We start from the raw sequence: 255,234 nt of genomic DNA on the forward strand, positions 1-255,234 counted from the left end.
AGTGGCGCGCGCAGCCCAGCATACCAAGGATGGCTGACCTTCCTCCATGTCGCCTCCGAATCGGTGACAAGCCATTCCACTCAACGGGTATGGACTGCTTTGGCCCGCTGCACATAAAGAAAGGAAGAGGAACCGAGAAGCGGTGGGGTATTGTATTCAAATGCATGACCACCAGAGCGATACACATCGAGCTTCTCCCGACCATGAGCACAGACTCATTCCTTATGGCCTTCCGTAGATTCACATCACGGAAAGGAAGACCGTCTACCCTATTGTCCGATCATGGGACAAACTTCAAAGGCGGCGAAAGAGAGCTGAGAGAGAGCTTCCAAGCTATGGGCCCAGAACTTAAGACCCACCTCGCTCCAGCACAGGTTGATTTCCAATTCAACCCCCCAAACGCACCCCACTTCGGTGGCACTTGGGAACGAGAAGTGCGCTCCATAAAGACAGCCCTGTACGCAGTACTTGGGGCCCAGACTGTGGCGGAAGAAGTCCTAATGACAGTCCTCACGGAGATTGAGGGAGTACTTAACTCGAAGCCCTTCGGATATGTCTCCAGTGATGTGGCGGATATCGACCCAGTTACCCCCAACACACTCCTGATGGGGCGGCTAGATCCCGCGTTACCCCAGACAATGTACCGGCCTGAAGAAGCGAACGGCCGACGAATGTGGAGGTACAGCCAAGTATTAGCCGACAAGTTTTGGAACAGTTTCCTACTGCACTACCTACCGTCTCTACAGACCCGCCAGAAGTGGGTAAAGGAGAGAGACAATTTGACAGAAGGAACAGTCGTCATGATTATTGATCAATCACTGCCCAGAGCTATGTGGCCGGCCGGCCGCGTAAGCAAAGTGATCACCGGTGCCGACGGCAAGGTCCGAGCAGCTGAAGTGCTCGTCCAGGGTCGCACTTACACCCGTCCCGTGGCGAGGCTCATAGAACTGCCCCGACTCCCAGACACAATCGATGATGACCATGACCCTATAACCCTATGACTTTGTGAAGTTGACTGACCCCTACAGCAAACCCTTATGTGTAAATAGACAACGCGATTAATCTGTCTCTGTTTAACTGATTAGGTCTGGGACCAATCAGGGGGTGGCTGTTGTGAAGGGCCAGATTAAACCGAATATATATATTTATTTATATATATATATTTAATTGTATTTGTATATTCTCTAATATTCCCTGATATCCCTTGTATATTCCTTGTACAATATGCATTGAATATCCATTCTAGCCTACTGAACATCCCATAATAGTCTCCATTCTACTATTGGTCGAGACCTTGGTGCCAGGCTGCCATACCCCTCAGACCCAGTTCAAACGTACCGCTCAACATGTACGAACAAGTCCTAGTTCCGCGTAGGAATCTGGCTACCGCACCACTAATGGGACTATTTGTTCATAGTGCGTATATATACTGCGCTACTAAAGTAGGACTTCCTTTTCAGTCCAGTTTCTTACCCTCCAATAGAGTCACAGACGTAAAGCCTCCCCGCGACGCCACGTGTGGGAGTAAGGCCAAGTTCGGCTTACCATCGGTATTGAGACATCGTGTATATTAATATTTGAATAGTCATATTTGGCACTATATCGTCGAGTTGGACGTAGTCTATTAAGCTAATAATAGTCTGTTAATATATAGTGCTTCGTGCGGTGAGAATACTACCGTAGTCAGTACCCCATCGTTTCGGGCAGAGAACTGGCTGCTTATCCAGGGTGGTTGACCCCACGTGAAGCTGCACCCGAGGAGCCCCAGAGCCGACGAGCGAGTGGACCTGTATACCGGATTATTCTACCGACGACAGCCCGCCTTCCCCGGCACGGATTATGCTTTGTATACGTTGATTATTCCATGGATAAAGACCCCCGACACTGCCGTGTGTTGGAACCCCCCCCCCTGGAGAGGACGCAAGGTGAGGAGACGCTCTGCAAGACGAGGTCGCTTCACGTCTCTCCTCCGTGGACCGGAGGACGCCGGCCCACAAAGAGTCCACCTGCTTTCATCTGTGGTCCAAGGATCGCCGGCGCATTGAACGGCACTACAGTGGGTTCACCTGGGATACCCTTGGCCGGATGAGGCAGCCGGATTCTACCCCCCCCCCCTCCTACTCCTGTCGGCTTACAAGCGACCGGATTAACCCCCCCTAGTGCATCCAGCCTATAATCATTAAAGTATCATTGCTGTTATTCCTTAAACTATTCCAGGTCGTATATGTACCACCTGCGCCTTCAGAGATTGGACATTCTCTATTGATATACCGACGAATACTCTTGCCATAAAAGTGCATACTAATTCCCATTCATAAATGTGATTGATTTGATTAAGTGCTTGCTCTACACACCATCGCTGTGTAGAAATAAAGACCTATTTCTAATTTGTACATTTGTGTTGGATCCGTTTCATCTACGTGACAGTGTTCATCATAATATATTTATGCCGAGTACTGGGTGGCCGAATATTAAGTACAAAGGTAGTGGTAGTAAGTATCATATCTAGTAATACAGTCAGGGAATTGTACCCCTCAGTTACACTTTGCTTAGGAATGGTCGTACGCACGGCTTAAGCACATATCTGTGCGTACGTCAAGTTGATACATGAGGGCCCAGGTCCCAACAAAGTGCAGGAGGCGGCGAGGGACACGGCGCGGAGAGGATGGAAGGAGCTGGGAGGGGAAGGAGAGAGGCCTTCGCTGACGCAGAGGATGGAGAGGACGCGCAGGTGGACCAGAACCGAGAGACGAGGACGAGGAGAGGAGGACGGGAGGAGGAAAAGAGGGGACCTGAACCGATTCAAAGCAGATCAACTATGAAGAATGACAAACGGACACGAGAAAGGGGCATGAAGGGGCACGGTGATCCAAGGAAAGATACAAGACAAAATCAACGTGGAAGAGTACCCAATACAAACATACACACGGGGGACCTGGGGATGAGAATAGATACAACAGAGGAAAGATAATCGAACAGTTACCCCAAGTAGTATAAAACTATAAAACCAGAATTGAGAATAATTAACACTATGATTTACAATACACACGTTATAGACAAACAATTTGAAATTTAAATAATTGAAAATTAAAAAAAGGGACACGCTGATTAGGAAACATATTGGGGAATAATACACGATGGACTGGTATGAAGGAACTACAGGATTACACGTGACACACAATACAAATGAACATGTGCATAAGAAAGACAAATTCAGAACATTGACCGGGAGCCTGATGAATTGAAAATGGGGGACCCTGATGTAAACAAGACGAAAGTCTTTCTCTGGTCTGCATCCCCTTAACAATTGTGTGTATTGAGCTGTACTGTATTGTACCCATTCTGCAATCTGTTAATAAAGTTTTCAATCAATCAATCAATCAATCAAAGCTCTGAGGCCGTCCACAGAACGAATGTTGGACTTATATAGTGCACATTTCACCACTAGGGGGAGCCCTCTCACTAGGAGAGCCATTACTCCTCACCCTTCCAACGGGGAACAGAGGGATACGATTAAGATCCTCTAACACCATGGGAGAACCAATGTTGTCTTTTTTCTTTGAGTTATGTTAGAATCTGAGTTATGTTAGAATGGCAGTTGCTTTAAATGTGCACATGGACATTTGTGAAGGACAAGAATTCAAAATGTTGGACAATAATAGAGGCTTGGGGAATCTCCATTGGGGATATCTCCGTCACTAGGGGGGGGCTTCTTCCTAGGAGAGCGATTTCCCCTCCAAACCGCCAACGGGGGCAAAAAGTGCTAACCATATAGCTTATTTTATTTTCATTTCAGTTTTATTTTTTCATAAATGTATTTAGTGATATCGGTGACATAGGAGGTACAGAAGTGGGCAGGCTGAGTTCAGTGGGGGGGAATGTCGGGGGGAGGGGCCATTGTTCCGGTAGTTCGACCCGGGAGAGGGGGGGCCTTGTGTGTTGTGGGATCGGTATGGGTGGGGTTTCCTGGGGCCCTCGGCCGGCGTGGCCTGGGCGGTCTGGTCACCGGGCCGGGGGGGCACCGGGCTTGGGGTCGCGGGGGGTCGGGGGGCCATTGAGGCGTGGTGCTTTTGCCTTCTGCGGGCCTGGGCTTGGGGTTCTCGTGGGCCGGGGGCCTGGCGGTCGGGGCGGGGGCGGGTGGGGGCTCTGGGTGCTCGGCTCCGCGCATGGTGGGCCAGGATGTGGGGGTGTTCTGTTTCTCGGGGAGAGGGAGGGGTTTCTCTTATGGGGGTCAGAGCGGCTGAGCTTGGCCCAGTGGGGTCTTGTGTGTTGCGGGGTCATGTGCGTGGGGTGGGGCTCTCGGTGATATGGGAGGTAGCAGGCTTGGCTCGGTGGGGGGGAGTCTCAGTCCCTCCCCTCTACTGGGCCTGGCCCAATTAATTCAAAGGACCCGTGTCGCTGGGGGCCCGGCTCCGCGCATATCGGTCTGGGATATGGGGGAGTTCTACGGGCTTAGCTCAGGGGGGGGGGTGTCGGGGTGGCCATCGTTTCCGCGGTTTGGCCCGGGAGAGTGGGGTCTTGTATGTTGTGGGGTCGTTGTGCATGGGGTGGGGTGCTTGGTGACATGGGAGGTAGCGGACTTGGCTCGTGGGGGGGAGTACCACCCCTCGCTCCTCAACTGAGCCTGGCCCAATTAAATTCAAGGGACCCGTGTCGCTGAGTGCTCTGCCCCACGTGGGACGGACCTGGGATGTGGGGGAGCCCTATTTCTAGGGGTGGATGGCGGGAGGGGGGGGTCCCTCTTATGGGGGTCTGGGAGGCTGAACGCAGCCGTATTCAAGGGGCCCATGTTGGTGTATTGTTGTGTTATTGATGTCATTGTAAGTGTTGTCTGGGTGTTGTGTGGCTGTGTATGTCAATAAAAATGTAAGTTTAAAAAAATTAAATAGATAAATAATGTAGCCAATCACATGATAATCCTGATCCCGCAGGCCGCAGCAAAGCATACTTTATTTTTTGTAAACATCTGTGTTCCGAATTTCCACCCGCCAATCGCTTTGTAGCAAACACCAGCGCGCTATTTTGAGTAAAATTTCAAAAAGGTAAATGGATATATGGTATTTTTCCAAGGCAACATATAAACAAAGAAATTTAGAAGCTGCACCGGGCTGCCCCTGGGCATAACTACGGATCACCTGAGGCTGTATGTTGCTTTATCTTGGCATACAAGGGATTGCTCTAAGAGGACATGATGAGAGTCAGAGTTCATCAAATCGTGGAAACTTTTTAGAGCTACTGTATGTACATTGTTTTCAAAGCATGATGAGATCCAAATGACGACAAATGTTCTCTTCATTGCTGTCAGCACCACAACTTGTGATTCAAGTTGTGAACAGTCTTTCTCAGCAATGAAGCACATCACATCCGAAACTGGCTAAGGTCGCTTTCACATATAGTTTTGGTGGACTCTGTGCGGTTCTGGTGGTGAAGTTGCAACATTGTTGCATTCTTCATTTGGTTCGTCTGCATTCACATAGCAATTTGTCAAGCGCACCGAACTTTCTGAACAATGTCACGCGGTCGAAAAGGGCGCTCGTCTATTGGACACAATGGAGAGTGGAAATCCCTCCCCTTCAGAAAGTGAAATGCGGAAATACACAAACTGCGTAGCCGTGAGCAGGCGTGATAGTAGCAGAGGCGTGGCATTGATAGAGAGTGGAAATGTGTATGTGGCTGCGAGCCCGTGTGTGCGCGCGCGCGCACGTGTGTGTGTCTGTGGACTGCGAGCCATGTCTGACTCCAGATCAGCGGATCACCCAAGTCTGTCCACGAGACATGTTTACACAGTGTGCTTGTAATGCCGCGCACCACGGTATTAATAATAAGCCGTGTTTTTTTCTTATTCCTTCTACCCAAGATGCACAGTTAGATATATAGATATATAGATAGATGCAGTGTGCTGCGCACTGCGGTATTAATAATAATAATAATAAGCTGCGGTGTTCCTTCTACCCAAGATGCAGTTTATCAGGTGACTGACTACGTTTGGTCCGGGTTTGGTCCGATGAAGGCGAACCGAGACCTATGTTTTTTGGAGGACCGAGTTTGCGTGTTTGGTCCGCGGACCGAGTTCGACTGCGCATTCACACAAACGCGAAAAACCGGACTATCGACTTCTGGTCCGATAGTCCGGACCAAACAGCCCCTGTGTGAAAGCGACCTAAGAACAACTATGCACCAGGAGAGACAGTCAACTCTGAGTCTTCTTCACATTGAAGTGATCTCACAGACAAAGTTAAAGCAGAAAAGATCATTGATGCCAAGACGAAACGTTGCATTTTGCTGCATTCACACTTTGAGTGCCAACGACGAGAACTCTCGTTGTTGGCCGCCATGCGTTGAGTGCCAACAACGAGAAATCTCGTTATTTAATCGTTATTGCTTTTATTAGCGATATCCATTCATTTTTCATCAATCCAGCCTCACGTTATCATTGGGACTGGCTCTGACCTCGAAAAGGGCAAATACCGCCCCCTATCGTCTCCCGGATGGTATTGCACCCATTGGATTGGACTCAATGGAAATGCATGGGGGGGGGGGGGGGAAACGGATTCCACATTTTACTTCTCAGGCATGTAACCCGAGACGATTGCATTCATGGGGACCCTCAGAGCAGCGTGGAATATGTGTTTCGAGTACATAACGTTGGATCAATAAACGCGATCGATATTTGGAATGGCGATCAGGAATTGGAATAATCTTTTTGCAGAACATCTGATGTGAGGTAAGGAATCTATTTTACCAGTCTTGGGGTAATCAGATGTTTTTTTCACATATTTCACAACGTGTCCCCTATTTGTGTATATGTGTATATGACGTTAGCGCTGACCAGGTCATAGATAATCGATTTTTCAGCCCGCTTCTCTAGCGTGCATAAGTACACATATACTATCGATAATCTAGCATTTATTTGAAAATGATTCATAAATCAGCCGGAAAATGACAACGTGTTGTGTGTATTACACAAAAGGGCGATTCCTGCAAATATTTCTTTTTTAGAAATTTTCAAAAACTTCAGTTTTTCAAAACGGTATAAAACGGAAATGTACAGATGAAAAAAACAATCTGTTTCGTACATGTTGACTGCAAGCAAGTCACTGATAAGCGACGGGCGTATTAGACACATAGGCATAATATAGAATATAGAAATAGCTCCGCGAAAATCATGAAATATCGGAAAATCAGTCCCAAAAGGCTGGCATTCAAGCGATAAATCGTGCGCCCCCTGCTGGCACTCAATGTGTTAAGGTAAGACAATGGTTAATCTATTATTGGATGCCTTCATTTGAACACTTAATTTGCACTATATATTAAATGAGTGGGGCTCGCATAGCCTAGTGGGTGTGTGTATTGACAAAAAAGAAAAAAGGAAAAACTTTGATATAGCCTCCCCTAATGTTCGGCTTATGGTCTATGGCCTATGGTCCTGTTTCAAAAGAGACAAGCATTAACTCTGGTGTAGGGAACACCGTGCGGCTTCTCAGGCTGGAGGAGGCGTGAACAGCAATGATCTTCATGAAATCCTGGTGTGAATCAAACGTGTCACTGGAATAGTACAGATTGCAGTTAAACTCAAATCTTGACAAGAAATCCTGGCATGGATCCATTTCTCATTGGAATAGGCCTAGCTGTATCAACTGTAGTTGGCTTTGAGAGCAATGAATGTGCTTCTGTCTGTGATATTGAAACAATGTTGTCGTTTCATGCTCTCATACCCAGTTGTTCTGGAAGAATTTTATAATTGTAAAATTGCCTTACAGTTTGTAAATTAGAATTTTCTACAATAAAAAAAATAAAAATAAAAAACGGTTTTACTACTGGCCTACAGTAGGCCAATTCATTTTGAATTACCCCGCATTGAAAAAGTTTGTCTTGAAATGGCAACTGCTTCAAGACATGATGTTTATAATAGAAAAATGTTACCTACTATATAAAGCACGGCCTACTATATAAAGCACGGCTATCTACTGTAACTGTCAGGGTTGAGTGGTGGGGACAGGACCCAATAGCAGACAGGCAGATGAGGATTCAGTCCAGGGGTATTTAATGTAAACAAACAAGGAATACACAAAACATAAACTTAACTCAGACCAGGCCACGTGAGCGGATCGGCGCGGGCGTGAAATCCGCTCTTCGCTCTAGACGGCTTGTTCCGCTCCGCTAATCGCTCATGTTGACCCCGCCCCCAAGTCGCTCTCCGCTCGCTCACCTTGAATCGAGCGCTCCCTGCTCCCCGCTCCACATCGCTCGGCAGATTTTTTCTTTTTTTTTGGAGCATGGTGTAAATGAGCTCAAACTACAACAGTCTACACCCCCTGGGCCCCTTAACAATTGTTTGTATTGAGCCGTATTGTAATTGTACCCATTCTGCAATGTTAAATAACGTTGTTTATCCATTCACTAGTTCTACTTAAGCGATGATAGCTAGCCTAGCCACAATGCTATGGTCGCTGCCATTAACGTTAGCATGTAAGCTAACGACAACAACAATGGCGTCATATACTTTTTCTAACAGGATGTGAGTGACGGTTCACCCTTCTCATTGGTTGAAAATGGCCTTCATGTTTGTACATCGCCATCTGTTGCTTTGGCATTGTACTACATGTATATTACATCAGTGTTAAACCACTGTGAGCGGCCAGTCATTATTCTAGTCTGTCCGTGTTCCCCCAGCTGTTGCTTGTTTGTAATCAGCGTTTGTATATCTGACTGCCTCCCCCTGTTTCCAGTGCGGCGTCATTGTCCTTGTTGCGTAACCCTGAATCCTGTTTTGCTCGTAGCCTGTTTACCCTGCATATCTTGTTTCCTGTTTTCGAAGTTCGGTTTTGTTTGTGCCTTGTGACTGCTGCTCAGTAAAGCCCAGCGCGTACGCTGTCCTGTCCTGTATGCTCTGCACCAGTCTTCCGTGTTTACCTTGCCCGTGGAGCTCCCCGTTATCCTGTATGCTCTGTGCCCTGTTCCCATTTGCCCTGTCGTGTTCTGATTCGTGCCGCTCGCGGAATAGTCCTGAGTTCCTTCTGTATTAGCAGGGCTCTACGCTAACCTTTTTCCCAAGGAGCACATGTGCTCCTAAATGAAAAAAATTAGGAGCACACAAAGAAATTTAGGAGCACACAAACATATTTAGGAGCACAGTGAAAATATTTCAAGTAATATTTTTTTATTTTTATGAATGTATATTTGTACTGTGCGTGCATATGCAAACGGGAACGGGACACACATCTGTGCAATAGCACATACCACCAAAGTCACTGGCCCACTGTGTGCGTGTGTGTGTATCTGCGTGTGCAAACGGGAATGGGACACAGACATTTGAACTATTAAGTGATTAATGCCTACTGTGGCAAAGTTGTAGCCAACAACTAGGCCTAATAAAAACTGGGGACTGTAAGGTGCCTTTTCGGTATACTACCTTTGCTAAAACTGTGTTTTCTGTTAAAGGTGGTAACTACTGGAATAGCCTACCAGTTGTGATTAGAGAGTGCCCCACATACTCCATGTTCAAGACCCATCTTAAACTGCATCTTAAGGCAAACCAGAACTGTGATCATTTTTAATCTGATTTAGTTTATGTAACTTGTTTCTTGTTTTTATTGTTGTTTTTATCATTGATTGTCACAATGCTTTTACCCTAAGCAGGCTATTTATTTATTGAAAGAGTTTTGCTGTCTCCTGGTGTAAATTAGCTCTTGCTACAACCCTGCATGTTTACATTTTGTATTTTGTACTTGATGTTCATTAACATGTGCTGTCCCTATCAAATAAACTATCAAATCAAACTTCTGCTACAAAAGTAACAGTCACTTAACTTTAGCATTTGCCCCTTTATGCATATAAGGCCTATGTTTTGGCTAGTGTTGCTCTTCTAGAAAAATAATCCTTTCAGGGTTGCCTATTGAAATACTGTACACCTCCAGTACAGAAACATTGTTTATGAGTTTGCGTGTCAGGTAGACCATTGATTGACAGTCGATTCTGCCAATTACATCACACCGCCTGCACCCACATCTGCTGTTGATAACGCTAGCCAAGTTAGCGCACACACACATACACACACGCACAGTGGGCCAGTGACTTTGGTGTAGGGGTGTAACAATGCATCACAATGCATCGATCCTAAGGGGAAAATTCAACTGCATCGATTTGAAAATGTTAGAATCGATTATCGCAATTTAAATGTGTACACAGTGTTATGTTGTTATCATGTCCGTTACAGCCAACACAACGACATAAGCTACTGCATCAACATTATGATTAACAAAGCAAGGCATTTGTTTTGTTGCATTAACGTTATATTACTATTGCTATCGATAAATCAAGGTGTTCTAAAAATCGATTGCTATTGGTAAGACTAGAATAAGTTACTGTCTCTGGAAAGTCTCGCATATCGCAATGGCGGACTTTCAGGAAGTAAAAAAGCTAATGAGAGAGTCCGATTGGTCATTTCCTTTATTTCCCTTGAAACCAGTAACGTCGGCGGACTTCCGGTATGAGAGCAGACGGGTAGCACACGTGCGATAGAGCTCCTGGTCAAATGAGTGAAAAAACTGATAAAAAAAGACCCGAAAAGTAATTAAAAAGGAAAATGCTCACGAGAAGTAAGGAAGAGACAACGATGGTGAAGGAAATAGAAATGGAGAACATACGAGAAGGAGAGAATCTGAAGAAACAGAATCCCCGAAGCGAAGCCGAGAAAAGCCAGGCGGAAGAAGGGGGAGGTACCGCTGAGGCAGACACGGGAATGCCAGGATGGGCCGTGATCATGCAGGCCGGGATACTGGAGAACATAACAGCGGCGATAAAACTGAACACGGACACGATAAGGAATGATATTGGGAAGCTACGGGAGGAATTGAGGAAGGAACAGGAGGACTTCAGAGGTGAAATGAATACAGAAATCAAAAGGGTGGAGGAGAAGATGGCGGAACAGGACAGAAACGTGACCGAGTTACAGACTAGGACGGCACACGCGGAGGAATGGAACACGGAGATACACGAGGTATTAACATGTGTGATTCAGAAACAAGAACAGATGGAGACAAAGATGTCGGACATGGAGGGGAGGTCACGGAGAAATAACATCAGAATATGGGGACTGAAAGAAGGAGTCGAAGGGGAATCGGTGACCCTATATGTGGAAAAGCTTATCAAAGAACAACTGAAGGAAACGGGACTGGAAAAAATGGAGATACAGAGGGCCCACAGGGCGTTGGCTCCGAGACCACAACCGGACAGACCTCCGAGGGCGGTGATTATTAACTTTCTGAGATTCGAGGTTAAGGAATCGGTACTCAGAACCGCGTGGACCAAGAAGATTGAAATCGAAGGGAAAAGACTATCATTTGATCACGACTACTCGACAGCGGTAGCGATAACACGCAGGTCCTACGCGGGACTGAAGAAAACCCTGAAAGAAAAAAACGGAATGAGATTCCAGTCACCCATGACCTCGCTAAGGATTCACTGGGAGGAAGGGGCGGCGATGTACACGATGGCACGAGAAGCGGAGCGAGAAATGAGACGGCGAGGGATGCGGATGACGGAGGACGGAGAAGGAAGGAGGCGGGAGGAACAGACGCGGAGCTTGCAGCAGAGATTGGAGGGAGCCCGCAGGTGGATCAGAGTGGGAGACCGAAACCGGAGGGAGGAGAGAGGAGAAGGCGGAGGTGAAACGTGACGGAGCGAGGACGGAGACGGATGAGGAGGCCAGACGGAGAGGAGGCGGGAGGAGGCGAACGGATGAGTACACGCACAAGAGATTGAAAAAACTATTCAAATAGAGACAAAGTATAGAAACTGAAATAACATATGCATAAGCACACATTCCCAGGTAGAGGCAGGATATAGAAATGAACGTAACGTATACATGGACACATAATACACAAGCTGATGGAGGAAATAAATGGAAATATAACTAGGTTTGATAGGCGAGACACAGAACATACTGAAACAGATACATAGACACAAGCTGTGAGTAACACAGTTGGGAGGGATTAAGGGGATAAATGGACATCACATAGAAAATAGAGAGGAAAAGAAAGTAATAAGGGGTACACGGGAGACACCGCACACGGATATGGGAGGAAGGAGGGACAATGAAACATATGAGTCACATTGAGAGGGACCAAGAAAAGAGGGTCTTTGATCAAAAGGAAGGACAGAGCGCTTTTGACCAGGAGCTCGAAAGCAAAAAAAAAACAGTAAGAAAGCTGGACAAATATGACGAGCGATTGGGGGCAAGGGTTTCAAACCCCCAAGCCGTCAGGAGGGGGCCCCTCGCTAGGAGGGCAATTACCCCTCACCCACCAGCAGGGGACAGGGGGGGACACAGGGACCCCCCGAACGCCTTGGGAGCACTTTATGTAAAGTTTATGTTTTTTATTTATGTTAATCATTATATGTATTCGGTGAAGAGAGCGGAGGCTCCAACCGGAGGGGGGAATGAGTGTGACATGGGGGGGACTGACAGACAAAAGAAGAAGAAAGATGACAAGGGTTAAAGGTATAAAAATGATGTCGTTAAACGTTAATGGAATGAATAATGCGATAAAAAGGGGCAAAGTGATGTTGAAATGTAAAAAAAGTGAGATGGAAGTGATTTTTCTGCAGGAGACACATTTGGTAGCACAGGGTCATGAGAAACTGAAGAGATTTGGATATGAAAATGCATACTATAGTTCCTTTGAACAAAACCCGAGGAGAGGAGTAATCACGTTAATCAAAAACACAGTCAAATTTGAATTGATCAAGGAAGTAAGAGACAAGGAGGGAAGGTTTGTTCTGGTGAAGGGGAAAATGGAGGGCCAAATGGTTACGTTAGTAAATGTTTATGCACCCCCAGAGAGTGAGAGGGATTTATATGAGACCATTTTTGACATGATAGTGATGGAACTAGAAGGGATATTGATATGTACGGGAGATTTTAACGTAGTACTGAATCACGACCTAGACACCACGAGTACTAGAAAAGGACGGGCGCCCATCAGTAGATATATGAATATTCAGATGACGGAAATGGGAATTACAGACGTTTGGAGGGGGATGCACGCCATGGACAGGGAATACACACATTACTCACACCCACACGTGACATATGCGAGAATAGACTACTTTTTGATGACGACGGGGGACAGTTACAGGGCACGGGAGAGCAGTATAGGAGTGGCGGACATATCGGATCACAGTGCCATATATCTGACAGTAGATCTAGAAGGGAGACGGAGGAACACGATTTGGAGACTAAATGTAGGAATATTAAATAACAAAGGGGTGGTGAGTCAGATCAAGGAGGAGATAGCCAGATATAAGGAAGAAAATGACAACGGGGCGGTAGACCCGAACATTCTATGGGACACACTGAAGGTAGTGATAAGGGGGAAATTGATGGAAAAAACAGCAATGCTGAAGAAGGCCAGAACGGAGACATATCACAATCTGATAGGGAAGCTGAAGAAGCTAGAGGGGAGACACCAGATATCAAAAGAACAGGAAACGCTCGGAGAAATCAAAGAAGTAAAGGCCAGGATAAATAGGGAATTATTGACGGAAATAGAAAAGAAAGCGAGGTTCATGAAACAAACGTACTATGAAGGGGGACCAAAAGCGACCAGACTGTTGGCTAGGAGAATTAGAACGCAACAGAAGTTGAACACGATACACACAATAAGGGATACAAAGACTAATGAAATATTGAGGGACCCAGCTGAAATAGAGAGGACATTTAGAGAATACTATGAGAAATTATACACACAGCCAAAAGCAGCGGGAGAAGAGGAAATAGAAACATATCTGGAGAAGCTAGAGTTACCATCGATAGGGAAAGAACAGAATGAAGAATTAAATAAAATAATTACGGAACAAGAACTGGAAGATGCAATTAGTAGAGCTAAAAACAACAAGTCTCCGGGGAGCGACGGATTCCCATCAGAATTCTACAAGACATTTAGAACTGAATTAACACCCATGTTAGGGGCGGCGTTCAGACACACGATGGAAGAGGGGAAAATGCCCCCCTCGTGGAAGGAAGCCATAATCACCACGATACCGAAGGAAGGGAAGGATAGGGAATTATGTAGTAGTTTCAGACCTGTGTCCATACTTAACGTAGATTACAAGATGTATACATCGATAATATCAAAAAGATTTGAGACGTTTATGCCAGACATTATAGATGAAGATCAAACTGGATTTATTAAAGGGAGACAGACACAGGACAACGTGAGAAAGACATTACACATAGTAGAGGAGATACAAAAACAAGGGGGTAGCGCGGTACTGATTAGCCTAGATGCAGAAAAAGCGTTCGACAGTGTGAGCTGGACATTTTTATATAAAACATTGATGAGGTTCGGACTGAACGGGAGGGCGATGAAGATGATCAAGGCGCTATATCAAGAACCGACAGCGAGGGTTAAGGTGAATGGCAGCTTGACGGATAGAATCAGATTAGAGAGGGCTACCAGACAGGGATGTTGTCTCTCACCGACGCTCTTCGCCGTTTTCATAGAACCACTGGCACAACTGATCAGACAGACCGAGGACATCAAGGGAGTAAGGATAAAGGGAACGGAATATAAACTAGGCCTATTTGCAGACGACGTGATAGTATACATGAGGCAACCAGAAAAAAGCTTCCCGGCACTGATGGATCTACTGAAGGAATATGGCCACTACTCAGGATACAAACTAAACGTGACAAAGACACAGACCTTAGCATGGAACTATTCTCCAACGACGGAAATTAGAGAACAGTACGTGATAAGATGGGACATGGACAAGATTAAATACTTAGGGGTGAACATCACGAGAGGGGTGGAGAAACTGTTTGAGGCGAATTATACACAGATAAATCAGAACATCAAGAGAGACCTAGAGAGATGGACAGTAATGCCCTTGGACTTCAATTCAAGAATAGAGGTCATTAAAATGAACATACTATCAAGGTTACTGTACCTATTCCAGTCACTACCGATACAAATACCACAGAATCAATTCAGGGAGTGGGACAGACTGATATCGAGGTTCATATGGGCGGGGAGAAGACCACGGGTCAGATATAAAACACTACAACTACCAAAGGAAGAGGGAGGGATGGCAGTACCCAGCCTACAAGATTATTACTATGCAGCACAACTGAGAGCAGTGACGTGCTGGTGTAACGACAGATATGAAGCAAGATGGAAAGACATTGAAAAAGAAGGGGAGGGATACAAGGTACAAGCTCTGGTGGGAGATAGGGAACTATTTAAAGAAAAAGAGGGACTATTAGATCCAATCACCAAATGCACCTTGGTGGAACAGAGTAGTAAAAACACACAAATTGGAGAAGCAGTCAGGGGTCCTGAGATGGGTAGCACATGACAAGAGATTCAAACCAGGGAGGTTAGACCATGGATTCAGAAGGTGGGAGAGGGGGGGGGCAACAGCGATATGCAAAATGATAGAGAAGGGAGAAATGCAGACACTACAAAAATTAAAGGAGAAATTTGGACTAGAAAACAGGGACCACTTCAGATATCTACAGGTTAGAGACTACTACAACAAAGAAATAAGGGGGGCCAAAGACGAGGAACAGAATGGAATAATAAAGATGATAGTATGGGCATACGAAGGGGGGCAAGGAAGAGTAATATCAGCAATATACCGAGCTATAATGATCAGCAAGGGACACACGACCGATTATATAAGGGAGAAATGGGAGATAGAACTAGAGATAGGAATAACAGGGAAGGAATGGGGGAACATATGCGAGGTACAACATTCAACAACAGGATCGAGAATATGGAAAGAATTTGGATGGAAAAACATAATCAGATTCTTTATAACCCCAGAGCTGAAGGGAAAATATGCACCAACACAAAAAGCATGCTGGAGGATGTTTGGGAAGGAGGGGGCAAATCACACGCACATATTCTGGGGATGTCAGAAGCTGAAGGGGTATTGGGAGGAGATAGGGGAAGCAATGATCAGAATATTAGGATACGGGCTACCACAAACAGGACTGGTGCTTTACTTAGGAGACCTGACACACGAGGGAATACAAGGGGGGGACAAATATTTAATAAAGATAATGTTGATAGCGGCCAGAAAAGCAATAACGAGACTGTGGTACAAGGAAGACCCACCGACAATAGCAAAATGGGTAGGAATAGTGGAAGAAATACAGGATATGGAAAGGATAACACACATGCTGAGGTTACAGGAAGAGAAATTTGGGGAAAGATGGGGAAACCTGTACTTTAGTTAGTATTTTCTATTTTGTTTTTGGGATATTACAATTGCTGAATGCTTTTATACCTTATTATTTATGTCTGTTTAACGGTGTGATATTAAATATTCAGGGATGATGTGGTTTGTGTATGGGTGAACCAAAAGGCAAAGTGAAAGTTAATAAACAAGAGAAGAAAAAAAAAAGGACGAAGGAGAAGGGAAGAAAGAAGCTCAAGGAGGGTCTCTGGACCCAGATCACACATACAAGCCTTAGTCAGCATTTATCATCTTTGAGTAGGAATTACCTGTTTATGCCTGTTTAAGGGAGATACACAATCAGCCTTTGTATCAAATACCTAGAAAACAACAGTAGGGGAACCAGACAACTAACCATGTGATACCCATGTAAATATTTATGTGCACTGTTTTTCTTTTTGTTTTTATTGTGATGCTAGTCTCTTTATTTTTTATTATTTATTTTTTGTAAGTGCTGTATGTCTAAAAACTGTTAATAAAAAATGTAAGTTTAAAAAAAAAAAAGAAACCAGTAACGTCACTCTACTGTGATTGGACCGTTGGCTTGAGTGCAATGTGGGACTTGTAGTTTTTTAACGATTTATCAGCAGAGAAAAAAAAAGCACGACTGAGGCTGTAATCTTCACTCGCACACCGTGCGAGTAATTTATTTTTCCGGTTCGCACACACATATTTCTAGGTGCAAATGCGAGCAATATGGTCACACTGTAGAGCCCTTATTAGTAAGTCTATTCTAGTATTTCTCGTTTTGATGCTCTTTTGTTTTTCGAGTCTCAATTAGTTTTCTGGTCAGGTTTGGTTTTCTAGTGAGTTTTTGCTCTTCCTCCGTGCCAGCACGGCTGCGCCTTTTATGTTCTGTGTTTTTCGTGTATCACCTTTTGTCACTGCTGCAAGTAAAAGCCTTTACATTTTCACCGTTCGCCTCCTGCCTCGTTCCTCGGTCACTGTCCTGCACAAGTGGTTCTACCTCCACCACCAGCACCATGCCAAACCGTAACAATGTCACTGGATTTCTTCATAAAAACCTTTTAGTCATTAACACTTTGAGCGCCACGCCGTGTTTTCCTTTTTACCCCCTTGAATGCCACGGCCCACTCCCAATGTTAACGTTAATATCGCCTAATCTATGTTTTAAATTATGGCTATGTGTCTAATTTGCCCGTCGCTTATCAAAGAATCATTTTCCAGTCAGTGTTGTCAAGGCAGATTGGTTTTTTATCGCTTCATTTCCGTTTGAGAGCATTTTGAAAAGCACCCGTTTTCAGGTGAAAAACAACCTATTCCCTGATAATCGCCTTTTACTGGAATATTCCAGAATGTTGATATTTGTCGGCCTATTTATGAATCGTTTTCAAATAAACGCTAGATGATCAATTGTAGGGCTGACCTTCGAAGCTTTTTTTGGCAATCGAAGCTTCGGGGCCGAGCTTCGATTTTAATTCGAAGCTTCGGGGGAAAAAAATTTAAGATTTTAATTTTTTTTTTATCTTATCTTATGTTGTGGGACTTGTACAGCACTTTCGTAAACTTTGTTGTTTTTAAATGTGCTCTATAAATAAAGTGGATTGGATTAATTAATTAAGTAGCCCCTTTCGTGACTGTGACACAGCCAACAAGGTTTCACTCGGCTGTGTGATTTAATTCAAGGTGGATCGCTGTTGTCGTTTGAACAACTTCAGATTTCATGGGAACTACCAATCCCCCAAATCAAGAATGTTTAAGATGAATGAAGTAAGATTTTGATTATTTGAAATATGGCCTGTGTAGACTAAACTATGCACAGAATTATGTCAGTCTACAAGGTCCGGATTCTACATGGTCCGGCAATGTAGACCTTGTAGACTCCACTACTGACCAATTATCAGTGAATGTTCATGCATTTTTAAGAAGGGCTACTTCCACAAAAAAACAAAGAACTCACCAAAACATCTCAGTAGCACCTTATCTAAATGTTCTATTTCATATATGGAGATTCATATTTATTTATGTATTGCATGCATTTCTACATTTTATTTCCTATTTTGTTTATTCATCCCAGTATCTTTCTTTCTTATGTGTGGAATTCTACAAGGCATGTAGGTGTATGTGTTTGAGGATGATATTCAAACAGGCAATAGTGATGATATAATTTGGGCAGTGCTGAGCTGGGTTACTTTCCTCCAGTGTATTTGTCCCCCGGCCCCACCCAATGGCCCCATGCGCGCGCGCACACACACACACACACACACACACACACACACAAAAATCGAAGTAAAAAAAAAAAAATTGTAAAAATATTAAAGGGGAACTATTTTACTATTTCTTTCACTATTTGGGCACTTTTACACAATTCCTGTGAGTCTATGGAACACCTCTGTAATATATATATATTTTTTTATTCATTGTTTTGTATTTCTAATCAAGTCCTCAAAAACAGCATTTTTCTACCTCAAGATCTCGAGCCGTTTTGAGCCTGGGCTCCAGGTCCAGGTCCAGCCACTGTGTGCAGCTCATCTTGTATCTCAACATTAACATGCAGCGGTGTCTTTCTGACATCACAAATCATCACATTTTCAAATGACTCAGTTCAGTGAGGGTGAATATTGTGAGAGGAGAATTGGAAGAATGCGCCAATATGAGAATTTTGAGACATAGATCATATTAATATAAGTCCACATAGCTAGGAAACAATGCTAAACACTCAAAAAGGCCATTTATAAGATAGTTCCCCTTTAATATATATATATATTTTTTTAAACTTCGATTATTTTTTTAATGTTCGAAGCTTGTGCCATCGAACGAAGCTTCGAAGCTTCGAAGTATTTAAGACAGCCCTAATCAATAGTATACGTGCACGCACGCACGTTCGAGCCGCGCGCTGATAATAGCTGCTTTCATTTCCTCATGGATTTTACAGTGAAACAGCTAGAGCACATATCACAAAAAACCTTATATCTCCTCGAAAACTAGTCTGATTATCCTAACACTGATAACATAGATTCCTTACCTGACATCAGATGGTATCCAAATGGTATATTCCAATTCCTGATCACCATTCGGAAAAATCGATAAGTATATTGATCCAACGTGTGTTTTTGATTGATTGATTGAAAACTTTATTAACAGATTGCAGAATGGGTACAGTACAGTACAGCTCAATACATACAATTGTTAAGGGGATGCAGACCAGAGAAAGACTTTCGTCTTGTTTACATCAGGGTCCCCCATTTTCAATTCATCGTAACATATATGACATACATGACATACAGATAGACAGTACTGCTACATCTATACATTTATGACATACCAGATTTGCAAATACAGTACTGTTTGTGATACAAAAAGAGTCCAGAAAAAAAGTATATACATTTGGCGTAGAAACTGTACATTGGATTGGGTAGGTGGGGGGGGGGGGGGCTGTACATTGGAGGTGGGGGGGGGGGGGTAGGAGTGGGGGGGGGGGGGGGGGGTTGGGTAGGAGGGGTGGGTGGGGGACACTGTACAACTATACAAACAAAACTGTACATTGGAATATTGACAAGACCATACTTGGTAATTTACTGTACATTGGAGGGGGTTGTGTTAGGACATTTACAGGGGCCAGTTTCGAATTGCAGTCTCCCGTAGGTGTTTTTTGAGAGTGTTTTTGAAAGTGGGTAGTGATTCACATTCCTTTACAGCTTTGGGTAGGGCGTTCCACATTGATGTGGCATAATTGCAAAACATGTTTAATCCCTTGTTTGAGCCAAATCTGTGTTTAACATGATTTGTGGAGCTCCCTCTGGTGTTGTGATCGTGGTATTCACTGACCTTTGGGAAGTATTTTGACATGTACATGGGTACCTTGGTCGTGTAGTGTATCTTGTAGACCAGGCCCATTGCAAGTTGCTGTACTCTGTCGTCTACTCTAAGCCATCCTAGGTTGTCAAAGTGGGCAGGGGTGAGGTGGGTTCTAGGAGTAAGGTCAAGCAGTAGCCTGACCAGTTTGTTTTGAGATGTTTGTAATTTTGTTTTTAGCACCTTTGAGGTGCTTTGGTACCATGAGGTGCAAGCATAGTCGTAGTACCCTTGAATGAGTGCTCCTGCCAGAGTCTTCAGGGTATTCTTGTTTACCAGTGAGGAGATCCGGTACAAGAATCGAGTTCGTTGGTTGACTTTTTTTTATTACATTGGATGCCATTTTGTCACATGAAAGATTTGCCTCTAGGATGGAACCCAGGTAGGTAATATCTTCTTTCCTTGTGACAATATTGTCACCCACTGTAACTGAGAAGCCGTCGGTCTTGCTGAGTTTGTTATTTGAACCGAAGAGAATGGACTCTGTTTTGCTCATTTTGTGTAATGATAGTTTGTTATCAGCGAGCCATATGCAGATTTTACCTAGTTCTGAGCTGAGGGTTTTTTCAACCTGTAACTTGTTCTTGTCAGAGACCAGCAGGGCTGAGTCGTCCGCAAACAGGAACAAGTTGCAGTCACAAGCTGACGACATGTCATTTGCATAAATTAGGAACAGTAGCGGACCTAGTATGCTTCCTTGTATAACCCATGCTTGCCGCGGCTCAGAGGATCCAGAATGAACTCTGGTAACTCCGGCTGCATCAGTGGACTGGAAAATGTGGACTGGAATATTTTTTTTTCCCCATCCATTTTCATTGAGTCCATTCCAAAAGGGTGATTTACCATCTGGGAGACGATAGGGGGCGCCTTTTTCACATCTGATCGCCGGCGGCCCCTGGATTCCCAACGGTAGGCTCGGGTGATGCAATATGATTTCAGATCGCGAAAAAAAAATAAAAATCAGAGAAAAGCTGTGACGTGGCTTTCAAAGTGTTAACAAACATGCACCTTGTCATCGTATTGTTCATCTTATTTAAGGAAAGGAACAGAACCTAGTCACTGGCGAGACACTCCATTGGTCTTCATTCAGACAAATTAGAAACAAATGCACATCTATGAGGAAGGCCAAATCAAATTATTATTTGGACTGAATTCACTAGCTCTTATTCAAATCCCACACATAGTTCCTAGTACCTGAAAAATGTCTCATGTATCTCCATTACATAAAGGTGGAGATAGAAGTGACCTAAATAAATATTGACCAATCTTCAAACTGTCATCATTTGGTCGTCCTCGTACGAGCTTGACAAAGGAGTCTCCAGTCTTCTCACAAAAAGCCTGGAATCATTGGTAAAATACTCAACTCAAAGCATTTCTCTCAAATCACTCTGTATTAAGCACACACCAATCTGGTTTTAGAGCAAAGGTTAGCACAATCTCAGCAACTACTTTAGTTGTGAATGATATAGTATCCGTATCCACCATAGACAAAAGAAAACATTGTGCTGCACTATTTAATTTGTAGATCTGTCAAAAGCATTTGATACAGTTGACCATTCTCTTCTTTTAAATAGACAACACTGCGTTGATTTTGGTGCAAATTCTTGCAGTTGGTTTCAGGGTTGTTTTTTTGCCTTTCTAGTTTTGCACCCATATCCCACGTTATGCCAGACTGTTGGTCTGGGGAGGGTGTAGACTACCACATGCAGGAATAGAATCAGCTTCCCAATGATTAGCAGAAAGAGCATTGTTGAGGCAGTTCTGTATCGTTAGTGGCTTAGCTTGGCATCACTACTGCACTATCTCGCGTACGTGCACGCGTACTGAATAAACCACAAATGTACCTCTAATACCAGTATTAGTCTGACCACACCCCTCATCAGCTTACCTTCATAAGCAGGTGTGTGGTCACCTGCTCTCCTCCTTCTCGCTTTCACCACAAGGAAGAAGTGCCTCGGTAGATCCCCACACTTGACACCATGATGGAAGAAATTGGATTAGGAACAGCTTGGGAAACAAGGATACGTTGACATCATATCTTTATTTTCTCTCTCACTATTTTCGAGAAAATACGGCGATATTGTCTTCGTACTGGAGTGTCTAGAAGATGATGATCATTCTAAAAACCCTCCACCGGTTTTCGTATTGGGAGCACGCCGCTGCATGCTTCTCAACTGCAGTTCCTTGCTGTGTTTGTTGGGGTGAAACCTGTCAGGCCACAGCTGAACTGTCGGACATGCCGCTGTTGTGAGAAGCGGTGCGTTCCAGGTTGGGTGAGTAGTGTTTGCTGGCGGGCTCCACTTGTCTGTTAGTGCTATGGGGGCTACTTGACAAAGTTTATGGAAACCGGCCCCAGGCTAGGGTCCTTTGTTTAGCCGCCTAGGCGACAGAAGGCCTTGGTCTGGAGACCATTATAGTTTTAACTAGTGGGCCGCGACCATTGACACTGGTGATCCCTGTGTGTTCTGGACGAGTGGATTCTCTCTGTCACCGTGTTAAGACCCCATCTTTCATATCCAAATGAGAGTATTCCTTCACGAGGGGATATGTGCATGTAATGTGCGATAGCGGCAGATTCATGTTCGAAGTCAGCTACACAGGCCAGTTGGTACTGTGCTGATTCCGCCGGATGTTCACCGTTGTGAAGCGGTGTTGACGTCTTGTTTTCTCTTTTCTCTTAAAAAGTGAGGAGAGGTTCAGAACGGCGGCCTGTCTGGGTGAGTGTTATGTCATTGTTTACATGTTCATAGCTTACGGTTAGCCAGTCAGCTGTTAACTGCTGCGTTAGCCTGCTGGATCGCTGCATGGCCTGCTTAAGGCCTACTGTTAGCCAGTCAGCTGTTAGCTGCGGGGCTAGCATGTCGTGGTCGCTGGGTAAACGTTAGCTTGCTGCTAGGGCCATGGCTGGCGCGGGGTAGCTTAGCTTCTCGCGCGCCGCCGGAGCTCGCTTCTGATCGCCGTTGGCTTGATGCTATTCTGTTGAACGTGCTTTGATTTTAACATGTTTTACACTCTTGACCGCGACGTCATCCTTGACAGGGGATGTTTCGTCGACCCTGCCCTGAGCCTGGACGGGGATTGCGTCAACAAAGAGGACTGTAGCGACTGGTTGGAGCGGCGACGCTGCCCGGATCGAACAACACAGGTCGGCTGTGTTCTACGGTGTCTTGTGACTGCACTTCGCTGATCTGCGTTCCGGGTAGGTACGGGGTTGGCCAGACCTCATAACACGTCTTCTGGTTTTACTTTGCTAAATGTATTGTGAATAACGGTGTTTTTTCCCAAAACGTGTGTTGTTGCAATGCATTTAGGGTACGTTGCGGGTTATGTGTGAGCTGTTTTTGTCACTGGCAGTTAGCTTCTCCGTGCAGATCGTGATGTGTTGATCTGGTTGTTGTGTGAGGAACATCATGGTGTTTATGTACCGTGTACTCACTACTAAGGCAACTAACCTATGAAGCTATGCTTGGTGACAAGTGAGTAAAAGAATGTTCTTTCTCAGACTGTAATGACAATGAACAGTGTGTTCACACATTAACAGGTTTTCCTGTTTTAACTGGCCGTATTGAGGGTAAAATAGGAGGATTGTGTTTTCCCCCCCCGGTTCCCTGGGGACTTTATCACCTCCTATCAGACATGTTGTGCATTAATTGTGTCTTTTGTGTGGTAGGGATACGATGTAACTCTTAGCTTGATTGCTGAGGTTGTGCTAAATCTGCTGGAGAAACTTATTTCCTAAAGGGAAATTGGTTTGGTTGCTGTCATGTGTGCTTAGCAAGGCCTGTGGTCGATACTAATCAAGAATGATGTATTCTCTCATTGTGAAAAAAACGGCGTTCCTCTGTTGAGTGTTTTTGCCATTTTTTGTAGGTGATGATGGGTTGTGTGTGTCATGTGACCTACAACTGGGTTGTACTGGCCACAGAAGCACATGTGTATGTTGGACCGGGGTTCTTAGAGCCCTCTCTATTCTGTGTTTTTCCTTGGTAAAAATCAGATAGCAGGTTAGCTCATGCGCTGTGTGGAGCTGTGAAACGCTTCATAGAGCTGACTATGACTGTGTCATATTCTCTTTTTGTCGTTACGTCGTATCATGGGTGTGGGGTCGTAAAGGGGTGAACTGGTAACCTTTCCTCTCCCCATTGTTCTGTCGGTCAGGGGTACACCCCCTGTCCTTCAAGGTTCCCGTCACGTGGCGGTTCGGCACGTTACGGGGGGGGGGGGGAGGGAGTTCCTGGTCCCACGGCCTGGTATATTGGGCGTGTGCACCGCAGGAATTCCCCCGCCATAGAGTACGTCACCGTGCGCGTCTCTGTTGGTAGGACTTCCGTGTGCTGTTCAGGTCCATGTGATGGATCTGTTTTCAGGGGGGGTGGTCAGGGCTCCTCCTCACCAAGCGCCTATTCAGGCCTTCTGTGAGTTCGGACTCCTTCTTCCATGTGAGGAAGCCTCCATCAGAGTACAGAGCCTTCCTCCTCAGATTGTCAAAGTGAGTGGACCCTCTAGAAGGGTCCTTTTCTATTGTATGTATATTCGATTCAATTCGTTTGTTGAGTGTGTATGGGTTCAGTGCCTCTTCCCCGGAGGCCCTAAAACCAGTTTTTTACATGGCTCAAGGTGCAATATATTCTTTTCAATCTGTACAGCTCGCGTGGGAAGTCTCTCTGGGGATCCCCGTCTCTTTCCTATGGGAGGGTGGTGGGATGTAAAAATGTGAACATTTTTTACCCCGGCTGTGTAGACTGGGATACATACTGTTGATGCTTCCTTCTTTCTATTCCAGGAGTGTTGGAGTTAGGGAGTGTCACACCCCTCTTGTCGTTCCCCTGGGCGCCTTGGGGATTCAATGACAGGTCTAAATAGCCTGTTCATTGATGGGGGTGTGTCCCGACGCACGTATAGTGCTAGCTCGCTGTAAACAGGCGATTGGCTGGCACGCCTTGGTTGCTTGTGGTTGAAACAGCGTTTTTATAAAGCAACTGAGATGGGGGTTTTTCCTCTTCCGACGACCACATCCCATGACCTGGGTGGGTTGTCGACGGATTCTCGTTCATGTCTGGGGGATGATGACGGGATGGATCTGAACATATGTAGTGGGGTCTCACGCCCTTGGGGTGGGCCACCGGGCGCGGTTCGTCCGAACGTCTGGGTGGCGCCTTCTTTTCATGTTAAGATCAACACGCATATCTGCCCTTCTCCTGGAGTAGGCATGTCGGCGTGGTTAGGGCACGGGACTGGTTCTGGTCACGCTGGTCCAGATCAGTTGAACCCGTTGTCCGCCGGGGATGCAGATCTGCTGTTCTGGTACCCTGAGGGACTTGGGCTTTTTTCAGGGGGAAAAATGCCAGGTCGGTCTGGGTGTCACAGGGTTAAGCGCTATGGAGACCCTGGTTGGGTATGTTTTTACTCAGCACTGTCGTCATGGCTTACAGCCATGCCATTCTGTACGCGCTCGATCTCGTCGGATCTCGGCCGCTACACAGGTTGGTCCTGGTTAGTACTTGGTTGGGAGACCGCCGGGGAATACCAGGTACGGTGTGCTTAGGGGCTGGTTCTCCATTATTTTTCGCTCCTCTCTCACGCATGGCGAAGAGGGGCCTGTGGGGGTGGTTTTTTGACCTCCTCTGGTGACCCTGTGCTTCCCGTACCGCCAGGCCCGGTCCGAAGTGATGTTTGCGACCCGTAGGCCTGGGTTAACCCTTTTTGGAAACTGAAACACTTGTACTGCGGTATAGCCGGTGTATGCCCGCAGGTGTGTTTTGGAGTTTTTTCTTGAGGGGTTATAGGAACAACCACCGCATTGGGTAACACCGAGGTGGTTGATTCCCTGGTGTGTTGGAGCAGTGTCAACTCCCGGGTTCACCGTTTGAGGGTGCCCCTGCACGTTCATGACGTCTGCCAATCGTGTCAGCCTTCTCTGCCTCGACCCCTCTGGGTGGGGGTTTTTAAATGGAGGCTTGGTCATGCAACACCGCCAGCTTACGCTCCTTCCGCCGGGGCGGCTGTGTTCAGCTGTCCCCTCTGGCGCCTGTCTCGTCCGCAGTCTCCAGGCTAGGGTTAACAGCCTGTTGCCTGGTTTTTCCCCGGTGCGCTGCCTGCTTCCGTTGGTTAACCTTTTTGTGTGCTTACGGCCATGCTGACTGCCTGTTCTACAGGGTCAGTGTGCCAGGCGGTGTACTATTGGGGGGACGGGGCCCGCTCGGCTTACGGCCATACCAACCTGAACACGCCCGATCTCGTCCGATCTCGGAAGCTAAGCAGGTTCTGGCCTGGTTAGTACTTGGATGGGTTTCCGCCTGGGAATACCAGGTGCAGTAACTGAGGGGCCTTTGTCCGAATACGCTGGCGATGTGGGGGGCGGGGCACTACGTGCCCACCTGGTGGGGTCTTGATGCTGGCATCATGGACTTCTCCGGGCCCCCATTCCAGGGAGTCCAGTCCTTTTGGTGGGTCTGGGTCTTCCTTCGCGCTCCGCTGCTACGGCCTTGCCACGGGGTTGGGTTTGCCCTTGGCCCCGTGATTCTGGGGGCAGTAACGAGGTTGTTCCTCCGTTCGTTCCCGGGTGGCATGCGGGTTGTGCGTGTGTGTAGTCGTGGGGTCAAGCCACGGTCTGCTCACCCTGTGCGTTAAGTTGCTTGAGTGCCTCTTCGCACGGTCGGGTCCGTCGCCTTCCCGTGAAGCCTCTAATAGGGGGGATACCCTCCATTAGGGGGGGTCGGGGGGGCTCGGCCCTCCCTGTTCTGATGGTTTTGGGGGGCTGTCAGCGGGGTGTATTTGTCAGCCAAGTGGCTCCGCTTGGCCTCCCTTGTGCAGTAGTGATGCCAAGCTAAGCCACTAACGATACAGAACGTTAGGTTATGACTATAACCAAGTTCTGTTAGTTAGGGGCGATGCTTGGCATCAGACGGCCGCTGCAGCCCTTGTCCTCACCTTGTGGTGAAAGCTTGGGAAGGAGGAGAGCAGGTGACCACACACCTGCTTATGAAGGTAAGCTGATGAGGGGTGTGGTCAGACTAATACTGGTATTAGAGGTACATTTGTGGTTTATTCAGTACGCGTGCACGTACGCGAGATAGTGCAGTAGTGATGCCAAGCATCGCCCCTAACTAACAGAACTTGGTTATAGTCATAACCTAACGTTTTTCTATCTGTCCTGGAATATGGAGATTTATAGAAATGCTTCTCCTTCCACTCTTAAACCTCTAGACACGGTATATCATTCTGCTCTTATTACTGGTGATATATATGGTACTCACCACTGCATCCTGTATGATAAATTGGGTTGGTCTTCTCTGGCAGAGAGGCGAAATAAACATTGGTATCTGTTTATCTTCAAGGAAATTACCACCTTATATCACAATGTTGTTAGATCGGAATTATGGACCTTATGGATCTGACCTGCTCAGATGAAGTGGGAACATCAGCCTTTTGTTTTGGTGGTCGGCTTATTGTAATGATCCTCTACTCACACTAAGAATCAATCCACTGTCCCATGGACAGTTAGAAAACATGATTTTACGTTTTTAATTTGGACCTTTCTTTGTTTTTCGTTTTTTCTTCATCTGTGTTTTTGTCCTATTTATTCAACGTTTAATTATGTATATAGATTTTGATACTGCATAAATGTTCTCAAATCGTGTGTGTGTGTGTGTGTGTGTGTGTGTGTGTGTGTGCGTGCGTGCGTGCGTGCGTGCGTGCGTGCGTGCGTGCGTGCGTGCGTGCGTGCGTGCGTGCGTGTGTGTGTGTGTGTGTGTGTGGTGCTGTTTTAAACAGCTGCTAAATTTAGCATCAGGCATGCTGAGTGAGCCTAACCTTTTATGAGGTCTTTTGAGTAGAGGTAAATCACTACTACTGTACGCCCACGCACGCACGCACACACACACACACACACACACACACACACACACACACACACACACACACACACACACACACACACACACATCACATTATACTGGTACACACACATTCGTGTGAGCCTTGGAAAACAAAAAGGTCAGATCCACCACTGAAGTTGAGGCACAACCTACATGTATTGTAGTGTATCTGTAAAAAGAAAGCCCTCTTGTGGTGAAACCCTTCAAATGATAACAATACTTTGAGAAGCCAGGGTCCACTGGCTCTTTTGTCGAGCTTCAGCATAATGTGATCATGGGCAATTAAAATGCACCCTTCCTCTCCACATGTACAGTATCTATGCATCTGAAGTGAGTGAGAAGCTGATAATAATCTAAAAGCTGCACAGCGCACATCAGGCCGCTATTAGCATCACAAGAGGCACAGGAGGAGAGATTAGCATATCGCTATCAACGCGTTGAAACAAGCTCAAACCCCCGGCTTTAATAATGTCCTTATGACATTGTAATGTGAACTCACAATGGCTTCACTTGCCATGATTTAGTGTAGAAACACATTTCAAGATTTGAGTCATAAAGTGTATTGTTGTGCCATAAAAACCCAGGCAACACTAGACATGATTTCAACAGGTGTTGACTATGTTGTAGCTCTCATATAGCGCAGAATATGTTTGGCTAAATATAGACCACTTTTAACTCACTAGTGCTTACTAGTGATGGTCATGGCTATGGCACTAGACAAGCCTTGAGGGGTCGGTTCGCCCTGCCGAGACCCAGAACTGAAGAAAACTGTATTGTACAGGGCAATGTCCTACTGGAATAGACTTCCACAGTATTTGGTTTCAATTACCAGTAAGGTGGGATTCAAGAGGAGACTAAGAAAGAGATTGATTTTGGTTGGGTATAATCTGTGTCTAATGAATGGGTTCTTGTGTTGGGTTATGTGTTGATTTGGAATGTCTTTGTCTAGTGGTTATGAGGAGTATTAGAGTATTAGTGTATGGAATGTCATGCTGTTTTTGAGCACGTTTTAGTTTTCTCTGATATTGATTTTTTTTTTTTTTATATATTTGATTTGTTCTATATGTTTGTATATTTGTTATTGTTCTATATTTGTTTGTATGTCTGATTTTGATTGGTTTAATCTTTAATGTTCTATATTTGTTTGTATATTTTATTGGTGTTTTATTGATATTTGTTTTGTTTTTATGTTGTTTTATTGATTATTCTTGTTTGATTTTTATATGTTTGTATCCAGACCCCAGGAAGAATAGTCGCTGCTGAGGCAGTGACTAATGGGGATCTGAAATAAAGGAATAAAGAAATAAAGCAGTTAAATAATGTATATATCACACAAACAAATGTGTAAGATGCTGAAGTCCATATGTGCTCAAATAATTTGAATTATTTAGTATCACCTAAACAACTATACATGTCCAGAGATATAAATATGAAATATAATAATAATATGAAATAATTAATTGATTGGACTAAAAGTTAGGTATAGTAACCTGGACAGATTCTGGGCTAGATGAGAGCCAGGCATAGACAGAATTTGTCCGGCTAACTATAGCCCATTTTTAAACCAATCAATTCAATTAATTCATTATTTATTTCATATTTTTATATTGTCATCTTTAAAAATATCATTAAAAAACTAAAAAGATGCACTACAGTCCCTGCCTGCTTCAAGATGTCTACCATTATCCCGGTACCAAAGAAACCCTCCCCAGCAGGTCTCAATGACTACAGACCGGTGGCACTCACCTCTGTGGCCATGAAATGTTTCGAGAGGCTGGTCAAGGATCACATTTGTGCCTCCCTCCCCAGCGATATGGACCCTATGCAATTTGCATACAGGCCAAACAGGTCCACTGACGATGCGGTCTCCCAAGTACTGCACAGCACCCTCTCTCACCTGGACCGTCAGAAGGGGGGCTATGTGAGACTGTTGTTCATTGACTACAGCTCAGCGTTCAACACCATAGTCCCCACCAGACTGGTGGACAAGCTGATCGGGCTGGGTCTGAGCTCCGCCCTGAGCGCCTGGGTACTGGACTTTCTGAGTGAGAGACCCCAGGCGGTCAGGGTGGGGGGTCAGACCTCCAACACCATCACCCTGAGCATCGGGTCCCCCCAGGGCTGTGTTCTGAGCCCCCTGCTGTACTCACTATACACTAGGGATGGGTACCTTTCACATTTGAACCGATACCGGTACCGGTACCGGTACCTGTGAATCGATACCGGTACCCAACGGTACCTTTTTTCGGTACTTTAGTCTCAAGAAATTTAATTTACCTACCTCCAGTCGTAAAAAAAAAAATCCAAACTTCAAATAACTACAATTTCGACAGTTTTCGGCTTGTCATTGCTCCGACTGCTTTGTTGTTGAATCAAGTCAAATCCCAGGTAAGCATATATTGTGCGTGTGAACGTTGACATGAAAAAAAAAGTAAAAAAAAAAAGTAAAAAAAGTAAAAAAAAGAAATTAATAAAAAATATTTTTTTTTTATTATTATTTTTTTTTTTTCGGTTTCTCACTTCATTCCATACTCGGTAGTACTGACGTGTTTCGGTTCGGTACCTCAAAAGTACCGAATTCGGTACCCATCCCTACTATACACACACGACTGTGTGGCCAAGTTCAGCTCCAACTCCATAGTGAAGTTCGCAGACGACACGGTGGTGGTGGGGCTGATCTCGGACAACGACGAGAAGGCCTACCGGGAGGAGGTTGAGGTACTGGAACGCTGGTGCCAGGACAACAGCCTGCTCCTGAACATTGGTAAAACCAAGGAGCTGATCGTGGATTATAGGAGAGGACAGCAGGAGACACACACACCACTGTGGATAAACGGGGCTACCGTGGACAGGGTGAGCAGCTTTAAGTACCTGGGGGTCCACATCTCAGAGGATCTGACATGGACAACACACATAGACACAGTAGTAAAGAAGGCGAAGCAGCGCCTCTACCACCTGAGACAGTTAAGGAAGTTCAGAGTATCGGGGAAGATACTCCAGTCCTTCTACTCAGGAGCTATAGAGAGCATCTTGACCGGAAACATCACTGCCTGGTATGGAAACAGCACGGCACAGGACAAGAAGGCCCTACAGAGAGTGGTGCGTAGGGCTGGGCGATATGGCCTAAATATGATATCACGATATTTTCTGACCTTTCGGCGATACACGATACGCATCACGATGTTTTTCTTTTCCCCAAACAATTCATTATGAGGCTTACCAAGACAGTATTTGAGTTTGCAAGCTAACATTAAAGACAAAATAAAATACCCATGCATTTAGCATTTTTATATTATATATTAGATTTAGATTATTGGATTATTAGATTATATATTGCATATATTTAGCAATGAGATATTATATGATTTAGATATGAAATATGATGAATTGAAAATGGGGGACCCTGATGTAAACAAGACGAAAGTCTTTCTCTGGTCTGCATCCTCCAGTCCACTGTTGTTGTATTGAGCTGTACTGTATTGTACCCATGCTGCAATCTGTTAATAACGTTTTCATTCATTCAGACGGCAAACAGAATCATTTTGATTGACAGTCGAGTCTGCCAATTACGTCACACCGCTTGCACCCGCCCTGCTGTTCTTAGCACCAATCGGCAAGCGCGTATTAATTTTTTACTTCCGCCATTGGAGAGCTCAATGACAACAACAATAGCTCCCCGCGGCCGACGTTTAGCTTTTAGCTCCGCAGGAAGACTAAACGACTGGAGGCATAATGATTTTACTGCAACGGATGTTATAATAAAAGCCTTTCCATACATCTGTCTGATTGAAAACTTTATTAACAGACCGCAGAATGGGCACAACTGAGTCAGCACGGGCTGAGATATGAACGACTAATGCTTGCTATATCTAGGTCGACCTCGGACGTTGCTATGTAAATACGCTGATGTTATTGAACATGTAACTATATAACGTTAATGCCACAAAACGAATGCCTTTGTTATCATAAGTAGTAACTTTGATGCAGTAGTGTGTGTGTGGGGCGGCGCTGTTCAAAAGTTTCAACGTGTGGACCAGATTGACGCGACACAATCCTCTTGGGCAAAACATCACGATATCCACGATACGTTTAAAAAGTGTATCGTTAATGAACTGTACCCGATATTTATATAATATCGTCATATCGCCCAGCCCTAGTGGTGCGCTCAGCCGAGCGTACCACGGGTATGGCACTACCTCCCCTGCAGGTTCTATACAACAAGAGGTGCAAATCCAGAGCCTGCAGAATAATGAAAGACCCCCACCACCCCAATAACAGCCTGTTCCAGCTGCTGAGGTCAGGCAGACGCCTGCGAACCCCAGCTACTAGGACAGAGAGGCTTAGGCTCAGCTTCTTCCCCAGGCCATCAGAGCCTTGAACAATGAACATTGAGTGCCACAGAACACTGAACTATCCACACACAAGCACACATGAGCACACACACGACACGCACGCTGTGCACGCTCACACACTAGCAGCCACTTTAACACTTTAACATGAGCGGGCACACACTCATGCCGCACACACCCACTTATGGCCAAAAGGAAAGGCCACTTTAAATTAGTATAACAACAGTAACAGTGTATTGCACTACCAAAGCTACCTAGCATGTCCTATATGCTCTGTAAATATTTTTTATGTACAGATACCGAGATGTCACACCATGTTACCTGTTACCTGTTTATTGCACAATGTTGTTTTTATTGGATTCTATTATATGTTGTACCACTGTATTGCACATCGTTGCGGGCAAGACCACCCGCATTTCATTGTATACTTGTATGCCGTGACAAATAAAACTCTTGACTTGACTTGACTACAGTGTGTTTATTAAATTGTATTGGATATTCCAGCAAAATAAACTGCAGTTTGTATTTATGTCTGTAGGGGGCAGTAACGTACCATAAATCCGGCAACATAGTAGTTCGATTGTGTGCTGCTCAACTTTCAGGCAAAGTTTATTATTGTATATTGTATATTTTATTTATATATTGCCTAACAAACTGTAACTATAACTCTAACAGTAACTCTAAAATATGCAGCACATAAGTTGTTGAGTTGTTGTAAACAACTATTCAAATAGAATTTTTTAACCGTTTCTGCGCCAAAAACGAGTTAACTCGTTATAGCCCGCCAATCGTTATTGGATCATTATTTCTTTTATTCTCTATTTCCATTCATAATTCATCCTGCTATGCTGTGGGAATGTTTGGCACTCTGTCTGAGATCGCAACGGTCCGATACCACCGCCTGGTAGTATGCGGCCGATGTTGCACTTACTTTCTGAAGGAAGCTTGACTCTGTGCGTCAGTGAATGTCTTCCGGGCGAAGTTATCTTGTAACGTGGATCAAGATACACACTCGATTGCATTGAATCGCCTTCGGGACACCAGAATCATTATGCTTTTGGGGCTTATGGCGTCGGCCAAATGGACATACAATCTAGCAGATGGCAATCAAATAATTGGAATATTCTTTTTGCAGTCTCATCGCCCAGAGGTAAGAGCAATCTAATGTTAATTTCAGCTTGATTGTCCATTGTTCTCATAGCCATCGCTCTGATCAACGTATGCTGTTGTACTAACGAATGCCGTTATTGACATTCAATTAATCATAAACGACCCCCCCCCTTTCCTGCATGCATGATGGAACATAATATATACCGATCATATGCATTTGAATTTTTTTATTGTAACGTGTATATGGACGAAATGCCAAGTATAATATGCGTCGCAGCCTATTACTAGCGTTCCAGGAATGATCCTAGACCACTCTAAAACTATACTTATATTCACCACGCTATAAAACGACAATGTATGGATGGAAAAAATATTACTTTTCCACATATTGAACGATAGATACCCGATGTCAAATGGGCCATAGTATTGCGTATATAACTATAATATTTAAATAGTTATAGCCCTGCAAACAAGGTGAGCGACTCCCACCATTTACAGTGATGGCGTCAGCTGCTAAGGATGCGTCTATTGCGTGGCAGTCATTGTGTTAATGGCAGCATGATGATGCACATTGTGTATGTGCGAAATTCAAACCCAACAAAATCGATTCACATTAGAATCATGATTCTATCTATACTGATTCAAAGTCAATTCACAAATTCCAAAAAGGTATTTTGAATTATTATTATTTATTTATTTTAGCATTGCTTTGTTATTGCAAGTAACATGTTTCTGTAAAAATTATTGCATTTATGTTTCATATTGAGAGGACAAAACTGGAAAATAAATCGTACTCAAGGTTTACATTGCGTAAAGGTTTACATTTGATTCAGTGTGATTTCTTTGAGAACTATTCTACCGCAGTCAACTGGGAAAAAATAAGTCAAAACGTCAATCTAGAATCAAATATATGCATTGAATCGAGAAGCGATTCATTTCATAAGTTTCTAAATCTGTGTGTGCCTTTTTGTTAGCAGAGGACACTAGCTTGCTAGTATCCATGTATGCTTGGATTTGTGTGGCAGTTGAAGGAACCTTTTACAATCTAAATATTTTTTTATGTAACATTAATGGTTTTGTGGATTACTGGAATATTTGGAGATAATTGATGGTTTCCCAACATGATGATTGCTTTGTTGTGTGTTCGTTTTTCACTGGCATAAAGGTAAAGGAGAAAATGCAGCTAACATTACGTTACTTAACATTACGTTACTGCATAGAATTCTAATCAGTAGTAGGTATAGCCTACACAACAATCATCACTGAATTAGTTGTAAACAAACATACTAGCACTTACTAGCAAACCATACTAGTTTACTTACTAGATAACCAATTGAGAATAATGCTTGAGTTCCACAATACATATACTCAATATTATTGCTAAATGTAATAATATATGCATGATTTGACAATGAGCTTTAGCCATTTCCTCTCTCTATGTTATTAGAAGACATCTATCCTTTTGCCAGAGAGGTATTTCTTGGCTGCTGGGCCCCGTTCCCCGTACCCGGTTCAACTAAGTCGATCAAGATGTCATTATCCAGATTCAGTTAACCCGATGTTTGAAGCCGGGATTTTCCTGTTCCTCGAAGGTGGATTCAGTCTCGTTAACTCAAGCCAGACTTGAGACCCAGGATAAGTGCGCGCGGTTGAAAAGTTGAAAAGCCAGCACGTATCGATAGCAGAGATCCTGATTCTCTAGCGGCATTGATTGATTAATTGATTTAAGACTTTATTAACATATTGCAGTACGGCTCAATCGCCTCGCCGACAAGTTAAATGCGTTATCTATAGGCAAATTTTAAGTCCCTCATTACCTCAATCAATCAGATTATATTTCTTTAAACTTGCCTGCTGGATTGAATAATCAAATGAGATCTTGCTAGCGAAAATAATTAGTTAAACTGTTATACAAAATAACTATACGGCTCTCTTCCCATTGATTGATGTATGGTCGATCTTTTACTTATCTCCACTGTGGTGTAACGGGTTCTTCTTTTGACTTTCACGCAGACGACCGGGGTTCGAAACCTAGTCTTTCCCTTCTTTTTGCGATGTAGGAATAATTCAATTTGGTGCACGTTGAGAGCTATATAAAGAATGACATCCTCAATGCATGTAGATTTATAATATTTTAACTTAAAACTAGGCTACTTTGGCGTATAATCATTAATATTATATTCCAAAAAATTATATTGGAAACACGGGGTTTCGAACACCGGTCGCTGGGTTGCCAGGATTGAGCACTACCGCTGTGCCACTGTGCCAGATGGGATAAATTCATTGTTTATACATTAATGAACGAGACAAGATCCACAATCCACGCATAGACACTTCAATTTTATGCTTGAATGAAACACAATCCAGGCGCTCCATTAAACATCCACAGCGGAGAATATGAAAGGAATCAGAACCAAACGAGCGATAGGTTTCAATCATTAAAAATATCCCTGCGGGATTCACATTTGCAATGCTGCGCGTTGTTAAAATAACCACATAATGTGTACATCGCACCGAGCGAGCGCCACGGTATATATAACGTGCATTATTTAGGACAAAGTGAATTTAGTATCAGCATTTTGGGTCTATTTTACATTTCAAAAGCCCCCTCTGGAAGAATGGAGCACAAAAACGTAATTCAGAATGGTATAAAGCAGATCCTAGACTGTGGGAATAATTTCAGGAAAGAGCTGTCACTTCTTTGCGGGGGCGTGGCTGTGCTTCATCCGGCTAACTTGAACTTAACCCTGCTCTCGACCAGGCTCAAACTTTTGGATCTGTTGTCATGGTGATTTGGACAATCCAGGTACGGGGAACGGGAAAGTCCGGCTTAAGTCAGACTTAACCGAAAGTTATCCGGCTAACTCAGTTATCCAGGTACGGGGAACGGGGCCCTGGCACTAGGGGTGGGACGATACATCGATCCAGATCGATACATCGATGTAATTATCAACAATCGAATCGGATCGATGCGATGTAATAAGATCGATTCATATCGATACTCTTATTTTGAAAATCCTGTGGCGAGTCTCATATCCGCCCAAGAACAACAGCAGTAGCTCTGTGTGTGTAGATGTTACAGCATAGCATTCTCCCTTTCTGTGTGTGTGTGTGCGCACGTCTTTGGAAAGACCAGATGAGGTCAGAGGAGTTTGATGTTTAAATGTTATTTAAACATAAACAATATAATACATAATAAATGTAGGCCTATACATGATCATGCAACATCAACAAATTGTTGTAGGAACGGTTTGGGAGAGGGAGGTTGTGAGTTTTGAGTTCCAAAAAATGTAGCTTAAAGTTTAAAGCTCAATATATAAAAACGTGGCACCAGTGAACAGGAGGTCTATTTGTATTAAAAACAATAGATTGATTTTCCTTTAAATGTCTGGAAGAGCTCAAAAATACAAATGTCAAATGATATTTTCATTACCTTTTTTTTGTTGATCTAAATGTTACTGATTGTGTTAAATGGGCATATGATATCATCTCATATCGATTGCAGGCACCTGAATCTAATCGTATCGTATTGTATCGTGAGAGACTTTGTGATATCGGCAAATATCGTATCGTTGTCCAAAGAATCGATATTGTATCGTATCATGATGAAACTGGTGATTCCCACCCCTACCTGGCACTAGATGGTTCTGCTTTGGTGGCCATATAATTCATGGTTAGCTGATTATATAATGTACTGTAGCTCCTTGTCATGTCACCCTACAACATCAGAATGAAGTCAGGTGTAGCTGGGCTATGTGGGATAGTCATACATGCTGCAATCCTTTGTAATTCATCATCTCTGTTATTAAGTTGTGTGATCTACATATTATTATTACCCTATTTGAGTTAATCTATTTGTCTATACAGTACAGAAGCTGTGATGCCCCTACAGAAGCTGTGGTGCCTATATACAGTACAGAAGCTGTGATGACCCTATAATACAGTACAGAAGCTGTGATGACCCTATATACAGTACAGAAGCTGTGATGCCCCTATACAGTACAGAAGCTGTGATGCAGACCCTATATACAGTACAGAAGCTGTGATGACCCTATATACAGTACAGAAGCTGTGATGACCCTATATACAGTACAGAAGCTGTGGTGCCTATATACAGTACAGAAGCTGTGGTGCCTATATACAGTACAGAAGCTGTGATGACCCTATATACAGTACAGAAGCTGTGATGACCCTATATACAGTACAGAAGCTGTGATGCCCCTATAATACAGTACAGAAGCTGTGATGACCCTATATACAGTACAGAAGCTGTGATGACCCTATATACAGTACAGAAGCTGTGATGCCCCTATAATACAGTACAGAAGCTGTGATGCCCCTATAATACAGTACAGAAGCTGTGGTGCCTATATACAGTACAGAAGCTGTGGTGCCTCTATATACAGTACAGAAGCTGTGATGCCCCTATATACAGTACAGAAGCTGTGATGACCCTATATACAGTACAGAAACTGTGATGCCTCTATATACAGTACAGAAACTGTGATGACCCTATATACAGTACAGAAGCTGTGATGACCCTATATACAGTACAGAAACTGTGATGCCTCTATATACAGTACAGAAACTGTGATGCCTCTATATACAGTACATAAGCTGTGATGACCCTACAGTACAGAAGATGTGATGACCCTACAGTACAGAAGCTGTGATGCCTCTATATACAGTACAGAAGCTGTGATGCCCCTATATACAGTACAGAAGCTGTGATGCCCCTATATACAGAAGCTGTGATGACCCTACAGTACAGAAGCTGTGATGCCCCTATATACAGTACAGAAGCTGTGATGACCCTACAGTACAGAAGCTGTGATGCCTCTATATACAGTACAGAAGCTGTGATGACCCTATATACAGTACAGAAGCTGTGATGCCTCTATATACAGTACAGAAGCTGTGATGCCCCTATATACAGTACAGAAGCTGTGATGACCCTATATACAGTACAGAAGCTGTGATTACCCTACAGTACAGAAGCTGTGATGCCCCTATATACAGTACAGAAGCTGTGATGACCCTATATACAGTACAGAAGCTGTGATGACCCTATATACAGTACAGAAGCTGTGATGACCCTACAGTACAGAAGCTGTGATGACCCTATATACAGTACAGAAGCTGTGATGACCCTACAGTACAGAAGCTGTGATGACCCTATATACAGTACAGAAGCTGTGATGACCCTATATACAGTACAGAAGCTGTGATGACCCTATATACAGTACAGAAGCTGTGATGACCCTATATACAGTACAGAAGCTGTGATGACCCTATATACAGAAGCTACTGAGGACAGGACAGCAATGGCAGAACACTTCAAACAGGCAATAAAACAGATTTATTAACTGTGCTCTTCATATAAAGACTATATAAAATGAACTGATGTGAATAACTTTTTCATTTATTTTTATGATTTGAATGGTTTACTGTAACAAAGAAAGGCAGAACTATGTGAATTAAGAAGAAATTAGGAGGCATTCTGCTGTAAATGTCCAAATCCCCCAGCCCCCCCCCCCTCGAATGTATATCTTTTTTATGATCTCTTTTTACTACACAGTTCTGTATATCTGTATGTCTTGTATGTCATAAATGCCCTGATGAATTGAAAATGGGGGACCCCGATGTAAACAAGACAAAAGTATTTTTCTGGTCTGCATCCTCTTAGCATTTGTGTTGTATTGAGCTGTACTGTATTGTACCCATTCTGCAATCTGTTAATAAAGTTTTTTCAATCAATCAATCAATCAATCAATCAATAGTCTCATACAGTCATGTTGGCTCCAACATATTTCTTATACTATTACAATTTACAGTACTTCACCACACCTGTAAAACCTCCCCTGTCCAGCTCCTATAGAGGAAACCAAGACAACGTCACATCTTTTTCAGCTCCAGACAGCACTGTGACTTTACATCTCCCAGAGAAACCAGCCAGACCTGTGTTTTGAGTTATACACTAAATATGTTTTCCCATCTACAAGTCAGACTCTGTTGCAGACAGTGTATGAGAATATGTCCCAAATATACAGTGTTGTTGTATACTGTGCATTCTTCTTGACTTTTCTTACTGTATACTGCCCTGGTTGAGGTAATGTTATTTGTTGTAAAATTTGTATTAACATGTTTTGATTAAAGTTAAATCTGTGTGGATTAAAGTACTCTGGAGAAAAAAATATTTGTTTGTACTTGTACGTGTCGTGTACAGACCGTATAAAATGGAAAGTTGTAGCTAATTTGTGGCTAATAAGCCGGAGATGGGTATCCAGTATGAAGAAAAGGAAATAGCGATAGAAGTCCAACATTCTGAACTTCTGAATTTTTTTTAAAGTCTAGGCTCAAATCGGGTTAAATTTGGTTCAAACGCGAAGGTTTAGTAGACGTCCATATCAACGTTGTATACAGCCTTTGAAATTATGTTGAAACAACGGCTAGGTGTGATCTAGACATCTAAAAAAACATTCACTTTTTAACGATATTGAACCTGCTTTTAGCCGAGGTCTTTTAGATGTATAATATATGGGAAATGGCTCAGTGAGGTATCCACGCTCTAAAATGGGCATGACATTCAGAAGTCACATTTATTGCATCAACTTGATTGAGGTTTGAGCTGCAATAGTATAATAATGGTCATGTGACTTGATATGACTATGATTGGGTTTGAGCAGTGCAATAGTATAATAACGGTCATGTGACTTAATATCATATGACTATTGCTCTGTTGTGAGGGCACTGTAGCATCTCAATCTCTCTTAAAGGAACACGCCAACATCATGGGAAATGCGCTTACCATCTTTCCAGAGTCAGACAACAAGATAGATACCAATTTCCTCTCTGTATGTTCAGTAGAAAGCTATCCGGCTGCAAGCTAGCCTAGCTTAGCACAAATTAATCAAAGTGGATACAGTCACTAGCCTAGCTTAAAACTCTGGGAGAGGTGTTTTTTGCCAACAGCTACGCTAGCTGGTCTCTTTCTGCTTCCATAAATGTGTGCTAGCTAAACTCACACACACACACACACACACACACACACACACACACACACACACACACACACACACACACACACACACACACACACACACACACACACACACACACACACACACACACACACACACACACACACACACACACACACACACACACACACACACACACACACACACACACACACACACACACACACACTATACACAGACTTTCTCCACTAAAAATAGCCAGATTCTTAGGAGTGATAGCTCAACAGGTGTTTGATTAGTTCAGAGATTGGGAAACCGACTCTCCGATGTGTAATCCTGCTTTTGGCTGCACTGGAGTGATTTAATACAGTTTTTTCTTTTAATTACAGCCTGGCGCTATATCACAGGCTGCGGTATCAGACTCAGTGCCAGGATGATGCTCAAGCGATTACAGGAGTAGTGCACTGTACAATATTCTTCAGTTACACTGTATAATATATAGCTTTAAAGGAGCAGTTCAGAGATATCTGCCGTAGAGATGTCTGCCGTCATCCAAATTGTTTTCTTTCTTTTTTATTCAAAAGCAATGTCCCTTTTCAGAAATGATGACCCAGTTACTAAACACAGACCTTGTTGTAGGCAGTTTCATGTAGGAACTATTTTCCACCGAAGTACACCATAATAATGAATGAATGAATAGTTTGGTAGAAAATTGTTCTTACATGAAACTGCTCACGACAAGGTCTGTGTATTATCCTGAGTAACTGGGTCATGATTTCTGGAAAGGTACATTGCTTTTGAGTTTTTCAAATGTATTTTTGGTGCTTTGAGTGCCATATATTGAGTGCCATTCAGCTCCATTGTATTGTATCTATCTGAATAGATATTACTCTGGGTAAGGGGGAAACATTTTTGGGTGAACTGCCCCTTTAAGCCTTGAAGTTATGAATAAAAGTCATAACTAAGAAATACACACATTGTACAAAATCATGAATAAAACTAAATGCAATAAAACATAAGACTAACAAGGCTGAACTTAAATATACATGCAGGTATAGTGCAGAGCAGCAAACCTCAACACCTAACCTCGAAGGAATAATTAGTAAAAAATATTTCCATACCAGCATTAAAGCATCCTCGCGAACAGCTGAAAAATAACTCCAGTGATCACCCTGTGACTCATATACTGACATATAGTAAGTTCTCAAAGTGCCTGGGGTCTTTGGCCAGAACCTCACATCTTTGCATTATAAGCATCCGTGGGTTTAGATGACATCATGCCTCCATGCCTTAAGAGCCAACCATATCTAGAGGGACATCATTATCCCGGATTGGCAGTCATCCGATTGGCTTAGGAGAGGAGGAAAGCTCATCCTGACCTTTTTTTGCTGTGAGTGAATCCTGACAGGATCAATCACAAGGCAAAGTGTTCAATGCAAACCCATTGAGTCCTTTAAGTTTAAGTTTATTTAAAAAAAAATTACCCAGGGGACAGTGCACATTAATCAACATCTTCAGTTTCCACATCAATGTAAATGAGCCAGAATTAGCTAATGAGCTAGTTTTCATCTGTAGTCCCTGCCTACCATGCATGTCTTTATGGTGTGGGAGGAAACTGGAGTACCTGGAGGAAACCCACACGAACACAGGGTGAACATGCAAACTCCACACAGAAAGGCCCCCTGCTGGGGTTCGACCCCAGGACCTTCTTGCTGTGAGGCAGCAGTGCTAGACTGCATTGCACTATCACAGGACCTTAGCATGTCTTTACCATGCATTTTAAACTTTATGTACATTATACCTGTTGTGTTATTCTTATTACTTGTATTATTGCACAATCGCTGCGGGCATAACCACCCGCATTTCACTGTATGCCGTGACAAATAAAAGTATAAAACTCTTGACTCTTGACTTGACTAACCCACTGTGCAACCGTGCCGCCACTTTCGCCCAGGCTTTGCAGTGGAATTGAATTAATGGGGCCCCCACCCATGGCGGGGCCTAAGCTATAAAGCCATTCCTCCCAGCTACTAATTTCTAATAGCCCACTGTAGGTTTTCTCAGCATCAACACTACAAACTGTTAGAGGACAGGGGTCTGGGTGTTCTTAACTAAAGCCAGTACAGTATTGGGCATCAGGAAAGAGGATCATGCTGAAGACTGAACTCAAGCATATTAAGTTATTGTACAAAGAATAAAGCGAGAGTGTGACAGGGTCTGGCTCACCCTATACGCAGATGACATGCAGCACATCGTGCAATCCAGGGACCAGAGAAGCCACGAGGGTGACCAATGAATCGGATGTACCTCAACATACAGTATAAGGTTACAACTAGTTCAAATCCTGCCTAGCACAGTGGTGGCTCAACACGTTTGATCATCCATGCTCTACGCGGTTACAGTCCCTGGTGAAATACAAACTTGTTTTGTGGTATCAGCCATTGATTGACCTCCAGAAGTGGAGGACCTCCATGGAGACCCTCAAAGTGTCCAGCAGCCACCATGCACCACTGCCTGTGCTTATTCATTAGCTCTCTGCACTTACTCATGATGAATATGCAAACCATTATGCAAATATATGCAGATGAGGGTCAGTTGAACTTTGATTGACTTTCTGTCTGCAGGCCGAATAATGACTGATATTTCCTCAAGACTTCAACATATTTGCCTTTCATTTACCAATAGCAGTGAGCATCCCCTTGAAAGAGACTGAGACTTATCGTGTCTCAGGGGGGGATTTGGTCGATGTATTCAAAAAGTCCCTGAACTTGGACACAGGGGGGGGTACTTCGATTTGCGAAACATCAGATCACTGTGATTTATCGATACGAGGCGAGACGCTCTCTAGCTGGAGGATTCAGCTTCACATGTGGGATTAAAGTCACATTGCTAACTTCGCAATCCTCATCATCATTGGCAATGGCAACAAATTCAACGCACAAAGCCGGCCGCAGAACACATCTCCAATGTACTCAATGTACCCCACTGGAGAATGAATGGGCTCTCTCTCTCTCTCTTTTGACAGATCATCTAGCACACAGGGCTAGATGAATCTCGAGCATACCAGTACAGTAATAGCCTAACAGATGATGGTTCTTGGCACAGCTAGAGTAGTGGAGGGGTGTAAGACAGCCCCTTATGTCACACGAGAGAGAGAGAGAGAGAGAGAGAGAGAGAGAGAGAGAGAGCGAGAGAGCAAGAGAGAGAGAGAGAGAGAGAGAAGAGAGAGAGAGAGAGAGAGAGAGAGAGAGAGAGAGAGAGAGAGACAGAGAGAGACAGAGAGAGAGCGCCTACTGAATTATTGGAGATAGAGAGAGGAGTGCTGCAGTGCATTGACGGTGCACTGTCTCTTTAACCATGGCCATGCTTGACGGAAGCTGCTGTATCAAACTACTGTAAAATCAACATGACCAGGGATGGATCTGTGGCCGGCTGGTTGCTTCCATGCTGTCCATCTGCACTCATTGAGCACAGCCATTGCATAAGGCTTTCATGATGAGAGGGAAAGGAAGGATAGATAAGGGGGGGGGGGGGGGGGGGCGGAGAGGGCAGGTTAAGAGAGAGGGAAGGCAGAAGGGAGGGAGAGAGAGAGTGTGTGTGTGTGTGTGTGTGTGTGTGTGTGTGTGTGTGTGTGTGTGTGTGTGTGTGTGTGTGTGTGTGTGTGTGCACGTGTGTGCATGTGCGTGTGTGTGCGCGCGTGTGTGTGTGTGTATTGTAAGAGTGCATGTGTGAGCGTTTGTGTGTGTCGGCGGCCACAGTGGAGGCACAAGAAAAGAAGAGATAGCCTGAAAGGAAGAGTGAGTTAAAGAGAGTGAGGGTCGGGAGTATAAAAAGATATACAGTAAGCCATGGTAGGAAGGTCCATCTCTGCTGCGTCCCACTAGCTGCATGTCCATCCACGTACAGGGACTTGGCACCAGTGCCTGTGGCTCGCTTGGTCCATCCGCTCAACACTCATCAATGCAGGGCTTTGAATACATTTGCGACATAAGCAGGTTTTTTTTTTTTTTCCCTCAAGGTTCTGCATCTCCTCACAAATCAATGTCACACTGATGTCAGCCATCAGGGCATATACAGTATCCAGGGCTGTTGAGTCACTCTGTGGCAATATATATCACACAGTGTTACATAATCTCTTTTGAGTTACCATGGAGCTTTCGGTGTATAGAAAGACAAGAGACAGCTGATTTCGCCAGAGTAGTACTTTCAAGTCGCGGTACTTAACTACTGAAAGATATGAATAAAGAAAAAATATATGAATAAAGATTATCCACTTCCATCACTTGAAGGTATAATGCTGTGCACCCTGTTACCTGGCAATGCTTCCTAGAGTGGGCTTTGTACAAAGTAGCCGAGTGTTGAGCATCTCACCAATATTATGCAACCAACTTCAATAGCTGCTACCAACCAACTTCTATCGTTGCCTATCAAACCTCACCCGATAAGCCCCGACATGGAACCCCCCCGAGGGACAAGGAAAAGAGGTCGCCCCAGGCACCGCTGGAGAAGAGGTGTCAGTGGTGGACTCATGCTCTAAAGAAATCTCCAACAGCAGAGTGAAATGGAGGACATTAAGTCAGCCGCCTGTGCTCCCTAAGAATAAAGGGTCACGTTCTAGAGCTGCACTCACACAGAAGAGAACGTCTGCTGTTTTTATTCATTTCTTTCTTTTCTCTGAGGAAAAAGCGAAGTGAAAAGGAACAACAGGATCATTCTTTTCAGGTTCAAGGGTCATGGTATATGGCTAAATAAAGGTTGTTTTGTGGGGGGTCTTTATTAGTCTTCAATAGAACACACAAACGTTTTTCTATAAACATGTAGGCTATGTGTGTATACATGTAAGCACACACACATACTGTACATGCACACACCATATAACAGAACTCATTGACACACGCGTTCTCTCTTTCACACACACACACACACACACACACACAGTTCTATCCACAACCCCCACCTACCCCTCTCTCTCTCGCACGCACACACCTCGACCCTACCCCCATCTCACTCTCGCACACACACACACACACACACACACACCATTCCCACGTTTGCAAGGTGCTTTCTTGATAACAGGTAGCTTACTCACAGAAACCCACGACACCCCTCAATCCTTCATGGCTCCTTCAAACTTTCAAGCGGGCGTTCCATCTCGCTCCATTTCACTCCCCTGCTTAATAATATCCAGAGGCATCCGTCTGAACCGTCTCCCAATTAAAGCCGAGAATACACTTTGGTGTGGTCGCTTCACGCCAGATAGATGGGACGCAGCTCATACTGCAGCACGCTGCTCACACACACAGCATTAGTCACAGTTGCAGTGCCATGATGATACCAGGAGTCTTCCTTCAACATACACTGAGAGCACCACCTCTCACCCACTCCTACACGCCTGGGAAGCTATGGATAGGGGAACACACCAGCAGCAAAGTAGCCCCTGGTTTTCAGTCACTCACGGGGGAGGCTTTGGGGACCAAAGTTGTATCGTGAGGTGGAAATAATACTATACTATTGCATTGGGGTTGATGTGCGCGCCGCGGACACTGACGTGTGCATGGTGTGCGATCTCTCCAAAGAGGGGTGCACTTGCGAGAGTAGACTGTGACATTTGGGGTACCTTGTTATTACGACGCTATTGCCGCATGCTCACAGGTATATATTGTCACACACACACACACACACACGTTATCAAATCCGGCTGTCTGTCTATCTGGCAGACACTGCCGTCCATAGCACCTGTCGGCTACACACTGCGTTTGCTGAATTCTATGCTACATGATAGTGCGGACGAGTGAGCGAGAGAGAGAGAGAGAGAGAGAGAGAGAGAGGGGGGGGGTGGTGAGGGGGAGGACGGGGAAAAAAGATGCAGTGAAGGAAAAAATATCGTCTCTCTCTTACCTTGAAAGGGAACATAGGACATGTTCCATCGGCATTGAACGTGGTCGTTGCGTCTCTGCGGTCGCTCGGAGTCGGCACTCACAAATACAACACCAGACGAGAAAATATAGACATATGCTATTCACAGGTGGAGGGGCCAATATTCCACTATATAAAAATAGGCATCATAATCCACGACCTCTGAAAGCCATTGTTGTTGTCCCGTGCATACAAATTGTATGCAGGAATATTTTTTACACGCGCCGTTATTGAGGTGTGAGGGTGAAACGGGGGGGGGGAGAGAGAGAGAGAGAGAGAGAAAGATAGTGAGAGAGAGAGGAGGGGTGGATGACTGAGTGAGCGCGTGTGTGCACTTCCCAATATATATAGCCTTTATTCTGCATTGTCTATTCGCTTCTAAAGAAAAAAAGGTAATACAGTGTAAATGTAGGCTTCAGGCTATATTGGCATCTCCCCCGTTCCACTCGCCAAACAAACACGCAGTACAAAGAGCACACGGCAAGTGCACGCACGTGAACACGGTATACGCACACCCACAACTGTGCCCTCAAAACTGTAATAAGGAGATGAACACTAAGCAATTTTCTCAATGATAGTGGAGTAGACTTCACACTTTTAATTTATTTTATTTGTATTAAAATGATCTAGGCCTAATTTATATCCGCACGGTGATGTCTTATATCCACTATTAACCTTCATTGCAAGCCTGTTGAAGCCTCTAACCAAAAATAACCTGTACAAGGAAACACAAATTAAAGTAATTCTATTTGACTACCTATGTTCAATGCACTTTAGCCACTGATAAGCACTGGAACATGACTTATGAATTTGTTTTCGGCACATGACCAAACTCTGTAACTGCATCAAGTCCTACTGAAGCTGCTTGCAGCTTGATTTGTGGAGCCAAAATGGCGTCCTGAGCTCTACCAGTTGCCTTACAGTGCCTGTCAGTAGTCTACATTTTTTGTTGTGACTGCCACCTGGTGGTGGCCGGCAACATCTGCAATTGCAGGAGTCCAAACATTTACATTTACATTTGACATTGTTTTACATTACACCAAACAGCATCAGATGGATAGAAGAGAACATGAGAAACCGAGGTGTGAATTCATCACTCCACACAACACCTCCTACTAGTGGGAATTGCAAGTAAAGCTTCACTATAGAATTATAGCTTGTAAACTACACCTATATTCCCCTAGCAGGGGCGTAGCAAGTTGGAGGAATAGTGGAACTGACTTCCCAGGGCCCCAAGCTGGGCAGGGCCCTCACAGAGTCTAGACTGAAAGGTTCGTTTTAAAAAGTTGTTTTATAGGTTTTTCAAAAGGGGAATGTCAGGATGTGCATCTATTGCCAAGCAAGTTTAGCTCCAAACCCCGCCCCCCATTTTTTTAATTGGCTTACATGTCATGACGCCTGGCCTCACAGTGCCAACAGCGTTTTTATGGACAATGTCAGTAGCACTGATGATGGGACCTAACGTTACGCTAGGGCCCCTAACATAAATCTGTTGGTCAAAATTGCTGAGACAATGAAGTAGCTAGTTGCCTATTTTAAAGGAAAACTCCAACATTTTGGGAAATTAGCTTATTTGCCATCTACCCTGGAGTTAGACAAGAAGATACATACCTTTTTTCTTCTCTCTGCATGCATTAGGACTAGGAAGACGCGCACCGTTAGCCTAGCTTAGCGTCAGTCACTGGAAGTAGGTTCCTCCATTAGCCTAGTTCCCAACGTCTTCCTACTCTTACTGCATGCACAGAGAAGAAAAAGGTATATGCATCTTCTTGTCTAACTCCAGGGTTCCCAAAATGTTGGAGTGTTAAGATACATACCTCACTTCCGGTTGTGTGATGTACGAGGTAGCAGCTTGAGTCTCTTGCTCCTCAGAACCCCCGAGATAAATACCCAACATACAGATGATTGTCAGCAACATTTAACGAGTGTGACGGTAAGAAGTCTAAAGATGAGCCAGAAGAAAATAAATGATAAAAGAAAGACCAAAACCGACTCTGGAAAAGAGAAGAAAGATGTCACGCCTGAACAGACTAGTCAAACTAGCTCTTCCGACTCCGACGAGGAAACAGAGAGAGAGGAGTCCGCGATTCTAAAATAATTAAAAGATCTAAGGAGAGAGAATAAAGAAGCACATAACGCCACTCAGTCTTCAGTGGGCAAACTTGAAACATCTATGTCACAAGTAACTAAATGAATTGAGAAAACAGGAGGTAGAAAGGACATTGAATCAGAAATCACTAAACTGGACGATAGAGGAATGAGACACGAGAGGGCGCTCAAATACCTTGTAAGAAGAGATGCAGAAATGACGGCAACATGCGAAGATTTGCAAAACAGACTCAGACGCAACAATATCCGGATCTACCAAGTCCCCGAAGGTAGCGAGGACAAGGATACTAAAGAGTTTGTGAAGCAGCTATTGACAACACCCCTGAAAATAACACCTGAACTTGAGATTAAGATAGAAAGAGCGCACAGATCACTGATGGCCAAACCGAGAGATTCTAGCTTCTATTATCTTTTTCCTCCTTTCTTTTTCCGTTTTTCTCCCATCCCAATGTTAGTCGTTATGCCAATTCCCAATCCCCTTCCTGGTCGTTGCGCACTCTACCCCCTACCGTCGGTCCGGGAGGGCGGAGACTATCACATGCTTCCTCCGACACCTGTGTACCCAGCCCACCGCTTCTTTTCACCTGGCAGCGCGGACTCTCACTGGGAGAGTGTAACGTGTGGAAGGTCACACTACCTCTCCCAGATCCTTCCCTCGCTGTGCAGGCGCCCCGACCGAACTGTAGGAGTCGCTGTTTACAACGACCAGGACCCACCCTCGCCGGGTTCCCCACCTGCTAACACTGCCAATTGTGTTAGTATGGACGGTCTGCCAACCCGGAAGCACCACAGCTGGATTCGATCCCACTGTCTCTGTGGTGATAGACAGACGCTTAGGCTACGTTTAGACGAGCGTTTTGTGAACAGAAACCGCAAAAGTCATCTTGCGGTTTCATTTTTAATTTTACGTTTAGACGAGCGTTTTGGGGTGGAATTCTCCGTGCAGACGACGCTGTAACGACGGAGCCCCGCTGTCACACGAGTGGCGCATATGTCACATGACGTGCTGTGAAGACCCGCCCTACTCTGCCTCTGATTCGCAGACTGTGGATGGGGAATGTGATTGGGTCAAAGCAGAGTCACTCACAGACAGTGGGTCCACTCACGCCGCGGGACAGATTCTTGTGTATTTAACCCTTTCACTGCCACACGACAGCCGGTTGTGTGATAGTAAAGGGTTAACCTTCTGTCGTGTGGCAGTGAAAGGGTTAAAAGTACTGCCAATGTAGCCTTCAGGTGATCTCCTTTGACATACTTGCTTTGTTTACGTCTCGGCTACTGGCGCATACCTGCTACCTGTGACGTAAGCAGTACGCGCGACCAGAGCCGTGACAACCCTTTCGTCATCGTTTTAACAGATTTATACGGTTTAACAGTTTAGACGAGAGCGCAAAGCTTTTGCGTTTCTAGGAATTCCACCCTGGAAGGTAGTCTCACTTTTTTGCGGTTTCACCCCGTAAAAACGCCGTTTCCGTATAAACGAAAGGCACATTTGCGGATTCACCTGCTAGCGTTTCCGTCTAAACGGGGCCTTAGTCCGCTGCGCTACCCGGCCACACCGAAGGTGTTTGACTCCCTGGTGGATGCAATTCCCACACTGAAAGAACTGGGAATTCATGTCCAAATCAACGAAAGAGAGAAACTACAAAGAGAACTGACAAGGGACAGGTGGCATACACAAAGAAGCGGGCGAGAGCAGCGAATGAAATGAGCCATGACGTCACTATATCTGGCGCAGACCTAAGAACATTCATGGACGATTAAGATGAGTAAACCAGTTAGATATAGACTCACGAAATGTTTACAATAAGTGTAAAACACAAGAAATAATGGACATGCTGCTGACTACTATGATTATCCTTTACCTTGAGTATTAATTACCTGTTGGGAAATTTAAATATATCAAATCTACTTTAGTTTATATGTAGTGGGTTCTGAGGCCAGAGACTGAGCCATAGACGGATCACACTTAGCCTGTGTTATCAGGCAAAGGTTAACCCTATACGTTTTTGGTTAGCTTCTCTGCACTTAGTGTAATATGCTCCCTGAGAGAGACAGCTACACCTGAGAGAGGAAGCTCAACAAATCATGTAAAACCCAGATTCGGCTCAAACAAGGGACTAAACATGTTTCGCAATTATGCCACAACAATGTGGAACGCCCTACCCAAAGCTGTAAAGGAATGTGAATCACTACCCACATTCAAAACCGCTCTTAAAGAGCACCTACGGGAGGCTGCAATTCGAAACTGGCCACCGTAAATGCCCAAAACCCCCACCACCTCCTAATAGACAGTCTCCTCCCCACCGCATGTATATATTCCCTCCCCGCCGTATGTATATTTCTCTCCCACCCACCCACCCCCTCCTAATGTACAGTCCCCTCCCCATCATATATACTCTGTCAGGATCTAGGGGTAACAGTACTGTATATTTGAATACCGTTTATGTCACAAATGTATCAGTACTAAATACCTATAATATATGTCCCTATGCCATAAATGTCATGTATGTTGTGTATGTCATAAATGTCTATATGAATTGAAAATGGGGGACCCTGATGGAAACAAGACAAACGTCTTTCTCAGGTCTGCATCCCCTTAACAATTGTATGTATTGAGCCGTACTGTATTGTACCCATTCTGCAATCTGTTAAATAAAGTTTTCATTCATTCATTCTCGAGTCTAGAACATGGGGAGGAGCTTTCAATTGTGATTTATGTTAGACAGTTTACTGGAAAATTGGAAGCCCTAGGTTTTCCCTTACAAGTGAATAGGGGACCATTTTGGTTTGTTTTTTATGTTCTATATTCTTTGACAAATGCCTCAAGCTCATATACTATGGAAGATAGATCTATGTTGTACATAATAATTACAGTGACATTATGACAAGCCTTAAATGTATTAGTTACAATATAAATGGTCTTAACAACCCAATAAAGAGGGAAAAACTTTTTGGACAACTAAAGAAAATGCAGTGCTCTATAGCAGGGGTGGCCAACCCGCGGCTCGCGAGCCGCATGCGGCTCTTTGCCCGTCAATGTGCGGCTCTTCCATCCATAAAAAAAAATAAAAAAAATATTTTTTTTTTTTTTTTTTTACCCTTTTTTTTTTTTTTTTACTTTTTTTTTTTTTTTGTCACTCATTCCATAAGGACGTAGAATAAACATTTACAATTTTTTTTTAAATGGTCCATTTGCATGTTCTTGGTATCTGAATCTAGGGACATATATGGATCAGTGTCAGAAATAGTGTGTCTGTTACTAGGCTTGAGTAAATTGTAATGAACCAAAGGAGAATATCAATTCTATTTAAAAAAAAATATATATCTTTGACTGTAAATAACACCATGCTAAAATTGACCAGACCTGAAAAATCTAAGCAAATGAATAAAGGGAAGATGATTAAACAGAAGGTTTTGTAGATACAGTACTGAATTCTGCCATCTTTTTTATAATGTAAATTTCTCCACCATTCTTCATCATATTGCAACACCGTTTTTTGCAAGACGTTCACAGAAAGGTAGAGAAACTAACTGCGTTCTGTTTTATGGCAATAACGTTCAGGTTTGTGGGAGATAATCCCAAAAAATAAGAGAAATTAAAAAGTAAATCCAGAAGTCAGATGATTGACAGGGGCTGGTGTGAGCTGGGTAGGGTAGTTTTTCGAAATTTGAAAGCCCTGAGTCTCTTCCTTCAAAAGACTACACTCACTTTTGGCTGTGCCACTTCCTCCTGTCAATATGCGCCGGTTTCCGACTCAATGCCCTGAGATTTCTATAATCTTATATTTCACTAATAACAGTTAAAATAATTGGTAAACAAACATAATGCTGAAAATATACACTTTTACTGTATATCTCAGGCTTTAGAGGTTAACCCTGTGAGGCCCAAATTAAAAAGAAATTAGCAACTTCAGAGGCCAGAGGGTGGGACATATAAACACATTTACTATCAAATAGCATTGTGAGGCTGAACAACAGGACCAATTGACTATACATGTGCTTAAAGGGGAACTATCTTATAAATGGCTTTTTTCAGTGTTTACCATTGTTTCTTAGCTATGTGGACTTATATTAATAGGATATATGTCTCTAATTCTCATATTGGCGAATTCTTCCAATTCTCCTCTCACAATATTCACCCTCACTGAACTGAGTCATCTGAAAATGTGCATATCTGTGATGTCAGAGATTTCTCAGCTGCATAATAATGTGGCAGTTGATGTGGCAGTTGGCACCAGGCCACACAGTGGTTGGAGCCCAGCCTCAAAACGGCTTGAGGTAGAAAAATGCGGTTTTTAGTACTTGATTAGAAATACAAAACAATGCATTTAAAAAAAAAAAAACCTAGGTGTTCCATAGACTCACAGGAATTGTGTAAAAGTGCCCAAATAGTGAAAGAAATAGTAAAATAGTTCCCCTTTAACATTTTTTAAATAAACATTATTTTTTTAAATGGCTAAAAGTGATTTTGTAATTTTGCAACCGTGGGTCTCACAGGGTACTTTTAACCCTGTGAGGCCCAAATAAAAAAGACATTAGCAACTTCAGAGGCCAGAGGGTGAGACCTATAAACACATGAAGGGTGCCGTGACTGAAAAAAAAGGTTGAGAAACGCTGGTATATGGTGTGGCTCTTTGTGGTACCACAGTCATTTTTTTGTGGCTCTTAGTCTCTGACTGGTTGGCCACCCCTGCTCTATAGCATTCATTCAAGAAACTCACTTACCAATAACCGAACACCAGAAACTAAAGAGAGAATGGGTGGGCCAGGTGTATAGTACGTCCTGTCAAATGGGGAAAAAGAGAGGAGTGGATTCTATTTAACAAATCAGTATACTTCACCAAAGAAAAGGAAATTGCAGATGACCAGGGCAGATATGTTATGGTCCTGGGGTCAATAGGAGGATCAATCATAACCTTTCTAAATATATATGCACCAAATGAAGACTGCCCCAATTTCTTTAAAGGCATAGCCTCACTTTTGGCTGGTAACATTAAAAGAATTATCTGTTAATAGCAAGGAAAATGATAACTATGGCATGGTTACAAAATCAACCACCGACAATCAAAAATTGGACCAAGAGACTGAGACAGATGTATACAATGGAAGAAATGACTGCACAATTGCAACTGAAAAAATATATATTTATGCAGAGATGGTCACTTGTAACTTTGTACCTGGATACACACTAACATGAGTCTGACCTACCTCCCTCTTATTTTTATTTTTTTATTTTTTTCTATTTTTTCCCCTGTTTCTTTTCCTATGTCCTTAAAAAAAGTTATCATTTTTCCTCCCCTGGGTTGTTTATGAGGTGTACTCGGTTTATACTGCTTATTTTGTTTATGCTGAATACTTTGAAAACAAATTGAATAAGATGGAAGAGCCTGAGTAACAAATGTCATTGACTATGTGAATCAAGTATAATACTGTATGATCAATGCAACGTGATGTTCACTATGACACAAAATAAAAGAAAGTAAAAAAAAAAAAAAAAAAAAAAAACATACCTTTTTCTTCTCTGTGCATGCAGTAGGAGTAGGAAGACGCACACCGTTAGCCTAGCTTAGCGCCAGTCACTGGAAGTAGGTTCCTCCATTAGCTCCCAACGTCTTCCTACTCCTACTGCATGCACAGGGAAGAAAAAGGTATGCATCTTCTTGTCTAACTCCAGGGTAGATGGCAAATAAGCTAATTTCCCAAAATGTTGGAGTGTTCCTTTAACCTCTTAACAGGCGCTTCAGTTTCAGATACAATAAAGAAAGATCACTTTTAGTGCTAATGAAATAGAGTAACATAGGTCTGAACTTGAGTTGTAGAAAAACTTGTTACTCACGTTTTTCTGTAGAAGTTGCAATATCCAGAAGTACTAGTAGTATATCGGAAAAAAATATGAGCTGGATAACACCCTGGGTCCATAGCCTGAAGTCTTATGTAGTACATGTTCAAATTTCATACAAATCCGCAAGCTATAACACTGAAGAAGGAATACATATTTCCGAAACATGTTTGTTTCAGGCTGCCATTAAATTTTGAACCTGAGAGTGCTGGTCTGGCTTCACTGCTTCTTTTATATAATACAAATCCGTTCAGAAATGAGTGATTAGGAGCGATTTTGGTAAACTGTGTACAAAAAGAAAAGCTCTGCAGGTTTCAGTTTTCTCATTGACTTCAATTCATTCTGCGTTTTTTTCTCTTCCTGTTTTCGCTCGTGACTTTTCACCTAGATCCCTGGTGTGCAGATCCCCACGTGGGGTATCATTGGAAAGCCACACTCATTGGCTACAACCCTAATTTCCGAAATTGGCAAATGATTGACGGAGCTAGACCCTCGTGAGTCGGGGGGGTAATCGAAAAAAAGATAAAAGCCATGTATTTTGGCGCACGCCTCACATATCGGCATGTAACTCGAGAACCGCCTGAAATGGCAATCGACAGGCAACAAATAGGGCTTTCATTTGATATATATATATATTTTGTAAAAAAATATGCACACCCGAGCCGCTTGAGGTCGCCAAAGTGGCGTGTCACGCTGGTGGGCAAATAGTCCTCACGAGGGCCTGTATACGGGCCGTTGCATGTTAAGAGGTTTTAACAAACATTCTGTCTAATTATTATTTACTGATTTCCAAACGTAGAAGACTAGCAACAACAAAGCTGGCTAAGCATAATGTTAGCTGAACAGTAGAGAGGTGTGGAAGCCAGCATGGAGAGTGTCTCAGCCAATCACAGTGTGATATCGGAGGTCATGGTAGTTCATCACGCTATGGGGTGGGGTTAGAGGCAAAACTCGCTTGGCAATAGTTAGGACGCCCGGGATGTTGCTAGCTAGCTAACGTTAGTTGGTTGCCGGTGTGGTACTGTATGACGTTAGTGTTGCCAAAGACAAGATGGTAATGGCTAGAAAATTACAGCAGGCTGTCTCTGACCGTGGAAGAAGAATGATCTGTGTACGGTGCACTGTGGACTCCTAGAGAAACCTAAATCATGTCATGGCAGCTTTATTAAGCTTAATATATTAATTAAGTCAAATAATGTGTTTGATTATCTGAATGTGCATGCATAATGATAAGGTAGGGGGTCCCAGATATAAATAGTGTGCACAGGGCCCAGAATTCCTTGTTTACGCCCCTGCCCCTGACTAGTTGATTATGGGTAACATTTTAAGGGAGTAAGGCAGTAGAGATGGTCAGATGGACAATATTGACTTCAATTGTGATGGGAGTTAGTTAGCAAATGGGACAAAAATCAATCTTGATCTATTCCTCGCTCTCTACTATGATTTAGCAGCAGTGCTAGTACGACTCGCCCTGAGCGCATCCTTTAATCAGTCAACAACAGTAATCTCTTCAATCGCCTTGAGAACTGCGTTGGAATTCAGACCAGTAAAGTGGTTTACATACTATTTAACCCTTTCACTACCACACTACAACGGGTTAACCCTTTCACTACCACACCACAGAAGGTTAACCTTTCAATACCACACTACAGACGGTTAACCCCGTCTGACGGTACAGATGGAAGTGAAAGGGTTAAGATAAGATAAGATATTCCTTTATTGATCCCCTTGGGGAAATTCAGGCATCATAGCAGCATGGGGGAAGGGGGGGGGGGGGGGTACAGGTAGTAAAAACAACACAAGCAGTGTAAACAAATAGGTTAATATAATTTACTATCTAACTAGCTGAAAAATATATTCACAGTATTCACAGTGTCACATAAGGTGCAGTATGCATAAGGTAGTGTTATAATTTACTATCTACTGAAATATACATTATTCACAGTATCACAGTATCCACTGAAATATACATTATTCACAGTATCACAGTATCCACATAAGGTGCAGTATGCCTAAGGTAGTGTTATTGTCCTCCTTGGGTTCCTATTAGTCCCAGGTCAATGTCTGGCAGCAGTCGCTGCCCCCTGTTGTGGAGCCTGGAGGCCGCTAGTCGCTGTCCACTGTTGTGGAGCCTGATGGCCGCTGGTATGAAGGACTGTCAGAGGCGGTTAGTTGAGTGTCGGGGGGGTATGAGTCTGTGGCTGAACGAGCTTCTCATCTTGACTAGCTCGTCGTAGAGGGGGTGGTAGGGGTTCTCCATGATGGCAGCCAGCTTCCTTCTCATCCCCCTCTCTGCCATCACCTCTAGTCTAGGTAGCTCGACTCCGACCACGGAGCTAGCCTTCCTCACCAGCTTGTTGAGCTTGTTAGTGTCCCTTGAGTTGATGTAGCCTCCCCAGCAGTTAACAGAACACATCACGTAGTCCACAAGTACATGACCTCAGATTACTCCAAAGTGCAGTTTGGCATACCACAAGACTCAGTCCTGGGCCTGCTAAGTCATTTTATACCTACCTCTCTGTGATAGGGGTTGTAAATTTGGCATTCGTTAGGCAGATGACACCCAACTCTATGCCCATTAAGCCCAACGATCACTTGCAATTACAAAATGTTGAGGTATTTTTATCTAAATTTAGAGGTATTTAATAAAAATCGTTAAACTTCTTACTCATAAATGCTGCCAACATTTTGATTATAATTGTTGGCCCTCCTAGGCATAAATGTCTGTTTAAGGACACCACTCTGAAATTTGAGAAGTGTGTGTACTAAGTGAGTTTCACCATTAAAAACCATGGTATCACATTTGATCCCTCTCTCCCATGCAATTCACACACCAAAGATATTTAAAAAATTGCTTTCTATTTTTGAATCCAAGCTTAAAACCCATCTATTTTCACTCTCCTGTGGCCAACCCTAGCCCTGCTTTGTCTGGGATTGACACTAGAGTAATCCTATTTTATGTATTGCTATAGTGTAGGGAAATGCTAATGGGAACATGGTTTAGGGTGACTGTTTGATTGTCTCTCTTGGAAGTGGGTGTGTTTTATGAGTGGGTGTGTTCTGTGAGTGGTGATGATCAACACCCATTCACTAACCAATAAAAGACGTATCCTCAGTGAATTTATAATGAGCCATAAACTTGACATCCTCTGCCTGACTGAAACTTGGCAAAAGCCACCACGCTCGTACGCAGAGCTGTCTCTACACCAGACAACAAAAGTCTTCACACTCATGTAGAACGTCTCTCCCACCTAACTGGTCAACTTCTAGAACGCCACTCTCCTCCTGCCTGGACCAGCTTGCACCGATTCACACCAAATTTGTCTTCTTCACAGACGAGCTACACCACCTGAAGACCAACTTAAGCGGTTCTCCAAGATAACAGGTCTCACACAGAGGCATATAAAGAACACCTGGCTACAACCCTCGACACTACCCGCTCAGCATACTACTCAGGCATAATCCAGTCTGGCTGTGGTAACCCAAGGATGCTATTCTCTATCCATGGACAACCTCGCTCACACATCCACTGTTGATGAATGCAATACTTTCCTATTTTCCTTCCAAAATAAAATCTACACAATCCACAACCACACTACCCCCCCACCCCCTGGACCTAACAGATCACATCTTCTCATCATTCACTCCATTTAACCTATCCTCAGTAGATCACTCTATCTGACCTATCCTCAGTGATTGCAGGTAAAAGTCCTATGTAAAGTGGTGTTTGGTAAATCCTTGCACTCTGAACTAGTCCCATTACATTACACTTCATCTAATTTTGTATGACATCTTTGGATGTAAATAATGTCACTTTTTGTATGTTAGCTAGATGAATTTCAAACTGAAGGACAATATTGCATTATCTCTAGAGTACTATATCAATAAATGTATGCGTATAACTCATCTACAAAATAGAGTGTAAGGAACAATAATGAGAAAATCTGTTTGGTCATATTGTTGTTGTTGTTGTTGACAATATTGCCTCAAAATATTGCATTTAAAGATCCCCTATTTAAACCCTTAAAAATATTTCTACATTGAATAATAATTTGTATAAATATGTCTTTTCCACCAAACTGCTATTACTATAAAATACTGGAAATGGTTTAGCAGCATCTCTACACCTTTACCCTCATTGAGAATGCAAGGATCTATGAATATACAAATTGGCAACAAAAACCCATTGATATTTACCAGAAAATCCAAGTTAGCAGCAATATATTCATTCAACACATGTGAATACTGACTCAGCTTTCTGTGTAGCTGAAACTAAAGGTGTCAAGTTACCACATCTGTATAGTCAAAGTCACAAATAACAATATGTATAGTCAAAGTCACAAATAACAATCTGTATAGTCAAAGTCACAAATAACAATCTGTATAGTCAAAGTCATGTCTCATGGCTCCTATAATGGCAGTGATGTCTCACCCAAAAAATATGCGTTATTATAAACATTTACATTTTGCTGCAATACAAACCAGGAAAAGTTTCAGCAAAACACAAAACACACATTTGTTTAGGATGTGAAGGGCAATGTATTTATTTAAATTTTTTTTCATGTCACATATTAGCTGTGTCAACGCAGGATATACATGTACAAACATAATTTGTCCCAAAAATACATCAAACTGAACTTGGACTTGACTACAAATCAGAAAGAAGACTGAGGATTTTGTTCCTCAACTCAAACCAAATGTCCTTGTAGTTGTTTTAAACTAACCTTGAGTTCCATCTCTAGAGAATGACCTAACACGCACTTGACGGGTATCGACATACCATAGAAAACGATAGTTATGAAGTGTAACTCTAGTCATATGAATGCCGCATTTTGCTTTGCTTATTGGACTGCTCTGTGCACCAATAGCAATTTCACAAATGCACCTATCACTGACCAGGGCCACGCCCCCTCCCCCTGCTTGTATATAAACAGGGGCTGTAGTGTACATTCTCCCTTCAGTTTTTCAGCTGAGGAATGTTATTCGTAGCACCTTCCACACACTTGTCTTAAACAACACTGATCTCAACGAATGAGGAAGTCGCCGTAAAACCAACGGCCCATTTCAGGGTTTCCTGCACCTGCCGCTCCTGCCCGGCCAAGTCTGACGCCGCGGATGTCCGTGTCATCTGCTTCCGGCCGCTGCCTGGACGAGTCTCGCGCTGCTTCAGCTGTCGACTCCCAGGAGTGCTCCAGCTGCGCTGCTCTGCCTCTGGAGGAAGTCCTGGCCTGCCTCGCCACCTTCAAGGGCTGCCGTGACGACCAGATGGACCCCGGTGCGCTGCCTCTCCTGACCTCGGACGTCTGTCTTTCAGCAGGTGCACTATTGGCGCACGGAGCAGTCCAACAGGCGAAGCAAGACCAGCCAGCGTGACATATAACACACAAATACATTCATCACCATCGTCTTGAAAGCCTCAATTACATCCTTTCCTAATCAACAATTCAAATTCACTGAGAAGGGATCAAAATGGAAATGCAATGTCGTTTTACTTGCTTGAGATGTGCATCGTTTGCAGCTTAGCCACCTATCATACTCTCAACTCCGTAGCACAGAGATAGTTTGTCAAAGTGTGGTTGACATTAGAATCAAGTCTGAGTTTTATAACGCAGCAATTGTAACAGTATAAATGCCTATTTTGTTTTCTGTCAACTAAACGGTTTTCTGATACTGTCTGCATTCCTGATAGATAAAACTGACATATTTTCATATCTTGTTCGTTTTATCCAACAAAAATGCTGAAATAAACGTCTGTATAAAATATAAACTCTGTTTTCACAAAGATGTCTATATAAGCCCAAATCCAAAACACCACTTGCCACTATCACCTACATGTATGAGCACATCGAAGAGTTTCATTCCAAAATGTTAAAGTTTTGTAGACAAACGTTTTAAGATTAGTAATACAATAATATGTATTTTTTGTTGTTGTTGTTACTTTCATAAAATAAATCAATTCGTAACAAAGGATGTTTAAAGGAACACTCCAGCTAAAAGCAACGCTGATTTACCAGTGCCAAAACAATTGGTCGCCTAATTATTATGTTAAGACCACGTTACCCATAAACCCCACTGCTTCCTGTTCAAAGGATCCTCTGTCTAGAGATATTACCATTTGTTCCCACCCCTGGCAGCTCCCTGCTTGGGATTTGTTTGGATGAAGCCAGGAGGCGTCAACACTTCAGGCAACCAACTTGTGTTCAGTGTTTCTCTGATTGGCCACGACGCCCATGTGACCGCGGCAGAGCGAGAGAGCGGCAGAGCGGAAATAGGCTGCTGCTCCGGCGAAAGAAAGACAGGCATTCTATTACCATGCTCTGCGACAAACTCTAACCTTAACCAACTCCGAAAGAATGCCTAAACTTAACCCTAACCTTAACCAACTCCGAAAGAATGCCTAAACTTAACCCTAACCTTAACCAACTCCGAAAGAATGCCTAAACTTAACCGGCGAAAGAAATATTGCCATGCTCTAAGACAAACTCTAACCTTAAAGGGGAACTATCTTATAAATGGCCTTTTTGAGTGTTTAGCATTGTTTCCTAGCTATGTGAACTTATATTAATATGATCTATGTCTCAAAATTCTCATATTGGCGCATTCTTCCAATTCTCCTCTCACAATATTCACCCTCACTGAACTGAGTCGTTTGAAAATGTGCCTATATGTGATGTCATATAGTCACTGCTGCATGTTAATGTTGAGATAGACGACGACGCTCCGCAGTGGTTTAGGTGGCACCTGCAGCCCAGGCTCAAAACAGCTCGAGATCTTGAGGTAGAAAAATGCTGTTTTTGAGGACTTGATTAGAAATACAAAACAATGAATAAAAAAATATATATATATTACAGAGGTGTTCCATAGACTCACAGGAATTGTGTAAAAGTGCCCAAATAGTGAAAGAAATAGTAAAATAGTTCCCCTTTAACCAACTCCGAAAGAATGCCTAAACTTAACCCTAACCTTAACCAACTCCGAAAGAATGCCTAAACTTAACCGGCGAAAGAAAGACGTTTATATAGAGAGGCGATAAATTAATTAAACGTAAAAAGAAAAAGAAAAAAATTGAAGTGATTCAAACTTGTCACCAACTGGACCGCAGGCTCCACAGCAAGCTGGCGAACGAGTTGAGCTAACCGTCGATGTTAAAACAGGGGGGATTGCATGCGGCAACCTGCGCGCCGCCTGCCGCTGCGAGCCGCCGCGGGGGCGTGCTAGGCGCAAGATGGTTGCCTTAAGTAATGAAGCAGCCAGGATAGGGTTAACAGCCCTTGTTAACCTTTTGATCGATAAAGCAAGTTTTGTTATGAATAGCTTCCTTTGCGCCGTAAAGGAAAACTCCTGTAGATTGGACTTGGTGGCACAGAACATAAACAATGGATAGGCTACTAACCACTCATCCATTCTCATCATGTTGTTATGCTAATCCTGCCAAGGCACAGGCATTGAATTTACAGTATATTGATATGGTATACGATATATTGATGTTTAAATCGTACACATACAGTCTTTAAGTATTACATTTACTGGAAAAAGTGGCATCATAATGACATCACACCTTCCAACTCTTTCACTCAATAACTCTCAAACCAAATGTATTTGTACCGTTTATAGTTTTGGGATGTGTGAGATTATGGCATTAATAAATAAACTTTATTCTTTGGTGGAGTGTTCCTTTAAGTTTTTCAGACGGTGAAGAATATCATATTTTGTAACTCTTCGGTAGATTGGAGAAGACACTGTAGACACTGTAGGCTCAGTCAGGACCTTGACCTCTGAAAGGTCAAACAACATTTTTTACTTTAGATCCCAAAAGAGCCAGTGAGTCCAGGGGTCAGCTGGGAAGTGGGCCTAGTATGGCCATCTTTGCTTGTATTGTCACCTGGAAGATCAGGAGTTGACTCCCTTAGTCTATTACCTGAAAATTAACAACAGTAGGATAGTGGTTGAACCTTCCTGTGTCTTGGCCACACTCACCATGCCCCTGATATTAACAGAAAACAGTCATCTAAACTTGAAACGCTTGCTACTTGGAAAAAGAAAATTCCAATCATTACTTCAAATAGATATTTCATTCACATATGTTTTCATTTTTTCTTGTTTGTTTGGAATGTACATTACAGTCTTATTCTGTGTCAAACACTATGCTACTTCGTCCTGCATCCTTATTGGCTAGATATATGAGGAAGAATATCTTACTGACCAATTATCTATTAGCAACATGTTCTCATTCAACTATCATTTGATTTTTCATTTGATTACTCAATTCAGGTCAGCACACCAATCAGCAGGCACACAACCCATATTAGGCACTATGCAACCACATCAAAAGAAAATAAATAAATAAAGTCATTCAATCATAACAATATATTGTGAATATATCATTCTATCTATAACACAAAAGCCCTCTTGTGGCTCCTATTTCTAATACGTACAGTAGGCTAGTCTAAATGTAAATCAATTATGTCAAAATTGAACGAAACAAACGGGAGTAATAACTGTAATAACATAATATGTATACAATCTCATACAATAACATACAGGGGTGAGAAACAAATATGTGAAGCTGCAGCTAATTTGTCCATAATAATAAAAAGAAAATCATACCTCGGACTACAAGATTTTTCAAATCGTCCCTAATACTGAAAGCCAAGGTCAATTCACACTAAATGACCAGTCTTTAACCCTTTCACTACCACACTACCAAAGGGTTAACCCTTTCACTGTGACAATACAGAAGGTTAACACTTTCACTGCCACACAACAAAGGGTTAACCCTTTCACCACCACACTACAGAAGGTTAACCCTTTCACTACCACACTACAGACGGTTAAGTGAAAGGTTAACCTTCTGTAGTGTGGTGGTGAAAGGGTTATATTTCGTTATAGCTTACGCTTTGCTCTATTGGAACTGTCCCTTTAATCATATCCTAAAATGAAAGCTTTCACCTCGTGCACCTGCTTAAGTTTAGTGTTAAAGTAGTTAGTTTAGTTATAGGAGCTGTGTTGGCATTTTCTTTTGTTTCTCCCTCTCTCACTAATTTACGGGAGAAAGAAAGGATAATGTCGTCACCACCGGAGAGTCTAGAGAAGATGATGATTATTCTGACCTCCACCGGCGCTTCGCATTGGGGCGCGCGGCGCTGAGCAGTCCCCCGCCGGCGTTGTCTCCGGCTATGCAGCTGGATACTATGCCGCGAGAGGCTGAGAGAGCTGACAGTCTCTCTGGGCGGGTGATGTTTTGCGACGCGAGCCTCAGGTGTGTCAGTAAGGTCGGCTCCAAGCTAGAATCCCTTCGTTGCCTCTCCATAGCGGCATGGAGGGGGTTCTAGTTTGATGCCCCACGATAAAACAGTGCTCCTCCTCAGAGAGGTCGTTGCTTTGTTTTCCTGGGGCCGTGATTCCGAGTCTGGGGTTCAAGTCCCCAGTCTCTGAAGGCGGATACCCTCTGCCACCGTGCTGGCCCCGCCTTTCAAGACGAAAGCACCCGGCACGGAGGATGCAAGCTTGGTGTTTCATTATGAGAATATCTCCGAGCTCTAGACGGCTGCAGCCCGCGTACAACGGGGCTTACTGCCGATGCCGCTGTATCTGGTAACACCGTTCTGTGAGAGGGACGTGTGTTACCTCCCCTTTTTTCTTTTGGATAAAAAGAAGCAGAGACAGTCGGCTGTCTGAAGTGTTGGCCTGTATTGCTATTCCTCACGTTACACAGCTTCAGTAGTAGCCGCTTTAGCTTGCTACTGCGTTAGCTGGTGGCTATCGATAGCCGGTAAGAGCTGGCTGTTAGCCAGTTAGCTGTTAGGCTAAGCCGTTAGCTTGCTGCTGCGTTAAGGCTAGAAACGTTAGCTTGATGCTAACTGTCAGCCTGGAGTTAGCTGTTAGCTTGTGCTAAAACCGTTGGCTTTAGCCGTGAGGAAGTAGCGGGCCCTGAGCACTCTGACTACGGCGTCATCTCTGGCAGAAGATGTCGTCGGCCTGCACCATGACCGGCCGAAGGGTGTGGGCGTCGCGCCGGAGCGAGGCTCCAGCCATCGCCGCTTCTGGCCCTGCCAGCAACAGGCCTCGTCAACGTGAGTGGACCAGCCTGTTGTTGCGGCCATTTCATCCTGCGTCCGGTGGTCAGGTAGGAGTCCGTGGGACATTACACTATGCCCCACTCTTCCTTCCTCCCCCTCCTGAATGTTTTTTGGTTAAATAACAATGTTTTTGTTTAAACAAAACGTGTGTTACTTCACTGCATTTTGGGAGATACGACGTGTGCTATGTGAACTCACAGCTACAAATGCTGGGGTTGCGTTTTCTTGCTTGGAGTGTTGTGCAGTTTTCTTTGAAAAAAGTTATTTTTTGTATAGCTTAGCAAGGCTTGTAAGTTCTAGCACTTGGCCATGGCTTATGTCCTTTCTCTCTACTTAAAAACAGTATTCTTCTTACGTTATTGTATGATGAGAAGTTGTGTGTGTGTTTCATGTAACGTTTAGGAAACGTAGCATTGAGTCCACAACTGGCTGGGTGTTAACCTACAGAGTTGTACATAGTGGCATATGACCAAGGGCCTTGAGTCCCTCTCTCTTTAGCTTGATATTTTTTCTTTGCTTAAGGGTAATGATAAAAATAACGGGTGGCAAGTTTTCACACATAAGCCAGAGCCGTGGATAAAGCCTGTTTTTTACACAAACAAGGTTATCGGCTGTGGCTGGCGTGCATGATGTAAAGCTTTTACTCACTCTACAGGTAAGTATGTGCTTTCATCTGGCGCGCCATGCACCTGGTGTCACGGCTCTGCTTTCTTTTGGCGTCGTATCAGGGGTGAGGTGGTGAGGGGGTGGATAACATAAATCTCCCCCCTCCCGGATATAGTTAAATCCTTACGAAACTGATTGATAGATAGAAAGGCACAACCTCTCGGCCAGTCTCCCTGTCGAGGTCTCTCTCGTCACAGGGGGGGGGGTCCTGTCTCCCACACCAAATCAGGATAGGTGGGACACGGGTTTCCCCCGGCCATTTGAAAATGTCACAGGCGCTTTTTCTTGCTGGCCAAGAGACATGTCCGTGAGTTTCAGGGCCTGTGCTACAGACAGCTGTCATTGTAAAGGATAGGTGATGCAATGCAGTAGAGACTATTTATCTTCTACTCTGCTCCCTACCAGTGGTGTATATTGGGTCAGAGCCTCCTCCTCAGGGAGTTTCAGAGTCTCCTCCTCAGGGAGTTCAGAGCCTCCTCTGAGTTTCAGAGTCTCCTCCTCAGAGAGTCTTGGTCCAATTGTTACATGAACCTTTTTCAATAGTTTTTACTCACGTTGTGGTCTCTCTGGGAGAATCGCTGTCTTCTCCTCTTACATGAAGAGCAGAATTGACGCGGTTTTTATTTCCAGGCTCGAGAGGCCATTGAAGCACAAGCTAGTTTTCTTTTTTAAAACTTTATTTTTTTTTTAGCGTTTATCGCTTTTCTGGTCAAGCATGACCGACAGTTGCAGGGTGAAACGGGAGAGAGAGCAGGGGGAGACATTCGGCAAATGACGGCGAGTCCGGGAATCGAACTAGTCAACCAGATCCGTGACGCAGCACGGAGTCCCGCGCGAGCGCGGTAACATGGTGTGCTACTGGAGCACCCACAAGCTAGTTTTCTTATTGGCCAAGAGACATTTCCGTGAGTTACAGGGCCTGTGCTGCAGACCAGGCCACGTGAGCGGATCGGCGCGGCCGAGAAATCTGCTCTTCGCTCTTTAAAGCTTGGTCCGCTCCGCTAATCGCTCATGTTGACCCCGCCCCCAAGTCGCTCTCCGCTCGCTCCCCGCTCACCTTGAATCGAGCGCTCCCCACTCCCCGCGCCAGATCGCTCAGCAGGTTTTTTTTTTTTTTTTGGAGCATGGTGTAAATTAGCTCAAACTACAACAGTCTACACCCCCTGGGCCCCTTAACAATTGTTTGTATTGAGCCGCATTGTAATTGTAGCCATTCTGCAATGTTAAATAACGTTGTTTATCCATTCACTAGTTCTATTAAGCGATGATAGGCTAGCCGAGCCACAATGCTATGGTCACTGCCATTAACGTTAGCATGTAAGCTAACGTCAACAACAATGGCGTCGATACTTTTTCTAACTGGAGTGAGTGTGGGCGTCTCTACAGTGACAAAGCCTGAACAGGCTAGCCTATCACAGGTTCACCCTTCTCATTGGTTGAAAATGGCCTTCATGTTTGTACATCGCCATCTGTTGCTTTGGCATTGTACTGCATGTATATATTACATCAGTGTTAAACCACTGTGAGCGGCCTGGAGTGGATTGGAGCGGAGGAGAACTCTCGCTCCGGACGTCGCGCCGACTCATTTTAAAACCCACTCCTCGCTCACGTCAAAACCGGCCGCTCCGCGGCGTGACTAGGGCACGGGACTGGTCCTGGTTGCGCCGGACCGGATCAGTTTAACCCGTTGTCCGCCAGGGCACGGACAGGTTCTGGTTCCCCGAGGGACTGTGCTTTTCCGGGGGGAAATGCCAGGTCGGGCCGGACGTCACAGGGGTTGATGTCATGAATGTGGGTGTCATATACATGTCACCTTGAGTTGCCCATGACAGTGGCATGCATTGATCCATACTGTGTTGTACCTTTTTGCACAATGTTAGGGGGTTGGTCCTTCTCCATTTGTTTCACCCCTCCCTCCCTGTTAAACCGGGGATGGGAGGGGGCTGTCGGGGAGGCTGCTTCTGTCAACTCCTCTATGCACCCCTGTGTAGGTCCCGGTCCACCAGGCCCAGTTCGGGCCTTGCCCTCAATAAACCTGTTGGCCTGGGTTAACCCTTTTTAAACCTGAAACGCTTGAACTGCATTGTATAGCCTGTGTATACACGCATTTGTGTTTCTGGGGTTTCTTAGTGGGTTAGCAGGGGTTCCCAAACTTTTCAGGCCGGGACCCAGAAAATATGGCGTCAGAGAGCCGCGGCCCAATGCACATCGTCAGGCTTTTTTTCTTTTTTTTGCCAGTCGACCGATTTTTTAAGCCAAATATCACTTCAATCCTATTAAGTTAGTTCAAGTTAGTTATTCATTTATATGTGCTATTTATGAGAGGGCTAACTTGTTGCAAAATAATAATGATAATAATAATAGCCTCATTAAAATACTATTGTTGCTTCGGTTGTTTTCAGCGTTTTATGTGCATAATCTGTTATTTAGTTTGAAATGTTCGTTGAAATAAGTAGATTTTTCGTTTTTGTTTATTTATTAAGTTAATATAAAACCATATAGTCACATTTTTGAATACAATAGAATAGAATTTTAGAATACAACTAGAAACACTGTCCTGGCCTGCTTCTAAGTTCAGTGACCTAAAAAATAAATAAAAATAAATTGGATTTTTTTATTTTTATTTTTTGAGTCATCTCGCGGCCCTCCCGTGGCTGCTCGCGGCCCACCTTTGGGTCGCGACCCCGACTTTGGGAACCACTGGGTTAAGGGAGCACCCACCTCCTGTTATAATAAACATAGGGGGGTGGTTGTCTCCCCGGTGTGTTGGTAGCAGAGTCGACTCTCAGGTTGAGCCCGGGTCTGACCCCGGCTGCCCGAGAGTATGCCCCCGCATCTTTCATGACGTCTGCCAATTGTGTCAAACTCTTTCTCTGAACCTCGACCCCGCAGGATTAATAAATTGGCGGGGCCAGGGTTCGTGGAGATTGTGACATGGTGCACAGCATACCGGAACACCCTTTCCGCCGGGATGCTGTTATTTTTTTTTGGCTTACGTTTTTATTTTAATTTTTTTCAGCAACATACATAGACAATACATTTCAACATACAAAACTATAAAGACTTATCAACAAGAAATAAAAATAAAACAAATAGACAAAAATGAGAAAAGAAAAAGTGTAGCATGGGTCCTTCGGTCCATTCTATCTATCTATATTTGCATTATTTATTTACATTTTCATTCATTTCCTTGTATCCTTTTCAATCCTCTGTGATGTCGTTCCTTCTTCTCCTATATTCTTCCCACTTTTCCCATTTCGATTCAAACTTCTCCTCTTGCAGGGGATGCTGTTCTTACAGTAAGCCCCTTAGGCGCCTGTCTAGTGCGCAGTGCTCCGGGCACAGGTCGAGTTCTACTCTTGGGACCTGTCGGCCTGGATTGAGGGATCAACCTCCTTGGAGGGTTGTCTCCCCGGCGCGCCGGCTGGCCCCACGTTATTGTGGGGGGGAAGCCTCCTTGGGAGCGCTTCAGAGCGGCGTGCCAAGGGGAGAAGGGCCTTCACGTGGTTTAGGCCCTGTCCGATACGCTGGCGATGTGGGGGGTGGTGTCACCAGTGACCGTCTGGTGGGGTCTCGATGCTACGGCCTCATAGACCTCACCAGGCCCCTTTTTCGGGGGGTCCTAGCCCCGGGGTGGCCTGAGGCTGGGACCTCCTCCGCACTCCGCTGCTACGGCCTTGCCACTGGGTTGGGGTTTTGACTCTGACCCCGCGATGTTGGGGGCTGTGACGGGGTTTTTGCTCACATCCGTTCCCTGGTGGCGTGTGGGATGCGCGTCTGAGTAGTCGCGGGCCCTTCTAAACAAAGGTAAGTCCCACGGTCTGCTCGCCCTGTGCGTTGAGGCGCTAAACCCTCTTCGCACAGTCAGGGTCTGATCTCCCTCCCGTCCCTCGCTAGGGGGGGCCCGGATCCTCCCCGGTTCTGATGGTTGTAGGGGACCTCAGCGGGTGCATCTGTTGGGCTTACGCTCTGCTCAGCTCTTATGTTCCAATAGAGCAAAGCGTAAGCTATAACGAAATATAACGAAGGTTATCTTATAACCCTAGTTATATGAATAATAGCGAGCGCTTTGCTCTGACTCACTGAGGACCCCACGGTCTTCCGTTTCGGCGGTGAAAGACTGGGGAAGGAGCTGTTGTATGGCCATGACCCCGTTTTATAGGAGCGGATGTGGGAGTGGTCAGGCAGGTGGGCAGGTACATGAGGTGAAAGCTTTCATTTTAGGATATGATTAAAGGGACAGTTCCAATAGAGCAAAGCGCTCGCTATTACTCATATAACTAGGGTTATAAGATAACCTTCATTATTAAATTCCTTGCAATGTCGTTGGAAAAGATGCACACCGTAGGGCCTGATTGAATCAAAAACATTTGAATAAAACGAGGTAGCCCAGACTATTAGGAAGCCTGTCACGCTACAGGATAATCTGTGGTGACTATCAGTCCAAAACACCCTGAATCTGAAACCAGCTCTACAGTCGAGGCAAAACATGCCTAGTGTAAACCAGGCTTAAGTCCCTGTGTAAATAAAGATTATGTGCTTTCAAATTTGAAGCCTGCCAACTTCAGAGTTGTTGAATGTAATCAGAGCAGCATAACTGGACCAATATCAAATATTTCTCTACTTTTACTTAAGTAGGATTTTGAATGGAGGATTTTTACTTTTACCAGAGTACTATTTTATCTTGGTATTTCTACTTTTACTTAAGTAAAGGAACTGTGTACTGTACTTCTTCCACCACTGATCGTATGTAATTCTAAGTCATGCATTGCTTAAACTGTCCATTCTGTACAGTTGTGTCATGTGGGGCTGTGTATGTCATGTTTGTCATAAATTAAATGTTTGGTGTAAGGCACGGAGACAATATACATAATATGTAAATAAATATATATGTAAAATATCTGTAGTCATAAAATAATTTTCTAAAACCTTTTTACTTTGGAAAATTTGGTTCAAATAAGATTTCATCGTCTGTGAGGTTCAATTGACCCATCTCAAACCCTGGCCCTCTTTTCTTCATCCTCCAATCACAATCACAACTGTTGCTTCCCTTGTCCAAGGATGGAAGCAACAGTTGTGATTGGAGGATCAAGAAAAGAGGGCAGGGCTTGAGATGGGTCAATTCCTTTTCTCTGCAAGGGTACAAGTGTTGATGGTTGAAATAACAGTAGCCACCTATTGTATTAGTGGTCATGTTACATCGTGGTTTATCTACACGGGGTGTTCTTGTAAGAGCATGTTGTACTTGTTTCCTGTAAGACCATGTTGTACTTGTTTCCTGTAAGACCATGTTGTACTTGTTTCCTGTAAGAGCATGTTGTACTTGTTTCCTGTAAGACCATGTTGTACTTGTTTATTCAACGTTATGGCAGCAGGGACTTCACATACTTTTTCCTCATCACTGTAAGACGTGAGAAATGCGAAGGCATATTCCAAAGGTATACAGTACAAATATAGGAGAAACTCTAGCAAAGAAGGAGACAACGGTAACAAGTGGTGAGATTAAAAATGATGTCGAAATGGAGGTGATGTCATGACAGCAACCTGGATTTGTAACGTGTTTTCTTTTTCTTTTCTTTTCTTTTCTTTTCGCCTGTACTGTACTTCAAGTACCATCATTTACTTTTTTGTAACTATTACAGAGGCAACTGAAAAAACAGTCATTATCTCTCTCTCTCTCTCTCTCTCTTTCTCTCCATCTTTCTCTTTCTCTATCTCTCAGTACACATTTACATTCCCCCACTCTATGAGGTACTGCACCTTGCCGTCTGGTGTGACACGTCTCGCCAAGATCCTCACCGCCTCCCCCCTGCCCCAGCCTCTGGCCGCTGTCCCGTCCCCCCCGACTCCCATCCCCCCGCCACCACCACCGCCTCCTCCTCCTCCTCCTCCTCCCCCACCACCACCAACACCCGCACCTCCTCCTCCTCCTCCGCCCCCTCCACCCCCGCCTCCACCCATGCTGGCCTGGTACGGAGCCAGGTCACGTAGGAGGGGGGACGGGCAGGGCTCCAGCTGCTTCTGGCCAGTCTGGTGTTGGTGCTGGTGGTGTTGCTGCTGCTGATGGTGGTGGTGTTGGTGGTTGTGATGGTGCTGGTGGAGGTGGTGGTGGTGGTGGTGATGGTGGTGGTGGTTGGTGTCGGAATTGAGGGAGTAGGGCAGGCAGGGCGGCGGTACTCTGCAGGTATCCTCCACGCTGTCAGAGAGAGAGAGAGAGAGAGAGAGAGAGAGAGAGAGAGAGAGAGAGAGAGAGAGAGAGAGAGAGAGAGAGAGAGAGAAGAAATTAATATTGGGTCTTATTTTGTTAAGCAATGTACAAACAATCTTGCATGGGGGAACTTAAAACATTTAACAAGGAAAGTATTTTTCTGATGAAATGTAGTATTTATAACTACAGCTACAGTAAGTACTGCTAAATGAAGCCAAAACAATGCATCAGTATTCATGAATGATGTAGTATTCATTACGGCTGTAGGTGATAGAAACCTATTGTAGTGATGCAGGGTCCTGGAGAGCACTGAGTTGCCATTATACGTGGGATGGTACAGAGCAAACATCCTCTTAGGAGGGGACCTGGGGACACAAGATACAAACAAATGAATACCGGATAATACAGTATTACAGTATGTGACAGGAGATTAGGGGTCAAATGTTTCCCATGTATAAAATGTTTCCCATGTTGATATAGTATAAACAAAAATTACAAACATACTGTCTCATAAAGAATAGTTACAGTGCAGAACCTTATGTGAAGTATAATTTAAACAAAAGACAAATATCCCTATGTGCACAGATTCGTACATTACCACTAGCCCTAGAGATTGGCAGTAATCACGCTGTAATCTGTATTCATGTAATCTACATTTAAGTAATAAAATTAAATGTGTTGTAATAATGGAACACTGCAACAGTATTCTTGGTGTCTTGTAAACCCATGGGGGTTGGGCACTTTGTGTGCATGACACAGAAATACAATTATAAATGAATCAATATACACATTTACAGGAAAATATCTAACATACCTAATTAAACATTTCAAAATAACACACAGTATAAAGTAGGATTACTTTGAACAGAAAATCACTTTCAATAAGGCGTGTGTTGGTGTGGTTTCTGTTTTGAATGGACAAGGCCCTTTTATCAACACATAGCCCTCCTCCTCACCCCAAGTTAAGCTCCTCCTCTGACTTCCTGGAGTTGTAAAGGTTGGCGCCTCCCACGTAGCCATGGCAACATGGCAGCAGCTCGATGGGGTTGGCGGGGACTGGAGGTGGACAAGGCTGGGCACAGGAGACACACACTGATCAGCCTGCATCCCCGTGCCAATATAGCATCACAACGGCCAGTCAAAACATTGATGCTCAGTCGTGCAAAACGGATGTTAAATTCTGCACGCAGAATACATCTAGTTTCCTTCATATGTTTTCATATGCCATTTGAATGTAGCAGAATAACCAATGTCATCAAACTATGTATTTAGCTTATTATAATAATTGTTTTAAAATAATGCACACAGACAACACAGACCAACACAGCACAAAACATCACAACAAATGACCATACGTTTAAATAATAATCCCAAAAAAACATTGTATTTTTAGATATTTTTGTTTTGCGTCTTCTTGTACACTGTGTGCACCGCTGTGTTTAGTGTACATTATCAACACACTGCGGCAGGGCCGATGTGACACTCCAACATGATGGATGTGACTAACGCCGCACGGCTCATCAGGCATAGCGGCAGGATGTCCTGCTTAAATGTATCACCTCCGTGACACACATTATGGAGTTGGCTGCTAACTGTGGTACCCCCCTCCCCCCCCACGACTGACGCACAGACTCACTAACTGTAACAAGAGAAAACATCAAAGCAGACATCTATTACTGGATAATGTCATCATCAAGCAGGACATGTCGTCTTACCGTTTTTTTTATTATCTTTTTCCCCCTTCTTTTTCCGTTTTTCTCCCCTCCCAATGTTAGTCCTTATGCCAATTCCCAATCCCCTTCCTGGTCGTTGCGCAGTCTACCCCCTACCGTCGGTCTGGGAGGGCGGAGACTATCACATGCTTCCTCCGACACATGTGTACCCAGCCCACCGCTTCTTTTCACCTGGCAGCGCGGACTCTCACTGGGAGAGTGTAACGTGTGGAAGGTCACACTACCTCTCTCAGATCCTTCCCTTGCTGTGCAGGCACCCCGACCGAACTGTAGGAGTCGCTGTTTACAACGACCAGGACCCACCCTCGCCGGGTTTCCCACCCGCTAACACCGCCAATTGTGTTAGTATGGACGGTCGGCCAAGCCGGAGGCACCACAGCCGGATTCGATCCCACTGTCTCTGTGGTGGTAGGCAGATGCTTAGTCCGCTGCACTACCCGGCCGCCCTGTCGTCTTACAGTTTTAACATTCTTCATCGCTGGACTGTGACATGAGGTTATCATCATCATGCTAACCCATCCGTCTCCCCAACAATCACAGCTAGGGATTGCTCTGTGGCTTCCATTAGGTCCCTGTGCCTTTAAATGGACGTGTTCCGTCAATGCTGCACTGTCAAAGTGCCAGCGCCACCTGGCCAAACTGTAATCGACTGCAAGTGCACTTGGAACGGCTCCCAGGCTACACATATCAGCATACCTTTCCCCATCTCAATCCCTCCCGGTCATAACCAAAGCTGCCGGCCGCACCGCGAGATGGCCAGAGATTGGCGTCAGTCGAGGGGGGGGGGGGTACAATGAGGCGAAGTGGAATGAAGTGGAACCAGAGAGGAGCGCTCCTTTAACCCTTCTGTAGTGTGGTAGTGAAAGGGTTAACCTTCTGTAGTGTGGTTGTGAAAGGGTTAACCATTTGTCGTGGTTAACCTTCTGTAGTGTGGTTGTGAAGGGGTTAACCCTTTGGTACTGTGGTAGTGAAAGGGTTCATGCATATTGTCTGTGGATTATTGTGCATGTGGCTGTGCATGCCGGGCGTGGGAGGAGAACGGCACAATGCATATTCATAGTTAAGAGGAGAATACGGTGCAGAAATAGTAACAGGTGACACGTGACGGATTCGACGTGAGCCCCTTGGAATTGTAGGGTTTGACACACAGAGAACCGGGAGGCGACGCTTTGAACTGTGTGATATTATAATAAAGAATAGATCAGCGTGTTCCGTGTACCGCATTCAAGGTGTGTGTGTGTAGTAGAAAAAAACAAACGTGTTATATTATATATTATATATATATAAAAAACATATACTTTTACCTTTGCGGTGGCAACAGACTGCAAGGCACTAAGCAGGCAGTGTGACCATAGACAGTGGGGGAAAAGTCCGCATTGGGGAGGCACCGTGGCTTTGACGGATACACAGATATACAGGCGGACAGACAGATGGACAGTCTGGGGGCCACAAGATGAACCTTCGTCACAGTATCTGACTGACAGGTCATTTGAACAGCGGCGAGCTGTTTGCCTGGATGTGTAGAAAAATTAATTAAATAAAAGAGGGGGTGATTCGGTGCCCCCCCTGTCTCCCCCCTGGAGACAGAACCACTAACCTGTGTCTCCATGACGCGCCGCTTTGATTTACGGGATTCCGGCACCCCCACTCTCCTCTGGCAAGGCAGTGACAGTGGGCTGAGGTGTGTACAAACACACACACACACACACACACACACACACACACACACACACACACATAAAGACACCAATAAATACACACACAGTAACACCAATAAATAGACACAAACAAACATAGAAGCACACACACACACATAACCAGATACAAAGCGTGCATGACCAAACAAAACACAAATAAACACAGAGAAGACATACAGGCATGTGCAATCACACACACACACACACACACACACACACACACACACACACACACACACACACACACACACACACACACACACACACACCAATAAATACACACACAGTAACACCAATAAATACACACACACACACACACACACACACACACACACACACACACACACACACACACACACACACACACACACACACACACTTCAGTGAGTAGGCAGCAGTGCAGTATAAGCCTACAGAGAGGTTTAAACCACAGTGAGACTCAAACTCATAATCCAAACAGGACATGAATCACAAATTCATACTAATAACTTAGTAATAACGCGCGCACACACACACACACACAAACGCCAAGATAAGGAGTTAAAAAGAGACTTTGTCCTTACTCTGACCTTCTGCGGTGCGTGATGTTAACGGGCGGGTCGGTGATGAGCGGCGACGAATCAGACGTGAGCGGAGGCGGAGCTCGGACCTGCAGCCCGAAGAGACACTTCTTCTTCTTGATCTCTTTCCCGGAGACGAACCTGCGAGGACATCACAAGGGGCGATCAGTGGGGACAGGTGGTGACGAGTCTTAAGAAAGTTGTGATTACATTGTTATTGTACTTAATTAATTGATTGATGAATTGGTGTGTGTATGTGTTGTATTGATACTTATAAAGGACTTAGTATGACAGAAACTATTTCTATATTCAACAACACTTTCAAATGAGTGATTTTATGCAACTGAGTAGCTGAAGAATTCTAACATTTGACATCCACCCTTTTAAACTTTTGATATAAACTCCTCCTAGACTTCTGGCAGATAAGTATAAGTCATTATTTAACCCTTTCACTGCCACACTACAGAAGGTTAACCCTTTACTATCACACTACCGACGGTGTGGCAGTGAAAGGGTTAACCTGCTGTTGTCTGGCAGTGAAAGGGTTAACCTTCTGTGTATTGTCGCAGTGAAAGGGTTAACCGTTTGGTAGTGCAGCAGTGAATAATAAGCTGTATGCAGACTTCTGATAATACTGTCTATTTCTGCCTTTGAAATATTGGGTAAAGACCTTCAGGCAAAACATTTCTCTCCAAATGTATATTTAAGACATGGGAAGCTCACGTCAAATGTCTGGGGCAAGCCGCCATGTGTAGATGATTACTTCAGTGGACTGTGTGTGTTGACTAATTATTTTTCTTTTCTTTTTTTCAGACTTTTTGTGTGAAAGGTTGCCAAGGACACTAATTATCAAAGAAGCGCGTAAAATCCCAGGGAGAATAATTTGCGGTGGCGACTTGGCGACAATAAGTCCCTTTACAAGGTGACAGGTTCACCTGCACGTGAACATTATCCCAGCAGCAGACTACTCATCAAGCCGCTCATGTACTGTATGTCCCTGTGTTGCTTCTTCTCATCAACCGCGACGTCTCACCTGTCTTTGTGGGAGTTCAGAGCGTTGAGCAGATTGTGACAGCGGTCTTGCCTCTGTGTGTCGGAGAGCTGGGGGGGGGGGGGGACAGCGAGGAATAATTATCTACGTTTTAGTTACACCGTAGGTGGCCGTTGGGAGAGACAAAATCTTTAATGCAATGCATTTCTTACGTTTCACTGGCGTGACATTTTTAACATGGACAATTAACGTGTTATGGTTATTATCAAATGATAGTGCTCTGTGATTGATTGATTAATGCAGTGCTTCTCAAACTTTTTCTGTCAGGCCCCCCTTTGGCGGACCAAAATATTTTGGCCCCCCCCCCCCCCCCCCCCTCGCCCCAACAAAATAGTCATGAAATGGGCCATGTTTAAATTTATTGAAATAACACCAATATCGTGACCTTTCAAATTGACAACACCTTCCCTCGCGAGAGCCACCTTGCCTCACTGTGAAACAGCACTGCAGAATGGTCAGCTCCCATCTTCTCACACAGCGCAGAGAACAGGCGCGCTTTCAGGGGTCGGGTTTTGATGAAATTTACCACGTTTATAACTTCTGTCAAAACCTCATTCAGCTCAGGGCTAAGCTGTCTTGACGCTGGCGCCTCTCTGTGAATTTACAGTGCGTCCATTGCGCATTTGGCGAGACCCCCTTGATGAGCGCCTGTAGCCCCCTCCTTTTCCCTGCCATGGCCTGCGCACCGTCAGAGCAAAAGCCCACACAGTTCTCCCATTTCAGTCCATGTTCTGTCAGGTAACTGTCAATAATTTTGAAAAGCTCATCAGCTGTCGCTCTGTTTTTGACATATTTGCAAAACAGCAGATCTTCACTCAGTGACTGGGAATTTACAAAGCAAACATAGGAAATAAGCAAACAGTCTTTATTTGACAAGGCAACACGCATGTCATCCTCAAGGCTCAACTTGGCCCTATATTTTGTTTTCAGAGCTGTCATGGATGAAAAGCCAGGTTCACAGAAATATGTGGTGCTGAATGGTATCAACACCTTAACTGCTGCATCATGAGATACTTGGTACTCAGCACCACACTCTGAAACTAGCTCTCCAGGTGGTATCAGATGAGATTTCAATGAGTTCTTCCAAGAATTTGGATGGAGATGTGTCAGGAAGCTTTGTCTCAATGTTGTCTGTAAAGTTTTTTTTTATCCAGACTTGGTTATCCTTTTCTGTGTTTTATTAAATAATGATTTTCAAATTTTGAGAAATGGTCAAACTTATCCAAATATGGCAACAGATAGCACTTTAGTGATAATTTTCTGTAATAAATTTTTTTTTATTTATTTATTTTTTTAAATCTCAAGGCCCCCCCTGTCATGCCTCTGCGCCCCCCCCCCCCCCCTTTGAGAAACACTGGATTAATGACACATGTCAGGATGTAAAAACATTGGAATTAGCTTTTTAAGAATAGCTTAATATTTACATGCCGTGATGAGTAGCTAATAGGATTTCAGAATTCATACATGTCATTCCTCCATGACAGTACAAAAATATTTGTGAAAATGAGCAACTCTCTCCCAAATCCAACAACTAGAGTGCAAACTTGTGAGGTCATCAAGTAGCAGAAGCAGAAGCAGGTCTATAGACAATGAATTGGGAACGATTGTATATTAGATGACACTGAGACATCCTGGGGAACATCCATAGGTACATTTTCTGTTTCAGAACAGAGAACACTTTAGCCTCTTAAGCCTGGAGCCCTATTTTCTGAAAATCTGGCTAAAATACATACCTAAGTAAATGGAATATTGCTCCACTTCTACAAGGTCCATTTGCATATTCTTGGTATCTAGGTACATCTATGGACCTCAGTGAATGTATTCCCAGTGTCAGAAATATTGTTTCTATTACTAGGCTTGCTTAAATTGTGATGAAACAAAGGAGAATCTGAATTATGATTTTTCTTTGCATATTTGACAGTGAATAACACCATGCTGAAAAACGAAAGGTTATGACTATAACCTAGTTATATGAGTACTGGCTGAGCGTCTCGCTCTTCGCCATACCGAGATATACCGCATCTCCAGTACCTACTGTACTTCATTAATGAAAACAATGCACCCATGCACTTGACCAGGCCCCGCCCCAGTGTCCCCTATAAGACACCGGACATGGTCATACTCGCCCTTCCTCTGGAAAAAGTTTCCATCATAGAAAACCCAACCAAGGGACCTCAGAGGCGCGCTAAGAGCGAGACGCTCAGCCAGTACTCATATAACTAGGTTATAGTCATAACCTTTCGTTATATAGCGTACTGGCCAATCGCGTCTCGCTCTTTGCCATACCGAGATATGGGGCAGAGCAGACGTGTGGCCCGACAAATGTACCCCCTGACGACCCGCAAGCCCTACCACCAGGGGGGAGGGGAGTCCCGTCCACCCGCCCTTCCTAGTGAAGAGGGGGCGGCAGTCAACTCCACCAAAGTGCGAAAAAAGAGGGAACTAGAGACCCCTAAAAACGCACAGCACAGGCGGGACCATGTGTGACACATCACCCCGTGGCACACACCCACACACCCCTGCTAACCCACCGAAGGGCGGGATGCAGGGGAGGCCCCAGACCTCAGAACCGCCTGGGAGACAGAACCCCCAGTCATGTCCATGAGGTAAAACCTAACGAAGGGACCCGGGGAGGACCAAGAGGCCGCAGCACAGATGTCCTCCACCGAGTGGAGTGCGCCCTGACACCCCCAGGGGGGGCCAGTCCAGCCAACGTGTAGCAAAGAGCAATGCCCTCGCACAACCAATGTGACAGGCGCTGTTTGGACAGTGCCTTATCAGCGCGAGAGCCACCGTAACAAACAAAGAGCTGATCGGTAGCCCTGAAGTCCTGAGTCCGACTGAGGTAAACCCCCAAAGCCCAGACGGGACACGACAGGTAAAGGCTCGCCTCTAACTCACCAGCGTGAGGAGGCAGATGAAACGCCTGAACCACAACATCCCTGGAGCAAAAAGAGCTCCGGATATTTCTTGGCACGAAGACTGGATTAGGCCTCAGAGTCGCACCGCTATTGAATAGACAAGCACTCAGGCCGCACCGAGAGAGCACACAGCTCACCCACACGCTTAGCGGAGGTGATGGCCGGCAGGAATGCAGTCTTGAAGACAGCTGTTCCAAAGACGCCTGCTCAAGAGGCTCAAACGGGGCCTCAGACAACCGGCCGAGGACCAGTTGGAGGTCCCAACTCAGAGACAGAGAATGTTCCACCGGCTTAAGACGCCGAGCGCCAAGCAGGAAACGCTTCACAAGAGGGTGGCTGAACAACGTAACGCCCTCAAACCCCACATGACAAGAGGATATAGCCGTGGCATATACCCTCATCGTCGAAGCCGACAGTCTACCCAAAATAGACTGAAGGAAGGAAAGGACAGCGTCCAGAGGGCAGGACACCGGGTCCAAGCCCCCCACTCTAGGAAAATACGCCACCTACCCGCGTAAGCCGTGGTAGAGGACGGAGCGCGCGCGTGCCGGATAGCGTTAACCACAGAATAGCCAAGACGCATCCCCACCAATTCACACTGACAGCAGCCAAGCCTAGAGGCTGCCCCAGAACAGGAAGGCAGAACAGAGTTCCGCGTGCCTGAGAGAGGGCCCGCGGTGACCACGGAACAGGCCACGGCGGGGCCACACAGAGCTGAATCAGGGCCGGGGACCAAACAGCTGAGCCCCGGCCCGGCACGACCAGGACCAAGTCCCGTGCTCCCAACGTACCCGCCCCAACAGCTGAGCTATCAGGTGTAAGGGGGGGGGGGGGGGAAGCGTACAGAATCCCGGACGACCACGGAATCGGTCCCAGACCTGCCCGACTATGTCCGGACGTAATCCCCACTCGTCAGGGTGAGGACCGCCCCGCAACATCACACCTGCACCCACATTCACCCTGCCGGGGATGTGGAGAGCCCTCAGGCTGCGCAGATGGAGAAACACCCATAGCCAGCCGACCGCCGCCCGGTGCAGACGGGGGGAGCGTACTCCTCCCTGTCTGTTGATATACGACGCTGACGTCGTATTGTCCGTCCTGATCAAAACACCGTTTGAGGACCAGAAGGACTGCCTTCAATTCCAACACATTGAATGTAGCGCAGACCGGGCAGCATGGTCTTGCCAGCTGCCCCCTACTGCGTTGGCCCGACGCGTCCCCCCCCAGTGAGGGAGGCGTCGGTGAAGACCGTGACATGTGACAGCCTGCTGCCCATGGGGACCCCGCTGGTGAGGGCCCCAGGCCCTCCCCAGAGGGCGAGGTCCCCCAGTACTGACATGGGAACCTTCCACTTGCCTCTCACTTGCCACTTGCCTCTCACCGGGTTTATTTCCATACTGGAAAACCACCTCTGTATCCTCCTCATGAGGTGAAGAGGAGGCCAAGAGGGACCACGGAATGAGCAGATGCCATCATACCGAGCAGGCGCATCACGGACAGCGCCGTAACCATCCTAGGACGGAACCTCCCGAGCGTGCCAAGAACACCCACTCGCCGCCGCTCCGAGAGGGATGCCCATATAGACCTTGAGCTTAGAATAAGCCTAAGTACTCCACCCGTTGACTGAGAAGAAAATAACTCTACTTCCAGTCTACAGCAAAACCCAGGCTGGTGAGGAATTCCACCACCTGCCAGGTATGAGACCTGACGATCTACCTTGACCGCCAAGGACCAGAACGTCGTCCAGGGCAGAATACACTTCGTAACCCCTGACGATGCAGAGGCCCCAGTGCGGTCTCCACGCACTTGGTGAAGATGCGGGGAGCCAGAGAATAGCCGAACGGCAGCCTCTGGTACTCATACGCTAAACCCTGCAAAGGAAGCATAGGTAAGCCCTAGGATGGAAGATCGGGGATGCGAATACACATCCTACAGGTCTATGGAGGAGAACCAGGCCCCCACCTGACAGCGTTCAACAGGTGGGAGACAATCCAAAATGCTGAACCTTCCATGGGACAGGTCCAGCATGGGTCTGACACCCCCCCTCCCGATTTCTCGGGCACCAGAGAATACCGGGAGGAAACGCCACGCATCGCGTCCTCCTTTGGGACCACAACGATGGCTTGCTTCGCCCACAGAGATTAGATCTCGTTGGCCAGAGCTGTCACTGCTGGTGACCCTGACAATAGGGTCTGTACCAAACCTGAAAACGGGTAGGGGTTGTGTAAACACAAGTCCCCGCCTCAGCGTTCTCTCCATCCACCTCGACATATGGCACTGCTGTAGCCATATGTGATGATAATCCCAAGCGCACCCGCCGCCACTTGGCGCTGGTCCGCCAGAAACCGTAGACAGGCGGCCCGGTCCCACCCGCTGTGCGTAGCCAACCCTGGACCCGCTAACCGCGCGAGCAGAGCGTTCCGTGGAGTCGGGACTTCGGACCCTGACACTACCCACGAGGCAATCGCACCCAAGGTGGGACCCCGACAGAAATGGCCGGTTTGATATGGGAGAAGCTGACATCATACTAGGTGACAAAAGCTCCCCCACTGAACACACCTCCAGCATGGACAGCTGAGGAATTGTTCTACAGCTGGACATGAAAGGTGTGAGGCCCCCACACTGCCTGATAGGGTGGGTTCCTACACACCGTAGTCCTGCAGTGATATTACTACCACCCAAATCACGCACGCCTGCCAGACCACTGCCGGTCTTCCGGGAGTGGGAGGCACTAACGTGATACCCGGCCTGGCGAAGGTCGGGGGAACCCGCACTGTTTGCCTCAAGAGGTATCGAGCCCCCCTGCTGACAACCTTTGTAGTTGACAGACGTAACACCAGGCTCAACCAAACACAGACGCAGAATGTGTGGCGTGGGAGCCGCTTGACAGCACAACATTCTCACGGACAGACCCAGTTTCAGCCATCAACTGGGTGTCAGTTTGGAACCGAGGCTCATATGAAACGCCCACAGACAGTAAAAAGATTTTTTTTTTCAATCCCCCTCAATGATACTGCAGTGGAGCGATGGCGCCCCTAAGCGGATCTGGCCGGTATTGCATGTTTCGAAAATCAAATATGTGGGTAGGTCCTGCAAGTCGATCACGGACGGTAATAGCGTTATTAATATGGAATAAAACAATAACAACTCGCTACGAGTTAACTCGTGGCTCTGGTCCTCAACGGGTGGAATCGAAACACGAGTTAACTCGTGGCTGGTCCCTATAGTGTTAATATAGAGAGATGAAAACAATACAATACGTTATTTCAGTTGATATGAATAGCTAGTTACGTTAATATAGAGAGATGAACGTTATTTCGATTGATATGAATAGCTAGTTATGTTAATATAGAGATGATAAATTAATTAAACGTAAAAAAAAATAAAAATTGAACTAAGAGTGATTCGAACTTGTGGGAAAAAATAAATAACGCACATCCTCCGTTTGTTGGTGCTGAGCCAAACTGTAAAAACATTCGATTTTTGATTGATTCGAACTTGTGACCATAGGCGCCACAGCAAGCTGGCGAACGAGTTGAGTTAAGTGCGTCGATGTTAAAACTGAGTGACGAATGCATAATTTACACTTGTGCCAATTGCGTGTGTTTGTCTAAGTATTATTATTCTAAGTATTATTATTATTATTATCTACCGGCGTGGCGTCAAAACCTGCATTATTATTATTATTAAAACCTGCGTGTGTGAGCGTGTGGGGGCAAAAACAAAATGAACTAAGAGTGATGCGAACTTGTGACCATAGGCGCCACAGCAAGCTGGCGAACGAGTTGAGCTAAGTGCGTCGATGTTAAAACTGAGTGACGAATGCATAATTTACACTTGTGCTAATTGCGTGTGTTTGTCTAAGTATTATTATTCTAAGTATTATTATTATTATTATCTACCGGCGTGGCGTCAAAACCTGCATTATTATTATTATTAAAACCTGCGTGTGTGAGCGTGTGGGGGCAAAAACAAAATGCGCATGCGCGCGCTACCGGCGTAGGGGCGAAACGAGCGTAGATCGCTGGCCAATCAGAGCAACGCGGAAGGAAACGTTTGTTGCCGAAAGGATACACGCGGGAGGGTCATCAAGGAGAAGCCGACTATTCTCAGTCCTTGCCCCACAATGGTGGAATGAACTACCCACCCCAGTTAGAACAGCCGAAACCCGTCCAATCTTTCGCCGTTGACTAAAGACGCACTTCTTCAACCATTATCTGAAATAAAATAAAAAAATAAAAAAAGATATCTAAGCCTAACTAACCTTACTGTCATGCACTTGTCCTAATAAACTAACCTACACTGTAGCACTCAACACTTTTATGAACATTGTTACTCAGCTGACAGAGTTGTGCCCTTCCTGATGACGTCGTACAGAACTTGTAAGTCGCTTTGGATAAAAGCGTCAGCTAAATGACTAAATGTAAATGTAAATAATATACATTATAACTGCTGTTGTGACATGGTTATGATGTTTATACTTGAATACGTTTGAAAAATAAAACGATACTTTTGTCAAACAGTCTGGAGAGATTGATTTATGACGTGATGTCATTTTGGGACCGGTACCGGTCTCGTCTGGCTTAACACTTGATATTTGGAATGGCGATCAGGAATTGGAATAATCTTTTTGGAGAACATCTGATCTGAGGTAAGGAATCTTTTTTAGCAGTCTTGGGATAATCAGAGCTCTTTTCACCTATATATCAGCGTGTCCCATATGTGTGTGTGTGGCTGTGAGTGTGTGTGTGCTCATCAGGAAATAAGAGAATCGATTTTTCAGCCCGTTTCTATAGCGTGCATAAGTACACATATACTATCGATAATCTAGCGTTTATTTGAAAACGATTCATAAATAGGCCGAAAATTTTTTGTTGTTTTTTGTATTCCAGTAAAGCGCGATTCCTGCAGATTTTTTTTTTTAAGTTTAAAAAAACGAGCGTTTTTCAAAATGGTATAAAACGGAAATGAACCGATTAAAAAACAATCCGTTTCGACAATGTTGACTGCAAACAAGTCATTGATAAGCGACGGGCGTATTAGACACATAGCCATAATTTAAGATATAGTTTATGCGTTCGCAAATGTGATCGCTCTCTCATTGAATAGAGCGTTGGCACTCAAGCTCTATTTTTGGCTCCTCCTGCTGGCACGGAAAGTGTTAAGATGCTAAAAAGAAAACAAACATTCTGTGGGTCCACAAAATCAGTGTTTGAGTCTTACCTCTCTGGTTTCTGGCTTTGGGAGAGTATCTCATGTTCACAATATGGATTTAACTGTCTGAGGCCATTTGTATTTGAGTGGTGGTTCCCCTTTAAGTCGCAAAAATTACTTTCAAAGCATTTCACATAATTTCATCATGGCACTTAAGTGAGGGAAATATCAATACCGCGCCCAGGAGCAGCGAGTCCCAATTCTCATTGGTAAATGACAGGATTTCATGGTCAAAATCAAAGTACTTCCTCTTGCAGCAGAGGGAGAGGTGGTAGAGAACCAAATGGGCCAAATCCACCCTGTATTTACAATGGAGACAAGAGGAGAGAAAGACATTAACACTCCCAATAAAATACTACACACTTATAAAAGCCAAAGAGAATTCAAGGACACGGATATAAGAAATCAATATTAAAGCTACAATAAGTACAATTGAAAAAATATTATTTTAAACAGTTTCATTGACCAGTGTAGCAGCAGTGCAGAGATATTACATGCCTAAAGTTTCACAGCGTGGCTCCCCCTTCTAACCAATCAGAGACACTTACATAATTAGTAATAACAGATCAAACTCTTGATCTTTGATATGGTCAAAGAAAAATAAACAGATTGGGGGCTTTAACCCCATTATAGTTCTAATTCTATCAATACAAGGCATCATGGGTTCATATATTTTCATAACCATATACTTATACAGCATTATGGCTCAAAATAATCTAAGTCATTACAATACAAACATCCTTTTAGTGTATTACAGGTGTGTGAGTTGCCATTATTGTTTGGTAATTTTGGTCAAAGTGTGCTGCAACACTGGCACTGTTTAACCTCACCAGCTCATGGGCAGCCTCTGGATGGTTTCTGGTCCATTTGCACATACTGAGCACTGGAACTGATAAAACCTGACACACACACACACACACAGACGACAAATTGTTTTAGTCACAGAGTTGGTATATCTATTCCACCATAATGCGTGACCCTGAACCAGGAGCTCCTATCATAATAACATTGCGTGTGCATTAAGTCTCATTCTATGCATGGTGTTCTCTGAAGGTCAAGAGAGAGATGAGGAAGTGGTGTTAGAGCCCCAGTGACGGCAGCACCCGCTTGCTATTCCGACTGTGAATACAACCTCCCTTCCTCTTCCCTCCATCACCTGCTCAGTAGATGTTGTACATCCTCATCCATCACGCTCAACATAGGGGCCCCCCAGGGCTGTGTTCTGAGCCCCCTCCTCTACTCCCTGTACACACATGACTGCGTAGCACAGCGGAACAACAACACCATCATCAAATTTGCTGATGACACAGTAGTGGTGGGCCTGATCTCTGCCAACGACGAAAGGGCCTACCTGGAAGAGGTAGAGAACCTGTCACAGTGGTGTCAGGAGAACTGCCTCTCCCTGAACGTCAGCAAAACAAAAGAGATGATTGTGGACTTCAGGAGGACGGGGGTCAAGGACTACAGCCCCCTCAGCATCGACGGGGCACCAGTTGAGAGAGTGAACAGTTTCAAGTACCTCGGAGCCCACATATCCGAGGACTTGACATGGACCACACACATTGACAGTGTTGTGAAGAAGGCACGACAACGCCTCTACTTCCTCAGGCGCCTAAGGAAGTTCCAAGTCAGTCAGAAGATCCTTAGGAACTTCTACTCATGTACAATAGAGAGCATCCTGACCGGCAACATCACCTCCTGGTTTGGGAATAGCACTGCACAAGACCGTAGCAGACTACAAAGAGTGACACGTTCAGCCGAACGCACAATTAGAGGGGGGCTTCCCACCCTCCAGAACATTTACAACAAGCGGTGCAAGGGGAAGGCTAAGAGAATTATTAAGGACTCGAGCCACCCGAACAACTGCCTCTTTGAACTGCTGCCGTCAGGCAAGCGATACCGGAGTCTTATGGCGAGCACAGAAAGACTCAGAAGGAGCTTCTATCCCCAGGCCATCAGGCTGCTAAACGAACAATAATCGCTAAACGAACAATAATCACTATGCAACAACCATCAAATGCACACAGCACACACACCCACACGCACACACACACTCACTCAAACAAACAACACACTGCAGCACCCACTCTCCACACTTTAGATCACACAAACACACTTACACTTTATATTTATTGATAAAGGATTTGCACTACAACTCGTACACCTACTGTGAATTGTACCTAAACTGCACCTTGTCCATTTATGCCTTGCACTATATAGTATTGTATATTAGTACACTGCACAGTATTGTATATTGTATGGTAACTACGTCTACGAACATTGTACATATGTCTAAACTGAACACTGTGACCTCTTTTTTTCTTCTAATTTTTACTATGTTTTTATTTCATACTTATCTTGTCATGCACAGTCTCTGGAGCGCAACAGTAAGAAGCATTTTGTACAAAAGTATTCTGTACTTCTGTATGACAACTATTAAAGAAACTTGAAACATCAAACGCCACCACCTGAGTGTCAATCTAAATCTAATCCCCCCCCCCCCCACGCGCGCAGCAACCGAGCCGTAATACCGCCAGTGTCAAGATGGACATAAAGGCCAGCCGGCTAACACAGATGGTTAACGACAATTAAAACTTAACGGATGGCTACATTTTATTAGACGCATGTGACGCCGGCGATCAAACAGGCGCTGCGATCGGCAGTTTTGCATAAGCATATCTTGCTTCATCTCTGCTCTATGATTATTAAAGAATAAATTAATAAAATTGCTTGCAATAGTCACCATGTAAGACACTCTGACCTACCGGTCGCCATATAACAGTGGTTTGGTCACCATGCAGTAGTAACACACTCTGACCTACCGGTCGCCATATAACAGTGGTTTGGTCACCATGCAGTAGTAACACACTCTGACCTAACGGTCGCCATATAACAGTGGTTTGGTCACCATGCAGTAGTAACACACTCTGACCTACCGGTCGCCATATAACAGTGGTTTGGTCACCATGCAGTAGTAACACACTCTGACCTACCGGTCGCCATATAACAGTGGTTTGGTCAGGCACTGTGTGCAGGCTTCATGGAACCACTGGCCACAACTCCCACACTGCAACATCTTCAGGTTCCACCTGTGGTTGACGTATGAGGAACCCGGAGAGAGAGAGAGAGAGAGAGAGAGAGAGAGAGAGAGAGAGAGAGAGAGAGAGAGAGAGAGAGAGAGAGAGAGAGAGAGAGAGAGAGAACAAGAGAAAGGCAGACAAAGGAAAACGAGAGAGAGAGAATGTGAGAGAGCAAAAGAGAGTGCGATAGAGAGAAAAAGCGATAGAGAGAGAGAGAGAGAGAGAGAGAGAGAGAGAGAGAGAGAGAGAGCACTTGAATGGCTGATACAGATGATCAGATCCTCAAAGATTTAGCTATTTTCCAAGCAAAGGTCTTTATTTTTTTTATTTATCCTTTATTTATCCAGGAATGTCCCATTGAGATACAAGATCTCTTCTTCCAGGGAGTCCTGACCAACACGGCACACAACAAGTTTCAACATAAAACAGGGCATTAAACAAAAAACATACAATTCAAATATAAATACAGAAGGTCATTTGTGCAGTGGCAAGGAGCATAATCACATCAACAATAGCATCAGGTAAAACAGTTACATGTTTCATGAAGGGCTAATCGTAGCATACCTTTAAAAGCATTTACAGTAGGAAGTGCCTCTAGACAAAGTTTTACTTGCAGCGTATTTCATAAAAAGGCAGCATAGTGGGAGAATGCAGCTTTACCAAGCTCTGACTGCATCAAAGGAACATTTAAAAGCATCCCATTTGCTGCTCGTCTGGTATTAAAAAAGCAAGTATAAAAGGACAGAAGTCTGGAGATATATAAGGGCAGCTTACCTACAGTAGCAATGACTTATTGCTAGGTATGACTAGGTATGCTAGGTATGACTTAGATAGCTAACAGCTTCAATAGTATCCAAGCAAAGGTCTTTAGATAGTTAACAAATTCAATAGTATTTCATAATGACATAATATTTTGTCAGAGAGGGTGTGATTCTTTCAAATATGTAGCAAAAGTGTATCATTAAATGAATCTTGGGAGAGGACTGATGGAAGACTGCAATTAGCTGTGTAAAGTACATTTATGGCAGTGAAGTCTACAGGTGCAAGCTGAATCTGTCTGAATGAAACACGTATGTACAGCAGTTCTACATAAAACATGCATATTCCAAAATATCAATGATATCAAGGAGACATTCTGGTGCATGACTAAGTCCAAAGGGTATATGTTGAAACTTAAACTGTATGCCATGCTGCTAACACATTACATTAGATTCAAATGTATTGTCATCATACAGCACAAATACAGTACAACGAAGAGGTTGGCATTTAACAGTAAAGTGCAATATACAGTGTGATTAAATGTAAACAAGTGATTAATGGAATATATATATATATATATGAAGCTACTGAGTAATATGCTAATAATACTGATGTATGTACAGTATTATTATGGACACTAATAAGAGTAGGTATGGGATATATTCATATATAGTATACAGTGTGTATAAGCCTATATATATATAGACAGGAATATATGCGGGAATATGAACAGGAATGTTTGCAGATATAGATAAATATATATATGGAAATCCAACAAGTACTGAATGATATGTATAGACTACTGTCCACTGTATCTATTGAATGTCTTGCACTGTCCTGTGAGGTCCTGTTGTCCTCATACATGTGAGTGTGAAACTATCCAAGTTGTCTCTGCACCAAACTTCACCAAGAGACTAATGTCATCGTGCCTGATTTACAGAAATGGCGACTTTGTCACTCACTCTCCAGGTCCGGCACAGTAACAGTAACACTGCTGCTGATTGGTCAGATGCTGCGGGTCCCAGTCTAAAGACGACAGCTGATAGGGCAGCCGGAGTTTCATGAACTGCATGAGCCGGGCAAAGCGTCCTCGCTTGAGGGCCCCGCCCCTCTGGAGCACAATTGGAACAAAAAGCAAATTAGTCAGTGACCCCCCCTCTGATGGCTGTCATGTCAGAGCCCGTCGGAAGACAGATTGCATTAGGAGGGAAACGGTCCAAAAAAAAGAAGAAGAAGGAATTCATCTCATTTCATTGTAGGTCAACCGTGCGAGATAGCGTCTAAGGAAGAAAGGAAGTCTAGACGATGAGATAGGGACGTTGACCGATGGACAATTAAACAGGCCTGGTTTCTCATGTCACGTCTACAGAATTGGAGCACAGATGATTGATTGACTTTAAATAGACTTTTCTCCATTCTGCTTTTTTTTCAGAACCATAAATATTGATCTGCGCATGATTTCTCAGAGACAATGTAGAAGCACCCCGATACTGAAGTCAATACTGAACGAATTAAGAGCGCTTTGCTCTCGGATGAATCCCCTCCCTATAGACGGCAACCGGAGTGGCAGTGAATTCTCACATATTTGAATGGATTTTCCCCCCGTATTCACGCCGGAATATCCCCCCCCCCCCCCCCCCCAAGGTGTGAAAGATGGAGAGAGATTAGCACAGGGCTGACCTTGGTCGCAACTGCAAAGACACACTGCCGACATATCCAGGAATCGCTGTCGGCTTCCGGTTCAATGGCAGGTGTGTGGCACTCCGGGTGATAACCTGTTACGAGGAATGAGGAGATGGAAGAGTTTCATTCACACGGTGAGAACAGACAGTTGACCGCGACAATAAGAGTCACGGCCACTTCCGTGTGGAGCACTCTTCCAGTGCAGCACGCAATCCATAGATATAATACAATTTGCATTTTAAAAGGATGTGTCATGGTTTTGCTTTATTTCACCTTTCTGTGGGGGACAGCTGTCTATTTTTGCTTTATTTCACCTTTCTGTGAGGGATAGCTGTCAATCCCTGGTCCCTGTGGTTGATTGCCTCATGGGTCGGCAGGTGTGTGGGCTTGATTGCACCTGATCCAGTGCAGCTGTGCCTATGGCCATGCCTTGAGTCTATTTAAGTTTGGATCTCGCAGTGTCAACTGCTAATTCATTTCCTAGTGTTGGCTGGTCTTTTGGTCACGCTCATTATATTGAAGTTTAGTCTGATCTCTGATTCAAATGTAGCACCCTGAATATGTGGCTATTATTCAGAAGTGCTGACTTGCCTTTTATCTCCCCTTTGTGCACAAAGACATATTAACTAGTTTCCATTGATATTCCCTCGAACAATGACGCGGGTTTCTCCTTCTCTCACTGGCTGGAATATGGATTATAAACAGTGAACTGAATCATATTCTTTCCACCCAGTGCTTCCTGTGGGGCTAGTTGGCGGTACCAGCAGGGGGCGGTGGTGGCAGGCGGAGCGCACGAGAGAGACACAGCAGGAGAAGCAAGTCAACGGGAACGGAAGTGAGGCGAGCCAGCCTCTTCGACATTGGACTTGGATCTGGTCGGTCGTGTCTTGACAGAGCCCCGTTGTGGACCACACGGGTGAACGTATTGAACTTGAGTATATTACGGGTTATACTAGAAATATAAGCGTAGTAGCGTGTTGCATGTCCCCACTGAACAACCCTAGTGATACTACGAGTTATCCTAGAAGACAAGCGGTATAGCCAAGTGTTGGCTTATGTTAAAGATATTCCCTCCAGTGAGGTGCCCAGCCAGCGTGGCTTGAAGAGGACCGGTGTTTAGAGGCACCCTGCATCATTGTATGTTGCGGCTAGCAGGAGGGCTGTCTGGGACCCACAGAGTAGCTTCAGTTAAGGTAGGGCCAGAGTATTGTCGCGCGTCGACCCAGCACCGGCCGTCAGCAGCCGTCTTCGCCGGCGTTCTGCATCTGCTCTGCACCGGCTGTCTTCAGCCCAGCACGGGAGTCGTCCCGTCCAGCAGAGGTCGCCATCACCCAGCACGCGCTCTCAGCCTGCTACTGCTCCCTCTATCCCACCCTGCTTGCTAGCGCCCATGACGAGAGCGTTCGACGCCATCTTACCACCCGGACAGCGGTGGTGCGGCGAGGCCGCCATCTTGGTTGAGTACATTAGGGCTTCGGTGCTCAGGATCCTATTGCACAGTACACAGTGTGTCGCGGCCTACGGGCGAAGCTAATGGTTGCTAACCACAGTTCATAGGGGTACCCCATAAACATTACATGCCGGCATTAGTTTAGGACTTTTGTTAGGTACAGTGGGCCCACCTTTTCATTTCTTTTGAGTGTAATAACGTGTATGGTCATGCCTCTTAATTTCCCGTCTCGTTAAAGCTGTTTCTTCCTGGGGCACATTAATGCTGCCGTAATATGTAAAGCCTTAGAGGAAGGTGTTATTGTATAAGTGTTATATGTGTTATTATTATAATTATTAGTAATTAGGAATAATGATAGTATATGCCATTTGACTCACTGCCAGTAATACTTGTCACTGCCCAGTATAAGTAACACTAAACGAACTAAGACGGGAATTGTGTGTGTGCGTGTCCATTATTGAGTCTAACCCTAACCCTTTTTGATGCGGGTAATATTATTATTATTTAACCCTTTCTCCTTCCAGTCATTAAGGTCTCTAGTGGTCGTCGAGGGAGGGTACTGCTTGCGGGAGGAACAAATCTATTTAGGCATATCAGTCACTAGGTGTGGGAGGGTTAACGGAGGTATTGAGGGAAGTGAGAGCGAGTTGGGGAGTACTGCTGACCGCCCCGGAGAGGCGAGGAAGACCAGAGTACCAAACCAGGTTGGTAAATCCCGGTCCCCTTTCACTCCCACTACCGGGCCCCAGTTTGACGCTCCAGGCCCAAAGACGAGGGTGCAGTCAGACGGAGCTCTACTGCGTCCAGCTACCTTGTGACTGCCAGCAACCATTCCCACAAAGCAGGGATAATCCACCCTGCTACACAGAGTTTAGCTTTTATGGTAGTAATTCTTAGTTTAGGCTACTCGCTTTATTCTATACATAAACTCCCTTAGTGGAGGTTTATTGTTTAACTTTTTTCGATATAAACTCCGTTATTAGGAGGTGCCCTTGTGGCTTATTTACTTTTATACTATACCTCTTTATCGAGAGTAGTCCTGTTTTTTTGGACTTGATTTATTTCCTTAATTTCTCTCTTTGAGACTTCCACCTGTAAAGGATGTTTTGTGTTGTTTAATTGTTCCCCTCTCCTAAAATATCTGCGTAAGAAGTCTAGTGGTTGTTCGTTTCACAGATAACTTTAACACATTGAGTGCCACGCCCCATTGACCAGATAACCCCTTGAGTGCCAGCGTCAATGGGAGGTCAGGGATATTTGCGAACGCTAAAACTATATCTTAAATTATGGCTATGGGTCTAAGACACCCCTCGCTTATCAATGACTTGCTTGCAGTCAACATGTACGAAACGGATTGTTTTTTCATTGGTACATTTCCGTTTTATACCGTTTTGAATACGAGTATAGTTTCGGAAAGTTCTAGTAATTTCAGAGAAATTCCGCGATAATAGCCCTTTAGTGGAATACACAAAACACACGTTGTCATTTTTCAGTTGATTTATGAATCGTTTTCAAACACGTTGTGATTGCTATGAAAAAAACATCTGATTAACCCAATAGCCAATACTGGTAAAATAGAGTCCTTACCTCACATCAGATGTTCTGCAAAAAGATTAATCCAATTCCTGATCGCCATTCCAAATATTGATCGCGTTTATTGATCCAACGTTATAGTCCGAAACACATAATCGACGCTGCTCTGAGGGTCCTCAGTCAATCTGGTAACACGATACTGCATGCCAGAGATGGGAAAACCCTGGACCAGACTTTTTTTCTGATGCACATGGCCACCCAATCCAATCCAATGATGCGCATTACCATCCGGGAGACGATAGGCGGCGGTATTTGCCCTTTTCGAGCTCAGACCCATTCACAATGATAACGTCAGGCTGGATGGATGAAAAATTAATGGATATCGCTAATAAAAGAAATAACGATTAAATAACGAGAAAACTCGTCATTGGCACTCAACGCATGGCGAGTTAGGACGACTAATCTCGTCGTTGGCACTCAAAGTGTTAAGAGTCCCTGTTATCTGCTCGTGACCCACACACACACACACCCACAGCCCTCACAGGATGAACACACATATATACCTTTTCGTTTTTCAATTCCAAGATGCCTAGGTGTAGCTGCTTCACAGCAGTGATTCTCAAACTGGCGGGATGTCAGCTTAAAGGTGACATGCATTATAAATGTCATTTTTCAGTCTCTAGCATTGTATTATAGTAATAGGAGTTAGTATCTGGGTAGCAGACAGTGATGTGATTGGCTCTGTGGTTGTAGCTAATGCCCGCCCACAATCTACCTAGACTGACTGTACACAGCGAGTGGAAACCACTTCCTCATACTCTGCATGCACTCTGGAGGGAGAGAAAGAGAGAGAGAGATAGAGAGCATTCGGGAGCACTTGGGGGGGGGGGACCTGCCGCGCGGCACACACCTCCGAACGGGAGAGTGAAAGAAAGAAAAAAAGGAAGAGAGAGGGAGGAAGGGAGGGCCCCCCCCCCTACAAGCTGCCGCGCGGCACACCCAAGAGGGAGAGAAAAAAAGAAAGGAAGAGAGAGGGAGGGAGGGAGAGAGGGGGCCTTATCAATAACAGCCTGTATTTTTTTCTCTCTCTCTCTCTCTCTCTCTCTCTCTCTCTCTCTCTCTCTCTCTCTCTCTCTCTCTCTCTCCCTCTTTATCTCTCTGTCTACCAGTCGCAGACTGTGTGGACTGACTGTCACTCAAAGTGCTTATGGGCGGAGCCAGGCCATAACAGCCTGAAATCTTGAAGCTGAAAAATTATGGTTTTGAGTACTTGATTAGAAATATAAAACAATGCATTTTTTTGAAAAAAACCTTACAGATGTCTTCAATAGACTCACAGGAATTGTGTAAAGTTGCCCAAATAGTGCTAGGAATAGCAACGCATGTCCCCTTTAAAGTGGACCGCAGCCGGGGCTGAGAGAGGTCTGTGGGCAGGAGCTCATAAAATACCTCACTGTACTTTTATTAGTGCACCTTTGCTGCGCTGCTCTGTGTGGACTGGTTTGGTTTGCCGCTCGGTTGGTTTGCTCGCCCGCGACGCTCGTGCACATCTGTGAGTGCGTTCGCACAATCGCTTTCTCAGCCACACAGATGGCCAAGCTGCCAAAACGCACACTCAACAACTGCACCTTCCAGAGCACCTAGAAAACTCCAGCACACTTGTATCAGTGATAAGTGTCGACGTGGGCATCTTGGAAGCACTGGACATGACAAATCTCCCATGAAACACGACAAACTATTTTATGTCATATGAGTTTATGTAAATAATTGAAAAGGAAAACATTTTACAATATAAAACAAGGAGTATCAAAGCAATTGTTCAAGAAATTTGTCTCTAAATCTTGGATGCCTAAAAATAAGCACCCTTTCCCAATACCTGTTCTATGTGATTGAGGTCTAGAGACTGGGCAGGACAAAGGTCATTAGAATGAGCTGTCCTTTCCTTGTTTGCCAGATAGCTCTTGTGTAACTTTGAGGTGTGCTGTGGGTTGTTATCTTGCTGAAGAATGAAGGACTGCCCAGCTGTAATCCTGATGGAGCAGCATGAGTTTCAGGTATGCTAACGACACACCCTCAAGACCCCTCCGCTCTATGTCTTCTGGCCGCCTCAGACCCACTCCTGTCCGAGCTCCGGGAGGGTCATCAAAGAGAAGCCGCCTAATCTCGGTCCTTGCTCCACAATGGTGGAACGAACTTCCCACCACAGTTAGGACAGCCGAAACCCAACCAATCTTTCGCCGTCAACTAAAGACACACTTCTTCAATCAATATTTGAAATGAGGCGGATGGGTGGCGCAGCGGACATTGTGCTCGTCACCAACTCAAGAGACACCGGGTTCGACTCCGGCTGTCGGCGTTGCCTCCGGCTTGGGCCAGTCATCATACTAACTCAATTGGCAGAGTTAGCGGGTGGAAGTCGATGGGTGGTAATCTGGACGTTGTGGACAGCGACTCCTACAGGTCGGTTGGGGACGCCTGCACAGCAGAGACAGGAAATGGCGGGGGTAGTGTGAGCCTCCCACACGTTACACCTCGCCAATGAGAGTCCGCGCTGGCAGGTGAAAAGATGTGATAGGCTGCCTCCTCGTGTATCGGAGGGGACACGTGATGCAAGGCTTCTATCCTCCCTACAACCGGCCAGTGGGGGGCATATGCGAGCAACGTTCAAGACAGGGGAGGGGAGAATTGGCACAGCGGGTAATTGGGATGGGAGAAAAAATAGTTGGTGACGTGGTACACATCACCAACTCTTTCACCAGCATGACTCCATGCTTGACAGTGGGAACCACAGACGCAGAGCTCTGCTTCTTACAAATACTCTGCAGTTGGACCCAAATATAGAATTTTTTGACTCATTGACACATAAGATAAGACCAGTCAGTTTATGTATGTATTACCCAAGGCAAGTTCCTTGGTGTAGTGGTTAACACTGTCGCCTCACAGCTAGAAGGTCCTGTGTTCGATTCCCGCTTGGGGACCAGGTTGCTGTGTTGCCAGTTACCCAGGTGAGGTATCTCCCTGGCCTTTCTGTGTGGAGTTTGCATGTTCTCCCCGTGCTCGCAAGGGTTTCCCCCCCAGAGAAAGAGATAAACCCAATGGAAAAACATGCACAACAGATCGCTAACGCTGTCGTGTCCCTGACGAAGACGGACATGAGCACTTGGATTGGTCCCCGGGCGTGGCGCACGCCACAGCCCTGGTCTGCTCCCGGCTGCCCTTGGGGGGCAAGGACGACGGGATGGGAAGTGCAGAAAACATCAGTGCGTGTGTGTTAAAAAATCTGCATGACAGATGTCTTCTTCTTCTGTAATTCTGAACTCTTAACAATTGCTTTATTCAAAGTCATTCTACCAGAGACACCAGCTTCACACTTTTGATTGATTGATTGAATACTTTATTTTGACACAATCTCCTCTGAACAGTTGATAATGAAACATCTGTACTTCCAGTAGCATTCAGCTGAGCTTGTATTTCAGGAGCAGTTAACTCACTCGGTTTTCACAGATTTCGGACTCAAATTAACTTCTGAGGCTGTGCTTGGCCTTCCTGGCCTGGTTCAGTCCTTATGAGTGCAAGTTTCCTCAAGTAATTTGATGGTCTTGGCCACAGCAGTTACAGACACTTGAATTTGCAATTTGTGTTAAAGATTGACCTTCTTTTCTTAAAGTAATTGTCTTTTTTCTTTACTTAACTGTGTGTTACAGGACCCTCACCTGTATTGTACAATATTAGTGACAAAGGGTGAATTATGTAACATGCTAGTTAACTCAGACACTTTTATACTTAGACCAGTGTTCTAACACTGTGTTCTACACAATTCAGAATGTTAATAGGCTTAGCCTACACTGCATCGGACTGAAATCATATTGCTTTAGGGACCATTTTGCTGAAATGAAATGAAAGATTTCCAATTTTCTTAAAAACAAAAGTACATGGAACATGTAATGAAATATTAAGTCTTTATAGACAGGTTTATACAGTTTAAACCTGGTTTCAGGCAGATGTACTCAAGCTTCTAGTAGTGTTTGTTTAGTGTTAAAGTAGTGTTTACTAACTACATTAATTTGCGAGTAATTAAAATGTAATGTAACATCTTTCATTATGAAATAGTTTGGCCAATGTCAGTTTTAGAGTAGTTTCACCAACACTGGTAAAAGTTCAGTTATCTCTCTCAGTTGGTCTTGGCAGTGGAAAGAATGTCATTGGTTCATTCCTTCCTATTACTGATACTGAAACATACTGTGGGTTATTTTATGAGTGTCTGTTCACAAACCCTCTCCATCCCACAACCCACACCAGGGACACCGTCCAGTGGTTGAGAATCACTGCTATGACACCCTACATTTATGGGTCTTGAAATTAATACTCTTTCATTTGAGCCTACAGTAGGCCTACTTAGATTTCAGTCAGATGAAACACAGAGGCTCTATTCTCACCCTCTCACCAAAATCGCCTATTCTCACCTCAAACAATAAATGTTCTGTCCAGGCTTCCTGTGACTCGCCATTAACTCTGTGACACACCGATAAGACCAACTCCCAGAACCCTTACACTTGGCACCATGCAGGTTAAAGTGGACCAAGCGGTCTCATATTAGAGAGGTGGTTCAGCACCTTGATGTCTATGAATAGACTTCCAGTTGATGAATATTTCACTGATTTTCATTTAGTCAGGAAGTAACTGTGCCTCTACACTCCTGAATGATTTAGTGTCGGGAATCGACTTGTCTTATCTAGAACGCCGTCTTATTTATCGGGCTGTGACCTCATGGACAAGGTGACGTTTGAGTGCCCATGTGTAAAACCATGTTGAGAGCCAACTGTATTACCATGCAAAACATGGTATCTTTACCTACCGTGGCGACATTTAAGACAATTTATGAGAGGCTCTTTAAGGGGCGGTGCATCACAAACACTGCAAACTTCTTCCACTCCAGCAGCAACTGAAGCAAACGGAGGAAACACACACACACACAGATAGAATGAGAAACAGAGAGGGAGAGAAAGAGAGAGAGCCAGTCGACGGCATTAATTTATGTATATTGATTCACTTCCTTGCCACCTCATTGATTTCAATGTCTCCTGCATCCTTTCAGAATTCACTTGGTTTGACGGCTGGATATTCAGCGCTTCCTAACGAGCGTGGCACTTCCCCTCACTGAACACTAGCCTGGCTGGGGGCGCCATTTCCCTGAGGAGTCATTAGGCTAATAAAATCATAAATACACTCTAATACACCAATTACACCTAAGAGTGCCCCCATCAGAATACGCAGAGCACTGCGCCGCAACCTTGAATGTAACCGCAATTGCCAGTGCATTCTTTTGAACTACAGCACAATGGAACTCAAAGCTGAGAAAGGGAGTGTTGGAGGAGAGTGCACAGAATGAAAAAGAAAAGTTTTTTAAGCTCAGGGAGAGAGGGGGGAGACAAAGGGGAGAGAGAGTGAGAGAGAGAAGGAGAGAAAGAGAAATAGAGAGAGGGAGAGAGGGGGGTAGAGAGAGGGAGAGAGGGGAGAGAGTGAAGGGGAGAGGAGAGGGGAGATACAGAGGGTGAGAGAGAGAGAGAGAGAGAGAGAGAGAGAGAGAGAGAGAGAGAGAGAGAGAGAGAGAGAGAGAGAGAGAGAGAGAGAGAGAGGGGGGAGAGGGAGAGGGTGAGGGAGATAGAGAGGGAGGGGGGGGGGAGAGGGTGAGGGAGATAGAGAGGGAGAGGGGGAGGGGGAGAGAGGTATTCTTTCATTGTCAGTGGGACACAAACTATACAGTAGGTACATTTCAAAGCCACATCCTCAAACATTTCAGGGGTGGAAAGGTTCTCGGCAGATAAGTAGGGGGAGACACCTTACTAGCAGGGGGGGGGGGGGGGTGTACCGGTGTAAGAGTTTTCTTACAAGAGTGGATGTCCTTCCTTAAGACCCAGAATTCTGAGTTGTCTTCGAATCTCACCAGACAACACTGCTTGACTCCATCTACCTGTGGAGAAGATAAGTGAGCGGAATGACTGACAAAACTAAACAGAAGCCTTTTCAAATCCAGGCTAACTCACACTTGTGCACATGCACACACACACGCACAATCGCGCGTACACGCACACACACACTTAGGGGGGTGCATACGCACTCAAACTCAGACACACACTCTGTCAAGCATGCATGAGCGCACGCACGCACACACACACACACACACACTTACTCTTTTCACATTGCCGAGGTACAGTAGTCCATCACTCCATCGAGCTAACACATCATCTCCTTCACTTACTCCCCCCATCCTGAAGAAGAGAGAGAGAGGGAGAGCGAAAGAGAAAGAGAGAGATAGAGGGGAGGGCTCATGTGAAATGGAAATCCGATTTATTCGCTGAATACTTTGCTGCCATTGCTGACAGAGGGTTTATGGCCTTATCGGTTATGCTGGCTCTCAGGCTGGCTGACACAAGGGGTTAAATTTTCCTCAAACTGAGCATAGCGACAGCCTGTATCCACCAGCTTGAATGATGAGAGTAAGTACACAACCAACAGAGCAGTCCTTGATTACCGCACACATAGCCAAACACACAAGCCACTGCATGATGACTGCAATACAGTTTGATTGAAAAGAGCATCACTGTTTGGGGCTCCTTGGCATTTCCCATGCACTTTGCTTTGTTTATCCTCTTTGGACAAATACAACTACAAACTTGAATATACTGAATCTATGGAATGACTGTGCAGGCATAATCTCTTTACATAAAGCATTTGTTCCAGTGCATGCACTCAAGTCAAGGGAGACACACAGGGTACATTGTAGCATCTGTGAATCAAAGGAGAAGCAGCAGAAATACGGTGAAGCTGGATGGACAGGCTGCCAGCAAAGCTATACCTGTCAAGTCGAACTCCTTTCTGTCGGGGTCACAGCGATTCCTGGGCAAGCTGGACATGAAATGCTCTGTCTCCTGTTTTCCCTCTGCTCAATTACTGTCCGCTTGGATGTGCAGCCCTACGTGTGTGCAAAAAAAAGTGGATGTGCATGTATGTCCCTGTGCCAAGCGCATATGTCAGTCAAGCCGTCAGCGGGGAAAAGCGTCTGTCCGTCCGTCCCTCTCGGTCTGTCGGTGCTCCGCGGTGCCGTTTCGTCATGTTCCCGTGTCTCGGCTCCCTTTCCCCACCTATTGAGGCTATTAAGCGCGTTTGTCAGAGCAGCACGAGAATCAACCCGCGAGAGACGCCATCATCTCTGCCTCTCTCTCGACCGACTTGTTGTGACGCAGACATAAAACACCCGAGATAGAGTGGGAGGGAGATAGGGGGACCGGGAGAGCATTGGCGAGAACACCTTCTCATCCGGCGAATTGACCCTAAACCGTTATGACAAGGTGGGATTGTGTTGTCTTTGAGGGGGCGGCATTGTGCTAAAAGCAGGCGGGAGCGTCGGACGCAGCGACGGTCGCTGAGGCTTAAGTGGCCAATTAGCAAGTTTATCCGCCTCATTAATTGGTCGCACAGAAGGCTAGCCTGTAAGTTTAGGAGCCATGGAGAAAGTTTTTAAAGTAAGTTTCCGAGAAAGCTGCGCTCATCCATTCTGTTTTTGTCATTGTTGCTATTTATAATAGGCCTGAATTGGATTTTTATTTTTATTTTTTTTATTATTATTATATTTTCTTTACTGAATGTAGGCTACCCTATTTAGGAATTGTATGCTTTTCTTTCATCTATATTCTGATATATTGAAATCTGAAATGAGTCAGTGGCTGGACCACTGCCATTTCAACAGATGCAGCACACATGTATAGAACGTCATCAATTTGCACTTGTCATTATTCATTAATTGTATTGTAACAACACTGCTGTCTATATTGTGTTTGCAAGAATGGCTTATTTCCTCAAAATAGCATTTAGGCTATCAAATGTTGTAATATTGTAAGTAAGTAAATATAAGTACCAGCAGATTATTGAGATATGACTTTATATAATGAGCTTTCTTGATAATGACATGAGCCTCTTCTTTGATGTCTTTGATGAGCCGAAAGAAATAGTGCTCATCATTAGGTTAGATTTATCAGCTACGTCCGAAGTGTTTGTGAATAGGCTTCATGGCCCACATATACTAAATAATAGCACACAATGAACAAGTCCATTTAAATTTAAAACAACATTTCTGTTGCAAAGCCTATTCAATACCTCACAATCTGACTACAACCACATAGACACAGTTCCTTGAAAGGTCGTTTGTTTTGTTTGCATGTATATGCGTCTTGCTTGTTTGTTGACGTCCGTGGCATGACTCATACACCAATCAAGCATGTGGCAATACTGGTGCTGTGAGGCTCAAAATGGCCCCTGGCATAATGGAAACGGGGAAGAAAAGATGAAAGTGTCAATTTCCCACTAGCAACACTAGATGGCGAGCACACACTACACCTCCAGGACAATTATCCCCCAGTCTATTTGGGATATTGCTGAGGCAGACCTATTTAGAGTGACCCTAGTCAGAAGCTGCCTATCCCTCTTACCTTGGCAATGATGTGATATTGCTCAGTGTTTCCTTTAGACCTTTCAGTGGGGACAGGGATGATTTCAGTGGGGACAGGGATGATTTCAGTGGGGACAGGGATGATTTCAGTGGGGACAGGGGACAGGGATGATTCCAGTGGGGACAGGGATGATTTCAGTGGGGACAGGGGACAGGGATGATTTCAGTGGGGACAGGGATGATTCCAGTGGGGACAGGGATGATTTCAGTGCAGGGGACAGGGATGATTTCAGTGGGGACAGGGATGATTTCAGTGGGGGACAGGGATGATTCCAGTGGGGACAGGGATGATTTCAGTGCTGGAACCATGGTTTGCTTCTAGGCCTATACTTATGTATGCTATATATAATATAATATGATGTGATATAATATGATGATAGTGATAGGCCTATTATATATGATAGACCAATGATGTGGTATGATATGATATGATATAATATGATATAATATGATGTGGTATAATATGATGATAGTGATAGGCCTATGATACACGATGGACCAATGATATGATATATATAATAGTATAGTATAGTTTGTTAATGCCAATTCAAATGTGAAATGGACCACATGTATACATTTCGTTGGCCTGAAGATGACGATCAAATCAATAAAATCAACTTAGGAAACAAATGAAGCCTGATAAGAGGTATCAAACCATCAATTCATCATGTAACATTTTGGAATAAAACTATACTCAATATTTTGTTCAAAAGTATCTCCAGCATACTAGGTACCAGCAACCAGGACAGAGAGACTTCGGCTCAGCTTCTTCCCCCAGGCCATCAGAGTCTTGAACACTGAACTCTCCACACACAAGCACACATGAGCACACACACAACACACACACTTGTATACGCTCACACACTAAGCAGTCACTTTAGCATGAACACACACACACATGCTGCACTCGCCCACACTCAACGGTCACCTTACACAATGAAAAGGTCACTTTAAAAAATAAGAACAGGAGTGGTTCTTGTATAGTAAACAGAAGGATATAGCAAGCTAGCATAAGGACACATAGTATAACTAGGGCGGCTACGTGGCGTAGTGGGCAAGGCGCTCGCCACGAATGACGGAGACGCTGGGCTTGCCTGTTCGAGCCCAGCGCTCCACATTGCTTTCAGTTTAGCTGGCCGTCCATACTAATACACATTGGCCGTATTAGGGGGTGGGAAACTGATGGGTGGGGATCGGGCGTTGTGGACAGCGACTCCTATAGGTCGGTTGGTGCGCCTGCGCAGTAGAATCAGGAAGTGTCGGGGGCAGCGTGAGCCTCCCACGCGTTACTCCTCGCCACTGAGAGATCGAGCTGCGCAGGTGAAAAGATGCGACTGCTGTTACCTCAAGTACCGGAGGGGACTTGTGCTATGTATGACTTAGTCGACATTGCAGCCGGCTTGTGGGAGGCAAGAAACAGCGTTCGTGACAGGGGAGGGTTGAATTGGATGATACGAAAATTGGGATGGGAGAAAATATAGAAAATGGGAGAAAAAGTGGATCAAAAAAAAAAAGGGGGACACATAGTATAACTGTAGATTGTATAGCATAGCATTGTATAGTAGTGTACATAAGACCCAGTGCCTATATCTAACTGTGTATTGCACTATCGCAGGACCTTAGCATGTCTGCCATGCTCTTGTAAACTTTATGTACATATACCTGTTATTATTATTACTTGTATTATTGCATTGTATTATTGCACATTGTATTATTGCACAAATGTCCTATTCTCATTCCTGTCTTATTACTTGTGTTGCACATCGCTGCGGGCATGACCCCCCGCATTTCACTGTATGCTTGTATGCCGTGACAAATAAAACTCTTGACTTGACTTGATCTCAAAATGTGTGGTTTACTGAAAGAAACACCAAATGTGTGATCTAAATTAGACAACAGTTCATATGTGTTGGGAAGGTTAGACTATTTTCAAAACCCATTTCAGAGTAATTTATGTTGATCTGATTACCTAAATCTAAACTCATTAGACATACTCCCTAAAATTGCATTCAGTAATGTCACGTGTATGTAATGCCCCACTGCCTGGACATCTGACTAAATCTGACTTCCTTCACCTCAGAGACCCAATGTGAAGTTAATAATATACAATCCATTCCTCTGAGAGAATGTAAAGAAGAGCAAATAGTCATCACCTACTCTGAACAAACTATATGTAATCTGTAATGGAATAAAAAGGAAAAGTGCTGGGACAATTTTTGTGATCAAATTCCTGTAATCCTGTTACATGGTGCAAAAATCCATTACTTAACTCCATTCATGCACATTTTCACAGTAGCCTCTGTTCATTCTCCCAGTGGCTTCTTCTGTGCATGCAGGGGCCTGGTGGTGGATGTTTTGTCTGTCTGCCCATCAGGGTCAAGTCCTCTGCCTCACAGCTGGCTGTTAGCCGGGTGCACGAGACATACAGTCACAGGCTTCTGATCAAACGTCTCTCAAAAGGAACCTGTTTTGGAAAATATTGGAAAGTTGCTGTCATAAATAATTATGGCCATGTAAACATTTTTGATCAGGTGTTGGTTATATAGCCCAGGACTATAAGCTAATATGCAAAATAACCAACAAGGCCTCTATAAGGACCAATGCTATCTATTCTTCCAAGCGTAGGTCTATAGACTATTATATAATGTGCAAAATAACTAATATAAATAACACATTTAAGTAATATAGAAAAAACGATATGAGCGAGCCATCTTGGAAATGTAAATTGTATAGGCTATGTGTGCGCTTGTGTGTTTCCTTATTTGTATTTGTTTTTAACCTGTTTATTTAACCTGTTTAATTAATATGATTGAAGCTAACTTCACAGCTCCTTGTAAACTCGGCATCATTGTAAATTAAGAGTCAATGATTTCCCGAGATGTAAATAAAGGTTTGAATGAACGAGTGTGTGTGTGTGAATGAATGAATGAATGAAAACTTTATTTAACAGATTGCAGAATGGGTACAATACAGTACGGCTCAATACATACAATTGTTAAGGGGATGCAGACCTGAGAAAGACGTTTGTCTTGTTTCCATCAGGGTCCCCCATTTTCAATTCATATAGACATATATGACATACATGACATACAGATAGTCAGTACTGCTACATCTATACATTTATGACATACCAGATTTGCAAATACAGTACTGTTTGTGATACAGAAGGAGTCAAGAAAAGGGAGTATATACATTTGACGTAGAAACTGTACATTGGAGGTTGGGTGGGGGGGGTTGGGTACATTGGGATATTGACAACCATACTGGGTAATTTACATTGGAGGTGGTTGGGGGGGGGGGGGGGGGCGGGGGGCATACTGTATAAACAAGTAACACTGTACATTGAGGGGGGGGGGGGGGGAGACACTGTACAAACAAACACAATTGTACATTGAACTATTGACAAAACCATACTAGGTAAATGACTGTACATTGGAGGGGGTTGGAATGATTGGGTTAGGATATTTACAGGGGCCAGTGTTGAATTGCAGTCTCCCGTAGGTGTCCCTTGAGAGAGGTTTTGAAAGTGGGTAGTGATCCACATTCCTTTACAGCTTTGGGTAGGGCGTTCCACATTGATGTGGCATAATTGCGAAACGTGTTTAGTCCCTTATTTGAGCCGAATCTGGGTTTGACATGATTTGTGGAGCTCCCTCTGGTGTTGTGATCGTGGTATTCACTGACCTTTGGGAAGTATTTTGACATGTACATGGGTACCTTGGTCGTGTAGTGTATCTTGTAGACCAGGCCCATTGCAAGTTGTTGTACTCTGTCGTCTACTCTAAGCCATCCTAGGTTGTCGAAGTGGGCAGGGGTGAGGTGGGTTCTAGGAGTAAGGTCAAGCAGTAGTCTGACCAGTTTGTTTTGAGATGTTTGTAATTTTGTTTTTAGCGCCTTTGAGGTGCTTTGGTACCATGAGGTGCAAGCATAGTCGTAGTACCCCTGAATGAGTGCTCCTGCCAGAGTCTTCAGGGTGTTCTTGTTTACCAGAGAGGAGATCCGGTACAAGAATCGAGTTCGTTGGTTGACTTTTTTTATTACATTGGATGCCATTTTGTCACAGGAGAGATTAGCCTCTAGGATGGACCCCAGGTAGGTAATTTCATCTTTCCTTGTGACAATATTGTCACCCACTGTAACTGAGAAGCCGTCGGTCTTGCTGAGTTTGTTATTTGAACCGAAGAGAATGGACTCTGTTTTGCCCATGTGTAATGATAGTTTGTTATCAGCGAGCCATATGCAGATTCTGCCTAGTTCCGAGCTGAGGGTTTTTTCAACCTGTAACTTGTTCTTGTCAGAGACCAGCAGGGCTGAGTCGTCCGCAAACAGGAACAAGTTGCAGTCACAAGCTGACGACATGTCATTTGCATAAATTAGGAACAGTAGCGGTCCTAGTATGCTTCCTTGTGGAACACCACAGCTCACTGTGAGGGGGGGGGATAGGGTACCGTTTACCTCCACCATCTGTTCCCTCCCCTCAAGGTAGGATTGCATCCAGCTCACTGATAGACTATCAAAACCAATTGCTTTTAGCTTGTCAATCAGAATGGAGTGATTGACCGTGTCAAAGGCCTTTTGTAGGTCCAGCATGACCATGCCGCAGTATTTGCCTGCGTCCACCTCTTGTTTGATGTGGTCATTCAAATAGAGAAGGCATGTGTCAGTGGAGTGGGATGTTCTGAAGCCAGATTGGAATTCGTAGATTAGATTTTTTTCCGCTAGGTACTTTTCGACCTGTTCGTAGACTATTTTTTCCATGACTTTCGAGATGGAGGTGAGAATAGAAACAGGGCGGTAGTTGCCTGGGTCTAATTTGCTGCCCTTTTTGTGCAGAGGGGTCACCCTCGCAATTTTGAAGTCCTTGGGGACGTGTCCCTGTTTTATGGAGAGGTTTATTATGTGTGTGATGATTGGTGTGATGGCGGCTGCTGAGTCTCTGAGGAATTTGGAGGGGATGTTGTCATGGCCAGTGGCCTTGTTAGGTTGGAGGGCGCTCAGTTTATTGAGTACCTCATCTGTTGTTACCGTTTCCAGCTTGAAGTCGTCCTTGCGGACCCCTAGGTTTTTGTAGAAAGCTACTATGTGTTCTACCCCATAAAGCCCTGAGTGGGAGGGTAGTTTGTTTACCAGTGTTGTGGCTATGTTTGTGAAGAAAATGTTTAAGTAATTGGCTACATCCAGCTTGTCTGTGATGAGCGTGTTGTCAGTTTTTATGTTTATGTTTGAGAATCTGGTTTTAAGTTTTTTACTGCATCCTAGTTGATTATTGAGTAATTTCCAAAGTTCACGTGGTTTGTTTTTGTTTTCCTCAGTTTTGTCATTGATGAAATTCTTTTTTGCAGTTTTGATCATGGAGTTTACGTCGTTTCTTAGTCTGTTTCTTTCTAGTTTGAGTTCAGTCACGTGGGCTTGGAGTTCACTGCTCGTGCTTTTAGTAAGCTTTGACTGACTTTTACGAAACTCAGAGCATTTTTTGTCTCTGGTTTTCATAGCGGCCAGTATTTCGGAGTGCATCCACGGCTCAGCGCGATTTTTTACCCTGGTGGTTCTTAGGGGGGCCATGTCGTTTAGTATTGCTGAGAATTTGGTTTTGAAACCAAGCCATGTTTCGTCAACCAGTGTACCATTGAGTTCATCTGACCAGTCCAGACTCTCCAGTTCAAGGTTGAAGGCCTCGCTAGAGTAGGTTTTGAGGTCTCTAGATGTGACTGTTTTGTGGCAGCCAGCCTTTTGTTTTAGTTTTTTTCGGGTACAGAATATCATATAATGATCACTTAACCCACATGCTATAACCCCTTTATTTGAGATCTTGGACTTGTCGGAGGTCAGAATGAGGTCAATGGTAGTCTGAGTTGATTCACATACACGTGTGGGTTGGGTGATTAGCTGGCTGAGGCCATGCAGATCACAAAACCTACTGAAGGCCTTGAAGACGGGTGCATCTTTTCGTTGCATATCCGTGTTCCAGTCTCCAATAAGAATTTTGTCTACATCCTCAACTCCAGCTAAACACCCATCCATTGTATCATAAAAGCCACTATGATCTGGCGGCCTGTAGACTGTGCCAACCAGTAGGGATTTCGCCCTTTCGAATAGGATTTCCACCCATACAGTTTCAATTGATTTATGATTCAGGTCATTTCTGTTGATGAATTTGGTGTCCTTGTGTATGTACATACAGACACCACCTCCATGTTTGTTCCTATCATTCCTGATTATTGAGTAGTTCTCAATCTCTATCTCTGGATCTTTTACAGAATCGTCGAGCTTAGTTTCTGAGAAGCACAGTATGTTTGCCTTACCATTTATGAATATTTGCTTGATTTCATCCAATTTGTTTTTTAAGCTGTTAATGTTAATGTGAAAAATGTGTGTGTGTGTGTGTGTGTGTGTGTGTGTGTGTGTGCGTGCGTGCGTGTGTGTGTGTGTGTGTGGACATTACGGTTTTAAAGGCAGTCACGCTCTCGATTACAACAAGTCCCCAGACTCCTATTTCCCAGGTGACCGTTGCACAGGCTGCCTGTCACCCAGCGAGGCTGTTACCACAGCAGTGCGCACTGCGCGCACAACATTACAGGAACTGCGTCGTCAGAGGAAAAGAGGAGAGTGAGGGAGAGGGAGGGAGACCGAGAACGAGGGAGTCTGCAGCCTTTATCAGCTGATAAAGCCTTGACAGGCAAGCAGCCGGGCGTTACAAATAGAGGGAAGATACTCCCTCGCCGTCGGATTCGGTATAATTACGGATGGGCGCGACGTGCCACGGCTAAAAACACGGTTACTGCGTATTATCACAGCGGCAGATTACGGCAGTCGTCCAATGCTGTCGGCACTGAGCAGCTGACCACAGTTGGACAAGCGACATCCAGCGAATGTGACTTGGCTATCAGTAAGTTGCACTGAATGATAGCTCGTAATTTTAGTCATCTATTAATTTTCGGGGCCCTCATATAGCCGGCTCTCTTAGCTCGACGGGGGGCTCATTTCGTATATTGTGAAGAAGAAGAGACAGTGTTATTATGCACAAACTTTTATGCATCCATTGAGGAGGGTTAGTGTCATCGCGCTACATTTGCGACAGAATTTCGTTGGAGTCAACATAGCACCACCCAATGGTTGGATATGTTGAATAGAAAGAGACCATTATGGGGTGTGACTTAGTAACCTAGTTACAGTTGTGTGTGTGTGTGTGCGTGTGCGTGTGCGTGTGTGTGTGTGTGTGTAGGGTGCACCTCAGTCATGCAGACTGTTTGCCTTGGTCAAGGCCAGTGAATAGAAGTATTCAGGTCCCTGAGTAACCGTTGGTCACGGTCATAAACTGTAGTTGTCAACATGTAATTTTGCCAGTATAGTATTTTTTCATTTCCCATGCATAGGGATGGTGGTGCAGGTGAACATGCTAATACAGTATACGTTTCCTCAAGCCATGATTTGTGCCATGCAATGTAGTTATATAATTAGGCTTTATTATCCATTATATTATCATTACACCTCTGCCATTGATACATTTTCCTTCGAGAAAGGGCACAATAGAAAGTCTTATGGATAGAAATGGTTTGGACAACTGTATCTAAGCATGTTGGCAAAAGTTAGTCAATGCTTAAAGCAGCTAATTCTCTAGTCAAAATAACCAAGATAATCTTTCTCTCTCTCTCTCTCTCTCTCTCTCTCTCTCTCTCTCTCTCTCTCTCTCTCTCTCTCTCTCTCTCACCCTCTTCCTGAAGCAATGTTTTCAGATGTCTATCTTCATGGCAGTCCAAACACAAGAGAGGGGAAGAGGAAAGGAGGGGGGTGGGGGTTGGCATTCAAATTCTGAGCTGGTGTAGCAGTGAGGAGAGAAATGATTCTGAGCTGTTGTGTAGCAGTGAGGAGAGAAATTATTCTGAGCTGGATGGTGTAGCAGTGAGGAGAGAAATTATTCTGAGCTGGATGGTGTAGCAGTGAGGAGAGAAATGATTCTGAGCTGGATGGTGTAGCAGCGAGGAGAGAAATTATTCTGAGCTGGATGGTGTAGCAGTGAGGAGAGAAATGATTCTGAGCTGCTGTAGCAGTGAGGAGAGAAATGATTCTGAGCTGGATGGTGTAACTGAACCTAAGCAAAACAGAATTGCTTCACCTGCCGGCCAAATCCTCCCCCCTGACCGACCTTTCCATCACAGTCGAGAATTCAACTGTGACCGCATCCCCGACTGCCAAGAACCTTGGTGTTGTCCTTGACGACCAGTTGAACTTCTCCGCTCACATCGCAGCGACAACCAGAACCTGCAGATTCCTCCTGAGCAACGTCAGAAGGATCCGCCCCTTCCCAACAAAAGAAGCCACCCAACTCCTCGTCCAATCAACAGTCATCTCCCGCCTCGACTACTGCAACGCACTGCTTGCTGGCCTTTCCGACAACTGCCACCAAGCCTCTTCAACTCATTCAGAACGCAGTGGCCCGCCTGATCTCAAACCTACCGAAGTCAGCCCATGTCACCCCACTTCTCAGGGACCCGCACAAATCTGCTTCAAGGCCCTCGACCTGGCATATCGTGCGGCGAAGGGAACGGCTCCCGCCTACCTCCGGTCAATGGTCTTTAACTACACACCCTCAAGACACCTACGTTCTGCATCTTCTGGCCGCCTCAGACCCACTCCTATCCGAGCTCCGGGAGGGTCATCAAAGAGAAGTCGCCTATTCTCGGTCCTTGCCCCACAATGGTGGAACGAACTTCCCACCACAGTTACGACAGCCGAAATCATTATTTGAAAAAAGAAAAAAAAAAAAAAAAAAAATATATATATATATATATATATATATATATATATATATATATATATATATATATATATATATATATATATATATATATATATATATATATACCTAACCCTAATATACTAACCTACATTATAGCACTCAACACTTTGATGAACATTGTTACTCAGCTGATAGAGTTGTACCCTTCCTGCTGTCTTGTTGTACAAAACTTGTAAGTCGCTTTGGCTAAAAGCATCAGCTAAATGACAAAATGTAAATGTAAATGTAACAGTGAGGAGAGAAATGATTCTGAGCTGGATGGTGTGAGGAGAGAAATTATTCTGAGCTTAACTTGGAGCTGTCCCCGAAGCCTGTTTTTGGGCTTCAAACTTCGTCAGGGTTTTTCGAACGGACGTTCGAACCTTCGTTTTTAATAAAAAAAAAAAACGTATTTTTAATTTTTTAAACCCCATTGGTTAAAACCTCTTAAAGGATAACGCCAACATTTTGGGAAATTAGCTTATTTAACATCTTCCCTGGAGTTAGACAAGAAGATACATACCTTTTTTGTCTCTGTGCGTGCATTTAGCTTAGGGAACAGACGCTCCGTTAGCATAGCTTAGCTTCATCACTGGAAGTGAGGCGGGACAGTACCCTGACGTTCCCGACAGGTTTGTTGATATTCTCATTCCTTCAAAGGATCTGAACCGATTGAAGTTTATGGATACCATGACTTAAAATCCTCTTACCTTGACGATTAAAAGCCTCCCCAATTTAGAAAACAGTAATCCAATGGCTGGTATTGATAATATACTACTACCTACTGGACGCTCGGAGCTAACGCTCGGAGCTAAGCGGAAAACGTTTATTTTGTACATTATCTAACGTTAACACGAACCTAAACTAACTTTAGGTTAGTTGTAACGTTAGTTTAGGTTCGTGTTAACGTTAGATAATGTACAAAATAAACGTTTTCCGCTGCTATAAACGTCACACTTTTATTTTGAAAACCCCAGAAAGGAAGTCATTATATTTGCTTTACACATCCTGTTCTGCGTTAGCTCCGGTTAGCTCCGAGCGTCCAGTAGGTAGTAGTATATTATCAATACCAGCCATTGGATTACTGTTTTCTAAATTGGGGAGGCTTTTAATCGTCAAGGTAAGAGGATTTTAAGTCATGGTATCCATAAACTTCAATCGGTTCAGATCCTTTGAAGGAATGAGAATATCAACAAACCTGTCGGGAACGTCATGGTACTGTCCCGCCTCACTTCCAGTGATGAAGCTAAGCTATGCTAACGGAGCGTCTGTTTAAATGCACGCACAGAGACAAAAAAATTATGTATCTTCTTGTCTAACTCCAGGGAAGATGTTAAATAAGCTAATTTCCCAAAATGTTTAGGCGTTATCCTTTAACTTGCAAGGGCCCACATGTGGGCCCTTTTTAGGACAATTTAGGACGACCGGCACTTTGGCGACCACTAGTGGCTCGGGTGTGCATATTTTGTAATACAATATATATTGAATTGAAGGCTTATTTGTTGCGACAAAATCCGTTCAGCGGTTCTCGAGTTACATGCCGGTATTTGAGTCTTGTGCAAAGTACACGGTATTGCGCAAAATACCACTCCCGACTCTTGGGGCTCTAGTTCCGTCAATCATTTGGCGATCTTGAAAATGATTGTGGAGGGTTGTTTGTAGCCAATGAGTGTGGCTTTCCAATGATACCCCACGTGGGGATGTATGAATCAGGGATCTAAAAAAAAAACTAACAAGCGAAAACAGGAAGAGAAAAACAGCAGAATGAATTGAAGTCTATGAGAAAACTGAGTTTTTCATTGTACACAGTTTACCAAAATCACTCCTAATCACTCATTTCTGAATGGATCTTTATAGAATCTGGACATGTACTACATAAGGCTTCAGGCTATGGGTCCGTATGGATTTGTAAGCCATACCACCTTCTGGGGAAATACTACCTCTGGACTACTAACTACTACAGAAAAATTTGAGTAACAATTTTGTAACAACTCAAGTTCAGACCTATGTTACTCTATTTCATTAGCACTAAAAGTGAATTTTATTTCTGGAATCAGAGACTTCAGAATGTCATCTTTCAAAAAAGACCAGGCTCATGCATATGCTATAAGTATAAAGTATGTTGTTCTGGTTTGCAAAAAAAAGTATGCAGTCCTCAAAAACTAAAACTAAAATGGCCAAATTTGGGGGCGCAGGAGAATGAACAGACACATAAAAATATATATATACATTTCTTTATTTTTATTTATTTTTATTTAAAATTCAAATGTTGATTTAGAATTTGAATGCCAACGTAACGAATGAAGGTCCAAACGTTCGAACGTTTGGGCTCAGCCTACTGCAACGGCACATTTAGCTATTTATTCTGGCATTTTTTAAATTGCCAAGATGAATGACCTTGCCTGTGGGTTTGTGTTGTTAAGTGCAGCCTGTACAGTAATTGTTCTCTCCAGTATTGATCTCTCACTCTCTGCCTTACTTTTAACCTCTTGTGTGCCTTTTATGTCCACAGCAGCTGGCACCATGCTCCCCCGCAGTATGCGAACAGGTGGTTTGGACCTGCCGGGGGTGGAGTCTAGGGATGTGCCCCTCATTGGCTACAGGCCATTACCAGCTTACAACGGAACCCAGAGCAACCAATCAGGGACGGGGACTGGCAGCAATGAACTGGACAGTTCACATGTAAGAAGTGTTTTTTTCTTCTCTGTCTTAAATGTAACACCTTCACCGTAATTACATAATGTACACACATTTTCAAAGATGGGACGAAAGCAGGCAAGGTGCAGGTCCACTTTAAAGATCTAATCCTCAATCAAAATGTCACCAAAAGGGCGTCTGGGTAGCGCAGCGGACTAAGCACTCGCCTACCACCGCAGAGACACTGGAATCGAATCCAGCTGTCAGCGGTACCTCCGGCTTGGTCAGTCGTTACTCCCTACTAACACAATTGGCAGTGTTAGCGGGTGGGAAGCCGGTGAGGTATGTATCCTGGCCGTTGTAAACAGCGACTCCTACTGGTCGGTCGGGGCGCCTGCTCAGCAGGGAAGGGATCTGGGGGAGGTAGTGTGATCCTCACTGTCAGGTGAAAAGAAGCGGCTGGCTGACTCCACATGTATCGGAGGAGGCATGTGATAGTCTTCAACCCTCCCTAGACCGGCAAGTTGGGGGGAAATGCGCGCAACGACCAGGAAGGGAATTGGCATAACGACTAAATTGGGATGGGAGAAAAATACGAAAAGAGGGTGAGAAAAAATAGATAAAAAAAAAAAGAAATGTCACCAAAAGGCTATAGCCCCACCACTGAAAACCAACATACAGGGGAGCTCCCGTAGCTCACCGCGTATCTCGGCGCTATTTCGGCGTCGGGGACAACCGTGCTCGTCACGGATCTGGGGTACACGAGTTCGACTCCCGGACTCGCCGTATTTTCTCAGAGTGTCTTCCCCTGATCTATATCCCATTCAACCTGTTTCTGTCGGTCATGCTTGACCAGAAAAAGCGATAAACGCTAAAAAATGAAGTTTAAAAAAAAAAGAAAACCAACATACAACATATTTTATTCTCAGATTTCTCGACTGAGCTTTTGACAAGGGCCGATATCAAGCTAAACTTGAAAATGTAGTGTATCTTTATAGTGGTACAAGCTTTGTTTAAACGTGAAATACTGGAGTAAAACAGACCCGTATTTTGATTTGTGATTGTCTGAGACAGACCTATAAAGCATTTTTTCCATCTACAACTCCAACTCCAAGTTTAGATGGTCTGATAAATTCCTGATTGTGCCTTTAATATCACCAAACTTGCTGTTTGCATGACGTTCATTTTCCACCATTGCTGGTCTTCTGATAATAACCCATCTCTTATGCTTTAGTGTGGAGATAATAATGTACTCGGTAGAAGTGAGTTGATAGACTTGAGACGGTAACAGCAGGGCTCTTGTGGTCGTCACCGCTCAGACCAACAGAGGTAACAGCATCCACAGAGGTCTTACATGAAACCGTAGAAAACAGGACCCAACTACCGGTTTCTTGAGTAAACAGCAGATGCGGTCCATTGGTTTTCAGAAAAGCCAGATGGAATTAGATTGTGAATAGGGATGGGATGGGGGGGGGGGGGGGGTGCTTTCCATCAAGGCACCTCAGCAAATCAAATGCTGTTATTCCGCAAAATACATGAATCCCACCAGTCTCATACATGAAAAATTGCCTTGCTGTGAAATAAATGTTGGTGTTTCACACGGCCACCACAAAGAAACCTGTGTATGGGGAGCGCTGTGACGTTCAGCTATAACACGTTGTACACGTTTTTCTACAACATGCTTACAATATAGGGTGAGATATTTTTCAGTGGTATTTACAGTAACTCGTTTAAAAGATTTCAAGATGATGTCACATTTCATCCGCAAGAAAAGTCTTGCATTGGAACCCATGAAGTCATGTTACTCTGTTGGGAAACTCCTGTTGTAGATGAAAATAAGCAGAAAAATAAGAGATACTAATAAGATTAAAATACTTCCTATTAATATGGATGCTTTTCTTATTTTTTGTAACTGGTTTGCATTTAGTTGTTGATCTTAGATATGACACCAGGTCCAAGTATTTAAACTGGTCCACTATTTAACTAGGAGGGAGTAAGTTGACATGTTATTTAACTAAGAGGGCAGGGCGTAAGCTGACATGTTATTTAACTAAGAGAGAGTAAGTTGACATGTTATTTAACTAAGAGAGAGTAAGTTGACATGTTATTCAACTAAGAGAGAGTAAGTTGACATGTTATTCAACTAAGAGGGAGTCAGTTGACATGTTATTTAACTAAGAGTAAGTTGACATGTTATCCTGTTAAGCTGTAAGGTCCCCCAATCCAATAGGGGGACCCTGCTGTTTTTATCATAAATCAATAGAGACCGTATTAGGGGTATCATTGGAAAGCCACACTCATTGGCTACAACCCTGTCCAAAACTTTTCGAGATCACTAAATGATTGATGGAGCTAGAGCCCCGGGAGTCGGGGGTGGTAATGTATACTTTGGCGCACACCTCACATATCGGCATGTCACTCGAGAACCGCTGAACGACAGGCAACAAATAGGGCTTTAATTCTATATATACAGAAGTGCACATCTGAGCCGCTAGAGGTCGGCAAAGTGCTAATTATATCTTTTATTGTAAAACCGTGAGGAAATGACTAAATCCATATTTAACACTGCCATTGGAAAGAGGAGCTTTTCCCCTATCCATAGATGTATGATTTGGCCATAATAAGGTCAAGGTCAAGTTCAAGGTCAAATATGAATTTATAATTAAAATGGATTATAATTTATTACTGTATTTACACATCCTTCTGTTTAATCATCTTCCCTTTATTCATTTGCTTAGATTTGTACACTTGATCTCAAGAAGGTGCTGAATGAGCTCAGTGAGCGAGCTCAGTTCCAGCACAATTGTAACATGGTGTTATTCACCGGCACAGATGCAAAAAAGAAATCATAATTTTTATTCTCCTTTTTTTCATTACAATTTACTCAAGCCTAGTAACAGACACAATATTTCTGACACTGGGAATACATACCCACAGGTCCATAGATGTTCCTAGATACCAAGAACATGCTAATTGACCTTGTAGAAGTGGAGCAATCTTCCATTTACTTAGGCATGTACCTTTAGGCGACATTTCTGAAAATAGGGCTACAGCTTAACTAAGAGAGAGTAGGTTTACATGTTGTTTAAATAAGAGTGAGTAAGTTGACAGGTTCATGGCATGAGTGCTTTTCCCACAATACCCCACCGTTGTTAATGTTTCATGGATTGATAAGGAAGTGCAGGCTGTTGAAACAGACAGTCACTGTGGGGTTTTTAGATGTAACTTCATCGGAAGTGATAAGTATATATATGGAGAACTATTTTATTGCACTGCACTGTTGCATTATTTTACTCTGTCTACTCTATTCTACTATTTATTGCACTGCACTATTACACTATTTTACTCTGTCTATTCTATTCTACTCTTTTTATTATTGTCTATTTTTAAACTGCATTATAATCAAACCATAAACAAGGTGGCCTATTGGGATGTTAGATCTTAATGTGATTTTATATGTCTGCACTTTATGTGCTCATTTTCTGCCTGTCTTTTCTCTGTTCTGACGCACTTTGAGCTGCAATTCTTGTATGAAAGGTGCTATACAAATACAGTTTATTAATATTATTATTATTATTATTATTATTATTATTATTATTATTATTATTATTATTATTATTATTATTATTATTATTATTATTATTATTATAACTTGAATGTTGGTAATATGTGCACTTCAGGACTCACAGGTTCTAGCCTCTGACAGTGACTGCGTACCGGTACTTAAAATATGTTTGCAATTTCTGTATAGGCTACAGTATAATGTAGATGGTTGGAATAAGAAGGATCTCCACTATTGTGTTGAATTGGCTAAGAGGACAAGGGGGAATCCTGTCCCATCTTTGTGTTGGTGGTTTCAGTGGAAGGGCGTTGCTAGGGAACAGCTTAGACCTCATGTTTATTTACTGTTGCAGTTTTGCAATGATATCAATAGCTGACAGGAAATCAAATGTAGTTCATTTAGAATGTATGTTGAAAGTTAAGATGAAGTTAAGTATCAGTTTCATATGATTATTTCTAAGCATTCAGTTACTAGTGTAGTGTTCGGTGAATTCTGAAAGTGTTTCAGTCTGTTCCTCACGTAGGATATGATTCACAGAGAAGAACTAAACAAAAACAGTGGTTAATGTCTACTGAGCAGCTCTCTCGGTCCCTTGCCCTCGCTTGACACGAGCACACAACATGCTGTCTGCTGGCTCCGGTCTGGACTTACTTTGCACTCAGCCTCGAGAAACTCCCCATGGGGCTATAAAAAGAAACGGCACTGACTCAGTCCAACCAGCTGCGCCGACTTCCTCCTCGCTTCGGTCACATGATGGGAGCCGGGCCTCCCGGTAAATAATGTATGGCGCGGTCTGTGGGTCGATGCGTCGTACACCTGCTCTCTTCCCCCGGCTGTATGCACAGTATGCGGTATCACAGGACTGTCCCCGAGGACCGTCTGTCAAGTGGAATCCAATACAGCCACTTACTCATTCTTTAATGAGGGGATTTTGGAAGCATGTTTATGCCGGTATCGTGGGTCAGGCCATAGAAAGAGAAGCAGGCACTCCCGGTAGAAAAATAAATAATATTTTTTAGCTTACTGCAAACTATGCAATACAGTCCCGTTTAAAAGACTCGAGAGCCGGTAGCCATCACTATTACAACCACAAATCATTGTTCGCCTCCTTGAATGCAAATTCTAGCACTGGGCGTTTATTCCTCATTATTCCTCTAATGGAACAACCCTGACCAGAATACCACCAAGGTCTGACTTGAAAGGAAGTGTGAAGGAAAAGGACAGAGGGAGACATGGATGAAAGTGTGAGAAGAAGAGCAGAGAGAAAGATGGGAAGGAAGGGGTGGGGGCGGGGGGGGGGGGGGGGGGGGGTCAAGGGAGGGAAAGAAAAGAAACAATGGGCATCTTTAAATAAAGCCTCAGAAGATGTATTTATGACCCCCAATCGGAGGCCGTCGGACCCATGTAAACAATAATGATGTCAGCACCATAGGATTGTTTGTTCAAAGATTTGCCTCGGGTTGGGAATGTAAGGAGGTGGTTTTATTTAAAGGAGGAAAAAGCCTGAAAACGGCCGTTGTCTGTGGCAGCGTTCAAGAGAAGGAAGTGAAAACCAAACTCTGGAAAGACGGCGAGAAGATGGAAAGATTGGGAAGCGCTTCCTGACCCCTCCTCCTCTCCGATGCTTGTGGTCCTGAGTGGTTGACATAGAGCTGTGCCAAGAGCTGTGATGGAAGGAGAAGAGGAGAAAAATGGCATCACAACACAACGGCACGTCCTGCTTCCTGTGTTTGTCTCAGCTCATTATGTACTTCCTGTATTACATTTTTTGGTTGGGGGGGTGCATGAAGAAAAAGTAGAGCGTTGTGTCAAGAGAGAGAGGTTCCACTCTCTGCAAAGAATGTAAACAGAGAGTTAAATCTGGTAACAATGGGGCGAGTGTGTCAAAAGAAGGGAAAGGGTATTGACGAAATCACCAGGATGATAGCTGAAGAGGCTCTTATCTGGGCGTTGTCCTGGAACAGACCTCAAGCACTACAGCAACCTCACAGTTTTTATCTCCATTTTGAGCCTCCGAGGCAGCTGAACCGCAAGTTAGAACATGGGAAATTTCATTAATGAAACTAAGACCCTTTCCCCTGACCCAGATTCTGGTTAGTTTGGACAGAAAGGCAACTGCAGTAGATGCTTTGGATACATTTTGATCACTTGGGACTCAATATATCAGGCAGGCTATGTCTGCAATAAGGACAGTACTGATTCAGAAAATAGACAAAGGGCCCGTTATGTGATTTCAGTTTTCTCTGCAGCATCATGTCTTCTTCACCCCGGAGCCTAAAGACATGGAGAATGTGTTTGTAGATTGCGGTCAGTTCTGGCAAATAGGTCGAGGTTCCCCCCGCTGTCAGTCAGGACCAGCTCTTTGGGTCAAGAGTAAACGGTGAGGATGTGTAAAGCCTACAAAGGCACACACCACTTTCTACTGGCCTAAAAACAGCTGGTCCTTTGACTGGATTAGGTCTCCATGAGAAATGTACTGTACCTAACCAGCACCAATTATTTTAGTTGAATAGTCTGAAGCTTAATCTAATTAATTGGACTGACCGGTAGATGTTTGGTTTCCCATGGGAGTTCAAAGCCAGGTGCTTTACACTAGATTAGTGCTGAAACAAGCAGATATAACTAATGCAAGAGACACACATTCAAAGCCCTCTTGGTTAACAGTAAAGGATTAAAAAGAAAAAGTTTTTATTTTTTGTTGTTTTTTTTCTTTAAGAAATGTTGTAACTACCAATAAAAGGGAGTATTTTGTAGAACAGCTTATAGACAATCAATAGAGAAGTTGATATGGGTTACGTCACTCTTTGCCCCATTTGAAATATAATGAAAAGCGTGATAAAGTATAACTTTTATATTTTTGTGTGAACCACCAATATAGCTATTGCCTCAGGAGTTAGCTAGTGGGGATGAGTAAAAAAAAGAAAAGATTTTTTTTTTAAACTTTGACTATGTATAAACAAGCTATACAAATCTCTTTACAAATCTCTTTGAGACCCAACTCCCTGCCACAGCTAATAATACTGCTAATTGCCTGCATACAAGGCACTGGGTACACAATGGCTGCTCTGTTTGGAATAGCACCGCTGACATAGGCTAACGTACAAATAATGTTCTCTCATGTGTTTGTGTTTTCAGTGTACATTAAGCTGAATAAACAGAGGAAGGAAAAAAAACTTAAACAGTTAACTTGACAAGTTTGTATGCCTTACTTTACAAAGAATGCTAGATCAACAGTTATTATTTAAATAGTTTTTATTGTTTTTTTTAAGGTTCAACAACATTACATACATACATACATACATACATACATACATACATACATACATACATACATACATACATACATACATACATACATACATACATACATACATACATACATACATATATACATACATACAAACAAACATACATACAATACATGACTACATATAACCACACAATACCTAAAATAAATGAAAAATAAAGTAGACAAAAAGAGAAAAAGAAAAGTAATAATAATAATAAAAGAAAATTGCATCGTTCTTATACAGGTTGTCACTTGCCATACAGAAATTGCCTATCTAATAGATCACCGTCTTATGCCTAAGCATCCTCAGTCGTGAATTTTAGATTAAAATAGTCTAAAAATGGCTGCCACACTTGGAAGAATTTCTGGGTAGAGCCCCTGGTGGAGTATTTAAGTCTCTCAAGTTTTAGGTGTGCCATCACATCTTCGACCCAGCGTCGATGTGATGGAGGAATGGCAATGAGGAATGGAATGACTTCCAATTAAGCAAGATAAGGCGTCTAGCCAACAAAGAGGAGAAGGCCACAGCATCTGATTGAGCGACATATGCCCTAATTTCGCCAGGGAGCACTCCAAAGACTGCAACCAAATGATTAGGGCTGATCTCCCTGTCACAGATGAAGGAGAAGGTTTCAAAAACGGAAGGCCAGAATCGGGATAGTGATGGGCATGACCAGAACATATGGCAGAGAGTGGCTGGAGCCTGATGGCACCTGGAGCAGGTCAGATCGACATCCGGGTAGATCTCGGCAAGTCTGCTCTTAGAGAGGTGTAGTCTGTGAAATACCTTAAATTGGAGTAATCCATGTCTGATGCAGACAGATGATGAATGTATTCTTTTAATTGCCAATTGCCAAGAATCGTCAGGGATTTCAAGTCCCATATCCTTACCCCATGACTCCCTGATACGGTCCAGTGATGGGGATGCCATCTCTTGGATATCACTGTATAGTGTGAACTCACTATCCTCTTTTGTTTTGGGTCTCCCTCCAGCCACTTATCAAGCCACCTATCCGGTTGAAGTACAGGAAAAGAAGCAAAATATTTCTTTACAAAACCCCGCACCTGTAAACACCAAAACTGTTCAAAGGACATAAACAGCCCTTCTTTAAACAGGTCCTTCACCTTCTTTAGCCCCTTTCCAGCCCATGTTTTGAATGCTGCATCCATGAGTGAGGGTGTAAAAAGTGCATTAGATGCATGGAGACAGGGTGAGGCTTGTTTGTATTTGAAGTGAGTCCTAAACTGTGCCCATATACGGAGTGAGCCAATCACCATGGGGTTATTTGTGAGGCGCTTTTTACTGAGTGGCAGTGGAGCACACACTAATGAGGATAGTGATACCGGGTGAGCGGAGTGTTGTTCCATGTCAGCCCACACCATTCCACCTCCCCCGTGTGGTGCAGCCATCCAATATGTCAATTTATGGATGTTTGCCGCCCAATAGAATTGCAAAAAATTTGGGAGTGCTAATCCTCCATCCTCTTTCGGTCTTTCCAAGAATGCCCTTCTAATACGCGCGGTGGTCTTACTCCAGATAAAGGTTGAGATAAATTTGTCAAATTCTTTGAAAAAGGATTTGGGGATAAAAACGGGCACTGTTTGAAACAAAAATAGAAACCTGGGCATAATTGTCATCTTGATTGAGTTAATCCTGCCAGATAGTGATAGGGGAAGTGTTGACCAGCGAGCAAGATCTTGTTTAGCCTTATCCAGGGCTGGTTTAAGGTTTAGCTTAAATAAGTCACAATACTTGTGTGTCACAGTCACTCCCAGGTATGTGAAAGACTCAGAGATTATCTTCAGTGGGTATGCCCCGAACGACATCCTTCGAGCTAAATCGTTAACCGGAAACAACAAGCTCTTAGAGAGGTTAATTTTGTATCCTGAGAACTTGCCAAAATTTGAGATAATGTCCTGTGTCTTCGGGATGTAGATCAACAGTTATAACAACTAAAGACAACATTATGTAGTTTACCATTATGCGAATGTTGTCTAGAAGAGCAGGATCTAATATTGGGTGACATCGCTAATGTTGTCTAGAAGAGCAGGATCTAATATTGGGTGAGATCAGACTTGGTAATATCCTGACAAAGGGCAAATAAGGCTTGCTCGGCCTTCTGGGCTTGGACGTGTGTTAGCTAGCATGCTAACGACCTAATGGCCCTATGCGCGCAGCACTGTCAAAGGCTCCACCTGTGTGTAAACACAGGTTCAATCTGCAGAGTTGTTAGCCCCTTAAATAAACAGGGCAGACTTCCTGGTTTATTAGTTGACTCAACATTTTATAACCTCTAATTAGCAAGTAGTTTGTCACATATTAACACATTGTGTCATAGGCTTTAAACAGGAGGTTTACAACCAAGCTAGTCAAGAACAGATGAGGTCTCTAACGTAAACAGGTCGTTTTCGCTTACATGTGCTCTATTCTGTATACGATTAAATAGGATACTCGGTTAAACTGGTTTCTCTGCATCGGAAGGTCATTTACAAAGGGAGCTGGAGAGAGAGGGGAGGAGAGATTGAAAGAGAGGGGCTATTGTTCTGGAAATAGCTACAGGGCTTTGTCGATGCCAGTGTGTGTGGAGGATGGTGTGTGTGTGTGTGTGTGTGTGTGTGTGTGTGTGTGTGTGTAGGTGTGTGTGTGTGTGTGTGTGCGCGTGCATGCATGCGCGCATACGTATGTGTGTTTTGCTGTAAAACCTTGTGCTATAAAACGTTATTATATCCAAAGAAATTATTTCATGAATACTCTGTCATTGGTAAATTCTAGTTGCATTTTGTATTGAGTGAATTTACCCCAATTGTTTGTGTAAAACGACACTGAAACTGAAATGACAGTATGTGAATGTCTCTCTATGAGCCTCCCCTCTCTCTCTCTCTCTCTCTCTCTCTCTCTCTCTCTCTCTCTCTCTCTCTCTCTCTCTCTCTCTCTCTCTCTCTCTCTCTCTCTCTCTCTCTGTGTGTGTGTGTGTTTTGAAAGGTGAGTGTGTGCATCTTATTATGGGTGTGCACAGGTGATGTAGGCACAGAGGTCGGGGGCGGAGCTTAGCCAAAGGCACACAAACATACCGGGGAATACAGTAGAAGTGGGTCAACAGACTGAACAGAAGCTAAATTGGTCAAGGAAAGAGGAAGAAGTGAAAGAACGAAAAAAAGAAAGAAAGACAGATGAGAGAAAGTGAGAAAGATGGCGTTCGCAGCTTCCTTATGAAGATCTCCAGGAAGTTAAGGAGGGCTTGCTACCAGTCTGGACTTGCAGAGTCGAAGGTATACTTGTCTGGTGTTTTTCTTTCTTTCTTTTTTTCTCTGTTCATTCTTCTTCTTTTTCTTCTTCTTCTTCTTCTTCTTCTTCATGGGGTTGATTTCGTGGGAATGATTTAAGAGGAACAGACCGATTTGCATTTACTGCAGAAGCAGGCAGAGGCAGTAGAATAACTGGTTCTTATACGTAAGACATAATGGAGAGACATACTGTAGATAGATAGAGAGAGAGAGAGAGAGAGAGAGAGAGAGAGAGAGAGAGAGAGAGAGAGAGAGAGAGAGAGAGAGAGAGAGAGAGAGAGAGAGAGAGAGAGAGAGCGATTGCTTTCAGCACACCGCCATAGGATCCATCATTTTGTTTTCATACATGAGAAGCCAGCAGTGAACAGTGATCTTTAAACAACTCAAAGTCAAGGTAATTTGAATCAGGCAAATGGAGGCTAATAGAGGATGCTAATTATAGCTGATTATTCCATACTCCATTGACATGTATTTTTATACATTGGGTTTTTAACCTGTTTCATAGGTCTTAGAGCCATGAAATTGACTCACATGATAGAGAATCATGTAAAAAAAAAAAATATATATATATATATATATATATATATATATATATATATATATATATATATATATATATACTGTATATATGAAAATGACCAAAACTGGAGATAAGTGCTTTTCATCTGACAGCGTTGATTACATATTACATAAGTGGTTGTGGTCAAGGGAAGGGAAATTAATGCAACAAGAGCCCAAGTAATTGCCTTGGTTTATGTTTATGAAGTTAGCCTAATAGCTTTTTGAGTATATATTATAGTGTGTGTGTGTGTGTGTGTGTGTGTGTGTGTGTGTGTGTGTGTGTGTGTGTGTGTGTGTGTGTGTGTGTGTGTGTGTGTGTGTGTGTGTGTGAGAGTGAGTGTGTGTGTGTGTGTGTGTGTGTTGTTTTGGTTTCTATTGCATTGCTTATGCATTTTAGCAATGGAAACGGTTCACTCATCACAAAGCTTACCTGTGCAGACTAGAAGACAATTTGGAGTGGCCTTGGTGATGTCATCAGACACTAATGATGATGTCACTGTGTTTTCTCATGCATCTTTCATTGTGGAAAATCACGACGGCACAGGGTTTCAATGTCAGGAGAAGGGTAAAGTGATATTGATTAATGTATTAGTTTAGAAGGATTGACTATTATGCTCATAGTTGAAGGGCCCTTCAGGAATGTATTAGTGGAAGTGCTTGCGTGGCTGCAAATGGACATTGTGGCTTGTATTCATCATCAGGATCTCAGACCAACCATGGTGAGGTGCTATGGTCATGTGACCAGATGATAAATGGCTCTTGGATGTATCTCTGTGCTGTTTTAGGAGTATTCAAATTCAAAAGAAGTCTGACTCACCTGCTAACTGCAACCTGTGCTGGTATTGGATATTAGGCTGATGGCAGGCTAAATTAGGGCGAATATCAGAGAATCTCCCAAATATCACAACATAATACCAACGTTCAGCATCTCTACGCGTCATTACCCCCCTCCAGTCAACATTCTTTGTGTGTGTGTGTGTAGCTTAGCTTTCCATCAGTGTTGTCTTATCTTATATTATACACTAATCAAGTGTAATTCTTCTGCACGTTAGCGTGAGACTGACTTGTAACATAGCAGACTGACTTAGTCTTCATGGTGCTGATGGCTTAGTCTTCATGGTGCTGATGGTGTGGTGCTCTTCCTCAGGTGGAGTCCTCTCCCATGAAGACCACATGGTACTGCCCGCTGGATCTGGTAAGACTGAGTCTCTCACTAACTGCTTTATGTACTCAGGCGAGGGTAGTGATACTGATATTGGATATCAAGCTGATACCGGGTTATAATAGCGTATATAGTATCCTAGAATTTCCCCCAATACTATACTGTGATGCCCAGGGGTGTATAATGGAGCATACACCTTCAGATGCATTATGGATTTTGGTTTTGAGGTCTCGATTCAATTTCATTTTCGATTCTTCAAACTACATAGCTCTACTTATATATTCTATGTACATATAGACTTGATTTGGCTAAGAAAAATACCAATTGTATGTGTGTGTGTGTGTGTGTGTGTGTGTGTGTGTGTGTGTGTGTGTGTGTGTGTGTGTGTGTGTGTGTGTGTGCAATAGTTTAAAGGTCCCGTGTCTTGCTATTCCTTTCACTATTTGGGCAACTTTACACAATTCCTGTGAGCCTATGGAAAACATCTGTAAAGGTTTCTTCAAAAAAATTCATTGTTTTGTATTTCTAATCAAGTATTCTAAAGCAGCATTTTTCCACTTCAAGATTTCAAGCTGTTTTGGGCTGGGCTCCGCCCATAAGCGCTTTGAGTGACAGTCACCCACACAGCGTGATACATGTATACGAGAGAAAGCGAGAGAGAGAACGAGCAAGAGAGAGAGGGAGAGAGAGAGGATACATCGCTCCGTGCACACGTGTGCGTGTCTGTGTGAGCGGCTCGACTGTGATTGTGTGTAAAATGCTGCAGGTGGACCGTGTAGGGAGAGAGAGAGAGGATACATCGCTCCGTGCACACGTGTGCGTGTCTGTGTGAGCGGCTCGACTGCGATTGTGTGTAAAATGCTGCAGGTGGACCGTGTAGGGAGAGAGAGAGAGGATACATTGCTCTGTGCGTGCGTGTGCATGTCTGTGTGAGCGGCTCGACTGCGATTGTGTGTAAAATGCTGCAGGTGGACCTTGGAGAGAGAGAGGGAGATAGAGGGAGAGTCAGGAACAGGGAGACCGCTTCCACATTATTCCCACTGCAACGTTGTTGAGCGAATTGTTGATTCTCTCTGTCGGCACCCGTGCACGTCAACCCATTTGAGGAAGTGTCAGTATTTCCACCTGCTCTGTTGTTGAGTGCGCTACAACCATAGAGGGGACGTTAGTTATGCAGATCAGCTCCTTGTTACGTAGGATAGCGACTCAAATCAGAATGGCTTAGTTCACTGGGGGAGGATATTGTCTCAACTGAATTGGAGCAATCCGCCAAAATGAGAATTAGAGACACAGACCCCATTGATACAAACCCCCATTGCTAGAAAACAATGCTAAACACTGGAAAAGGCTATTTATAAGACAGGGGACCTTTAATAAAAAGAAAATTGAGAGAAGCAGAGAAAATCATCGTTTTATGTTCTCTTATGTTTTCAATTATGTATTGAGATTGTTATGATAGCAAGAGCCATGTGAAACATCACAATGTATTTCAGTGTCTTTTAATGATACAAGAGCCATGTGAAACATCACAGCGCCTTTCAGTGTATTTTTCACACACAAATAAATGATAGATTTATCTAAGGGAGAATAATGGACTATATCTCAGTCATATTTGTCCTGGCACCCCAGAATAATGATGGTAGGAACATGCGAACATTATGGGAAATGCACTCACTGTCTTCTCCAAAGATAGATACAGTACCAATTTCCTCTCTGTGCGTTCAGTAGAAGGCTATGAATGAATTAAATTAAATGAATGAAAACTTTATTTAACAGATTGCAGAATGGGTACAATACAGTACGGCTCAATACACACAATTGTTAAGGGGATGCAGACCAGAGAAAGACGTTTGTCTTGTTTACATCAGGGTCCCCCATTTTCAATTCATGGTGACATTTATGACATACACAACATACATGACATTTATGGCATAGGGACATACATGACATACAGGTATTTAGTACTGTTACATTTGTGACATATACTTTGAGGGCTGTGTGTGTGTGTGTGTGTGTGTGTGGGTCATGAGCAGATAACAGGGACTCTTAAAGTTATCCGTGAAACGGACAACCACTAGACTGCTTACGCAGATATTTTAGGAGAGGGGAAAAATTAAATAACAGAAAACAACCTTTACAGGTGGACATCTCAAAATGAGTAATTAAGAAAATAAATCAAGTCCCAAAAAACAGGACTACGCTCAATAAAGAGGTATAGTATAAAGTAAATAAGCCACAAGTAGAGTTGTTCCGATACCGATACCAGTTTCGGAAATGCCGCCGATACTGCCTAAAATGCTGGTATCGGTATCGGCGAGTACCCTCTAATGTTGCGCTCCGATACCATATGACGTAATTTATCAACAACACTGCGGACGTTGGGCTCTGTAGATATACCCTACTCGCTGAGTGAGCATTATAAAACAAACGTGTGCTTAATCGACCGTGAATTAAAGTGTCAATTGCCATTTGTCATTTTAACAGCAGAGCAGATACTTTCTTAAAATGCCATCGTCCCGACAGAGCGCTGTTGACAGGGAGCTCTGATGAGTTCGCTTGGTGGCTGGTGTTATTAGCATTGAACAGCTAACCGAAAGCTAGCTTTGACGTTACCTTGGCTAAAGTTGGGGCTATTCATAATCCAACAATAATGGCTGCAGACCTGCAAGCAAAGTACAGCAAGTTGGCAAAGGAGTATTCCAAGTTAAATCACAATGTCACCAGTAACGTTACAGTCTTCTATGGTCTTTCCATATACCGGTAGCTCCTGCTAGCTAACCTAGCTCACGGTAACGTCGTCATTGCACAATTGCACGTCGCGTACACAATTAATGACATGTTGCGGACAGCCATATCGGCGACAATGTTTAGCTTTTAGTGCCAAATGATAAGAGTCTGAGGCGGAGTCTCAAAAGAGAATGTTGAATATTTATTGTGCAAAAATCACAACAGTTCCTCTGCTACTTCAACGGAGCCTTGTAGACTGAGTAGGGTATATCTGCAGAGCCACTGGGTAGCGAGTGCAAAGCGAGTGGATCATTGGAGTAGGGTATATCTGCAGTGCTGCAGCCCCATACTCATTGATTAATGATACTAATACAAATCTATACAATCACCTGTTGAATAAATACCATTACTTTCTAGTTATTACTAAAAAACAGTATATATAAAACAGTATCTGTAAAAAAATATATATAATTTATATACGTTTTTTTTTTTTTTTTTTATATATGCACTGGTATCGGATAAGTATCGGTATCGGCCGATACCCAAAGCTTAGGTATCGGAATCGGATCGGAAAGGAAAAAATGGTATCGGAACATCTCTAGCCACAAGGACACCTCCTAATAAAGGAGTTTATATTGGAAAAAGTAAAAGAATAAACCGCCACTAAGGGAGTTTATGTGTAGAATCACGTGAGTAGCCTAAAATAAGAATGACTACCATAAAGCTCAATTCTGAATCAGAGATCAGACTACACTTCAATATAATGAGCGTGACCAAAAGGACAGCCAACACTAGGAAATGAAAAAGCAGTTGACACTGCGATCTCCAAACTTAAATAGACTCCACATGGCCATAGGCACAGCTGCACTGCATCAGGTGCAATCAAGCCCACACACCTGCCGACCACCCATGAGGCAATTAACCACAGGGAACAGGGATTGACAGCTATCCCTCACAGAGAGGTGAAATAAAGCAAAAATAGACAGCTGTCCCTCACAGAAAGGTGAAATACGGCAAAAACCATGACAGGACCCCCCCTCTAGGGGGCGGCTCCAGACGGACCCTCTGAGACACGTCTCCGAAACTCCCGAACAAGCTCAGGGTCCAAGATGTCCCTGGCCGGAACCCACGTGCGCTCCTCTGGCCCATAACCCTGCCAGTCCACCAGGTACTGTATACCCATACCAACCCGCCTACTGGACAGGACACGCCGTACAGTATATACACAGGTTGGCCATCAACGAATCGAGGGGGAGGTGGAGGTCTCTCTGCAGGAACCAACCTGCTCCTCCGAACCGGCTTAAGGCGGGATACGTGAAATGTAGGGTGTACCCTCATCGACGAGGGTAACCGAAGATGCATCGTGACTGGGTTTATCTTGCGAACAATAGTGAAAGGGCCCACAAAACGGGGAGCGAGTTTGCGCGACTCCACCCGTAATGGAAGGTCGCGTGTGGAAAGCCACACCTGTTGGCCCACACGGTAGGAAGGCGCAGGGCGACGGTGTACATCCGCCGACCGCTTGTGCCGGGCCGCAGCACGCACAAGAGCCGAACGCACCCTCTTCCATGTTGCTCGAGACCGACGGATAAACACCTCGGCAGATGGCACCCCCACGAAGCGTACTCTCCATAGACTGGTTGGTGCGCTCTGTTTGCCCATTGCTCTCCGGGTGGAACCCTGATGACAGGCTAACCGTTGCACCCAGTATAGCACAGAATGCCTTCCAAAACCGAGCAGTAAACTGGGGTCCACGGTCCGACACCACGTCCTGGAAGATGCCATGAATTCGGAAGACATGGTCAACCACCAGTTGAGCGGTCTCCTGAGCAGATGGCAGCTTGACCAGTGGAATGAAGTGAGCTGCTTTGGAGAACCTATCCACCACCATGATGACGCTGTGACCATCAGAAGGAGGCAGACCAGTCACAAAATCCATGGCGATGTGGCTCCACGGACGACTAGGAATGGGCAAAGGATGAAGCAGCCCTGGTGGTGACTGTTGAGAAACTTTGTTCCGTGCACAAACGGGGCAGGCTGCCACAAATTCCTGAATGTCCTTCATCATACCAGGCCACCAGAACCTTCTGGCCAAGAAGTCACAAGTTCTGTGCACTCCGGGATTTCCTGTCAGCCGAGAGGAGTGGCCCCACTTCAACACCAGAGAACGAATGCTGTTTGGTACAAATAACCGACCCGGGGGCAACCCACCCGGATCTGGTTCCAAACGTTGTGCCCTCCGCACAGCAGAGTCAATGCTCCATGTCACAGGAGCTAGGATCTGTCCTGCAGGAACAATGGGCTCAGGAGGACGGTCTTCTTCTGATCCATCATATAACCGGGAAAGAGCATAATAAATTACACACCAGCAAGAACACTGCGATCATCAGCTGCTGGACTACTAGAGGCTCCCAGAAGCAGTCAAAAGAGGATCGGTAATGCAGCCTTTATCAACTATGCCCCAAAACTATGGAACAAACTACCCCAAAACATCAGGGAAGCCAACTCGCTAGACATCTTTAAAAGACAGCTTAAAACCTATCTCTTTGCTCAGGCATTTCACTGATAGATATCTGCTACCACCTAGTGGCAAGAGGAAACATCAGGGATATCCTGACACAACTTGTATTTATTCTTACCCTGCCTACTCTTTTACACTGCCTATCAAATTCATGTGTCGGTTATTGCACTTTTTACTTCTTACTGATGACTATTTTTAAACTGAATCATTTTAAACTATTCTTATTATTTGCTATGCTCGCTCATGCCTGTATTTTTTATGTCCGTCGGTTATTGCACTTTTTAATTACTGAATAGAGAGCCTATTAGGATGCTAGATCCTAATGTGAAACACTATGCTTATGGCAGATCAATCAGCATGGATTGTCTGTAAACTTTAATACATGGCAATTTGGTTTGTTAGAACAGACTGCATGCCTGTAGCATTGTAGTAGAAGAACCAGGTTAACTGTGTCCTGGCTGTAGTAGCATTATAGAACCAGGTTAACTGTGTCCTGGCTGTAGCATTGCTGTAGCATTGTAGTAGAACCAGGTTAACTGTGTCCTGGCTGTAGTAGAACCAGGTTAACTGTGTCCTGGCTGTAGTAGAACCAGGTTAACTGTGTCCTGGCTGTAGTAGAACCAGGTTAACTGTGTCCTGGCTGTAGCATTGAACCAGGTTAACTGTGTCCTGGCTGTAGTAGAACCAGGTTAACTGTGTCCTGGCTGTAGTAGAACCAGGTTAACTGTGTCCTGGCTGTAGAACCAGGTTAACTGTGTCCTGGCTGTAGCATTGTAGTCCTGGCTGTAGTAGAACCAGGTTAACTGTGTCCTGGCTGTAGTAGAACCAGGTTAACTGTGTCCTGGCTGTAGCATTGTAGAACCAGGTTAACTGTGTCCTGGCTGTAGCATTGTAGAACCAGGTTAACTGTGTCCTGGCTGTAGCATTGTAGAACCAGGTTAACTGTGTCCTGGCTGTAGTAGCCATATCTTACTATGCTCGCTCATGCCTGTATTTTTTATGTCCGTTCTATTTTATAATTTTTATTTTATTTTATTTTTATTTTACTATTTTTAAACTGAATCATTTTAAACTATTTTTACTATTTGTGTTACTGAAAACTGTAAGCGGAGAGCCTATTGGGATGCTAGATCCTAATGTGAAACACTGTGATTCTACCTGTCTATCTTTTTATGCTCGCTTATGCCTGTATTTTTTACTGTTGTGCCATATCTTACTATGCTCGCTAAACTATTTTTACTATTTGTGTTACTGAAAACTGTAAGCGGAGAGCCTATTGGGATGCTAGATCCTAATGTGAAACACTGTGATTCTACCTGTCTATCTTTTTATGCCTGTATTTTTTACTGTTGTGAAGCACTTTGAACTGCAACCTCTGTATGAAAAGTGCTATACAAATAAAGTTATTATTATTATTATTATTATTATCCGGCTTGATATTTTTAGACCCGGGACGGTACGTCAGGAGGAAATTAAACCGAGAGAAAAACAGTGACCAGCGAGCCTGTCGCGAGTTTCTCCTCTGAGCACCCTGGATATATTCCAAATTTTTATGGTCTGTCCAGACTGTGAATGGGTGTTCAACTCCCTCTAGCCAATGGCACCACTCCTCCAATGCCAACTTGACCGCCAACAGCTCTCTGTCCCCAACATCATAGTTTCTTTCAGCCGGCGAGAGCCCACGTGAATAGTACGCACATGGGTGTACCTTACCGTTGGACGATGAGCGTTGAGACAGAATAGCTCCGACTCCAAGCTCAGAAGCATCCACCTCGACGATAAATGGCAGGGATGGGTTAGGAGTAATGAGGATAGGCTCAGAACTGAACCTTCTCCTAAGCTCAATGAACGCTGCCTCAGCCTTGGGAGTCCACTGGAAATGGGAAGGTGCTGTCTTCCTGGTGAGTGCAGTGATAGGTGCTACCACTGAACTGAAATTACGAATAAAACGACGGTAGAAGTTTGCAAATCCTAGGAATTGTTGCACCTGCTTGACCGAGACGGGTGTAGGCCAGTCTGTCACTGCTGACCCAGTCATGGCTTTTTCATTCTGTGAGGGCTGTGTGTTTGTGTGTGTGTGGGTCATGAGCAGATAACAGGGATAACAGGGGTCATAAGACAATGCTGATTTATTTTTCACATAATCTCACACAGTTTTGCACACATTAATTTAGTTTAACAGTTATTGAGAGTAAATTAGTTTGAATATGGCTACCAGTGATGTCATCACTGAAGGACTCAACTGACATTGAATCCTTGTGTTGTGTTAATTATAGCACCATGAATTGATGTGTAGATGAAAGAATAGCAATACTTTGTCTTATATCATTTCATTGAGCTGTAATTAACACAGCACAAAGATAGCCAGATAGCTTTCTACTGCACGCACAGAAAGGAAATGAGTATCTATCTTCTCTGACTAGATCTGTATTGGCAGTGATAAAAGTAGTATTGGTGCCTGATGCTTAACAAAGTCTAACTATCACATATTACCCTGTCCTATAGGGACTGCTACCTTGTCATTTAATTGAGCTGTAATTAACACAACACAAAGATGCAATGTCCCCGATGACATTACTGTTGGCCATATTCAAACAGATTTACTCTCAATTACCAAAAAACTAAATGAATGTGTGCAAAAGGTTTTTGGATGTATGCGAGATTATGTGCAAAATAAATCAGCATTGTTTTTTTGGTGAAGTGCACCTTTAACAACTCAACAGGCACATTCATAGTGGAAATAATTACCACACCTTAAAAATGTGTGGGGTAGCCAGGCAGGGAGGGACATGATTAATAAAAAAACGTGGTGTGCTACACCTGGCATGTTTAATACAAGACAAGAGAGAGGTGCTGGAAAATACATCATTCAAATTTGATTTAGACAAATGTCTTTGCAAATAATGTTCCACAGATTCAAGGGAGTCGTATACTTTGTTTAAAAGATACATAATGTCCTTTAAAAAAAAAAATTCACTTTCAGTTTTAAAACATTTCATTCAATTCAAGTTAATGTCTCTGACAAACAAACAAAACATTGTCATCCTTCTGTATATTTAATAATATTGTGAAATGGTTAAGAAGTTGTTTGGACAGTCACATACCTGAGAGATGCACACACACACACACACGTATGAGACATACACACATACTTACGTGATACACGTACCCACATACACATATCTGAGACACACATTCATACATGCTCTCACGCACACCTACATATATCTGAGACACATCCTCTCACGTGCAATATGGAGAAAGATGGCATCCCGATAGAAGATGCAGCACATACCTGCTTTCAGGTAGATCGGTCTACATATAACGTATGTATGTGCATCAGGGATATATATGCACAATGTATAGTAATGTTTTTTTTTTGTAAGTGCTTTTTTAATTTCCATGTCAGTTATTAATGTGTTTGTATGAGTCTCTTACATGTTTTGTATGTTGTTACAAAAAAGAAAAAGACGAATCTTGGATGTTGCATATTATGCTGTGGAAAGATGTATTTTGAATATTGGAAAGATTTGTGCAAAAATATAAAAGAAAAAAAAAAAGAAAAAAAAAGTTGTTTGGAAGCTGTTACGTGTTGTTTTTCCGAGACATGCTAACGGACCTCCTTTACTTACAACAGCATTGCTAACAAAATGCTAACAACTTCTACTTCTAATATCTCAAAAACCAGAATCCTGCTGCCAGTGCTGTTTGAATGGTATGAATCAACTCCCAGTTTCTGACAAATCTGACTTTTTCTATTTTTAACAAAGTAAACCTTCAATGAGTTTTATCTTAATCTCATTAATTAATCACATTTCAAAAGTGCGTTCCTTGTGGGTTACTCAAGACGTCTCAAGAGATTTGAACCTGGGACGATAGGATTCACAGGCAGCCGCACTAACCTGTTGAGCTAAACAGTCTGACGTTAACTGTTACTGACTAATCCATAGTTTACACTTGTCAAGAGCCAATTGCGCTTGTCGTTAGGGCTGGGCGATATGGCCTAAATATGATATCACGATATTTTCTGACCTTTCGGCGATACACGATACGCATCACGATGTTTTTCTTTTTTTCCCCCAAACAATTCATTATGAGGCTTACCAAGACAGTATTTGAGTTTGCAAGCTAACATTAAAGACAAAATAAAATACCCATGCATTTAGCATTTTTATATTATATATTAGATTTAGATTATTGGATTATTAGATTATATATTGCATATATTTAGCAATGAGATATTATATGATTTAGATACGAAATATGATGAATTGAAAATGGGGGACCCTGATGTAAACAAGACGAAAGTCTTTCTCTGGTCTGCATCCTCCAGTCCACTGTTGACTGTTGTTGTATTGAGCTGTACTGTATTGTACCTATGCTGCAATCTGTTAATAACGTTTATATTCATTCAGTCGGCAAACAGAATCAGTTTGATTGACAGTCGCGTCTGCCAATTACGTCACATCGCTTGCACTCGCCCTGCTGTTCTTAGCACCAATCGGCAAGCGCGTATTAATTTTTTACTTCCGCTATTGGAGAGCTCAATGAAAACAACAATGGCAGCGGTAGCTCGCCGCGGCCGACTTTTACCTTTTAGCTCTCCAGAATGACTAAACGACTGGAGGCATAATGATTTTACTGTAACGGATGTTATAATAAAAGCATTTCCATACATCTGTCTGATTGAAAACGTTATTAACAGACCGCAGAATGGGCACAACGGAGTCAGCACGGGCTGAGATATGAACGGCTAATGCTTGCTATATCTAGGTCGACCTCGGTCGTTGCTATGTAAATACGCTGATGTTATTGAAAGTGTAACTATATAACGTCAATGCCACAAAACGAATGCCTTTGTTATCATAAGTAGTAACTTTTGATGCAGTAGTGTGTGTGGGGCGGCGCTGTTCAAAAGTGTCAACGTGTGGACCAGATTGACGCAACACAAGCCTCTTGGGCAAAACATCACGATATCCACGATACGTTTAAAAAGTGTATCGTTAATGAACTGTACCCGATATTTATATAATATCGTCATATCGCCCAGCCCTACTTGTCGTCCAGTATTGGCATTAATGAATCAGATGTCATGCTAATATGTCATGTTCTACAGTGCGTGTGTGTGCGCTCACGCGCTGAGGCTCGCTAAGCCTTTCTCCACGCATTATGTTTACCTCCGCCTGAGTAACACCCCCCGTTGATGACGGAGACTGTGGAACGTTTGTTCTGCTTAAATAGGTGTAAACGCGTGCTGGTTCGCCAGAGAGCACCAAGGTTCAGAGGCACCAGTACGGAGCTGGAGCTAGAACCAGAGCCCTGCCGGTGGTGTGAAATGGCTACAATTTGTAGAGGCTCTCACTGAATGTGGCTATTTATTTTCTTTACCAGCAATCAAAGTGAATATTGGACCGTGTCTTACAAGTTGACGGTGTTCTGAACATTGGACACAATTGGAGGTTTTCTGACCTGTAGATCCAGCATAAAATATGTTTATTTGCGTTTATAATCCTGCCCACTTAGTAGACAGGACCTGCTCCATTTCTATTCCATTGGCAGAGCTTGGAATGTGTCATCTTCCTTTATGTTCCATATATTTGATCTCATTTCTCTCTTCCTCAGTCCACAGTGGTGGAGGAAGAGGATGATGGAGTCATCTACACAGTGGCGGTCAAACAGCACCCTGGTGCCCCCCTTAGTCCACTGGTGAGAGTGAGTCTTCTATCTATCTATCTATCTATCTATCTATCTATCTATCTATCTATCTATCTATCTATCTATCTATCTATCTATCTATCTATCTATCTATCTATCTATCTATCTATCTATCTATCTATCTATCTATCTATCTATCTATCTATCTATCTATCTATCTATCTATCTATCTATCTATCTATCTATCTATCTATCTATCTATCTATCTATCTATCTATCTATCTATCTATCTATCTATCTATCTATATATATATACCTATATATCTATATATACCTATCTACCTATCTATATATCTACTCCTTTCTCTCTCCTCTCTCTAGTTGGCGCCCTCTCGTTCTCAGTATGTGAAAGCAGGAACAGAGGAGAAGCTGGTCCTCCACCTGCTCCACTCCTTCTCCATGGGAGACTCCTCCTTCATCACCGTCTTCCTCGCCACATACCGCTCCTTCACCTCCACCAAGAGGGTGCTGGACATCCTGACTGACAGGTAGGAATGACACTCTGCACGTTACGCGTTGGTCGTCTGCTGTGTATTTGCTTCCTCAATAAGTGACGTTTTAACTGCAGATTGAGTGCCTTGAGATAACCTTTTTGTAGTCCAATGAATTGGATTGCTGTGGCAGATGGAGGGGGTGAGGTGCGTTAACACATCAAGTGCCGTTCAGCAGGGGGCACTGTGGGCCGTCAGTGCCAACGCTCTGTTCAATGAGATAAATGCCGGTGTTTTGCAGTGCTAAACCTATATTAAATATTATAGCTATGGATCTAATAACGCCGTCAATTGTCAGTGAGTTTCTTCCGGTCAACATGCAAAAAACAGATACTTTTTTTCATCAATACATTTCCGTTTTATACCGTGGTGAATACGAGCATAGTTCCAGAGCGATTCTGTGTAATCCCAGGAAACGCAGCCAAAGCAGCGTTTATCTGCATTTCATTTTAAATCGTTTAATTTCTAGCCTGATTATTGAATCGATCTGAAATCAACGCTAGATTATCGGTATTATGTGTCATCAGGCATCCACGAAAGTGTGTGTGGGGGGGGGGGGGTACTATGCTTCGAGCGCCACGAACGGAAAACGCTACACAGTACATTACAGACACAACCTGCGATTGCAGCGAAAAAATCATCGGATCAACGCAAGATTGGTAACATATAGTCCTTACCTTGTCTCTGGTGTACTGCAAAATGAATAATCCAATTATCTGATCGCCATTCCAAATATTCATCGCAATCGTTTGTCCGACGTTATCCAGCATTGCAGATGATCTGGCGGGCGGGGACCCTTGTCGAGGCAATTGTGGTGACCGCTTGTCTTGCCGGAGTGTTTAGAACCCGCCCCCACGCCGCAGCTCAGCCAAGAAAACACACCACATCGTTTCAAATGGAGTGCAATAGCGGCCGCAAGGCGTTAGGCGCGGTATTGGCCATTTGCGATCTCAGACACATTCAGGACAGCCTGCACAAGGTGCCTCGATTGATTATGAATGGCAACAGCGAATAAAAGAAATAACGAAACAGAAACGTAGATCTACGTTTCTGGCACTCAACCGCTGGGCCACAGAAACGTAGATCTATGTTAACGGCACCCAATGTGTTAATGTAGCTGAAAGAAATAGTTGATACTGATTTTTCAGTGTGTCCCACCCTCTGCTCAGCCAGCTGAGTGAAGCATTGGTCAACCAATCAATCACTATGCTCAGATTAGGAGGAGGAGCAACACCTCGTGTGGGACTGCCATTAAACCTCTACTCGTAGACACACAGACTTGTCTGTGTTGAAGGTTTTCCTAAAAAAGCAGAAAAGAAAATCAAAGAATTTGTTGAAAGAATTCTTTCTCACAACAAGACACACAGCACACCTGCAGTGATCGTGGGGCCCGAGGAGCCTGCAGTGACCGTGGGGCCCGAGGAGCCTGCAGTGACCGTGGGGCCCGAGGAGCCTGCAGTGACCGTGGGGCCCGAGGAGCCTGCAGTGACCGTGGGGCCCGAGGAGCCTGCAGTGACCATGGGGCCCGAGGAGCCTGCAGTGACCGTGGGGCCAGAGGAGCCTGCAGTGACCATGGGGCCCGAGGAGCCTGCAGTGACCGTGGGGCCCGAGGAGCCTGCAGTGACCGTGGGGCCCGAGGAGCCTGCAGTGACCATGGGGCCCGAGGAGCCTGCAGTGACCATGGGGCCCGAGGAGCCGGCAGTGACCATGGGGCCCGAGGAGCCGGCAGTGACCATGGGGCCCGAGGAGCCTGCAGTGACCGTGGGGCCCGAGGAGCCTGCAGTGACCGTGGGGCCCGAGGAGCCTGCAGTGACCGTGGGGCCCGAGGAGCCTGCAGTGACCATGGGGCCCGAGGAGCCTGCAGTGACCATGGGGCCCGAGGAGCCGGCAGTGACCATGGGGCCCGAGGAGCCTGCAATGACCGTGGGGCCCGAGGAGCCTGCAGTGACCATGGGGCCCGAGGAGCCTGCAGTGACCGTGGGGCCCGAGGAGCCTGCTGAGCCACAACAAGACACACGGAGAACATAGTTGAAGTTGAATATTTCCTTCACTTTCTTCTATAAAGCTGTCACTCCTTTTCTCCACCGACTTCCTTGTAGATTGGAGCACCCGCCTGGGGACAGCATGACGAGCCAGATGAGACAATCTTTCAACAAGTGAGCCTTTGGAAATACCACTATAGCATCACAGCCCTCTGTGGCGTGTGTGTGCGTGTGTGTGTGTGTGTATGTGTGTGTGTGTGTGTGTGTGTGTGTGTGTGTGTGTGTGTGTGTGTGTGTGTGTGTGTGTGTGTGTGTGTGCATGTGCGTGCATGTGTGTCTGTCGGTATGTGTGTGTATGTGTCTGGAAATTGGAAATTACTCAATAATCAACTAGGTTGCAGTAAAAAACTTAAAACCAGATTCTCAAACATAAACATAAAGACGGACAACACGCTCATCACAGACAAGCTGGATGTAGCCAATTACTTAAACATTTTCTTCACAAACATAGCCACAACACTGGTAAACAAACTACCCTCCCACTCAGGGCATTATGGGGTAGAACACATAGTAGCCTACTACAAGAACCTAGGGGTCCACAAAGACGACTTCAAACTGGAAATGGTAACAACAGATGAGGTACTCAAAAAACTGAGCGCCCTCCAACCGAACAAGGCCACTGGCCATGACAACATCCCCTCCAAATTCCTCAGAGACTCAGCAGCCGCCATCACCCCAGTCATTACACACATAATAAACCTCTCCATAAAACAGGGACACGGCCCCAAGGACTTCAAAATTGCGAGAGTAACACCCCTGCACAAAAAGGGCAGTAAATTAGACCCAGGCAACTACCGCCCTGTTTCTATCCTTACCTCCATCTCGAAAGTCATGGAAAAATTTGTATACGAACAGGTCGAAAAGTACCTTGCTGAAAAAAATCTAATCTACGAATTCCAATCTGGCTTCAGAACATCCCACTCCACTGACACATGCCTTCTCTATTTAAACGACCACATCAAACAAGAGGTGGACACAGTCAAATACTGCGGCATGGTCATGCTGGACCTACAAAAGGCCTTCGACACTGTCAATCACACCATTCTGATTGACAATCTAAAAGCAATTGGTTTTGATAGTCTATCAGTGAGCTGGATGCAATCCCACCTGGAGGGGAGAGAACAGATGGTGGAGGTAAACGGTACCCTATCCCCCCCCCCCCCTCACAGTGAGCTGTGGTGTTCCACAAGGAAGCATACTAGGACCGCTACTGTTCCTAATTTATGCAAATTACATGTCGTCAGCTTGTGACTGCAACTTGTTCCTGTTTGCGGACGACTCAGCCCTGCTGGTCTCTGACAAGAACAAGTTACAGGTTGAAAAAACCCTCAGCTCTGAACTAGGCAAAATCGGCATATGGCTCGCTGATAACAAACTATCATTACACATGGGTAATTCGAAACTGGCCCCTGTAAATGTCCTAACCCAACCCCCTCCAATGTACAGTAAATGACCAAGTGTAACTGAGGGGTACAATTCCCTGACTGTATTACTAGATATGATACTTACTACCACTACCTTTGTACTTAATATTCGGCCACCCAGTACACGGCATAAATATATTATGATGAACACTGTCACGTAGATGAAACGGATCCAACACAAATGTACGAATTAGAAATAGGTCTTTATTTCTACACAGCGATGGTGTGTAGAGCAAGCACTTAATCAAATCAATCACATTTATGAATGGAATTAGTATGCACTTTTATGGCAAGAGTATTCGTCGGTATATCAATAGAGAATGTCCAATCTCTGAAGGCGCAGGTGGTACATATACGACCTGGAATAGTTTAAGGAATAACAGCAATGATACTTTAATGATTATATACTGGACACACTAGGGGGGGTTAATCCGGTCGCTTGTAAGCCGACAGGAGTAGGAGGGGGGGGGGGGGGGGGGTAGAATCCGGCTGCCTCATCCGGCCAAGGGTATCCCAGGTGAACCCACTGTAGTGCCTTTCAATGCGCCGGCGATCCTTGGACCACAGATGAAAGCAGGTGGACTCTTTGTGGGCCGGCGTCATCCGGTCCACGGAGGAGAGACGTGAAGCGACCTCGTCTTGCAGAGCGTCTCCTCACCTTGCGTCCTCTCCAGGGGGGGGGTTCCAACACACGGCAGTGTCGGGGGTCTTTATCCATGGAATAATCAAAGTATACAAAGCATAATCCGTGCCTGGGAAGGCGGGCTGTCGTCGGTAGAATAATCCGGTATACAGGTCCACTCGCTCGTCGGCTCTGGGGCTCCTCGGGTGCAGCTTCACGTGGGGTCAACCACCCTGGAAAAGCAGCCAGTTCTCTGCCCGAAACGATGGGGTACTAACTACGGTAGTATTCTCACCGCACGAAGCACTATATATTAACAGACTATTATTAGCTTAATAGACTACGTCTAACTCGACGATATAGTGCCAAATATGACTATTCAAATATTAATATACACGATGTCTCAATACCGATGGTAGGCGAACTTGGCCTTACTCCCACACGTGGCGTCGCGGGGAGGCTTTACGTCTGTGACTCTATTGGAGGGTAAGAAACTGGACTGAAAAGAAAGTCCTACTTTAGTAGCGCAGTATATATACGCACTATGAACAAATAGTCCCATTAGTGGTGCGGTAGCCAGATTCCTACGCGGAACTAGGACTTGTTCGTACATGTGGAGCGGTACGTTTGAACTGGGTCTGAGGGGTATGGCAGCCTGGCACCAAGGTCTCGACCAATAGTAGAATGGAGACTATTATGGGATGTTCAGTAGGCTAGAATGGATATTCAATGCATATTGTACAAGGAATATACAAGGGATATCAGGGAATATTAGAGAATATACAAATACAATTAAATATATATATATAAATAAATATATATATTCGGTTTAATCTGGCCCTTCACAACAGCCACCCCCTGATTGGTCCCAGACCTAATCAGTTAAACAGAGACAGATTAATCGCGTTGTCTATTTACACATAAGGGTTTGCTGTAGGGGTCAGTCAACTTCACAAAGTCATAGGGTTGTAGGGTCATGGTCATCATCGATTGTGTCTGGGAGTCGGGGCAGTTCTATGAGCCTCGCCACGGGACGGGTGTAAGTGCGACCCTGGACGAGCACTTCAGCTGCTCGGACCTTGCCGTCGGCACCGGTGATCACTTTGCTTACGCGGCCGGCCGGCCACATAGCTCTGGGCAGTGATTGATCAATAATCATGACGACTGTTCCTTCTGTCAAATTGTCTCTCTGGGCTCGCTGCAGTAGAAGCAATTCTGCTTCCTCGTAGTTAGCTGCTGACATATCAGCGGGGGACTTGCACTCCGGGTGGTACCGCAGGAATGTTCTTTGTTGTGCACTCTCTATGGACGTGCAATCGTCTATGTTAGGGTCGGTGGAGGCTACGGTGCTCAATCCACAGAACACAGGCTTCTTATTTTCCACCTCCTCTGGACTTGCTTCCCTCGGGATAGGCATGGGCCACTGTCCTTCCGGGAGTCTTAGGAATGCGGGGCCGTCACTGTAGACATTGCGACGGGTGAGGTCATCCAGGGGCATCCCCCGGGTGATGACGTCAGCTGGGTTCTGTTTTGTATCAACGTAGCGCCACTCTGTTTCTCCGGTTAACTCTTCGGTTAAGTCTTGAATCTCGGTGACTCTGACTCCCACGAAGACTTTGTACTTGCATGAGTCCGATTTGATCCAGGCGAGTACTGTCGTGGAATCTGACCACAGGATTGTTCTAGACACCGGTATGGTGAGCTCACGTTGGATGAGCGTGGCTAGGTGCGCTCCGGCTAGGGCTGCGCAGAGCTCTAGACGTGGGATAGATTGTTGCTTGCGTGGGGCTATTCTCGAGCGGGCGAGGACAAATGCTGTGTAGATCTCTCCCCCCTTCTCTTGGGCCCGCAAGTAGGCTACTGATCCGTATGCGACCTCTGAGGCGTCACTGAAGACGTGTAAGTCCATTTTACATGTCTCTGGCCTCACCGTGGGTGGGAAGTAGCTTCGGCGCATATTAACGCCTGGGAGTGAGTGGAGCTCCATCTCCCACTCTCTCCAGGTGGATGCAAGGTGTGCGGGAATGGGGTCGTCCCAGCCCTGGTCCTTGTCCCACAATGCTCGTACAATCATTTTTGCCCTGGTGGTGTACGGTAGAATACATCCTAGCGGGTCATATTGTCAGGCGAGTGTTGTGTACACACTCCGTCTGGTGGTCGGCGCCGCCGCCGGCCTTCCCTGCTCCGTAGTCAGGGGCTTGTGTCTGTAGTGAAGCGAATCTGTTTTGAATCGCCACACCAATCCCAGGGTCATCTCCTGGGCTTCTCCCGGGATTGTAGCCATCCAGGTCTCGCTGCTGGCTGCCTTGTCCTCGGAGGAGAGGCTGCGCAGTACTTGCGGATCGCTGCTGGCCCACTGCCTGAGATCAAAGCCGCCTTTGATCAATGAGGCGCGGAGTTTAATCAGGAGAGCCTCGGCTTCTTCCTGGGTTGAAAGGCTTTGTAGACAGTTGTCTACGTAGAAGCTGTTCTTTACGCTGTGTCGGACCTCTTCGTCCGCTGCTGGGTCCTCTGCTACATGTTTCTGTAGTGCAAATGTAGCACAGCAGGGGCTGCACGTCGTTCCGAAGGGGAGGACTTCCCATTGGTAGATGGCTGGGTGCTCATCTCCTGGCTTCTCTCTCCATAGGAACCGTAACAGGGGCTTGTCCGCCTCTACTAGTCTCACCTGCAGGAACATTCCTTTAATGTCCCCGCTGATGGCCACCTTTTCCTGGCGGAAGCGGAGTAGAACGCCGAGTAGGGAGGGGCCGAGTGTGGGACCGGGCAGTAACTCTTTATTCAGATTTTGGGATCCGATCTGGTAGCTGCAGTTAAATACTATGCGGTCTTTACCGTTGTGATGGACCTTGTGGTGAGGCACGTACCACGATTCAGTGGTCTGGTTAGCCTCTTTAATGTCCATCTTTGTGACGTGTCCCGCTGTGATGAGCTTCTCAATCTCAGCGCGGTATACACTCTCTTGGGCGGGGTTCTTGGCTAAGCGCCGCTCCGTGTTCAGCAGGTACCGTTCTGTGGCGTCTGTCTTGGCGTGGAAAGTAGGCATTCCTTCTCGCCGCAGGAGTGGCGTGGCGTATCTCAACACGCCGTTGACCGGGACTCTCTTGGTCCCTGTCTCGAGGAGGTGAATGGCGTAAATGTCATCTTTAGAGCGAATGTCTTTCTTTCCGTTCTTAAAGGGCATTTGTTCCAAGGTCCATAGCCGCTCTACGTGTTGCAGGAGTGCGGTTTCTCCCTCTGTGACTCGGGAGTGGAGACATCTAGTGGCTGTACTTCGGTTGAGAGATTTGGCGAGCGGGCCTTGGAGAGTCCATCCCAAACGGGTCTCGACTGCTGCAGGACAGCCTCGGGGTCCGGTATGAACCCGGTCTATCGGGACAATGAGGTCTGCATGGTCGGAGCCTATCAACAGGGTCGGCATAGCATTGTCTATGAGCGGGATCGGTAACTTGCGCAGATGTGCATATTTCTCCATCAGCTTGGCGACGGGGTATGTGTACCGCGACAGTCCTATTTCTTGGCTGGTGAAAGTGTCTGTAATCTGGTACCGTCGCTCAGGCTGGCCGCTTGCTGCGATAGAGAATGAGACATTCTCGCCCTTTATCGTCTTCAAATCTCGTCTTATTGTCCGAATTGTCATTTGGGTTTCGCTTCCCCGCAGCCCTAGCTGGGCCGCAGCGGAGGCGAGCAGCAGGGTCTTCTCTGACCCGTCATCGAGGACGGCGTAAGTGTCCAGGACTTTATTCTGGTAGCTTAGTGTCACACGCACTACTTTTAGGAGTACTCGGGCTCCACTGCTGCTGGCGGGATCGATGTACATGACGCTCGCTTTGCTGCTGGATGGTGCGGGTGAAGGGCGCCGTCTGTTACTGTCGTGAAGTATGTCCAGATGGGCTCCATCGCACTTGGTGCACCTTTTCTTTAAGCGGCATTCGGCTGCCATGTGTGAGCGCGCACAGCGAAAACAGCGCTTGTTGGACTTTATCCATTGACTTGCTTCCTCCGCGTTCAGCTTGGGGAAGGAGTCACATTGCGCTAGCCAGTGTTCTTTCTCACAGTAGGGGCACACTATCTTCCACTTCTCCGTTCTGGAGGGGGTACTGTGGCTCCTGCTGCTCGGTACTGACTCCGATTGGTGCATCACAGTCACCGATCTTCTTCCATCATTTAGTCGTCTGGTTCCTTCTCTGGAGCCAGGGGTGCTCCGTCCGAATGTATCTAGCCGTAGGCTGCTGACTTCTCTCGCCAGGAAGTCTGCTAGATCGAGGAGGTTCGGTTCGGGGCCATTCGGGTCTCGGTGGTCCCTCTGTCGCCTAAAACGCTCCTGTCGAGCGGGCGGCAGCTTCTCCAAGATCCTTTCCACATTTGAGTTGGCGTAAAGTTCATGCCTCCCCTTCTCTCTCTGCGCTCCCAACATCCCTACCAGGGACTGCACTCTGATGGACAGGTCGTCCAGTGCTCGATTGTCTATTGCTGGGGGTAAGCGGTCGATGTGTCGGATCTCCTGGATCACGTAATCCCATATGCGCCCATACCTCTGGTCCAATGCTACCAGCGCTGCTGTGTATGGGGTGGTGGAAGTCGCGTAGGCGAGCGCTATATTATGTGCGCGGGGTACCTTTAAGTGCTTCAGTAGGATGGCGTATTTGTGGCGTTCATCCAATACATCCACCAACATGGTCTCCAGACACATGCGGAGTTCTGTATACTGGGCCCGGTTCTCTTGGGTGAAGTCGGGTACCATAGGCGTGCCAATGTATGACGCTGACTGTGGATACATCGGCGAGCGTTGGGGGAGAGGCCTCCTAGGCGAGTCTCCTCCCGCTCCTTGGTATGGGCTGGTACCGGCAGTGTACCATGGCCCGCTTGTCCAGGTGCTGTTCCTCGGTGCGGGTCGTGCGTCGTGCTCACCCGTGTATAGGGTCGGGGGTCTGTAGCGCAGCTCCGCGAGAGTATAGCCTGGGCTGTACCGGACCTCCTGGTCCGGTAGAGTACTGTGCTGTCGTCGGGCGTGGTTCTCCTCCTCTTCCTCTTCGTCTTCAGTTAGGTCATCCAGTGCTTGTAGTCTCTGGTTTAGCCTCTCCACAGGATATGCTGCTCCTTCCCGGTTGCTAGGTCTCGCTTGGACCGGTGGGGGGAGGTGGTCTGTGGGGGGTATAGACCTCGTCTGTTGGTCAAGTTCAGGGTTGTTTACTCGGCTAGGGGATGCCGCCCTGGAGGTGTGTCTAGACGAGTTCCTGGAGCCTCTGGCGGAGGGAGAGGGTGTTGTCCGTCTGATCAGCTGTTCTATTAGTTGCGCTTGCTGTCTGTCGCGCTCTGCGTCCCGTAGAGCACCAGCAGCTGCTCGCTGGCCGTCTGCTCGGTCTCGGGCCACATTCTCTTCTCTCTGAATGCGTCTTATTTCTAGACGTATATGCTCTTCTTCGCTCCGCTGCTGGATCTGCAGTCGGTCGCGTTCAGCAGCGGCGTTCAGGCTGATGAGGAAGGCCTGCTGTAGGGTCCTCTCTGCCTCGCTGGGAGAAGGCGGTTGTATAGGGGAGCCTTCCCTCGGGGTACTCCTTGCGGAGCCTTGGAGCTCTATCTCCACGGTGCTCTCCCCGTCTTCTTCCGTGCCGAGTTCTCTCTCGGTAGCGTTGTATTCCTCCCGGGACTCATCGGGGACTACTTCTTCAGTACTGGCGGGGTGTGAAGTCATGTCTGGTTCCCACTGGTCCCCACCGTGAACTTGGTCAGTTACATTAGAACCCGTAGGGGCCTCTATGGTCGGGGTAGTCTGGGCGTTGGGGTTAGACATACTTTTACTTTCTAGTTTTACCGCGTTTACTGTTAGTAGAAGACTAGGTTGTTGACTGACAGCGTAAGCCTCTAAGTACTGAGGGGGCCGTCGTTCGCGCTGCGGGCGTTGGTTAGGAGGATCGTTTCGTGGAGTGTTCATCATAGGCCATTTCAATATTAATAACACTATATTAATATTACACTGATTACCCTCCGGCTCGAAGGACCAATTGTAACTGAGGGGTACAATTCCCTGACTGTATTACTAGATATGATACTTACTACCACTACCTTTGTACTTAATATTCGGCCACCCAGTACACGGCATAAATATATTATGATGAACACTGTCACGTAGATGAAACGGATCCAACACAAATGTACGAATTAGAAATAGGTCTTTATTTCTACACAGCGATGGTGTGTAGAGCAAGCACTTAATCAAATCAATCACATTTATGAATGGAATTAGTATGCACTTTTATGGCAAGAGTATTCGTCGGTATATCAATAGAGAATGTCCAATCTCTGAAGGCGCAGGTGGTACATATACGACCTGGAATAGTTTAAGGAATAACAGCAATGATACTTTAATGATTATATACTGGACACACTAGGGGGGGTTAATCCGGTCGCTTGTAAGCCGACAGGAGTAGGAGGGGGGGGGGGGTAGAATCCGGCTGCCTCATCCGGCCAAGGGTATCCCAGGTGAACCCACTGTAGTGCCGTTCAATGCGCCGGCGATCCTTGGACCACAGATGAAAGCAGGTGGACTCTTTGTGGGCCGGCGTCATCCGGTCCACGGAGGAGAGACGTGAAGCGACCTCGTCTTGCAGAGCGTCTCCTCACCTTGCGTCCTCTCCAGGGGGGGGGTTCCAACACACGGCAGTGTCGGGGGTCTTTATCCATGGAATAATCAAAGTATACAAAGCATAATCCGTGCCTGGGAAGGCGGGCTGTCGTCGGTAGAATAATCCGGTATACAGGTCCACTCGCTCGTCGGCTCTGGGGCTCCTCGGGTGCAGCTTCACGTGGGGTCAACCACCCTGGAAAAGCAGCCAGTTCTCTGCCCGAAATGATGGGGTACTGACTACGGTAGTATTCTCACCGCACGAAGCACTATATATTAACAGACTATTATTAGCTTAATAGACTACGTCCAACTCGACGATATAGTGCCAAATATGACTATTCAAATATTAATATACACGATGTCTCAATACCGATGGTAGGCGAACTTGGCCTTACTCCCACACGTGGCGTCGCGGGGAGGCTTTACGTCTGTGACTCTATTGGAGGGTAAGAAACTGGACTGAAAAGAAAGTCCTACTTTAGTAGCGCAGTATATATACGCACTATGAACAAATAGTCCCATTAGTGGTGCGGTAGCCAGATTCCTACGCGGAACTAGGACTTGTTCGTACATGTGGAGCGGTACGTTTGAACTGGGTCTGAGGGGTATGGCAGCCTGGCACCAAGGTCTCGACCAATAGTAGAATGGAGACTATTATGGGATGTTCAGTAGGCTAGAATGGATATTCAATGCATATTGTACAAGGAATATACAAGGGATATCAGGGAATATTAGAGAATATACAAATACAATTAAATATATATATATAAATAAATATATATATTCGGTTTAATCTGGCCCTTCACAACAACCAAGTATGGTTTTGTCAATATTCCAATGTACAGTTTTGCTATATGACATACATGACATACAGATAGACAGTACTGCTACATCTATACATTTATGACATACCAGATTTGCAAATACAGTACTGTTTGTGATACAAAAAGAGTCCAGAAAAGGGAGTATATACATTTGACGTAAAAACTGTACATTGGAATATTGACAAACCCATACTAGGTAATTTACTGTACATTGGAGGGGGTTGGGTTAGGACATTTACAGGGGCCAGTTTCTAATTGCAGTCTCCCGTAGGTGTTCTTTGAGAGTGGTTTTGAAAGTGGGTAGTGATTCACATTCCTTTACAGCTTTAGGTAGGGCGTTCCACATTGATGTGGCATAATTGTGTGTGTGTGTGTGTGTGTGTGTGTGTGTGTGTGTGTGTGTGTGTGTGTGTGTGTGTGTGTGTGTGTGTGTGTGTGTGTGTGTGTGTGTGTGTGTGTGTGTGTGTGTGTGTGTCTGTGTGTGTAGGTGTGTCTGTGTGTGTGTGTGTGTGTGTGTCTGTGTGTGTGTGAGAGAGAGAGAGAGAGACCACACTTAACACCCCTGCCTCATTACTGTTTCAATAGCCCTGTTGCCTCTATCTCAATGGTGCAAATGTGTGAATCCTTCTGTTGTATCACATTTCATTTTAATTTCCTGGCTGTGTGTATGTGCGTGCGCATGTGTGTGTGCCTGTGCGTTAGTGTGTGTTGGTGTCGTGCTGTGAAGCCGTCTCCTCTCTCCATTTATCCTTTCACACCTCTCGTCCCCCGGCGGCAGGGCAGTTTGCACAGTGTTCAGCACATGGCTGTCGGAATACCCTGAGGACTTCCAGGCCCTGGGAGAGCCGTCCCGCCTGCTACGTCTGGCCCCTCTCCTCCCCCAGGACTCGTCCTCCGACCTCCGCACGCGCCTCCTCCGGATAGCCGAGGAGCTGAGCGAGAAGGCTCTCCTCTCCGACTCCCATGCAGGTAGACAGGGGGTGCGGGAGGGATGTGGAAAATTACTTTCACTGAGAACCTTGTGCCTTCATAAGGGTAAACCTTTCAGGAATGAAGAAAAACAGTCAAATGTTTTCAGATTGACACTATTCATGAAGTTCTACATTGTTACAGGGTTGGAATGGGTCTCATCATGGCCCTTTAGGAAATTTAGTAGGGAACCCTGTCGACTTTCAATTCAAGTAAAAACATCACCCAATATTGGAGGTACAAGGTTTTCACCCAACAGCAGTGGTTTGCATCATTTCCAACCAGGGAGCGAAATTAACTTTTTGACTCACCGGCCAGTGGCGGGTAGATGGGAAGAGTCTACCCGCCAAGCATATTTCTTACCTGCCAAAAAAATTTTGATTAAAAAAATATATATGTATATTTTATATAAAAAAAAAAATTTAAATAAAATATATATTATATAATCATACTTGTAGTTGTATTATCTGCGAGACATCGCCACCACGCAATAAGTCAAAATGCTTGCTATCTGCAAACAGCTCCACTGTCTGTGTGTATACTTGAGTAGCCTCCAGCTCCAGCAAGGATTCTCCGGCCCTGCAGCTAGACCCTATATTCAGCTAGACCCTACATTCAGCATGCAAGGATTCTCCGGCGATGCAGCTGGACCCTATTTATAACGTTACGGTTCTTTTGTCAAATCACATTCAACATGCCCTCAGCTAGAATACGCATTCAATCAATGTTATAAGACATTGATATCAGGAGCTATCTGTAGCTACTGCTAGCCCGGTAGATAACGTTAAGACAATTTAGTTTACTGGGACAGATGGATCTAACGTGAGCTAGCTAAGCTAGCTAACGAGGGAACGGAGGTATTATGCACTTGAGTCGACTATTGCTGGAGCATTTGTTGATATCAGCAGCTATCAGTAGCTAGCCAGCTAGATACCGTTAGACAATGCCTCGTCATGTATTAAACTAAAAGTGAATAGTTGACTGGGTCATTGTTTAAACAGTAACGGTAGTTCATGGAGGTCCGATATAGACTAGAGCAGACTGCCCGCATATCGCAATGGTGGCGTTTCAGGAAGTAAACAAGCCAAATGAGAGCTTCCGATTGGTCATTTGCTTTCTTTCTCATGAAACCAGTCACGTCACTCTACTGTGATTGGACCGTTGACTTGAGTGCAATGTGGGACTTGTAGTTTTTTAACGATCTCGCGGCGGAGAAAAAAAAGACGAGAGCGGCTATAATCTGTACTCGCACAAGAGTATCGTTATGAACTACACGTCTACACGCCACACAGCGGGCAGCCCTCTAAGTGTCAAGCGCCAAAGGTAAAAACGGAGCGCCCCTGGCGGGCGGCAGGCTTTAGTTTCGGTCCCTGTTTCCAACTCTGTGAAGGTTTGGGAAATGGCATGAAAATGACTGAAAAGCTATGTGAGAACATTGTTGTTTGGTCCCAATGCTTACAATAGACATTGTGCCCATCCTCGTCCAAGTGTCTGCTAACCCTGTGCTATGACAGCAGTCTATTGTCACACCCTTAAGCCCCGGGAGGCATGGTATTGCAGCACATACCAGTAACAAAAATACTTATTTCTAATATCTAATTGAGGTTAATATTAGGCATGAGGTCTAAGGGATGGGGATTGATAAGAGTTTATTGATACCAATTCCATTATAAATTCTGCATATCAGTCAAATTCTTTATGGATTCCCTTATTGATTCCTGATAAATCTTCTGTGTGGAAAAAAGGTAGAACTCTGAGAGCTGGCTGTAGCAACGGTCTGTCTGTCATCATGAGATGAAGTCAGAGAATAATTTGTACAGCATTCATTTTCATTTAGGTTGTCTTAGTCAAAGAAATAATCTGCTAAGCCTGCCTGCGTGGCGCTAATGTTATTATAACATGGGATATTTACCCTTGGTGGAGCTGCTCAGTGGGGAAGCACTCGTGAGTAGAGTGCAAATACACGGCGTTCATGGCATTATTAAGCCCATGTTGCATAGAAAGACGTTTCTGCATGCTGCATATCATTTTACAGACGTTACAACTAGCTGCACTGTTGTCATCTTTCTTTCTTTCTTTCTTTCTTCCTCTCTGCTGTGACTCCTTCTTGTTGCAAGTTGCCAGCACTGTAGACATGTGATGTCATTGTTTTGCAATGAGGAAAAACATACAGTACCCGCATTGATAAAAGGGAATTAGGCTCAGGCTTCGAGAACCGGTTCCAGTTGAGAATCGGAATCCTATTGCCTCCCGAGGTGAAATGTTGTAAAAATTGATTTGGTAACTATAAGTCCCAGGAAATGTGCTGTTGTCCCTGTGAAATCACCCTTATACTGTCTCCTAATGTCTACCAAGTTGATTCACTTGTTAATTCAGCGTCTCCTGGATTTGTCTCTAGATGACATCATCAAGATAATCGTGGATCTCTTGTTTCTATCTCTAGGAGAGACTTGGTCAGGCTTCCAATAAAAAAAATGACATAATAACAAATGTAAATTGTGCATCAGCGGATTCCCCCTTTAACACATTGGCGGCCACTGGGATGAGTCTAATATCACTAGAGACGACCAGCATTTGTAAACAGACTTGGGGCTGTTTGTAGAGCTAAATCTATACTTTATAGTATTGCTATCTGTCCATTCTCATTGTCAATTGAGTCCATAAACCGTGAATATAAGCGTTATACGGCATTTGGTCTAGTATATTTCCTGGAAGGCTATATAAAGGGCTAATAGCTACTAACGTTATATCCAATGGCATTTCCGTTATACATAAGCTACAGTTAAAACTCAAACTGCATATGATCGGCACGATCCTCAAGCATGTATGCATGAAAGGGGGGGGGGGGGGGGGGCGGGGGACGTTGTTTCTTATTATTGATTACCAATAACCGTGTTTGTCTAAGTAGCCACATACGCTGATCGTATCGTATCATAACAAGGCCCGATCGGGCTGTAATTTACGTGAAAAAGATCTTACCATGAGCCGGTTGGATCCCCCCGAGCATTTCCCCGTTATCAATCGCCATCTGGTAGATCGATATGTCCATTGGCTGATGATAAATCCCCTTATTGCATAGTGAAATCCGCGATCCAAAACGTATTCCGTGCAACAGACAATAGCTATCGCTTCAGGTGAGTAGACAACTACATTAGAGATAAACAAAATAAAAAGACAACTTTGGCCACAGGGAACACTGCATTATCGCGATAGCGCCCCTAAGAGGATCTGGCCGGTAATGCACTTTCTCGAATTCAAAGAGTAGGGTACATCTGCAGTGCAGCTCGGCGACCTTGAATAGGTTATTAAAATGGAATAAAAGCCAAAACAACTTGCCACGGATATATCTGTCCTTCGGTCCATTAAGCATGGATTCGAAAGCCGGATATATCCACGCTTGGGCGCCATTGTGTTAATGTGAAAGAAAAAAAATCCTTGCTACTTTGACATGAAATCTGAATTTCATCATATTTTTTTTTTTTTTACTTGCTCGTGCTTAATCATATCAGCTTATGACCAATTCTACAGTGTATATTGCATTACTTCATTATGCATATTGTGTCTTCTTCGTATCATAATGTATTGAAGGATGACAGATTGTTAAACGCTGTTACTGTACACTGTTCCAAGTGAGTGTGCGAGCCGCATGATATCTCCTGACAGATGTGATTTGTAGTGGTTTAGCCAATGGGTTCTGATATGGCAGAACAGTGTGTCCTCTCCGTTATTAACACTTTCGGGGCCATTTGGATCCGTCTAAAATCACTCTAGACGGCCAGCATTTCTAAACAGACTTGCATAGTCTGTGGGGCTGTTTGTAGAGCTAAATCTATACTTTATAGTATTGCTATCTGTCCATTCTCATTGTCAATTGACACCATAAACCGTCCCTTCAAAATGGCTTAAAGAAATAATTTTTTCATCAATACGTTCTCATTTTATAGCGTCTTGAATATGAGCGTTATAAGGGATTTCGGCTAGTATATTTCCTGGAAGGCGAGATACAGGCCGCTAAGCTAGTAACGTTAAATACAATGGCATTTCGGCTATACAGAAGCTAGTTAAAACTCAAACTGCATATGATCGATATGATGGTAAACCATGAATGCATGAAAGGGGGGGGGGGGGACCTCGTTTCTGATTATTGATTACCAATAACCGCGTTAGCCTCAGTAGCCACATTCGCTGATCGGGTGGATGGCTATCATAACAAGGTCTGATCAGCATGTAATTTACGTGAAAAAGATCTTACCGTGGGCCGGTTGGATCCCCCAAAGGATTTCCCAGTTATCGATCGCCATCTGGTAGATCGATATGTCCATTGGCTGATGATATATTCCTTTACTGCACACTGAAATCCGCGTCCCAAAACGTATTCCGTGTAACAGGCTATAGGCATCGCTTCATGTTAGCAGAAAACTATATTGGAGATCCAGAAAAAACAAGACAACTTCTGCCACAGGGAACACTGCATTATCGAGATAGCGCCCCTAAGAGGATCTGGCCGGTAATGCACTTTTTAGAATTCAAAGAGTAGGGTACTTCTGCAGTGCTGCTCGTGACATCGAGTAGGTTATTACAATGGAATAAAAGCCAAAACAACCTTGCCACCAACTTTGTGGTTGGTCCTCAACCGTTGGATTCGAAACACAGACATCTCCGTGGTCGGGCGCCATTGTGTTAAGCTGATGTCATGTAGCACAGGAAGCTGCGCTTCAGTCTCCGGCTCTCTGAACTACCTTTTTTTCAACCTGCATTTGACACCAGAGTTGCCCTACAGCCAGACAGCTCCGCACATCAGACTAGTCATTCAATTAAATCTCAGACTGAATGATCACAAAGCAGGCCTGCGGAGATAAACCGCTGTGCCTCTCAGTCTGTGTCCATGTCAAATCTTTTTTCCTTCACATCCCATGTATTTTTATCTGACCGGCTGAGTTCATGGAGGGTTTATTGATGAGCGTTCTCTCCTCACAGATAAGAGCAGCTCCGCCTGCCCGCCACCCGACCCCGCCAAGTTTGACGCCACGTACATCGTGGGCTTCCCCGCCGGGCTGGTCGCCGAGCAGCTGACCAAGATAGAGACGGTGGGTTTCATGTTTAGATTCACTGTTTCACTGATTCACTGCTTCTTTTCCATGTCAAGAATGTGAACATACATAAAATGTAGTCCAATAAAGTGGAAATAAAAAAAATTTAGTCCAATAAATATGCTTATCGATGATGACACAGAGCCAAATATTGAAATAGAATTGAAACACCTGAAACCCCCCCCCCCCCCCCCAGGAGCTGTTCGTGCGCCTGGTCCCGTACCACTGCCTCGGCTCTCTGTGGTCCCAGAGGGGCAAGAAGGGGAGGGAGGACGTCTGTTGGTCTGTCCGGGCCACCGTACGCCAGTTCAACAGATTGGCCAACGCGGTTCTGGCGTCCTGCCTTTGGCCCACCGGCCTGCGCAGCCAGCAGAGAGCCCGTCTCCTGGAGAAATGGATCAGCGTGGCCGAGGTCAGTGCGTCACACACACACACACACACACACACACACACACACACACACACACACACACACACCAGTGGTGCGTTGGTGATTTCATACCTGCGCATGCGCATAAATGTTCCCTCGCGGAGTCGCGGGGCACCCAAGTGGCGACCCATGTAATGTGCTGCGTTGCGAAGCGGCCGACCCGGGTTCGATTCCCGGACCCGGTGTCCTTTGCCGAATGTCTTCCTCCCGCTCTGTCTCCCGTTCTTCCTCTCTCTCTCCCTCTACCGGACTGCCCGGTAGTACAAACAAATAAAAAGAAAAATCGACCAAAAACATAATTTTATTTTATTTTTTTTTAATGTCCCTCGCGTGCGCACAGAATAAAGGCGATGCCTCTAGGAATGGAATGTAACACATTTCATTCACAAGTTTTGTGTCAATATATCTGAGGGAGTATTTGAACACACCTGACGACCTGAGCTATTACAAGATACAAGATTCCTTTATTGCCACACAACCAGGTTGGTGGTATTCTTGATCGGTACAGAGTGTAATGAGCTCTACAATACATAAAACTGGAACATAGATACATTTACCCCCCCCCCTTCCCAGAAATGGATACATAATACAGCACAACATGACACAATAAATACATAAATACAGCACAGCACAACATAAACACACGGAAGAGTCTACTCTAGTCCATCAGGTCAGGAGCTTGGTTAGTGGGAGGGGGAGGGGGAGAGAGGGGCCAAGGGAGTTCAGGGTCCGAATGGCGGTTGGGAAGAAGCTGTCCTTGAAGCGGGTGGTTTTTGAGAGGATGGACTTGAAGCGCCTACCTGAGGGCAGGGGCTGAAACAGGGGGTGTGCTGGGTGTGAGGTGTATTGTTATGCAAAGTAGCCAAGTGGGTACTTGGCGAGTTGGCGCACGAGTTGAGTGCAGCGCATTCTTGTGTGCACACGCGTGCACATCCGTGCGCGTGCTAGTGTTGTCACGATACTGGAATTTCTAACTTTGATACGATACCTTGAAAAGTATCGATATTCGATACCATTTTTGATACCACAGGGAAAATATTTGAATCTTAAAATGTAAATTTCTTTATACATTATTATAATTTTTTTTGCTTTTGTTGCTGGTCGATTCTCCTCACCTTCTCTCTGGTATTATAAGAGAAGAGAAATATAACACTTTTAAAACCCTTTGTTTCTCTTTAGATCAGACATTTTAAAATAACTAAATGATGTAATCTAATCTTAGAAATTAAGTAATGTTAATAGTACTTTGATTGAGAACTTTATTAACAGATTGCAGAATGGGTACAATACAGTACGGCTCAATACAAAACAACTGCTAAGAGGATGCAGACCAGAAAAATACTTTAGTCTTGTTTACATCGGGGTCCCCCATTTTCAATTCACCAGGAATGCGTGTTAAGCATAACAGCATCTAAGTTAATTTACTTCTGACCATTATAGTCAAAGTATTTTCCTATGAACTGAAACTCATAAGATCACATAAGGCTATAGCATCATTGGCGTTCAGTTACAGCTATATTGGCCAACGTTAGCCAGCCAGCTACTGCACTACGAACTGCCAGCTGGCTACCAACAGCCAGCTAGCCAGCTACTGCACTACGAACTTCCAGCCAGCTAGCTGGCTACCCCAATCCACAACAGTCTCAGCCAATCACATCAATTTGTACAGTTAGTTGGCTCCACTCCATTGCTAATTAAAAGGTGCAGCCAGCACAGACCGTATTAGCTGGCTACAGTTGCTGGGTGGCTAACGTTGGCTAGCTAGCTAACGAACTCCAATAGTGGTATCAGCCATTGATATGAGCTATCAGTAGCTAGCCAGCTAGTCAGCTACATAACGTTAGACAATGCATCGTGCTTTTAACTAAAGTGAATAGTTTACTGGGCCATTTTCAAGTGATGTTGAAAGAGGAGCTGCACTCTTGCTCTCTTCAGAGCGAATGAGAGATGTTGACACTAGACGGGTCTGTGGGGAGGAGGGGGAGGGGCAGGGGCAATGCACTGGGAGCAGCGTGTGTGTGCGTCAACAACTTGCTGTAGGATGAGAGAAGACAGCGTGCCAGCTGGTATCGATATTGCGGGAAATTAGTATTGAAACTGTTTTAAATATTCAGAATCGATATGTATAGAAAAATCTATATTTTTGACAACACTAGCACGTGCTCCTGCGTGCTCCTGCTCACAGACCTGGTTGAACGGGGTGCAACCCCGTCCCATGACCAACGCACCACTGACACACACACACACACACACACACAATGCAAAGAGGTCAAAGGTCAGGATCTGATGTGAATATCCTTCATGCAATGATAGCCTGTCAAATAGAAAGAAGGAAGTATGGACAGCTCACTGAGATTGAAAGGAGTTGCTGCGTTATTGAGTGTTGGTGTTGTATGTAATTTGGTGGCAGGGGTGGGAATCACCAGAGGAATCACCAGAGGCCCCACCATACTATTATACAGATATTATCAGATATTATCAGAGTCACCATATTGTAAGATTGTGATATTGTGCATTATGTGGAAAACATTGTCCACATCTGCAATAAAATATATATATGTAACGGATGGTATCGTGAAGCGCAGTCACGAAGGGCTCGGGTGAGTAGCGGTGCTATCGGTTAAACTCACTCTCACATCCTCAAAAGACGCATAGACACAGTACAAAGAAGTGAGTTCACTTCTTGGTATAGCGGTCTGTGTTGTTGCCTGCGGCGTGGGAGACCCGGGTTCGAAACTTTTAAGTTTAAGTTCGAAGTTTAAGGTGACGATGTCACAACCGTTACATATATATATACATTTGTTTTATCTAATAAGATAATGTTTTCAGTCTGTTAAGCTCACTCCAATCATTGTATTGAAGCAAAATGGGATTGTTAAAGGAAAACTCCAACATTTTGGGAAATTAGCTTATTTAACATCTTCCCTCCCTGGAGTTAGACAAGAAGATACATACCTTTTTTTGTCTCTGTGCGTGCATTTCGCTTTGGGAACAGTCGCTCCGTTAGCGTAGCTTAGCTTCATCACTGGAAGTGGGGGAGGACAATAGCCTGACGTTCCCTTACAGTGTATACAGTCACCAAATACACTCCAAATACAACTCCAAAACGTTCATGTGTTTGTAGTGGTTTAGCCAATGGGTTCTGATATGGCAGAACAGTGTGTCCTCTCCGTTATTAACACTTTCGGGGCCATTTGGATCCGTCTAAAATCACTCTAGACTGCCAGCATTTCTAAACAGACTTGCATAGTCTGTGGGGCTGTTTGTAGAGCTAAATCTATACTTTATAGTATTGCTATCTGTCCATTCTCATTGTCAATTGACACCATAAACCGTCCCTTCAAAATGGCTTAAAGAAATAATTTTTTCATAAATAAGTTCTCATTTTATAGCGTCTTGAATATGAGCGTTATAAGGGATTTCGGCTAGTATATTTCCTGAGCGACGTCTATAGCAGCGGAAAACGTTTATTTTTAGGTTTAGGTTCGTGTTAACGTTAGATAATGTACAAAATAAACGTTTTCCGCTGCTATAAACGTCGCAGTTTTATTTTGAAAACCCCAGAAAGGAAGTCATTATATTTGCTTTACTGACCGTCCGGTTCTGTGTTAGCTCCGGTTAGCTACGTGCAGTAGTTAGTATTATATTATCAATACCAGCCATTGGATTACTGTTTTCTAAATTGGGGAGGCTTTTAATCGTCAAAGTAAGAGGATTTTATCCATAAACTTCAATCGGTTCGGATCCTTTGAATTAATGAGAATGTCCACAAACACGGCTTCACGTAGAAATCACTGGCTGCGGGCAGAGCCGAGTGCTTAGGCAAAAAATAGTTCAGAGTATATTTGCTTAGAAAACGTAATTGTCTAATTCAATTATTTTTTATTTCTCCACGTGGTAAATACACAGGTCACAACATGTTTACATGAACGTTTTGGAGTTGTATTTGGAGAGTATTTGGTGACTGTATACACTGTAAGGGAACGTCAGGCTATTGTCCTCCCCCACTTCCAGTGATGAAGCTAAGCTATGCTAATGGAGCGACTGTTCCCAAAGCTAAATGTATGCACAGAGACAAAAAAGGTATGTATCTTCTTGTCTAACTCCAGGGAAGATGTTAAATAAGCTAATTTCCCAAAATGTTGGAAAAGAGATATATATATAATTTGACGTCACTGTATATCGACGTATCGATTTCTTCCCCCACCCCTATTGGGTGGTAACACTTTGAACTTTGAACCCTGGTTTAAAACACATCCATAATGCCTGAACAAGAGCTTCATAAAAGATGAATTACCTTTTTATTTTATTTTAACTGATGTTATAAACCAGGGTTATAAGACAAAGACAAAGTAATGTAAATGGTAAATGGCTGCATTTATATAGAGCTTTTATCCAAAGCGCTTTACAATTTGTTCCTCACATTTTACCCATTCACTCACACATTCACACAACGATGGCAGAGGCAACCATGCAAGGTGCCAACCTGCTCATCGGGAGCAATTAGGGGTTAAGTGTCTTGCTCAAGGACACTTCAACACGCTGCCCGGGAGGAGCGGGAATCGAATGTCCGCACAGTGGCCTGCTTCAGTCTATTACTCTATACAGAATTAAACAACGTTTCACCCAGGAAGGCCTTCATCAGGGGGGGGCAAAATGGGCTTCCTGGTAGAAACGTTGTTTAATGTTGTGTGGTAATGAAGCCTGGGACAGCAGGAGCCTAGACTGTGTGTGGACTGCAGATGTTACCTTTTTTCACTTTGACTTTTTTTGTTTGGTGCCAATTTTATCAAGTGTTGTGTGTATGTGCAGACTGCATACACTTCCTGTCTATCAAGTAATCACCTTCCAATGTGGATGTTTTCATGAATAAGGCCCACAGTGCCTCCAGGAGGTTCAATATTAAATTACAACACAATGTCACAATCTCACAATAGGCTTTGCGTCATAGCTGTCTGTAAAGAAATGACAATCCCACAAATGTATTTTCTGATAAGGCCACTCATGTCTTCCAACCACTCACTTGCACACGGATCTGTAAGTCGGTCATCATTTGAAGTCCATTTATTTGATGATAAATATTCCTGATAAGGAGAACTAATGAGTTTACTTTCCCATGTGCTGTTCCTCGCACCCTAAAACTAATGAGTTTACTTTCCCATGTGCTGTTCCTCGCACCCTAAAACTAATGAGTTTACTTTCCCATGTGCTGTTCCTTGCACCCTAAAATGAATTGTTGTACGATGTACAGGAAGAAAGTTACGCGCTTGCAGAAAGGACAGCTCTTACACATGCATGCACACACACACACACACACACACACATTGTAAATAGTATCCACAGATCATATCACACATACAAATGATTAAAATATTAACAGATTAAATATGAACAAATATTAACAGAGGTTCAATATACTTATACTTACTTAAAACATTCTCTGCCTCTCTCTCACACACACACACACACACACACACACACACACACACACACACACACACACACACGCACACACACACACACACACACACACACACACACACACACATACACACACACAGACACACACACACACACACACACACACACACAGACACACACACACACACACACATCTTGGGCCATTGTGGATGTGCAATATGGGCTGAATTATTTCCAAACTTCCTTCACTCACTCTGAATGAAACTCAGCTTCTCTCTTATATTTCTGACAAAAAGCCTTGTTATTTGACATCACACTTACATATGCATACACAGACACACAGAAACAAACACACACATAACCATACACATACAAAAATAGACCCACATCCTTGGCATGGTGTAATGAATTGTCCTGATGTCACCCCCGTAACCTTTCTTATGGGTTCAGAATATTTTGCAGTAGCTACATAATTTAGCACATCAGGCAGAAAGTGTAATTCAATGCCTCCCAAAACCATTGACCCTCAGGTGTTCTCAGTTACATTGTGTGTGTGTGTGTGTGTGTGTGTGTGTGTGTGTGTGTGTGTGTGTGTGTGTGTGTGTGTGTGTGTGTGTGTGTGTGTGTGTGTGTGTGTGTGTGTGTGTGTGTGTGTGTGTGTGTGTGGGGAACAGGAGTGTCGAGCCAGAAAGAACTTCTCCTCCCTGTATGCCATAGTGTCTGCTCTGCAGAGTAACCCCATCCACAGGCTGAGGAGAACCTGGCTGGAGACAGACAGGTCTGTGGACTAAATATATATAGATATATATATAACATTTCCCCAGTCTGAAATGTATTGTCTGAGATTATATATAAAGACTGACATCATGTCAAAGATAAACTTGAGCTGTTATCATTTTGCGACAGTACCATTTACACTGAGCTGTCTTTCAACTCGTTTTGTGTGTGTGTGTGCTTTATTGATGTGATATTTGCCCCCAGAAATAAATTTGTGTCGTCCTCCTAACACAATCTCCCTCCACATCACATCCACTAAATCATCCCATTTAAAAAAGATATATGAATATATATATTTGTTATATTATGTTTATTTATACATCTTATGTTTTCAGTGTCATCTCCAGCTTTAATATCCTTTTGGCATTCGTGACCTGTTGTTTTGGTCACCTGACAGGGAGGCAGTGAGGAGGTACGAGGAGCTGGCGGACATTTTCTCTGAGAAAGACAACTACTCGCAAAGCAGGGAGCTCCTGAAGGAGGTGAGTCGCCATTTCAACGGCATTGTGCGGCGTATAAATCCTTCTGTCAAGTGTCCTCACCACAAAGCGTGTTTACATTTATGCCTAACAGGAGCTGCGTGGACCGAGATAAGAGTCACACCGCGTCTGAAACCCGCTGTAAACATATTTTGAACCTAATTTGAACACTGCCTTTGAGGCTGGAGAATATGCTTAATCTGCGCGTAACTGATTCAGACAATGACCCCACATCACTCCATAAGGTGCCAGTCTCCTGACACGCGTTGTATTTAGGTGCATTGTGGCTGAGGATTGGTGGGAAAATAGCATTTTTTAATCTCTATCACGGTGCATGCAGGCATCAATACCTCACTCAGGAGCTTTGATGTTGTGAAAAACATCAATGCCTTCTGCTGCTGCTTTGATAATCCACCCTGCAACTGCCTCCCTTATGCTCTATGAGTCTGGAAGAAGGCTGCAGCTACCGTACTGTACATGTTTTTAAATGGTCGTTTCGCAGATTATTTTTACCTGAATCCTATCCGTTCTATTGTGAGGAGGACATGTGATGATCGTACATGTAACTCACCAATGTGTTCTGTGTCTCGAGAGCTCAGCCACATCGGCACCCTGAGAAATTCCTCCGGGCTACGTCACCGAGAGGCAGTGGTGCGTTGGTGATTTCATACCTGGTTGCACTGTGTTTTAATGACGTCACATGCACGCACGCTCCTGCGCATGCGCATAAATGTTCCCTTGCGTGCGCACAGAATAAAGACAATGGGCCTCATTCAACAATACTCTCTTATTATTTTTCTTATATTCTTGCTTACCTGTCTGTTAAGAGAACAATAAGAAAAGCCACCGCCACATTCATCAAGCCGTTCTTAAAGTCCAAATCTGTTCTTACCCAGGTTTTTTGAATGGTGAATCCCACTCATTCTAAACTGGATGCGCGTTCTCGCGCAAGTCATTTGCATACAGAGACACGCCTCGCGGGCTCATTATAATATGAGAGGCGTGGGTCTGCATCGGCCGTATTCAAGCGCTGGAGCGCTTTGCGATGGATCAAAATTAGATAGGAATCAAATGTATTGCCATCATACAGCACCTATAGCTATATAGTGGAATATACTGTATTAATATAGTAATATAATAGTAGTTGGCTAGTTGCGCGCTTCTGGCCACCTCCCGCAGTGCGCGCATACACACGTACTGTATACATTACGTGCAAAATGAATCGTTCCAGCAAAGTACTGTAGGCTTTGTCAATACTGAGCCAATCGCACAGGTTGCCACTCATCTGGCTCTGCAAATAGAGTCTGAATATCTCCGCATATAGCCTGATGACTGGCAGTGCGCATAGTACAGTGTAACATAGTCAAACTGGATGACACATCTCTCGCAAATCCATGGGGTGGGGGGGGGGGACTGTACATTGGAGGTGGTTGGGTGGGTGGGGTGGGGGGGGGGGGGGCTAGGCGGGTGGGGGTAACTGTACATTGGATTATCGACGAACCCTACTTGGTCCAAGAAGAGGGTCTCGTGTATTACTGGGTTTAAGTCAGTTGTTTATTTATTTATGTTTTACTGTTTGCATACGAGGTGGTCCGCAAATGTTCTTGATAACAATCTAGTGGTCCGCATAAAACAGAAGTTTGTGAACCACTGATATAGACGATCTCTAAATATGCGTTCTATGCTACGTATACAGTACTGCATATCTGTATGTCATGTCATAAATGTCATTATGAATTGAAAATGGGGGACCCTGATGTAAACAAGACGAAAGTCTTTCTCTGGTCTGCCTCCCCTTAACAATTGTGTGTATTGGGGCGGCTAGGTGGTGCAGTGGGCAAGGCGCTCACCACCAATGCAGGAGACGCTGGGTTCGAGCCCAGCTCTCCGCATTGCTATCAGCTTGGCTGGTCGTTCATACTAATACAATTGGCAGTATTAGGGGGTGGGAAGCTGATGGGTGGGGATCGGACGTTGTGGACAGCGACTCCTACAGGTCGGTTGGTGCGCCTGCGCAGCAGAATCAGGAAGCGACGGGGGCGGCGTGCCCTCCCACGCAGACCCCCGATGCTGAGAGATCGCGCTGTGCAGGTGAAAAGATGCGACGGCTGCTTCCTCGAGTACCGGAGGGGACACCTGATGTAAGGCTTCGTCCACATTGCAGCCGGCTTGTGGGAGGCATGGCCAAACAGCGTTCGAGACAGGGGAGGGTAGAATTGGACGATACGAAATTGGGATGGGAGAAAAATAGAAAAATGGGAGAAAAAGTAGATAAAAAAAAACAATTGTGTGTATTGAGCTGTACTGTATTGTACCCATTCTGCAATCTGTTAATAAAATCTTCAATCAATCAATGGCCTGGGCGGCCAGAGCATAACTGTTCTAACAGCAATATATAATCCATTTCAGACAGAACGCACGCAATAAGTTATAATAATTATTATTATTATTGAAAAGTTCTGTATTTTTAAAGTCGTATTTGGTTGCAATTAACCAATGGTAGGCTTTTTTTTTTATTTAATTTTTTTGGGGTACGAATTTCTTATTTCAGTAAGAGTGCTCTCGACCACTCTTATCATTTGTTCTTGCCTGAGAAAAAAGCAACAATAAGAAAACTTTGCTGAATCCCAGGTAAGAACAAAGTAAGAGGAAATGCTAGTTAAGAACGAAATCTGTTCTTATATCGCTTCATGCATGAGGCCTAATGGGTCTCATTCTCCAACATTTTCCAAAGACTTCTCTTAGGGCAACCATCTTGGAACCGAATGAGACAGAATCAACGACAAGTACAGCCTGATTCACCAACGCGTGGGGAAGCTGTCTTAAGTGGCCCAAACAATCCCAGCTGGGATGCCGGCGATGAGGAATGTCACCATGAACACTCGTTCCCGTCTAGGTCATTTGCATACAAGACACGCTTCCGAGAGCTCCTTATAAGCCAGGCTCTGTGCCGTGTGCAAATGAAATCGCAAAAAGTTGAGAGTTTAGACACACCTGTCCAGCTCATTAAATGCAACTGATGCGATGCAGCTGTGTAAAAATGGTGGCGGAAGCGCTTTGCGACCGATCAAAATGAGATTAGATTAATGTATTGTCATCATATATACAGGCTACTACTACAGCTCGTGGCCACCTGCCGCAGCGCGTGCACACACGCACACACACACACGCACACACACACACACGCTCGCAGTACTGTATAGTCTAATGCAGTGCTTCTCAAACTTTTTCTGTCAGGCCCCCCTTTGGCGGACCAAAATATTTTGGGCCCCCCCCCCCTCGCCCCAACAAAATAGTCATGAAATGGGCCATGTTTAAATTTATTGAAATAACACCAATATCGTGACCTTTCAAATTGACAACACCTTCCCTCGCGAGAGCCACCTTGCCTCGAAACAGCACTGCAGAATGGTCAGCTCCCATCTCCTCGCACAGCGCAGAGAACAGGCGCGCTTTCAGGGGTCGGGTTTTGATGAAATTTACCACGTTTATAACTTCTGTCAAAACCTCATTCAGCTCAGGGCTAAGCTGTCTTGACGCTGGCGCCTCTCTGTGAATTTACAGCGCGTTTGGCGAGACCCCCTTGATGAGCGCCTGTAGCCCCTCCTTTTCCCTGCCATGGCCTGCGCACCGTCAGAGCAAAAGCCCACACAGTTCTCCCATTTCAGTCCATGTTCTGTCAGGTAACTGTCAATAATTTTGAAGAGCTCATCAGCTGTCGCTCTGTTTTTGACATATTTGCAAAACAGCAGATCTTCACTCAGTGACTGGGAATTTACAAAGCGAACATAGGAAATAAGCAAACAGTCTTTATTGCTGTCAGTCTTTGACAAGGCAACACGCATGTCATCCTCAAGGCTCAACTTGGCCCTATATTTTGTTTTCAGAGCTGTCATGGATGAAAAGCCAGCTTCACACAGATATGTGGTGCTGAATGGTATCAACACCTTAACTGCTGCATCATGAGATACTTGGTACTCAGCACCACACTCTGAAACTAGCTCTCCAGGTGGTATCAGATGAGATTTCAATGAGTTCTTCCAAGAGTTTGGATGGAGATGTGTCAGGAAGCTTTGTCTCAATGTTGTCTGTAAAAAAAATGTTTATCCAGAGTAACTTGGTGATCCTTTTCTGTGTTTTATTAAATAATGATTTTCAGATTTTGAGAAATGGTCAAAATTCAAATTTTCATGGAGAACAGTGCAGCTGCAACAGATAGCACTTTAGTGATAATTTTCTGTAATCCAAAAAAAATAAAAATAAAAAAAATAATAATCTCAAGGCCCCCACTGTCATGCCTCTGCGCCCCCCCTGGGGGGCGCGCCCCACACTTTGAGAAACACTGGTCTAATGACTTGTTTTATTAGGAAATCACAAATACTGTGCTGCCTATAGTGGTACAGTCCACCAGTCCGCTGCCCGACTCTGGCGGCGTTAATATGTGTACTGTACGTATAGGGCAGAGCATATATATAGTATCTACTAAATCCTAATTAAACAAGTAATTAGAATAATATAATAATTCGTTGTTTACCTTCTGGGTAGAAGGCCAGCACTCTGTTCAATGGGGAGAAAGTCAAACTTGCGACTGCTTAAAATATATGAAATATTATCTGATCGCCATTCCAAGTACTGGTCGCGGAGGTCCATCCCACGTTGTCCGGCATTGCATATGAACGGGGGGGGGCTAGTTGATGCATCGTTGTAAACGCTCGTCCTGCCGGAGTATTTAAACCCCGCCCGCACGGCTCAGCTCGGCCCAGAAAACAAACGACATTGTTTCAAATGGAGTGCAATAGCAGCCAAAGGCGTTAGAGGGCGGTATTGACCGTCTGCCAGCTCAGACACATTCAGAAGAGTATGCACAGCCTGCCCCGATGAATTATGAATGGCAATAGCGAATAAAAGAAATAACGATTAAAACCCGACTTTTCTCGTGATTGGCGCTCAAGCGATGGCGAGTTAAACCCGACTTTTCTCGTCAATGGCGCCCAATGAGTTAAATAATGTTTTTTTCAATCATTTCACAATAATTGCATAATTGTGTTTGAATATCTGAGTAATTAAGTAATTATACATTTGTCCAAAATAGCTGGTTCAGATATGGTTAATCCAGCTGCCCTGTGATCAGATGAATCCATATTATAAATTTTTCCGTCATCAAATGCATAATATTTTTTCCTACAAATATTGTCATATTTATTTTAATTATGATTAATTAATTAATTCCAATGAGGCCTGTATAGGGTTGCCATGAAGGAATCACTATGATTCCTCCCAAATAAAGCCCTTAAGCCACAGCCGAATCCAATTTTAGGGACGGTTGGGTAATCCCACAACCGGCCCTAAAATGTCTCAAATGGCCCTGAGAGCACATTTCTTGTCGTAAGTCCGTTGGAGAATGAGACCCAATGCCTAATTGCCTCTAGGAATGGAATGTAGGGCTGACCTTCGAAGATTTTTTTGGCCGTCGAAGCTTCAGGGCCGAGATTCGATTTTAATTCGAAGCTTCGAGATAAAATATATATATATATTAAGGCTGTCAAAGTGAACGCGATATTAACGCGCTATCGCCCGATTCTATTAACGCCACTATTTTTTTTTAACTTAACTCTGCGGCATGGTCATGCTGGACCTACAAAAGGCCTTCGACACTGTCAATCACACCATTCTGATTGACAAGCTAAAAGCAATTGGTTTTGATAGTCTATCAGTGAGCTGGATGCAATCCTACCTGGAGGGGAGAGAGCAGATGGTGGAGGTAAACGGTACCCTATCCCCCCCCCCCCTCACAGTGAGCTGTGGTATTCCACAAGGAAGCATACTAGGTCCGCTACTGTTCCTAATTTATGCAAATGACATGTCGTCAGCTTGTGACTGCAACTTGTTCCTGTTTGCGGACGACTCAGCCTGCTGGTCTCTGACAAGAACAAGTTACAGGTTGAAAAAACCCTCAGCTCAGAACTAGGCAAAATATGCATATGGCTCGCTGATAACAAACTATCATTACACATGGGCAAAACAAAGTCCATTCTCTTCAGTTCAAATAACAAACTCAGCAAGACCGACGGTTTCTCAGTTACAGTGGGTGACAATATTGTCACAAGGAAAGAAGATATTACCTACCTGGGTTCCATCCTAGAGGCAAATCTTTCCTGTGACAAAATGGCATCCAATGTAATAAAAAAAAGTCAACCAACGAACACGATTCATGTACCGGATCTCCTCACTGGTAAACAAGAATACCCTGAAGACTCTGGCAGGAGCACTCATTCAAGGGTACTACGACTATGCATGCACCTCATGGTACCAAAGCACCTCAAAGGCGCTAAAAACAAAATTACAAACATCAAAACAAACTGGTCAGACTACTGCTTGACCTTACTCCTAGAACCCACCTCACCCCTGCCCACTTTGACAACCTAGGATGGCTTAGAGTAGACGACAGAGTACAGCAACTTGCAATGGGCCTGGTCTACAAGATACACTACACGACCAAGGTACCCATGTACATGTCAAAATACTTCCCAAAGGTCAGTGAATACCACGATCACAACACCAGAGGGAGCTCCACAAATCATGTTAAACCCAGATTCGGCTCAAACAAGGGACTAAACACGTTTCGCAATTATGCCACATCAATGTGGAACGCCCTACCCAAAGCTGTAAATAATAATAATAATAATGATGACTTGGATTTATATAGCGCTCTTCACTGACCCAGAGCGCTTCACAGAGTCCATTATTCTTCGTTCATACACAGTCATACCGGTGGTGGTAAGCTACAATTGCAGCCAGAGCTGCCCTGAGGCAGACTCAAGGAATGTGAATCACTACCCACTTTCAAAAACACTCGCAAAAAACACCCACGGGAGACTGCAATTCTAAACTGTCCCCTGTAAATGTCCTAACACAACCCCCCCCCCCCCCCCCAATGTACAGTAAATGACCAAGTATGGTCTTGTCAATATTCCAATGTACAGTTTTGCTTGTTCAGTTGTACAGTTTTGCTTGTTCAGTCCCCCACCCACTCCTCCTACCCAACCCCCCCCCCCCCCCCAACCTCCTCCAATGTACAGTTTCTATGTCAAATGTATATACTCTCTTTTCTGGACTCTTTTCGTATCACAAACAGTACTGTATTTGCAAATCTGGTATGTCATAAATGTATAGATGTAGCAGTACTGTCTATCTGTATGTCATGTATGTCATATATGTTATGATGAATTGAAAATGGGGGACCCTGATGTAAACAAGACGAAAGTCTTTCTCTGGTCTGCATCCCCTTAACAATTGTATGTATTGAGCTGTACTGTACTGTACCCATTCTGCAATCTGTTAATAAAATGTTCAATCAATCAATCAAAACTCAAGATTAACTAAAAAAAAATGTTTTTACTAGACTTCACTCAGGTGTATTATTGATGCTCTCATTGATACTATGTTTATTTCTGAAGTGTGTGTGTGTGTGTGTGTGTGTGTGTGTGTGCGTGAGATATAGAGAGAGGGGGGGTGAGAGAGATGAGGAAGGGGCAAGAGAGAAAGAGAGCTGGGAGAGTGTGTGTGTGAGAGAGAGAGGGGGGTGTGTGATTAATCAGCCCTTGTGTGGGTGAATGTAACAAGTTCCTACCGTTTTCTTTCCCCTATTATTTCATGCACACTTTATTCATTGTTTTAAATTATTATTTTCTTTTAAGTTATTTTGTGCATCACTCTGTTTTGAATTTGATGAAAATTTGCAATGCAAAAGCCTTTTGTGTTAAATTTACATTTACATTTACATTTAGTCATTTAGCTGACGCTTTTATCCAAAGCGACTTACAAGTTCTGTACGACAAGCCATCAGGAAGGGCACAACTCTATCAGCTGAGCAACAATGTTCATCAAAGTGTTGAGTGCTACAGTGTAGGTTAGTTTATTAGGACAAGTGCATGACAGTACGGTTAGTTAGGGTTAGATTTTTTTTTTTTTTTTTTTTTTTTTTTAATTCAGATAATGGTTGAAGAAGTGCGTCTTTAGTCGACGGCGAAAGATTGGACGTGATTCGGCTGTCCTAACTGGGGTGGGTAGTTCATTCCACCATTGTGGGGCAAGGACTGAGAATAGGCGACTTCTCTTTGATGACCCTCCCGGAGCTTGGATAGGAGTAGGTCTGAGGCGGCCAGAAGATGCAGAGCGTAGGGGTCTTGAGGGTGTGTAGTTAGAGACCATTGACCGGAGGTAGGCGGGAGCGGTTCCCTTTGCCGCACGGTATGCTAGGTCGAGGGCCTTGAAGCGGATTCGTGCAGCAATGGGGAGCCAGTGCAGGTCCCTAAGAAGTGGGGTGACATGGGCCGACTTCGGTAGGTTTGAGATCAGGCGGGCCGCTGCGTTCTGAATGAGTTGAAGAGGCTTAGTGGCAGTGGCCGGGAGGCCAGCGAGCAGTGCATTGCAGTAGTCGAGGCGGGAGATGACTGTTGATTGGACGAGGAGTTGGGTGGCTTCTTTTGTCAGGAAGGGGCGTATCCTTCTGACGTTGCTCAGGAGGAATCGGCAGGTTCTGGTCGTCGCTGTGATGTGAGCAGAGAAGTTCAACTGGTCGTCGAGGACAACACCAAGGTTCTTGGCGGTCGGGGACGCAGTCACAGCTGCATTCTCGACTGTGATTGAAAGGTCGGTTAGGGGGGAGGATTTGGCCGGCAGGTGGAGCAATTCTGTTTTGCTTAGGTTCAGTTTGAGGTGGTTGGACGTCATCCAGGCTGAGATGTCGGACAGACAGGCCGAGATCCGCACAGAGACGTGGATATCTGAGGGAGGGAAGGAGAGGAAGAGTTGAGTATCGTCGGCATAACAATGGTAGGAGAAGCCATGAGACGTGATAATGTTACCCAGTGATTTAGTGTAGAGGGAGAAGAGAAGGGGTCCTAAAACCGAGCCCTGGGGGACACCCGTCCGCAGGGGGCGGGTGGCCGACAGGGTCCCTCTCCATGACACTTGGTAGGAGCGGTCATTGAGGTATGATGACAGCCATGTCAGCGCAGAGCCAGCCACTCCCATTCCTGCGAGGGCCGCAAGGAGGATCTGGTGGTTGACTGTGTCGAAGGCTGCAGATAGATCTAGGAGAATCAGGACAGAGGAGAGGCCTTTCGCTTTTGCTAAATGGCTGCATAAAGCAAGCATTTGTTGACTCACATGTTGATAAGAGTATTAAAACTTGTAACTTGAAAAAGATCTGTTTAAGGTAAAAAATAAAATAAAAATCTTGATTAATTTGCGATTAATCGCGAGTTAACTATGGACAATCATGCGATTAATCGAGTTAAATATTTTAATCGATTGACAGCACTAATATATATATTATTATTTATTTTTTTATCTTATGTTGTGGGACTTGTACAGCACTTTGGTCAACTTTGTTGTTTTTAAATGTGCTCTATAAATAAAGTGGATTGGATTAATTAATTAAATTAATAATGAGTCTGCCGTCCGAGTCTGACTCTCCGTTACACTGCCAACAACATTCCATAATTATGTTGCAACCATCGTCTATAAAGCAAACAATGATATAAATATTTATATGTAGTTAATAGAAACAAAGGCAGAATTCGACTTAATTTTTTATTAAAGGTCCCATGTCTTATAAATGGCCTTTTCCAGTGTTTAGTATTGTTTTCTAGCAATGTGGGGTTGTATCAATGGGGTCTGTGTCTCTAATTCTCATTTTGGCTCATCAGTCCAGTCTCGAGTTCACGAGATCCTCCCTCACTGAACTAAGCCATTCTGATTTGACTCTGATTTGACTCGCTCAACAACAGAGCGAGTGGAAATACTGACACTTCCTCAAACTGGTTGACGTGGCGCGGGTGCCGACAGAGAGAGAGCAGAGAACGAGCGAGCGAGAGAGAGGGAGATAGAGAGAGAGGGAAAGAGAGGGATACGGAGTGTAAATGCTCCGTATCCCTTTCTCTCCCTCTCTCTCTCCCTCTCTCTCGCTCGCTGGTTCTCTGCTCTCTCTCGCGGCACTCGCGTCACGTCAACCAATATCATAGCACACATGCACACTCCCAAGCATATTCCGATCCGTGCAATAATATTCACGGGGTATATTTTCTCATCGGCGAAATTGATTAGTCTCTCTGTCTGCCAGTGCAGACTGTGGGTGACTGTCACTCAAAGCGCTTTGCGAGTATGGGCGGAGCCCAGCCCAAAACAGCTTGAAATCTTGAAGTGGAAAAATCCTGCTGAATCCTGAATTTTCTTTTTTTTAAACGTACAGATGTGTTCCATAGACTCACAGGAATTGTGTAACATTGCCCAAATAGTGAAAGGAATAGCAAAACATGGGACCTTTAAGACCTTAGACAAACGAAAACACTTTGCTTTTATGAAATATTGTAAGCCGTCATTTGAGGCTTTATAAAAGCAGCACAATGAACACAAATCTGTCAGTGCCGAGTCCGACCTCATCTTAAATAACAAACAGCATTGCTTGTTGTAGTTAACAAAGAGAGGCAGAGTTAATGAGGCGTATGACGTTCATTGCATTGGAGGCGCACGATTTTGTAGGTGGGAGTGGGGATAAAAAAAAAAAAAAAATTATAAAATTATTTTTATATGTAATTCTTTTTTTAATAAAAAAAATTATAATAATATTCAAATGTTATTTTCCCGTTCCAATCCCATGCCCATCGAACGAAGCTTCGAAGTATTTAAAACAGCCCTAATGGAATGTAACACATTTCATTCACAAGTTTGGTGTGAATGTATCTGAGGACGTATTTGAACACACCTGGCGACCTGAGCTATTGTTATGCAAAGTAGCCAGGTGGGTACTTGGCGAGTTGGCGCATGAGTCAAGTGCAGCGCATTCTTGTGTGCACGCATGTGCACATCCGTGCATGTGCGTGCACGTGCTCCTGCGTGCTCCTGCTCACAGACCTGGTAGAACGGCGTGCAACCCCGTCCCATGACCAACGCACCACTGAGGAGAGCAGACCTCTAATGAACTGCGGACACTATTTCCTCAACCATTTCTTCAACTTTCCTACAGTTGAAACTAGTTGAGAAAACGTTTGTTTGCTAGAGTAGCCCAGAGGAATGCAGCTGAGTGAGTTGCATGTCTGATTATCCACACGTCCTCCTCACAACAGAACCATAGGATTCAGGTAAAAAATCTGTGAAATTACCCTTTAAAAACCTGTACGGTAGCTCCAGCCCTTTCCTAGACACATAAGGAGGCAGAACCTCATGAATCTTTACATGGTGTCTTTGTCTTTCAGGAGGGTTCGTCAAAGTTTGCCATCCTTGACAACAGAAGAAACAGCAGACGGCACACAGGGGTAAGATGGAGGGTGAGGGCGATATGTGCTCTGATAGGCCTTTTACAGCCTGAGGAAGATATGTGCTCTGATAGGCCTTTTACAGCCTGAGGAAGATATGTGCTCTGATAGGCATTTTACAGCCTGAGGAAGTTCTATTTCATTCTGGCTCCGCTCAGCGTCAGTCTGCACTGACTTCACTTCGTGCACGTGCACTGAATAAAAAATTCCACAATGTACCTTTACATCCCAACATTCGTCTGGCCACACCCCTATCCGCTTACCTTCATAAGCAGGTGTGTGGTCACCTACTCGCCTCCTTCTTCACTTTCACCACAAGGAAGTGCCTTCGGTAGATCCCACACTTGACGAGGTTGTTAGCTGAAGAAAGTTGAGACGTGTTTACATTTTTTCTTGCTTTTTTCTTCTCTCATATATTTCGAAAGAAAAAAGCTAAGTCATAATGTCTACTTCGGAGGGTCGCGTTCGCAACGGCACTCTTCACCAGTGGTTCTCCATCGCCGCCTCTGTTGTGCGTCTTGGAGCGGGGTTGAGGCCTCTCTCGTGGTCGGCAGCCACGCCCGGTAGGCGTCCGATGGGTAGTTTGCCTCTCCAAGGAGCTGGTGCACCAGTGCCGTCTCCTGTGCGATGGCCTGGTTCCGGCTCTGGTTCCTCTGCTTCCGGGGAGTCGTCCGCTGTTGGGCGGCCGGCGCCTTTGGTTGCGGGGGATTTGAGACGCAAACTTTTTGCGTCAGCTCGCTCCCGTCGCAAGATGGTGGCTTGCAGACGCGAACGGCCTGGTTTTGGTGAGTTGCTGGAGCCGGATGAGGATGCGTCTGTCTCTACATGGCCGATGGAAACAGAGGACTACATGATAGAGGCGGATGGGTTCTTGTTTGAAGGCCCGGTGGAGACATGTCTCCCGCCCGTCCAGGTAACACTGGAGGGGGGTGAGATGTCTCCTTGGGGTTCCTCGTCCGCAGATGTTGGGTTAGAACCTCCGACTCGGCGGCGGGATGCCCTGCTATCAGCCACATCAGAATGTGGCTCCTTAACCAGTAGTCTGCTGCATGTGAGGGACGCGGGCTCGGAGGGGGAAAGTATGCAGGGGGAACTGCGTGCTTTGTTCCCCGAGCTCATGGCGGCGGCGGCAGTCGCAAACGGCGTGCCGCTGCCGCAGCCACTGCCTGTTCCTGTCCCTGACGATCTCATAGGTCATCTATGGCAACGTCGCCCGGTGAGAGGGGTGGACGTTGTCTACCCATTTTTCCCTTCAATGGCGGCCTACGTCCGTCAGGGCCAGGTGGTCTCCCACATCATGGGCCTTACTCCTGCCTACGTGCAAGTCACGCGGGTGGTGGGTTTGGTAGACGGCATGAAGGAGGGCGTGCCACGGCTTGATAGGCCGATGGCGGCGCTCCTTTGTCCTGAGGTGGTGTGGGAGCCGTTACGGAAGCCGGTTCCCCAAGGGAAATCGGCGAGGCGGTTGGCGTTTTGGAGCGACCAGTCATTTATCTCCGGGACACAATCTCTAGCTGCAACTTCCAACATCGCGCAGCTGGCGAGATTCATGTCCGGGATATTGACGGGCGGCACGGAGCTGACTGATTTACAGCATGATCAGCTCGCCCAGTCGGCAGTCTGTGTAACGTTACTCCACAACGTATGCCGTTGGTGACGATCAAAGCATCAAAAAACGACCCCCCTTTCATGCATTCATGATGAAACATAATACCTATGATATAGATTTGATTTGGGAATAATAGTGTATACAGGCAAGAAACGGCAACGTTTATAGTAGAATTTATGTATAAGGGTATTACATATTGAACGATAGATAGGTGATGTCAAATGGGCCATAGTATTGTATCCATAGCTATAATATATAATACAGTTATAGCCAGTGGTGCAGTCGTAATATGGGAACTGCCCATTATTATTATGCAGAATAAATAGTAGGAAACATGTTTGTATAGGAAATTACTAGTTTTAGTTTAGTTTTTGTAAATATTGCCTTGAAATAGAGAAGCTGAAAAAGGTAGCAGGATGTAGCCTTCAATATATAAAGAAATTATATTGTCAACAGATATGGTTGAAAAAAAAACAATGTTTTAAATGTAATTGTAGTTACAATTTCTTTAATTGAATGAACTTAAACTAGAAAAGTAAATACAAACTAAATTAACAATGTAACTTAGTTTACAGAAGGACAGTTTCCTTCTGAAGCACAACTTAATGCCTCATCCTTGATCCTTCCAGTCGGGACCATTGTCACATAGTGAGAGGTTCGACAGCTCAAGCAAACCCCCACCAATTGGTACAGGCTTGTATTTTGGTTTGGCTCTTCTCGTTCTTTGTTATGTTATCGGTATCCTATTATTATGCAAAGTCTAGGTGATAGATAAGTGCCGGCCGCCGGGTACTTGGCGCACGGCGCGACAAGTCCAGTGACAATTGTGAACGCATTTTTGTGTGCGCGCGCGTGCACATCCGTGCGCGACTGCGCGTACTTCTGCTCAGCGAACTACTAGGACGGCGTGGTACCCCGTCCACCCACCACTGCATCCCTGGTTATAGCTCTACAAACAAGGTGACGCACTCCTATCTTTTAAAGCGTGGCAGTGCTAGAACGGGGGCCCGTCTAATCCCCGGCGGTTAATGAGTTAAGTACGTTCCAAAACGTCCAATCCAATCCAATTCAACTTTATTTGTATAGCATGTTTAAAAACAACATGGTTGACCAAAGTGCTTCACAGTAAAAAACACATAAACACAATACAAAGTACACAGAACTAGAAACAAAATTACGGCAGCAGACTGTAATTTTTTTTTAAAGCTAGGGAGAACAAATGTGTTTTAAGATGGGACTTAAACACTGGGAGCGTTGGGGCCAGCCTAATGTGGGGGGGGGGGGGGGGCAACTCGTTCCACAGTTTGGGGGCTGCAACCGCAAATGCACGGTCCCCCCTGTTTTTTAGCCTGGATTTAGGGACAACAATGATCAATAGCAAATACTAGGACATTTACTTTTACCAGAGTACTCATTTATCTGGGTATTTCTACTTTTACTTAAGTAAAGGAACTGTGTACTTCTTCCACCACTGTAAATTATTTTATTAATCAATTAGCTGTGCTTTTTGGAGCATTTTGGGTCTTCATCTTGGGTGCGGAGCAGCGAGGCAGGGAAGCCTGTTCAATACAAGGGAAGAACGAGGTGCTGGAAAATGAAGGATTCAAATTAGATTTAGGTAAAAACTTCATTCAAGGAAGCCGTATTAAAATAGTTTATGTCCCCTTTGAATCCCTGCCCCTGCTTTGTTGCTGATCGGACCCCGTTTTGTATCCCTAGTCCTGCGCCCAGGGCACGGTCCCCTACCTGGGCATCTTCCTGACGGACCTCACCATGTTGGACACGGCGGTCAAAGACAGACTGGAGGTGAGTTCCTCCCGGCAGAGAGAGAGAGAGAGAGAGAGAGAGAGAGAGAGAGAGAGAGAGAGAGAGAGAGAGAGAGAGAGAGAGTGTGTGTGTGTGTGTGTGTGTGTGTGTGTGTGTGAGTGAGAGTGAGAGTGTGAGAGAGAGAGAGAGAGAGATATCCACTGCATCAGATATAGCCATAACCCCCTCCCGGCAGTTGGTCGATTACGTAAATGAGCATTGACACATTGTTGCTCCCTTCACAGAACGGCTACATCAACTTTGACAAAAGGAGACGGGTAAGTCTTGCAATGATTTTTCAAACTGCGCTTGTCAGCGCAAAGGTCAAGAGTTAAGTCTTATTATTGACTGTTCTAAGTTAATACTTGCAAAATAAGAGATACTCTGGGGGCTATTTGGTTCCGTACATAAACTAATTAGCATGGCAGGCGTTTGTCAGGCGGCGTTATTGCTCTGCGTGTTCTGTGAATCTTAAAAGGGATGGTTTGGATTTTGTGACATAAAGTGGTATGAAATACTTCCCAGTAGAGTAAATGATGCATAGCCTGGCATTAGCTGACTGACCGAGTCCCGTGGTCTCGCTGTATTCTGAGGAGAGCACTGGGCACTGGGCAGACAAATATCTAATAAAAAACAAAAATTTAAACCATCCACAACAGAACACAACAGTATTTCCCATGCTTGATTCTCCTCTCAGACTGATGCAATACCTTGGAACTGTTTTCTTTCTTGGAAAATGGCCGTGTATTACTACGCACTGGGGGCTGGGGCCTGTTCACGTATCACACATCGGTCGGAGGGAAGAGTCGAGCGTCGGAAATATGCAAGAACCGCTGTATTCTGTTGTGGAAGGTTAAAACTCCACACTTTATTAGAATTGCATATAGTCATCTTGCTGTTATTTTATATTATTTTATTTTATGCTATTTAAATTTAATTTTATTTCATACTATATTGGATGCTGCTACAGTCGAGGAACCGCAACAAAGCGAATTTCACTCTCTTTTTTTGTTGTAAAAGGTACCGAATGACAATAAGACGAATCTGAATCTGGTGTGGATTAAAATATTTTTGTCAACGACCCCCATAGTCTCCCTGTGTGAAGCTGCCCGGCTCGCCCGGACCACGGGCAGAACTCAGCTGAGGGAGATACACTGTTTACCGTCGGCACGAAAATCTCTTTAATGTGATACTTTCTCAACAGGAGTTTGAGGTTTTAGCTCAAATCCGACTACTTCAGTCTTCATGTAAAAACTGTGTGTTCGTCGCCGACGAGGCCTTCGTCCGGTGGTATCAGAGTGTCCCGACGCTAGCGGAGGAGGAGAGGTAACGAGTACAGTTGGTTAGAGTTACCTACAAAACACATGAACTCAAAAACGTACACATAAACTCATGAATAAGCATAAACACGTGTGACTGCGTTGTTGTGTTTCAGTTACAGACTCTCCAATGAGATCGAAGCCCCCTCTGAGCCGAGTCCAGGGCGTGGCCTCACGCCAACAGTGATCATCACACAGTGCCCAGAGTACGTAACACTTTATACACACACACACGGAAAATAAATAAATAAAACTCACCTTTCTCTTTCGCTCACTCCTTGCTGTACTATTTGTTTAACAGTTTTGATTTGTTTATCTTCTATCTATTTACTATTTATTTTAGTTTTGTTTGTTTTATCTGTATCTCATACAGTCTCATGATGATGTGGTAATGTAATGTCTGATGTTCACTGACATGTGTTGACAGTTTGAGTGCTTCCCGCTCCAGCTTAGCTGGTTGTGACAGCGATAGCCTCTTCGACTTCCCCTCCCCCGTCAACAACCTGCTCTCCAAACTCGCTAAGGTAACTGTGAAACAGTTGTTAAACAGTAGACTTTGCTTTGTTAAAGGAACAGGCCGACATTATGGGAAATGTGTTCACCGTCTTCTCCAGAGTCAGACAAGAAGATAGATACCATTTCCTCTCTGTGCATTCAGTAGAAAGCTAGCCTAGCTTAGCACAAATTAATAGAAGTGGATACGGATCAGCTAGCCTAGCTGTTGGCCAAAAACACCTCTCCCAGAGTTTTAAGCTAGGCTAGTGGTCCTTATCCACTTCCATTAATTTGTGCTAAGCTAGGCTAACTTGCAGCCGGATAGTGCACAGAAAGGAAACTGGTATCTATCTTCTAAGCACATTATGTTCCTTTAGAGTGAGTGAATTACTGTATGAATGAACGAGTTAGTTGATTGCCAGTCATGGAGGCACTTCACATCTTAAAAACACCAGTGTCCGTGACGGTTATCCTCACTATTATTCTTGTCGTCATGGCAGCATATGAAATCCCCCTCCGTGTCTTGTCTGGACGTTGACTCCTCCCCACCGACCGGTGACCCCACTCCCGCTGTGTTGACCCCGTCCACCCACATCAAGTCGCATCGCCGCTCCGTCTCCTGCGGCAACAACCCCTCTTACAACACCCAGGGATCCGGGCCCGACATGCGGATCATCCGGATACGAATGGACTTGCAAGACGGCAACTTGTACCGAAGCATACTGGTAATACGGGAACCATTAGCAATGTTGTGGGAAATTGGTTCTATCTTAGATGATAACGATGATAGTCATCGAAGTCTGTCCCCACGGGATGCAACACACTCAGGATGCCATTAGTGGGAGTCAAGCTGTCTTTTCTGTCATTGTCTGTCCCCTCAGGTGACGAGTAATGACAAGACCCCCACTGTGATCAGTTCTGCCTTAGAGAAGCACAGTCAGGACCCCAAAGAGGTGTCCAGATATGAGCTGATCCAACTTTTGCCTGAGGGAAAAGGTAAAAGACCATTTTCAAAAATGTGACAGACGTATTGTTATATATAGGCAACTTTCTCCAAATACTTAGAGACACTAGAAATTCTCCTGAAACTACTGTAGCTTTTCAAGTACTGGTGGTTTGATTCTCACAGTGTTTGGGAAACTCTATTGAACTCCGTTGTACTGGTTGTTGTTTCTGTCACTGCAGAGTTGGTCATTCCTGCCACGGGAAATGTTTTCTATGCCATGACGTCATCTAGTGTCGACTTCCTGTTGAGGAGGCCTGGTGGAAACACCCCATTGGGCTTACAGCCAATCAGCACATCGACCAGCGCCACCTTTCCTCGAATCAAAGCCAAGGGGAGGAGACTGGTCAGAACTCTGTTTTGACGTTTTTTTATTTTTATTTGTCATGGCAAGAATACAGGTGGATACACCCCCCCAAGTAACGTGGCCTTTTGTCTCTCTCAACGCTCTATGCCTTTCTCCCAAGCTGAACTCTTTCGGAAACATTCCTACTGAACTCGTTCAACCAAAACAAACGCCTGTACAACATGTCTCGTCATGTCGTGAATGTGCACATCCTCTTCTTCCTTCCTGCCGACAGTACACACTACAGGTCTACTGCGCCTAGAGGAAGACCAACAGAAGCCTTTAATCGGTGGTGTCGGTGCTGGCTCTCGGGGTCCTAGTCAAGTAGCAATTGGCCGCACGTTCGCAACGTTTTCCGCTCTAACTCACCGTCTGGAGTTACCAACGTCAACTGAGAATTCCCTCGGTGTACCTCAGCTGCGAGTGATGTGATATTTCTGAAACATTTCAAGAAAAGAACACTTGATCGGTCCAAACGTGCATTCCTGTTATCTCCTTTAGACGACAACGTTGTAAACCTGGGATTGTGGCGAGAAAATATAAGCACATTACCATTTGAATTTACTTCACAGAGTGGGAGGAAGCTGCACGATTACATCTCAATGATGCACAGGGCGTCTGCGCTATAGGCCTGGCGTACAGCATGCACCTGTAGAAGACCGAGACCGACTGGGCACTTGTTGTAGCAAAAATAATAACTGGGCTTGTCTAATAGGCTCTGTGAGAAATATATATGTTTTGTATATATTTATATGTTTTCTATGCCTGTATGATGTCAAGATTGTGTTTACAGTGGCAGAGCTATCGGCCCAATGCGTCTGAATTGTAAAGTAACTCATTGTGAAGAACGCATGGAACCACCTCATGGAATGACCCTTTGAAACAGGTTGGGACATAATTATCTGTAATGAACATGATGGCTTCAGCTGCCTCCTTCAGCACTGATAGAAGCAGATACCAGCTACAGCAGTCATAACATAGAGCACTTTCAAAGCTTGATGCTTTGCTTAAAGGACAGGTTCCCTTTTTACTTTACCCCGGTCCTGTATAAACACTGTCTGGAATGATGTCGACTAGTACTAGGCCATCATTTCATTGATCATTTTAGTATTGAGACACTGTGCTGCATCCTCTCACCAGGTTCCAATCCAATCCAATGGTGCCTTCAAACAAACATGTGTCTTCATATGTTCTCCTGGGGAAATGCTTACAAACCGTACATTATATCAAACGTTATGAGTTTCATAGAGTTTCAATTACATGCATAATTACAGACACATCTGTTTATAATGTGATCGGTTTTAAAAGGACGTGTATCGTGGTTTTACAAGGACATGTATTGTGGTTTTAAAAGGACATGTATCATGGTTTTAAAAGGTCATGTATTGTGGTTTTAAAAGGACGTGTATCATGGTTTTAAAAGGATGTGTATCATGGTTTTAAAAGGACATGTATTGTGGTTTTAAAAGGACATGTATTGTGGTTTTAATAGGACATGTATTGTGGTTTTAAAGGGACGTGTATTGTGGTTTTAAAAGGACATGTATCGTGGTTTTAAAAGGACGCATATTGTGATTTTAAAAGGACATGTATCGTGGTTTTAAAAGGACATGTATCATGGTTTTAAAAGGACATGTATCATGGTTTTAAAAGGACGTGTATTGTGGTTTTAAAAGGACATGTATCATGGTTTTAAAAGGACATGTATCGTGGTTTTAATAGAACTCATGGTTTTTGAAGGCTAAAACACTTGCCACATTGGATATTATTGAGCCTTATTGAGATTTATGGCGCCTGGTGAGAGGATACAGCTCAGTGCTAAAGTGATCAGAGAAAGTATGGTTTAAATAGGGGCTGGGTTTAAAAGGAAAAAAGTGAACCCATCCCTAACCATATCACTGTAGTATGGCACACCTGCAATCCTGCAAAAAATAAAAGTGTGAACCCATTAACCAAATCCAATTCACATGAAAACACTAAGCTAATTCTGGTTGACTACTGTGTGCAAATACAAATCTACCATTATATTTCAACACAACATAAGCTATATCTTGACTTAATGTAGATTTATTTCCAAATACTGGTTCCTTGAGGGGAGGGGGGGGGGGGGGGGGGTTGAGCTGATTTGATCTCAAAATCTGTCCTCATAAACCAGTATCAGATAAGGTCTTTACTCTTACCAATGGCTATATTTGATTCACTGATGTTGAAAAAACTAAAATAATAATAATAATGAATCATTGATTAATCTTTTTCACATTTATGTACAGAATGATGTACTTTTGTTGTGCCTGCTACATAAAGGTACAGTTCAAAGCCTCAATTTGAATACCAGGTTTTGAGTTACTGAACTGAATATTATGCACATTTAGAACAAAGACCTTTATTGCACACTGGACATTGAGGCCAGGTTTGGGGAAACAAACTTGTCAATTCTGGTGACCTCTGGCCGTGCTAACTTCTCAGTGCTGGTGAGGCCCTCTTGGGGCTGAGGCATGTGGGTACAGAGTTTCCCCTATACAGTATTTAGCATGTAGCAATGCCCCCATTACAGCTGGAAATTGCCCACCATTTCAAAGTATTATTAGTATCAGTATTATACTGATTTATTGACTCCCCCCTTGAAAAACGAATGGGTCAGATGCTTAGGTCTGCTCCTTACATCAAATTACAAACATCAGAATAAGAGCCAGCTGAAAGTGAAACGAAAAGCACAATTTATTTGTGTATTTGAACTGGTGCGGTCTGGTGACCAGTTTTCCCCCATAAGTCACAGTCAAATGGGATTGACCGTGTAACTCCACCCGTAGTTCTGGATCAGCGCTCTTATTCTGAAAAGGTTCATGAATATGGCCCCAGGTCTATGACACCAGACACAAATCCTCAACCCCTGCGCTCCCTCTACTCTACAGAAACGCAAGGGGAAACACTGCTCCAGCAGGGCCAGGGGGGATTCTGTGTCATTCTAGATGAAGTGTGTTGTTGTGCACGTTGCTACGCTACTGATGGGTGATCTTAGTGCCTTTCACTACCAGGTGCTCACCTCTCTCTCGTTTGCATTGGAATGTAATGCAGCGGCCTGTGGTTGTGCGTCAGAGGAAATGCAGTCACTTATGCACAGTGCTGTATAAGCCGTTTATGCACTACACACACAGGATGTCCTATTTTTGTGGTATTAAATTTACTTTTATACGAACACTGCTGGTTTTGCCTGATGTTGTCGAGACACGCTACACACCATTTTTTTCTGCTGCAAATATCACTACAAAAATAATTCAACTGTCTTTTTTTTCTGCAGCAGATATATAAAAGATAATTCCAACCGCCTTTGCAACGTCAAATACATACAATTCTGTTCTTCCGCACAGACAAGGAAGTTAAATGAACATGCAAATGATCCACTGCACCAACCCTGTCTGAGTGTCTTTATTTAGATCAAAGACAGTCGGCTTGGTTTGGTCCATCTCAAGGGAAGCTAAGAACAGCAGCCAAACGGTTTACAAAAGTGCTATTTGTTTTCAAATGTGACCTTTGCCCAGTGGTTGTAGCGAGTCTCAATCCAATGCTCCTTACTTTAGACAGAAATGTAAGGAAAAAAAACAAATTAAATTACACAAAGACTTTTTCACATGACCTCACCAGTAAACCAAAACCCCTGAATTGAACCCTTAAATTACCATTACAATTACATTTCACCTTAAAATCATTATAGTTTCAGGGGCAAATTAAGGACATTTGGTTCCTAGAGCACGGCATGATTCTACCCTCGTCAGGCCATAACAACCACTAACTCGTACCCCAGTTAAACCGCTGATGATACCTAGCGAGCCCCAGCGCGGCGTCGCACTCGCTCGTCCCTCCCCCGCACAGTTCGCACTCCAGCGCCGCGGCCCGGTAGGCCTTCCACACCCCCGGGTCCTGCAGGCACACCGTGCCTCCCCCTCGCTTCTCCTCAGCCTGGTTACGGTTTATATCTCCCACACACACCCAACCGCCATTACCACCACCACCTCCTCCTCCTCCTCCCAACCCAGACGCCTCCGGGCTCACAGCCCACTTGGAGTGATCCTGGCTGGTTCTGAAGATGAAGGTTTGGCCCGGGTTGATGCGCTTGATGTCCAGGACCTTCCAGCCCCGGGAGCAGTCTGAGGGGAGGATGCCCCTGGAGTGGATCCAGAACTGGACCAGGAGGTCCGACTGGAGGGTAGGCGCCACCCAGGAGTGGTACAAGTCTGGCGGGGGAGCAAAATTAGTCAAGCCGGGGTGATGCAATGGTCTCACGGTCTCACCATTAAAAGATGGAATACCCAACAGAGTTGTAACTTATTTTCAATTCAATCAATTGGCATTTTTACTAAATATATATATATAAAAAACCTAACCTTTGTACTGTCTTTTACTATCATGCTATTTTCCACTAAATAATCTTCCTTGCCTATATTACTACCTACTATACTAATATGTACCCATAAGCAGCCAAGTCTCAACACTGTTTGATGAACATTGATACTCAGCTGTAAGAGTTGTACCATTCCTGCTGACCTGTTGTACAGAACTTGTAAGTCGCTTTGGATAAAAGTGTCAGCTAAATGGCAAAATGTGAATGTAATGTGTACTATATATACATTCATGTTCAAATAATTTGGCTAACTGATTGAATGGGACAACCTGCACATTCCCAAAAAATATTTTCTTCTGCATTTCAATTGTCAAGAAAATCCACAACCTGCATTGATCAAAGATGAATTGAAAGACTGTACACTTACATGTGACGCTGAATGAAATCAAGATTAATAGATAATAACACATATACACCACTGTGTTCTCCTTTAACAGAGCAAGGAATTATATGGGCAACAAGGTGCAAGATGAGGGTATGTATGCCCTCTCAGATCAAATATGAATTAAGATCCAGCAATTGCATATCCTATTTCTTGCCTAAAATGTTGTCAGAAACATTATTTTAGTGAATAGTGAGGTGGAAAAGGAGAAGGTTTACAAGCAAGCCGCCATATTTTCTCTCCTGATTGGATAAAGTGGGAACGGGATACCAGAAAATCTATTTTCCGTTTACTGCAGAGCGGAGGGACTGGGAAACCCATGTTACTGACCAAACACTCTAGATCAGCGATAGCTGTCGGAATGTAGAACTACTTACAGAAAAATTTTACTTTAAAAAAATCTCTGTGAAGTTCAAAGTTCAAAGACCAGTATGTTTCCCGCACACAGGATCACCACTACATTGATTTATTTGTCAACGTTTCGGTCATTTGACCTTCCTCTGTCTCGAGAAGAAAGGTATTGTGATCAAAACGATCACAGAGGCGATCCTGCTGGTGCGGGAATCTTTCTTTGAACATGTGAAGCTGAAACAGAAAAGAGGACAGGGCTTGAGGTCAATTATACCATCAAAATAAGCTAAAAGGTGAACTGTTTCTTACCATTGTCAAAGGATGCTCCTTTCGCAAAGTTTATGAAGTTGGTGCCGCGCAGTGAGGTGAGCGTCACACTGCGATTGGACACAGGCTTGGCATGGAGAGAGATGTCATTGGCCAAATGTTTCTTATTACAAAGGGCAGCCAACGAGGGCACAAGGGTGGCCAAGGCTTGAGGCACGTCACAGTCATAGACATCAGGCTGGTTGATCTGCAGCTGCTCCCCTGAAATGCAAACATTTGAAACCTTTCAACTTACCAAACCTAAAAACAATTATGGTCTTTCATATCAAAACATGACCACCTGACATTTCACTCATTATTGTTGCCAGAAAGCTTCAGTATAGTACATTTAGGGAGCTTCTTTGCCGTTACTGTGATAGCTTCAGTATAGTACATTTAGGGAGCTTCTTTGCTGTTACTGTGAGATGGTGAGCTTCAGTATCTCAGTTCATTCCATGCCATCAGGCTCATCACATCATTTATAAGTGTTTTCACTGTTATTTTGGCTAAATAAATTAACAAAAGCTAAATAAAATAAATAATAACATAGCAGACAGCACAGATTATAGTTCAGCTGGACAGGTGCTCATTACCTGAATGCAGGTTTCAACAACTTAAATTTAAGACTTTCTAAGACCACTTTGAATATAATGTGATACCTATTTCACAGCCATACTACCAAAAAGGAATGAAATTAGTGATGCACCGATGTGAAAATTGTGGCCGATACCGATAACCGATATTAATATTGCTGTTCTGGTCGATACCGATATTTACCGATGTCGATATCTCTGTATAGAAAACACTTTTTATGATAATCAAATAAAGAGCTATTTTCCAAAACGCATATTTTTTTTTACTTTTGTAACTTATTTTCAGAAATGACTGATATTTTGAAACTTTTTAAGGCCAAAACATGGGAAATAAAAAAAAAATTAAAATTAAAAAAATAATTATATATCGGCCCTATCTTGATATTATATTGATATATATTGATATTATATCGGCGGCCGATATATCGTGCAACACTAAATGAAATTACTACGAAATAAGTAATTCCATGTGAATTGTTGGGGGGGAACTGCTAGGCTATTACTGTACTGCTTACTTTGCAGCCCGGACATTTCCCCCAAACACATTTAAATGTGATACAGAGAAGTTATTGCAACATGGATGTAACGTCCTAATCCAATAAATGTTACGCCATCTTATTTAAGACCTTTTTAAAAGGGACATGCATTGCTATTCCTAGCACTATTTGGGCAACTTTACACAATTCCTGTGAGTCTATGGAAGACATCTGTAAGGTTTATTTTTTTTTAAATCATTGTTTTATATTTCTAATGGAGTACTCATTTTCCAGCCTCAGGAATTCAGCCTGTTATTGGCTGGGCTCCGCCCATAAGCGCTATCAGTGACAGTCATCCACACAGTCTGCGAGTGGCAGACAGAGAGAGAGAGAGAGACACACGGAGCACTGTGTAAACACAGCTGCCTGTGTGAGATACGCAGGTCCCCTTCTCTTTCTCGCTCTCCCTCTCCCGTTTGAGGAAGTCTTCCACTGTGCGCTACAGCTATAGACAGGGTGTTAGTTATGCTCCCGAATCGAGAGAGAGATAGAGAGGGGGAGAGAGAGACAGACCGAGAGACGACAGCGCGATGCGCGTGTGTGTATGTGTGCTGTCGCGAGGGTCTATCTGTTTCTCCCTCTCTCTCTCGCTCGCTCTCTGTCAAACCCCGTTTGGTGCGCTACAACCACAGAGCCAATCGGATCACTATCCGCTCCATCCTCGCCACGTGACGTCACGATGCGAGTCAAATCAGAATGACCTAATTAAATCTAGCAGGAAATGGTCGGACCTGAATGACGGCAATCCGCCAATATGGTATTTAGAGACAGAGACACATTGATACTAACTCATATTACTATAATACAATGCTAGACACTGAAAAAAGACATTTATAATGCATGTCCCCTTTAAGTACAATTTAAATGTAACACTTTTTAAGACCCTGCGAATGAAAAGTTGCACAATGCAAAATGATTCCAAACTCCAGTGTGTGAAGTGAGCTAGTATGCACCCTATTCTGGACACCTGCTGGTGTGGCTCCTGTGGTGCAGTTATCTCTGGTTCTGTGGAGAACAGCTGTAACGAACGTCACTTTTTATATATAGAAATGAAGGGGGGATGTACAGTGTGCTACAGTCTAATGTACATCGTCTATCTATGACAGAGAATGTAGACTATGGCCCAATCCAAATTCCCTTCCCTTGGCCCTACCCCTGGTTTTGGAGTGCCCTTGACTGGCACTTCAAAACTAAGCTACAAGGGGTAGGGGTTGACATCTTTTCCTAGGAAATGGGACACCGTCGTTTTTTCATCAGTACTAAAATAATGTAAAGAACTTACGTACTATGTATCAGCTTATTTGTTTTTTACAGGGCCTAGAACAGTCACAGTGTATAATAATGATAGGCCTATGTATTTATTGTATGCATCAAACAGCACTTTATTTATATAGCATATTTTGAGATTAATGTTAGGTTAATTGTGTGCCTACAATAATTGTGTGCCTACAATAATTCTTTAGAATTTTAACTCAAATGTAGTGAAACAGAAATATTTGGAACTCTGCGCGGATAAAGCTAACCCAGAATGAGGAACGTAGTCATTTACGTCCTCCCTTCTACCCCTCCATTTTGAGTCAACATCTGAAAACACTAGGGCTAGTGGGAGGGTGAGATGACCACTTCCCCTTGATGCACAATTTTGGACCACAATGGAAACAAGCCTTGGCTTTATTGTGTTTTATCCATTTTTGACCTGCGTTATTGACACTGTTATTGTCTTGTCTTTTAAAATGTTTTTTTTTGTCATACGATTTGTGTCAAAATAAAGTATTCAATTCAATTCAACATGTCAAGTGATAGGGCCAGGTGGTAGGGCGAAGTGGTAGAGCCAAGTGGTAGGGCCAAGTGGTAGGGCCAGGTGGTAGGGCCAAGTGGTAGGGCCAAGTGGTAGGGCCAAGTGGTAGGGCCAGGTGGTAGGGCCAAGTGGTAGGGCCAAGTGGTAGGGCCAGGTGGTAGGGCCAAGTGGTAGGGTCAAGGGGGGGTATTGGGATCGACTCTTTGTTGATCATGAGGAAATTAAATGTCCTCACGTGAAAACAAAATCACCATTTGAAAGAAGTGTTGGGGGTGTCGTTGGACGTTACGAGACTCGAGTGAGAACGGATAAGAGGCACTGGGAGAGTGCTACAGGTACTGTACACAGGACACAGTGGACACTTGTCCTCACCGTGATGCGGGCGTCACCTTGAGGTAGCAGCGCTCATCTCGACACCTCTTGGGAGACACAACACTGACGGAGCAAACGCCCATCACAGTGCGAGGACCGACATCTCTATGGTTACACACTTCCACCCAATTGCATTACCCTCTCCGCATTGCCATGACAACGGCACCAACTGCAGGGGCACTTCCATTATGTGGTAATAAGGACACGTGTTTTTGCAGATTGGTTTGGTTTTTGATTGCTGTTGTGTCAACATCTGAACAAATCATTTTGTGTTGAGAAGGATGAGACAATGATGATGTATTTATTTTTCTTCGCCCTGGGTAGATTTACTGAACACAGATGCTCTTTTTCAGCCACACCCTGCTTCATATTCATGCACACATTAAAGGGGCACTTCACCAAAAATCTATTCCGATTTATTTTGCACATAATCTCAACACACTTCCAAAAACTCTAAATAGTTTCACACATTCATTTAGTTTGACAGTTATTGAGAGTAAATTAGTTTGAATATGGCCACCAGTGATGTCATCAGGGACATTAAATGAACCGTGTGTGGTGTTAATTACAGCAACATAAAATTATGTTGATGAGAAAATAGCAATACCTTGTCTTATAGGGACTGCTATCATATAATGTAATTGAGCTGTAATTAACACAACACAAGGGGTCAATGTCCCTGATGACATTACTGGTGGCCATATTCAAACGTATGTACTCTCGATAACTAAGTTAAATGAATGTGTGCAAAACTATTTAGAGTTTTTGGAAGTGTGTTGAGATTATGTGCAAAATAAATCAGCATTGTTTTTTGGTGAAGTGCCCCTTTAACACCCGGGAGCTGCCCGGTACAACCACAGTTTGCTACTTTTGGTCACTGAGGATCTCCAATGGTAGGCTGAGTGCCTTGCTCAAGGGCACTTCAACAGTAGGTGTTCAGGGAGGGAAGAGCACACACATTCGTTTCATCTACCCATATTTTCCTGCTGGTCTGGGAATCAAACCGGCGACCCTCCATTCACAAGCGCACTGCCTTAAAGGGGCACTTCACCAAAAAACAATGCTCACACACATACAAAAACTCTGAACAGTTTTGTCATCAGGGACATTGAATCCTTGTGTTGTGTTAATTACAGCTCAATTAAATTATAAGGTATTTCTATTTTTTCATCTACATCATTTCATGAAGCTACTGTATAACTAACACAAGGATTCAATGTCCCAGATGACATCACTGGTGGCCATATTCAAACTATTTTACTCTCAATAACTGTCAACTAAATGAATATGTGCAAAACTGTTTAGAGGATTTGGATGTGTGTGTGTGTGTGTGTGTGTGTGTGTGTGTGTGTGTGTGTGTGTGTGTGTGTGTGTGTGTGTGTGTGTGTGTGTGTGTGTGTGTGTGTGTGTGTAAATAAATCATCATTGTTTTTTGGTGAAGTTCCCCTTTAACCTTTAGGCCACCACTGTATTCTACACAACAAGCATTCAGTAGGCCTACGTGCAGCAACACCAGTCCTAACGTTTTCAAATGGAATCTCCCTTAGGCGTAATGTCAGGTCCCTCTCCACAACTCTCAGTATCACAACGTTGTTCATTTTAAGACCCTTTAAGGCCCCTGAGAAACAACTCATGTCGGGAAGCCCAGTCTTACCAATTGTCTGGAAGCTGCTCAGCGGGTAGGTGACACAGAGGAAGTTCTGTCCATTGGTCACACCGCTGCTGGGGTACGAGTACCGGCCTGCCTGTCGAACAGGGGGGTAGTGAGGGGTGCTGTGGACCAACCAGAATCCTTGGTTCTTATCCAACAGCACGACACCTAGGGAACACACAACAATCAGAAACAATGCACGTTCTATTAATTGAATAGAATGGCTCAGGACCCCCACTGTGTTATATTAACAGACCCTTACTGGACTATATACAATGAACTCTTCATACTTGTTCATACTTCACTGTTCATACTTTTTGCACATGTATATAGTGTATATACTTGACCACATCATGCACAATTGTACAGCCCTGGACCATTTTATTTTATAATTATATTCTATTATATCGTGATTCTATTTAAATTTAGTTTATATTCCATTTTATTTTACCTTTATTTTTTATTCTACCGTAATCGTCTGTCCGTTAACACATTGGACGCCAGACCCAAGATAAGTCGGGTTAACTCGCCATCGCTTGAGCGCCAAACTCGAGAAAAGGGTTTTGGTCGTTATTTCTTTTATTCGCTATTTCCATTCATAATCCATCGAGGGAGCCTGATGTTATCATTGGGAATGGGTCTGAGATCGCAAACTTCCAATACCGCCGCCTAACGCCTTGCGGCCGGTATTGCACATCCTTGGAATCTCTCTGAATGTGTTAATGTCGCACCAAAAATGACCAAATCAAATTCCTTGTAAACTACTTGACAATAAAGACCTTTCTGATTCTGAGAATGTGCATTGTTTCATACAGTAAACGGTGTGTCTGGGGAGTGGAATAGAACAGGACAGAACTTCACTGTCCGCACAAGGTTGAGAATCGTTTCACCCAGATACAACGCAGACACACGTCAGTACAAAACACGCGACACCCGTTAAAAGCTCAGCCTATGTCTGAGAACAATAAAGAAAATACCCGGTTGGGTCTCGCTCAATTCAAGCATTCCAAAATGGCACAATGGTATTTTAATTTCACGGGCAATAGGTGCTTGTTATTGACGTTGTTCCAGTTGTGTGGCCTCCTTGCGACGTCCCACGTACGTCAAATTGACATATTTTGGTCAAATCCGTTGCATGTACATCACAGGGATGTTGCTGCCGTCACCTTTGGTGTGCCCCCCCCTGCTTCCAAAGTCACCCGACCATCTGTCACCAAGGTCCTGGGACGGTCTCTGGTCGTTGTACAGGATATAGGCTATGTCAGTGTTCTGAAAAGAGTTTACACTGCTGAGTCTAACAGAAACATCACACCATGCACGTGTACGCACACACATACATACTAAGAGCGACACTCTCTTACACGTCTTTTAGCCAGAAATAATCATTTAAAAACAAGTTCAATTTAAGACTTAAAATCTTTTTAAGACCACTTTGAATAAAATGCAATACCTATTTCACAGCCATACTACCAAAAAAGTATGAAAGTAATTATGAAAGAAGTAATTCCATGTGAATTGTTGGCGGGAACTGATTATTACTGTACTGCTTACTTTGCAGCCTGGACATTTCCCCCAAACACATTTCAAGTTATTGCAACATAGAATGAGAAAAACGCAACAACATCAAAAAAGAATCGCCCAAGTAGCCTAAAAGAGGAAACGCTCACAAACCTTTGTTCCACATTTTTATCAGCTAAACGTGTCAAACACTCACAGGACCTGTGTTCCTCAAAACAAAGCCACAGCTCGAGCTCTGGTAAATAACTATATTTAAATGTGCGATCACAGCAGATGGAAAGAGAGCGACCTAGAAGAGGAGAAGGACCTTTCCACTGGCGTAGAGCTGTCCAACCGTCCGACCCGGGGCTCCGGTGGTGTCGTTCACCGTCACCTTTCCCTCCATCCATCCTTCAGCCCCTCGCTCCATCAGCAGATACACCAGTCCGTTGCTGGGGTGTTGTTTGCCATGTTGTCGAGGCAGTTTGTAAAGATAGAACCTGGTTGAGGAAGAACGAAAGAGCGAGGGGTATGAAATAGGGGAACAGTTAGAGCGAATTCATAGACTTCACTATTAGCCTTGAGACACTGAGGTTTATGTTCTAGCATTGCTAGTCTGAACCATAATTAAATCCTCAGCTAGGCGTAAGAGCTCACAGAAATATGGTATGGCCTCATAAAAGTCAATCCCCATTCATTGTCAATGGAGCAGCCCCAGATTTAACCGACTGGAGGCTTCTTTCTGATTTCTAGCTTTAGGAGAGTGGTGTGTGTTCACAAATACTGACTGAACTGTCCTGTGGCACAGGAACACTTAAAATGAATTCTTAATATGGATGGCATTTCCCTTTAAAAAGGACACCAACATTTGTGTTGGGAAAATGTAAGCATTTGTGCAGCTTGTGCACTATGTAATTACCAATCAACAGCATCCCCTTGGTCGTTGAAGCAAGTAATTGGTGAGGGGGCTCCCTCTACTGGTTGATATAGGATCAGCAGGACAAGGATCGGAAACATCTAATGACATGGAAATGACAAGACTGAATGAATGAATGAAAACTTATTTAACAGATTGTAGAATGGGTACAATACAGTACGGCTCAATACATACAATTGTTAAGGGGATGCAGACCAGAGAAAGACGTTTGTCTTGTTTACATCAGGGTCCCCCATTTTCAATTCATAGACAAGACAAGACAAGACAGGAACAAAGAAAGCACGCGAATAAGTAGGCTAACAGCGTACGTCATTCTATCGCCTAAAAATATATCAAAACTCCCACTCTAACCCTGTCAGATGCAGAGAAGCTTGTCCATGCCTTTATCTCCTCAAGACTGGACTACTGTAACGGACTCTTCATCAGGATTCCTGGCAAGAGCATCCAAAAGCTGCAATACATCCAGAACAGCGCTGCCAGGATCCTGATGAGAGTCCGTAAACACGATCACATAACCCCCATCCTCCACTCACTACACTGGCTCCCCGTCTCATTCCGGACAAATGACAAAATCCTGATGCTCACCCATAACTGCATAAACGGACATGCACCCCTCTACCTTCAGGAAATCATCACTCCACAACAATCCTCCACCCGCACCCTCAGATCTGCAGGTAGCCTGCTCCTTCGGGTCCCCAATACCCGGCTCTGCACCATGGGTTTGATTGATTGATTGAAAAGTTTATTAACAGATTGCAGAATGGGTACAGTACAGTACAGCTCAATACATACAATTGTTAAGGGGATGCAGACCAGAGAAAGACTTTCGTCTTGTTTACATCAGGGTCCCCCATTTTCAATTCATCATAACATATATGACATACATGACATACAGATAGACAGTACTGCTACATCTATACATTTATGACATATCAGATTTGCAAATACAGTACTGTTTGTGATACAAAAGTGTCCAGAAAAGGAGTGTATATACATTTGGCGTAGAAACTGTACATTGGAGGAGGTTGGATGGGTGGGGTGGGGTTGGGTGGGTTGGGTGAGGGCTGTACATTGGAGGTGGGGGGGGGGGGGGGGGGGGGGTTGGGTAGGGGACACACACACATTTTACACTGTACATTGGAATACTGACAAAGCCTTACTTGGTCATTTACTGTACAACTAGGTTAGGACATTTGTAGGGGCCAGTTTCGAATTGCAGTCTCACGTAGGTGTTTTTTTAGAGTGTTTTTGAAAGTGGGTAGTGATTCACATTCCTTTACAGCTTTAGGTAGGGCGTTCCACATTGATGTGGCATAATTGCGAAACGTGTTTAGTCCCTTGTTTGAGCCGAATCTGGGTTTTACATGATTTGTGGAGCTCCCTCTGGTGTTGTGATCGTGGTATTCACTGACCTTTGGGAAGTATTTTGACATGTACATGGGTACCTTGGTCGCGTAGTGTATCTTGTAGACCAGGCCCATTGCAAGTTGCTGTACTCTGTCGTCTACTCTAAGCCATCCTAGGTTGTCAAAGTGGGCAGGGGTGAGGTGGGTTCTAGGAGTCAGGTCAAGTAGTAGTCTGACTAGCTTGTTTTGAGATGTTTGTAATTTGTTTTTTAGTGCCTTTGAGGTGCTTTGGTACCATGAGGTGCAAGCATAGTCGTAGTACCCTTGAATGAGTGCTCCTGCTAGAGCCTTCTGCAAGGCTGCACCAACCACGCCTGTGGAACAGCCTCCCCCAGCTGAGGGCACCACAGAGCATGTTTTTAATTAACTATGTTCTATTTTTATCTTATTTTTATTCTGTATTTGATTTGTTTTACTAATAACTATTTAATTTTTTTAACTATGTTTTAACCCTGTAGTGTAGCACTTTGGGATCCCAGCGAACAAAAAGTGCATTACAAATTCAGTTTATTATTATTATTATTACGTTTACGGACAATGAACAAAGCATAAGAAGTGATAATGACGGCTCGACACTCTTTCATCCAACATCTAGCACCAGATAGTTCCTTGAAGTTGTTCACGTGATTCAAAAGCAAATTTACTGCAACATTATGTTGATTGTATGAGTTGAAGTTCCAGTCAATTAGCTGTACTGTAAAAACAAAATTACAAACATCTCCAAACAAACTGGTCAGACTGCTTGACCTTACTCCTAGAACGGTTACCCACCTCACCCCTGCCCACTTTGACAACATAGGATGGCTTAGAGTAGACGACAGAGTACATACAGCAACTTACAATGGGCCTGGTCTACAAGATACACTACACGACCAAGGTACCCATGTACATGTCAAAATACTTCCCAAAGGTCAGTGAATACCACGATCACAACACCAGAGGGAGCTCCACAAATCATGTTAAACCCAGATTCGGCTCAAACAAGGGACTAAACACGTTTAGCAATTATGCCACATCAATGTGGAACGCCCTACCCAAAGCTGTAAAGGAATGTGAATCACTACCCACTTTCAAAACCACTCTCAAAGAACACCTATGGGAGACTGCAATTCGAAACTGGCCCATGTAAATGTCCTAACCCAACCCCCTCCAATGTACAGGAAATGACCAAGTATGGTTGTCAATATTTCAATGTACAGTTTTGCTTGTACAGTTGTAGTGTTCCCCACCCACCCAACCACCTCCAATGTACAGCCCCCCCCCCCACCTCCCCCAATGTACAGTTTTTACGTCAAATGTATATACTCTTTTCTGGACTCCTTTTGTATCACAAACAGTACTGTATTTGCAAATCTGGTATGTCATAAATGTATAGATGTAGCAGTACTGTCTATCTGTATGTCATGTACATATGTCCTGATTAATTGAAAATGGGGGACCCTGATGTAAACGCTTTCTCTGGTCTGCATCCCCTTAACAATTGTGTCTATTGAGCTGTACTGTATTGTACCCATTCTGCAATCTGTTAATAAAGTTTTCAATCAATCAATCAATACGCACCTTTGACTAGAAGAAAACGAACACTGTTTATCTTCATTCGTGCATGCTGAGTTTGAACGATCCTCTTTAGCGGTATCGGAGTTCGATACTTTCGGCTACATCCTTGTTTTGTACAAGTGACTGATGACGTCATGGTAGTGGGTGGGATTAGTCACGAGTTCATACAGTACTTCGCCACATTATATTTCCCAGGGCAAATGGATCACCACGAAGCTATCTCGGAATTACTTGAATTGTGTGGGGGAAACAATGTGCCACAAAGATAACAAGCAATACCCAAGAGCCATATTTTATGCAAAATGTTCTGGTACCCCAGAGGAGGACAGATTTAGTTTGCTGTTATTTGGAAATGAAAATTAAACCCATTTGAATGTTCTACTGTCCCTTAAATGGTGAAATGAGAAGTGTTTGCTCATTTATTTTGGCAAGATAATTATGAAAGATGTGAACTGTGTTTTAGAAAAGGTCATTTCTTGGTGGCACATTTTTTCAAAGCAAAAAAAAACACTTCTTTATGAACTTGACCTTTACTTTATTGTATTTTCTGTGAGAGACATGTGGAAGGAAGCATGTATAGTTTTATCTACAGAAGTTCAATAAGATTGCACATTACACAAATAATCAATAATCAAACATATACACACAGTCTATATTCTTGTAAGTTAAAGTAGGCCTACAGTATGTTTGTGGACTAATAGATCATCTTGTAAACAAATACTATTTACATATAGGTGTTCATTTAAAACTGTGATCACGAAGATCTGATCAGAAAATCGAAGACACTCTGATGTCACGAGACCGCCGCCATCTTGGTATAGGGGGACCATACGGATTTCTACCATCAAATCCATGCATTGAGCTCCGTTTTTATTACATGTTTTATCACATTCTTGTTCATTTCATAACATTTTCATACGATTTGTTTTGAAAATATTGAGGCCAACATGGCATTTCACTATTTCGAAAGCCTTTCTGGTGATTCTAAGGCGAGATATGAGTCAAAGAAACTCCCCCTGATTACCACGACCACAACATCAGAGCGAGTTAGCCGAACGTTAGCCACCAGCCACTTTTCCCTCTGTGATGGTATAAAACTTCCGATTTGGATTTCTGTTTTTGTCATTAGTATAACGCGTAACACAGCAGCTCTTTGGCATTGTGAAGGACTGAAGAAAATTCCGCTTGAAAGTCTTTAATTTGCCGCTTTAACATCCGTTTCTCCACTAAATGAAGCGTACACAATGTACCAGACTGAACAGGCTCCCCCCACGCTGCAGTTGCCTAGCAACAACAGGCAGGAAGTTGACTTCGAGAATTTGCCTAATCTTCACAGCAGGCACGTGCACACATAGAGCCCAAAGGGTGCTCGAGCACCTGCCCTTTTGTGCCTCATAAAAAAGTGCCCTTTATGGCAAGTAGAAGAAGGGCATTAGACTGCCCTTCCAACTGAAAGATGTCAGAATATAATCAAATAAAAGTGTCTTTCAATGATAAGTGAGCTCCTGCACTGATTATTATAGTTCAATATTCAATATTCACCCAAACCCCCCAAAAAGCATAAAAAGCCCCCCCCCCCCCCCCCCCCCCGCCCAAAAAGGGCAGCCAAAAATCGTGTGTTTGATCGCACAGGCCCAGTGCCCTTTTTTGAGCACCTGCCCCTCTAAAGTCCTGTGCACGTCCCTGCTTCACAGGTCTTTGGCTGAAGGAACTTAAAGTTCTGTGAAATATAGTTCCTGGCAATTAAAATTCCTGGTAGGTTTCGGTCAAATCGTGGCTTTAAATAGCGTGTGAAACTGGACTTTGCTCCATGTCAAACAGCAGTGTTTGCATTTCTCTTTGCATAATTGAACATGACCTGTTGCCACTGGCTACTAATGTATCTCTATAATGACTTCTAAATCGGCCAGTATATTATGAGTCCAAACTCTACATGTTTCGCTATGAGTGGGACAACATGGCAGACAGGAAAAGACCTGCCACTACCACAAATCTGTAGTGATGGTGAGCAAGACAACAGATGCAAGCAGTGGCGAATATTCATGAGAGCCAAAAATATAAACAGTACAAACATTTTAAAATTTAAATAAAAAATTATTATTATTATAATTTTTTATATAGTTTACAATAATAAAAAAAATCATTATTTTTCATCTCTGTGTTATAATAATTGTCTCCCTCCTGGAGAAATTAACCGAACGAGCGAAACTGCGCCCACTCTCTCTAACACTGTCACTGACTGAGGCAGCTCATATTACTGACTGACTGACAGTCTGCCAGCCTGGTACCATTATTTTGATTGACATTTGGAGGCTTTTTGGACGCTAGGCCATTTTTGTTTTGTTTATTCGTCCTATTGCTTAATTATTAGCCAATAAGATTCGAGCTGGGTTGGGCTCCTAAGCCTTAACACGGCCCAGCTTGGTTCTAGGTTAGGTGGCATTTTTTCTAATTTGGCTTCTGGCCAATCAAATCACATTAAAAGCTAAACGTGACCAAACGTCTTCGCCTCGCGGGCACTTTTTTTTTGTATCTACTTTTTTCTCCCCATTTTTCTATTTTTCTCCCATCCCAATTTCGTATTATCCAATTCTACCCTCCCCTGTCTCGAATGTTGTTAGACAATGCCTCCCACTGGTCGGCTGCAATGTGGACCAAGCCTTGCATCACGTGTCCCCTCCGGTACACATGCTGTCGCATCTTTTCACCTGCACAGCGCGATCTCTCAGCGGCGAGGAGTAACGCGTAGGAGGCTCACGCTGCCCCCGTTGCTTCCTGATTCGGCTGTACAGGCGCACCAACCGACCTGTAGGAGTCGCTGTCCACAACGTCCGATCCCCACTCACCGGCTTTCCCACCCCCTAATACTGCCAATTGTATTAGTATGAACGACCAGCCAAGCCGGAAGCAACGCCGAGAGCTGGGCTCGAACCCAGCATCTCCTGCGTTAGTGGCGAGTGCCTTGCCCACTGCGCCACTTAGCCGCCCTCCTCGCGGGCACTTTTGAATACGCAATGAAGCATATAGCACTAGTTAGAGGGGAAATTCGGATTCCTCTCTCGGATTCATTCATTGAGCAGCAACTTATTTTTCGCCGGGGGGACCTTTACTGGGGACCAGCACAGCACACCACTGTGGATATTATGATTTAACAAATCTATCTGTCCAGGAGGACCACATTGGCCAGGTAAGCAGCCTGCATAGGCTAGCTTGGTTGCTAACTACTAACGTTATCAGGCTAGCTTGGTTGCTAACTACTAACGTTATCAGGCTAGCTTGGTTGCTAACTACTAACGTTATCAGGCTAGCTTGGTTGCTAACTACTAATGTTATCAGGCTAGCTTGGTTGCTAACTACTAACGTTATCAGGCTAGCTTGGTTGCTAACTACTAACGTTATCAGGCTAGCTTGGTTGCTAACTACTAACGTTATCAGGCTAGCTTGGTTGCTAACTACTAACGTTATCAGGCTAGCTTGGTTGCTAACTACTAACGTTATCAGGCTAGCTTGGTTGCTAACTAACGTTATCACCAGAGTGTAATACTGTGTTGTTATTTGACAGGCTGCCGAGCCATACATGGTACTGCTTGGTTTGACTGGCCGCCGAGCCATACTGTACATGGTACTGCTTGGTTTGACTGGCCGCTGAGCCATACTGTACGTACTGCTTGGTTTGACTGGCCGCCGAGCCATACTGTACACTGATATTTTTCAGTAACTAGCACAACACTGCAGATATCTGGTCTGGCCCATGGACTATAGTAGCTATAGCTGTATCTATTGTTTACACTTGAAATGTGTATTTTTATTTAGTGTGCATTTTTATTTAGTCACAATATTATTTGGCTTAAATATAAAAAAGAAATTAAAAAGAAAAATATTAATAAACATTTTTAATAAAACAAATTTTAATAGCTTTTTTTTTTGGCATCCTCTGTTATTTTACCCACGCGACGCCGCAAGAGGTACGCATGAGGTTCACTTTGTTTCACTTTAGCGGTAGTGCGAGTATCACTTCCCTTTCTGTACAGGCGGTAACACCTCTGAGCCATGTGTACAGAATTATAACACCTTCATTCAAGACTTGCTACACCAGTGCATTTTGCTAACCTCCTTTTTTTTTCTTCTTCTAGAATTAACCATCTTGCCCTTAAAGTAGTTTGCAAAATAGAAAACCTTATACCCCCTGAACACAAACTATGTTTCTGTAATAATGCCAAAGATTTGAGCTGAAAGTACATTTGAGAGAGCTTTTATTGTTCTTTATTAACATTTTGAATGTTTATTCTCCTGCCAGTTGTCTTTGTTGTGCATTGAACGGAAGGTCCTCCTCCTCTATGAGAACCAAGCCATGAAAGCTACGATTATTCTCCTTCAAAATGGACCATCTTTACTTGAGTAATTTATGCCCACATGATAAAGGAATCACTTGTATACCATTACTAGTGTCCCATTGCAGGCTTTGCACTTGTTGGTTTGTGGAGCTGGCTCAGGTTACTAAGTCCTTCTGTAGACTGTGAAAAACATGATGACAGTAACTAGTGTGGAGGAAGACCACTGACGTCTGACGCTGTCATGGTTCACCAAGAGGATGCACCAGGCGTGTTTCCAGTGGCTATTCCTCATTTTAACTTCCATAATGCTGTGCATACATTTTATTACTGTTTTAGACTTCTACCAGATGTTATAGACTATGAACTTATTTGTACAAAGTCGCACATTTTGTCTTATTACACACCTGTAATAGTAATGTGCCTCGTAAAAAGACGACCATCTTCGAAAAAAGATCATCAAACACACCTGAACCAGATGCGTAGGCCTATTGCAGTGGTGGTGACGGATAGGCTTGGTCCAGAACCTTCAGAGCCTGTTTGTATGCAGATTGAATGGGTACTGTCTACCGTACTAGAGTTGTTTTGCAGGCCTGGGTCCAGCTGGTAATACAGTATGATGATGGCATTGAAGTACCGTGTTGCTACTTCAATGTTCAGACAGTTTCTGATGTATCGGAAGTTAGATAGATTTAACTGAATTTGACTGTTCTCGTGACTTTTTTTTACCTGTTTCACCCTCTCTGAGCAGCGTGAATACCAAACCAAGCCGCATTTCTCGGAGACGCTCTCTGGTTGGCCAACGCCTGTTTCTACACTGGTTAAGCTTAGGCACTCTTCGAAGTTGGTTAAGGTTAGAGTTTGTCTTAGAGCGTGACGGCAAGTTCTTTCGACGGTTAAGCTTAGGCACTCTTTCGAAGTTGGTTAAGGTTAGAGTTTGTCTTAGACTCTAAGACTTAGAGCATGGCGATAGAACACCAGGTAGTTTGCAGGCTGTTTGACGTGGAAATGGGCAAGACACAGCTCGTCACGGATTGGGCAAACGCGTCAGTGGCCAATCAGAGAGCGTCAGTCAGTGCCAATCAGAGAGCGTCTCCGAGAAATGCGGCTTGGTTTGGTATACACGCCTCTGAGCACGACTAACTCTCAGTACACTGAGGGGGCGTGGCCTTCTGTTCACTAGACACTATAGACCGAAGGTTATCCTATAACCCTAGTTATTACATGGCGTTTTAACATTCGCCGAAATGCTTGATTGTGATTTGTCAATAGCGCTCATCAGAGGTCCGTTATTACTCGATAACGGACCTCTGCCGAGCAATAATGACCGCTGTGCGCAGCAGGACCAATCAAGCCCACTGACATCAGTGCAATCAGACACACCTGCTGGCTGCTGGCGATGACAGCGGGAGCGACAGAACAGAACTGCGTCTGCATTTGATCTCGTCTTGTCGATGGTGTAAAATGAATTAGGTATATTGTTAGTAAGTTAGCCATGTAATAAGCGGGATAATGTATAGCCTATACTCTGTCATTGTCGCAAAATAATTGACCTTCACTGACGTTTAAAACACCTTGGCGAGGCGCCTCGGTATTTTAAACTGTGTCGGTCAATTATTTTGCGACAATGACCTCGTAGCTATACATTATCCCTTACTTATATGAGTACTGGCAAGCATCCTGCTTCGCCTTCTGAACAGCTTGTTTCATACCTAAAGTATACATTGAATTTGATTTTGGGATAATAGCGTATACAGGCAAGAAATGGCAACGTCTATAGTGGAATGGACGTATAGGGCTCGAACTCAGCATTTCATGAATTACCCTAGACCGCTCTAAAACCATACTTATATTCACCACGGTATAACACGGGAACGTATGGATGGAAAAATGTATTCTTTTTCACATATTGAATGATAGATAGGAGATGTCAAATGGGCCATAGTATTGTATCCATAGCTATAATATAGAATATAGTTATTATAGCTCTACAAACAAGGTGACCGTTCCCTATCTATCTAGTGGTGGCCTCGCTACAGACGGCTTCGTCTAATAGCTGGCACTCAAAGTGTTAAGGACTCAGTGTAGGGGTCTTCACTGAGCCCCACTCAGCTAGATGTGACTCAGTGACTGATGGGTGAATCAGAGAGATGTGAATTTGAAACGTGGATTTCTGAAACAACAGTTCTAACATTTTGGTAATTTTACATCTGTTAAAACTCTCAGTAGGCTGAGGGGGTGTGACTTTCTGTTTGCTTGATTGTTAAGGACTCAGAGCACCACTTGGATAGATGTGACTAATGGGCCAATCAAACATAGTGGAATTGACTGATGGGCCAATCACGGTAACCAGAATATATTCTGTAATATCTCCAAGGAAACAGATTGGATTTCTGAAATGGCTTGATTTTGTTGATATCCAGGGGGATAGACATCATAGGACTTTAGTCATAATTTTCACTGAATATTTAAAGGTTTGTTAGACAATATTTTACAAATAAGTCGAATAAATGCAAAAGTGTAAAAATAGACTAATATATCGCATATTTAATTTATTCTCCAGAGTAGCATTATCCAAATACAGTCGGCCACTGTGTCCTTGGCGGCGTCTGTTTATCACTCCATGAAAAATACTTGTAGATGGCCTAATATTCATATATAAAACACTTGCACTCAAAATTCAGTAAAATATGAAATCCAGCAAGATAACAATGCTCTTTAATATCTTTTATTTTATTATTTTTTATTTAAAGAAAGACATACATATGAATTGGATATTCTATATTTTCTTTTTTATAGCGCCAAACAAGCATCAGATTGCAGAATCTCACCAGCAAACAACCCTGGTATTCACATTAACAGCTCTTTAGCTTAACCATTAGCGTTTTGCCATCATTTAAACAGCTTTATCACTACATAATCCTATACCGTCAACAGGCCAGAGAGTAAGCTAGTCCAAGACAGGTGATTTACAAGTCATGGACAAGGCAATCCAAAGGGTTAGCGACCTCCTTTAACAAAGCATCATTGAGAAAAGACGTTTGAACTATAAAGCTACTCCACATGTGTATTGAGACCTGTGCTGGGACGTCGCTAAAGCTTCTCTCTAACTCAGGTTTGAAGTACGTGAGGGAGCTCAGTCCTCTGCTCCTCCATGCGCTCTCCCTGGACCCTCAGCAGTAGGGAGAAGAAATCCTCGTCGTCCATGGGGCCCGGGGCCGAGCTACGCTGGTCCTCCAGTCTGCCCTGAGCCTGGGGGAGAGGGGAAGAGGGGGTGTTATACAATGTACCCCAATGATTGCCTAATATGCCAGGTTGTATAATTATGACCCGATACAGTAGGTAATAGGATTGCCCTGAAATGTTACAAGGCAAACACCTGAATATCACTTATTATGTGAATCAATGAATACTTGATTGAGCCCAGCCTACTTACTTGCGTGGTACGAATCATATTGTACAGATCCTCGTTGGGTACAGGGATTGGAGCAGGGATCGGAGCTGGCCTTCTCACAATTGTGAGTTGCCTTAAACTACCTCTGAACCTATCGACTTTTGACTTTGGAGGTGGATTCTTCAGCAGGTCGGCCCTTTGGTCGTCCAGGCGACGGGCTTGACTAGTAGCTACCAGCTCAAAGAACTCCTCTGTCTGCAGTGAAATCATGGAGGAAAATACCACTGTAGCAAACAGAGGGAGCGAGAAAAGAGAGATGAGGCTGTGACTTTCAGGTGATGAGACCTCCACAGACCACGATAGCTATTATCTAACTATTTCAAACATCAACAAATAATCTACTACTAGGAAACGTTCAAAGTGTGTTAGAGAAGGGGTTATAATTTATGGGAGAAGTTACATTTAAAAACTCTGAACCTTGTGTTCCTACGATAATTATAGGTTTTTGTATTTCAATCTGTGGAGTGAAACTGTGGTGTTCTGTGGTGTTCCACAGAATGTGGAGCTAAAGCAATGACCAAACATGAACCAGTTTAAAAAGAGCTATAAGGACAGGATTTTCACCAGGTACAAACATGAACCAGTTTAAAAAGAGCTATAAGCGGTCGGATGGCGTAGCGGAGATTGCGCTCGTCACCAATGCAAGAGGCTGCGGTCTCGACTCCCGGAGTCAGCATTGCCTGCGGCTTGGGCCGGTCGTCATACTAACTCGTTTGGCTGAGTTAGGGGGAGGGAATCTGGCATTGTGGACAGCGACGCCTACAGGTCAGGTCTGGGCGCCTGCTCAGCGAAAGGCAGGAAATGGTGAAGGCAGCGTGACCTTCCACGCGTTACACTTCACCAATGAGAGTCCTCGCTGCCAGGTGAGAAGAGAGCCACTGGCTGTCTCCACATGTGTCGGAGGAAGCGTGTGGTATGATTCAGGGTTCCCTTGTACCGACCAGTAGGAGGAACATGCGCACAACAACCAGGTAGGGGAGGGGGGGAATTGGCACAACGACTAAATTGGGATGGGGAGTTTTTTTTTAAATCAGGCGGAGAAAAAAATAATTATAATAAATAAAAATAGCTATAAGGACATGATTTTCACCAGGTACAGGGATGAAGAAGGGCTTTGACAATCAGGTGTTTACATAGATTATTATTTATGTATCTACTTTATTATTGTGGGTACATATATTTAAATGTATGCCTAATAGTGCATTTATGTTGTGTATGTCTATGTATGTACAGTATTATGTATTTAGACTTGAATGATCTTCACAATCACAGAGTAGTAGAGAAGGGGTAGGATTCAATGAGTTTACTACGTCTTCCTACTCCTTTTTGGACATGTTAAGTTAATATTGTTTATTTGTTTTAACCGTTTTGGTTTGTTGCTTTTTATGAAAGATTTTAAGTTTTGTATGTATATACATTTTTCACATTCATTTAAATAAAAAGAAACATTTTCTAAATGGAAAAACATTCAAAACATGACCATCAGACAGTTGTCATTTCCACTTGATCAAAATTAGTCAGTGCCGTTATTTGGAAGCAAAGCCGTTAAGAGTTGCAACAGGTTTGTTATCACTTGTGACACGTGGTGGTACCTCTCCTAGCCGGCTTGGTAGTGCTGGGCTCAGAATGGCACCTCCTCCTCCCCATGCCGCCCTCCAACCTGAAGGAGCAGCGCTGGTCATTCAGCCGCCTGCCCTCCTGCAAGGCGCACAGCAGCTCGTACAGCGCCTCCGGGAATTCAGGAGTCAACCTGTAAGCCTGAGAAAGACAGAGGTGGCGGAGACAGAGTGAGCGAGGAAGGGGAGGTTTGGGACCTGCTGTGTGCGGTACCGGGCTGTGTATGTTGGCACAGCAACTGAAGTCATTCCTTTCACTACACCCACTCGCTGTTTCAAAAGTGCAAACACTAAAGTTTTTTTTTTGTGCTTGTGGTGGTTAGTTTAGAAGGTCAGGCGCACTAAGAATATGTGCTTTGTTCACTGCATGTTTTGCTAACTGTGTTACTGAAAATAAAAGGTGAGCAGCGGAGGCACAGGGTAAGACCAATGAATTGAATTGAATTAATCAAACCGAACAGACCTCTTTCACAGCATCCACTGGGCACCGCGTCTCTTCGTGTGTCTGGTCTGGAGATGTACGTCCATTCGTGTCCACTTGAAGGCCTGTTGGAGTGACCATGTCTCGTTCTGTGATTTTGTTTGTCTCAGGTATCTCCTCCGTCCTCGTTCCCTCCTGGATCTGCCCTTCCTCTTCATCTTCTCTCTCTTGTCCATCTTTGATGCTCTCGGTTTGTTCAGGTCCCCTAAAAATGTGATGCCCTTCATCCCTGTCTTGTCGTCCTCCCCGCTCCTCCCCTGTTGCGGCTTGTCCCGTCGGAAGACTCTGTTCTTCTGAATATGTCTCTCTTGGGATATTATCTTTCTTTTTGTATGTTGGTGATTCTCCATTTTTGCAGAGCACAATAACTGCCTCTGTGGCGACTGCCTCTCGTTCAGTCACTCCCTCAATAGCATCCCCCTCCTCGGTGATGACAAGAGGTTCCAAACGCCCCTGCTCAGCCATTTCAACTTTGACCTCAGTGCAGTCCATTAAGTTCTTTATCTTTCAAAACCTGGTGGAAAGTCATACGGAAAAGATTAAATACTATGGCAAAGACTTCGATATGGCTCCCTATTATTGTATCAACTAACAGTGGCTTACCCATATCAACCCCTTGCTCGCTCAACTTGGGAGACACGCAGACAGAGCAGCTGCATGCCTATTCCTCATGAGGAAATGTACCAGAAAACCAGATTGACAGGTTCTAGCGTGTAGCCTACAGATGTTTGTAAGGCAAAAATTCTACTCTTGAGTGAGTCACATTGTCCTGCCTGTCAAGCCCGAAACACTTTCCAAATGTAATATAAGTTCAGCAAAATGTGTCTTTCTTACCTTCACCTTTTTGTAGTTAAGTCTCTGAAATGTATAATCTCTGGAAGTCCAAATGGATTGAGTGCAACATTACTGATTCACTTCAATCAAATATCTTCTTGAAAAGTAACCTGATATCAAAACAGCTTCGCATACCGTTGTGACGAGCTCTCGCCCCTCACTTGTTCTCTCTCTCTTGCTCTCTCTCGCTGTTTTACTCTCTTCCTGTTCCTCTTACCCCCCAACCCACCGCGTTTGGCCCACAGCTGTCAGTGTCGTGCTATTATAAAATAATTACTGTGAAAAGTGAAGAGGCATCATAGTCTTGGATAGCCTCAATCGTCACATATCCAGAGTTTACCATTTGAGATGAAGTTAAAACTGAATTCACCGTGGATGAGGTCTGCTGCTTGTAGGGTTTCATTATGTCAGACTAGGCTGCAACGTGTTGAAACAGGCACCCTGTTTTTCTGACACTGCTGTGGGTTTGGCACACATCCTGTTGACTTACAGCTAAAAGAGAAGTAGTCACAGACTATTAGAGAGAAATACTCATGGGTGAGAAGTATTTCTGAAAATTATCCTATTTTTTATTTTGTGGTTTAGATAATGCATAGAACCATAACTGTAGGCTGACTATAGACCTCATCTCCAATTACGTTTTATACATTTTGTAGAACTTTCTTTTGTCTCACTCACCTGCGCACACACACATGGGTTTCTAATTTAAAGTGCAGTTGTAGGCTTATGGGTTTGGCCCATGCTTACATCTGTAAGTGCCTCACTACACTGAATGCATGCCATGTCAATTCACTGTATATACAGTACGTCCCTCTTTCAGTTACTCGCTGTGGGGGACTCACTCTGGTGGCAAGAATGCTTTAGAGCTGTGTGTGTGTGTGTGTGTGTGTGTGCGTGCGTGTAGTAAGTAGTAAGTAATGCACTACTGGTAGCAGTCGTCGCCACTGTGCGCCACTGAAAGATGTTGCAGCAGCAGCAGCCTCTCACGGGCAACGGGCCTTCCAACGGCCGGGGCCTCGGCATGAGTGGCCACCCAGGCATGCATGCTCTCAACTCGGTTCACCAACCTTCCCAGCAGCACCGCTCGGACGGAGATCCGGGCCTCGAAGGCACAGAAAACGGACACGAAGCCCGCAGAGACATCGGTGATATCTTGCAACAAATAATGACCATCACCGACCAAAGTTTGGACGAGGCGCAAGCAAAGTCAGTGATCACCCCACCACTTTGTCTTACCGTTTCGTTGACTCCCGTCACCGGAATCAAAGTTTCCTGAACTTTAAATCTATTGTTTGGGTTATTTAAATAGCTCGCTGGCTAACATTAGCTAGTTTGCGTTACTTAATAAACTTGTTTACCTTTCCCACTTGTGCAAAGATGTCCCAGGCGAAGTTGCTTTAGTTGACGTTTGGGCGACTATTCGCTTTGGTGGTGCCATTATTATAAACATGCATTTGTTTACAAAGAGGAGGATCGATGAACGGACTCAGCTATCGTTAGCTAGGCTAGCCGTTACTTAGCTAAGCTAGCCGCTAACTAGCTAGCCTGCAAACAGTAGGGAGTTAACTAACTAGCGTTAGGTAGGTTGACAATAAAGTTACCATCTCCTCTGAACAGACACTTGCACATTGACGTTGCGTTGTGGGCACAGCAGCGAAAACGTGGACTTTGCTATGCTATTAAAATAATGTTGAGATGACTGTAACGTGAACTAGCTAATGGTAACTTTTTCGCGTTAGCAAGTTGGCTGACGTTATATCTTTAGCAGCTAACGTTACTGCATACTATCGTAATCTTAGCTCATTTATATTATTATACCTGCCAGCGCAGCAGCCAAATAAATGTGCTGAACTAGTCATGTAAATGTTAAATGTAGGGTTGTTGTTGTTGTTGTTTGACTTGGTCAAGTTGTCCTTCTAAACGAACATTAACGCTATTTCCTTCTTTCACAGGAAACATGCGTTGAACTGTCACAGAATGAAACCGGCTTTGTTCAGCGTTTTGTGCGAAATCAAGGAGAAAACAGGTAGGTTTGTTTATATCTTGTCACAAACTTGCCCTTTGATTTCGTAAAAAGTTGGATGTAATCCAAGTCAGTTCGCCCATGTTTATCTTGTGAGATAAACACTAGTCTCTTGCGCAAGTGAAATCTGAGAGATGTTGGAAGAAGGGCATGTATTTAACTACTCGGCGATGCGTGTTACTACCATTTACTACTAGTCTGTCTGCCAATAATATTAGTTAGTAATGCCGAGGATGAAGTATCTACCTCTATGTTGACATGAATTCATTCATTCAGTGTCCCACTCCCAATCGACTTTTCGCCCACAAACAAACAATGTTGGCATGTTGCCATTGTTTGTGGGCGAGAGAAACGAGCAACTGGTCTATGAAACGAGCCCAAAAGAAGCGACTCGGCTCTCCAAAAAAGCCCAAAACATGATGCGACCATACCCTACCACAATGTAAGAGAAAGAGAGGCCACTTGATCAATTTAAATAAAGTAATTATATCCGTGAAGGCAAACTTGTGGTTTTTAATTGTTCTTTTTTATTCGCTGTTTTCCCATATTTGTACTTAGTGTGCCAGCGCTGTAAAGTATAGGGCATACAAAAAAATGTGTTGGTTCATGTTGGTTGTTTAAGGCCATGGGTAGGTAGGGAATTTATTTTATTTAATTTTTTCCCACGGCGACTATGGATAGGGATTTCTTTATTTAATTAAAATGTTCACAACAACATGGATGCATGTACTCTGCCAGCATGTTTAATATCCATAATACTAAATGTTTGACTAAGATGTTTATGAAACTTTATTGTAAAAAAAGAAAGTTATTAATTTTTTTTAGCTCATAAAATAAATTGGGTCGCACCTAAATCGGCAGGGTCGGTCGGCAACCGGAACCAAACCATTTTTTCTTTTAGGCCTAGGGATTTTCACTGTGCGTTGCGGTGTTTGCAGGGCTATATCTATATTCTATATTATAGCTATGGAGACAATACTATGGCTCATTTGACATTAACAATCCTTCGTTCAACATGTGAAAAATAATACATTTGTTCATGTATATGTTTGCGTGTTATACCGTGGTGAATATTATATAGTTTCAGAGTGATCCTGGCTAATTCCTGAAAACGGCGCTATGGAGCAATACGTGAATTTTGCTAAAAGCGTTGGCATTGCTCGCCTGTACACGCTACTATTTCCAATTCAACGGTATATAATAGGGGTGGAACGGTTCACAAAATTGACGGTTCGGTTCGTATCACGGTTTTAGGTTTACGGTTCGGTATACGTTGTTTTTTTATTTAAAAAAAAAATTTAACACTCAAAATACCATACATCAACATAAGATATATAGCCTAAAAATAATCCAACTTTTCAGTTATTCTCAAGGACGTAGTCATGCAAAAACTGAAAGAATGGTACGACCTCCACGGTTCGGGGCATGTGTGTATTGTTCGGTACACGGTTCGAATGCGTACCGTTCCACCCCTAATAATAGGTATTATGTTTCATCATGAATGCATGAAAGGGGGGGGGGGTCGTTTTTTTTATGCTTTGATCGCCAGTAACGGCATTCGTTTTTAATACTACATACGTTGATCGGCCGGATCAATATGAAATCATTGTAGGATCAAGGTGGAATTGAGGTCATATAGTCCTTACCTTTACTAGGAGGTATCCCAAAAAGAATATTCCAATTGTCTGATCGCGATTTCCAGTATTGATGTCGATCGGGTCCCTGACACGAAGTGGCCCGGGATATGCCTCAAGTGTGCTGAACGCGTTTCGAAGTGCTCGCATGAAGCGATTCACTTGCCTTGGTCTAAATTCTGCGCCCGAACCATATACGATGTAACACAGAGTGTGAAATAAGGTTTCAAAGGGTGGCGATACTGCCACCTAGCAGGATGCGGCTGGTATTGCGCTTTTGGGATTTCAGAATGATTTCCTATGGCAACATCGAGGTCTGTGAACCTGTAACGAATTAAAAAAATCGAATGAAAGAAAAAAATGACAAACCCGAGAAATCTCGGGTCTGGCACCCAACGCATGGGAGTTAACCCGAGAAATCTCTGGTCTGGCAGCCAATGTGTTAAGAAGTTTAACAAAACCAACTGATCAACAAAAAATGAGGAATGAATGAATGCAAATTTAAATAAAGAAGTTGCGTATATAATGAACTGGCCAAATAATTTAACTGGCCAAGAAACTCTTTCTCCCACTCTTTCTTGTATTTTTTTTCCTGCAACAGGACCAACTATCATGTGTTTAAATTATTGAAAACATCAGCTAAGGATTTTTAAAAAGATTATTATAACCCTAACTCAAAAAATGCAACTACCAATATTTTTAAGCGGCTTTACAGAAAAACAAGCCCAAAGTCACTTCTAATAAGCAGACTTGGCAACTGTGCCCACAAAGTTAGCAGAGATTGACACTTATCTATATGGCAGGTCTGTCAATGAGAAACAACCATGAGGAGGAGTCTCAGGATCCCCAGCTTGTGCGATTGGATAACATGCTGCTGGCGGAGGGTGTGGCCGGTCCAGAGAAAGGGGGCGGAGCGGCAGCGGCGGTGTCCGCGGCAACCAGCTCGGGAGGGATGTCGCCAGACAGCTCAATTGAGCACTCCGACTACAAAAGCAAGTTGAGCCAGATCCGCAGTATCTACCACACCGAGTTGGAGAAATATGAACAGGTGCTGTGCCGCAGTACAAGAGTAAAGCTGACTTTATCAAGAGTGGGGTTGTAATTAACTTGCCTAATACTGAAGCTACTGCTTTTCACTCCAAATCTGTCTTAATGTTTCTGGTTGTTTTACGAGACTTTCAGCAAACTACTACACACTAAATGTGTAAAGTCCAAATAATCCAAAGCAATATTTATTTTTAGTTATCTCAGTTGGTCATGAATCTTTAAATTTGGAGCCAGTTAGACTAGAGCTGTTTTTTTGTGAGGTTTGTGGCGACTCTGCTTGTGTCGGTGTGCTGTGGGAGAGAGAGACGTCACCATTTCAGCCACACCATGTGTTATGCATAAGCAGCCTGTAGACATCATAACTGGCATCATAACCATACATTAGCTTCACTGACCCAAGCAAGCTTACGGGAGCTAACATAGCTGGATGACTTAAATTTAGGGCTCCAGCCTTTCCGTTCCTCCAACCTAGTCTCCCCCGTGTCTCTCCAGGCGTGCAATGAGTTCACCACCCACGTCATGAACCTGCTGAGGGAGCAGTCACGCACACGGCCTGTGTCCCCGCGGGAGATCGAGCGCATGGTGGCCATTATCCACCGCAAGTTCAGTTCCATCCAGACGCAGCTCAAACAGAGCACCTGTGAGGCCGTCATGATCCTGAGGTCCCGCTTCCTCGACGCCAGGTGGGTGTGTGGGTTTTTTTGCGTGGCGGGGTCGGGCGGGTTGTAGTATTGTAGAGGAGGCGATTCACGGGTAAAGAGTAGGGCCGGGAATCGCAAGAGTGCTTCCCAATACGATGTTATCACAATTGGCCATTGGAGATATACATTCTAAATTTCAGTCTGAAAATATACAGTCAAATTTAAATGTCCAGGAAGGTATACCTATAATAAAATGTAAATGTACAGGAAGATATACACAGATTTTCTCAGTGAGGCACAGTGAGGCGTTGTACAGTCTAATGGCTGTTGGTACGAAGGACTTCCTGCGACGTTCAGTGTTGCATTTTGGGAGTCTGAGTCTAACACTGAACGTGCTCCTTCTATCGACCAAGTCCGTGTATAGTGGGTGGGAGGGGATGTCCATGATGCCGTGGAGCTTCGCAAGGCTCCTCCTCTCCGACACCACCGCCAGACAGTCCAGCTCCACCCCCACCACGTTACTGGCTTTCCTGACCAGTTTGTCCAGCCTGTTCGTGTCCCCCGCTCTCAGTCCGCTGCCCCAGCAGGTCACCACGTACAAGAAGGCACCCACCACCGACTCGTAGAACATCCTTGTACAGATGTTGAAGGATCTCTGCCTTCGGAGGAAGTAGATGCGGCTCTGGCCCTTCTTAGAGAGTGCCTCAGCGTGTTTTGACCCGTTGAGTTTATTGTCTATGTGCACTCCGAGGTATTTATAATCCTCAACCATGTCGACCCACCTGATGGAAACGGGGGTCACCGATGTACGTGTGTCGGAAGTGTCCTTGAGCAAGACACTTAACCTCTAACTGCTCCCAATGAGCAGGTTGGAACCTTGCATGGTTGCCTCCACCATCGGTGTGTGAATGTGAGGCATAAGATGTGAAGCGCTTTGGATAAAAGCGCTATATAAATGCAGTCCATTTATCATTTAATAAACTCGTCTTGTGTCTTGTCAGGCGCAAGAGGCGTAACTTCAGCAAGCAAGCCACGGAGGTCCTCAATGAGTATTTCTACTCCCACCTGTCCAACCCCTACCCAAGTGAAGAGGCCAAAGAAGAACTCGCCAAACAGTGTGGTATCACTGTCTCTCAGGTAGGAGACCTGTTCTTGTATCACGAGTGTCGGAGGCATAGAGTCTGCTCACTTTAGTCAAATGAATGGTGGATTAATGCAGGATTTAAAAGGGAAATCCACCATGAAACGTCATACATATCGTGCTATTTCAGTGATCAGTGAACTCAATACCTGTAAACGTAGACAACTTGAAATTGGGATGTCATGAACTTTTTCTGGAGTTGGTCCACTGACTTAGACTAGTGACCGATTTCTTCTAGGGCCGGGGCTACATTGATCCATTTAGTCTGTCCTTCAACATTTGTTAAATTTTTTTATTTTTTTTTATATAATAAGGAGTATCCGTTTATTTGACAGGGTTGATGATGTGTTCGGCTCGAAGTTCGGAGAGGATGAACTTATGGAACTGATGGATACATTACCGCTGTTATTTCCACAATTACTTAGGTTATAATTAAGGCTGTCAAGGTTAACGCGTCATTAACGTGTTGACGCACAATTCTGTTAACGCCACTATTTTTTTGAACTCACGATTAACATTTTAGAAAAGAAAATAATTATTTTTTTAAGACTTCACGCATGTGTATTATTGATACTCATTGATCAGATTTGTTTCTGACTCAACGTGTGTGTGTGTGGGGGGGGGGGGGGATGAGAAAGGCGCAAGAGGCAAAAGAGAGCTGGGAGAGAGAGGGGCAAGAGGCAAAAGAGAGCTGGGAGAGAGAGGGGGGGGGGGTAAGTTCTGTGGGTAAATGTAACAAGTTAACAAGTTCCTAACGTTTTCTTTCCCCTATTGTTTATTCATTGTTTTAAATTATAATTGTCCTTTAAGTTATTTTGTGAATCACTCTTTGAATTTGATGCACATTTTCAATCCACGAGGGTCATCCTTTTGTGTTAAATGGCTGCATAAAGCAAGCATTTGTTGACTCATGTTCATAAGAGTATTAAAACTTGAAAAATATCCGAGGTAGATTTAGAAAAGAAAGTGATTAATCGCGAGTTAACTATGGACAATCATGCGATTAATCAGATTAAATATTTTAATCGATTGACAGCACTAGTTATAATATAAAAACAAACCAATGGAAAGTACCTTCCGTCAAGTGTCTCTGTTCAGTGACTAATCATTTTATTTAAATGTAGGGCTTGCAGCTTTTTCCATTATTCACGGTCTATGGAGTTCAGTAGCTCCAGGATTTGTCTCTTGGTGACATTATCTAGACTAGAGTTTTGTCTCTCAGCTGTTCAGCATAAAGGGATCGTTTGGATTTTTGGACATTAAATGGTATGAAATACTTGCTAGCAGTATAGTTGATGCAATGCCATTAGCTTAATCACTGAATCCCATTGTCGGAATTCTGGCCTGGTTCAGAGTGAACGGGAAGCTTCAGACAGGCAGAAATAGTTAATCCATACCATAACATACAGGCAAACATTTTAACCATCAACACAACTGTGGTCCTAGAGCATTTCCTGCTTGATTCACGTTGGAACCAGCCCCAGCACATAATAGTAACTGCTTCACACTGAGACCATGTTGCTCTGAAGCATAGGAAATGCTCAAGGACTTTGTTTTTTTGTTGTTGTTGGTTAAAACATTTGTCTGCATATTATGGTGTGGATTAACACATGTCTGAAGCTTCCCCGTTCTCTTGGAACCAGGCCAGGACTCCGACCACAGGACTGGGTGAGTAATCTAATCCTAATGGCATCAACGACACTACTAGCAAATATGTCATACCACTTAATGTCCTAAAAACCAAATTATCCCTTTAAGGAGAGACTTGTTCATATCACAAATAGATTGATTTCACAATGTGATTTCATATCACAAATAGCACACTATTATAGAAATAACATGTGAATCCTATTTTAGGGTGTATTTGACCAAATAATGATATTCTAATGTTATTACACCACAATGATATCAGAAAAGTTATTATTATCTATTGTTATACATGTGTATAAAACTCAATATAGTCAGTATCCGAAAAGTTTGATTGTCTAGGGCTCTAGGCTTTTGGCCTGGAGTTCGTTCTCAAGTCTATCGGTTATGTTTAATTTACATGTTGAGGCATAGTGGCATGTTCAGACAGTTTGAGTGGAATTGCATTACTAGGGAAAAGTTTGGACCCAAGTTAATTTCTTGTCTGCTATTGATATTAGCAATATAACTGCAACAGGAAATAAACTTGGGTCCATTTATTATGTTAAGTTGAAACTATTCATTCACAATCTTAAAAAAAAATCTTAATTTGACCTTTGACCCCATAGTCCAGTGAATGTAAAGTCACTCTTCTGTTGTCTCTCTGTACTACCAGGTGTCCAACTGGTTTGGCAACAAGAGAATCCGCTACAAGAAGAACATTGGCAAGTTCCAAGAGGAAGCCAACATCTATGCCATGAAGACGGCCATTGTGGCTACACAAAACGAGGACTCACCGCACACTCCCAACTCTACAGGTACGGAAAGGCAATAAAGAAACATGCCGTACTAGATGAGACTTCAGGCTAGCTAATACCGCTAACTCTTTTGCAGCAGGGCTGTACAGTGCGACATACAGGTGCAGCTCGATAAATTAGAATATCGTGGAAAAGTAATTTTTTTTTCAGTAATTCAATTCAAAAAGCGAAACGCTCGTAGATTATAGATTCATTACACACAAAGTGAAATATTTCAAGCCTTTATTTTGATGATTATGTCTTACAGTTCATGAATGCCCAAAATTCTGTATCACCAATAAAGAATAGATGTATTTTTCTTTTGTATATAGAAATGTCGGCCTTCAGGAGTTCCGGAATAGCCCGTCTATGGAGTAGTCGCATGTGACAGAGCTGCTCACCCGTTTTTTTAAATTTTCGTTTTAAAAACATTTATATATCACCAATGCGTTTAAAATTAGACTCATATATATCAACTGAGATTATCAACTAACTATATTGACTGAAAGATTTGTGATGCCACCGAAGAAAGAAAACTCAAAACCAAATCCAAAGCCAAGTTCAGAGGACCCGCCTATGGCTGCGGGATTCGTGTGTAACAGAGCAGAGGATATTGACGAGATGGCCTCCTCCTCAACCGCTATAAACGCCTCTGCAGATACAGAACATATCATCCGGGAAATGAAAAGAATGGAGAAAACAATAACCGAAAGAATAATAACTGAAATAGCCGAAAAAGTAGATGCTATTAAACTATCTATCGAATGCAATATCGAAGCGCTAAGGGTGGCTGCCGACGCACATATTAAGCGCACCGTAGCACTGGAAACTGGTTTGGAAGAACATCAACAGAATTTCGGTCTGATCTACAAAGACGAGAAGTTAACGGCTGAGATGAAGGGAAACTACAAAGAACACAAGACGGATCTCAACGATATAACGGCTGAGCTTAAACGAATCAATGAAGAACAAAAAGCTAAAATATTCGAGATGGAATATCAAAATCGCAAGCTGAATATTCGTATAATGGGACTAGACGAGTCGGTGAGCTGCACACATCCTGAAGCGTTCGAGACAGAATTACAGAAAATCCTGGGACCAACTATCCTTCCTAGGGTACCTGAGGTGGATCAATGTTACAGATTGGGGACCCGATCCAACGACAATAACGGCAGACCTAGAGTAATCATGGTTGTCCTACGTCAAGTCAGAATAAAAGAAATTATCATTCGGGAGACACGCAGGATGAAAGGCAATCTGAAATACAAGGATGTGTCAATATACTTCTTTGAAGATTATTGTCGGGAAGTGGTGGCCTTGCGGGCCAAGTACAAGACGGTGATGTCTCAACTCTATTTGGGGAAACACACTCCCACATTGATGTACCCTGCAAGACTTCGTATCGTCGATAAACAAGGAGAAAGGGTTTTCCTCAACTCGCCTGAAGATGCTGACAAATATATGGCAGCACAACGTGCAGGATAGTTTATATACAGCCTTTTAATCTTTGTTAGGCATGGACACCATATCGTATAAACTTTAATGAACCGCTGATTTGGGACAGAGACCTACGAGCTCTGAGTTATTGAATGTTTTCCTCATTGGACTTTTATTATTGCGGACATATTGGACTTAAAATTGGAACGATACAGAGAAGATGAGCATGACGAAAAGGATGACACGCAAATTCATGAAGCGGTCCTTATTTTAATAGTATGGATTTCTAACGACATTCTGGAACAGTCTGGCACTGTGAAAACGACATATTGGAATAATCTAGAACATTTAAAACATTCTTTGATATATGGAACATTCTGAAATAACAGCAATATGTGGCCAGGCATACCAATAGTATCCATCTGCAGAACCACAGCACCAGCCAGAAGACCTCCGGGGGAATAACATTCTTCACAACGGATCATCGCCCACCCCTGGCCAGGGGAAATGCTGCATATATATGTATTTAAAAACTGGTTTTTATTAATTGGAAATATTTCCACTACTTCTCCACTTTATACTCTAGGTGTTTAAGCATAACAAAGCTCTTTCAAGATCTAAGTAAATGTTCTCTTTCTTTCTTTTCTCTTATTTTTTGAGGTTCTCTATTCAGTTCAATACCTCTATTATTCTTGGGTTGCTATAACTTACACAAGTTCTTATAAAATGTAAGTGATTATGGTATGATAATTGAAGCACATTTTTAGTATTTTTTTATGTCCACAACGCCCGATCCCCACCCATCAGTTTCCCACCCCCTAATACGGCCAATGTGTATTAGTATGAACGACCAGCTAAACTGAAAGCAATGTGGAGCGCTGGGCTCGAACAGGCGAGCCCAGCGTCTCTGCATTCGTGGCGAGCGCCTTGCCCACTACGCCACGTAGCCGCCCGAATACATAGGAAAGTTAAGGATAAATGGCTCATTCTGGGCTAACCGGTGGTGTAGGGGAGGGAATTATATGCGAAGGTTGTGTCTAGGTTTCTCCAGTTCGCAATGCAACTGTAGCCAAGTGAGACATACGTTGCAACCAGAGTACTTTCGTTTTGTCAGAACGAGGCGTGGTCAGACCGCAACGGATCGCGTGTCGAATTCGGCTCTGAGCATGCGCGGGAGGGTAGTAGTTTACCTGCACATATGTTGAGAGAGCGCATTACTCTCCCTCGTCCCTGCTGTCGTCCACACTCAGCTGTGAGAGAATTGTTGAATAGATACACAAATGTTCTAGAATGTTTGATTATGACATCATACTGTGACATCACAAATGTTCTAGAATTTCGGGCGTTCATAACATTATTTCGCGCGACATTGTAATGTTATATTCATATTCATTCCGCCAACACATATCTAATATTAAGGTTTTGCTCACAGAGATAGATAAATAAATAAATAAACATAATCACGGTTATCTACCAACAACTGCATGTACTGTAGAAATGTATGTTTCAGTGCAGATAAAGGTACTGTACAAAATAACCTCTAAAACACTGCTAGAATAAACAAGCAGTTAGGGTGCGCTGTGTTAATGTTACAATGTACAGTCCGTGAAATAACATGAATAAAACGCCCGAAATAACATAATGTTACAATGTACAGTTTCTGACAGCTGGGCTCGCGAAATAACTATGGCATTATGCTCGGTGCTGCTTGAAGAGATGAGGCGCGCGGGGCATGGGGGCTGCTGCTCGGTGCTGCTCGAGGCAGGAGAGATGAGGCGCGCGGGGCATGGGGGCTGCTGCTCGAGACAGACAGACAGACAGACAGCCCAGACAGGAGAGATACACGGTGCTGCTCGAGGCAGGAGAGATGAGGCGCGCAGGGCATGGGGGCTGCTGCTCGAGACAGACAGACAGCCCAGACAGGAGAGATACACGGTGCTGCTCGGTGCTGCTCCCGGCCGGGCTCGAGACAGACAGACAGCCAGACAGGAGGGATATACATGGTGCTGCGCGCGGGATGTAGGTTACACTGCAGACAGTCTACTGCGCATGGGCGTTTTCGCAACAACGGCTCCGTGAAGGCTACATGACTGTTGTCTGCGAGTTTTGGCGCTGCTCAAAAACGGAAAACACAATTTAGCGTATTCACTAGGGCCACAACGTATACGCCAAAAAACGCATTTCTGTGTAAAAGGGATATGAAACGTATTCAAAAACGTATAAAAACAAGCACAAAAACAGACGGTGTAACAAGCGCCTTAGGAACACAGCCTTGTACAGCTCACTGAGGGAGGGGGATTTAGGGGTGTATTTGTATATATGTATGTTTTTAAGCTCGGCTCTCAACGGGACCTCAATAGTTGGATGTATATCCATTGTGAATTCGTACTCCAGAAGCATTACCAACTATTACACAACAACATGTATGGCTAGTTTGAATATAATGATCTGGAATACTGGGGGAATAAATAATCAACAAACGCAAAAGCGTGCTCACACTGATGAAAAACAAACCGGTCGATGTGGCTCTTCTAAGCGAAACGCACATTTTAGTGGAAGACAAAGCTACGTTAGCGGACAACATATTTCATAACATTAGTCACTCTTCCTTTGGAACGAGATCCCGTGGAGTTGCTATAGTCGTGAAACGGAAGTTGAATATTGAATTGAAGGAAGTATGGTCTGATACAGATGGTCGGATAACCATAGCTAAAATTGTATACAGGAATAGGAAAATAGCGTTGGTAGCGGCATATGCCCCAAATCTGTATGAGGCTAACTTCTACACTTACCAGAACAATGTTAAACCTTCCTGAATACTCATTTATAATTGGCGCAGATTTTAATGCCATTTGGGATCCCGGGATGGATAAATCTTATCCCACCTTTTCCAACGACCAGAAAAATTCATCTAATGCGTTAAAGGATTGGGCTAAGAATAAAATATGACGTGGAAATGGTACCCAAATACCCAATGCAGATCACTGTTATTTACTCCTAAAAGGATCATTTGGTATACTGTCATCCCGAGCCCCAAGATGGCGATTTAACTCGATATTGCTGAAAAACAAGGAATTCATTACACAACTCAAAGAAGCTCTTTCTGTATTCCTACTGGAGAATGCGAAATCGGTACAGGACCCCAGAATATTATGGATGTCGGTAAAGGGATTGATCAAGGATTTTACCGGGAACTTTTCCTCAAATACGCAAGAATCGTTGTTCAAAACTGGCAGAGCTGGAAAGCTTTACTCTACGTTATTTTCCTCTTTACAATACAACTACTCGGTTCGACTGGAAACTCAAATTAATGTGTTAAAAAAAGAGATTAATGCCATTTATAAACAACAATCTGAAGTTCAAATACGTAGCATAAGACAACAGCATTACTTTCATGGTTCTAAACCAAGTCACCTACTAGCTATGCAATTAAGAGCCAACGCAAAATTTGCAGATATAACTACCATTAAGGCACAGCAAGGACTTGTTACAGACCCTAAAAAAATCAACGACATTCAAAGAGTTCTACTCCAACTTGTACAAATCAGAAATGACCTTCGATCAAAACAAAATGGACATATCTTAATCAAATTAACCTTCCTAAACTATCAGAGGATGACGCTAAACAGTTAGAAACACCCATCACACTAGATTAACTTAGGGAGGCCATATCTGAAATGCAAAGTGGTAGGGCTCCTGGAAGAGACGGTATCCCACCAGAAATGTACCTCTCATGTTGGGATGTAATTGGACCCCTATTACTTAATATGATTCTATATTCAATCAAGGAGGGGAACTTCCATAAGAACGACAATATTGCACTCATAACAGTCCTCTTTAAAAAAGACAGACAGGGGAGCTCCAGTAGCTCACCACGTACCGCGAGCGCTATTTCGGCGCCGTGGACAACCGTGCTCGTCACAGATCTGGGGTTTAGCGAGTTCGAATCCCGGACTGCAGCCGTGCCTTTCCCAGAGTGTCTTCCCCCCCATCTGAACCCTTTCAGCCTGTTTCTGTCGGTCATCCTTGACCAGAATAAATGTGATAAACACATAAAAGAGCCAGGGGAATGGCCAAAGTTTAAAAAAAAAAAAAAAAAAAAAAGACAAAGACAAAGACCCCACCGATTGCGGTAGTTATAGACCCGTAAGCCTCCTCGGAACCGATATCAAGCTGTACTCCAAGGTATTAGCCATCAGACTTCAAAAGCATATGACGTCTTTAGTTCATCCTGACCAGACTGGCTTCATAAGAGGCCGCTTGATCACGGATAATATAAGACGGTTACTACATGTGCTAGATGCCAGCAAGGATGACACCACACCTAAGGCGATGCTGTCCCTGGATGCGATGAAAGCCTTTGATAGGTTGGAATGGTCTTATCTATGGGCAGTATTAGAAAGGATGGGGTTAGGAAAAGGATTCATTGATATGATTAAAGTATTATACAAAGACCCATCGGCCATGATTACAACAGGTATAATCACCTCCGAAATCTTTACGGTATCGCGCTCTTCCAGACAGGGTTGCCCTCTTAGTCCCGGACTATTTGCGTTATCATTAGAGCCTTTAGCACAATATATAAGACAATCCCAATCCATAGAACCAATCGCAATTAAGGGCACACAACATTAGTTTATATGCGGACGACGTAATTGTTCATGCAAAACCCTAACACCTCAATGCCTCATCTTCTCAAGTTGATTGATGACTTTGGCAATCTATCGGGATTTAGGATAAATTGGCCAAAGTCTGCTTTCCTTCCACTTAATGCCCCTGCAAAGAATATACTCCTTCCAGAAGAAATACCAATGGTTAAACACTTCAGATGTTTAGGAATTGAGGTATTCCCTACTATAAGCCAAACGGTGAAGTACAATTACACAAAAATCCAAGATAAGATCAAATATGACTTTGACAGGTGGTCCAAACTTAAAAACTCAGTACAGGCACGAGTATCAATAGTTAAGATGGATGTTTTACCTAGAATCAACTTCATTAGCTCAATGTTACAGTTACCCCTTCCTGATGGTTACTGGAAAAAATTACACTCCACCGCATATACATTTATTTGGAATAACAAACCTCCACGAATAAAAAGATCCACTGCACAGAGAAACAAAGCCGACGGAGGTTTGGCATTTCCAGACTTTTACCACTATTTTAAAGCGTACTCTTTAAGACCACTGACAACCTGGTTTGACTCCCAAGCATCTGTATCCTGGAGAAACTTAGAATAAAATATAGTAGCACCACATAGACTGCAGGACATGGTATAATACACCATATTATCAATTAAGCAATGCAAATTGAAATTTGGCCCCCTTATTACACATGTGATCCGGATATGGCGTGAAACACGAAAAAAATATTCTAACCAACAAATGGCATAGCCATACTCTCCTATTCAATAACAATGCACTCCTTATTGGAAAACAACCTATAAGATACCCCAAATGGCATTTTGTATAAAAGTATTCTGTACTTCTGTATGACAACTATTAAATAAACTTGAAGCAGAGCATACACACATTGGGAGATGTTTTCAACAAACAGGGTTTTTGTAGCTATCAAGATATACATAAAAAATGTAACCTCACCAGTTCCACATATTATTTTTACGCACAGTTATTGGATTGTTTGAAGGCTCACGGAGTCCCATTAAGGATACCAATTGAGCACCACAGATATCACAAATTCTTCTATGAAAGAGAGACATTGAGAGGATTCGTATCTGATTTTTATCATCACTTACTAACGTCTTCGTATGGAATCCTCCCCCTAGACTCAGTCTGGAGGAGGGATATACCAGACTTGGAAATAGATTTTGATTGGCAAGAAGTCTGGCAAGAAGTCTGGGCAAACGTTCGAATTGCGTCACGTAACCCGGGCCATCAACAAATTAATCTTAATTATATTCATAGACAAGACTCCCTATGTTCCTTATGTACAAATGGGGATGAGGGTACATTCATGCACATGTATTGGGATTGCCCACCGGTTAAGATATTTTGGAAAGAAGTGTCCCAGCAATTATCAGTATTCTTATCTCTGAACATATCTGTACATCCCTCTGTAATGCTGTTGAATGATGTATTTCAGTTTGCAGCCCCTATACAGCTAAAGAGACTAGTTTTATCTGGTCTCACAGCTGCTAAAAAGCTGATAGCATCACGATGGATTCAACCGGAAAAAATGTGCCGGAAGGTATGGGTTCTTACTTATCTCGATGTGATTTATCTAGAAATATCTACAGCAAGAATTTTAGGTGTCAGTGAAACCAACATTGCAATCTGGTTAGAAGTGGTGGAGAGAATAAAAGCTAGCATATGAAGTGTAGTGCCTGGTTAGAAACTAAAGAAAATGGATGGATTATCCAAGTGGGGGTCCGGGGGGGGGGGGGTGAGCGAGCAAGACCATAGGGTATTGGATAGCAAGTATTAGGTATATATCTCGTAAACTACATTTATAATGATTCAAATGGTGATTTCATTGGATGTTTACTGTTAATGCTTGAGAGTCTAATTTGTTATGTTTGTGTATGTTTAAAAAATAATAAAAAAAAAATATATAAAAAAAAAAATCTTCGGCCTTCTGAAAAGTATGTTCATGTATGTTCACTCAGTACTTGGTTGGGGCTCCTTTTGCACAAATGACTGCATCAATACAGCTAAATATATAGACTTTTCCACGATATTCAAATTTATTGAGCTGCACCTGTATATATATGTCTGTGCGATGAATGAATTTACTGTGTAGCACCCGTGCGATAGCCTGACAGCCTGTGTCTGTGAATTTTTGGTGTGTGAAGTAAATCGATGGGCCTGGGCCACGCTATTCCACTTGGTAGTTGTAGTCTATCGTGCGATTAAAGACCATGTCTGCGTAGAGTCCATACATCCAATACCAAATCCCATCATTCCTAGCGAACAATCGAAACGAAACTGTGAAGTTAAGATGAAAATGAATGTGCCTATTGCATCGCCAAAGAAAAACGTCCTTTCAATAAGTTTAAACCGCTAATTTTTCTCTGCAAGAAGAACGGAGCGGATATCGTTTTACGAAGCTGCGATCGTTACCAAAAGCATGTTTTAGGTTCGGTAAAATACAATGCTGTGATCAATACAAAAGCATGTTTTAGGTTCAGTAAAATGGACCTTACCTTAGTCAGAAGGTACTCTAAAATTAATAATCCCAGTAGTTCCATCGCGATCGCCATTATTGGTGTGCATTGGGCCTGGCCTATAATACGGGAAACAATAGGTTTCAGGCGAGAAAATCGGCGACGGATAGCTGTGTGCTGATTCACTTTGAGGGGGAGGGGATTCCGGAGGTACCAATGCACTGAAAGACAACTGAGAGACCCAGTTCAAAAGGTAGGCGATACTGCCACCGTCATTGCAAGTGTGAGTGATTCATGAAGACTACTCGCCACACTGGCGGGTAAACAAAAAAATCATGAACTTCAGAAAATGCCGTCAGAAATGTCAACTGGAATGCTGGAATAGCTGGGAGTTACCATGGCTAGCTAGTTAGCTGTAATGGATCATACATGACGTGGTGTGCTGTTAGTTATCTGAAAATAATGCTCTATACACAGGGGTAATTAACGCGAGCTAACGTTAGCCCTTCGACGAGTGGTTTGCATGGACAGTAACGTTAGCTACAGCTTCGTTAGCCTAGCTAACGTTAGCTACATATCTAGCAAGCTATAGACAAAGAAAGTTTAATGTGACTGATCTAGTGAGCTAGAATCAGAATATTCCAACCATACATAGCTAATGTCAAATGTAAATAACGCAATGGCCATACCAACCCGTTCGTTTTGACGGGAGCTAGTTAACGTTAGCTAGTTAGCCAGCTAGCTAGTAGTACCGGTGAATCATGTTGCTAATTGATTTCGGTCGACTAACGTTAGCGAGATTGGCCTACGTTCAGTTACATATTCATAATCATGAGAAGGATAGGAGTCAGACGGGATGTCGAAAGACGACGCTAAACATTTATTAATGTTAAACTGAACTCTGTTGACGTTGAGCTAGTGTGCTGATAGGAAAGTAACAAACAACATGGTCCGTGCGCAACCCTTATCCCCAACACATAGTTCCGTGGGTGGTTGTTAAGAGTTGTTGATCTTCCACAAAAGATTTATTTTTGGCTGGTAAAAAATCTGTTTGGCTGGTAAAAAAAATAATCTACTCTCCAGTTGGCTGGTAAGCCAAAAAGTTAATTTCCTCCCCTGGGTGCCAGGGAGACACAGGCAGGTCCGCGTGAGTGATTTGTTGACAAAAACTGACATTTTAAGATTTCTGTAAGAACTGCATTTTTCGGCGATTGGATGGCGAGAACCTCTGTCCTAGAAATGGCTTAGAAACCCATATAATGGGTAATGTCAATATACCTATGAAAACCATACAGTTTCTGAATACCCTGGGTTTTGCCCAAAACTGAATGGAATTTGCATAAAGTTGGCATACCTAAGGGGGAGACTCGTGGGTACCCATACAACCCATTTTCATTCAGATATCCTGAGGTGAGAGGTCAAGGGACCCTGTTGAAAATGGTCGTGCCAGTTTTTCCCTCACCAAAGTTTTGCCTAACTTTGGAGAATTATTTGGCCTCCTCAACAAACTAGCATGACATGGTTGGTACCAGTGGATTGATATGGTCATCTCGTTTCATATAATACCAGTATCTTCACTCTAGCTTTAAAGCTGAGAACCCACTGCAGCCTCTGAAAGACAGTATCTTCACTAGCTTTAAAGCTGAGAACCCGCTGCAACCTCTGAAAGACAGTATCTTCACTAGCTTTAAAGCTGAGAACCCGCTGCAACCTCTGAAAGACAGTATCTTCACTAGCTTTAAAGCTGAGAACCCTCTGCAGCCTCTGAAAGACAGTATCTTCACTAGCTTTAAAGCTGAGAACCCGCTGCAGCCTCTGAAAGACAGTATCTTCACTAGCTTTAAAGCTGAGAACTTGCTGTAGCCTCTGAAAGACCGTATCTTCACTAGCTTTAAAGCTGAGAACCCTCTGCAGCCTCTGAAAGACAGTACTGTGGCCGGTAGGGCTGTCTTAAATACTTCGAAGCTTCGTTCGATGGGCATGGGATTCGATTATAAAAAAAATAATAATAAAAAAAAAAAAATGTATATATATATATATATATATATATTTTTTTTTGTTGTTGTGCAAAATCAACTCTGCATCTCTGTTAATTACAACAAGCAATGCTGTTTGTTATTTAAGATGAGGTCGGACTCGACACTGACGGATGTGTTCATTGTATTTCATGAAAGCAAAGTGTTTCGTTTGTCTAAGATTTAAAAAGGTTTAAACTTTACAGCACTGACAAAGTTGAAAGTGCTGTACAAGTCCCACAACATAAAAAAAAAATTAAGCTTCGAATTCCAAAAGAGAAATTCGAAGGTCAGCCCTAGTGGCCGGACCGCAGGTCTGAGGGTTAAAAGGGAATGTCAACCATTTTAAGAATTCGCATATGTTCTTCCTGTGCCCCAGGACAGTTCAGTCAGTATTTGTGAACACGCACCACTCTCTCCTAAGGCTAGAAATCCGAGAGAACCCTACCCTGCCATGGTATTCACAACGAAGAATAAAATATGCCACAAGAGAGAGTGAACCCTTTTTTGACCAGGCATTTGATTCCTTCTTTCACTCAAAACTATTGTTCAGCAAAAAGTGGAAAAATGCACCCTAACTATCCCCAAGCTAGTTTAGCTCAAAACCCCACCCCATAGCATGGCGAATTGCCCGGATTGGCTCAGACTCTCCACAGTGGCTACTGTTCATCAGCTTCAAGCTGTTAGCTAGAAGCTAACATTATGCTAGCCGCCAGCTTTATTGTAGCTAGTCTTCAGTGAATAATAATTAGACAGAATGTTTGTTAAAATAGCTAACTAGCTACTTCATTGTCTCAGCAATTTCTGCCAACAGATTTACATTAGGGGCACTAGAGTAATGTTAGCTCCCATCATCAGTGCTACTGACAGCCTCCTGTAAAACAGCAAGGAAAATGAAACTTTTATACATTCCTTGTAAAACAGGCACAAATACGAGACTTCCGGTTTGCGACGTTCTGGTGAACAGCCACATGAAAGAGCTCCCGGTCATTGAATATCAAAAAAGGTAGTAAAACAATTCAAAGCGAAATAAAAAGTGACAATCCAAGGATTGTCGGAGGGGGAGTCCCCTATCCTTTCCTCTAGGGGGGGGGGGGGGGGGGGTCTGAATGGCTGAACTAGGCCATATTCAAGGGACCCATGTCTGTATGTTGTTATGTTAGGGATGTCACTGTAAATATTGTGTTGTATGTCTATAAATGTTAAATAAAAATGTAAGTTTAAAAAAATTAAAACGGGCACAAATACAAAAATGAGGAATTAAAGTCCCTATTATTAGTCTGCTGAAATATCGTTGTTCATCCAAAATGTGGGAATGTTTTCATATTTTTAATGGCTGATGTCCTATTTTTCATACTGTCGTAGGCCTAGGAATAACGTAACTACCAGGGCAACAATTCTAACGATAGCTCCACGGTCAGCCAGGGCTTGACAACCAGTAAAAGCACAAAAACCCATCTGCAGTTGGCGCTCTGAGGCCAAGCGTCACAACAGGAATGTAACTTTAATTAATAACATTAATTCAAGTTACATTCCAATGAAAATGATGGGGAGCGGGGTTTGGAGCCAACCTCGATTGGGAATAGTTAGGACGCATTCGAACATCAGTGGCAGTGTGAATGGCATTTAGTAAGGTATGCTAAGATCTGCTAAACATATACCATATTAACACAATCTGTTAAAGACGGGCAATCTCCAGGCAAAATTACACAGACTAATTACGCTGGTATGGTAATTTGAATGACCAACTGCTCCAGTGGAACCTCTCAGTGGCCATCAGACAGATGGGCAATAGTCAGGTGTGAATGTGTGTAGTTGTAGGAATGTGAAGCAGGACAGTGCTGACAAGGAGCAAGCGTGTTCAGTCAACCTTCCCTATGTAAAGGTGAAAGATCACTTTGGTCCCGTATTCACAAACTTCGCTTTTCCCCTCAACAGGGTCTGGGTCCTTCTCTCTGTCCGGATCAGCTGACCTGTTCCTCGGTGTCCCACCAATGAATGGAGAGCAGCCCTCCTACCAAATTGGAGCACAGGTACTGAACATGAACATATGCATCAAGTTACATGTTTATATCGTTATTGATATTTGATTTTTTTGTGTCTAAAAATTATTACTCTACATAACATTTTTATCTATATCACCTTTTAAGTACTGGTACTATAAAAAAAAATATATGCATCTTCTCTTTCACAACTTGTCTGTATTCCCCTCTCAACTTTAGAAACTTTTCTTTTTGTTTTTTTTTCTCCTGGGAGGACCCCCCCCCCACACACACACACACACACTCTGGAGATACCCCTGGCCTTAGCTCTCATTGGTCAGAACATCGGTAAAGGCATACACTTGCCATCTGTACATGGTAATTCTGGACATCTGTAGTTGTCAAGTTGTACGTGTCTGTCTGTTTTTTTAATTTTTTAGCTTGTTGAACTCCTCTTGCTTGTCTGTATACGTCTTCCTGCTTTTCCCTTCGTCTGAACAAACCATGCTCCTCTGACCTGCACTGCTTCTCCTTCTCTCAGCATTAGGACACAGACAGTAATGATGCTCAGGAGTGTGCTCCTCCTTGCAGATGTGGTTTGAACACAGGAAGCCAGGCTTGCAGTATGAACGGTTATCATGAACCTCGAGACACCTCTTGCATGCTCCCAGCTTTCTTACTGCATTATTTTTATCTGCCAACTTGAGCGCTCGAAACTGGTTGCAAAAGTATAGCTTCCTCTTGTGCTTTCCATCTCCACAGACTACGCACCCTTGGTCGTTGTCTGACTTGGTAGATCTTGTTCTGGCAAACCTTGGCTCAGCCCTGGTCTCCTTTCTACTTGGCTCTTCATCCCTCAGCTGCTCGAGCTGCTCATATATGCTCTCTTGCTCTTTGAGGAATGCCAAGAGACTGTCAAACCGATTGGCTGGTGCCACAGCATTTCTCCCGTCAGCGACATAGACAAGCCACTCCTTTTAGAGAATCTGGGAGTTTTCCTTCAATGGATTTTGTTACCAGTGGATTCTTGATAGCACCTGTATCGCCAAGGTCACTCGGGTCTTGAAGCGCCTTCTCCACAGCTTGGATAAGTTCAACTATTTTCCGTGGCTGATGACTTCTGACAGCTAGTATTCTCTGTAACTCCTCCACTATCTCAATGGCAATTGCCGTTTGGTTGCCATAGCGGTTTCCTAGGACACAGAAGATATCATCTGCGGTGTTGTAGGTGCTGAGGCGGAGGTCCCTCATGATCTTGTCATCTAGACTGTCGAGTAACTGGACCTTTTTCACCTCCTGTGAGCCTGTTGGCTCACCCTGCCTCTGGAGTGCTTCCCAATCCTTCCTCCACCTATAGAAGTCTCGTTTACTTCCAGTGAACCTGGGAAGGGCTGTTGGCTTCAACCTGATGGCTGGCATTGGGTGTGTGTGGTGATGGTGCCGGCGTCCTCTCTGCCTCCTCTATTACACTGGCCTGTATGATGTTGGCCATTTTGGCAACCAATCTGGGAACGTGGAGTTTGAGATGCTTTAGGCTATTCTGAAAATGAAGCTGCCCATCTGAAGGGATCCATCGCTTCCACTGAACATAGGCCTCTTCTGCCGTCTTTACCAGTCCCTCTAGGTGCTTGAGTGTGAAGTTGTATGCCTCCTGTTTGCAGTCAGGTTTTATGTTCTCAGTGTGTTCACACCCATTCTCTGCTGCCTGTAGCACTGTGGACATTTCAGTGTCCCCAAAGTTGGCCCATAGTGTCTTCTTAATCAGGTTTCTGACCTCCATCAGTTTGTCATTGATTTCCAAGACTTTACTGGCTCCTGCTGCAAGTTCATTGAAAGCGTCCTTGAGCTCCCCTTCAGACATGTCCTCATGGGTCCTGGCAATGCGGTTGGCCAGACGAGAGAACACTCTTTTTGCAATTGTTCTCTCTCCCTTGAGATCCTCAACAGACTTCTCCTCAATCTCAGATATGTTGGCTTTGGAGTTGAATTAAATTGTATTGAATTTCCAGGGTTCAGGGTTGTCCTTTTTTCCAGGTTTTCCAGTTCCCTGGTCTTGCGGTTTTTTACTGTCTGTTTTTTACTGTCAAGTTGTACGTGTTTTTGAATATTGACCTTGTGCTCTATCCCCAACTTGGTAGGATGTTTGCTTGCTCACCCGAAGGGTTAACGATAGGTTATGAATATAACCGTAGTTCTATGAGTATTAGTGACGCTCAGCGTCAACTGCACATATCTCACTCCAGTGACGTGCACTGAATAAAAACTTCACAAATGCACCTTTACATACCAGCATCCGTCTGGCCACACCCCCATCTGCTACCTACATAAACAGGGCTGGGGCCACACGCTCATCTCCTTCTCAATCATTTCACCACAAGGTAAGATCAAGGGCCGCAGTGGCGCCTAGACGCTGAGCGTCACTAATACTCAGAACTACCTATCGTTCTATACTGTATTAGCTCCGCTCAGCGTCAACTGCACAACGGGAGCTGAGAGGGAGCTGAAGCTCGACAAATGTACCCCACTGAGGCCCCCCACAACCATCAGAACCGGGGAGGACCGAGCCCCCCGACCCTCCCTAATGGAGGGATACCCTCCCTATTGGAGGACGGGAGGGAGACGGATCCGACCGTGCGAAGAGGAACTGAAGCAACTCAACGCACAGGGTGAGCAGACCGTGGCTTGACCCCACGACTATGCACACGCACAACCCGCATGCCACCAGTGAACGAACGGAACAAACCTTGTTACCGCCCCCAAAATCACGGGGTCAAGAGCAAACGCAAGGCCGTAGCAGCGGAGCGCGAAGGAAGACCCAGACCCAGAAGGGACTGGATCCCCCGGAAAAAGGGGGCCCGGAGAGGCCAATGACGCCACAGCATCAAGACCTCACCAGGCGGTCACTAGTGACAGCGCCCCCCACATCGCCAGCGTATTCTGACAGGGCCCATCCAAGAGCAGGCCCTTCCCCCCACTAGCACGCCGCCTGGCACACTGACCCTGGCATACTCAGGCAGTCAGCATGGCTGTAACTCGAAGCACTCAAGAGGCTACACTACAGCGGGAGCAGGCAGCGCACCGGGGAGACTACCTCCAGAAGAGGCCGATCCCTCAATCCAGGCAGCAGGCACTTGACCCGAGCCTGGAGCACTGCGGACGAGACAGGCGCCAAAGGGGTCAACTGAAAACAGCACCCCGGCGGAAGGGGCGTATGCTGGCATTGTTGAGCACCATGTCAAAGCCTCCACCAAAAAATCCCAGACGCTCTAGAGGGGCCGAGGCAGAGAAGGCTGACACGATTGGTAGACGTCATGAACGTGCAGGGGCACACTCAACCGGGTAACCCGGGAGTTGACTCCGCTCCAACACACCAGGGAATCAACCACCCTCTTGGTTCAACATGCGGTGGTTGTTCCTATAACCCCCTCAGGAAAAAACTCAAACACACCTGCGGGTATACACTGGCTATACCGCAGTACAAGTGTTTCAGTTTTCAAAAAGGGGTTATCCCAGGCCTACGGGTCGACGAAAACAACTTCGGACCGGGCCCGGCGGACCGGGAAGCACACAGGGATGCCAGAGGAGGTCTATAAAGACCACCCCAACAGCCCCCTCAGCCATGCGTAAGCGGGAGAAGAGAGGGGCGAAAAGAATGGAGAACCAGCCCCTTCATAACAGCACAAGGTACAACATGTACCCAACAAAAGTGTCTCCATAACGCCCAACCCTGTGACACCCGGGCCGACCCGGCATTTTTCCCCCTGAAAAAAGCACAAGTCCCTCAGGGTACCAGAACAGAAGATCTGCGTCCCTGGCGGACAACGGGTTAACTGACCTGGACCAGCATGACCAGAACCAGTCCCTTGCCCTAATCACGCCGACATCCCCAACTCCAGGAGGGGGGGTAGGTACGCGTGTCGATCTAAAACATTATAGAGGGCGCCACCCAGACTGTCCCATTCGTACCGCACTCAGTGGCCCACCCCAAGGGCGTGAGACCCCTCTACCTATGCTTTGATCTATTCCGTTAACATCCCCCAGATATGAACGAGAATTCGTCGAGACAAACCTAGTAAACTGGCACTCGGAAGAGACAAACTCCATCCCAGTTGCCCTATAAAAACGGTTTTAATAACGAGCAACCAAGGCGCACAATCCTCATGCGTGATTCCTATCAGAAACACCCAGAGCCAGCACTATGTACACGTCGAGACCCAAAACACATCAATGGATAGTCTAACAAGACACCATTCCTCCAAGCCGCCTGGGGAACAACAAGAAGCCGCTTTTTTAATTTTACATTTTTTCTGAAAAAATACGGACATGGGTCCCATGCGACGCGGCTGAGGGAAACACCACCCCGTCAACCACACTTCATAAGAGGGGACGGTGAGCGACGTACCCCTATGACGGGGGGAAACCCATGACTCAACAGACCTGTAGGGCGAGGAGTCAGGGAAACCCTAAACAATACCCCGTCCACCTACTCCAAAAAGGAGAGGATGGGGAACCCCCAGAGACTTCCCACGCGAGCTGTATAGATTGAAAAGAAATATTGCAACATTGAGCTATGTAACACTTGGGTTAGGACTCTCCGAGGATGAGGCTCTGAACCAATACACACTCAATAATCGAATTGAATCGAATACACATACAATAGAGCAGAACTCCTTTTTGAAGTTCTACTCACCTTGACAATCTGAGGAGGAGGCTCTGAAACTCTGAGGAGGCTCCCTCACTGGGAGGGAGGGTCCGAACTCACAGAAGGCTCTTCTCCCTGAGGAGGAGCTTCGTGAGGAGGAGGCTCTGAAAACTCCCTGAAACAGATCCATAACATGGAACCTGAACAACTCACGGAAGTCTTACCAATAGAAACGCGCTCAGTGACGTACTCTATGGCGGGGGAATTTCCGCGGTGCACACGCCCAATCTTTCAGGGCGTGGGACCAGGAAACTCCCTCCCTCCTACCCTGTAACATGCAGAAACAGCAACGTGACAGGAACCCTGAAGGACAGGGGGTTTTAACCCCTGACCAATCAGAAAAGGGGAGGAAAGTTTTACCAGTTCACCCCTTTACGACCCCTCACCCCTGATACGATGTAATGACAAAGTAGAGCCATGACACCAGTCATAGCATGCTACATGAAGCATTTTAACAGCTTCACATAGCTCATGTGCTAACCTGCTATCTGATTTTTACTAAGGAAAAAACACAGACCAGAGAGGGCCCCTTTAAGAGCCCCGGTACCAGACTTACACATGTGCTTCTGTGGGCCAAAACCTAACCCAGTTGTAGATATCAACGACACACACAACCCTCCATCACAACAAAAAATGGCAAAAGTACACTCTTACTACAGAGGAATGCCGTTTTTCATAACGAGAGACATAAGTCCCCGATTACGTATTGGCCACAGGCCTTGCTAAGCACACATGATAGTGACCAAACAACCTTTTCCCTAGGAAAAGAATAGTTTCTCAAGCAGAAACACAACCCCAGCAGCTTAAGCTGAGGGTTACATCGTATCCCCACAAACAGTGACAGTAAATGTCTGAGAGGAGGGGGGGGAAGCCCCAGGGAAAAACCGGGGGGGGTCACCCCTCCTACCTTACCCTTGATACGACCAGTAGGGATGGGTACGGAATTCGGTACTTTTGAGGTACCTAACCGAAACACGTCGGTACTACAGAGTATCGAATCAAGTGAGATACAGATTTTTTTTATATACCTTTTTCTTTTCATGTCAACGTTCACATGCACAATATATGCTTACCTAGGATTTGACTTGATTAAACAACAAAGCAGTCGGAGCAATGACGAGCCGAAAACTGTCGAAATTGTAGTTATTTGAAGTTTGGATTTTCTTTTTTACGACTGAGGTAGGTAAATTAAATTTCTTGAGACTAAAGTACAGAAAAAAGGTACCGTTGGGTACCGGTATCCATTCACAGGTACCGGTACCGGTATCTGTTCAAATCAGGTACCCATCCCTAACGACCAGGTTGAACAGGTACCCCTGTTAATATGTGAACACGCTGTTCATTGTCATCACAGGCTGAGAAAAAGATTTTTTCCCTCAATCACATGTCACTAAGCATAGCTTCACAGGTTAATTAACCCACTTAGTTGTGAGTTCACCCAGGTTACAAACGTTACATGAACACACATGTTCTCATCACAACTAACCAGTTCATTTTTACACATGTAAAAAAACAACGCTGATTTTCTATGTAGAGACAAGTGACAAGACAATTCACACACAACACGCATCGTATCCTCAATGTATTGCAGCAACACACGTTTTGGAAAACATCGTTATTACAAAACATTTAGAAGGGAAGGAAAGAAGAAGTGTTTAAAGTCTGCAGGACTCCTACCTTCACCCTGAGCGCAGGCCGAGAAGACTGCAACACTGGTTAACGGGACAACCGACGTCGAACCCGGCGTCTCCTGCGTTGGTGACGAGGGTAATGTCCGCTGCGCCACCCAGCCACCGTTCTCCATGTTGACGAAGTCCTCGCTGGCATGGCACCCGGTGTAGGGTCGACTAACATCCTCTGTCAAAGATGACGTCGTAGTCAGAGTGTTTAAGGCATGTTATACTCACAGTAACGTTCAACAGTGTAGCACAACGAGCTAGCGCCGCAGCTAACAGCTGACTGGCTAACAGTAGGCCACAAACTAGCACGCAAGCTAAGCAGCTATCACCTGAACTGTACACAACGACATAACAAGCCACACTTCAGACAGGCCGCCGCCTGAAACCCTCCTCATCCTAAGAGAGAAGAGAAAAAGAAATGTCAAACAGTTTTCAACTGTGATTTACCAGACATACAGCGGAGTCGGCACAATTCCCATACAGGCTGCAGCCGACTTGAGCATGGAACTACCGATAAAGAAGATCCAGACCCACATTTCCTCGTGTTTAGGGTGTACTCTCACATTAATGTGAAAGATGGGGCCTGCACAGGACAGAAGCATCCGCTTGTCCAGAGAATCCCGGGTTCAAACCAGGTCTCGGTCGCGGCCCACTAGTTTGACCATCATGGGCGTCAGACCAGGACCCCCCGCCCGCCGCCTAAGAGGCCGAGCAGAGGACCCCAATCTGGGGCCGGCCTTCGTAAAATTGTCAGCTAACCCCCATAGCATTAACAGACAACTGGCACCCGCATAGCAAACATTACTCACCCAGCCCAGAGGCAAACCAATGTCTCACAAACAGCCGGTGCCTCCTACAGTCCAGCTGTATAACCGGAGGTTCAATACCTATCCAGCCGCAGCAAGGAGGACTGCAGGTGGGGAGTAGATCAGCGACGCGAGCCCCTAATACGAAAAAACAGCTAAATACTTTCTTTCCCACGTCAAGTGATTGGTATACAGGCACTCTCTTGGGGTGAAATTTGAGAAGGAGATGAGTGTGTGGCCCCACCCCTGCTTATGTAGGTAGCAGATGGGGGTGTGGCCAGACGGATGCTGGTATGTAAAGGTGCATTTGTGAAGTTTTTATTCAGTGCACGTCACTCGAGTGAGATGTGCAGTTGACGCTGAGCGGAGCCAATACGATATAGAACTGGATTTCACTCAAGAACCAGACCGAGAATGACCTTCTTTCTCCATTTATTGATAAAGGGTTTTTTTCATTCCTTCCTACTTCAGCCATTTTTAGCCAGTAGGTGGTCTTTGTATGGTTAGCAATGGTCTACTATTTGCATTTGGCAATTAGCAGTTTAGCCAGTAGCTTTTCTAGGTAAAAAACCTTTAGAACAAAAACACAGAAAAATACAGGAAATAAAATACACATTGGAAGTTTAAAGTTAATTAACTTACTCTACCAATTATGCATCATACCACTCTAAAACCTATGCACTGTACAAAGATGATTACTCTCCTGTGACTACTTTAAATATGGGCTAGTAATGTAACATACTTTAAAGTAAACACTTAACCATACATAAATAACATCCCCATATATACACACAACCATACATAAATAACATCCCCATATATACACACAATCAAATATCCTTACCGGCTGCCTATGTGGGTAATGAGCAGAGCACATGCACAGTCCATGTTGAATGTCTAACAAACTGGTCTGCTAAGAGCAGTACTGCCAGCTGCTGCTGATTGAGTCCTGATGGGGTGGCAGTAGAGGCTGCGGTTACATGGTGACTTTTAATTCCGAATTATAACTTCGGAATCAAATCATTCGGATGTAAAAAAAAATCATGCGAGTTTACATGTCAAATCTTAATTCCGACAAGGTGTTTACATGAAAGTCACTGTCTAATCGGGAGTTTTCGAGTCATCGTAAGGTTTGGCGCTGGGAAGGCTTCTGATTGGGTAAACGTAAACAGGATGTTAACGTCATTACGTTTACCAGAAGTAAACAAACAGCTGCGACCGGTATTCTCAGCTACTGTGCTAGCGTACCAAACAACATTAACCAGACTCTCGGTGTGTCTATTCTGCTAACGTTAAAGGCCTCTAAATGCTACAGCAACTTCAAAGCAACTGCACCACAACATCGACAAAGCAAAGGTGTTGCAGGCCTTTATGCTTCTGCAACATCGACGCACAGCCTATGTAACATTGTACCCCGTATGTAGCAACCCATTGATAACAAGCAGACAAATAAGCATAATTTTTACTTCCGGGCGGGGGGTTTCAAAATAAAAGAGCGACGTCTAAAAGCACCGTAAATACGTTTATTCTTTACAATATCTAATATATATATCTATACACGAACCTAAACTAATCTAAAGTTAGTTTAGGTTCGTGTTAACGTTAGATAATGTACAAAATAAACCTATTTACGGTGCTTTTAGACGTCGCTCTTTTATTTTGAAATCCCCCGACGGAAGTATTATAGTGTCTGTTGCTAGCAGCTTCACTTTTGCCGGCCGGTTCTGTGCTTTTTCTAGCTAACGTATCATCATTCGTTTCCAAAGGAGAGGAGAGAAAGACCGCGGCTCACATGCAGCTCAAACTACCTGTTGGAATAAATTAATTGATTGATGTTTAACTTGTCCCTGTGTGTGTCCAGTCATTTCGACTAGCAAACGTTGTATCTAACGTTACCTCAGGATACCATTGTATTTAGTTGGTTAGCTATGTAGCTATTTTGTGGATAGCATTTTGTATCATCAATACTAGCTGGCTGGCTACAGCTTTATTTACTAAATTATGGAGGCTTTTTAATCGTCAAGGTAAGAGAGGATTTGTCATGATCAACTGAAGGCGTATGCTATGGAACAATATGTGCCCCTGTTCGCGATCATCGTACTGTAGCCTATGCGCGATCATGTGCAGAAAGACCGGGGGGAACTAATTCCGAAAAAGCGTTTACATGGACAGAAAAAGCTTTAATTCGGAATGATAAACGGAATAAACCGGCCACTTACATCGGAATGGATTTTATTTCGGAATGGCCATTTTCATTTCGAATTAAGTATTTTCAGATGTTTACATGATAACTTTAAATAGGATTTAACGTTAATTCCGAATGAAAAGGGGAATAAACTGTCCATGTAAACGCAAGTGCTTGTGTGTGTGTGAGAGAGGGAGGGATGGAGGGGGGGGGGGGGGGGGGGGGTTGCCATGACTGGGTCATGTGTGGGTTCAGGAGGTTGGGAGAGTTCAGGAGGTTGGGAGATCTAGTTTGACTTGACAGTAGTCGTTATTTTTATCTGCACAAACGAAGGTGATTCTTGCCATGTGTTGATTCTTCTGTGCGATAAGAAGTTACACACCTGGGTTCCATATTTTCAGCAGGTCATTACTTGCCCTCTTACCCCTCCCTTTTCCATCTAACAGACTAACGGTAACTGGCAGGGTCAAAACACGCCCCCCTCGGCTACCTCACCTGGGAGCGACCACACGGAGAACTCTGACTGATTTGGCCCCGCCCGCCGGCGTCAGACGACAGCGATGGAAAGATTGACGATGGAGAAGACGGAAAGAATGATATCGCTCTTCCCACTTGGCTGCAGTTTATTTTATGGTTTTTTTTGTTTAGGGTTTTTTATGTTTTTTTCTTTTCCTTTTCTTGCTATCTAATGTTGGTCATTATTATATTTGTTATAACGAGCTGAGTGTAGGAAAGGTGGAAATGTGTGTTTGTGGTTTTAGTATTGGGATCATAGGGTTTGTTTTCCACTACTTTGACATGTTACTGCAGGGGAGGTGTGTGTGTGTGTGTGTGCGTGTGCGGCTTGGGGGGGACTGCATTATCATTGTTTTTATCACACTATATTATTGCTGTTTTATTAGTGCTACAACTATTTTATGGTTTTCATTTTAAAAAGCTCAGATAGAGAGAATGCATTTAGTGACTGAGAGGGCAATAGAGAAAATCCAAAGATTTTGTGTGTTTGTTTCTCTTGTTTTTTCTACTGGGCTTGTGTGTCAATACAGGTATAGTGAATGAGGTGTGTCACTACAGGTATATAATGAATGAGGTGGGTCACTACAGGTATATAATGAATGAGGTGCGTCACTACAGGTATATAATGAATGAGGTGTGCCCGTGTCCATATTAAGGGTTTGAATGAGTATATCAACAGTGCCGTTTTGTTTTTCTGTACAGTGAAACACCTGTATTCTCTCTACCTCTTTTACAATAAAGACTCTGTATTCAGTCGGTGGTTGATAATATTTCCAGATGTATCGTTTCCCTTGAAATCGTTTGTTATTAAAGGGGAATGCCACCCATTTTAAAGAATACCATTTTAGTAAGTGTTTAAAATATATATATATATTATAATACATCCACAGAGCTTTTAGAAAGATGTAGAATAAAATTATTGTGGTGCATGTTCACAAATATTGAATTAATGGTTGGCATTCCCCTTAATTAACAATAAGCATGGGGCTTGGCAATATATGGATATTGTCCATTGTCGTATTGTTTTTATATACATATATATATATTGTGAATCATGATACACAATTTTGTCTAAATGAATTATTAAAAGCAAGTAATTTGTCAGTACTTGTCCTCACATTTCCCTGTGCATAATATGTAAAGTAACTTCTGTGCAGGAAATCTAACTTTCACAAAATATTATATAGGCCTTCATCAACTTGAAATGGGACACTGTTACCACGGAAATATCCATCCACAAACCATGCCTTTCACATAACACTGTCATTTAATAGGTTCTATTCATAGTATCCCATCCGAGACATCTTGGTAGGCAAACAGCTGATTGTAATCAAATAACAGGTGATTATCCTTACATGACAACTGTGGCCAACATGGCATTGACATGTCATGAGAACAGTACTATGAATATCTACAGTGTCTTGTGCTCTTAAGTGAGCTCCTACACAGCTGCTGTCCTGTGGAAGAACCCCAAATAATTCTATATGGGGGTGAGCCCACAGACGACTTGCCTGTAGCCTACAAATGGAGTTGAAACAACTGCAGACCGTGGGGAGATTACCATAGGCCCTTTTCATAGTGGCCACAGGTGTGTTATAGCAGGGTAAACACATCTAAATATGCCTAACTAATAACATTAATTAAAGTTACATTCCATTTAGGTGCACCTTCAGGGCCCTGGTATTATGCATGCTGGCTCACTGGAATGGTTCCGGTATATCTAAATGGAATGGAACCATATTGAAGTTATCAGTTACACCAGTGTGTGTGTGTGTGTTTACCATGCGACCATGCTTCCCTGGGAAGCAACAGTTGTGATTGGAGGATCAAGAAAAGAGGACGGGGCTTGACTGGTGGAAGAAGTAAACGGTTCCTTTAAAAGTAGAAATACCCAGATAAATTAGTACTCTGGTAAAAGTCCTCTGTTCAAATCCTACTTAAGTAGAAGTATTTGCTATTGAATGTACTTAACCTAAGCTGTAACTTACATCCCATTATTTTCAGAAAATCCGCCTAAAAGTACATACCCAAGTAAATGGAAGATTGCTCCACTTCTACAAGGTCTATAGGGAGATCTATGGACCTCGGGGAATGTATTCCCAGTATCAGAAATATTGTCTGTTACTATGTTTCAAGTTCAAGTTTCTTTATTAGTTGTCATACAGAAGTACAGAATACTTTTATACAAAATGCTTCTTTCTGTTACGCTCCAGAGACTGCTAGACAAAAATAGATAAGTATAAAATAAGTATAGCAAGTATAAAATAGAAGTCAAGTACGTAGACACAAGTGTTCAGTATGTACATATGTACAATGTTCAATGCAGAGTAGAAGTAACTGAGTTACCATACAATATACTATACAGTGCAAAGCAGAAATGGGATGAGGTGCAATTTAGGTACAATTTACAGTTAGGTGTAATGAGGTATGGGTTGTAGTGCAAATTCTTTACCAATAAATATAAAGTGTGTTTAGGTGTTCTAAAGTGTGTAAAGTGGGTGCTGCAGTGAGTTGTTTGTTTAAATGCCTATGCTTGAGTAAATTGTAATGAACCAAAGGAGAATATTTTTTCCCCCATCTTTGACTAACACCCTGCTAACATTGATGGTGAAAAACAAATTGCCACTGAGACTGAGTTCATTCAGCACCTTCTTGAGATCATGTGTGCAAAATTGTTTTCTATGCTAAATCTTTTTCTTCAAAGTAACTAGTAACTGATGGGTTCCCTCCCTACAGAGATTAGAAAGGGTGAATCCTTGATCTCGGAACAAAAAGAGGTCTGTTTAGCCATAAACAAACATTTTATCGAAGCTGGTCATCTATTTGAGAATAGCCATGTAGGGCCACCTGGTGGACAGGATCAGGAGCCCTGTACATTCCCTGTGCAGATAGGAAATGATTTTCAGTTTAATTTACAACCCTTGTCTGTAAACTCTGTTCTTGAGGCAATTCAAGCCATTAATACCAGGAAATCAACTGGAGAGGATGGGTTGGATCCTTTTGTCCTCAAGCTAGCTGCACCATTGGTTTCAGAGCAAATAACACATGTATTTAATCTTTCACTAACAGGTGTGGTTCCTGTTGCCTGGAAAACAGCACATAAAGGGGGGGATAAAAGTGACATAAATAATTACAGACCAATCTCCAAGTTATCCTGTCTAGCAAAAATCCTGGAGTCATTGATAAACAACCAACTTAAAACATTCATCACAAAGCACTCTATATTAAACCCACACCAATCTGGTTTTAGAGAAAAACACAGTACAATCTCGGCGGCTACTGTAGTTATAAATTACATTGTATCAGCCCTTGACAAAGGAAAGCATTGTGCTGCCCTGTTTGTAGATTTGTCGAAGGCGTTTGATACTGTTGACCACCTTCTCCTATTACAAAGATTGCAGAGTGTTGGCTTTGATACAGGTGCTTGCAGTTTGTTTCAAAACTATTTAACAGAAAGATTTCAGTGTGTGAAAATGGGAAATGCCCAATCAGAGATTCTACCCATCACAAAAGGTGTTCCACAGGGATCAATCCTGGGCCCTGTCTTATTTACCATTTATATTAATAATATTGTCTCATCTCTGAGCAGCTGTCAAAGCCACCTTTACGTGGATGACACAGTTCTCTATTATACTGCTGATTCTGTGCAACTGGCCACTAAATATTTACAACTCCAATTTGACGCCCTGCAAGATGCACTTATTAGTCTAAAATTGCTTAACACATCCACCGCCATCCACGCTGTAAAGCGGTATTGCCCGCCAAAACATACTTATATTCTAGAAGGTATTTTTGTATGAATGAAAAAGTATAACGTTCCTACATCCTGAACGATAGATAATCGATGTTGAATGGTCCATAGTAATGTCAATTTAGCAATACAATTTAAAAAGTTATAGCCCTGCAAAGAAGGTGAACATCTCCATAGGCTTACAGTGGTGGCAGACTGGCTATATTGATGGAAGTTATGGCAGGGAATGTGTTAATGCCAGTCAAACTAAATTCATGTTGTTTTCCAAAGCCAAAAATATTGTTTATAGTGACTTGCATAATTATCGACTCTGAACGGTTCTGATATCAAGAGAGTTTCAGAATACAAATACCTTGGTATTTGGATTGATGAAGGACTTACATTTAAATATCATGTGGGTGTTCTCGCCAGTAAATTACGGAAAAAGATTAGCTTTTTGTATAGAAATAGAGCCAGCAGATTGATTAGATATGACTATGATTAGCAGAAAGAGAGTAGCAGTGTTCCTATCTGTTTTGGAATACGGAGATGTGATTTATAGACATGCAGCGGCTTCCACTTTAAGCCCTTAGACTCTGTTTACCATTCAGCCATTAGATTTATCACCGGTGATAGTTAGGGTACTCACCATTGTATCCTAATAAGGTCGGGTGGGCCTCTCAGGCAGAGAGACGTAAGTTGCATTGCAATCTTTTTATTTATGAAGCCATAATTAGAGATTGTCCAAATTATATTAGTTCTTTATTGGAATGGACCACTGGACCCTGTCGTACACTATCCAGTTTTTGGCTTACACTCAGAGTACACTTAATAATACTAATAATAATAATAGTACGCATAGTGCCTAGAGTTTGTACTGAACTTGGTAGATCTGCTTTTGGCTTTTTTGCCCTGACATCATGGAATACCCTGCAGGGAAACACTGAAACTCTAGTGTCTATGGGTCGGTTTAGAACCTTAATGACCAATCAGGTCACCACAATATGTAATTGTTTTTTTTAATTATTACCTCTGTTTTAATTTTTATCTATTTTAATTCTTTAAAAAAAAAATTTTTTAATGTATTTTAAAATGTGCTCTTAATTATTCTGATTGGCTGATGTCTTTATATTTATGAACACACTGTGACACTTGTGTAACATCTCGACGGCACTGTAAATTAGTTTAATTACTCAGTGTATTATCGAGTATAAAAAAGTACAAAGTTCCCCCGAAATTAAAATACTCACGTAAAGTACAAGTAGATCGGAATTGTACTTAACCCTTTACCGGTCACTTGTTGAAATACCTGGAAATTCACAATTTCAACTCTAGAATGTTATTTTGGTGCTATTTCAAAAGTTATCTACAATTTTGAAATAAAAAAAATATATAGATTTTCCCCCTGTAAATTAAGGTTAACCGAAGTGTCCGTGAACAGGCCCTCGACCGGTACCCTAAAAATGTGGGGGCTATGGGGCATATTTTTCCTTAGGGGGCATATCTAAGAAACTTGGCAGGCTGATTCATAACATAAAATAAATAAGAAAATGTATTGGGAGTTTTCTTGAATTCGCGTTGCCATGGCAACAATAGCCGATAAAGGCCCAAAGAAGAATAGCGGACAAAACTATATAACTACATGGTACTAGGGGCGACAGTGGCTCAGGAGGTAGAGCAGTCGTCTGGCAATCCGCGACAGTGGCTCAGGAGGTAGAGCAGTCGTCTGGCAATCCGGAGGTTCCCGGTTCGATTCTCGCTACTCCCGGGCAGCGTGTCGATGTGTCCTTGAGCAAGACACTTAACCCCTAATTGCTCCCAATGAGCAGGTTGGCACCTTGCATGGTTGCCTCCGCCGTCGGTGTGTGAATGTGCGAGTGAATGTGTGAGTGAATGGGTAAAATGTGAGTAACAAATTGTAAAGTGCTTTGGATAAAAGCGCTATATAAAAAAGCAGCCATTTACCATTTACCATTACTACATGGTACTACATGGTACTACAGGGTAATACATGGTACTACAGGATACTACATGGTACTACAGGGTACTACAGGGTAATACATGGTACAACATGATACTACATGGTACTACATGGTACTACAGGGTACTACATGATACTACATGGTACTACATGGTACTACACTGCAGGATACTACACAGGGTAATACAGGGTACTACATGATACTACAGGGTACTACATGGCACTACAGGGTACTACATGGCAATACAGGGTACTACATGGCAATACATGGTACACAGGGTACATGGCAATACAGGGTACTACATGGCACTACATGGTACTACAGGGTACTAGATGGCACTACATGGTAGAAGTAATACCCTAAGTGTGACTGACTAGTCAGACTACTGCTTGACCTGACTCCTAGAACCCACCTCACCCCTGCCCACTTTGACAACCTAGGATGGCTTAGAGTAGACGACAGAGTACAGCAACTTGCATTGGGCCTGATCTACAAGATACACTACACAACCAAGGTACCCATGTACATGTCAAAATCCTTCCCAAAGGTCAGTGAATACCACAATCACAACACCAGAGGGAGCTCCACAAATCATGTTAAACCCAGATTCGGCTCAAACAAGGGACTAAACACGTTTCGCAATTATGCCACATCAATGTGGAATGCCCTACCCAAAGCTGCAAAGGAATGTGAATCACTACCCACCTTCAAAAACACTCTCAAAAAACACCTACGGGAGACTGCAATTCGAAACTGGCCCCTACAAATGTCCTAACCCAGTTGTACAGTAAATGACCAAGTATGGCTTTGTCAGTATTCCAATGTACAGTGTACGTGCCCCCCCCCCCCCCCTACCCAACCCCTCCCCCACCTCCAATGTACAGCCCCCCACCCACCCACCCAACCCCACCCCACCTACCCAACCTCCTCCAATGTACAGTTTCTACGTCAAATGTATATACACTCTTTTTCTGGACACTTTTTGTATCACAAACAGTACTGTATTTGCAAATCTGGTATGTCATAAATGTAGCAGTACTGTCTATCTGTATACTGTGTATGTCATATATGTTATGATGAATTGAAAATGGGGGACCCTGATGTAAACAAGACGATAGTCTTTCTCTGGTCTGCATCCCCTTAACAATTGTATGTATTTAGCTGTACTGTACTGTACCCATTCTGCAATCTGTTAATAAACTTTTCAATCAATCAATAGATGCATCGGGCATATTATGTCTAAAAATGGACACTATGTCACTTCACCTGAAGGGGCATATGACCGTTTATGGCTTCACCACTTTTTAGCTAACACCAAATCCTGATTTCACTAATCCTATGCAAAAAACACCTATCCCATCCTTTACAATGATTGTTCAACTGCAAAAATGAGTAAATGTTATCAATTCACCATGACTTGTTGAGGAAATAATGGATTTTGAAGAGTAGAAGCAGGTGCAAAAATTAGCATTTTTTTGCTGTGGTGAAAAGAAGGAAGTTGCAGATCACCAGGGTTTATCCTGATTAGTCAGATGGGATGGTGACAATATCTGTGTCATAGCCTGACCTGTGCTGATTGGCTGGAAGACGTTTTTTCCATAGATTAAAGATCCCCCCCTCTCCCACCTGGCTAAATATATTGTGAAGTGGCCAAAAATGGTTACTTGGCCGGTAAAGGATTAAGTACAGTACTTGAGTAAAAAAAATACTTAGTTACTTTCCACTACTGGGGCTTGATAGGCATATACATCAGACAGTCCTCATGGTACCAAAGCACCTCAAAGGCGCTAAAAACAAAATTACAAACATCTCAAAACAAACTGGTCAGACTACTGCTTGACCTTACTCCTAGAACCCACCTCACCCCTGCCCACTTTGACAACCTAGGATGGCTTAGAGTAGACGACAGAGTACAGCAACTTGCAATGGGCCTGGTCTACAAGATACACTACACGACCAAGGTACCCATGTACATGACAAAATACTTCCCAAAGGTCAGTGAATACCACGATCACAACACCAGAGGGAGCTCCACAAATCATGTTAAACCCAGATTCGGCTCAAACAAGGGACTAAACACGTTTCGCAATTATGCCACATCAATGTGGAACGCCCTACCCAAAGCTGTAAAGGAATGTGAATCACTACCCACTTTCAAAAACACTCTCAAAAAACACCTAAGGGAGACTGCAACTCGAAACTGGCCCCTGTAAATGTCCTAACCCAACCCCCTCCAATGTACAGTAAATTACCAAGTATGGTCTTGTCAATAATCCAATGTACAGTGTTTGTTTGTACAGGTGTATATATATAAAAATAAATAATATATATTTTGTATTATTATTATTATTATTATTATTATTATTATTATTATTATTATTTCTCTCTCTCTCTCTCTCTCTCTCTCTCTCTCTCTCTCTCTCTCTCTCTCTCTCTCTCTCTCTCTCTCTCTCATTCTATTTGCCACACAGACCTTTTCCCTATGTGCATGGATCAAAGGGGTGCGCGGCGCCGGCGCGCCAATATCCATGCACGCGCCAAAAGCCACAGTGGTCACAAACGGCACGCGACGGGCGTATAATGTAGTTAAGGTGTTAATGCAAATGTTCTCAGATCTGGCCCACTGAATAACAAATGGCCAGACCCAGACGTGACACCATAGCAGACACACTTTGTAATCTTATGGTTAAGATTTCTTGAATTCATTTTGGATAACCAAGTCCTAAGTACAAACATTTTGGTTATTATAATCTTTTCTCAAAAAATCTTGAATTAACCTAAATTGACTAAATTATCAGAAAAAGGCCCGAAACGCAATCCCATGGGAAACTAGGTGAGGCCTCATTTGCAGTTTATTGCCTGTTAGAATTGATACATCATTAGAGGACTGCAGGGTGCCTGCCCACATGGTTCACACTGCCATAGGTTCCCACGTGCATCACAGACTCACAACAAGAAAGAGAGATGCATCAAATCCGAATATCAACATTTGGAGTACTTTCCGTCGAAAATTGGGTTCACGCCAAACTGTGGTTCCAACGCGCGCCTCAGACTTAATTAAACAGAGAGATGGGGTACATGTGTTTGTCAATGTTATTGCTGAGCGATGCACAATTTTTGTATTAATTGATTGTTGCAATTCTGAGTTGTCCCATACTCCCATGTATAAATGGACACTGGGGTTTTGCTACTTTGAGTTTTTGCTTTGAAGCCTTTCTGTTGTAGTCTTACCATACTGAATCTTAACGAGACTAATCTGGTTAATAAAAGTTAACTTAAAAATAGCAGCAAGCTTTGTTGCGCGTTATCTTCCATTTTACATTAACTAATATGTAGGCCCATGCATATTGCGCGTCGAATAAAATGCAACATGTCAATTAAATCCTAACGTTCTCAGTTGTATCTCCTCCGTGAGGAATTAAATCCCAACTAAATAGGTGGAGGAGGAGTTTGACGTCATAGGAGGACATGTTTCACGGAGGAGATAAAACTGGGAACGAGGTTACAAGAAGGGAGACGCCTGTCGCCTGTGAGAACATCATTTGAGAGAACCTCGCCGGGGTGTGAACACAAACACGACGCCAGTCATCATTCTGGCCGTTTGTTACAATTGGATAAGACCACACTAGTTACGAACAGCATTTGTTGGACTCTATACAATGAAACTGCTTAAGGAAAAAGAGGATGCAAAAATCGACAGAAAGGTAAAACATTAACTGGTGACAGGTCCTCTTTGAGTTGTTTGCTTTATACATTTGTTGATTTTATGCTAAAATTCGAGCTATTATATCCTGGCATTTAGTGCAATACCTGGTTATTAGTTGATTGATTATAGTTATGTGATGATGAAATCGTTTTTGACAAAGGTGGTATCGTTTTAAATGTACTTTTAGTTTGAAATAAAATAATTCATAGACGATTGTTTATCTGACACAAAATTAATATTTGTTTGTTTTCATATATAGTCTAAAACCTGACTGCTCTGAGTCTGACCATGGACCTGGTATTTTCGTTTCTTCTCTTTTGCACCGCATAGCTCCTCAAGCTTCAAGTGGAGAGATGTCGAAGGAAGAGAATTAACCACAGTCTGGAGAACCTTAGGACTCTGCTGCTGAAGGAACCGCTGCAGGTAAGAATACAAATAATAAAATTAAAAAAAAATTACCAAAAAAAGATAGAACCTTGTACTTCACATGCTAATGTTTTCATTAGAGAACATGTCAGCCATTCTACTTATACTTTGTGTAGTAAGCTATTGTTTGTCTCTCCTACAGGGTGCCAGTCAGCCCAGAGTGGAAAAAGCAGAGGTTCTAGAACACACAGTTCTGTTTCTCCAGAATACTGCTGATGGGGACAACAGGAAGACTGGAGGTGAAGGCCAGCAACATCCCTTCCAAGATGGCATCTCCACTTGCTTGCAGAGAGCCACCCAGTTCCTGGGCCCTCAGGGAGAGAGCCTGTCGCTGGCGGAGGCAGTGAATGCCACCTTTTCTGCTCGAATGACCTATTCTGCTTGTGTGGGCAAAGCTGCAACTGAAGCCTGCTCCTCCAGTTCTCTGCCCAGCATGACATTGTTCCAATCCGCTGCTCAGCTTCTGATACTGAAGATACCACAGATCAAACACAGACAGCATGCCCTCAACAGAAACAGTCCCCCTCTTTCAAACAGCTTTTCTCTCAAAGACTGCAATCCCAGAGTCCCCCGACAACCCCTGGGACTAAATCACCCTGAGGTCAGGCCAAGGGCGCCCAACGAGACCCAGTCCCAGAGTTTTCAAGCCAGCCAGTCTTTGTGGAGGCCTTGGCCCTGAACCACAGGACCATGGAAATTAACTTTAAAATGGCTGTTGCTGTCAAGAGCATGCTTTTGAATCAGCTCAGTCAGATCAGATGTCTGTAACGCTGGCAGGACCAGTGGGAGTGACTGGATCATCCTGAAAAGAATGCTTGTGACAGTGGTGCTGTGACCTGCATCACCAGATTGTTAAATTAAGTTGTACCTTTTGTGCCCAGCTCTCCAACCAGGATTGCTGTTGTCGATGATGATTGATGTGGCCATTTTGCTCTATGTCATGCTCAGGTTAGGTTTCTTTCCACCTTGTTCCCACCTTAGCAGGTGGAAAGGAATCCAACCATGCACATGACATAAGAGCAATATGGCAGATGTGTGAATATGGTCAATTAAAGAGGCTGGGTCTTCGACTATATACACTCCTTTGGTACTGATACTATCTGTTGTTGAATTGGATTGATTGGTATCATCAACATGTGTTATCCCCATCATGCTGGCAGGCAAAGTCGTTGTGTGTTTGAGACAACCACTCACTGTGATAATGCATTTCTTTGGAAACATCACTGCCTGGTTTGGAAACAGCACGGCACAGGACAGGAAGGCACTCCAGAGAGTGGTGCGCTCAGCTGAGCGTATACTACGGGTATTGCACTACCACCCCTGCAGGACTTATATAACAGGAGATGCAAATCCAGAGCCTGCAGAATTATGAAAGACCCTCACCACCCCAACAACAGCCTGTTATAAGCTGCTGCGGTCAGGCAAGTGCCTACGGTCACACGCTGCAAGAACAGAGAGACTCCGACTCAGCTTCTTCCCCCAGGCCATCAGAACACTGACTGAACTCTCCACTCACAAATACACATGAGCACACACAGACACACACACACCACTCATGCATGCGACAACCGCTAAAAAAAAATCACTTTAAAGTTTAAACTAAATGTCACTTTAAAAAATAGAAGCTTAGAAACACTTTAAAAGAAGGAGGTACTGTATAGTTTAGATACATTAAGAGTTAACATTGTAAATTGTATATTGCAGTGTATATAAGAACCAGTTTCTCAGGAACCTATGCCTTTTTTCTATGCCTATTTTATTCTATTTTATTATTGTATTTTGCACAATCAATGCGGGCAAGACCACCCGCATTTCACTGTATGCCCTGATATGTATGTGGCCAATAAACCTCTTGATTCTTGTTTGGATGATGAATGACATCTGCTAATATTTGTCATGTCTATTTTTGTACACTAATCTATTCTGGGATTTATCCCAATGGTGACTGTATGCTTTTGAGAGAGAACAAATAAAACATTCCCTGAAAAAACATGGCTGCAAATCTATTTCAAACACACCATATACTGTGTTCCTTCAAATCACAGCTGGAGTTTGTATCCAAGGTGTTAAGTCTTCCAGGTGATTTGTCAAGGCAGAAGAACGATGTTTTTCACACCTTGGCAAGATAAAATAAACCAAAGCTTGATCTCAAGCATTCCTTAGTCATTTTCTCAAGTTTTTCATCATTTTTATATTTTCAAGAAATTACATTCCTCAAATCCAACCTTTAAAGTTGCACTGGTAACTTCGGAGGAATTAGCAAGAGTGAGTTTACCTGCCCAGCAGAAGAGAGAACTCTTGCTAACTTCTCTACTGCAGCTTTAAATTAAATAGTTTATGAGTAATTTCATTTTTTTTTCATTTATATTAGCGTTTTGACAACATTCATGCAGAGTTATAGTAGTTTCCACTTGTTTTTCAGATAGCATTTGTCGCCACTATATGTGACATTCTTCTCTGCACGTGCCAATGTTTGCACACAGCGAGATACCTTGTGGCATTAACACCTTAACATTTTTTGATTTTTTTTGTTGGGAATTAGCTTATATGTTATTCCATTTTCTGCACTAAACTGTTCTAGCCACGAGATGTTTGTTGTTTTGTAAAAATCAACCTCCAGCTGTTTTTGTAGACCCACACTGTTTTCACATTAAGTCATTGCTATAAACAACTAGTCGGCCTATACACAAAGAGAGAGTAATATGGATTATTCATTTTTAGATTTAATCGGCGAATTCTCTGTTAATTTGGAGCTCTATTTAAAGTTTATTAACCGAAGTGATCCATCATTACAAGGAGGAGCGTTGGCTCCCTAGTTCTGCACGTATGCACACATTTGCAGACGCACATTTCCACCCTCGTTTTTACATTTTATTTTATTTATGAAATTAACTGTTAGATATAATCGTTTGTGGTTCGATGTAGCTATAAAATGGCAGATTTATGCACGCTGCAGTTTTACCCTTTCTGTATGTATACTTGTATTATTATATTCTAAGTATGCTGTCATGCATGTGTCAAATCAGTTGTTAACCATAATGCGCCGATGGTCTTTGATAGATATGGCACGTGTTTGATATAACCGAGTGCTCTCACACCTCCAGGTGTAAACTCTTGTCTGGGCAGGAGATGAGAGAATTCGGTGATTTTAATTCACCAACAAAGAAAATAGGTCCAATAGCTCTCTCTCTCTCTCTCTCTCTCTCTCTCTCTCTCTCTCTCTCTCTCTCTCTCTCTCTCTCTCTCTCTCTCTCTCTCTCTCTCTCTCTCTCTCTCTCTCTCTCTCTCTCTCTCTCTATTTAATACGCTTGATATGAAATAGGCCAACTATATATTGCAAATTGGTTAATCAATCAATTTCAAGATGACTCCTCACTCGCCTTGGTATACCTTCAGGAATATCTAGTTTAGATTTTTTGCGTCAGAAGTTCATATCAATAGCCTACTTGTTGCATTCACAGTAGACCAACGAGTGTGCCTAAAATAGACAATATTTTTGAGTAATGGTTGTTGATTTTAGTGGGCATATGAAAATTATGGTGGACTCTGGGGATATGGCCTACCCGCCCTAATTCACACCTTCAGTGCGACCCCTCTAATGGCACGTGCCAGCAAACGACCAAAGAAAAATGCAGACATATACCAGCTACTCCAGTTTTGGATATGCTTATATTTGTATTATTCTAAAGCAACTATTGATAAATTAGCAAGTGGACATCGCACTATAGACAATTATAGTCTTGTAATTTCGCAATATCAAAGAGGTCTGAATGGTAGACAGTCCTATCCTTCTTGAAACGGAGGAAAGGTGTGACACAAGCAACAGGCGCATCTGCTTAGAGAGCACCTTCCCATGCAATCATACGGAATAAGAAAATACACAGGTCAATATGAATATAAAACATAACATAAACATGGCGTGGTACCTCGATCGTATTTAAAAAAAAAAAAACATTTTTGCACGTTTAATCGAAGCCTCCACAGAAAATTGCCATTTGCTGCGCATGCGTAAAATCTGGCATCTAAAGTCTATTCAGCTGTTTTAGGCGCGGCTGCGGCGTGGTTTCTGTTTTACGCACGGCTACGGCGCGGTTTCTGCTAGTAGCGGTGTATTTGAATTACGATCAAACAAAACTAAGCATTTCTCGACGCCCAGCAGCCGGAGTCTAATTTGCATTTAGGCGGCCCGGCCAGTGTTTGTGTGCGGGAAGTTTAGAACCACGACCAGAGACGGGGAGGAACCATGACGCCAAGTAACACTCCTTGAAAACTATCAATGGTGTATGGTTTAACAGGTAATAAAGTGTAAATAGGGCTTCGCGCTTCCCTTTCCCACGAGAAAGAGTTCCCACATTTTTAAACTGGGCCAATTGGTATTTTTACACAAAAAAAATCATCCCGAATTAAACTAAAATGTATTAACCCTTTCAGTGCGGAAAATGTCCACATGCCAACGGTTTATCTTACCATTACATTATGCCTTCACACACAAACAAAAATGCTTATTTGGGTAAGATAAGGAAAGTATAGGCTACATTTTCCTGTGAAATACAACTATTTAAAAGTGTCACTATTGTCTAACAAGTGCATTGCAAAGCAAATTTTTTTTCTGGCACATTGGCTGTTCGAAAGTTTATTAGACTATTTTTCATTTTCAAAGTAAACGCCATTTTCATGGACAACCAAGGGCTCTAAAATACTTTTTTTTGAGGTCGAGATCCAATAAGAGTTGTGGAAATGCCCTAATTTGCTTCGACTTGCAGAAGAATGAATGAAAGAAATGTCCGTAGTCTTTCTCTTAAAACACAAGCTCCTTCACACCTTCTGGAACCCTTAAACTTAAAGACATGCACGTGCCAGTCAACAAATGAAGAACGCATAGTTTCGGAAATTCCTCTTTTATTTTTTATATAATTATTATTAGGGTAAACCGGGGTAATACCCCCCTTAAGAACAATGTCTATTAAAATACATATCATTTGATTATGAATATAACATGTACACACGAAATATGCTTATAAACACATTTAGAGGGTAATTAAATCATAACAGACTACAACTGTGTTGTTATAAAACTAAATGTAAAATGTTGTAAAGGGGATACTATAACTAACTATAAAAAGCTGATCTCCTTTAAAAAAAAAAAAAGCACAGATCCTTATATTTCTTAATGTCAACATAAACATCAAATTACCTCAATTGCTGTTTCTTTGGTATACCTCCCACTACTAAAACGAGTTGGATGCTATTCAAAGTTCCAAACCAAGATGATAGAAATTATGATTTGAAATTAAATTTGATTCAATTTAGTGGTCGTGGGGTAAATTACAGGGGGGTTTCTTACCTGGGTGGGCATCTTACATCGGTTTACCCTATTATTATAATAAAAAGGCAAACAGCTCATGAAAATAAATTATCTGCATGATAAATATGACAAGACTAGCAAAAATAGCAGCATAACTTGTCTTCAAATGGTATCATTGTAGTAATTTACACTATTTACAATTGACAGAACTAGAGACCAATGTTGACATAGAAAACATACTTGTAGGAAGTCTCTGGAACAAAGCACATGACACCCATAGATGTTCATTGGCAGCTACAGTCATTTAAAGTCCAGTTTCTTTGTCATGGTTCAGGGCCAAGGCCTCCACAATGACTGGCTGACTGGTAAACTCTGGGACTGCAGGGTCTCTTTAGGCAATATTCTTTGCGGCCTGATCTCAGGGTGATTTGGTCTCTGGGGTTGTTGTGGAACTCGTTTGCAAAGAGTGGAACTGTTCCTGTTGAGGGCGTTGTGCACGTGCTGTCCGTGTTCAACCTGTGGCGTCTTCTCCCGCAGCAACTGAGCAACGGACTGGAACGACGTCATGCTGAGCAGATAAGTGGTGGAGCAGGCTGTAGCTTTGCTCACACGAGCAGAACGAGCCATTCGAGCAGCGAAGGTGGCATTCACTGCCTCCGCCAGCGACAGGCTCTCTCCTTGAGGGCCCAGGAACTGGGTGGCTCTCTGCAGGCAAGTGGAGAAGCCATCTTGGAAGGGATGTTGCTGGCCTTCACCTCCAGTCTTCCTGTTGTCCCCATCAGCATGGAGAAACAGAACCGTGTGTTCTAGAACCTCTGCTTTCTCCACTCTACGTTGACTGGAACACTGCATGTGAGAAACAACTAGTTAATAAACAAGACTTGACACCACTTTTCAAGTTTCATGTTTCAAGTTTTGTTTTATTTGTCACATAGATACAGTGAAATGCTTGGTTCTGTATGAGCCCCTGAGAATGTGCTTCATATACAGTAAAAAAGCTAACAGAATAATGTCCAAACACTATACAAAATGTACAATATACAAACTAAAGTACAACCTATACAAAGAAAGTACAAAATGCAAACAATTAGGTAAAAAAATGCTAAATGCAAAAATGAGGTGGGTAGTGAATATTTTTGTAATACATCGAAGTAAATGTAAAAATACAAGTAAATGTTAAAGGTGTGTTTGTTTAGTCTATAGTTTTGGCTGCATTATCACTTGGGCTTTGCATTTTCTTTACCTTTTGTTGTGGCCCTTGGAGCAGCAATGTCTTCAGACTCTCCAGACTGCGATTAATTCTCTCCCTCCGCCGTCTCTCCACTTGAGGCTTGAGAAGCTACAAGAGAGTGATGAAGGGAGATACAATATCCCTGGATGGTCAGACTCAAACCAGTGTTTTGGGGAGAAAGTTATGGCAAGGCACAATACTTACAATACAACAGCTACTTACAGTTTTTAAAACATTGTTGTGCAAAGAGATGGATTTAAAATAAATCGTAACTTCAAATTCATATTATTCATAAAATTGTAAAATAGCCAGTATCTTATGAAAATGCAAATTGTACAAGATTATATACCTTTCTGTTGTTTTTAGCACCATCTGTTTCCAGAGGCAGCTTCATCGGTCCAAGAAAAATAGCTTAACCAAAAATGTAATTTAGTGAGGTTGATTCAGAGTTCGCTCAGCGATGGTTGTATAGTGGTATGACTGCTTGGGGAATGGACTGGCTTTTATAGCTTCTATAGGTATGACGTTGCTCATTCTTAGACTCCTCCCACCACCGTATAGCGTAATTCACCATTCATCGGAATGCTCCTTTATAGTCCTACTACTTTCAACAGATTGTATTTAATCGGCGAATCAAGAATTAGGAGGTCAATAAAATTCGCCATGATGATGATGATGATGATGATGATGATGACGATTCATAAACATCGAATTTATTGTCAACATGTTGTATCATCTGCCTCTATATGTCTAAACACAGAATAACTAAATAAAGTCTGACAGAGGACTATAGTAGTCATCTATTTCAAATAGTAAATTCTGATTTGTGATATAATAATAGCATTAATGTATTTCTTTATTTTCGTGTCTTCTGCATTTCGGCAACATGTTGAAGATCAAAGGGGACTGGATGGTCATTCGTAATCCGTGGGCACGCGCGACTGACTGAATGGCACGCGTTCCCAAGTGTTACACTTATTTACAAGTGAAAGAAGTTACAGAACAAACTCTCAGACGCATATGAGGGCAGTTCTAAAAGAAACGACCATGCACATTTGGGCACCTTTTTGCATGCAGTTATTTTGGAATGAGAAACAGAGACAATTATGTTGAAATCAGATGAAAATCAAGTGGTAATTGATTTGCATTCACACAGATAAATGGCACACTTTTGATTGAAACCCATATTTATTCTACACTGAAGGGGGAGCGTGCGTATAACAAGGCTATAATTAACCATACGTGAATATCTATAGCCTTGACGAGAATTAATCAAACAAAAATGTCATGATTCCCAGCAGCCTAGCTGTTTGCATTGCGTGGCCAAAGTGCTTGTGGGGACCAACTGTTCTGCAAACTGTCTTTGTAATGATCACTTAACAACAGGTAATAAACTACAATAGAGCTCCAGCCACGCTCCTTTTTTCCCACGGGAAAGAGCCAAGGACTTCCTTTCACGTTTATTAAATATAATAACCAACTTAAACATATATATATAATTGATTCATATTTACTTACCAGATTATATTGACCATGCATCATCTTTTGTTTCGCCTTTGGACAGATGACATATTTCCCAATTTAGGTATTACAACACTTGCAGACATTATGTTGCGTATCATCAAACCATTGTCATGGCATGAAGGCATGGTATAGATCCAGTTTTGGCATGTGCACAAGACGATAGGCTATGTCTGACGGTCCGGAGTGTCGGAAAACGTTGTGCCAACATTCTATCCCCAGTATTTTGGCAGTGAGGATTATGCAAACGTTTATTGTCTTGTGTTTTTAATTATTATAAATACATTTGAATTGTGACGGGAAAAAACGGAATGATTTCTTTTCCTGCCGAACGACTGGAGGTGTGAGAGCACGAGACCAATTGGCTACTTCACACCTCTGATCCAAACTCGTGCCAGCCATCCAAGACCGTGGCCTGTTACAGCAGCGCCCATTACTGTAATTTGATATTACCCGAGGAGAATAATCTGTACCCCAACATCAGGATCTTCAATGCTCGCTCTTTTCAGAGGTGTCAAAGCATGTTGTCACTTGTGCGCCTAAAAGCGTGTGTGTGAAAGAAACTATAGCATGCGTCTGTCAGTTTTGCATATTAGCTTTATGTTGGTGACTGGCTGCAGACAAACGTTCTCACGATTGACTGTGTGAAAGTTTTAGGGGCGCCATGTGCCAATGGGAACCACATTCCCTCGCGGTAGCACCACTTTTGGTTAAGCAAGGTTAGAATTCTAACAGGTAATAAAGATGATCTTCATCCTTTGCCACG

General features: G+C 43.8%; 6 protein-coding genes across 17 annotated transcripts in view; 2 read left to right on the plus strand and 4 right to left on the minus strand.

Annotated features, from left to right (window-relative positions):
- syngap1b (synaptic Ras GTPase activating protein 1b) overlaps positions 1-46,297 on the minus strand; it is a gene marked incomplete at both ends in the record, with an annotated part of 516,339 nt that extends 470,042 nt beyond the window's left edge. Inside the window, one exon of the mRNA XM_084336516.1 lies at positions 46,276-46,297. Coding sequence (XP_084192642.1) covers positions 46,276-46,297 — 22 coding nt within the window. The remainder of the gene's footprint in view (positions 1-46,275) is intronic.
- A 24,155-nt stretch (positions 46,298-70,452) lies between these two features.
- Positions 70,453-100,087, minus strand: phf1 (PHD finger protein 1). Of its 2 annotated transcripts, none has more exons than XM_084336325.1 (15): positions 99,735-100,087; positions 99,069-99,147; positions 98,768-98,849; positions 97,734-97,820; positions 89,893-89,987; positions 89,175-89,323; positions 87,367-87,462; positions 85,204-85,272; positions 84,549-84,672; positions 76,221-76,288; positions 75,197-75,328; positions 74,528-74,606; positions 72,154-72,269; positions 71,476-71,562; positions 70,453-71,185 (listed from the first exon to the last, which is right to left on the minus strand). In XM_084336325.1, the coding sequence occupies exons 2-15, from the start codon at positions 99,144-99,146 to the stop codon at positions 70,708-70,710; spliced, it is 1,740 nt and encodes a 579-aa protein (XP_084192451.1). In that variant the 5' UTR covers position 99,147; positions 99,735-100,087; the 3' UTR covers positions 70,453-70,707. The 2 variants fall into 2 exon arrangements, with proteins under 2 accessions (XP_084192451.1, XP_084192452.1); XM_084336326.1 differs by having other exon boundaries at positions 70,963-71,185; positions 71,457-71,562; positions 75,191-75,328.
- Positions 100,088-108,148: 8,061 nt separating this feature from the next.
- Positions 108,149-180,794, plus strand: rgl2 (ral guanine nucleotide dissociation stimulator-like 2). 5 transcript variants are annotated; one of them, XM_084337027.1, is made up of 20 exons: positions 108,149-108,270; positions 112,673-112,842; positions 124,642-124,689; positions 135,527-135,616; positions 135,941-136,107; positions 138,210-138,266; positions 148,429-148,619; positions 153,597-153,706; positions 153,906-154,121; positions 160,235-160,338; positions 160,735-160,819; positions 172,075-172,134; positions 175,463-175,549; positions 175,795-175,827; positions 176,754-176,875; positions 176,985-177,074; positions 177,296-177,392; positions 177,864-178,088; positions 178,245-178,359; positions 178,549-180,794. In XM_084337027.1, exons 2-20 carry the CDS (start codon positions 112,684-112,686, stop codon positions 178,728-178,730), a joined length of 2,238 nt encoding a protein of 745 aa, XP_084193153.1. In that variant the 5' UTR covers positions 108,149-108,270; positions 112,673-112,683; the 3' UTR covers positions 178,731-180,794. The 5 variants fall into 5 exon arrangements, with proteins under 5 accessions (XP_084193153.1, XP_084193151.1, XP_084193152.1 ...); XM_084337025.1 differs by lacking the exon at positions 108,149-108,270 and adding an exon at positions 109,366-110,103; XM_084337026.1 differs by lacking the exon at positions 108,149-108,270 and adding an exon at positions 109,366-110,103 and having other exon boundaries at positions 135,527-135,610.
- Positions 180,795-182,122: 1,328 nt separating this feature from the next.
- dnase2 (deoxyribonuclease II, lysosomal) lies at positions 182,123-194,617 on the minus strand. Of its 2 annotated transcripts, none has more exons than XM_084336105.1 (7): positions 194,501-194,617; positions 191,517-191,614; positions 190,926-191,097; positions 190,267-190,369; positions 189,104-189,268; positions 184,154-184,372; positions 182,123-182,944 (listed from the first exon to the last, which is right to left on the minus strand). In XM_084336105.1, the coding sequence occupies exons 2-7, from the start codon at positions 191,612-191,614 to the stop codon at positions 182,499-182,501; spliced, it is 1,203 nt and encodes a 400-aa protein (XP_084192231.1). In that variant the 5' UTR covers positions 194,501-194,617; the 3' UTR covers positions 182,123-182,498. The 2 variants fall into 2 exon arrangements, with proteins under 2 accessions (XP_084192231.1, XP_084192230.1); XM_084336104.1 differs by lacking the exon at positions 194,501-194,617 and adding an exon at positions 192,120-192,215.
- Positions 194,618-201,565: 6,948 nt separating this feature from the next.
- On the minus strand, positions 201,566-206,656 carry gpsm3 (G protein signaling modulator 3). Of its 6 annotated transcripts, none has more exons than XM_084337004.1 (5): positions 206,572-206,656; positions 204,362-204,893; positions 203,875-204,040; positions 202,265-202,506; positions 201,566-202,080 (listed from the first exon to the last, which is right to left on the minus strand). In XM_084337004.1, exons 2-5 carry the CDS (start codon positions 204,869-204,871, stop codon positions 201,940-201,942), a joined length of 1,059 nt encoding a protein of 352 aa, XP_084193130.1. In that variant the 5' UTR covers positions 204,872-204,893; positions 206,572-206,656; the 3' UTR covers positions 201,566-201,939. The 6 variants fall into 6 exon arrangements, with proteins under 6 accessions (XP_084193130.1, XP_084193131.1, XP_084193132.1 ...); XM_084337005.1 differs by lacking the exon at positions 206,572-206,656 and adding an exon at positions 205,584-205,616; XM_084337006.1 differs by lacking the exon at positions 206,572-206,656 and adding an exon at positions 205,554-205,581.
- Positions 206,074-237,671, plus strand: pbx2 (pre-B-cell leukemia homeobox 2). Its single transcript, XM_084337000.1, has 8 exons — positions 206,074-206,419; positions 207,166-207,239; positions 209,674-209,918; positions 210,410-210,600; positions 211,560-211,695; positions 214,002-214,143; positions 226,636-226,730; positions 236,498-237,671. Exons 1-8 carry the CDS (start codon positions 206,175-206,177, stop codon positions 236,576-236,578), a joined length of 1,209 nt encoding a protein of 402 aa, XP_084193126.1. The 5' UTR covers positions 206,074-206,174; the 3' UTR covers positions 236,579-237,671.
- Positions 237,672-255,234: the final 17,563 nt, after the last annotated feature.

Source organism: Notolepis coatsorum, assembly GCF_963971535.1.
Source record: "Notolepis coatsorum genome assembly, chromosome: 19".
Lineage (NCBI taxonomy): Eukaryota > Metazoa > Chordata > Actinopteri > Aulopiformes > Paralepididae > Notolepis > Notolepis coatsorum.

Coding starts and splice junctions, on each gene's coding strand:
- phf1 (XM_084336325.1), bottom strand. CDS start 99,146: ATGGGGGGAGTAAGTGAAGGAGATGATGTGTTAGCTCGATGGAGTGAT. Junction 75,329..76,220: donor CTGAACTCCCACAAAGACAG/GTGAGACGTCGC, acceptor ATGTCCTCGCAG/GTTCGTCTCCGGGAAAGAGA. Junction 74,607..75,196: donor AACATCACGCACCGCAGAAG/GTCAGAGTAAGG, acceptor TACACACCTCAG/CCCACTGTCACTGCCTTGCC.
- rgl2 (XM_084337025.1), top strand. CDS start 110,079: ATGGTGGAACGAACTTCCCACCACA. Junction 112,843..124,641: donor ATGAACTGGACAGTTCACAT/GTAAGAAGTGTT, acceptor GCTCTTCCTCAG/GTGGAGTCCTCTCCCATGAA. Junction 160,820..172,074: donor GCAGGGAGCTCCTGAAGGAG/GTGAGTCGCCAT, acceptor TTTGTCTTTCAG/GAGGGTTCGTCAAAGTTTGC.
- dnase2 (XM_084336104.1), bottom strand. Junction 191,098..191,516: donor CAAGGGGATGCTGTTGATTG/GTAATTACATAG, acceptor TTCCTCAACCAG/GTTCTATCTTTACAAACTGC. Junction 189,269..190,266: donor CAGGGGGGGGCACACCAAAG/GTGACGGCAGCA, acceptor TGTGTTCCCTAG/GTGTCGTGCTGTTGGATAAG.
- gpsm3 (XM_084337004.1), bottom strand. CDS start 204,871: ATGGACTGCACTGAGGTCAAAGTTGAAATGGCTGAGCAGGGGCGTTTG. Junction 202,507..203,874: donor TACCAAGCCGGCTAGGAGAG/GTACCACCACGT, acceptor TGTTTGCTACAG/TGGTATTTTCCTCCATGATT. Junction 202,081..202,264: donor ATATGATTCGTACCACGCAA/GTAAGTAGGCTG, acceptor CCTCTCCCCCAG/GCTCAGGGCAGACTGGAGGA.
- pbx2 (XM_084337000.1), top strand. CDS start 206,175: ATGTTGCAGCAGCAGCAGCCTCTCACGGGCAACGGGCCTTCCAACGGC. Junction 206,420..207,165: donor TTGGACGAGGCGCAAGCAAA/GTCAGTGATCAC, acceptor CTTCTTTCACAG/GAAACATGCGTTGAACTGTC. Junction 214,144..226,635: donor GCACACTCCCAACTCTACAG/GTACGGAAAGGC, acceptor TCCCCTCAACAG/GGTCTGGGTCCTTCTCTCTG.